This window comes from Pelophylax lessonae (genome assembly GCF_965119305.1).
Source record: "Pelophylax lessonae genome assembly, chromosome: 7".
NCBI classification, from domain to species: Eukaryota; Metazoa; Chordata; class Amphibia; order Anura; family Ranidae; genus Pelophylax; species Pelophylax lessonae.
The window spans coordinates 212,412,334-212,700,691 of record NC_138774.1 but is presented as its reverse complement, the minus strand read 5'-3'; the positions used below and the strand labels follow the sequence as shown (position 1 = coordinate 212,700,691).

At 44.4% G+C, this 288,358-nt stretch overlaps 2 protein-coding genes across 2 annotated transcripts; one reads left to right on the top strand and one right to left on the bottom strand.

The window, feature by feature from the left end:
- Positions 1–13,151: 13,151 nt before the first annotated feature.
- On the top strand, positions 13,152–80,035 carry NOXA1 (NADPH oxidase activator 1). The gene is made up of 16 exons (XM_082262693.1): positions 13,152–13,419; positions 32,633–32,715; positions 37,341–37,449; positions 39,086–39,223; positions 45,769–45,876; positions 46,155–46,214; positions 51,282–51,319; positions 53,706–53,844; positions 54,012–54,071; positions 56,242–56,311; positions 56,391–56,455; positions 65,116–65,217; positions 72,134–72,333; positions 73,441–73,546; positions 74,490–74,613; positions 79,641–80,035. Exons 1-16 carry the CDS (start codon positions 13,246–13,248, stop codon positions 79,718–79,720), a joined length of 1,656 nt encoding a protein of 551 aa, XP_082118819.1. The 5' UTR covers positions 13,152–13,245; the 3' UTR covers positions 79,721–80,035.
- A 13,270-nt stretch (positions 80,036–93,305) lies between these two features.
- On the bottom strand, positions 93,306–233,396 carry LOC309560764 (ectonucleoside triphosphate diphosphohydrolase 8-like). Its single transcript, XM_082264417.1, has 10 exons — positions 233,313–233,396; positions 223,483–223,615; positions 193,545–193,662; positions 139,838–139,988; positions 120,320–120,479; positions 117,943–118,173; positions 113,781–114,038; positions 105,018–105,128; positions 104,544–104,675; positions 93,306–93,804 (listed from the first exon to the last, which is right to left on the bottom strand). Exons 2-10 carry the CDS (start codon positions 223,609–223,611, stop codon positions 93,589–93,591), a joined length of 1,506 nt encoding a protein of 501 aa, XP_082120543.1. The 5' UTR covers positions 223,612–223,615; positions 233,313–233,396; the 3' UTR covers positions 93,306–93,588.
- Between the last annotated feature and the right edge of the window lie 54,962 nt (positions 233,397–288,358).

Sequence of the window (288,358 nt, the reverse complement as noted above, 5' to 3'; positions counted from 1 at the left end):
GGGGTCCGATCTGTCCGCCGCAAGGTCGCAGTCCCACAAAAAAAATAAATAAATAAAAAATAAATAAATCGCAGATCGCCGCCAGTTTGCCGCCATTACTAGTTAAAAAAAAAAAAAAAAAAAAACAACAATAAAAATGACATAAATTTCCCGTAGTTAGTAGCTGCGATAACTTTTGCGCAAACCAATCAAAATACGCTTATTGCGATTTTTTTTACCAAACATAGGTAGCAGAAAACAAATTGGCCTAAAATGTTAAAAATGTTTGATTTTTAAATTTTTTTTAGGGGGGGGGGGGGGGGGAATTTCATATAAAAAAATATTGTTATTTTTTCAAAAATTGTCGCTCTTTTTTTGTTTACAGCGCAAAAAGTAAAAATCGCACAGGTGATAAAATACCACCAAAAGAAAGCTCTATTTGTGGGGGAAAAAAGGACATACATTTAATTTGGGTACAGCATCACACAGCCGCGCAATTGTCCGTTAAAGTAATGGAGTGCCGAATCGCAAAATATGGCCTGGCCAGGAATGCGGTAAAATCTTCCGGTCTTAAAACGGTTAAAAATACGCTCATTGAGAATTTTTTTGTCAAAGACATGTAGCTAAATACATTTTGGCCTAAATATGACAAAAATTTAATATATTGGATATTTTTTAACTGTCAAAGTAGAAAAATATTGTTATTTTTTTCAAAATTGTCACTCTTTTTTTATTAATATCGCAAAAAATGAAAAGCGCAGAGGTGATCAAATACCACCAAAAGGAAGCTCTGTTTGTGGGAAAAAAAGGACGTAAATTTTGTTTGGGTATGGCGTTGCATGACCGCGCAATTGTCAGTTAAAGTCGCACAGTGCCAAGTTGCAAAAAGTGGCCTGGAAGTAAAGCAGGAAAATACTCCGGTGGTAAAGTGGTTAAATGCAATCAAGGACACAACAGCATAGGGCAGGAACCCTACAAAGGCAACTATCGTTTTAAAAGAGGCCAGCAATGGAAGCCTCCAACACTTTTCCCATGATGGCGTCACTTTAATTCTTCCACACGTTCCAGACTGTTAGAAGCGTGTGGTTTACAATGAATAGGTAAGCAGTGTATGTAATGTACTGGAGGATCCCCTGTGTTTGTACACAGCAATGTAGGTCAGAGGCCTGACAGAGTGGAAATACCCGAGCATTTTAGCACTTACTTTCAGTTTGAGCTGTGATCCTCTACAGGAGAAATGAAACCATCACAGAGAAGATAAGGGAATGGATTCTGAGAGATTCTCTACGTTTACAGACATGCTTGCTTTAGCCAGTATATATGCTAATGAGCAACAAAATGCTGTAACTGTAGCAAAAACTTTCCCTTTTCTGAAAGCGTGTGTCCAGCCAAAAGTTTTCACTATGAAATGGCTTCTATAATTCCAAAGACACAGGCCTGGAACAGGCATACAGCATAATGCTAGGTTCACACCTATGCGCTTTTGCAGGCCGCATTTGCGCGGGCAAGGCAGCCTATTCAAATGAATGAGCAGCCGTGCCTGTGCTTCCACAAAAAAAAAAAAAAAAAAGGTGCATGCGGCTTTTTAAAAACAAGACCTGCAGGAAAAATCGAACGGCCTTTTTGACCATGCTATTTCCCTGCGGTTGGCACTCGCACTGCGATTTTACATGCATGGGGATGCCTTTTCCACAGAACAGTGCGTTTCCACTGCGGGTGGCGGAAATCGATGCGATTCCCCCACCCACAGCCACACGCAGAAATGTGAACCTAACCTTTAGGCCCCTTTCACACACACTCCATCCGTCGGACGGAGTCCGTTTATCTCAGCGGGGGAATCGATCCGCCGATCCCCCGCTGAGCAGGAGGATGACAGCTGTGTCTCTGCGCTGTGTGTGGAGACACAGCTGTCAGTTCCCCATAATCTCTATGGGGAAAATCGGATGGGAACGGACCGTCGGTCTGTTCTCATCCGATCCCATCCGATCCGCTGGACGGATGGAAAATAGGGTTTCCATCCGTCCAGATTTGACGGACCGGACCGGATGTCAGCGGACATGTCTCTGCTGACATCCGATCCCCCATAGGGATGCATGGGGGGGACCGTTCAGATCCACCAAAAAAACGGACAGGCGGATCTGAACGGTCCGCTTGTGTGAAAGAGCCCTAAGAGTCAAACATCAAGCAGATCCTTATGCCTCATACACACGCAACGATTATTGGCTGTGAATTTTCGGCCAACGTCCGATCGGCTGATTTTCGGCTTGTTAGTATGATGCTTCCGACAACCGACTCCGACTTTTCGGCCGAAAAAAATCTGGCGTGCAGGCTATGAAATTTTTGTTGGCCGTCAACACAATGGCCGATTTTCGTGCAGTCAGTACAGATTTCGGCAGACAAAAATCTGATGCATGCTCAGAGAAGAAAAAAACACACGGAAAGTAAACCAGCAGTAAATTTTTGTTGGCCGAGAAAATTCGTGTGCAGTCTAGGCACATTCCAACCAACAAAACACCACTCTGGACAAAAGTCGGACGATCGGGCAGCCGATAATCGTTGCGTGTGTACGAGGCATTAGACTTGTGTTTGCTCAGTGATTCAGAAGGTATTAAAGCCAGTGGATCAGCTGCTGCCCATTATATGCTACAGTCTAGAGCAGGAATGGGCACACTACGGCCCGCATACGGCCGGGTGGACCTTTTAATCCGGTCCGCGGAGTGCTAGCTAACAAACAGTGGCGGCCGGTCCTAGGCTTCAGCAAAGGATGGACGCGGGGCGCAGAGCAGTGCGCCCCGAGCCCACCCATTGTGTGACAGACAGCTGTATACAAACCCGTTCTTCCACTCCAGTGTCAAATGGCCCAGCAGTGGACTGCCGCTGACGCCCTCACATCTAGAGCAGGTCTATGGGCTTGATGATGTCAGACTGATAGACCATGGAAGGGGTGGGAGAGTCGCAGGGACTGGTCTTGTGCAAGCAGGATGTTGTTTCACCACTTACCTGCAGTGTTGTAGTGTACCTGCAGGTAACTTAGATGGGTTAGAAAAATCATACCCAGCCGTCACCTTCTATCAGTAGACTCTGATAAATATGGCAGCTGAAGTTATGTGCACATCTCAACTTCTCCTGTAAAATATAAGCTTAGCCCCTCCCAGCTGCCTCCCCAGTCTCACTATTGGTCAGTGAGGCCGCCCCTCCTATTAGAGGGCCAATAGCAAAAATCGGGATACGGTCAGGGGTGGGCTCAAGCACAACATTTACAAGAAGCGCTTTGGATTTGCATGTAACTTCAGCTGCCTATATCCCTGCACACATCTCTGAGCAGTATTCAGTAAATACCCTGTGTCTGTACATTTGCTGTAAGTATGATGTGGGCAGGTCTGGGACTCTATAACCCCCACCCCCATACAGGGCAGGGTGTCACCATGTCCCCAGCTCAGCACACACACAGGGCTTCCCCTGGCTGCAGGTGCCTATGGTGATATCCTGCTCTCCTGGCCTGACACAATCCCAGGAAGTCACTCCAACATACCAGCTGTACATGTCTTCCCCTCCCTCTCTTTCATTTACCTCACCAGCCACCCCTCCGCCATTGATACCTTTGTACACCAAAATCCCCCTCCCCAATATGTAACGAACAACCGAGAGCCACCTACCTCTCCACACTGCGCACACGTATCCCTCGCCCGGAACCTTTCTGTCCCGGCTCTGTGCGCTGCCCGGACACTTTTTCGTGAGGGACTGCCGCCAGAGTGAAGCCGCTGGTCTACGGAGCACGCTGGGTGTTTCCATGGTAACAGGAAGCTGGTCATGACGTTGCTGAGCGCAGTTACAGATTGCTGTGTGTTGCAGGGGAGCCCGTCGTGTTATGTGGCTGGGAGGAACTCTTCTTATGGTGAACAGTCAGGGTTTTGTTTTTACATCCGGGCTCCAGAAATCACAATGATGAGTTCATTAGTTGCTATTGGCAACCACATGCATTTATCTTATGACTTTGTTTGGATACATTGGCCCTATAGGTGTGTGTGTGAGTTCTGGATTTATTAACCGCTTCAATACCGGGCACTTTCACCCCCTTCCTGCCCAGGCTAATTTTCAGCGTTCAGCGCTCTCACACTTTGAATCACAATTGTGCCGTCATGCAACTCTGAACCCAAATTAAATTTTTTAAAATTTTTGTTGACTCAAATAGAGCTTTCTTTTTGTGGTATTTATTCGCCACTGGGTTTTTTATTGTCTGATAAAAAAAAAAAAAACATAGACTAAAAAAAAAAAAGTTTCTGTCAGAAGATTTTGTAAACAGGTAATTTTTCTCCTTCACTGATGTGCGCTGATGAGGAGGCACTAATATGCTGCACTGATAGGTGGCACTGGTGGGTACTGATAGTAGGTTTGCCACCTCATCCCTTTAAACCAGGATACATTAATTACACAGGGCTGATTAAGGCGCTAATTAAACTCACTTAGTTCCTTATCTGCATTATATTAGCCTAAGAATCTGTGTAATAAATATGTGTCCTGGTTTAAAGGGATGAGGTGGCAACCCTAACTGATAGGCGGCACTAATGAGTGGCACTGAAAGGCTAGTAGGCTGAAATGATAGGTGGCACAGATAGGCTGCACTGATGAGGCAGCTTTAAAGGAGGCACTAATATGCTGCATATTAGTGGCACTGAAAGCCAGCACTGATTGGTGTCACTGATGAGCACTGATAGGATGCACTGATGAGGAGGCCCTGATAGGCGGCACTAAAGAGCAGCACTGATTGACACTGAAAGGCAACACTGATTGGTGTCACTGATGGGCACTGATTGGTGTCACTGATGAGGCGGCTCTGATGAGGAGGCACTAATATGCTGCACTGATTGGTACGGAAAGGCTGCACTGATTGGTGTCACTGGTGGGCACTGATGAGGAGGCACTAATATGCTGCACTGGCCACTGTTGGGGCTGCGCTGTAATAAGGGTACTGATGATCAGTGCCCTGATTACCTGTACAGCTGATTGGCTCTTCTCGCCTCACACTCTGTCAGTGTTAGGTGAGGAGAGCCGATAAACGCCACTTCATGCATTTAGATGTGACCCGCTGTGATTGGACACAGCTGATTACGTGTAAAGAGCTGCGTCATCGGCTCTTTACCGAGATCGGGGTTGCACTGTGTCCAAGGGACATGGCGCAATCGCCGCGCTGCGCTCCCCCACGGGCACACGAGAGGGGTGATACTGGGGTGACGTCATATGACGTTGTCCCAGAATGAAAGGAGATCCCGTCCACCATCATTTCCCTATACGGCGTGCGGGAGGTGGTTAAACGTGTGCTGCATTATAATGGAGAATTTAATCTGACATTCTTTAGACTTCCAGGTGCTTTAAATGATAGTGATTGATCACCAGCAGAGGATTCACTGCTTTATATGGACTCTTTCACGTTGGTGGTAATGCTTACTGCCCTCTAAAAAGTGATCTGCAGTGGACTGCATCTCTGAGGGTGGTATAGGAGCAGCTGGCAGACGTTCAGGAAGTGAACTACTGCCACCCGTTGATGTGGTTTTCTTACATTATAATTGCCAAACGGCAATTTTACATTGCAGTACCATGCAGCAACTGTGAGCCAAGCATTTGTCTAGGGGTTGTGGTACAGCCCCATTGATCTCAATAGGCGGTGCTACCTGTCAAACTCTGCAGCTCTGGGCAGCCAGGGGGTGGTAAAAACCTGACTCAGCTGCGTGTTTTTACTGTCCCACTGGCTAGCCATATAAAAGATTCCCCAAGGCTGCATTCACACATGATCATGGGCGGAATCGCCGCGATTTCAAATGGCTGCAAAATTTGTGATGCGTTTGCGATGCCATGACTTCTAATAACACCCCAATCATGGCGCGATTGCCGCATGGTAAATCACGCTGCAATGCGCAATGCTTGTCACCTTCTTTTGGCCGACAGATTTACCTTGCAACAATCGTGGCGCAATCGGGGTACCATTAGAAGTAATGGCATTGCAAATGCGTCCTGCATTTTGCAGCCATTTCAGTCAAGTGTGAATGCAGCCTAAAAGCCTCATTCATGTATTTTATTGCCAGCTTGGGCAAGAACCGGCTGATTCCTGCAGCGGGATTCACAAGTGGTGGTGGTCTGGCGGATAATTGGGTCCACTTGGCTTATACAAAGCAATGACAGGTTGACAGAACCTGTCCTCCAGTGTTCAGATGTAATCACTCATGGATCCAAGATGCTTGCGTCCAGGAGCGATCATCTGTGTGCAGCTTTGACTGAAATGTAATAATACCCCTACTATAAGTGTAGGCCATTTATGTACCTCCCGAAGACTAACTGAAAAACTCCCAGAGATCACATAAACCCTTCCGGCCTTGTTACTAGGATGTGGCTAAGACACTCCCTGGCAATTTAAATACTGTGTTGCAGTAGCTCAATGCAGCCTTTCAGACAGTGCCAATCAGTGCTCCCTATCAGTGCCCATCAGGGCAGCATATTAGCAGAGATAGGAAATCACACGTGTGCAGGTGTTTAACCACTTTACCACCGGAGGATTTTGCTGTCTTCCGTCCAGGCCACTTTTTGCGATTCGGCGCTGTGCGACTTCAACTGACAATTGCGCGGTCGTGCGACGCCGTACCCAAACGAAATTTACGTCCTTTTTTTCCCACAAACAGAGCTTTCTTTTGGTGGTATTTGATCACCTGTGCGATTTTTACTTTTTGCGCTATAAACAAAAAAAAGCGTTTATTTTGAAAAAATAACAATATTTTTAACATTTTTTTATATGAAATTCCCCCCAAAAAAGATGTAAAAACCAATTTTTTTAAAAAATTTTGGCCAATTTGTTTTATGCTACATATGTTTGGTAAAAAAAATCGCAATAAGCGTATTTTGATTGGTTTGCGCAAAAGTTATTGCGTTTACTAACAAAGGGAAAGATTTCTGTCATTTTTGGTGTTTTTTTTTTAACGCGTAATGGCGGCGATCTGCGATTTTTTTTTTGCGGGACTGCGACATTGCGGCGGACAGACCGGACCCCTGACTGACATTTTTGACACTTTTGGGGGTACCAGTGACATTACTGCAGTAATCAGTGCTATAAATATGCACTGTTACTGTAAAAATGACACTGGCAGGGAAGGGGTTAATTTTATTGGAGAGGGAGGGGTTAATGTATGCCTGGTGCTTACTGACGTGTAGGGGGGGAGGTGACTGAGTGAGTCATGGACAGATCGGATGTCCAGCTATGCTGAACAGTCCGATCTGTCACTCCCTGTCACTATGGAGATCCGCCCGCTGTGTTTACACACAGCGGGCGGATCTCCAGACTCGATCCCCGACGATCGGGTAAGAGCAGCGGCGATCGCCGCTGCTCCTCCCCTGGCCCGACTCCCGCTGTGAATGAAAACAGCGGGAGCGAGCCTCCGGCGGCGCGCAAGCGCCGCCCAGAAGGGGGAGTGTCCAATCACGTTAATACTACGTGGCTGGACGATAACGAACCACTCTGCCGCAGTAGTATTACTGTGAGCGGTCGTAGAGTGGTTAACCCCTTCTCAACCGGCCTATTGCAAAATGACAGCCGGTGTTCCGTGAGAATTACCTACCCGTGAGAAAAACCTACCCCTCGTCACTTCCGGTTCACGGCACTGTATGGAATGCAGCCGTTACATTAAAACAACTGGGCTGCAATACGAATCATCTCCGCTCCTGTGCCTGTCACTTCCCTGCTCTCGGCAAGTAAATATAAAAGCGGCGGCGGGTGTATGACAACATAAATCACGGAGACGCCAGCCGCTTTTATATTTACTTGCCGAGAGCAGGGAAGTGACAGGCACAGGAGCGGAGATGATTCGTATTGCAACCCCGCTGTTTTATTTAACCGCCGCGTGGGTAGGTTTTTTCCACGGTACACCGTCCTATTTCAATACTAGTGCGCATGCGCACTAGTCAGCTCCTCTGTCGTCCCTTTAGGTATCCGGCCCTGTGAGCATGCGCACTGCTGCGCTGCTCAGCTGTTCCTGGCCGGAAGTGACGAGGGGTAGGTAATTCTCACGGGGTAGGTAATTCTCACGCTACACCGGCAGGAGCCCTGTTATACTGGAAGAGCATCATATGGGGCCATGGTCCAGTGCGATCTGTCACCCACTGTGTCCACCGGACACAGCAGATGATAGATCAGTGTACCGCCCACTGCCGGTACCATGTGATCCCTGTGACCAATCACAGCAGATCACATGGCAATTGTACACAATGAATGGCTTTGATATATGACATTCACTGTGTACTATTGTGTTGATCACTGTGATTGATCACATGGTACAGACAGGGCCAATCACAGCCTATCTGTACCATATGATTAGCTGTGGCCAATCACAGCTAATCACAACAATACATAGTGAATAAATCTATTTCACTCAGTAAAAATGGTTGCTTATAACAGTAATATTGACTTAATTTACAGTGCACCCGAAAAGTATTCACAACGCTTCACTTTTTCCACATTTTGATATGTTACAGTCTTTTTCCCAAATGGATTAAATTCATTATTTTCCTCAAAATTTTGCAAACAATACCCCATAATGAAAATGTGAAAGAATTTTGTTTCAAATCTTTGCCAATTTAATAAAAATAAAAAACAAAAGAAAAATCCCATGTAGTAGTGGGGGGAGTGCATGCGCGAGTTTGATCAGAGCAGCGTTTACGGTTCCGTGCGCTCTATAATACACATTAACGTTTGTGTACTTCCCCTTTTCTATTGTACATTTGAATGTATACAAGTGTGTCATTGGCTGATTCTATGTGAGTAACTTGTGTCAGGTGACTGTACATTTGGAACTGATTGGCTGATGTAGTGTAGTCATCGCTTCCTGTTGATTGTTCCTTTGTCTCCTAAATAAACAAAGCTACCTGTAGGACAGGACATTGCTTGTGAGCATCTAAGGTGATAAATGCCTGTGTGTCTGCATTCCTGGGATTGCGGAGAGCGCTCAATTACCTTATACAAAAGAGCTCAGAACTGCGCTTTTTAGTATAACAGGATTGATTGCGCTTGGCATATATTAACCACTTCTGGACCGGAAGGATTTGCCCCCTTAATGACCAGGCCATTTTTTGCGATTTGGCATTGCGTTATTTTAAAGGACAATTGCGCGGTCATGTGTTTCTAACTGTGGGGGGATGGGCTTTTGAAATGATCAGAGACCTGTGATCTTATATAGAAGGATCACAGGCACTCTGTGATCATTCCAGGGATTAGAACAGTCGGCTGTGTTTACAATAGCTGACTGTCCTTCTCTGTCAGCGGGGAGCAATCGCAGGTGGCCGGCGGCAATTGGAGCCACCTGTCCTGTGCATCGGAGTCCATGCTGCCGAGTGGGGGCGGGAGCGCGGCGCCTGCGGTGCGTGCTCACCCCCTAGCAGCAGGCGCACGACCAACGTAGGGCTACGTCAGTTCACACAGGAGGGACTGCCTGCCGCAGCCGAAACAGGTTAATATCCCAAAGTGAACTTATTAGCGCAACACAGAAGTGAGAGCCAGCGATGTGGAGGACGGTCTATGAATTATGCTCGCAATCCAAGATTTTACTGTAATTGCAGAATATCTAAAATGAGTCCAAATGCATCATATAGCAAACAATTTGCCAAAGATGTGTACATATAGTGCCTTGCGAAAGTATTCGGCCCCCTTGAACTTTGCAACCTTTTGCCACATTTCAGGCTTCAAACATAAAGTTATAAAACTGTAATTTTTTGTGAAGAATCAACAACAAGTGGGACATAATCATGAAGTGGAACGAAATTTATTGGATATTTCAAACTTTGTTAACAAATAAAAAAACTGAAAAATTGGGCGTGCAAAATTATTCAGCCCCCTTAAGTTAATACTTTGTAGCGCCACCTTTTGCTGCAATTACAGTCGCTTGGGGTATGTCTCTATCAGTTTTGCACATGGAGAGACTGAAATTTTTGCCCATTCCTCCTTGCAAAACAGCTCGAGCTCAGTGAGGTTGGATGGAGAGCGTTTGTGAACAGCAGTTTTCAGTTTTTTCCACAGATTCTCAATTGGATTCAGGTCTGGACTTTGACTTGGCCATTCTAACACCTGGATATGTTTATTTGTGAACCATTCCATTGTAGATTTTGCTTTATGTTTTGGATCATTGTCTTGTTGGAAGACAAATCTCCGTCCCAGTGTCAGGTCTTTTGCAGACTCCATCAGGTTTTCTTACAGAATGGTCCTGTATTTGACTCCATCCATCTTCCCATCAATTTTAACCATCTTCCCTGTCCCTGCTGAAGAAAAGCAGGCCCAAACCATGATGCTGCCACCACCATGTTTGACAGTGGGGATGGTGTGTTCAGGGTGATGAGCTGTGATGCTTTTACGCCAAACACAACGTATGTATACATACCCAGTATTTACATTTTAGTTATACACACAAGCATAACTTACATACACGTGCATAATGATGAAAAGTTATTTCCAATCTAACAGGGATAATGCTACTAATGAAGAGAGATGATACTAACCCATAAGTGCTATAGGGTATACGTACGTATAGCCGCTAGATAAAGTGATTTAAACCAAATTGCTGATATTTCAACAGTCCAACCATAGAAGGGGCGGAAATAGGGCTTGCCAAACCACATCCCCAAACCCTGTCACCGCAGGGGAAGCACAAGGAACAACTCAGGAACTAGACAGCTGGCAAAGATTCAATAAAGAAAGTCTGTGTGTTGGGATATGTAAAGTACACTATATTACCAAAAGTATTAGGCTACGTTCACATGTGGGCGTAGCGGATCCTGGGCAGAATCACAGCGATTCTGCCCGCGATCCGGAATCATTGCAAATCGCAGAACGCCTGTGCGATGCCCGTGATTTGCAATGGCACCCCAAACGCTGTGCGATGTTGCCGCGATTTCCGCCTGCCGAATCGCGGTAACATCGCGCAACAGAATCGCGGGACGCATGACACACAAAAGAAGCTCCTGTACCTTTTTGGGCGTCATGCGTCCCGCGATTCTGTTTACGCAATGTTACCGCGATTTGGCAGACGGAAATGGCTGCAACATCGCACAGCGTTTTGGGTGCCATTGCAAATCACGGCATCGCACAGGCGTCCCACTATTTGCAAAGACTCCGGATCGAGGGCAGAATCGCGGTGATTCTGCCAGTGATCCGCTACGCCCACATGTCAAGGTAGCTTTAGGACACCTGCCTTTTCACGCACATGATATTTAATAGCATCCCAGTCTTACTCCGTCGGGTTCAATATTGGGTTGGCCCACTCTTTGCAGCTTTAACAACTTCAACTCTTCTGGGAAGGCTGTCCACAAGGTTTAGGAGTGTGTCTATGGGAATGTTTGACCATTCTTCCAGAAGTGTATTTGTGAGGCCAGGCACTGATGTTGGACAGGAATGCCTGGCTCGCAGTCTCCGCTCGAATTCATCCCAAAGGTGTTCTATTGGGTTGAGGTCAGGACAGTCAAGTTCCTCCACTCAAAACTCACTCATCCGTGTCTTTATGGACCTTATGTATCAAAATGTGGCGCTATTCTAAAAACTGTTTGCACAGAATGTTGTTAACAAATCCAGGGGAGAAACAACAGTTCATAGGTAATCCATATATGTAGGTATGGAAGACTTCGGACAGATGGAAGTGAAGATCCTCAGTGGTAAAGACCACCACCAAACACCCGCACACACTGATCCTTACCAGATGTAGATGACCTTCATCACAAAGGTCATAAAGCGTATATAGGTGCATAAGTCATAGGAAACTGGGATCCTCCACTCCTCACTCCTTAGTCACATCAATAACCAAGCGATCATCAACTTCTCATGGGGCCCAAAAAGAGGAAAACAGAACACCGCCTCATAGTGTAATCTGCCATATACTTTATTTGCCCCAAAAGGTATTAAAACAACTTACAAGATCACCGCTGGTAGCAAGCGTTGTATAGATTCTCCTCCTATGGTAAGATGCTGCCGCATCCCACCGTCAAGATGGCCGCCGTGTCTCTTCCACGTGTGGCGTGCGTCGCCGTAAACTCCCACCGACGCGTTTCGTCAGAGTTTGGTGGTGGTCTTTTCCACTGAGGATCTTCACTTCCATCTGTCCGAAGTCTTCCATACCTACATATATGGATTACCTATGAACTGTCGTTTCTCCCCTGGATTTGTTAACAACATTCTGTGCAAAAAGTTTTTAGAATAGCGCCACATTTTGATACATATTGCCTTTTGATCTTTTTATTTCAAAGATTTGTGTTGGCTGCTTTTCGCCTTTCTTGTATATGTTTTATGCTATATGTTTTAGCGCAGCAATATCGTGGTATATACTTTATGGACCTTGCTTTGTGCACTGGTCCCAATCATTTGGTGGAGGGGGGATTATGGTGTGGGGTTGTTTTGCAGGGGTTGGGGTTGGACTCCGGTACAACCACTTATAACCAAATGACGTACAGGTACATGATTTGGCTGCAAGTTTTTAAGGGGAGATGGTATAAATGAGGTTCAAACTTCTGGTTTTACCACTCCTCAATCACAAGTCTAACTGATCCCAAAAGTACAAACAGATATCAGATAGTAAAACATAAAATTCTCCATATCAGAAAGTTATGTTTCAAACCATCAAAAAGGCTCTTTTCAAACATTGATTATTGAGTTATTGAATATATAGGGCCCAGTTCACACCTGAGCATATTTCAGCTCGTAAAACGCTCATCTCTGCAGTCTCAAAATGGCCAACAAGCAAAATCCCATTCATTTCAATGGCCCATGTTCACATCTGAGCGTTTTGTTGCCTGAAGCAAAACGCCTGAAGCTCAAAAAAGTACATGAGCTTTTTTTTTGGCAGATTACAAGCATTTTTGTTAGATGTCAATGCCTGCCTCCAAACGCCTGCAAAAAAGCCTGAAAAAACACCTGTAAAAAAGCTTGAAATAACGCCTGTAAAAAAAAAAGCCCCAAAAAACATCTAAAAAAAGCCCAAAAAAACGCCTGAAAATGATACGCTAAGGTGTGAATGGAGCCTATGTCTCTTGTGCAGATAACTTATGCAATATTTGTTCCAACCCAGTGAACACCCAGGTGAGTGTTGCAAGCCAGGAATTTAAAGAGCTGACTACGTGCCCTTTCATTAAATCCTTAGACAGGATTGGAATGAAACTCTGGGAGGGACACAAGACGTTACACTTCCTGATACATGTACAGCTGCTCTTACTGCAGGTGGATCGACACATTCTTCTTCATTTCTCTGCAGGATGCCATACAAAGATCTCATAAAGTATTGGCATGAAGGAGTCCTGGCAGCAGACAATCAAAACCTGGATTCAGCTTTGGAGAACTTCTTAAGTATTGAGGATCCCACATCGAAGATTTGGTTCAACATCGGATGTGTCCAGGTCCTGAAAGGAGATCTAGAGAATGCCTTGGAGGTAAGTCGTCTTTCAATAGGTACTTTCCCTACTGATGCTGGCAGAGGCACAGAGGCAGCCTAGATAGTAAATAAATATTGGCCTAAATTGATGAAGAAATTGGATTTTTTTTTTTTTTTTATTTAACCACTTTACCACCGGAGGATTTTCCTGCTTTACGTCCAGGCCACTTTTTGCAACTTGGCACTGCACGACTTTAACTGACAATTGCGCAGTCATGCAACGCCGTACCCAATCAAAATTTACGTCCTTTTTTTCCCACAAACAGAGCTTTCTTTTGGTGGTATTTGATCATCTCTGCACTTTTCATTTTTTGCGATATTAATAAAAAAAGAGCAAAATTTTGCAAAAAAATTGACATTTTCTACTTTGACAGTTAAAAAATATCCAATATATTCAATTTTTGTCATATATTTAGGCCAAAATGTATTTAGCTACCTGTCTTTGACAAAAAAATCCTCAATGAGCGTATTTTTAACCGCTTTAAGACCGGAAGATTTTTGCCCCATTCCTGACCAGGCTATATTTTGCGATTCGGCAATGCGTTAGTTTACGGACAATTGCGCGGTCGTGCGACGCTGTACCCAAATTCAATTTTCCTTTTTCCCCCCACAAATAGAGCTTTTTTTTGGTGGTATTTGATCACCTGTGCGATTTTTTTTTTTTTTAATTTTTGAATTGAGCGACCATTTTGAAAATAAAAAACAATATTTTTTACATTCTGATATATAACATTCTCAAAACAAAATTTAAAAATCAAAATTTTTTAACATTTTAGGCCAATTTGTTTTCTGCTACATATTTTTAGTAAAAAAAAAAATCACAATAAGCGTATTTTGATTGGTTTGTGCAAAAGTTATCGCATTTACTAACTACGAAAAAGATTTGTCATTTTTATTGTTTATTTTTTTTTTTTACTAGTAATGGCGGCGATCTGCGATTTTTTTTTTTTTTTTTTTTTTTTGCGGGACTGCGACATTGCGGCGGACAGATCGGACGCCTAACTGACATTTTTGACACTTTTGGGGGTACCAGTGACATTACTACAGTAATCAGTGCTATAAATATGCACTGTTACTGTAATAATGACACTGCCAGGGAAGGGGTTAACTTTATTGGTGATCAAAAGGTTAAATGTATGCCTCATGCTTACTGACGTGTGTGGGGGGAGGGGACTGTGTGACACAGACACAGATTACAGGTTCAGCTATGCTGAATCCTCTAATCTGTCCCTGTCTGTCACATAGGAGATCCGCCCGCTTTGTTTACACAAGTGGGTGGATTTCCTCACTCGATCCCCGACGATCGGGGAAAAGCGGCGGTGATCACCGCCTCTCCTCCCCTGGCCCGACTCCCGCTGTGTCTGAATACAGCGGGTGTGAGCCTCCGGCGGCGCGCGCCACTTTGCCGCAATACCCTCCAACGTGAGTGGTCGGCAAGTGGGTAATGTGTTTTAGAGCAGAAGGTAAAAAATATTGTTTTTTTTTTTTTTGTCGGTTGCTCTTTTCTTATAGCGCAAAAAATAAAAACCGCAGTGGTGATCAAATACCACCAAAAGGCTCTATTTGTAGGGAAAAAAGGACATAAATTTGATTCCGGTACAGTGTCACAGGACTAAGCAATTGTCAGTAAGTAAGCAATGCAGTTCCCTATGGCAAAAAATGGCCTGGTCAGGAAGGGGGGTAAACTTTCTGGAGGTGAAGTGGTTAAAAGAGCAAGGAAGCATATGCAAAACCTTGGATTTCCTCTTTAATTTTCAAGTTTGTATAGAGGAAATTATTTATACAGGCTTGCTCATACATATCCTATAAGATTCATATATAAGTAATTTGAGTTGGAAGATTTGTATCTGGCGTTTTAACATTTAAATCACTGTACAATATAAAAATAAAAAATTGGAACAAATTGAAATAGGAAAGAAAAAAATTAGATACAAGGAATAGGAAACACCAACAAAGGGGAGCGAAAAAGAAGAGGCAAATGGATGTAGGGTACTACAATTGTACAGCATACAGTATCTCACAAAAGTAAGTACACCCCTCACATTTTTGTAAATATTTTATTATATCTTTTCATGTGACAACACTGAAGAAATGACACTTTGCTACAATGTAAAGTAGTGAGTGTACAGCTTGTATAAAAATTTAAATTTCTGGCCCCTTCTAAAATAACTCAACACACAGCCATTATTGTCTAAATCTCTGGCAACAAAAGTGAGTACACCCTTAAGTAAACATGTCCAAATTGGGCCCAAAGTGTCAGTATTTTGTGTGGCCACCATTATTTTCCAGCACTGCCTTAACCCTCTTGGGCATGGAGTTCACCAGAGCTTTACAAGTTGCCACTGGAGTTCTCTTCCACTCCTCCATGACGACATCATGGAGCTAGTGGATGTTAGAGACCCTGCGCTCCTCCACCTTCCGTTTGAGGATGCCCCACAGATGCTCAATAGGATTTAGGTCTGGAGACATGCTTGGCCAGTCCATCACCTTTACCCTCAACTTCTTTAGCAAGGCAGTGGTCGTTTTGGAGGTGTGTTTGGGATCGTTATCATGTTGGAATATTTCCCTGCGGCCCAGTCTCCGAAGGAAGGGGATCATGCTCTGCTTCAGTATGTCACAGTACATGTTGGCATTCATGGTTCCCTCAATGAACTGTAGCTCCCCAATGCTGGCAGCACTCATGCAGCCCCAGACCATGACACTCCCACCACCATGCTTGACTGTAGGCAAGACACACTTGTCTTTGTACTCCTCACCTGGTTTCCACCACACACGCCTGACACAATTTGAACTAAATACATTTATCTTGGTCTCACCAGACCACAGGACATGGTTCCAGTAACCCATCTCCTTAGTCTGCTTGTCTTCAGCAAACTGTTTGCGGGCTTTCTTGTGAATAATTTTTAGAAAAGGCTTTCTTCTGGGACGACAGCCATGCAGACCAATTTCATGCACTGTGAGGCTTATGGTCTGAGCACTGACAAGCTGACCCCCCCACCCCTTCAACCTCTGCAGCAATGCTGGCAGCACTCATACGTCTATTTCCCAAAGACAACCTCTGGATATGACGCTGAGCATGTGCACTCAACTTCTTTGATCGACCATGGCAAGGCCTGTTCTGAGTGGAACCTGTCCTCTTAAACTGCTGTATGGTCTTGGCCACTGTGATGCTGCTCAGTTTCAGGGTCTTGGCAATCATCTTATAGCCTAGGCCATCTTTATTTAGAGCAACAATTCTTTTTTTCAGATCCTCAGAGAGTTCTTTGCCATAAGGTGCCATGTTGAACTTCCAGTGACCGGTGTGAGAGAGTGAGAGTGATAACACCAAATTTAACACACCTGCTCCCCATTCACACATAAGACCTTGTAACACCAACAAATCACATGACACCAGGGAGGGAAAATGGCTAATTGGGCCGGATTTGGACATTTTCACTTAGGGGTGTACTCACTTTTGTTGCCAGCGGTTTAGACATAAATGACTGTGTGTTGAGTTATTTTGAGGGGACAGCAAATTTACACTGTTATACAAGCTGTACACTCACTACTTTACATTGTAGCAAAGTGTCATTTTTTCAGTGTTGTCACATGAGAAGATATAATAAAATATTTACAAAAATGTGAGGGGTGTACTCACTTTAGTGAGATACTGTATTTGCCGCTAAAGGGTCTTTTCAGGGGCTTATAGTGACACTAAATGATATCTTTATCCTCCAGTAATAATCCAGACACATCCACTACTTAATAGCCCCGTAATCTATTTTTCATGAAATCATTTCTTATTGTGTTTGTCTGCTACCTTCTAACGTCCTCCGTGAGCTCCCGAACCTCTCCTTTTCCCTGTTAAGTTTTTTGTGCAAGAGCACGTTTGTTGCGATCATGTGCACTGCTCTTGCACCCTATAAACCCCGTAGTCCATTTCAGAAGTAAACAAGAGAGGATGGGTACATTCCTACATACCCTCGAGAATAAACCTAGTCACCCTCCAACAGAAATTTTGATCAAAGTGGCAAAAAAAAAAAAAAAAAAGGAGTCTGAAAGTTACATACAGTATCTCACAAAAGTGAGTACACCCCTCACATTTTTGTAAATATTTTATTATATCTTTTCATGTGACAACACTGAAGAAATGACACTTTGCTACAATGTAAAGTAGTGACTGTACAGCTTGTATAAGTGTGAATTTGCTGTCCCCTTTAAAATAACTCAACACACTGCCATTAATGTCTAAACCACTGGCAACAAAAGTGGGTACACCCCTAAGTCAAAATGTCCTAATTGGGCCCAAAGTGTCAATATTTTGTGTGGCCACCATTATTCTCCAGCACTGCCTTAACCCTCATTGGCATGGAGTTCACCAGAGCTTCACAGGTTGCCACTGGAGTCCTCTTCCTCTCCTCCATAAGGACATCACAAAGCTGGTGGATGTTAGAGCCCTCGCGCTCCTCCACCTTCCGTTTGAAGATGCCCCACAGATGCTCAATAGGGAGACATGCTTGGCCAGTCCATCACCTTTACCCTCAGCTTCTTTAGCAAGGTAGTGGTCGTCTTGGAGGTGTGTTTGGGGTCATTATGTTGGAATACTGTCACGGAACCATGAACCAGACGTACAACAACAGATAAGTGAAAATAAGAAGGCTTTATTGAAAATCAAGCTGTAAAGCAAAAGTCCAAACGGATGGCAAAACCGAAGCAGAGTCTATGCGAAGCCAGAGGTCAGGAGCCAGGAGGGTGGTCAGACGAAGCCGGGATCAGGAACCAGCAGGGTAGTCAGACGAGCCCAGGATCAGGAACCAGCAGGGTAGTCAGACGAAGCCAGGATCAGGAACCAGCAGGGTAATCAGACGAAGCCAGGATCAGGAACCAGAAGCAGCAGCAGTCTTAGAAGCATGTGAACACAGGAGGACCAAGCAAGGAACTGAAGCCACAGACCTCCTATATATATGAGCTAGGCATCCAGCTCCTCCCAGTGGGAAGGAGGAGCCGCAGAGTAGGAGGCTACAAGAAACCCAGAAACCAAGATGGCCGCCAGCACATGTCAAACGAAGGAGAACAGCAAGAAGGTAAGACCATGACAGTACCTCCCCCTCAAGGGCCCCTCCTCCGCGGAGTAAAGAACGGTTTCTGAGGGAAGCGTGCGTGGAAGGCACGGAGCAAGGCAGGAGCATGGACATCTGCGGAGGGAACCCAGGAACGCTCCTCTGGACCATAACCACGCCAATGAACCAAAAACTGCACCCGACCGCGGACCAGGCGTGAGTCCAGGATATTGCTCACCTCATACTCCTCACGATTGCCCACTTGGACCGGACGAGGCCGAGGAACCGAGGAAGTGAAACGATTACACACCAGTGGCTTCAACAGGGAGACATGAAACACGTTGGAGATCCGCATGCCAGGAGGAAGCGCAAGGGCATAGGCTACCGGGTTTACCCTGCGAAGCACTCGGAAGGGACCAACAAAGCGAGGCGCCAGCTTGGGAGTGGGCACTCGAAGGTTGAGGTTGCGGGTGGACAACCATACACGGTCTCCGGCCTGGTAGGAAGAAGCAGGCGCTCGTCTGCGATCAGCCTGGAGTTTCTGGCGCTGCGCAGAGACCTCAAGGGACTTCTGGATCTGTACCCTAGAAGCACGTAGGATGGAAAGGTGATCCTCCACAGCCGGAATATCCTGGGGGGAGAATACCTCCGGTAACACGGCAGGTTGGAACCCATAATTGGCCATGAAGGGAGACGTCCCAGAGGAAGAGTTCACCGCCGTGTTCCTGGCAAACTCAGCCCAAGGCAGGAGGTCAATCCAATTGTCTTGGTGATCGGAGACATAGCAACGAAGGAATTGCTCCAAGGCCTGATTGGATCGTTCTGCGGCCCCATTGGACTGAGGGTGGTAGGCCGAGGAGAAGGAGAGATGAATCCCCAACTGGGAGCAAAAGGCGCGCCAGAACCTGGACACAAACTGACTCCCCCGATCCGACACAATCTCCTTGGGCAAACCGTGCAACCGGAAAACCTCCCTGGCAAAAATCGTGGCCAACTCCTGTGCAGAGGGTAACTTCTTGAGAGGAACACAGTGGCACATTTTGGAAAACCGATCCACAATCATGAGAATGACCGTATGGCCTCGGGATGCAGGGAGGTCCACAATGAAATCCATCCCCAGGTGTGACCATGGGCGCTCCCCGGTGGCTATGGGTTGCAGAAGGCCCAACGGAAGGTGCCGAGGGGACTTACTCTGGGCACAAACGGAGCATGCCGCTACATATGCGGCGATGTCGGAACGTAGGGAAGGCCACCAGAACAGACGTGAAACAGCCCAGGACAGCTGATTCTTTCCAGGATGCCCCGCGGTCTTGGAGTTATGGTAGGTTCGCAACAACCGAGTGCGCAACTCCTCAGGCACAAAACATCTGCCGTTGGGTCTCCCAGAGGGAGCACCAGATTGAGCCGCCAAAATCTGCTCACCCAGGGGAGAGGTCAGGCTGGTGCGAATGGCGGCCAGGATCTGATTCGGAGGTATGACCGAAGTCGGAATCGACTCCTCCCTGGACAGGTCGGAGTACTGCCGTGATAAGGCATCCGCCCTGATGTTCTTGGAACCAGGTAGGTAGGAGACCACGTAATTAAAACGTGACAAGAACAGAGCCCATCTGGCCTGACGTGGTGTCAATCTCTTGGCCTCAGAAAGGTAGGTCAGATTCTTGTGGTCCGTCAGGATGAGGACCGGAACCACCGAACCCTCGAGCAAGTGCCTCCATTCTTTAAGGGCCTGCACGATGGCCAATAACTCCCTGTCACCAATCTGATAGTTGCACTCTGCGGAAGACAGTTTCCGGGAGTAAAACCCACAAGGAAGCAGAGGACCCTCTGGTGTTCTACGCTGAGACAGAAGGGCGCCTACTCCCTTCTCAGACGCGTCCACCTCGAGGACAAAGGGCAACCCAGGGTTGGGATGCGACAGAATCGGAGCCGACACAAAGGCGGACTTTAGAGCCTCAAAAGCTCGGATGGCCTCGAGCGGCCAGACCTGGGAATTACTGCCCTTCCTGGTCAGATCCGTGAGAGGCTTGGCTAGCATGGAAAAGTTCCTGATGAACTTCCGATAATAATTGGCGAAGCCCAAAAAGCGCTGCAGGGAGCGAAGACCACTGGGCTGGGGCCACTGTAAGACAGCCGAAACCTTCTCAGGATCCATGGAGAACCCCTCAGCGGAAATGATGTAACCTAAGAAGGTTACCTGGGATCGGTGAAATTCGCATTTCTCAAGCTTACCGAACAGCTTGTTCTCTCGTAACCGTTGCAACACTCGTCTGACATCCAGAATGTGGGTCTCCATGGATTCAGAATATACCAAGATGTCATCCAAATAGACCACCACACACTGCTGCAACAGGTCACGGAAAACATTGTTGATGAATTCCTGAAAGACTGCGGGCGCATTGCACAACCCAAAGGGCATAACCAAGGATTCATAATGACCGGTCCTGGTGTTAAACGCGGTCTTCCACTCTTTGCCCGCCTTGATCCTTACGAGGTTATATGCCGCCCTCAGGTCGAGTTTGGTAAAGACCGTGGCCCCTTTAAGGCGATCGAACAGCTCGGAAATCAAGGGTATCGGATAAGCGTTCTTGATCGTGATGCGATTGAGACCCCTGTAATCGATGCAAGGCCTCAACTCACCGCCCCTCTTTTTCACAAAGAAAAATCCAGCCCCTGCCGGGGACGAGGATTTGCGAATGTGTCCGCGTGAAAGCGCCTCCTTCACGTACTCCTCCATGGCCTCATTCTCCGCTACCGACAGTGGATAGACCTTGCCACGAGGAGGAACGGCACCAGGTTGTAACTCGATGGCACAATCGTATGGGCGGTGCGGAGGGAGGGCAACCGCGCGCACCTTATCGAATACATCCCGGTACTCCTCATATTCAGGAGGCAACAGAGAGTCCGAGGAAGTACACAGCAACTTGACAGGCCCATGGATGCAACTAGCCCCACACTGTGGTGACCACGAGAGGATCTCGGCTGATCTCCAATCGAAAGTCGGATTATGCTTCTGGAGCCAGGGGTACCCCAAGACCACCGAGTAGTGTGGAGACGAAATAACCTGGAAGCAGACCAACTCTCTGTGAACGGGACCAATGGCTATCCCCACTGGAAGGGTCTCATGAGTCACGTGTGGCGGCAGAAGGGGTCTGCCGTCTATCGCCTCAAGAGCCAGTGGGGAACCTTGGGCCTGCAGAGGAATGGAATTGGTGGCAGCGAACACACTATCAATGAACAAACCACCAGCACCAGAGTCCACCAACGCCTGGGTCGTCACTGAGCCCCCGACCCAGGAGAGGACAACAGTGATCAGTGGTTTGTCAACACGGGAAACCGGGGACGAGGAGACTCCACCCAAGATCTGCCCCCGACAGGATCTCAGGTGCGAGCGTTTCCCGGACGGTTCGGACATGCCAACCGAAAATGCCCACCGAGACCACAGTACATGCATCGGCCCTCGCGTCTCCGGAGTACCCTCTCCCCCTCGGACAGGCGAGCAAAGCCCAGCTGCATGGGTTCATCCCCAGCCAAGTCATCCCCAGGAGGCGTGGGAGGAGAGGGAGGCACGGGTGGGACAGCAAAGGTAGGCGCCAATCTGTTAGGAGGCCTCCGCAGACTCTCCTTAAAGGAAGGTCTCTCCCTGAGTCTGGTGTCAATCAAAATCAGGAAAGAAATAAGAGACTCGAGCTCCACTGGTAGGTCCTTAGCTGCAACCTCATCCTTCAAGGCATCCGAGAGACCATGAGAGAAAGCAGCGACCAGAGCCTCATTATTCCAGCCCACCTCTGCTGCCAGGGTACGAAACTCAATGGCGTATTCAGCTACGGATCGTGAACCCTGTCTGATGGACATAAGGAGCTTCGCAGCAGAGGCAGCACGAGCCGGCACATCAAATACCCTCCGAAGAGAAGCAACAAAACCGGAAAACTCGGCAACCACCGGATTGTTGTTCTCCCATAAAGGGCTGGCCCAGGCCAAGGCCTTGTCCGAGAGCAGCGAAATTAAGAAGCCCACCTTTGATCTCTCAGTAGGAAAGGCATGTGGCAGCAACTCGAAATAAATGCCCACCTGGTTGAGGAAACCTCGGCACTGAGTTGGCTCTCCCCCAAAGCGCTGTGGAAGGGGGGCAGAACCGGACATACCCCGAAACACCGCAGGCGCAACAACAGGTGTCAGGGTAGACTCTGGCGCAACAACCGGAGCGGCAGTAGGAGCGGGCCCAGGAGCGACAACTGACCCATCGGCAACGGGAGCGAAATGAGCCGTGCGTTCAAGCAGGATTTGCAACGCCACGGCGAACTGACCCAACAGGTGATCCTGCTGATCAAGTCTGGCAACCAGCGTGGGTAGCGAGGATGGCCCTGTACCGTCAGAATTCATGGCTTGGTCCTAATGTCACGGAACCATGAACCAGACGTACAACAACAGATAAGTGAAAATAAGAAGGCTTTATTGAAAATCAAGCTGTAAAGCAAAAGTCCAAACGGATGGCAAAACCGAAGCAGAGTCTATGCGAAGCCAGAGGTCAGGAGCCAGGAGGGTGGTCAGACGAAGCCAGGATCAGGAACCAGCAGGGTAGTCAGACGAGCCCAGGATCAGGAACCAGCAGGGTAGTCAGACGAAGCCAGGATCAGGAACCAGAAGCAGCAGCAGTCTTAGAAGCATGTGAACACAGGAGGACCAAGCAAGGAACTGAAGCCACAGACCTCCTATATATATGAGCTAGGCATCCAGCTCCTCCCAGTGGGAAGGAGGAGCCGCAGAGTAGGAGGCTACAAGAAACCCAGAAACCAAGATGGCCGCCAGCACATGTCAAACGAAGGAGAACAGCAAGAAGGTAAGACCATGACAAATACTGACCTGCCGCCCAGTCTCTGAAGGGAGGGGATCATGCTCTGCTTCAGTAAGTCACAGTAAATGTTGGCATTCATGGTTCCTCAATGAACTGTAGCTCCCCAGTGCTGGCAGCACTCATGCAGCCCCAGACTATGACACTCCCACCACCATGCTTGACTGTAGGAAAGACACACTTGTCTTTTTACTGCTCACCTGGTTGCCGCCACACACGCTTGACACCATCTGAACCAAATAAGTTTATCTTGGTCTCATCAGACCACAGGACATGGTTCCAGTAATCCATGTCCTTAGTCTGCTTGTCTTCAGCAAACTGTTTGCGGGCTTTCTTGTGCATCATCTTTGAAAGAGGCTTCCTTCTGGGATGACAGCCATGCAGACTAATTTGATGCAGTGTGCAGCATATGGTCTGAGCACTGACAGGCTGACCCCCCACCCCTTCAACCTTTGCAGCAATGCTGGCAGCACTCATACGTTTATTTCCCAAAGACAACCTCTGGATATGACGCTGAGTATGTGCACTCAACACCTTTGGTCGACCATAATGAGGCCTGTCCTGTCTAACCGCTGTATGGTCTTGACCACTGTGCTGCAGCTCAGTTTCAGGGTCTTGGCGATCTTCTTATAGCCTAGGCCATCTTTATGTAGAACAACAATTCTTTTTTTCAGAACCTCAGAGAGTTCTTTGCCATGAGTTGTCATGTTGAACTTCCAGTGACTAGTATGAGAGAGTAAGAGCGATAACACCAAATTTAACACACCTGCTCCCCATTCACACCTGAGATCTTGTAACATTAACGAGTCACATGACACCGGGAAGGGAAAATGTCTAATTGGGCCCAATTCGGACATTTTCACTTAGGGGTGTATTCACTTTTGTTAGAAATTAATGGCTGTGTGTTGTTATTTTGAGGGGGACAGCACATTTACACTGTTATACAAGCTGTACACTCACTACTTTACATTGTTGCAAAGTGTAATTTCTTCAGTGTTGTCACATGAAAAGATATAATAAAATATTTACAAAAATGTGAGGGGTGTACTCACTTTTTTGAGATACTGTAGTTACATAGTTAGTGAGGTTGAAAAAAGACACCAGTCCATCCAGTTCAACCTATGATGGGTATGTGTGTCTGTGTGTACTAGTGTTTATATCAATAGTACATCGTATACCCCTGTATGTTGTGGTCATTAAGGTGTCCATCTAATAGTTTTTTAAACTATCGATGCTCCCTGCTGATACCACTGCTTGGGGAAGAGAATTCCACATGCTTTCTGCTGTTACGTTAAAGAACCCTTTACGCAGTTTAAGGTAAACTGCTTCATTTCTAATTTTAGTGAATGGCCACGTGTCTTTTTAAATTTCATTTTGCTGAAAAGTTTGTTCCCTATGTTAGGGTTGCCAGTACAGTATTTGAACATGGATATCATATCCCCTCTCAAGCCTCTCCTCTCCAGAGAGAGTAAGTTCAATGCTTGTAGTTGTTCCTCATAGCTGAGATCCTTCAGTCCCTTTATTAACTTGATTGCCCTTCTCTGGACTCTCTCCAGTTCCAGTGCATTCACCCTGAGGACCAGTGCCCAGAACTGGATGGCATACTGAAGATGCGGCTGGACCAGAGTCTTGAATAGTGAGAGAATTATTGTTCTATCTCTGGAGTGAATCCCCTTTTTTTTTTATACATGCCAGTATTCTGTTGGCTTTGCTTGCAGCCGCTTGGCATTGCATGCCATTGCTGAGCTTGTCATCTACTAGGACACCCAGGTCCTTTTCCATCTTAGATTCCCCCAGAGGTTCTCCCACTAGTAAGTAACTTGCATTTGTATTTTTGGCACCCAAATGCGTTACCTTACATTTTCCAACATTAAACCTCATTTGCAATGTAGTTGCCTACCCAGTTATTTTGTTCAGGTCTTCTTGAAAGGTTTTCACATCCTGCATAGAAGTTATTGCCCTGCTTAGCTTAGTATCGTCCACAAATACTGAGATTGAGCTGTTTATCCCATCCTCTAGATCGTTTATGAATAGATTAAACAGGATTGGTCCCAGGACAGATTCTTGGGGAACCCCACTTTCCACACCAGACCATTCCGAGTACTTGCCATTTATCACCACCCTTTGGACTCACCCCTGAAGCCAGTTTCCAATCCAGGTACTCACCCTATGGTCCATACCTACGTACCTTAGTTTGTACAGTAAATGTTTTTTGGGGAACTGTATGAAATGCCTTACTTCCTCATAGAAGGTTGATAGATTGGTCTGGCAAGAACCATTCTTCATGAATCCATGCTGATTACTACTAATGGTACCGTTTTCATTACTAAAATCTTGGATATAGTCCCTTATCATCCCCTCCAATAACTTGCAAACTATTGATGTTAGGCTAACTGACCTGTAGTTCCCAAGGATATATCTCAGCCCTTTTTGAAATATTGGTGCCACGTTGGCTTTTCTCCAATCAGCAGGTACCATTACTGTCAGTAGACTGTTCATAAAAATTAGGCACCATGGTCTGGCTATCACCTGGCTGAGATTCTTAAGGACCCTCAGGTGTAAGCCATCTGGTCCAAATTATTTATTTATGTTAATTTTTTCAAGTCGTTTTCTGGGTCTGTCTTCTGTTAACCATGAGGGTTCTTCCTGTGATGTGTTATTAACATTAACATTACATTCTAGGTTACTGTATCCGACCGTTTCTTTTGTGAAGACTGAGGAGAAGAATTTATTCAGAACCTTTACCTTCTCTCTGTCCTTTGTAGCCAAATTCTCTTCATCATCCTTTATGCGCCCAATATGTTCTGGCCTCACATTCTTACTATTTATATACTTAAAAGATTTCTTGTTTTTTTCTTCTACTCTCTTCTGTTATGTGCCTTTTGTGTGCTATCTTAGCCGTCTTGATTGAGTTCTTACATTTCTTATTGCATTCTTTGTAATGTTGGAATGCTGACAATGACCACTCAGCCTTGTATTTTTTGAAGGCCTTTTCTTCAAAAAAAGGGTTTATTTTAGCTCTTTTAAATGTATTCCCTGTTGGAATGCACTGGCCAATACCTTTGTTTAGTAGGTACTCCCATTTTTCCTCCATGTTCTTTGTTCCTAGGATTCTATTCCATTTTTAATATCGTCTAGCAAAGAGTGCAGTTTATAAGTTGACTCTTTTGAAATTCAGTGTCCTTGTATTACCTTTGTGTTTCCTATTTCTGTAATTTATACTGAAACTAATTGACCTGTGGTCACTAAGCTGCCCCATATTTCTACATCTGCGATCAGGTCTGTATTATTCGTAATCAGTAGGTCTAGTATAGAGGGCTATATAAGTTTGTTTTTTTGTTTATTTTTTATTAGTTTCCTGCTTGCCAACCATATAACATAGATACAGTATATACGGTGGCAAGGCAGTTCTGCTGCGCCAGATCACATACTAGGTAATGATCTGGCATTTCCGGGTAAGGGGCGCGCACGCACACCGCCATCGACCCAGCTGTGCTGTGATTAAATATAGCAGATGTCCATCAGTGGGTGCCAGCCAATGAATTAGCGCAGCCACCCGGCGATCGTCAAGAATTTACACAGCACAGAGCTTTGCTTATGTAAATGAGGCAGAGCCCTGTCCTGTCAGCTGCTAAGTAATAGATTTCCTTTCCCCACAAAGCAAAGCCAGGAATAAAATCTATTACTTCTCTTAGTAAAAACACCTAACACGGTATACCAAAACACTGGCTAGGCACACATTTAACCCTTTTATTGCGCTAGATGTTTAACCCTTTCCCAGCCAGTGTTATTAGTACATTGACAGTGCATATTTTTAGCACTAATCACTGTATTAGTGTCCCTGGTTCCCAAAAAGTGTCAGTTAGTATCTAAATGTCCGCCGCAATATCGCAGTTGTGCTATAAGTCACTGATCACCACCATTACTAGTAAAAAAGAAAGAAAAATTCCAGTATATATCCCATAGTTTGTAGACCTTATAACCTTTGCGTAAACAGCGCTTAATGGGATTTTTTTTACCAAAAACATACATAGCGGTCTAAATTTATCAAGAAATTCGATTTTTTTATTTGATATGTTTCATAGAAGGAAGTAAAAAATTATTGTTTTTTTTTTTTTTTTTTTTCAAAATTGTCTTTTTTTGTTTATAGCACAAAAAATAAAAAACTCAGTGGTGATCAAATACAACCAAAAAAAAGCTATATTTGTGGGGAAAAAAGGACACAGGTTTTTTTTGGGTACAGTGTCGCATGGCCGTGCAATTGCCAGTTAAAATAACGCAGTGCTGTATCGCAAAAAATGGCCTTATCATGAAGGTCAAGTGGTTAAAAATACATACTTGAATATGTATTTTTTTTTTAAACCACAGTTTAGCATCAAGGCTCCATTCACAATTGTATGATTTCAAAGTAGCAGCAACTATGGATTGCAACTTTGGTGCGACTTTGACGCAACGTTGGATGAGTGCAACTTAAAGGTGACTTGTCCCACTACAAAGTCCAACCCACTGTTGCATGTAAAACATTCAGACTTTCATGCAACTTTTGATCGTTAACTTTGAAGTCTATGGCCCTCAAGTTGCATTCAAGTCCCTCAAGTCAGACCAAAGTGGTGCATGACGTCGCTACAACGTTAAGTTGCATATAAACTATATTGCCAAAAGTATTGGGACGCCCGCCTTCACAAGCACATGAACATTAATGGCAGCCCAGTCTTAGTCCATATTGTTCAATATTGAGTGGGCCCACCCTTTGCAGTTATAACAGCTTCCACTCTTCTGGTAAAGCTGTCCACAAGGTTTAGGAATGTGTCTATGGCAGTGATGGTGAACCTTGGCACCCCAGATGTTTTGGAACTACATTTCCCATGATGGTCATGCACTCTGCAGTGTAGTTGAGCATCATGGGAAATATAGTTCCAAAACATCTGGGGTGCCAAGGTTCGCCATCACTGGTCTATGGGAATGTTTGACCATTCTTGTGGATGCACATCTGTGAGGTTAGGCACTGATGTTAGATGTAAAGGCCTGGCTCGCAGTCTCCGCTCTAATTCATCCTAAAGGTGTTCTAACGGGTTGAGGCCAGGACTCTGTGCAGGCCAGTCAAGTTTCTCCACCCCATACTCGTTCATCCATGTCTTTATGGCCCTTGCTTTGTGCACTGGTCCAAACCATTTAGTGAAGGGGAGATTATGGTATGGGGTTGTTTGTCAGGGGTTGGGTTTGGCCCCTTAGTTCCAGTGAAGGGAACTCTTAAGGTATCAGCATTCCAAGACATTTTGGAGAATTTCATGCTCCTAACTTTGTGGGAACAGTTTGGGGATGGCCCCTTCCTGTTCCAACATGACTGCGCACCAGTGCACAAAGCAAGGTCCATAAAGACATGGATGAGAGAGTTTGGGGTGGAGGAACTTGACTAGCCTGCCTATACACGCACATGAACTTTAATGGCATCCCAGTCTTAGCCCATAGTGTTCAATATTGAGTTGGCCCGCCCTTTTCAGCTCTAACAGCTTCAACTCTTCTGGGAAGGCTGTCCACAAGGTCTAGGAGCGTGTCTATGGGAATGTTTGACCATTCTTCCTGAAGCGCATTTGTGACCTCAGGCACTGATGTTGGACGAGAAGGCCTGGCTCGCAGTCTTCACTCCTAATTCATCCTAAAGGTGTTCTATTATGTTGAGGTCAGGACTCTGTGCAGGCCAGTCAAGATCCTCCACCCCAAACTCTCTCACCCATGTTTTTATGGACCTTGATTGTGGACAGCCGTCCCAGAAGAGCTGAAGTTCTTATAGCTGCAAAGGGTGTGGCCTACTTAATATTGAACACTACGGACTAAGACTGGGATGCCATTAAAGTTCAGGTGCGTGTAAAGGCAGGCATTCCAATACTTTTGGCAATTAAGTGTGGATGAATGGTTATCATTGGAAAACATGGGGTATGACTTGTCATGCAACTTTGATGTCCAAAGACACATTAGAAGTCGCAGAAGTGTGAATGGTGTCTAAAGAGGATTTTCAACTTGTATCATGATTTTTGTAAACACTACAAAAGTACCAAACCAACAATTCAACATACTGTACAGAGTTAAAGCGCTTGCTCAACACACTGTATTTTTGGAGGAGGAGTGTTGTCACCCTAGGAAAAAGAGCGGAACCCCCCCACCTCTTCTCTTCTCCATAAAATAAGGGAAGGTGTCCTGTAGTTCTCAGAAGGAGCTGGAAACAACTGTAACTGATAGTGTACAGCACAGGCAGAGAGTACAGAAAGGTATTAGCGCCCAAGATTTATTGTAGAATCATCAGGTATTTGTTGTACTTCCCAAACGGATATAACAAAATGCTTTCAATTGTATATTTTACAGACAAAAAAGGAAGCAAGTGAAAGAGATCCACTGTTTACATATACATTAGGGAAATGAAGCCAGAGGAATGTATATGATGAAGTACACACCACAAACCGGTTTCTATTAAAATCAGCAGCCTTGAACCAGTCCACCATCCTTTGACAAAAACTGCAGTCATTCTAAATGGTGTCCATAAGATTGGCTGACATTTTTTTAAAATGTCTTTAGTTATAATTAGCTTCACCAATGCAGAAATTGATCCCCCAAATACATCTGAATGGTCACTCTAAAGGAGTCAAGAGGGAATTTAAAGTGTTACTAAACCCACAATAGTAAAATCAGTCTGTATATGCAGTAAAGCATGCTTGTTATACTCACTGTGGAACCTAAGGGGTTAATCCTGCACATTGTGAAAAAAATCTGTTTAATCCTGTCTTCTCTGATCCTCCCCTTCTTCCACAGTCTCTAATTCATCTCCTGATAGTACCGAACCTTGGAGACACTCTGAACATGCTTAGTTTGGTGTGTATTGCTAGAGAGCTTTTTTTTTTTTTTTTTTTTTTGGGGAGGGTGCAAGTGATCAGCACAGGACCAATAAGCACTGTCCAGACAGAGGGTCAGAGGTCATGCAGCCTCATGGGACAGTCAAAGGTGAATGAAAACTCCTACAAGCCTTAACCAGTGCTTGGCCGGACACTAATAGAAGTCACAATACTGCTATATACTGCTGATGAGAAAATGTATTTAGCGATTTATATTTACTAAAATAATTGCATTTCCATGTTCTGTGTACTGTGGGAGACCAGATATAAAGAATGCAGGGTCCTGGGTTTAGTAACACTTTACCATTTGTTTCCCACTGTGAGAATAAAGTCGCAGCTGTCTAGCTTCCATGGTATCTATCTCTTGCTTTGTGTGTGTCTACATATACTGATTATTTGCACTCGTACTCGTGCAAATGCTATGATTCTTGAAACCGATACCTTTGTGGTGCAATTTGAACCCATACAAAATGAATGGTCTCAAATAGCACTGCAAAGAATGGCATGAGATTTAAGCAGGAATGTGGTGCGATTCCAGTCCGAAACGCATGCGGTTTTCCGCACCTCTCCTATGTGAACCCAGGCTTGTGACTTCTACCTGAGTTCACACAGGAGTGGTGTATCGGTACTTGGTATCGGCAAGTTCTTGACTGAAAGTAATGGTACTCATACTCGCCGGTAAAAAAACAGTATCGGTGCAACCTTAATATAAAGCTATATACAGTATACAGTCAGGTCCATAAATATTGGGACCTCGACACAATTCTAATCTTTTTGGCTCTATACACCACCACAATGGATTTGAAATGAAACAAACAAGATGTGCTTTACCTGCAGACTTTCAGCTTTAATTTGAGGGTATTTACATCCAAATCAGGTGAACGGTGTAGGAATTACAACAGTTTGTATATGTGCCTCCCACTTTTTAAGGGACCAAAAGTAATGGGACAGATTAACAATCATAAATCAAACTTTCACTTTTTAATACTTGGTTGCAAATCCTTTGCAGTCAATTACAGCCTGAAGTCTGGAACGCATAGACATCACCAGACGCTGGGTTTCATCCCTGGTGATGCTCTGCCAGGCCTCTGCTTGTTCTTGGGGCATTTTCCCTTCAGTTTTGTCTTCAGCAAGTGAAATGCATGCTCAATCGGATTCAGGTCAGGTGATTGACTTGGCCATTGCATAACATTCCACTTCTTTCCCTTAAAAAACTCTTTGGTTGCTTTCGCAGTATGCTTCGGATCATTGTCCATCTGCACTGTGAAGCGCCGTCCAATGAGTTCTGAAGCATTTGGCTGAATATGAGCAGATAATATTGCCCGAAACACTTCAGAATTCATCCTGCTGCTTTTGTCAGCAGTCACATCATCAATTAATACAAGAGAACCAGTTCCATTGGCAGCCATACATGCCCATGCCATGACACTACCACCACCATGCTTCACTGATGAGGTGGTATGCTTTGGATCATGAGCAGTTCCTTTCCTTCTCCATACTCTTCTCTTCCCATCACTCTGCTACAAGTTGATCTTGGTCTCATCTGTCCATAGGATGTTGTTCCAGAACTGTGAAGGCTTTTTTAGATGTTGTTTGGCAAACTCTAATCTGGCCTTCCTGTTTTTGAGGCTCACCAATGGTTTACATCTTGTGGTGAACCCTCTGTATTCACTCTGGTGAAGTCTTCTCTTCATTGTTGACTTTGACACACATACACCTACCTCCTGGAGAGTGTTCTTGATCTGGCCAACTGTTGTAAAGGGTGTTTTCTTCAGCAGGGAAAGAATTCTTTGGTCATCCACCACAGTTGTTTTCCGTGGTGTTGCTGAGCTCACCGGTGCATTCTTTCTTTTTAAGGATGTTCCAAACAGTTGATTTGGCCACACCTAATGTTTTTGCTATCTCTCTGATGGGTTTGTTTTGTTTTTTCAGCCTAACGATGGCTTGCTTCACTGATAGTGACAGCTCTTTCGATCTCATATTGAGAGTTGAGAGCAACAGATTCCAAATGCAAATAGCACACTTGAAATGAACTCTGGACCTTTTATCTGCTCCTTGTAAATGGGATAATGAGGGAATAACGCACACCTGGCCATGGAACAGCTGAGTAGCCAATTGTCCCATTACTTTTGGTCCCTTAAAAAGTGGGAGGCACATATACAAACTGTTGTAATTCTTACACCTTTCACCTGATTTGGATATAAATACACTCAAATTAAAGCTGAAAGGCTACAGTTAAAGCACATCTTGTTTGTTTCATTTCAAATTAGTTGTGGTGGTGTATAGAGCCAAAAAGATTAGAATTGTGTCGATGTCCCAATATTTATGGACCTGACTGTAGATCTATATGTATATATAAATTTAGCGTGTGTTCATTGCGACATCGCTAAAGTCTAAGCATACAATATACATACATTTTACTTTTTTATTTCTCTGCAGGCCTATAATCTGGCTCTCACAAAGGACCCCTGCCTAGCTGTTGGATTTTTCCAAAGAAGTTATGTATATTTCAAGCTTAAAAGGTAAATAAACTGAAAGGAACATAGTATCCATTAAGATGATATGGTTTAGGTCAGGGGTAGGCAGCCTTTCCACTCCAGCAATACTGAAACTATAAATACCATCACCCCTCTTCTCTTGGGAGTCATATCTGTAGCTGTCAGTCTTGCAATGCCTCTTGAGACTTATTCTACAACAGCTGGAATGCTGGGGTTGCCTATCCCTGGTCTAGGTGGTGAGACCAAGGGATTGTCTGCATGGAGTTTGGATATTCTACTTTTGTAAATGTGAGTTTTCTTTGAGTACTGCAGCTTTTTCCCCAAAACATACTGGCTGAAAGCAGACCTAGAAAAAGACTGTGCTGGGGGGTAGTGGGGCATTTGCCCCCTAGACCAGTACTATTAAGGTATGTTGGGTTGGTGGCCCTAACTGGAGATATCTCATCACGCAGACATCGATCTAAGCAGGATCTGTAGTCAGTGATATGTGCTGGACATTAGGTAGCTACCTGCTCCCTGTCCATACCTGAGATCACAGCATCTCAGAGGAAAGTCCTCCAGCACCAACTGTCTCTGCAGCTCTGGGATGTTGTGCGACTAAATGCTAAGCACTGGATAGGAAGCTGATGCTGGAAGGATGTAAATACTTGTTGTATGGTGTTTTCGGTGGAGTTTTGGGAGACCTAGGCATCTTGTGATTCGGCTTCCCCTATGTCTGGACCTGACTGTTTATCTACTCATGTTGAGGTGGATATGATATTTTATCCCTGATGCTGCTTGAGTTAAGAGAGCCTGGGCCTTGCAACCGGGAGTGTGTTTAATACGTTCCAGGCCAGGCAGCACCCTTTGTGGGAACCTAAAGCATTGGATGCATACTTTTTATGGTCTCCCCCTAGCTGGGAAACAGCCAACGATGACTAATCTTTTCTTTCCTTTTTTCCCCCGTATATGACATAGACGAAACACAAGCGGCAGTAAAGCCCTGATGAAGCGGAATGGTTCTACCGCAAAACATGCTGGCTTGCTTTTTCTGCTAAATTATCTTGTTTGGATGTCATTATATATAACAATATTACAGGGATCCTCTTACCGGGACCCTGTTTTGGATTAGATCATATTTATGATGTTGTATGTCTACTGTATTAAAATATAGCTTTGTATTTTTTTTTAATCAATATTGTTGTATTGGTCTTATATACTACTTGGGGGTTACCGTCTAAAGGTCCATTTTTTGAGGGGTTGTATGGGGGGAAGGGGAACATGTAGAATTATGACTGGGGGATCTACCTCTCAGGAGCATTCTTGACAAATAGGAATCCAGGGGCTGACTGTACCCACCAAGCTCCACCTATACTACAAATATCAGTTTAGGAGGAATTCACTTTTTCATTTGTAATTATTTTTTCATATGCATATAAAATATTGCTATATTTTTTCCCATAGTACTGGAGACTGTGCAAAAGTTAAAAATTTACAATATTGTCAAATAACACACAAAACAAAGCCATGACCTAAGATGTTTCAAACTATGCATGGCTACCTGGAAGAGGAAGCATAAATCAATAATACGATGAAACTAAGTGGCTGTAAACACAGCTATGCAATATGCAGATTAGGATTGCCACTATTAATGTGAATATAGATCCTATTATATCCATTATTATTCAGTCTGGTGTGAATATTCCTGGTATAACACATATAAGTACACCATTTGCCATTTCACAAATATATAGGGTCTATATGTTCTTCCACATGGCTTTTAGGATGTACAGTGCATCCGGAAAGTATTCACAGTGCTTCACTTTTTCCACATTTTGTTATATTACAGCCTTATTCCAAAATGGATTAAATTCATTATTTTTCTCAAAATTCTACAAACAATACCCCATATTGACAACATGAAATAAGTTTGTTTGAAATCTTTGCAAATTTATTAAAAATAAAAAAGGAAAAAAATCACATGTACATAAGTATTCACAGTCTTTGCTCAATACTTTGGCACCATTTACAGCCTTAAGTATTTTATGGTATGATGCTACAAGCTTGGCACACCTATTTTTGGGCAGTTTCTCACATTCTTCTTTGCAGGACCTCTCAAGCTACATCTGGTTGGATGAGGAACGTCTGTGCACAGCCATTTTCAGATCTCTCCAGAGATGTTCACTTGGTTTCAAGTCTAGGCTCTGGCTGGGCCACTAATCCATTCACAGAGTTGTCCCGTAGCTCCTTTCTAATCTTGGCTGTGTGCTTAAGGTCATTGTCCTTTTGGAAGATGAACCTTCGCCCCAGTCTGAGGTCCAGAGCACTCTGAAGCAGGTTTTCAACAAGGATGTCTCTGTACATTGCTGCTTTCATTTTTCCTTCGATCCTGACTAGTCTCCCAGTTCCTGCCACTGAAAAACATTCCCACAGCATGATGCTGCCACCACCATTCTTCACTGTAGGCATGGTATTGGCCAGGTGACGAGCGTCGCCTGGTTTCCTCCAGACATTGCGCTGGCCATTCAGGCCAAAGAGTTCAATCTTTGTTTCATCAGACCAGAGAATTTTGTTTCTCATGGTCTGAGAGTCCTTCAGGTGCCTTTTGGCAAGCTTCAGGCGGGTTGTCATGTGCCTTTTACTGAGGAGTGTCTTCTGTCTGGCCACTGTACAGGCCTGATTTGTGGAGTGCTGCAGAGATGGTTGTTCTTCTGGAAGGTTCTTCTCTCTCCACATAGAAACACTGGAGCTTTGTCAGAGTGACCATTGGGGTCTTGGTCACCTCCCTGACTAAGGCCCTTCTCCTCAGACTGCTCAGTTTGGCCAGGCGGCCCGCTCTAGGAAGAGTCCTGGTGGTTCCAAACTTCTTCCATTTACAGATGATGGAGGCCACTGTGCTGATTGGGACCTTCAATGCTGCAGAAAGTTTTCTGTACCCATCCCCAGATCTGTGCCTCTATTTTCTCCTGTCTCGGAGGTCTACAGACAATTCCTTGGACCTCATGGCTTGGTTTGTGCTCTGACATGCATTGTTAACTGTGGGACCTTATAGAGACAGGTGTGTACCTTCCAAATCATGTCCAATCAACTGAATGTACCACAGGTGGACTCCAATCAAGTTGAAGAAACATCTCAAGGATGATCAGTGGAAACAGGATGCACCTGAGCTCAATTTTCAGTGTCATGGCAAAGGCTGTGAATACTTACAGTATGTACAGTACATGTGATTTTTTTTCCTGTTTTATTTTTAATAAATTTGCAAAGATTTCAAACAAATTTTCATTATGAGGTACTGTTTGTAGAATTTTGAGGAAAATAATGAATTGAATCCATTTTGGAATAAGGCTGTAACATAACAAAATGTGGAAAAAATGAAGCACTGTGAATACTTTCAAGATGCACTGTATAAGAAGCTCTACCATGTGACAGCCATAGATCCATCCTGAGGAAGTCCACATTCTAGTGGATAAAATATGTCAGTGGTTTAACCCTGCACCAGGGTACTTACCTGCTGTCCCTGTGGTCATCTTCTGCACTCTGTGTTTTGTATCATGCATTGCCTGCTGATTTTATAGCGTGTTTATGTATATTATATTCAGTAAAATTCTTTGTTATTATATATAAATTATTTGTTGATTTTTGAAGTGTCACCAACAAGGGAACCCTATTTTTCTCTTTAAATAAGATAACTGGAGGACATGATCCTCCCCCTTCATGCAGCTCTTTGCTAACACTTGGTCCATCTAGAATACATTTTTGTCTAAATTAAAGCCTTGTGGTGCTGTGTTCTCCTTTAGCAAAAGTCTTCCTCCTCCACTGTCCCCCACCACCAACCCCCGGCAGTGGGGGTAATACAGTTAAGGGGCTGTCACAGACTCTCATCAAGAGTGCCCGACTATGCTCACCCCTTTCCACACAGCTGCTCCAATCATAGTAGGTGGATTACAGCTTGTGCGGATAAAACAGGATCCAAGAATGGAGGAGAAAGATCTTTCCATCATCCGCCTTTCCTCCATTCATAGATCTTGTTTTATTTAAAGTGTAGTACAACTTCTATACATGAAGCATCTAGGTGAACAAGGTGGGCATAGTCGGGCTCTCTTGTTGAGAGCCCGTGACAGTCTCTTTTCTGTATTAATCCCCGCTGCGCTGGATGATTAAGGCGGTGGGGAGAGAAGAGCATCGGTGTAGGACGATTTTATCTAAAGGAGGACCCAGAAGCCCAAGGGACAGATCCTACTGAAGGTAAATAACATACCCTTATGCTTATTTTTTTTTCAGCTACATTTAGTTTTCTTTTGAAGAAAGACTACCGTATTTATTTGAAAAGGTTTTTTAAGTAATGGAAACATTTTTTTTTTTTACTTCTTGTAATTGTTACCTTTTTATAATAAAAAATAAAAAACTGTGGTTATTAAATACAACTAAAACTCTGTCTGTGAAATAAAATTATATAAACTTCATTTGGGTACACTATTGCATGGCTGAGTAATTATGAGTCAACCTACCACATCACCAAAAAAGTAAAAAATAATTTGGAATGGAAGGGGTTGTAACTTGCCTGTATTGATATTGTCAATAATCTGTGAGTTAGGGGACCATCTCTGTCCAGTTACAGAGTCAAGTCATTTTATTTCTCCAAATATCAAAATATTCTTTCTCCTCGGCAGGTATGAGAAAGCGTTGAGTGACTGCCACCTGGCCCTAGCTCAGCTGAGAAACAACAGTGTTATAGATTACAAGCAGCTTGGACTTCGCTACCTACTCTTTACCTGGGAGGTAGGAATATGTATTTGTAATTGGTTGCAGGTAATCTTAAATTTACAATTTCACATTAGTCTTGCCCCCAGGAATCTTCACAGTCCAGTTTTATTACAGAAAAAGGCAGCTCAAAATATCTCTCGGCACTTCAAAAAAAACAGCACTGGATTGGGCATATGTAGCATTGGCTGACAATGTGTGCTGTAGATGGGTATTGTAGTGACGGGAGAAAGCAAAATGGTTAGTTGGTACATAATTGACAGTCAGGATGGTTGGTTGATAAATGGTTAGTAAAGGGAAACATTGTAAAGGTTAATTGATTTGATTAAAAGATGCATTTTATTGGTTATTTGGAGAGATGGTGCATGCCCAATCATGATGTAGGGCGTCTAAAGGCCCGTACACACGAGTGGAAATTCGGCCGGGAATTTTATTCCGTTGACCAATCTGCCGATTTTCGGCTTGTTAGTATGATGCTTCCGACAACCGACTCCGACTTTTCGGCCGAAAAAATCCTGGTGTGCAGGCTATAAACTTTTGTCGACCGTCAAAACACGTCCGATTTTCGTCTCATTAGTACAGATTTCAATGGGGATTGGGGAAAAATCTTATGAGCAAGACTAGGCATGCTCAGAGATGAAAGCACACAAAGAAAGCAATCCAACACATGACATCACTTCTGAAGTAGAATTCTGTCGTACGGGAAAATTAGTGTGCAGTCTAGAGCACATTCCAACCAACAGACACCACTCTGGACAAAAGTCGGACGACCAGTCGGCGGAAATTCGTTGCGTGTGTACGAGGCTTTAGAGATGTGAATCAGCACAAGAGAACTCCAGGAGGCATGTGTGAAATATGCTGACCATGGATAACGAAGAAAATGTTTGCAAACACAGCGAGTTCCAGTTACAGTAGATCTACATCTGGAGGCTAAAGAGGAGCTGTAAGGAGGTCCTTTAGGCCTGGTCCACACATATGCATTTTTCAGTGAATTTTCAGTTTTGCAATAACACACTACAGTCCAATATGGTTTCATATAAGTCACATTAACATGTGTACCTTTAATGGAAAGGGCCAGGGACTTTTTTGTTGGTTTTTGGTTCCATAGACTTCAATGGATTAAAAACGTATATTGAAAAACACAAAATGCACCTGGACTATGCAAACTGCAACCTGCATAGGTGTGAACCAGGGCTTAAGGAGGTGTTGAGGACTTTAAATTGTATCCTGTTAACAGTGATAGGCCATTGCTGGATCATAGAGGAATTGGTTGAACTAGACGAACTTGTGTCTTTTTTTTCAACCAGACTAACTATGTAAGTTAATGTGAGTCAGAAGATTAGAAGGGTCACCTTCCTAACGCATCTGATTGGGAATAGTGGAAGACTGCAAAGTAAAGTGGTACAGTAGACAAGTCAAGAAAGTTAGAACATGCAGTGGTCATGCAAGTAAAAGGCACAGATGCAAAAAAATGTTACTCTGCTGAAGATGGCTGGGAGTTGTTAAAGGGGGAATGTGTAGCGAGAATGCAGAATTTAATGTTAAATGAACATGAAGAGGTGGGATTACTTGGATATTATCACAACAGACCATTGTGTCTGATAAAGATGCAGTTTCAAGTGTAAGTTTTCTATAAATCTTTTTTTCTGTACAGATCCTTTATAACACAGCAATCGTCCTTTGCCACCTTGGGCAATGGGACTCTGCACAGGAGAAGCTCAATGGGGCTATCCGCTATTTGCCCAGCGAATCCAAAAATGCCCCGCTGGAATCGGCTTTGGACCATGTACAGGTGAGAAATTTATTTTGCCCATTACTATAGTTCACCACAGAAAATCTGAAAGGTTCATGCAGAATTTTGCTGTGGCATCTCCCACAATATCCAATTAAGATTCTTGCTGTTACATTTCCCTAAAAGAGAAACCATACTGGTTTTGCAAAACATAATTTCCTACAAACTGCACTATTGGTATTTACCCACAGTTTTGTTTCCATTAGAACTTTGTATCCTTCTTGGCATCCCAATGGTCATCTTTTTTACTAGCTGTGCAATGCAGTAATGGGCAACACTGCTATCAGAGCTATAGATAAAGTGAGTGCTCCATTACATAGTTACATAGTAGGTGAGGTTGAATAAAGACAATAGTCCATCCAGTTCAACCTGTGTAGGTGTGTGTGGCTGCAATCATCTCACATAGCCCTTAATGTCCTGATCCTTGAGATGTAAGTCTAAGAGTCTTTTGAAAGCCACCATACTTCCCGCAGAAACCACCTCTTGTGGTAGAGAATTCCACAATCTTGTAGCCCTAACAGTAAAGAACCCTCCTCGTTGCCTGAGGTTAAAACGCTTCTCCTCTAATCGCATTGTATGTCCTCGAGTCCTCATGCAATTCTTTCGAATGAACAGTTTTTTTTCTAAGCTGAGATCCCCATTAAGATATTTATAAATTGCTATCATGTCCCCCCTCAGACGTCTCTTCTCCAGGGAGAATAAATCGAGCGATTGCAGCCGCTCTTCATAGTTGAGGTCCTCCAACCCCCTAATCAGTTTAGTTGCCCTTCTCTGGACTCTCTCCAGCTCCAACACATCCCTCCTGAGGACTGGCGACCAGAACTGGACAGAATACTCCAGATGCGGTCGGACCAGAGTTTTATAAAGTGGAAGGATTATAGTCTTATCTCTGGAATACATCCCTTTCTTTATGCATGCTAATATTCTGCTGGCTTTGGCAGCTGCCGCTTGACATTGCATGCTGTTGCCTAATCTATCATCAACCAAGACTCCCAATCATTCTCCATTTTTGATTTCCCCAAGGATTCCCCTCCTAACGTGTATTGTGTTTTTATGTTTTTAGTCCCCAAGTGCAAAACCTTACACTTCTCCACGTTAAACCTCATTTGCCATGTCGTTGCCCACTCCGTTATTTTGTCCAGGTCATTCTGTAGGATATCTGCTTCATGCTGTGTAGTTATTGCCCTGGCCAATTTTGTGTCATCTGCAAAAACTGATAACGAACTACTGATCCCGTCCTCAATGTGGTTTATGAATAAATTGAACAAGGTTGGTCCCAGGACTGAGCCCTGGGGCACCCCCCTTACTACCTCAGACCAGTCTGAGTATGCGCTGTTTATTACCACCCTTTGGACACGCCCTTTTAGCCAGTTCCGTATCCAAGAGCAAACCCTGCTGTCGATACCTGCAGACCTTATTTTATAAATTAAGCGCTTGTGGGGAACTGTATCAAACGCCTTAGCGAAATCCAAGTACACCACATCCACTGGTCTGCCCCTATCTAGCTCACAGCTCACCTCCTCGTAGAATGTTAAGAGATTGGTTTGACAAGAACGCCCTTTTGTAAACCCGTGCTGATTACTGCTGATGATGTTGTTGTCTTTAGCATACTCTACAATATAGTCTCTTACCATCCCCTCCAGAAGTTTACATATTATTGATGTCAAACTGACAGGCCTATAATTTCCCGGGACATGCCTCTGCCCCTTTTTGAATATCGGAATCACGTTAGCCTTCCTCCAATCCCCTGGTACATCTCCTGTCCTAATACTGTCAGCAAAGATCAGGAACAGTGGTCGAGATTTAACCTTACTGAGTTCCTTGAGTACTCTCGGATGTACGCCATCCGGGCCTGGTGATTTGTTTGTGTTCAGTTTATCCAGCCTTTCCCTGATTTCACCCTCTGTTAGCCATAGTGGCAAGTCCTGTGTATAACTATTAACCATACAGTCTTGGTCAGTGTACCCCTCCTTTTCCTGTGTAAAGACTGACGAGAAAAAAGCATTCAGCACGGTTGCTTTTTCAGTGTCCTCTGTAACCATCCTCTCATCATCGTTAATTATGTGTGCAATATGCTCTGTCCTTGTTTTTTTGCTGTTGATATATTTAAAGAATTTCTTTGGGTTTTTTTTTACTATCCTCCGCTATTTGTCTCTCAAAGTTGATTTTGGCCATCTTGATTTCTTGTTTACTTTTCTTATTTGCCTCCTTGTATTGCTCGAAAGCCGATACTGTGCCCTCTGATTTATATTTCTTGAAGGCCAATTTTTTTCCCCTAATAAGTTTTTTGACGCTACGGTTTAGCCAGCCAGGTTTGGCTTTGTCTCTTCTAAATTTATTTCCCATAGGAATGCACTGCAAGATGCATTTGCTTAATATGTTCCTAAAGCATTCCCATTTTTCCTCTGTGGTCAGTGATCCCAAGGTTTGGTCCCAGTTTACCCTTTCCATCAATGAGTACAATTTTGGAAAGTTTGCCATCCTGAAGTTTAGGGTTCTTATGTTCCCTACTTGCCGTGTTATATTGTTATTTATACTAAATGTGACCATCCTGTGATCGCTAGAGCCCAGGTTGTCCTGGACTCCTACCTCCGAGATTATGTCTGGGTCATTAGTGATCAATAGATCCAGGACTGCGTTTTCTCTAGTCGGAGAGTCCACCAACTGTGACATGTAGTTGTCCTGTAAGGTTTCCGTGAATAGAAAATCCCAGTCAATGTCGGGATAATTGAAGTCCCCCAATATGATGACTAATCCCAATCTTGCCACTTTACCCAAAAGTGCTAAAAATTCCAGCTCTACCTCCTCCCATTGGTTAGGTGGCCTATAGCAAACCCCCACAACTACTTTTCCCTTTTCTCCTTCCCTATGGAGTTCTACCCACACAGATTCTAAATCCATGCTCATCCCATCCATAATGTCACTCCTTTCTATCACTTTTATATTGTTCTTGACATAGAGACATACCCCTCCCCCTCTTTTTCCTACCCTGTCCTTCCGGTACACCGAATACCCCTGGATATTGGCCAGCCAGTCATGTGAGGGCTCGAACCAAGTCTCTGTTATTGCCACAAGGTCTATGTCATCCTCATGTACTAACATTTCCAATTCATCCATTTTATTAGCTAGGCTCCTGGCATTAGCATATACCCCTCTTAGTTTCACGGAAGTTAAGCGTGATTGGCGGTTATGTTTATTCCTGTTTGGTCTGAGGTTTTCCCGCACAGACCTGCCAATTGACGTTGTGGACCTACTGTCGCTGCTGACCCTACCACTGCCTTCAGTCCTCTGCTCCCTCCTGACTGATTCTACTTCTGGGCCCTCCCCCCGTCTCCTAGTTTAAAAGCCCCTCCAACTTGGTGGCCATCTTTCTCCCCAAAAGAGCTGTACCGTCCCCATTAAGGTGTAGCCCATCCTTGCTAAAGAGCCGGTAGCCGACTGAGAAGTCAGCCCAGTTCTCCAGGAACCTAAACCCCTCCTTCCTACACCAATTCCTCAGCCACTTGTTTAGTTCCCTAATCTCCTTCTGTCTCTCCTGTGTGGCTCGAGGTACAGGCAGTATTTCAGAGAAAACCACCTTGGAGGTCCTTTTCCTCAATCTATTACCTAAGTCCCTGAAATCGTTCTTTAGGATCCTCCACCTACCTTTTACTTTGTCATTAGTGCCCACATGCACCATGACCGCTGGGTCATCCCCAGCCCCGCACAATAATCTGTCTGTCAGATCTGCGATGTGCCGAACGCGGGCGCCCGGTAAACAACATACTGTTCGGTTACCGAGATCTTTCTTACAGATTGCCCTCTCTGTCCTCTTGATAATTGAGTCCCCAACTACCACAACCTGTCTAACCTTTCCTGAGTTACGGCCCCCCTTCTTCCTGGAGCCGCCCCTCCTCTGGCAGCTGGGGGAGGGTGCGTGCTCCAGCTCTGCCACCCCTGAGTTGATATCCCCGTCCACCTGCAACTCGGTAAATATGTTAGGGTGTGCCAACTCAGGACTGGCCTCCCTGACACTCTTCCCACTAGGCTTCCTAACGGTTACCCAACTGCGTACCTCTGATGCTTGCGTCTCCTCTTCTCCTCCCTCCTCTATGCTGGCCCCGCCAGCGCCTGATGGGTAATGTCCAAGCTCCTTTCCAGGTTGTCGATGCTACGCAGTCTTGCCACTGTGTTCACTAGATCCACGATGTGGGCTTCCAGAGCAACAAGTCGCTCACATCTTGCACAGCAGTATTCGTCCTCGAGTGGTTCATCAAGGAACTCATACATGGCGCAAGAAGTGCGCTAAGTGGCATCCGCAATCCTGTCAGACATTATTACCCACTACTCTATGGGGATAATATTAATGACCTGCTCTTCCTTACCTACACTACCTCTATCTCCCCTGGTACTAAACCTGGGGTACTCACCAGTCGCTAATACCCTCACCAGTCACTAAGATACTCTACAGTCGCAAAGATACTCACCAGTCGCAAAGATACTCACCAGTCGCACGGATACTCACCAGTCGCACGGATACTCACCAGTCGCAAGGATACTCACCAGTCGCACGGATACTCACCAGTTGCAAGGATACTCACCAGTCGCAAGATACTCGCCCGTCACACTCAGGTAGTAATAGGTAGTCACAGATGCTCAGGTACTGCACTACACCCTCAGTCTGTGTTCAATCCCAGTCACCAGTCTTACTTACCTAATGTGTGTCCCTTTAAGCCTGTCACTTGCAGTTCCTGACGGCGATTCCTCCCTCTTCCCTCAGTCAGTCAGCCTTAGTCTCTGTACCCGCCTCCCTCTGTCACTTCCCGATCAGCCTTAGTCTTCTTCCTCTCTGTGGGGGGAGGGGGTTACCACACCGCCTGCTGCAAAAGAGGGGGGGGTTTGCTACTCCGCTCGCCACCCGCAACAGGGAGGGGGTCACCGACCCGCTCGCCGCCCGCTTTCCGCTTTTACTTTGGGGGGGGGGGTCTAGCACTGCCTGCTGCCGCGGAAAGGATCTTTTGCCGCCGCCGCTCTACTGGGGGGGGTTACTCACACGCGGTCGGTCGGTCGGTCACACACCCGCTCCTCTCGCACTGATCCCGCTCCTCTCACACCACTCCTCTCACACTGATCCCGCGCTCTGCTCTGCTCCACAGCACCACCTACAGCCTTCATCTGCCTTCATTACAACTTTATTACACCTTTTTTGATGTAAAGGGCAGAGAAATGGTTCTCAATCAAATGCTTTTTTAGATATCTGAATTTTAGCCATTGCGTTTTAAGGAATTAATAGTTCTGCTTTGTCAGGGAAACAATAAAAAGATTATATAATAACAAATATCAGAACCACAGTGGTATACAAAAATGTAAATATCATAATGGGGTTGATTTACTAAAACTGGAGAGTGCAAAATCTGGTGCAGCTGTGCAAGGTAACCAATCAGCTTTTAACTTCAGCTTGACCAATTAAGCTATGACAAAAAAAACTTGAAGCTGATATATTATGTCAGATTTGAAAATATATTATGATATCGCATGATGTAAAATTGTTTTTTTTTTCACAATTTTTTATATTATTTTATTTTATTTATCACTATAATTTAGATTTTTTTTCTTTACATAATATGTTCAAAGCCCTGAAGAAGGAGTTCGATAATGTCCTGACACATGTTGGGTAACATTTTTTGACTTTGATTAAGAACCATTCTTCTGCCTTTTCCTCCAGAAGAGGTTTGCCCCTTCTGGTGTGTGCGAAGTGAAGCTCCATTGTAAAGCAGGATGGCAGAAAAAATCTGTTCAGCTCCAGATGGTAGTAACCTTATAGTTACTTATCCTGTTGGTGGGAATTCTGAGCAGGATGTTCCTACAGGTAGGGGGCAAGTAAAGAGGTGTTCTCCTATCACTTAAAGCCTCTTGAAAGCTGAATTCCAAGAATTCAGCCCCTTTGTGAAAAATGAAGGCACGCTATGAGTTAAGTCTAGCGAGGTGCATGACACTTCCTTGGCTTAGCTCTAAAATTTATATCTGATAGCTTTAAAGTACTCCCGGAAGACAGCTATTGCTGTATTTCCTTGGAGAACGAAGCTGATCCTTCTGAGCTGTGCATCCTGAACAGGAGAAATGCTGTAGCTAATATGTCCCCCTCCCCTCCTCCCGCCCAAAACACAGAAGCCTTGGTATTATGTGAACATATTCAAAAAATGCAAAGGCTTCTGTGAATGGGCAGCAGAGAGGAGGGATGGGCATAGCTGTTTTGTGTGCTTCTTTCCTCTCTCACAGCCCTGAATGTGTCCCAGTATGTTTCCCAGCAGAACAATAAACCTTTCAGATATACATAAATAATATAGATAAGCCCAGGAGATGTCATGCAGCTCCTCAGACTTTCCTTCCTACAAAGTTGCTGAATTCCTGGAATTTACCTTTAAGATTTTACACATTAGGCCCAGCAGTATTTACTGAATGCAGACCAGATAACCGCTTCATAGAAAAATGTCATTACAGTAACATGGTTTTCTCATAATTACGCCTAGATATGACCTAACCCTGGAATGTGTGTTCTTCCACAGAAACGTGTTTTACTCCAGCCACTGCATGTACCAGAGAGTGAACTCTTCAGGCCAAGGAAGCAGGAAGTTGAGCAGCTAAAATCCAAAGATTTTCTGGGGAAACCAAAGGTAATCTAATCTAGTGACAATGGGATGACTCAGTGTTGAATGTCAACATTCGAACTTATGGAAATAACTGGTTGGTTTGGTTCCAAGTGCACATTCCGTACAATAATAAACTATGCAGTCATGAATTCATTGACTTTAGCAGTTAAAACATTTCTGTTATATGTAGAGTTAGCTATTTACCTGGAAATCATCTTTAACTGTTGGGTATCTACCAAAAACTGAAATATGAGTTCTGGAATGACTGAACCTATAACATATCTGATTTGTTTATTGCTTAGGTCATCTCCTCTGTGGTTCCAAATGATCAATACAGTGGATTCGAGCCTCTACGGCCTCAGGTCAGACTAATCTGAATTAATTTTGATTAATTGTCCTTAAAGTGGAACTTTAGTCAGAAAATTAGGTCCTGCAAGATCACTTCAGGCTGGCCCCTTTTGCAGGTATAGCTATGTAAAACATTAAAAATAAGTGTCTATACTGTTTAACTGCCTCCTGCCTGCCATAATTTTACTATATCACCTCTCGTTCTGGGACGACGTCATATGATGCAGCCCCAGTCACACCACTCTTGCGCGCCCACGTGCGCACTGTGTTCCTGATGATGCTGCTCTTTACCCATGTGATCAGCTGTGTCCAATCACTTAAGTGCCATTGAGCCGCTCTCCTCACCTCACCTCACACTGACAGAGTGTGAGGCGAGGAGAGCTGATCAGCGGCATCTCCTCGCAGGGTAGACCTGTATAGGTAATCAGGAAACTTATCATCAGTGCCCTGATTGTCTGTGCAGCCCCAACATTGCTCACCAGTGATGCCACTCAGGGACCATCAGTGATGCCAATCTGTGCCCATTAGTGATGCCAATTTTTGCCCATCAGTGCCACCTATCAGTACCGTCTATCACTGCTTATCAGTGCCACCTATCAGTCTTCATCAATGCCGCATATCAAAACCACCAATCAGCGCCCATGAGTGTAGCATATAAGTGCCACTTCATCAGTGCCCTTCAGTGCTGTCTCAGCAGTGCCCATAAGTGCTGCCTCATCAATGGCCATCAGTGCTGCCTTATCAATGCCCATCAGTGCTGCTTCATCAGCGCACATCAGTGATGGAGAAAAATTACTTGTTTACAAAATTTTCTGCCAGAACTTAAGAAAAACTTTTTTTTTTTTTTCAAAATTTTTAGCCTTTTTTCTTTTTTAACAAAAAATTAAAAACCTAGCAGTGACTAAATACTACCAAAAAGCTCTATTTGCGTGGAAAAAAATGTCATATGGGTACAGTGTTGCATGACCGCGCAATTGTCATTTAAAGCATGACAGCGCTGAAAGCTGAAAATTGGCCTGGGCAGAACAGGGGGTGAAAGTGCCCAGTATTGAGGTGGTTAAAATTTAGTAATCCAGCTCTGCACATGCTCAGTTGCTATCAATTTTTAGACACTGCCGAATTTGTACAGGCTGATCTGCTGACAGCCTTAAAGCAGAACTTTATCCATAACTACTTGAAAAAATAAAATATTCTTTTGCAAGGAACATACATTCCACATTTATAGTTATGCTACCAAAATGAGTGTGGACTGTAAATTGCCTCCAGCATCGCTCCTGTTTCATCTTGCTGGAGGCCGCCATTTTGCTGAAGCCCAGAGCCCCTGAACAGCACTAAATCATAAAGCGGAACTAAATCCGTCAATTTTAATGGTTTCAAAAAACAGTTACATTCCGGAAATGCCAAGATTGCTGACTGTCACACTTGCTTGTGTCCTCAGCCAAACTGTTAAACCATCATATTGCTGTTGTGATAACTGATCACATGTGCAGCGCCATGGGAGTTGCAGACCAAACAGAAGCAGTTTCCTTGGCTGTAAAGGATAGGAGAGTTTTCTCATCATAGTGTAAAGTGCTTTACAAGATTTTTTTTTTAGAATATAGGGAATTTTTTATGGTAGAATCCTAGTTAAAACTTCTTTTTTGTTTTAAATAGAGTCTGGAAGGGTTTGAACCGCTTTGGTTTTTCCTAGCATATTGTTTTTATCAGATTTTAAAGTGGTTGTAAAGCCATTTTTTTTAATTTTATTTTACCTTAATGCATCCTCTGAATTAGGGTAAAAAAAAAGCGTTTAATGTCAGCTCTTCCCCAGCCCCCCCCCCCCCCCCTTAAATACTTACCTGAGCCTGAAAAAAATATCAATCACTTTAAACTTAGCATGTGCAGATATTTCAGATGATAGCAATGTTACAGAAACAACATGCTATGTGTTAACCTAATGCCCCGTACACACGTGCAGATTGTCGGCCGAAAAGATTCGGCCGACGACCGATCGGCCGATTTTCGGCTTGTTAGTATGATGCTTCTGACAGCCGACAGCGCACTTTCGGCCGAAAAGAATCTGTCGTGCAAGCATGAAAATTTTTGTATGCCGACACCAGAGCGGCTGATTGTTCGCCAGTCAGTACAGAATTCGGCCGACAGACAGCAGATTTGCAAGACTGGGCATGCTCAGAAAAGAAAAAACACAGGGAAAGTTAACCATCACATGACATCACTTCTGCAGTCGGCTGTAGTCGGCGGACAAAATTCTTGTGCAGTCTTTTGCACTTTTCAACAGACACGACAGCCCGGGGACAAAAGACGGCCGATCGTTCGGCCGACGATCTGCACGTGTGTACGAGGCATTAGGGCCTCAAGCACATGGGCAGAAAAAACACCTCTTTTAGAAGGATGTTTCTGGTTTATTTTTTGTTCTTTTATGCCTATATTAGATATTGTGTTCAAGCACTTTGTTGCATTTGGATTCATGTTTTAGAGCAGCTTTTAGGTGCATAACAAAATGTCCCCAATCTGCGTTTAGAGAGACATGTACTGAAAGAATTTATGCTCACATATAAGCATAATTTAGGTGTGGTGGCTAGAACAAATAAATATTATAGCCATTAGAATTAAATTACATGCATACTTACGTGATTGAATGGGTTAAATTAAACATCAGCTTTAGGCCGGGTTCACACTTATGCGAATATTGATGAGGGTTTCCCCGCATCCAATTCACATGACAGGAGATTATCAATGGAGCCGGTTCACACAAGTCTGGGGCGGCCGTGGAGCGCATTGCACAGGAGTCCTGTGCATCTTTGGCTCTATTTCAGGTCCAAATTCAGGCAACAATTTGGCCTTAATTCGTCCCTAAAACAGAGAACAGCAACGCATCGGACCCCTGCTGTGAGCCGCATTGGTATTAGATGTGAACCCAGCCTGAGCCTCGGTTCACATTACTGTGGCTGCGGCGTTCGCATGTAATGTCGGAGCGCACTGCTCCTTCATTACATGCGTTAGGCTGTGCGGTACGAGTTTAGCCATACACTTTGTATGGCTAAATTCGCACCGCACCCGCAGCAAACACGCACATGACCCTTTTTGGCAGCCGCATCAGGATCGGATCGCACAGTGGTTCACACTTGTGCGATCCAATCCTGTGCGAACTGCAAGATCGCACTGCAATATGCGATCAAACTGGGGGTGCCGTTAAGATTACATTGACACCCCCAGCGTATCGCATATGGCAGTGTGAACTGCCGGGGGTGCGTGTACGATGCGGGAACAGGCTGCGGATTCGCAGCCTTCCCGCATCGCAAAAGTGTGAACCGAGGCTCAAACAGATAATATTTTTCCTGTGCATATACTTTTTGTAGATTGGCTATGTCGTACTGTACAACATAGTGAGTATAATAGGAACAGTTATTAGAACTAATAACCAAATGAACCAATAAATACCAGATAGTAGTGTTTTGTTTTTTATCTGCTGTCGATACCTTTTGTGGCATCCTGTTTTTTGGCATGGTCTTTTTTATTTTGGCCATCTAATGGTGCTTAAACTATCTGATGGGTTGTGCTTCCTGTTTCTTCACCATTTTGGGCGCTTATGTGGATTTACTTTTACTGACTTTCAGGCTGTATGTCCTTCCTCTACCTCTTGGTCTCCATTATAAAAAATCTCAAGTTTGCCCTGGTTACTTTTTAGTTTTTCCTTAACCGCTTGCCGACCGCTGCAAGTAGATATACTGCGGCGGTCAGCCCCGGCCAGGCAAAGTGACGTATATATACGTCACTAGCCTGTGACCGGTTTGTGAGCCAATAGCAGGCGAGCGCGTGCCCGCTGCGGCTCGTTCACGGAGGAGTCCGTGCGTGTGACCGGCGGACCCGATGCCCGCCGGTCACACTACGATCGTCGGTAGAGCGGGAGAAAGGCGGGCGGCTTATGTAAACAAGCCGCCTGTCATTTTCCCCTGTGTAAAAATGGAGATCAGACGGTTCTACTATATAGAACCGTTGATCTCTGTTTTTACAATAGGAGACATGTCCCACTACAGTTAGAAACACGCCCCTAGGACACACTGAACCCCTCCCTCTCCAATACAGTTAACCCCTTCCCTGCCAGTGTCATTTTTACAGTAACAGTGCATATGTATAGCACTGATTACTGCAGTAATGTCATTGGTAATCCCAAAAGTGTAAAAAATGTAAGTCAAGGGTCCGATCTGTCCGCCGCAATGTCGCAGTTCCGCAAAAAAAATCGCAGATCGCCGCCATTACTCAACCCTTGGTTGAGTGTTATGTACACCTTTTTATAAACACCAGTTTTGCCAATTTTATCAGTTTCTACTGTATATTATTGTATGTTTACTTTCTATTTTGTGTAATAAAATTTATATATATTTAATACTTTTTCAATCGCACATTTTTGAGTGGCCTTCAAAGTCCCACCCCAAGGGGATCCTCCAAATATGCTTAATTGTTTTTGGGGTAGTTTGACCACTAAGACTTGTGATCAGGTTTTAAATATTCAAGTGGTGAGTGAGTCTTTGGGGGAGATTTATTGAAACTGGTGAACACAGAATCTGGTGTAGATAAAAAATCAGTTTCTAGATTAAATTTTCAGCAGAAGTTAGAAGCTGATTCGTTACTATGCATAGCGGCACCAGTCTAAGTACATTTCCCCCTATGCGTTGGATTATGTTTGGTTTTTCTATTAGCATATGAAGAAGCCTGTGAAGCAGCAATTCTCTGATAGATTTTTATTGTAATCTGTGACCCCATTGAGTGGATTTTCTTCACTTCCTGTGCAGACTCTAGGACAGGAGGTGAGCAGAATCTCTTGGATAGCAATAACTTTTTGTTTTGAATTGCATAGGGAAAGTTTCAATGCTTTGTAAGGTTATTGTTGCTTTGTTTTTGGCCAGATTCCTCTTACTTCCTGTGTGCACACAGTTATGCTGTAATGTTAACTTGTTCCAGAAGGGATACAAACAGGAAAAACTGAAATAATTTGGGTTGGAGTTACACTTTAAATGTATCACCGGTATCTCTGGATTGTTAATTGTAATACAGTCTATAACTTTGCTTTCTCCCCACAGAAGCCTGGATTTTATGAGCCTTGTCAGGAAGCAATGCAGTGAGTTCTTGTTTAGTTCTTCGATTTTGGTGCTAGTTATCAATGTCCAATACAAACCATGTGAATCCCACTAGAAAGGGCTCTGTCAAGGCCCCGGCTATTCCAGGTCCATTGTCAATACCAGTTGAGCGCGGTTGCACTGGCTGGCAAACATTTCAGGGCCTATTTATTAATGTTATCAGCAAAAATGTGTGAATTTTTTTACCTAAATTTTAGTTCATTTTCACATAAAATGTAATTAATAAACATTAATGCATAGACCCTTGTTTGCCTCCAGTTATATAACTACATAATAACAGGGCCTTTTTTCAGCAGGAACATGGGGGAACGCAGTTCCGGCACCTCCAGCACTGAATGTATGCAAGAGGTGCTGGGGTGTGCTGAAGGGTCTACTGATGCTGGCTGCTGGGGGATCTATTATGGCTGGAGGGGATCCATTTTTGCAGGGTGGGGTTGTCCTATTGTTGCTGGGGAAGTCTATTGTTGCTAGCTGTGGGGGAATCTGTTGTTGCTGCTGGGGCTCTTTTGTTACTGGGGGGGAGGGGAGGGTTATTATTGTGCTGGGGGATGTTTTGTTGTGGGTGGTTCATTGTTGTTGGGGGGAGGGGAATCTATTGTTGCTGGAGGGTCTATTGTTGTTGCTGTAATCTATTTTACTGATTTTCTTGTTATCATTACCAATCCTTAACAAATTCCATACAAAGTACTTGGCATCAAAAAATTATACTTGGTTCTGTATTCTCTATAAAGGGCAGTACTGGGAGGTGGGTAGGGGCGTGGAACCAAGGATTGGTCCTCAGAGGTGTGTAGGGGCGGAGAAAAGGGGTGACTCAGAAAGGGGGAGCTCCTATTCTTTGAGAAAAAAAACCCTCATAAAAATAAGGTACATGTAAAAACACACTTTTTTTTCTTTTTACAGAACTCATCAGATGGGCTCAATAAATACATGTATACATTTATAGCCTCCTCTGACATCACTTTGAATTGTCCTATTTTATATTTGCAAAGCAGAACACAAAACAAGGAAAATTATTTTTTTTATAGGTGCAACCTCCAAGGAGACAACATAGCAAATACTCATAAAATGTTTATCGACAACCATTTTTTCATAAATTTCCATTAAAACACTTATAGATGTTTATATACCATGCCTATTCTATAATACATATTATACACAGGTATAGAATACCTCTGATTACTTGCCAAAAATGTTCAAGACATTCCAATACACATAATTAAAATAAATATAAATACAGTATAACAGCGACAATCATTAATATTCCATTTGAGCAAGATCAAGTCTCGACGGGTTTAGCAACTAGCTTCATCAGAAGTCCAGAGGTAGTGTTGAATATTATTTAAACATATTATTTAATAGTACCTCTGGACTCCTGATGAAGCTAGTTGCGAAATGTGTCAAGTCTTGATCTTGCCTGAATGGAATTTAAAAAGTTGATGCTGTTATACTGTATTGATATTTATTTCAATTATGTGTATTGGAATGTCTTGAACATTCTCTGGCAAGTAATCAGAGGTATGTGTATAATACTTATTACACGCTAGGCATGGTATATAACCAGCTAAAAGCGTTTTAATAAAAATTTATTTTTAAAAATGGTTGTCAATAAACTTTTTTTATTAGTATTTGAATGTGTTTTGTTATTTCCTTGGACGTTGTACTTATAAAATACCTTTGCTGATCTTTGTACCATAGGCAAGCGCAGGGGGTGTGCCACGTGTGCCTGGTCACACCCTGATCAATTTGTACAGTGCTGATTCCCCCTACTGCCCGGGCTTCCCCCAGGGTTGCGTCCCCCCTAGCGCAGTGCTGTTGGCTTCTCTCCTCTCCTCACCCCCGGCTACTGCGGGGGATGTTTCAGTATAGAGAGCGGGGGTTGGGGCTGATCAATATGTCATTTACCGGCTCATTCCCTTCTAAATAAACACACTCACTGTGTCCATTCATAACTGAAGCATAGGAAACTGTGTTCCCTATGCTTCAGTTTGTGAATGAACAGGAAGCTGCTCAGTTGCTCAGCACAGAGCACTTCTCATTCATTCACTGTCCAGTGCAGCTGAGACTGCAGAGAAAGGCATGTGTGTTTGAGCTTTGGGGTGCGCACCCTAATGTAATTGGCTGCGCACACCTATGGTTTGTACATTTAAACAAAAAATGTTATATCTAATTGAGAAATACTGTTCTGTAACCGGTGGAGTAAAGGATAATTTTTGTTTGCATATAATTAAAAATTTGAATAAATAACCAAGTTCTGTGATCAAATGACCCAATTTAGCATTTAATGAGTGTGGCTTTTCTATTGTTGTACTTAGGGGCTCAACAAACTTTTAGTACGCTGAATGAATTAACATTCTGTAACCCCAACAGAGGCCGAGAGGCTGGATATCATCGTGTTTTAGTCCATTATTACCCAGAAAATTCCGGGGAGGTGGCTGTGAAGGCCAGCAGCATTGTATACATTCTGAATAAGGATGGGGACTGGGCTACTGCCATCCACGACGGTCAAGTAAGTAGAGAAAAAATATCATGGGATTTGTGCTGATACAAGAGCAGTTTAGACCCAGGATTAGCATTATTTTTTCATGATATATATATATATATATATATATATATATATATATATATATATGTGTGTGTATATATGTATTCATAATTTTTTGTTGTCTCTTACAGAAAATCCTCATTCCCACCAGTTTTCTGGAACCAATAAATGCTCCTAAAGCTGATATGACGGTAATTAATTTACAGTTTTCTTTTCCATGCACAGTTATAAAAAAAAATCAAGAATGCTGCTAACTGGTTATAATAGTTACACAAGCTTATTTAAAGATAAGTCCACCCAAACAAAATTAGATAATGTAGATGGATGCTATTGTGTTGGTTAGGTAAGAGTTACCCTGAGATTAAAGTGATACTAAAGGGTCATTTTTTTTTTTTTAAACCAAACATTTAAAATTTACCTGCTCTGTGCAATGGTTTTGCACAGACCAGCCCCGAACCTCCTCCTCTTGGGTCCCCTATCAGCAGTCCTGTCTCCTTCCTCCTGCTGAGTGCCTCCATAGAAAGCAGTTTTCTATGGGGGCATTTGTGCATGCTCGCTTCCGATCCTGCTCTGTATGTCTATAAGACACACAGAGCATAGCTCAGTCCTGGCCTCCGCTACCTCCTTACTGGCTGTGACTGACAGCAGAGGGAGCCAATCGCTCTCATTGCTGTGTCTGAGCCAGTGAGGAAGCAGAGAGCCTTTAAGGTCGCTGGTTTCGTGCACATTGCTGGATCTAGCTCAGGTAAGTATAAGAAGGGGCTGTGGGGATAGCGGTTGTATTTGACAAGATTTTTAGGATTTTGTTGACCGTTTAAGACTAAAGGCTAAACCTACCCATTCATGACACACAAAGCCCAGCAGAGGAATCCTACTTTATAGTATTGGATAGAGCAAAGAAGGGGTATCCCATTGGGGATATTCACCCTGCTATTTTTACTGGTGACCATTTCAAAATGTTAGAATTGGCCCCATAACAAAAGGTAAAAAAAACATTCCAATGGGGACACCTGTTCTAGGGACAACAGTCTAAGAGGGTAAATCCCCAACTTTGGGGCGACAAGGTTAGAAGGCACCAACAGGTAACCAGACCCTTTGTGGGGGATGGGGGGCAGTCTCTGTATAAACTTTGGGAGATTTCCTCTAAAGCTGGCCATACACTTTTCAAATTTTGCTGAGGAGCCGAATGAAATTAGCTTAGTGGGTGACCCTTTCGGCCGCCTTCAACCAAACAACCCTCATTTGAAAAATCTAAGAAGCTGACCAGAAAATTGTCTGACAAGTGCGCCATTCCAATCAGATCCAAACACAGTTTGTGTATTTTCACAGCCGAAGTAGCACAGTGGGAGATTCGTTATTAGTGCTGGATACCGTGTTGCTTTTTTTTTTTTATTCAGCATGTCATGTACTGCCAACTTAACTTCCTGTTGCATTTTTGGGACAGGAAGTAAAAGGAAGTTTCTCTAATGGCACATACACAGCAAAAAAATAACCTGTAAGGGTTTTGAAACCTTCCCTATTTATCCAAAACTGACATGAAAACATTAAGCAATATATTTTTTAGATAGTATTTAAAGATCAAGACTCTAGTCATAAGAATCAAATGCTTCTTTTTAAAACACTAAAACTAATTATATAATTGCCTCACAACTTAGCACTACTTTCAGCTAATGCACTGAAATAGCCATATCCCTTTTACTTGCAGAACAAAGGTTTGTTCATAAGGATCAATAATAAAGTTTGGTGACCTAGGAACACCTTTTACTTACCTTGTTGTAAATTAAGAAAGGTACTGTATTCCAAAATTCACTTTCTGCAGGCCTCTTGTTGTCCCTTCCATACAAAACGTTTGATCTATCAAAGTATCAGTTCAAAGATGTTATTCACAGCAACCAATTAAATTCTGTGTCAATCTTTTTATTAAAGTTTAGAGTAACAAGAAAGGGAATTTTTAGGTAGCACACAGCAGTATAAAATAAAACTGACAACATAAACAGTACATAATAAAAGAAAAAAAAGATAGATTTGGTGATGGTAGTAGATCGAAGATGGTAAGGGTTTTGCTAAGAACCCATAAACAGTTCACAATTAGGTATGACAAACTACAGCAATGTAGCAATGAATTAAATTCAAATTTGACTTGTATAGTTGGATCTAATTGGTTATACATTAAGCAGAAAGAGCTTAGACTTTAAGGAGTAGACCCAGTCTCTACATATTGGTTATTCTTTGGAATTGGTGGATAAAACGATTTTGGTAAAGTCAATGAAGTTGTTAACTTACGCACATTTGTAGTGTTTGCCATTTTGTAGTAATGATTCACCAGTTGATTTCACATAAGAATTTTTGTTCTTTTAAAAGAAAGTGAATAATGGAATCCCTCTGCCACCCACAAAGATGCCTCCAACTAGGCCCAACGTCAAGCCAACTGGTAAGCTGTGAAACTTGTAATTCATTTTTCTGCTGTGTTATGGCTACCCCCTGACTTAAATGATATCTGTTTTCTCCAGGTAATCCATCACCAGATCTGGATCTACCAAAGAGACCTGCTCATGACCTACCAGAACAAAAAGAGGTACTAAAGTATTGCAAGAAGCCGGTACTGTAACTTAATATTATAATAATAATAATAAATATATATAGCACAGTAGCTGCCTAGCAGCTCTAGAGTTGTAGGTTTGAATCCCAACCACAGCCATACCTGCCTGAAAGTTTGCATGTTCTCCCTGTGCCTGCGTGGGTTTCCCCCGGGTACTCCGGTTTACTCCCACACTTCAAAGACATGCTGGTAGGTTAATTGACTCCTGTCTAAATTGTCCCTAGTATGTATATGTATGAATTTGAGTTAGGGACCTTTGATTGTAAGCTCTTTGAGGGCAGAGACTGATGAGAATGTATACTATATATGTAAAGCTCTATGTAAATTGACGGGGCTATACAAGTACCAAAAATTATTAAATAAAGTGCCAGAAAGTCGAAAAGATACATTTCTTTCTAGAAAAGAGTTATTGAAAACATTTTTTTAAACTCTTTTTATTGGAATTGAAAACATTTGTAAGCTATTTTTAAGTACCTCCGTAAAAACGCGTTTATCCTATTAGGGGGCGAGGATCTAAAAACTTATACTGTTTATACATATTGAAGAAATGCTAAACTTTTTTTCTAAAATATGTTCTAAATCATTAAGTTGCAGAGATTAGCTCAAAATCTTACAAAGTGTATGTACGCTGTACATCGGGAACGTGAGTTGTAATATATTGCTAATTGTCAATTCTACCTCCTTAAGGTGTCAGTCTTAACAAAAGTTATACTTTAGCTATTGGTGTAATCTGGTGGTTTCATTCAGCCCCCGGTTTTTTATATGCTTTGGATACTCCAGCAACCAAATCTCCTTGTCATAGTTAATGAGTTTGTTCCTGGCAACCTGGAAGTTTTGGGGGTTCCCACTACAACTTTTGTCTTTTCCTGACCACCTTTTGGGTGTTTAAGTACTGAAGGGGAAAGGCTTCACAGTGGGAGCTGGCAATGTGGACAAGGTAAATTGTAGTTTACCGATTCATCACCATTGCCACTGCCTAGCTTGAAATAACTGATAACATAATAAAGATTGCAGTTAGCTATTAAATTCTGAAGCAGTGCTAAATGTATCATGTTCTTTTAAAGCACTTAAAATTGTACATATATTTTTAAAAATATTTTTTGCTAAAATTAATAGTTGGTACTGACATCATTCAAAGTACAGTAAACCCCCGTTATATCGCGGTTACGTTTTTGCTGTCCTGGTATATTGCATTTTTTTTTCTGTAAGACCTATTAATATTATTTTACTAATTAAATCATTGTTAATTAAATCTTTTTTTTGTTTTCCATTGCTCTTGCTCTGTTTCTCAGTATCTCTTATGTGTTTAAATGTGTTTCTATTGTTTTAAAAGTGTATAAAGGATTAAAGTGTTTGATATACAAGACATGTTAGCAAAGTACCGACATCCCAGTTGAATAATCAATATGTGGTAGAAAAGGACTACCAAAAAAGATGGATGGGGGCTCGAGGTGTTCGAGCCTTCATCCAGAAAATACATGGAAGGCCATGAATGAGCATAGAAAGGAGAGAGGTGTAGAGAAGGGGAAAAACAAAAGCTGGGTAAAAAAAAGGGGGGGAAGAGAAACAGAAAATGAAGAAAAAGAAAAAGGGAGGGGGAGAGAAGGGGAACAGGAGGAGAAAAGAGAATAAATAAAGAAAAAGAGGAAAGAGAAGAAAAAAGAAGAACAAAGAGGCAAAAATAGAAAAATGAGAAAAAAGAAGAAAAAAGGGGAACAGAACAAAGATCCAAGAAAAAATGATGAGGGCTGGTGGGATTTTAATGGTACCGTAGAAAAAATCATAGAAGAGGTGATAAAATCAAGTATTTTATTTATACATCATTAAAAACCAGGTAGGGGAAGACATTTGTATATGTATAAAAACATATTAACGGGTACAAACAATACAGTAACAAAGGTATAGACAATAGGCGATGGTAGATATATAGCTCATCCGGTGTGCAAGACCTCGGAGAATTAACCCAACATGTTTCGCAGCCTATTTAGGGCTGCTTCTTCAGGGATCTGTAACATGCTATATAAGAAGAGAGTTTTAATAGACCTATGTAGAAACAAAACAAGTAATGAATAAACAAATAAGATACAACTTAATGATTAAACATGCACATGCGGCTCCTGTGTGTACAATGCACAGCCCATCACCACAAATCGTCACCCAGCAGTGCACCAAGGAGGGAGAGAGCCCGGGATCCCCACAATACGTCTTACCCACGGATGTGGAGGAGGATTAAGACAAGGATAGTCAAATGGCGTAAGTGTTGTGAACCAAACGAGGCACCCAGAGGGATACCAGTAGGGTTCGAAAAGTAAAAAGAGAGAGAACACCAAAAGTTTCCAAAGGGATATCCAAGGGAAGTGTTTGCTGAGGCAGGTAAGAGTAAAAATAAAACTTAAAAAGGCAATAATTTACCTTCAATGGTACTGAATTATATATGACTCGATAATGAGACAGAGTGATTTGGAACCCAAAAGCTCCTATCTCTAAAGAGAGAAATATAGAATATATTTAAAGGCATAACTACTCCTGGCAAGAAAGCAACTTAGGAGGACAAGAAGGAAAGAAAGGGAAGGGGAAGGGAGCCAGAGAACATAAAAAGAGAAAAAAAAGGATAGAACAAAAGAAGCAACACAGGGAAAGAAAGAAATGGGAAAAAATGGAAAGGGGGACAAAACACACAGCAAACATAAAAAAAAAAAAAAAAAAAAGGAAGAAAAAAGGGGGTAGGAAAAGAGGGGGGAGGAGGAGAAACAAAGAAGGAAAAGCAAATGAATAAAAAGAAAAGAAACGAGAAAGAGATGGCTACCTCACAGAGAATGCTGATAAAATATGGAGAGGCCGATGGAGGAAAAAGCAGCTAAGCATCTACAGATACAGTGGGTGGTGTCTAATTGTCATGCTCGTTCTGAGGTACGCCAGAGGAACCACCTACAGGTATCCAGATAGGGTTGACCAAGTAGCACAAAGCACCTAGTGGGGAGATACAGAAATAATTTGAAATTGAGACATAGCCTGAGGGTTCGCATGATAGCAAACCTCCGGGCATGGCCATCAATCAAGCAACAGACCTCCGGGCATGACCAACGACACGTACTTACCCACATGTATTCCGATGGAGAGCATGGCCTTCTCACAAAGGTATAAAACGCCAAACCTCCCGCTTATATACTACCTCAACCCGACGCCGGACGCACGTCATAGACATGCGCCACGGCGTGGGTCAGATCCTCAACAATGCGCGCACCGGAAGCGCGCATAGTGCTGCACTGAACTCGGCCGCACCACGCAGCCGCGTGCAGCCATGGAGAGCGGAAGTGGAGGTAATCATACCTCCACATCCCGCGCCTCCATCCGAGGATCACACATCCGTGGGAAGCGAGAGGAGGAGCCAGGGCTCACCAACCTACCATAGGGGCAAAGCAAACCAGGCGATCAGAGGGGTGGATGAGCGTGCATTGCAGATAGAAACAAAAGGAGCCAAAAGAGCATGTGAATGGATGAAACACAAACAAAAAATAAATAACCATATAAACAACAAAGTATACAAAAACATACACCTAGTGCAACAATCGATGCAGTATATATAAAGCACTCCATTTAGCAATAACGTGGCGATCCGTGGCTGGGAAAAGAGGACGAAAGGGGGGGGGAGGGAAATGCAGGAGGGGAAGGGAAACATCACCAGCCAAGGACCGTCACGCTGTATACGTTATAAAGTATCACAAATTACCTTTCCACAAATACATCAACAGTTTATGGAAATTGCCACATGAGTCCAAAATGAGGATTGGTCAGGAACAAATCATAAAGAAAATAAATAAATATAGCTCCCAGGAAGCGGTTATCAAAAAAAGCCTTACAAAGGCACAATTCCGTTTGTGGAATGAGCAGATTTTTAGATTTTTATTTCTCCCAGAGTCTTTGTGACCCCATCTCATGACTGCCAGGTGGAACAAGGGACCAACGTGCATGGGGTAGGGGTCCCGTCAGGTGTGAGTGGGGTAATATGTCTAAATGCAAGATTGCAAGACAGTCTCTATCCCAGGAATGGTTTGTAGGTTAAAACCTCATTAATTCCTGGGGGTTTGATGGCATCCAGCGACTCAATCCAATAAGTTTCTTTTTGTAAGATGCGCTTGTCCCAATTACCCCCGCGGGGGTCTGGGGCAATGACATCCAGGACCGTGAATTTCACAGTTTTGTTATTGTATCCATGATGCAAACCAATGTGCCTGGTGACACTCACGAAAGGAAGTCGCACGTCTGAATACCAGATTAGGTCTGGTACCTAGATATTTGGCCAAGATATTCCTTTCGTGACCGCTTGACAAAAAGTCACTATAGACCAGACAACACCCCTCAATTTCCTAAAAAAGGTACCTATCCCTGTGGATCCTGTGACAAATGTCCCTGGATCCTTTGCGGACCTAAGGTCCGATTACCCAACGGTAGATACTTTAGGCCCCAACACTTTGCCGATTGCAACACGCAAGGTGTTGTTTATTTGATGACCTGTCAATGTGGGGCCTTCTACGTCGGCAAGACGATTCGCAAGTTGAGCCAACGTATTGGGGACCACATCTACCACTCTGACGGCGGAACCATACATGCCTGGTGACACTCGTTTGTATGGTTCCGCCGTCAGAGTGGTAGATGTGGTCCCCAATACGTTGGCTCAACTTGCGAATCGTCTTGCCGACGTAGAAGGCCCCACATTGACAGGTCATCAAATAAACAACACCTTGCGTGTTGCAATCGGCAAAGTGTTGGGGCCTAAAGTATCTACCGTTGGGTAATCGGACCTTAGGTCCGCAAAGGATCCAGGGACATTTGTCACAGGATCCACAGGGATAGGTACCTTTTTTAGGAAATTGAGGGGTGTTGTCTGGTCTATAGTGACTTTTTGTCAAGCGGTCACGAAAGGAATATCTTGGCCAAATATCTAGGTACCAGACCTAATCTGGTATTCAGACGTGCGACTTCCTTTCGTGAGTGTCACCAGGCACATTGGTTTGCATCATGGATACAATAACAAAACTGTGAAATTCACGGTCCTGGATGTCATTGCCCCAGACCCCCGCGGGGGTAATTGGGACAAGCGCATCTTACAAAAAGAAACTTATTGGATTGAGTCGCTGGATGCCATCAAACCCCCAGGAATTAATGAGGTTTTAACCTACAAACCATTCCTGGGATAGAGACTGTCTTGCAATCTTGCATTTAGACATATTACCCCACTCACACCTGACGGGACCCCTACCCCATGCACGTTGGTCCCTTGTTCCACCTGGCAGTCATGAGATGGGGTCACAAAGACTCTGGGAGAAATAAAAATCTAAAAATCTGCTCATTCCACAAACGGAATTGTGCCTTTGTAAGGCTTTTTTTGATAACCGCTTCCTGGGAGCTATATTTATTTATTTTCTTTATGATTTGTTCCTGACCAATCCTCATTTTGGACTCATGTGGCAATTTCCATAAACTGTTGATGTATTTGTGGAAAGGTAATTTGTGATACTTTATAACGTATACAGCGTGACGGTCCTTGGCTGGTGATGTTTCCCTTCCCCTCCTGCATTTCCCTCCCCCCCCCTTTCGTCCTTTTTTCCCAGCCACGGATCGCCACGTTATTGCTAAATGGAGTGCTTTATATATACTGCATCGATTGTTGCACTAGGTGTATGTTTTTGTATACTTTGTTGTTTATATGGTTATTTATTTTTTGTTTGTGTTTCATCCATTCACATGCTCTTTTGGCTCCTTTTGTTTCTATCTGCAATGCACGCTCATCCACCCCTCTGATCGCCTGGTTTGCTTTGCCCCTATGGTAGGTTGGTGAGCCCTGGCTCCTCCTCTCGCTTCCCACGGATGTGTGATCCTCGGATGGAGGCGCGGGATGTGGAGGTATGATTACCTCCACTTCCGCTCTCCATGGCTGCACGCGGCTGCGTGGTGCGGCCGAGTTCAGTGCAGCACTATGCGCGCTTCCGGTGCGCGCATTGTTGAGGATCTGACCCACGCCGTGGCGCATGTCTATGACGTGCGTCCGGCGTCGGGTTGAGGTAGTATATAAGCGGGAGGTTTGGCGTTTTATACCTTTGTGAGAAGGCCATGCTCTCCATCGGAATACATGTGGGTAAGTACGTGTCGTTGGTCATGCCCGGAGGTCTGTTGCTTGATTGATGGCCATGCCCGGAGGTTTGCTATCATGCGAACCCTCAGGCTATGTCTCAATTTCAAATTATTTCTGTATCTCCCCACTAGGTGCTTTGTGCTACTTGGTCAACCCTATCTGGATACCTGTAGGTGGTTCCTCTGGCGTACCTCAGAACGAGCATGACAATTAGACACCACCCACTGTATCTGTAGATGCTTAGCTGCTTTTTCCTCCATCGGCCTCTCCATATTTTATCAGCATTCTCTGTGAGGTAGCCATCTTTCTCGTTTCTTTTCTTTTTATTCATTTGCTTTTCCTTCTTTGTTTCTCCTCCTCCCCCCTCTTTTCCTACCCCCTTTTTTCTTCCTTTTTTTTTTTTTATGTTTGCTGTGTGTTTTGTCCCCCTTTCCATTTTTCCCATTTCTTTCTTTCCCTGTGTTGCTTCTTTTGTTCTATCCTTTTTTTTCTCTTTTTATGTTCTCTGGCTCCTTTCCCCTTCCCTTTCTTTCCTTCTTGTCCTCCTAAGTTGCTTTCTTGCCAGGAGTAGTTATGCCTTTAAATATATTCTATATTTCTCTCTTTAGAGATAGGAGCTTTTGGGTTCCAAATCACTCTGTCTCATTATCGAGTCATATATAATTCAGTACCATTGAAGGTAAATTATTGCCTTTTTAAGTTTTATTTTTACTCTTACCTGCCTCAGCAAACACTTCCCTTGGATATCCCTTTGGAAACTTTTGGTGTTCTCTCTCTTTTTACTTTTCGAACCCTACTGGTATCCCTCTGGGTGCCTCGTTTGGTTCACAACACTTACGCCATTTGACTATCCTTGTCTTATTTCTCCTCCACATCCGTGGGTAAGACGTATTGTGGGGATCCCGGGCTCTCTCCCTCCTTGGTGCACTGCTGGGTGACGATTTGTGGTGATGGGCTGTGCATTGTACACACAGGAGCCGCATGTGCATGTTTAATCATTAAGTTGTATCTTATTTGTTTATTCATTACTTGTTTTGTTTCTACATAGGTCTATTAAAACTCTCTTCTTATATAGCATGTTACAGACCCCTGAAGAAGCAGCCCTAAATAGGCTGCGAAACATGTTGGGTTAATTCTCCGAGGTCTTGCACACCGGATGAGCTATATATCTACCATCGCCTATTGTCTATACCTTTGTTACTGTATTGTTTGTACCCGTTAATATGTTTTTATACATATACAAATGTCTTCCCCTACCTGGTTTTTAATGATGTATAAATAAAATACTTGATTTTATCACCTCTTCTATGATTTTTTCTACGGTACCATTAAAATCCCACCAGCCCTCATCATTTTTTCTTGGATCTTTGTTCTGTTCCCCTTTTTTCTTCTTTTTTCTCATTTTTCTATTTTTGCCTCTTTGTTCTTCTTTTTTCTTCTCTTTCCTCTTTTTCTTTATTTCTTCTCTTTTCTCCTCCTGTTCCCCTTCTCTCCCCCTCCCTTTTTCTTTTTCTTCATTTTCTGTTTCTCTTCCCCCCCTTTTTTTACCCAGCTTTTGTTTTTCCCCTTCTCTACACCTCTCTCCTTTCTATGCTCATTCATGTCCTTCCATGTATTTTCTGGATGAAGGCTCGAACACCTCGAGCCCCCATCCATCTTTTTTGGTAGTCCTTTTCTACCACATATTGTTTTAAAAGTGTGTTTAAAGACCTTAAAATGCTTTTAAAAGTACAGTGAAAGTTATAAAAACATGCCTAGAGTGTATTTAAATAGGGTCTTTCTATTTCGCGGATTTTCACTTTTCGCAGTTGGGTCCGGAGCGTAACCCCCGCGATGGAGGGGGGTTTACTGTAGTAGCCAAATGTACACAACTGTAAATGTGCTTCTTTCTCAATAAGGTGAAAAGAGCGGAACCATCGTTGGATGTTTCCTCTAGAGCAGTGATGGCGAACCTTGACAACCCAGATGTTTTGGAACTACATTTCCCATGATGCTCAACTACACTGCAGAGTGCATGAACATCATGGGAAATGTAGTTCCAAAACATCTGGGGTGCCATGATTCTCCATCACTGCTCTAGAGCAACCATTCTCAAACTTTTTAATCCATACGAACCCTTAAAATAATTTTTAGGCCTCAGGGAGCCCCTGCTAAAACCAGCTTATTAGGGCCATTGGGAAAAAAATCCTTGTATTGGTGGTCAGTGGAAAGAAGGCCACTTTAGCTTACAGACAGCTAAAAAGATTATTGGTAACATGCCACTGGTTCTACCAAATGGTGTTCATCCTCGAACTATGCAGGCACCATCAAATAGAAGGGCAATTACCACAGTTCAAGGAACCCCTAGCAACCTCTGAAGGAACCCTAGTTGAGAAAGGCTGCTCTAGAGAGAACCATGTGGTGGAGCAATTATCAGATGCACCTGTCTTTCCTAGACCAGTGAAATGAAATAAACCCTTTAAGACCTTATCATTCTGTAAATATGACATTCTCTTTTATACAGGAGACAGTGAAAGAGAAAGCTGGTCAACAAATACCTTCTCAGAAGGTAGAGATGGTTGTCAATTTGCAGAGTGTACCACTAACCAAACAGAAGATCACAGTGGTAAGTATACGAGTGTTGAATTTCCACATTTAACAACAATCTTCAATCAAGTTTCTCTTGATCACACCAGCATTTAATCAAATCCTTTTTTCAGAGGCACAATGGAGAGTAAGCTGCTGACCTGTTAGGCTCGGTTCACACTGGGGTGACTTGTCAGGTGACTTGCAATGGAACCGTTCTAATCGGAGCAACTCAAGTCGCTCCAACTTAGAAAAAGGTTTATGCACTACTTGGGTGTGACTTCAGAGTGGCTTGCATTGACTTCTATTAAAGAAGTTGTTTGCAAGCTGCGCTGAAGTTGCGCAGTGCAGGGACTTTGAAGCTGCCCCAGTGTGAACCGAGCCTAAGTAAGGACTTGGGAGTGGGATGTGGCCCAGAAATCCAATAGCTAACAGTTTAAAGTGAAACTAAACTTTGGATTAAAAAAATAAAATAAATCTAAACTTAATGCAAAAAAGTAGCTTCTTATGCCTCCTCCAGATCTCTTTTTTTTCTGCTCTGATATCTGATTTCCTGTTAGAGGGTGGCTACATTTGTTCTCCATGGTTTCACTGTATGTAGTAACATAGCCACCCTTTCTTATTCACACCAAAATGGACTAGGGACTATGGACTAGGGTTGCACCCATAAAAAATTGAAGTGAAGGGGGAAAGAAGAAGCTCAAAAACACACAGAGGATGTTACAAGGAGGCAGAAAAACACATTTGGAAACAGTTCCATGGGAAATAGATAACACAGGCCATTGGTGGTAGATGTGCATGAATTATTTTTGGAGAAATAGGATATTGTTTAGTGTTAGCTTAACCACTTGCCGACCAGCTGCCGTAGTTTTACTGTGGTAGGTCGGGTCTGTTACGCGAAACGACGTACATGTATGTTGCTTCTTGTAGCAGTTAGTGTGGGCACGCGCACACACTGATTGGCTAGCCAATCAGCAAGTCTGGCGGCCGCGATGTCCCATGGAGACAGAACAGTGGTCTGCCGATGTAAACATGTTCCTATTTAGGAACACTTTCAGCTAGTACAGAAAATATATGTTGATGCCATCCCCTAGTCAATTCCTGTGAGGTGAAATGAGAGCACAGACCCCCCAAACCTCACTTTCTCCTAAAGGGTTATCCTTACTGTGTTTGTCGGCCAAATAGGGGTTGAACAAACTCCTTATAAACCATAGGAGTGAGCAAGAGACAGCCCCCTCCCTCCTCTACCCCCCAACCTATTTTTCTTCTTATCTCCTCCCTCTACTATTCTCCTTCCTTTCCCCTTCTCCCACTTTTGACATACAGGGCCCCCTTTCCACCTAACAGCCACAGCACCAGACATAACTCTATGACACCCTCTTCCATGCTCTACCATGACCTAGGATTGCCATCTCATCCCTTTAAAACTGAACACATTAATTACACAGGTTCTGGGGCTAATTTAATGGAGACAAGGCACTAAGTGAGTTTAATTACCACCTTAATCAGCCACAGCACCGGTCTAATTAATATGTGTTCAGTTTTAAATGGAGGTTGCAACCCTACCATTACCTTCTCTAAATCTAGGTATACCATAACCTTTACTTAAAACAGCACCATACTGTACCCTCTAGTTGTATACATAGGCCTAATGACACCGCTACAGCCATACCTGGTAGTGCTACACGTGGAATTGGCTTCTTCGATACCACACCAAGCTTAACTTCTTGGCCTATGAGCCTTGAGGTTTAAGCACTTTCAAATCCACTCATCTGTAGCCTAGGTGACCCGGTGTTTCATCTCTGTAGATTTTTATGCTGTACACTGGATTGCAACATGACGAATTGTTATTTCATTCATGAGGTATTTCCACTTGTTTTCTGATTATATATTTGTAAAGGGTTAATGTTTTCCGGTCTTCTCTGTATGGCCACTGTTCTTGTTATATTGATGCTTGTGATATTTTTCCTCAATAATAACTTTTGTGGGGGAAAAAAAAATGAAATGAGAGCACAATATTTTCTAATTGTAAACTACAAATCTTCCCATCCTCCATGTAATGCAGAGGAACAAAAGCACATACGATTGAAGTCCAGCCTGAGTAGCATTGAATCTCAGGGACAGAAAATGTGTTATTTGCTGGCTTGTTAATTTATTATAGAGGGAAAAAAAAAATGAAAAAATGATAACCAATGTAACCATCCTATCATTGATTGGTTAGTGGCAGCATATCCCGGAAACAGAATGGCTGGCATCCTATACTGTATATACAAACCAATACTGTATACACCAGGTGCCAGGTCAAATCGGCACAATAACAAGTGAATGTACTTTAAACTTTTTTTCCAATAAACTTACTGAATGGTTTTACATTATGAGTTCTCTTCCTGTTGTCATTTCCCCCTGAGTGGTAATACCGGGCTACAGAGTTGAGCTGAGCGAATTTAAGAGGAGCTGAAAATTAAAGGGGACATGCCCCACAAGTTCAATTGACCACACTGGTGATAGGTGGTCATGTCCATTTGATGAGTGCAAATCCATGTGGGGCATTTTAAGCACAAGTGGAATTAAAAAGCACCAGCACAACTTTATTTACCTGGAAAGATTCTTATGGGACTCTGAATTTTGCACTTATATTACAGTGAATTGTTTGTTTTTTGGGTTGTGAAGCACATTCATTGTCTAAGATACCCCTTTGTCACTATGCTAGTTAATTTAGGAAAAAGTGGTGATTAATGTGACATATGTGGTTTGTATTGATGGACAAACATCGGACGGGGCGGTTCGCGAACGCGATCCCCAAACTTTCTCAAATTCTAAAAATCTCCAGGTCATATTTGCAGCCACAAAATACTTACTAGCTGTACACACATAGTCCCACAACATGGACACTTTTTTAGAAATGTGAGGTAGTCAACACTGTCGTGAGCTAGGCAAGTGAGCTTATCCGTCACGATCCCCCCTGCTGCGCTGAATGTCCTTTTGGACAGGACACTGGACGAGGGGCAAGCCAACAGTTCCATTGCAAATTGTGCAAGCTCTGGTCAGAGGTCAAGCCTGCCCACCCAGTAGTCCAGGGGTTCATCACTTCTCAGAGCGTCCACATCGGCCGTTAACCCGATGTAGTCGGACACCTGCCGGTCTATGCGTTCCCTGATGCTGGAGCCTTTGCAGTCAACGCATATGTCGCAGTAAGCCCAACACTCACCTAGGGACGATCCGCTGCACGGATGGAAAATAAGGGTTTCCATCCGTCCAGATTTGAGGGATCGGATGTCAGCGCCAGCGGACATGTCTCCGCTGACATCCGATGCCCCATAGACATGCATGGGGGGACCGTTCAGATCCGCCAAAAAAAAACCGACAGGCGGATCTGAACGGTCCCCCTGTGTGAAAGGGGCTTTAGAAGGCATCTGGACTCCCATCACCGAGCCCAGTGGGAGCAATGCCGTCAGAACCCACAAAGCCACACTCCAGGCTCTCACCGTCCAGCCTCTTCTCCTTCTCCTCACAATTGTCCTCCACTCCACCTTCCATCATGCCGTCCTCACGTTTTTTCTAGAAAAAGGCAGGCTTCCGTGGCCCAAATGTTCGAGCGTAAAAAAAATGATGGCGCTGGATAACGGTTGCCCAACGGTTGACCGCTGGCTTGTCGGAACTGATAGTCCGCCAACTACTGCCATATAAACTGGTGAACTTGGGAGGCCTATCGAAAATTTGTGGCCATCGGAACACCACTATGGAAGGTCCCAGGAAGGAGATATTCATCGCAGAAGAGCATCCCAGAGCTATATGGCCATGTTCAGCGGCAAGTGAATGCATCTCTGGCACACAGTGTCATTGCCAAGATACATCTGACCACAGACACGTAGTCTAGCAAACAGGGCAGGGAAGGTATATAACTTTTACTGCCCACTGGGTGAACCTTCTGACGGCCATGAAGCATGTAACCGGTGGCACCCATGTAGATTTGGTTTTACCACCACGGATTGCATGCAGGCCTGCCTCTTCTTCTCCTCCTCCTACTCCATCCTCCCTCTCCTCCTCAGCTGACTCCTCCTTTTCCGCTGCTACCGTCTCTTCCGCTTCACCGCCCAAGATCCCTAGAACCTATTCGACATGCCAGGTGAGACATTGTCATGCTGTGCTGCGTCTGTTGTGCCTGGAAGCCAAGAGCCACACTGGTCCTGCACTCCTTTCAGCTTTGCGTTCACAGGCAGATCAGTGGCTAACACCGCTCAATTTGACAGTTGGTAAAGTGGTGTTCGACAACGGTGCCAATCTGCTGAGCGCGCTGAAACAGGGCAAAATTACACATGTGCCATGCATGGCACACGTCCTGAACTTGGTTGTGCAGCGATTCGTTGTCAAATACCTTGGGGTCCAGGACATCTTGCGGCAGGCCAGGAAAATCTCGGCCCATTTCAGAAGATCTTACACAGCTATGGCTCGCCTTGCTGAGATTCAGAGACGACACAACCTGCCCATCAGATGTCTTATTTGTGACTGCCCGACGCAATGGAACTCAACCTTGTATATGCTTGATAGGCTGCTCCAGCGGAAACATGCAGTAAATGACTACCTGTACGAACTCTGCGGCAGGACAGGTTCTGGGGAGCTTGGGTTTTTTTTACCGCGCCAGTGGCTGCTCATGCTCGACGCATGCAGACTTCTGCGGCCATTTGATGAGATCCCCAAACTGGTCAGTCGCAGCCAGGGTGCCATCAGTGACATTGTACCTTACGCCTTTTTTCTGGAGCGTGCATTGCATCGTGTCATTGATCAAGCCCTCAAGGAGCAGTAGCAGAAGATGAGGAAGTCGCAATGCTGGATGAATATAGAAAGCATATTATAGTGGGTTTGTATTGTGCAGCATTGTGACTGGTGAGCGGTTCTGCAGCAATACTACAACTACAAAGAGTGACAAACGCAATTAGAAAAAAGTATTATACCTGGTGTGATAGACCGGTGGCCCCCCCAAAACGACAGATTGAAGCGGGGGTGTTATATAACAATATACTTTCATAATAGTGTATTTGGGTACTGCAGAAATTTTGCCTCTGCATTATCAACGTCACCTTCCCCACCACTAACATTAGAGATCTCGGAGTAGGCAGCAATAGCGGGGACCAACCCCCTTTGGCTGATCTGGGTACTGTCGCCAGAGTGCTGAGTGGTGGCTGTTGCTTCCTCCTCTGCAGATAGAGAGGATGAGGAGGGTGCAGAAGAGGAAGGCTGAGTGAGCCACTCAACTAAGTCTTGACGTAATCGAACGCACCTTCTGCAACTTTCCACTTTGGCTCCGGCCTGGTGCTCCTGCCCTACCCCTACCACCCCTGCGGAAGGGCCTGCCTCTTCCTCTGCCTGTCATTTTTTAAATGACCCTGTGACAAAAGTCTCTAGAGAAGCACAGTATATGTGGAAGAAGGTATATAACACCCCGCTTCAATCTGTCGTTTTGGGGGGCCACTGGTTTATCACACCAGTTATGAAAAATATTTTCTAGTAACTTTTGTCACTGTGTGTAGCAGAGTTAACGCAGCGAAAGAGGCAACATTTCTGAAGTACCCAAATACACTATTATGAAAGTATATTGTTATATAACACCGCGCTTCAATCTGTCGTTTTGGGGGGCCACTGGTTTATCACACCAGTTATGAAAAATATTTTCTAGTAACTTTTGTCACTGTATGTAGCAGAGTTAACGCAGCGAAAGAGGCAAAATTTCTGCAGTACCCAAATACACTATAATATGCTTTCTATATTAGAAAGCATATTATAAGTGTATTACACCCCTATATACTGCACACCAAACAATAGTACAGCTATACCAGTCCTTTAAAGGACTTTTGTGGACCTATTACCGAGCGATTTGTGTCACTCAGTGCCGGTTCACACTGATGCGATGCAGGAACACTGCTAATATATCTGCGTGTTCCTGCATCGCATCCCCAGCACAGGCAGTTCACACTGCCATATGTGATACGCTGGGGGTGTCAATTCAAAGTTAATGACACCCCCAGCTCAGATCGCATATCGCAATGCGATCTGACAGTTCGTACAGAATCGGATCGCACTGGTGTGAACCACCATGTGATCCAATTCTGCTGCGGACCAAAAAAAGGGTCCTGTGCTTGTTCACTGCGATTGCGGTGCAAATTCATTGTATGGCTGAATTTGCACCACACAGACATAGTATGTAATTTTAGGAGCAGTGCGCTCCGAATTACATGCAATCTCTGTGATCGCATCAGTGTGAACCGGCACCAGTGCGATATGATTCTGTGCAAACTGTCAGATCGCACTGCGATATGCGATGTGAGCTGGGGGTGTCGTTAACTTTGAATTGAAACCCCCAGCTTATCGCATATGGCAGTGTGAACTGCCTGTGCTGCGGATGCGATGCGGGAACACACAGATATATTCGCAGTGTTCCCGCATCGCATCAGTGTGAACCGGCACTGACAGTCTGTCCCTGCTCCCCACAGCAAACCTCTCCTTACACTGACAAAAGACAGAATATAGACAGTACACCTATACCAGTCCTTAAAAGGACTTTTGTGGACCTATTACTGAGCAATTTGTGTCACTGACAATCTGTGCCTGCCCCACACAGCAAACCTCTCCCTACACTGACAAAAGGCAGAATGTAAAATGGCAGCCAGATCAGGTCTATTTATAAAGGTAGGGGGTATGTCCATGTGCTGAAATGTCTCAATTGGCTGTCCTGTACCACTTGATGGATGTGTCATGGGTCAAAGTTCTTCACAATGTAAAAGAATATGGCGGCCGCGAACATCGCCATATGTTCGCATGATCGGCGGACAGCGAACGAGCAAAGTTCGCCGCAAACCGACCGCCGGGCGAACCGCAAGGCCATCTCTAGTGGTTTGTTGTAAATTGTATATGCGCGCACTTCACATGCACAGCTATGACCAATTCCTTTCTTTCTCCAGGCCAAGCAAGACCAGGTGTGCGCAAGAGAGCCCATAGTTGAAGAAGCCATAGCTGAAGAAGACAGTCTAATAACATTACAAGTACACACTGAGTTCACGGTAAACTTGTCAGTGAGAAAGGACATCACCTACACTGAGCTACAGCATCACCTCAGAGAAAAGCTGAAGCAACACGGAGAGCAGATTAACATCCAGCTGAGGTACAAACATAATGGTTGCCAATTTCCTATAGCTTTCAGGCTCAGCTGTTCTTTGTACGTTGCATTTTACCTGTTTTATGTCTTGTTGGCCTAATTATAACTAGAAAAGATTGGTTGTTCTGTAAAGGTAATCATGGCAGCCATTCAGAATTTGGTTTTCAGGATTCTGGGGACCAACTAGAATGAGCTGCCTTCTGAATGGTTCCTGTGAAATGCTGCACACAATTCAGTGAGCCTATATGTCAGTAGCTCCATCAGATGCCATTTACCCTGGATTCTCTGTTTCCAGAGGTTTTTAACCCTCTAAAAAACAGTTGGCTGTTCTTTATTCAAACCCTCAAAAAACATTTCACCTAACATTTGAGTGAAATATACTCAGCTTGAAACACTGCCCAGCAGGTTCCCATAAAAAACAGTACCTAGCAGGGGTGGACTGACAACTCATGGGGCCCCCGGGCAATCAGAGATCATGGGGCCACCTACAAATTGCAGCTCAGCCACAGAGTGGGCATTTAAATATCTACCACAGCATAGCCTGCATGGAAGTTCCTGGCTTCTTTCTGTAGTGTGTAGCCTCTCATGGGGCCCCCTACTGACCCTAGGCCCTCGGGCAGTGCCCTAATCCCCCAATGGTCAGTCCGACCCTGGTACCAAGGCATTTTCTTCAACTCGGCACTTACACCCTGGTGTCCTGTTGGCTGACGGATTTGCATTTCTGTGAAGACCTTATGGATGTTGAGTAGTGCCTTTTGAATTAGAAGTTGAATATTTTTATTCAAAAAAGACAAAGAAGGCATGGAGATAAAATTTGAACTGATCCTTTCATCCAAAAATGTACACTTAAAGCAATCCTGTGCGCTGTCCATGCAAAGCAACATGTTTACGTTAGTGGTGTCCCCACCAGCTGCAAGTATTTCAAGGACTCCCTGTTGTAAGATTTTGGTGCAGAAAGTAACTAGTTAATGCAATTTGATTGTCTGCTATAGGGCAACAGTGACTGAGAGAAGTCTTCACTAAGAGATTTGGCCAAATGGAATATTGAGACAATGTAGACATGCAACTTCCCCAGTTGTCAGCATTGTGTTGATTTTGTGGTTTGTTAATTAGTTACAAGGATTCTGAGGGAAAGCAAGTCACTCCAGTGAAAGGAGATGCAGACCTCCAGAAAATGTGGGAACAATCTAATCAGAAGAAGCTCATCCTGTGCTGTAAGGTAACTAAACCCAAAAACATGTATTAATCTTTGGTGGTTTTGTCCCTTCCTACCCAATAGTAGGAAATTGTTGGTGAAATGTACCTATATGCAGCCACAATGCTTTCATTAGATGTTAAATCGGAGTTCCGGCCTCAAATACCTTTTTTAACTAAAAATACCCCTATAATACTAATCCATCGCCCTTTACAGAACCGCTATTTTCATACTTACAAGGTGTACAGTATTGGATTATAGTCAAAATCTTACTTTTAAAAATGCTGTCTGAGCGTGGCCATCATGGATGTGGGCATCTGAAGCCACAGTGTAATCTGCTGTGTCCTTCTTCCTGATTCCAGGGAGTGTTCTGGAAGTTCTTCCTGATTCCAGCCTCCTGGGAGTGATGACAAACAGCTCCCAGGATGCAATGCAAAGGCGGAAGGGATGTCAGTGGCCGTGGCCACAGAGGGGGAGAAGGAGGAAGTAGAATAAAAAATGCCCTGAAAATAATGTAAGGGACCCCCAAAAAAAAATTGAGAATGCCCAATTGTTGATTAGCATAGCGAGCACTCCAGGAATCACTAAAGTTGCAAAATAGGCTGGAACTCCACTTTAAGTATCATATGTGTTGGGGTCAATTTCTGCCCTCCACTGGCATATCCACCAACCAACTCTGAACCTAACTGTGTACAGAGAAAATTATCTGGCCGAAACCGAAAAGGTAATTCCCCAAAACAATGCTTGGAAATCTTACCACTCTACTGACTTTTTTCCTAAACATTGCATCACTGTATGGTTATTCAGCAATAAGTTACAATAATACAAAAGAGTTGAAGATACCCTTTGGCTTAAAAGTTGCCTAATGCATTAGCCACTTTTGGCTAATACTGTCAGTTATCCAATATGTTGTATTTGGCAAATAGGTTAGGTGAGCACATTAATATCTTTTAATATATCTCTGCAGGACGCATATAACTGCATTGGTAGACCTATCCTATATCACATGAAAGCTATCTACCAGTATTCTCCAGAAGGACCAGAAGATCTGACCTTTAACCAAGGCCACATCATTGACATTCTCTCCGAAGGTAAAACAATTACATCTTTGCTTGTTAATCAACCCCTGTGATCTTAATAGTGACTTCTCAATGTTGCTACTGTACAAAATCCAGGAGAAGACTGAGAAACTAGCCCTTTTATAGTAGAGACAGATTTTTGTGGGCTAATTAAAAGTGGTTCTAAAGGCAGGTGTTTTTTTTACCTTCATGTATCTATGCATGAAGGTAAAAACCCTATGTGGAGCCCTCTCCTCTCTCAGAGCCTGATGTCGATCAGCGCTGTACACGAAAGCAGAATCACTGCTCTCTCCCCCTCACTGGCTCAGAAGCAGCAGCAGGGCATTGGCTCCGGCTGCCATCAATCATAGTCAGTGAGCAGGGGGTGGAGCCAAGCTTCCCCGTGTGTGAATAGACACACAGAGCACGGCTCAGGAGCAAACCTGCATGAGTGCCCACATAGCAAGTGGCTTGCTTTGGGGGCACTTAGCAGTGTGCGAAGCCAGGAGCTGAGAAGAGGAAGATTGGGGCTTTGTGCAAAACCACAGTGCAGGTAAGTAAACCATGTTTTTTCTTTAAAAATAAAAAACTACCTTTACAATCACTTTAAAGTGTGCCATGATGCAAAATTGATTGATGGGCATATGGAAAGGTGGATGTTCCTTCAGAACATGGCTTGATGAGACACCTTTTGATATCTTTCAACATCAGCTTCCTTTGCCACTCTCACCATTTGCATGGCATCTCAAAGCCAAAAAAGACATTTGTGTTGGAAGACTTTCCTCTGCCTAATGTGGTAGTTACAGGTCTGAATGGGGAGCAGGTAGCTATATTATGCCTAGCAGCCATCACTCAAGGTCAGATTAATGAAGTATCTCCACCCAAAGCCACCAGGCCAACATACCTTCTTTGTACTGGGCCAGGGGAAAATAACTCTAGCCCAGTCTATCTCTGACATATGTGACATTGTCCTTTTGGTCTGTGCAGGACAGTGACTAGAATGCTGCCCTAACCTGCCAGCCTGCATTTGTGTTCTAACATCTGTCACTGATGACATAGGGGTTGATTTACTAAAAGCAAAAAGACTGTTCACATTGTAAGGGAACTTTCCCTTAGCTGGGTGAATGAGGGGAAACTCAAATATTTTTTTTTTTTTTCCTTGCTCAAGTTTGTGATTTAAGATGCATTTTCCCCACATTTGCTATAGGCAAAGTGAAACTTTCCCTGCAAAGTGAACACTATATTTGCCTTTAGTAATTCAACACAACAATCCCTATTATGACCAGTGCTACAGTATCTCACAAAAGTGAGTACACCCCTCACATTTTTGTAAATATTTTATTATATCTTTTCATGTGACAACACTGAAGAAATGATACTTTGCTACATTGTAAAGTAGCGAGTGTACAGCTTGTATAACAGTGTAAATTTGCTGTCCCCTCAATTTGCTGCCGGATTAAAATCAGATTGGGGATCTCCTGCTTACCCAGTGGCCGCTGTCATAGGAAGCCCCGCTTCCTGGACCGGCTCCTATGATAGACAGCACATTGGTGACTACTATCATAGGAGCCGGTCCAGGAGGCAGGACATCGTATGACAGCGGTCGCCGGGTAAGCGGGAGTTTCCCGCTCTGTGTAATCCAGCGGCTCTCCTCTTTCTTCATTGCAGACTGCATTGGATGGGCTTGCACTGATGAGGCTGCATTGGATGGGCATGCACTGGTGAGGCTGCACTGGATGGGCACTGATCATGCTGCATTGGATGGGCAAGCACTTTTGAGGCTGCACTGGATGGGCACTGATCAGGCTGCATTGGATGGGCATGCACTGGTGTGGCTGCACTGGATGGGCACTGATCAGGCTACATTGGATGGACACTGATCAGGCTGCATTGGATGGGCATGCACTGGTGTGGCTGCACTGGATGGGCACTGATCAGGCTACATTGGATGGACACTGATCAGGCTGCATTGGATGGGCACTGATCAGGCTGCATTGGATGGGCACGTACTGGTAAAGCTGCAGTGGATGGCACTGTTTAGGCTGCATTGGATGGGCACGCACAAGGCTGCAAGTGCCGTGCGATCCCCCGGCTGCTGCGGGAAACTTAGGCTGTTTGCAGTCAGTGACAGAGCCGCTGCTTTCTGTATATTTCCAGGTCTGTCACAGGCGGAGTGATATGAAATGCACTCCACCTGTGACAGGAGCCATACAGGAAGCAGCGGCTCTGCTCTCTACTGCAGCTGCTGCTTCCTCCAGCAGTACCCGCATTACCCACCAGCAGTAACCGCCAGCAGTAACCGCTTCAGAAGTACCGGCAGCAGTCTGCAAAACAAGTAGAAAAGGTATGTGCATTAGCATGTGTAAAATTGTTGCAATATATTTTTTAATAACCAGTTGTGTTTTGTCATAATATGTCATGTCCTTGTTTATACATGTATGAATGAGGACATTATATTTTCTGGCTGCCTAAGTCATATGTTCTAGGGGTGCAACTAGCCCCCAGCACATAACAGTAAATATTCCAGCATGTGCAGTGTTTCTGACTCCTACCACCATGACCACTTCAAATCACTGAAGTGGTCATGGTGGTTAGAGTGTTTCAACCCTCTGTATACTGATTCCATTTCATGTGATCATCCTCTAGTTGTGTAGTTGTGTTAAATTAGTGCGGTTGGGCGGCATTTTATTACTTATATACCTTAACTATAGTATATATTTTATATGTGACCCGAGACAATTTCTCTACACTTAATGTGGCCCAGAGAAGCCGAAAGGTTGGACACCCATGGCCTAGGCTAAAAGAAGATTGCCAAGACTCTGAAACTAAAGGCTCGTACACACTTGATGAAAATCAGACGAAATATCCTCTGATTTTTCTCTCTCATGCTTAGCGGTCATAACCGTTTTTAGTTGACAGTGCATAATGTTCACGAAATTTCTCCTCCGATTTTTTTTTTTTGGGACATTTGTTCCTAGACTTCCGGGTCGTCAGCAACTTCAGATCATGCGCGGCCTTTCGTATTTGATTTTTCGCGGACGTACTGCATACATATTAAACGAAAATTGGTCGTCTGGGGACGGACGATAAAAATTTTGGTGTTTGTCCCTCTGTTTTTTTTGTATTGAAAATGTTGGCATCGGCTGCTGAAAGTTGTGTACACACTAGCTGAAAATCGTACGATTTTACCTTGGACGGTAATATTCGGCAGATTTTCTACTAGTGTGTACCCCACTTAAGCTGCACCACAGTGGCTAAGACCATACAGCGGTTTATTGAGCAGGTTCCACTCAGAACAGGCCTCACCATAGTTGACCAAAGAAGTTGAGTGCATTTCCTCAGCGTCATATGCAGAGGTGGTCTTTGGGAAATAGATGTATGAGTCCTGCCAGCATTGCTGCAGAGGTTGAAGGGGTGGGGGGTCAGCCTGTCAGTGCTCAGACCATCCGTTGCGCACTGCATCAAATTAGTCTGCATGACTGTCGCCCAAGAAGGAAGTCTCTTCTAAAGATGATGCACAAGAAAGCCCGCAAACAGTTTACTGCAGACAAGCAGACTACGGACATGGATTAATGGAACCATGTTCTGTGGTCTGATGAGACCAAGATAAGCATATTTGGTTCAGATGGTGTCAAGTGTGTGTGATGTCAACCAGGTGAGGAGTACAAAGACAAATGTGTCTAGCCTACAGTGAAGCATGGTGGTGGGAGTGTCATGGTCTGGGGCTGCATGAGCGCTGCCGACACTGGGGAGCTACAGTTCATTAAGGGAACTATGAATGCCAACATGTACTGTGACATACTGAAGCAGAGCATGATCCCCTCCCTTCAGAGACTGGGCCGCAGGGCAGTATTCCAACATGATAACGACCCAAAACACACCTCCAAGACGACCACTGCCTTGCTAAAGAAGCGGAGGTGATGGTGAAGGTGATGATCTGGCCAAGCATGTCTCCAGACCTATTGAGCATCTGTGGGGCATCCTCAAACGGAAGGTGGAGGAGTGCAAGGTTTCGAACATCCACCAGCTCTGTGATGTTGTCATAAAGGAGTGGAAAAGGACTCCAGTGGCAACCTGGTAAGCTATGGTGAACTCCATGCCCACAAAAAATATTGACACTTATGGCCCAATTTGGACATTTAAACTCACTTTTGTTGCCAGCGGTTTAGACATTAATGGCTGTGTGTTGTTATTTAGAGGGACAGCAAATTTACACTGTTTTACAAGGTGTACACTCCCTACTTTACATTGTAGCAAAGTGTCATTTCTTCAGTGTTGTCTCATAAAATGATATAATATGATATAAAATGATATAATAAAATATTTGCAAAAATGTGAGGGGTGTACTCACTTTTGTGACATACTGTATATCATATATGGCTAACTTGTGCAAAATGCATGCTAAATGTTCTATCTAAGGGAGTGAGTTTAGGACAGGTTCACAATAATCAGTTGTATTGCTCAGCATAGTAATTTGTTGCATATCAGCTTTCATTTTGTACCCTGAAATGACAGCTAAAATACGATTGTTTGAACTTTCCAGCTCCTGCAGTCTGTCTTTAAAACTCACACTTGTGAATCAGGAAGGTACAAACCAACAATCCCAAAATCACATTTTAGAATGAAGAGGTGCATGTTTATTATCATGAATAGAAAAAAAAAAAAAAATAGGAAAAAAAAAAAAAAACACTGCTTTCAAACTCCCATATGTGCCCATAAGCCTAGACATCCTGGATCACATGGTCTTTGACTTCCAGGAGGATTATGGGTGTTTGATTCAGCAGAAGGCCTATTGTTTTTAGACACATAGGTCTTGTCTGGCGGTCTTGCAGTAAAATAGTTGGATCTGAATAGTACAATCATTGTGCAGCCCTATTCTGCAGGAAGCAGAGCCTACATTTGTAATACGCAATATACGCTCAATGTATATACTGTATAGGAAAAGGTTTTAAAAAATTAAAAACACATTTATATTTACATGAATTAAATTTGTCTTACATGTACTGTAAGTCACTGAAACCCTAGTCTCACCCTAATCATGTTCTTTTATCACCTGACAGTGAATGAGGAGTGGCTGGAAGGTCACTGCAATGGAAGTATCGGAATATTCCCCAAGTGTTTTGCTACAAGACTTGAGTAAGGCCTAAAAAAGAAAGTTTGTTGCATCTGAACTTGCTAATTAGCCAATAGGAAGAGTTGGAACAGTGATGAGTTTACAATCACAAAATATTGTACATCATGATGCACTTATATTTTCCTATTGATTCTGAGAGATGTCGAGCTGACCAAGAATTCAGCTAATCCCCCGTAAATCAGGATTTCAAAAAGACATCGGCATTGATACCTGTGATGTGAATTAAAATATATAATACAAATGCAACATGCAAACTGTTACACAACTTTCATGAACAGGCATGAAGTTTGGTGTACAAAGGCCTGACGGATGTTCAGGGCCCTAACCAGCACCCACATGGCTGATATGCAAGAACCTCATACTTTTTTGCTGTGAAAGTGCCAATGTGAGCTTTCCAAGAGATACCATGACATGATTGATCAAGACATTTGGACGCACAATTTAAAATTAATCGGTCGGCACATCTGAAGACATGTCAGTTTCTTAGTTCATGGGACCAACAAAATAGATTCAGTCTATTTCACCCACTTTAATACTGTTTATTGAGTTATGAATTTATTAACTGTTGCTTGCATTTCATTTCTATCTTTTTATTTATTTTTGTTTCCGCTTTTACCATGTTTCTCTTTCGTTCATTGACGGATACAGCTCCTGGTATTCATAACCATTGGGTTTTACTGCCCCCTACAGGAGTAGGACACTAGGCAGAAAATAATTCTTGCTACACCCATGGACAGTCCCAGGGGGTATGCTCTCTCTCTCTGCTATAGCCACTCAGTTTTTTTCTGCCTAGTCAGGAGTAAGGATCTAGTTCTTCGCTGGGATCTTATATCCTGGCAATTTTTTTTCTTTTTCTCCTGGATTTTTCCTGTGAGATCTACAATCAACTGCCGGACTGGGTATCAGACTGGATAATCTAGATCCAGTGGTCACCTCAGTCTGGCCAGTGAGCACACGCAGACCTCAGTTTCGTGCTAGGTCGGAGCCCCTCCTCATCCCCTGGTGCTGACTCTTGGATGATTTTACTTCCTGACCGCCGCATGTGTAGAGCATTATTCTGGTGGCTGCATGCGCTTGTTTCTGCGGGTAGCGAGTCTCTGCTGAAGATCATTTGGTGCCTTGTGCCAGGCGACGGTGGGGGGCTGCCAGTGCGGTGGGGGTTGTCCCTTAGCAGTGTTTTACACCTTTTGTGGGGTCCCCCTGGTGACTCATGGAGTATTTGGAGCACATTTCCCCACCTGATCCCCTCTTTGAGTCTGCAGGTCCTTCCGGGTCCCAACCATCCATCCATGCACTGACGGCAGTCCTGGAGTCCCTTGTGTCCCGGTTGGAGGTGGCTTTTGGACTAGCAAAAGGCGCCCCCTGCCTCATCAGATCCTGAATTTGATTCGGCCACCATGAACTTAGGTTACCCTGCTGGGTCTGCAAGCACGCGCCAGGAATCCTCTGATAGTGAGGAAAAGGTGCTGTTGGATGCACTCACTGTATCTGTGCGTTAGACCCTATAGATTGAGGACTGAAGCTGCGACAGAGGCACAGGTACCCTTTGGCACTCACAAGCCATCCAGAGCCTATTTTGATAGAATTGTCGCAAAAGAGTGGGAATGACCAAAGCGTCCCCATGGGGTTCCTAAGCGCTTTACTAGGCGTTACTCCTATGAGGAGTCCTTTCTTAAGAAGTGGACTGTGCCACCGGTGGTGGACCCTCCGCTTTCCAGATTGAACAAGGCAACCATGATTCCCGTCGTAGAGTCCCCGGCCTTTAAGGATCTGGCCGACCGGAATGCGGAGGCTGTGGCCCGCAATATATACACTCTGGCTGGTTCAGCAATGAGGCCAGTATTCACCATTGTCCTAGTGTGGCAAACTCTGACCGAGTCGGCTAAGATCTTACGCAGTGACCTGGAGGGGAAACAACTCCCCCCTGCTTTTGCCAAACTGGCGGACCATCTGGTCCAGGGGCTGCAGTTTATCTGTGATGCCTCTTTAAATGTGGCTCCCCTGATGGCTCGCATCTCTGTTTTGGCAATGGTTCTTCGGCGTGTCTTTTGGCTCAAGTGTTGGTCTGCGGATAAGACTTCAAAAAGGCCTTGACTGATCATATATTCAAAGGAGACTGCCTGCTTGCAGCTACCCTGGCTGACATCATTAAAGGTCTCACAGGGGGAAAGAGTACTTTTCTTCCACAGGTTCCTAAGTGCAAGGAACCTCATCATAGACGTGGGCCTTTCTTCTCAGCTCAAAATAATTTTTGTTCATTCCTCAGGGTCGACTGACAAGGGCTCAAAGCCTTTCAGGGCCTCTTCAGAAGCATCCAAACTAGCCTGGTCTGGCAAGCCAAGATCAAGCTTCTCCAGACCCATGGATAAGGCTCCTTCAGCATGAAGGTGCACCCTCACCTGTATCGGGGGTGGGGGGAGGTCTTCGCTGGTTTCCGGATCCGTGGACTTCTCTGGTGCTAGACAAGTGGGTCCACAAAGTAATTCAGTCCTGCTACAAGATTGAGTTTCGCTCTTGTCCCCTGGCAAGGTTTTTTCCTTACAACTTGCACATGTCTCCAGACCGCTCATAGGCCTGTTTTGAGTGTCCCGGTTACGACTTTGGAACGTTTTCAGGGTTTTTACTCAAACCTGTTCACAGTCCCCAGGAAGGAAGGCCAAGTGCGTCCAATCCTGGACCTCAAGGCGCTTAACTGCTTTGTGCAGGTACAGAAGTTCAAAATGGAATTCATTCAAACGGTAGTGGCCATCTTGAGTCAGGGAGATTTCCTCCCCTATCGATATCAAGGATGCCTACCTTCACATTCCAATATGTGCCAGTCACCAGCATTTTCTCCACTTTGCTGTGGGAGAGGAGTATTATCAGTTTTTGGCGTTACCCTTTGGACTCGCCTTTGCTCCTCGAAGCTGGACTATCTGGGCCTGACTCTAGACTTGGCCTTAGCCAGAGTGCTCCTTCCTCTGGACAAACACCAGAAATTGCAGGCTGCATTTCTCCTCCTGCTGTCCAACAGATGGTGCTCCCTCTGGACTTGCATGTGGGTGCTGGGCCTAAATGTGTCTTCCTTTGAGGCAGTTTCATTTTTACAGTTCCATACGAAGTCCCTGCAAAGAGGGATTCTGACCAAATGGGACAAGACTCAACAGTCTCTGGGCAATCAAATCCAGCTGAGTCGGGGAACGAGGGAGTCACTGATATGGTGGCTTCATTCTTCGGCACTTCGGCTGGGAAAATCCCTCCTCCCCTTGTATTGGACAGTGGTCACCATGGATGCCAGCCAGTCTGTCTAACTGGGGACGCGTCCTCGGCAAGCATTCTGCTCAGGGGATCTGGACACTGGAAGAGTCCAGACTACCGATCAATGTTTTGGAACTCCGAGTGATCAGGCTGTGTCTGGATCATTGGATGGATCGTCTTCAGGGTTGTCCAGTGTGCATTAATTCGGACAGTGCCACGGACGTGGCTTATGTCAATCACCAAAGGGGCACAAGAAGTGTCCTGGTGGCTCTGGAAGTAGCCCACAATCTAAAGTGGGCAGAACAGTTTGTTCCAGCCCTCTCGGCCGTACACATTCTTAGGGTGGAAAATTGTCAGGCGGATTACCTCAGTCGGCAGGCATTGGACCAAGGGGAGTGGTCTCTTCATCCGGAGGTGTTTCATCAGCTGTGTCTCCAGTGGGGTACCCCCAAGGTGGATCTGTTGGCATCTCGGCTCAACAGAAAGGTTTGGAGGTTTGTGGCTCAGTCAAGGAATCCTCTGGCGGACGCCACAGATGCACTGGTGGCCCCATGGGGGTCAGTATCGGCTGATTTATACCTTCCCTCCTCTCAAACTTCTGCCCAGACTTCTACGCAGGATCGAGGCAGAAGTGATTCTGGTTATCTTTGTTGCTCTGGACTGGCCTCATCGTGCTTGGTATGCCAATCTGGTACGACTGGTCGCCGATGTTCCTTGGAAGCTTCCTCTCAGGAAGGATCTGCTGTCCCAAGGACCGATCTTCTGTCCTGCTTTACAGTCGCTGGCTTTGACAGTTTAGCTGTTGAACGCCAGGTGCTGACAGATAGAGGTTTTTTTGATCAGTGATTCCTACGCTGTTGAAAGCTAGGAAATCTACTTCTAGGAAGATCTACCATCGTACGTGGAAGACGTACATTGCATGGTGTGAGTCGCTTGGGGTTCATCCTCGCTCCTTTTCAGGGGCTCGGATGTTAACCTTCCTTCAACGGGGGATTGAACAGAAGTTGGCCTTGATTACCATCAAGGGCTAGGTGTCGGCTTTGGTGGTCTTCTTCCAATGACCTTTGGCCACACACTCCCCGGTGTGTACCTTTCTTCATGGGGTCCGACATTGGCTCTCTCCGGCGCGGGCTCAGTTGCCGCCTTGGGATTTCTTTTTGGTGCTTACAGCTCTACAGAAGCCTCCCTTTGAAATATTCTGGAGATTCCCCTTCTTACGCAGTACCAGAAGGTGGCCTTTTTGGTGGCTATTACCTCTGCATGCAGGGTGTCGGAACTGGCTGCGTTTTCCTGTCATTCACCTTACCTGGTGATTCACAGGGATAAGGTGGTTCTTCGCCAGTGTCTCTTTCCTTCCAAAGGTTGTCTCTGATTTTCATTGTGTTGCCTTCCCTTTGTTCCAGGCCTAAACATCCGAAGGAAATTGCCTTGCATTCCTTGGATGTGGTTCAGGCAATCAGGGTGTACCTGGCAGCTATGGAGTCTTTCAGGAAGTCAGACTTTCTATTTGCGCTCACAGATGGACCTCAAAAAGTGTTGTCTACTTCCTCTGTGACCATTTTCAGATGGATCCGACAGACGGTGTTTCAGGCCTATTCTATCAGGGATCATTTTCCTCTTTTCCCTGTCAAGGCACACTCTACTAGGACCCTTAGTGCCTCCTGGACCTTCCGTCATCAGGCGCCAGTGACACAGGTTTGCAAGGCGGCCATCTGGTCGTCCATGTACACTTTTACAAAGTGGATGTGTTGGCATCTGTGGATGCCTCCTTTTGCTGCAAGGTTTTACAGGCTGCTGTTTAAGAGGACCTGATCCCCTTTGAGGGTGTATTGTTTTCTTCAGGTGGGCTCCAGTTGTTAGGTTGAGCTCCTGTTGCCTGGTTGGCTAATGTTTAGCCTTGGAAATGTTTTTGTTGTTCCCACCCCTCAGTCAGTGTCAGTCAAAGAACGAAAGAGAAAATGGGATTTTTGACTTACCATAAAATCAATTTCTCTAATGTTCATTGACAGACACAGCACCCACCTCTCTGTGGAGTTATAATTCCCCTGACACTGCTTGTAACAAAAGTGTGTGAGTGGCTATGGCAGAGAGAAGAAGTATACCCCCTGGGACTGCCCATGGGTGTAGCCAGAATTCTTTTCTGCCTAGTGTCCTACTCCTATAGGCGGCAGTATAACCCAATGGTTATGAATACCAGGAGCTGTGTCCGTCAATGAACATCAGAAAAAATGTTTTCGTTCTCTGTACATAAAAAAAAATATATATATATATATATATATATATATATATATATAGTCACCAAAGCACAATACCTGTAAATGCCTAATGCATTATTACATAAATTTTAACTAGAATATATGGTCTCGGAATTCGACTCTTATTGATGAATTTTCCCAGCTTCTGGTTACTTTCAGCAACATTTATATAGGCTGCCCTTTTGTTTCTGTATGCTCTGCAATATTAGTTGTGTTCTGTAATGCCTGGTCTTACTTGCTCATATGGAGCTGTCAAATTCTTTCCATTCTGTTTTAGAATATATTGTTTGATTCCTTAAACGATAAATAAAGAATTTATTTTAAAAATTAATGCCAAATGGAAATCCAGACCTAATCATGAAAAAGGATTCTGAAGGTTTTCGTTAATCCGAGTCTTGATATAACTAGGTCAAAGTCTATCACTTTTAATGCTTAACCTCCTTGGCGGTAATCCCGAGCGTGACTCGGGGTTGATTTTTCATATCAGGAGCGGTAACCCCGAGTCACGCTCGGGGTGGATTGCAGAGAGCGCAGCGGTGTTCTCTTACCTTATCCTGGCGATCCAGCGATGATCTCTCATTGCTGTGACCGCCAGCCGAGAGTCCCGCCGCTCCTCCGTCCGTGTGATCACTTCCTAGTTCCGTTCCCTGCAGCAGCAATGCTGCATGGGAGCGGAACTAGGGAGGGAAATTCAAAAAAAAAAAAAAAAAACGTTGCACAAAACACATTTTATATTATATATATATATATATATATATATATATATATATATATATATATATATATATATATATGTGCACACACACACATATATATATATATATATATATATATATATATATATATAAAATTATATTATTGATTCAATTATAATTCATGCGTTATATATATATATATATATATACACACAAACATATATCTATATATAATATATAATGCATGAATTATAATTTAATCAATAATATAATTTTATTATATATATATTATATATTAAATAATAAAATAATATTATTGATTCGATTATAATTCACGTGTTTGTGTTTCAAATTTATCACATCTGGGATGTCTACTAGAGTCTTGTTTTGGTCAGGTTTAAGTCAGTAATTACTAAGAATTGTAGGCCTATAATACATAACGCCAAATTTCCATGAAAACAATTGTACCGCTTTTGGTATGCAATTCCTGACATAATCATACCGCCAGGGAGGTTAAGACTTTTCACCACTCTTGCTAGTGACTTTCAGTTCACGTACAGTGCCTTGAAAAACTATTCATATCTCTTGAAATTTTCCACATTTTGTCATGTTACAACCAAAAACGTAAATGTATTTTATTGGGATTTTATGTGATAGACCAACACAAAGTGACATATTATTGTGAAGTGGAAGGAAAATTATAAATGGTTTTCAACATTTTATACAAATAAATATATGAACAGTGTGTCGTACATTTGTATTCAGCTTCCTTTACTCGGATACCCCTAACTAAAATCTATTGGAACCAATTGCTTTCCGAAGTCACCTAATTAGTAAATGAAGTCCACCTGTATGTAATTTAATCTCACTATAAATACAGCTGTTCTGTGAAGCCCTTACAGGTTTGTTAGAGTACCTTAGTAAACAAACTGCATCATGAAGGCCAAGAAACACACTAGACAGGTCAGGGATAAAGTTTAAAGAAGGGTTAGGGTATAGAAAAAAATAAAAAATATCCCAAGCTTTGAACATCTCACAGAGCACTGTTCAATCCATCATCTGAAAATGGAAAGAGTATGGCACAACTGCAAACCTACCAAGACATGGCCGTCCACCTAAACTGACAGGCTGGGCAATGAGAGCATTATTAAGAGAAGGAGCCAAGAGGCCCATGGCAACTCTGGAGGAGCTGCAGAGATCCACAGCTCAGGTGGGAGAATCTGTCCAAAGGACAATTATTAGTTGTGCATTCCACAAATCTGGCCTTTATGGAAGAGGGGCAAGAAGAAAGCCATTGTTGAAAGAAAGCCATAATAGGTCCTGTTTGCAGTTTGCGAGAAGCCATGTGGGGGACCCAGCAAACCTATGGAAGAAGGTGCTCTGGTCAGATGAGACCAAAATTTTACTTTTTGTCCTAAAAGCAAAAAGCTATGTGTAGTGGAAAACGAACACTGCACATCACTCTGAACACACAATCCCAGTGAAACATGGCAGTGGCAGCATCATGTTGTGGGGATGCTTTTCTTCAGCAGGGATAGGAAAGCTGGTCAGAGTTGATGGGAAGATGGATGGAGCCAAATACAGGGCAATCGTAGAAGAAAACCTGTCAGAAAAAGACTTGAGACTGGGGTGGATGTTCACCTTCCAGCAGGACAACGACCCTAAACATACAGCCAGAGCTACAATGGAGTGGTTTAGATCAAAGCATATTCATGTGTTAGAATGGCCCAGTCAATGTCCAGACCTAAATCCATTTGAGAATCTTTGGCAAGACTTGAAATTTGCTGTTCACAGGCGCTCTCCATCCAGTCTGACAGAGCTTGAGCTAAGAAGAAAATGCAACAATTTCCCTTTCTAGATGTGCAAAGCTGGTAGAGACATACCCTAAAATACTTGCAGCTGTAATTGCAGTGAAATGTGGTTCTACAAAGTATTGACTTACAAGTATTGAATACAAATGCACGCCACACTTTTCAGATATTTGTAAAAAAGTTTAAAAACCATTATTTTCCTTCCACTTTACAATTATGTGCCACTGTGTTGGTCTATCATATCAAATCCCCCAAAAAAATACCTTTAAATTTTTGGTTGTAACCTGCCAAAATGTGGAACATTTCAAGGGGTATGAATACTTTTTGAAGGCACTATAATTTTTAGAAACATTCACCAACATTTATATCCACATAGAGAATAACATTAATCCAATCACTCCAATGTGAAAGATTTTTCGTAAAGCCTTTATCCCCTACAATACTCTTAGTAACAATAAAACAGGTTGACACACATTGAGTAGTCAGTTTATTTAGCTCTGAACCAACAGAGTACATTCTGCAATATACTTTTAATCAGCCCCGCTGACACTTTCTTAAAACCAGTCAAAGCATTGCAGTGTTTTCCTGATGAATATATTCATGTTTACAGATCAAAATGCATTCACAAAAAATTTGACTGGTACAGAGGCTGCCCAAGTTTTCACAGCTTTGTGCACCATATTTGGATTGTAGCAAGTGGTGAAGAACCATGCCTAAATATAAAAAATAGCAAACAAAAAATTCAAATATTAAATCCCCATTTCACATTTTTAACGGAAAATATATGAATTCAAACCTACTCAAGTATTCACAGTCATCCAGGTCCTAATGCAACCACAGCACAACTGTGAAAGGCTGAGCCTGGCCTTTCACTTCGCTAGAACTGTCCTTCCTGCCTCCGGATTACCCCACTGTCCTTCACTTCTTGTCCTGTGATGCCCGCACAAGAATTAGGTGTGTTATTATCAGCAGGACTGGGAGGCACAGACGCAATAAAATGATTAGATGTTCTTCCCTACTCTGTTCCTATTGGAGACATTTCCCTTGACTTTACAGACAGGAAAAAAATAAAAAGAAGAAAAAAAGTTCTAATTCTTCTCCATTCTATTAAAAACATAAAGTTTTGGCTAAAGTTTGGTCTTCTATGGAAAACAGAATGCTTGCCTTTTGCTAGATCCCTGCCCCATCAACACATATGGCCTTTAAAAAGCCATTGATCAAGAAATAGTTCTCCATAAAAAAAAAGTACTTGCCTTAGCCCTGGCTCTCAATGTTTCCGAAGTGTGAGCGATGTCACAATGCTTCCTGGCATAGTTGTGCTGGAGTGCATTAAGGCAAGATTTTAAGCACCCAACTATGCCAGGAGGGAAGATGAGGTATTTTGTGTTTTGGGGAACAGTTTGTTGAGCAGAGACTTTTTAAAAGCCATTTGTGGAGGTCACAGAGGGCTGGCAAAAAAAAGTCTGGAAAGTCTGATTTAAAGGATAATTCCTCTTTCGTGCAAAAAAAAAATAATAATTAGCAAATAAAAAAAAAATAATAATATAACGTATACAGTTGTGACTACCTTTCCTTTTCAATCTGCAGAGCTGTAATTTTCTGAAAAATGCAATATGGCTACCTGGAGGTGTTCTGTAGACAGATGGTGTACAGAACAACCCCAAGAAATGTCATTTTTTGCTTGTGTGATTGGTTTACTGATTTTCCCAGAAGTCTGCACTAAGAGACCAATCAGATTTTTGGCATCCCCTGCAACAAAAATGTCATTTTTGGGGAGATTAATGGGAAATCACATCTAAAGGGATGCAGACCTTCCCAATTTCCTCATTAGAGCCCTGCAGGTGCAGCAGCTGATTGATTACTACAGTATAAAACCGCTCCTATACAGATTCACTGTCACGTGGACACAGACAAACAAACAGCTATTTCTTTAGAATACCAAAAGGTAGGAATCTGCAAAATTTTTTAAAATCCTTGGAATGTACATATATTATCCAGAGGGGAATGTTTTTTACCCAACAAAAGTTATGGTGTCCATATACTAGCTGATAAATTGTTTGCAAATCTGCCATTTGGACAGTTTCTTTATTTTTCGTCCAGGTAATGGGAACAGATCGAAAATCAGTTGTGACAATTTGGGACCAAAAAAAAAATTGAAGAAAGTTTGGAAAACTTCTACCAAATGGACAATAAATTGAAAGGTTAACGTGTTTCTCACCTCCTGAAAATTGAACTGTTGTTACTGCACATATGTAACTCAGAGGCCAAAAACAAATGAGAAACTGATTAATTTATATCCATTGAACAATTTATCGTTCAAAATTCAGTCAATACATGATGGCAATATTGTTTGCACCCACGACCATGTGCTGTTTTTTTGAAAACACGTTTGAACAATTTTTGAACTGGTGTATTGTTAGCATTACTCTTTAAATTGTGTGTAAATAAGGTGGGTGAGGCATCAGGTGCTCAAATAGATAAGCACTGAGTACCTCCTGCTAGGAGGTTGCCTTAGATCCCCTGTGTATATAATTGGCTAAGTGTTTGAAATAACCAAAAGGGGAGAAAAGCGCTGTCCGGATGTTGGTGTGATCAGGATGCTGATAAATAAGCCGATGGATGTAAGAAACCATTTATTGGAAAATTGCCAGTGATAAAACACAACTGAAGTCAATAAAAGCCAATGGAAGGTATTACTGTACTAGACCCAGACCGGTATGTTCCGATGATGATCGGTAATGACTGCTGGGTCCACTAAGTGAAGTGTTGCCAAACCGCTGTGGATGGAGATGCTAGTCAGAAGAGCTGTGTACAAGCAGGAGCTGAGCCTGGCCCACAGGCACTCACCGCTTGACGTCACCGCGACTCAGAAGCACAGGACGGAAGTCTCAAACCCGAAATGTCATGGTCTTACCTTCTTGCTGTTCTCCTTCGTTTGACATGTGCTGGCGGCCATCTTGGTTTCTGGGTTTCTTGTAGCCTCCCACCCTGCGGCTTCTCCTTCCCACTGGGAGGAGCTGGATGCCTAGCTCATATATATAGGAGGTCTGTGGCTTCAGTTCCTTGCTTGGTCCCCCTGTGTTCACATGCTTCTAAGACTGCTGCTGCTGCTGGTTCCTGATCCTGGCTTCGTCTGACTACCCTGCTGGTTCCTGTTCCTGGCTTCGTCTGACTACCCTGCTGGTTCCTGATCCTGGCTTCGTCTGACTACCCTGCTGGTTCCTGATCCCGGCTTCGTCTGACTACCCTCCTGGTTCCTGACCTCTGGCTTCGCAAGGACTCTGCCTCGGTTTCGCCAACCGTTTGGACTTTTGCTTTACAGCTTGATTTTCAATAAAGCCTTCTTATTTTCACTTATCTGTTGTTGTACGTCTGGTTCATGGTTCCGTGACACGAAAGCATTAACCAGCCTGGAACGCATGAAGAAGAAATTGCTGTGACGACACGTTTCGCACGCATGCGCTTTGTCAAGTCACAGAAAAGACGGCAAAGTGGAAATTTAAAGGTCAGGGTTGGAATGGGAGTGGAACCAATAAGTGTCCTCAGCAGTCATTAACCCCTCACCACTTGCAAGTGTCATTTAAAGCATCATAATGCCGACTAGTAGATGAAATTAAGATAGTGTCATTTAAAGCATCATAATGCCGATTAGTAGATGAAATTAAGATAGCTAAGGCATCCGTGTATTGCAAAAAATGATAATAATGATTATTAACTATAATAATAATAACCAACTGTGAGGAATGGGAATTGCAAAATTGAATATGCAAATATCCTGGTAATAACTGAAAAATGATAATAGTTAATGAGGAAAAAATGGTAGAATGATAAAAAATACAAAAAATAGAAAAATAAAAATAGAAAAAAATGATTAACAATAATGGCTAATGAATAGTTGTTCACAACTAAAACCTGCAAAAATGAAACACATTTATGTGTGTCCACACATACACATGCGCGCATGTGTACACGCATACTGAGAGAATAAAAAAACAAACAACCACCACTCATGTACACCCCAGTATTTACCAATCAAACATAATACTGGTGCATATTGTGCTTAATTATATTAGGGCCTGATATGAAGAAAAAACTAATCTAAACATTTAAAGGTCATCTTTAATCTAAACAATAGTGTGCACTTCCAGCTCCTCATTTAGGCCACAAGTCTAGGACCTGAATTTAAAATCCAATAAGTCTCCCTTTTGCACAAAAGGGAGAACCTTTCGTTGGTGGTTAGAGTGCCTTTGGGAACAGCCTCGATTGCCATAAAATTCGGGTCCTTAACTCCTTGTAGCCTAAATGAGGAGCTGAAAGTGCACACTATTGTTTAGATGAAAGTTTTTTCTTCACATCAGGCCCTCATAATTAAGCACAATACGCACCAGTATTATTAATATGTTTGATTGGTAAATACTGGGGTGTACAATGCATACATGTGCGTGTGTGTATGTGTGGACACACAAATGTGTTTCATTTTTGCAGGTTGTAGTTGTGAACTATTCATTAGCCATTATTGTTTATTAATAATTTTTTCCCTTTTTTTTAATTATTTTTTTTTATATTTATTATTTTTTATTTTTATTTTTCATCATAAAATCTATCTTTTCCTCATTAACTATTATAATTTTCAGTTATTACCAGGATATTTGCATATTCAATTTTGCAATTCCCATTCCTCACAGTTGGTTATTATTATTATTATTATTATTGTTAATAATAGATTGTAAGCTCTACCGAGCAGGGCCCTCTGATTCCTACTGTATTAAAAGAGTATTGTACTTGTACGGTCTACCCTCAAGTTGTAAAGCGCTGCAGAAACTGTCGGCGCTATATAAATCCTATAAAATAATAATAATTACGGTTTTATCATTTTTTGCAAAACACGGATTGTAAATGTATTTTAAATGTTTTAAATGTGCCGTAGATATCTTAATTTCAACTACTAATCCGCATTATGACGCTTTAAATGACACTAGCAGGTGGTGAGGGATTAATGACTGCTGAGGACACTTATTGGTTCCACGCCCATTCCAACTCTTTCCAGGTTGCCGTCTTTTCCGGTACTTGACAAAGCGCACCCACGCGAATTGCGTCATCATGGCAATGTCTCCTTCATGCGTTCCAAGCTAGTTCATGCCTCAGGGTTTTTAGACTTCGGCCTTGTGCTTCTGAGTCGCGATGACGTCATGCGGTGAGCGCAGGCGGGCCCAGCTCGGCTCCCGCTTGTACACGGCTCTTCCAACCAGCATCTCCATCCTCAGCGGTTTGGCAACACTTCACACAGTGGTTTCAGCAGTCATTACCGATCATCATTCGAACATACCGGTCTGGTACAGTAATAGCTTCCATTGGCTTTTGTTGACTTCAATTGAAATTTATCATTTGCAATTTTCCATTAAATGGTTTCTTACATCCATCAGCTTGTTTATCAGCATCCTGATAACACCAACATTCGGACAGCGCTGTTCTTCCCTTTTGGCTGCTTGTTGGACGGTCTTTTGCACCAACCTTGACAGCTATACCGATTTGGTTTGGGACCTTTCACAGTACGGGTGCCGCAGTGCTAGCGCTGGAACTTTTGTTGTAAGTGTTTGAAGTGGTTATTATAGCCATCCAATTGTTAGACCTCTCAGTGATACTTATTTCCCAAAGCTTGTCCAGCAGAAATATTTCATCATAAGCATTAGATCACAGTCCATCCTCGTGAAATTTCTCCAGTGAGTTTTAAAATAAAAAGTCTTAATGGAACAGGTCAAAATACACAAACAAAAATAAGTTACCAGAGGGACAATTAAGGTATCCACTATAAATTAATACATTTCTAGTTTTTTTAGTCATGTTATCCTGTGTGTCATCATGGCTGCACTCTGGTCTCATTTCCATCCCTCTTGACCTGAGCAAGCATTCCGGAAGTAACAATGTAGCGGAGCAGCCACCAGTCCTGCTGCCACGCTCAGCACAATGAAGAAAATGGCAGCCACCCAGAGGTTGTAAATGTGAGCCTTTAGAAAACTGGGGCCTTCTGATGGGATCTTATTTGTCATGTTCAGCATGTAACCCAGAGTCCATCCAACGTCAGCGTTGCCGGCCTATGGACAACATAAAATAAGATGTGTTTGCATAACCTGCGGTGTTTTATGAGAAATACATACAGAATTATGGCATAAAAATGTGTGTTCATACCAGTCGGTTGCACAATTATGTCCTATGCAGACAACCCCAGTGCTGAAAAAATTGGTGATGAGTCCCAAAAGTTTAGGGTGTCTTCAGATGTTAGAAGCAGCCGATATATACTAAATGGTTCCCTAATCTAACTGTTATTGTCTGAATGGGAATACATTTATTCTCTTAGGTTGAAATTATACTTAAGGTGTTACTAAACCCTGGAGGCTGCATTCACTATATCTGGTCTCCCACAGTACACAGAAATGCTATCATTTTTGTAAATATAAACTGCTAAATACCTTTTCTCATCAGATGTATTTGCAGTCTTATGACTTCTATCAGTGCCTGGTTAAAGCTTGTAGGAGGAGTTTTCATACTGCACTGGCTGTCCTATCAGGATGCAGGACCCCTGACCCTCTGTCTGGACAGTGCTGATTGGCTATGTGCTGATCTCATGAACCCTCCCAAGAAAAAAAAAAACTCTAGCAATACACTCACATACACACACACACATATATATATATATATATATATATATATATATATATATATACACACACACACACAGTATCTCACAAAAGTGAGTACACCTCTCACATTTTTGTAAATATTTTATTATAGCGTTTCATGTGACAACACTGAAAAAATGACACTTTGCTACAATGTAGTAGTGAGTGTACAGCTTGTATAACAGTGTAAATTTGCCCTCAATATAACTCAATACACAGCCATTAATGACTAAACCGCTGGCAATAAAAGTGAGTACACCCCTAAGTGAAAATGTCCAATTTGGACCCAAAGTGTCAATATTTTGTGTGGCCACCATTATTTTCCAGCACTGCCTTAACCCTCTTGGGTATGGAGTTCACCAGAGCTGTACAGGTTGTCACTGAAGTCCTCTTTCACTCCTCCATGACAACATCACCGTAGGGAGGGGATCATGCTCTGCTTCAGTATGTCACAGTACATGTTGGCATTTATGGTTCCCTCAATGAACTGTAGCTCCCCAGCACTCATGCAGCCCCAGACCATGACACTCCCACCACCATGCTTGACTGTAGGTAAGACACACTTGTGTTTGTACTCCTCACCATGTTGCCACCACACACGCTTGACACCATCTGAACCAAATAAGTTTATCTTGGACTCATCAGACCACAGTACATGGTTCCAGTAACCAATGTCCTTAGTCTGCTTGTCTTCAGCAAATTGTTTGAAGGCTTTTTTGTGCATCATCTTTATAAGAGGCTTCCTTCTGGTAAGACAACCATGCAGACCAATTTGCTGCAGTGTGCGGCGTATGGTCTGAGCACTGACAGGCTGATCCCCCACCCTTTCAATCTCTGCAGCAATGCTGGCAGCACTCATACATCTACTTTTCAAACACAACCTCTGGATATGAAGCGAAGCATGTGCACTCAAGTTCTTTAGGTTGACCATGGCGAGGCCTGTTCTGAGTGGAACCTGTTCTGTTAAACCGTGGTATGGTCTTGGCCACCGTGCTCCAGCTCAGTTTTAGGGTCTTGCCAATCTTCTTATAGCCTAGGCCATCTTTATGTAGAGCAACATTTTTTTTTTCAGATCCTCAGAGTTCTTTGCCATGAGGTGCCATGTTGAACTTTCATTGACCAGTATGACTGGGTGAGAGCGATAACACCAAATTTATCACACCTGCTCCCCATTCACACCTTGTAACACTAAGGAGTCAGATGACACCGGGGAGGGAAAATGGCTAATTGGGCCCAATTTGGACATTTTCCCTTAGGGGTGTACTCACTTTTTAGCCAGCGGTTTAGACATTAATGGCTGTGTTGAGTTATTTTGAGGGGGACAGAAAATTTACACTGTTATACAAGCTGTACACTCACTACTTTACATTGTAGCAAAGTGTCATTTCTTCAGTGTTGTCACATGAAAAGATATAGTAAAATGTTTACAAAAATGTGAGGGGTGTACTCACTTTTGTGAGATACTGTATATATACACATACATACACACTGTGTGTGTGTGTGTGTGTGTGTTTGTGTGTGTGTGTGTGTGTGTGTATATATATATATATATATATATATATATATATATATATAAAAACACTGCTAAAGGCTGGACACTGACATTTATCAGAATTTAGTAGAGTTTAGGAGCTGTCAACTTTTTTTCTGCCAAAACACTGCTGATCCAGAAGGAGAGTTTTTTTCTGCCACTAAACTCTCCTGCCAAAAAAACTGACAAAAGCCAATGTGTGCATGAACACATGGGATAAAATGCAGGGGAGTTTAGAGGCACATAAAGTCTGACGCCCAAAACAGCAGCTGTAAAATTGCCCAGTGTGCATGAGGCCACAAGCATGCCTCGTAGTGGCCGAACAGCTGATTTGCAGCGTGACTATTTTAGAAGTGATAGGCCAATGAGGAGTGAGGTTGTGTCCGCGTGCGTCCCCCCATCCACCACACGAGAATCTCAATCTGGGAAGGCCTGCTGCGTAGCTGACGGACAGATTATGGGCGTGAGGTGTCTAATGTTTAAGTTTTGCATAAGGCCTCACAAAGCCTAGAGGGCCTCTGGGCCCTTTCCTGTTATATCTGGGAAATTTTGGCATAGTGTTATGCAGGAATTGGACCTAGCTGACTTGGTAGACTGCTTTATAAAAAGGGCTGAACAGGTTTCTAAATGCACAAAACAGAATTTTTGTAAAATCTTACCTGTAAAATTCCTTTCTCTGAGTCCTCCGACAGTCGCCGCCACCTCTAAGTCATCACTATTGGGTATTGACTTCCGCTCCGCAGGAGTAGCTAGGCATAAGACTTAAGGCCCGTACACACGTAGCGATTGTCGGCCGTAAATATTCGGCCACCGACCGATCGGCCAATTGTAGGCTTGTTAGTATGATGCTTCCGACAACCGACTGCAACTTTTAGGCCGAACAGAATCTGGTGTGCAGGCATTACAATTTTTGTTGGCCAACACCAGAACGGCCGATTGTTCGCCAGTCAGTACAGAATTCGGCCGACAAACAGCAGATGAGCAAGACTGGGCATGCTCAGAGAAGAAAAAACACACGGAAAGTTAACCATCACATGACATCACTTCTGCAGTCGGCTGTTGTTGGCCGACAAAATTCGTGTGCAGTCTTTAGCACTTTTCAACCGACAGGACAGCACCGGACAAAAGACGGCCGATCGTTTGGCCAACATTCGGTACGTGTGTACGGGGCTTAAGTCAAAAGAACAAAAGCATTTAGCATAGACACACCCATGTAGGCTGTCCCACTGGTCAATACCCCCTGCAGTGATCGCTCCCAACTCAGTTTGGTAGAATAGCAGTAGGTGTGCAAGAAAAAAACCCCAAAAGAGGGGCAGGGGCGGCGACTGTCGGAGGACTCAGAGAAAAGAATTTTACAGGTAAGATTTTACAAAAATTCAGTTTTCTCTTACGTCCTCCGACAGTTGCCGCTACCTCTAAGTCATCACTATTGGGATGTCCCAAAGCAGTGTAGACATGAGGGGTGGGAGACGCAACCGTAGAAAAGGCAACGCAGTACCCACATCAGAGAAAGGAACCTTACACGCACAGTAAGAGAACCTTCTGGGCAATAGAAAAGGCTCAACAGGAGCAACAACCCAGGAAAACAAATATCCAGGGGATAAACACCTCAACAGCCAGGGACCCACAAAAAATCAAGGGTCCCCTTATGGCACTGCCGCACTGAGAACTTTGCGGCCAAAGGAGGCATCAGCTGATGCCAGAACATCCACATTATAAAATTTAGAAAAGGTGTGCACCGACGACCAAGTCGCAGCCTTGCACACCTGGGCCACCGAGGCTCGGTGCCAGTAAGCCCAGGACGTACTCAAAGATCTGGTAGAGTGCGCCTTAACAGGGAAGGGTGGAACCCGTTCCTTCAAAGCATAGGCCTGTTCAGTGGTCTGTCTGATCCATTTGGCAATGGTCGCTGCCGACGCAGCCATACCCTTCCGAGGTCCCTCAGGAAGGACAAAATGGGAATCCGATTTTCGAAAGAATTCTGTGGACGACAGGTAAACCCTGATCGCCCTGACAACATCCAAAGAATGCAAAGCAACCTCCTTAAGATGCTTCGGCTTCGCACAGAGCGAAGGCAAGACAATGTCCTCATTAAGGTGGAACTCAGAGACCACCTTAGGGAGAAAAGAGGAATGAGGTTGCAAGACCACCTTATCCTTGTGAATCACCAAGTAAGGAGAGCGGCAAGACGACGCCGCCAACTCCGATACCCTGCGAGCCGAACCTTCTTAGACAGCAGAGGTAACAATATCTCCCGGATGTTTTCAAAGGGAGAACTCTGTAATGCGGACAGAACCAAGTTCAAGTCCCATGGAGGTAAAGGCTCCCTCCGGGGAGGGGCCAAATGTTGCACACCTTGAATAAAGGTGCGAATCAAGGAATGAGACGCCACAGGGCGTTGGAAAAGAATAACCAATGCAGATACCTGGCCCTTTATCGTGGTCAGCGCCAAGCGCTGGTCCACACCAGTCTGGAGGAAAGCCAACACTCTCGACACCGAGTACGAGCGAGGGGAGAACCCCCTGGACTCACACCAGGCGAAATAAGCTTTCCAGGTACGGTAATAAATTTTTCCAGAAGAGGATTTCCTAGCCTTGATTAGAGTAGGAATGACCTCTGAGGAGAGACCCCTGTCTCTCAGGACCTGGGTCTCAACAGCCAGGCCGTTAAAGCCAGCGACTGTAAAGCAGGATGGAAGATCGGTCCCTGGGACAGTAGATCTTCCCGCATTGGCAGCCGCCAAGGAGGCGCCACTGCCAGGTGAACAACGTCGGCGTACCAGGACCGGCGCGGCCAGTCCGGTGTTACCAGAATCACCAAGTGCGGTTCCGAGGCCAACCTGTGAAGGAACCTGGACAACAGCTGAATGGGAGGAAAGGCATACATCAAACGATACTGATGCCAAGGGGCCACCAACGCATCCGAGGCATCTGCCAGAGGATCGCGCGTTCTTGCCACGAACCTTTCCACCTTGTGGTTTAGCCGGGACGCGAACAGATCCACGTCCGGGGATCCCCACTTCGCACACAGCATCTGGAAAACCTCCGGGTGCAGGGACCATTCCCCCTGGTCCAGGGTCTGGCGGCTCAGATAGTCGGCCTGCCAATTCTCCACACCCGGAATGTGAACCGCCGAAATCGCCGGGACATGAGTCTCGGCCCAAGACAGAAAGTCGGTCACCTCCCGGGCCGCCCGGGCACTCCTAGTGCCCCCTTGGTGGTTGATGTAAGTGACCGCGGTAGCATTGTCCGTCTGTACCCGAACAGGGCGGCCCCGAAGTCGGTCCGACCACTGGAAGAGACAGAGTTTGATCGCTCTCAATTCCAAAATGTTGATCGGAAGGGAGGATTCCTCCTCCGATCAAATGCTCTGGGCAGACAGGTTGCCCAGAACTCCACCCCAGCCTGACAGGCTGGCATCCATGGTAATCACTGTCCACAGTAACGGACGGAAGGATTTTCCTTCTGACACAGCCGGGGACTGGAGCCACCACAGAAGATCCATTCTGGTCCGGTGACTCAAAGAGACACTCAGATCCAAGGACTGAGGTAGGCTGTCCCACCTGGCTAGGACCCCTGCTTGAAGAGACCTCGTGTGAAACTGAGCGGCTGATACCATCAACCCCAGGGACCGCATGCAGGCCCTAAGTGACAAGGATGGTTTGTCCCTGAGGGACCTGATCTCGTCCTGTGAGGTCCGGAGCTTGTCCTCCGGCAACAACACCTCTGCCTGAGCAGAGTCCAGGATCATTCCCAGATAGGGAAGACAAACCGAAGAAGACAAGGACGACTTCTGTATGTTGATGGTCCATCCGAACTCCAGGAGCGTCTGTACCGTGGTGGACAGATCGCGCAGTAGGTTCTGGCTGACACTGGATCTTAAGAGGAGATCGTCCAGATATCCCAAGACCACAATGCCCTGTGCCCTTAGCAGGCCCAGAACAGGCGCCAGCACTTTGGTAAAGACCCTTGGAGCCGAAGCGAGACCGAAAGGTAACGCCACAAACTGATAGTGGTCCTCCGCGATAGCGAACCGAAGGTACCTCTGGTGACCCTCGAAAATGGGGATGTGTAGGTACGCATCCTTCAGGTCTATAGAGGCCAGGAATTCCCCTGGGCTCAGGGAGGCCACCACCGAGCGGAGAGATTCCATACGGAACTTCCGAACGCGCACGAAGTGGTTCAGCGCTTTCAGGTCCAGAATAGGACGCACCTTGCCCTCCTTTCTGGGCACGGTGAACAGATTGGAATAAAACCCCCGAAACCTGTGATGATGAGGCACCGTGACAATCACCCCCTGAGCAAGGAGGTCCTACACCGCTTGGTGCAGGTCCTGCAGGCGCCCTGGGGTCAAATGAAGATTTGAGGGAAAGAATCTGTCCGCCGGCCGGGAAAGGAATTCGATCTTGTACCCTGATCAAATGATTTCCTGAACCCACCTGTCTGGAATGGGGAGCAGCCAAGGTTGGAGGAAACCGCGCAAACGTCCCCCCACCCCAGAAATAGGTGAGGGCGCCCCTTCAGGCAGAGGCGGATTGACCCGCCGCACCGGCATTGCCGGACTTCTGCTTGCCCGCCCAGGGCTTCTTCTGGCTACCTTGGCCCTTGAAGGGCTTGCCCTTGGTTTGATTCCGAAAGGCACGAAAAGACCCCTGACTGGGTCGAGAGGAGGAACCCCGCTTGCCACGAAAGGACTTGTTTTTCGGGTTCTGGGGCAGCATCGTGCTCTTGCCCCCCGTGACCCCTTTTACCAAGGTATCCAACGCCTCGCCAAAAAGGCGAAAACCTGCATAAGGAAAACAGCAACTGTCTTCCGTGATGTCTGGTCAGCCGACCAGCTCTTCAGCCAGATCAGTCGACGGTTAAGCACCGCGACACTCGACAGGCGTTCGACCAGAGGGGCCTCATTCAAGGCCGCATCACACAAATACATGACTCCTTGGTGAATTTGATCCACCATAGCCAGCGTGGCAGGTGGGGCAGAATCAGACGCGAGGGTGCGTCTAAGCACCTTAGTCCAATCCGCCACCGCCTGAGCCACCAGGACAGACGCGAAAACAGGCTTGAGCAAGGAACCCGCCACCGTGTAGGAATGGCGGGCCAGAGACCCCAACCTCCTGTCCGTGGGATCCCGGAACGCCGGGGTGTCCTCAGTGGGAATCAGGGTAGGCTTGTTTAAGACGGCCACAGTGTGATCCACCTGTGGAGGCACTCACCAGCGCGTGTCCGTAGCCGGCGCAAAGGGATAAAGCAGTTTAAACCGACTAGGCACCGCGAATGGACGTTTTAAATTGCGCCACAGTTCATTCACAGTGTAATGAAATTCAGTGGGGCAGGGAAAAACCTGCGCCAACTTGCGGGTCCTATGTGTACCAAACGATGACACAATGCCCGGAGGAGTGGGCTCATCCTCCAAATGTAATGTCTCTTTCACAGAAGAGATCAACTCATCCATAGTTGCACGTTCTTCAGGCGACCCCGGGGGAGAATCATCAACCCCCACCACCTCCGCCTCCCCCTCAGACCCCAGAGGGTCCAGGGATGAGCGAGACCCTGAAAAGGGCACGCCCGCCACAGCAGCCACATCACCATCTGAATCAGAGGAGAAAGATAATCTAGGCCTTTTCCTAGCAGCACGTTCAGCCATCAGCACCTCCATTTTAGACACTAAAGACGCCACTACGGTGGCCAAATCAGGTATAACAGGGGGTACAGCAGGACTGGGGTCCCCCACTAGGGCTGGAGGGAATTTGCTGTCCTGAGATTCTATTGCCCAAGTTACAGTAGAAAAGTACAAGAAGAGGTACTGGCCCTTTAAGATCGCCGCAGAGTGCGCAGCCCCCAGCGCTATATGCACAGTGAACAAAGACCCCCAAAAGGAGACAAAACTGAGCCAGGAAGGACAAAACAAGGAGCTATGGAAGAGGCAGTCTGCAGAGCCCCCACAGAGTGTTACCACATCGATCGCTGCTTCAGAGGAAAAGGAAGTGAGGTCATCAGAGGCTGAACTATAAGCTGCAAGACCCAGGGAAAATGGCTGCCCATAGAACTGAATGGAAGGCTTCGGTAAGATGGCCGCCGAACATGTGCTCGGAACGATCGTTGTGCCACAGACAAGATGGCGGCGGATGGTGCCAAAACAGCATGTAGTGAAGCCCACAGTGAAGCCAGACATGCTTGCCCACACTTAAAATGGCAGACCACGCGGTCTTCACCCGCTGCGGCCGCCGCACGACACAGTCTGCACCCCCAAACACTGCAGTGACACAGGGGAAGGGGCCCCCGAACCCACACAGCACCACAGCGCATGTAACAGGAGACCCCCGCAGGGATCGCATCAGGGAGCCCCACACAGGCACAGACATGGGGAACACACAACAACACAGGACTGCCACCCCAGACAGAGGCCCCACACAGAAAGTACTTACCTGTACCGGATGGCGTGGGGTGCCTCTATGAACGGAAAGCTGCTGTCCTCACCTGACAGGGAATGCCGTTATCCAAGGACAGGACACTGCAGCACCGCAGATGTGTCCAATGAGGTAGCCACCTCACAGGCTGCATCCCTGCTGCGAGCAGGGATGGGTCGTTCATAATGCCAGGACGAACACATGGCTGAACGCTCGATGGCGGGCTGGGGGTCCATCTGACCCTCTGCCCTGGAAAACCAGGGCGGTCAGTCCGAATCCCAGCTCCGCAAGTATGCGTCTTCATCCGAAGATCCGACTAAAAACTAAAGCTGACAAAATAAACAGCTAGTAAATCAAAGAAAAAACTGACATTTTCAAAGAAAATCAAAGAAAAAAGATTAGAAAGGCTGAGACTGTAGCCCCAGCACAGGGAAGCCTAACTACTCCTGACGCTAGGCAGAAACAAACTGAGTTGGGAGGGATCACTGCAGGGGGGTATTGACCAGTGGGACAGCCCCCATGGGTGTGTCTATGCTAAATGCTTTTGTTCTTTTGACTAAGTCTTATGCCTAGCTACTCCTGCGGAGCGGAAGTCAATACCCAATAGTGATGACTTAGAGGTGGCGGCGACTGTTGGAGGACGTAAGAGAAATATAAATTGCTTCTAACATTTTTAGGGAAAAAGTTGCAGGATGTTGATCTAGGGAGTTGTCCGGTTGCCTTAAGGGATCAGAAAAGAATGTTGCAGAAAATTGGGCAGGACTTTGCAAATTTTTGCCTTCTTTTGAATCAACTGCAGTTTTAGCTTTTTTTTTTAAATTCAACTTTGAGGGTCATGTGCAATCAACCTAAATAAGGCAACTATGTAACAGTGTTGGTCCTCAGACTTTCTAATTTTGCCCCTAGGGGTCAAGAAAGAACTATTTGCCTGATAAAGTAATAGCAAAGTGATTGTATAGGGTTTTTTTTTTTTTTTTTATATATAAATATGCTATTCTTACCTGCTCTGGTTTTGCACAGAACAGCCCTGATTCTCCTCTTCCGGGGTCCCCCGCTGGCGATGCTGGCTTTTCCTGCCTTCCGACTGCTCGCAATGCAAACTCATACAGGCTCAATCCTAAACCACACTAAGAGTCTACTGACATACACAGTGCAGCTTGAATCTGCCCTGCTTATTCATCACTGAATTTGATTGACAGCAGCAGGAACCTATGGCTCCCACTAATCTCAGTCCAGTGAGGTGGGAGAGAGCGGAGAGAGACGTCTCTCTCCGCTCTCTCCCACCTCACTGGACTGAGATGTACTCTCTCTTATATTCTGTAGCTCTGCTAGATTTTGCTTCTAATCAGTAGACTCTCACAGTGTGGCTCAGGACCAAGCCTACATGAGTTTGCTGTGGGGGCAATCGGAGGGCAGGAGGAGCCAGGATCCCCAGCGCACAGTGCTCAGGTAAGTGTTTAAAGGGGGGTTGGGAGGAAGCTGCATGTAAATGATTTTTTACATGCCGACGAATATATACAGTATATGGTCGTCAAGTGGTTAAAGTGGTTGTAAAACCCGGGTACTGTTTATACCTACAGGTAAGCCTATGATAAAGCTTACCTATAGGTACTGTATATATCTCCTAAACTTGCATAGTTTAAGCAATATTTACATTGCTTGCAGCCGTGGACGTCATCGGCGCATGTGCTCTAAAGGAACGACCGCCTTTGCCGTTTCTTCAGAGCCCTGTGCGGTGACCGGCAGCTCCCGCGTGCAATAGCACAGCCGGAGTCCAGACCCAGAAGGAAGATGGGCGAAGATGGATGCAGCAGGGACAAGGTGGGCTTCGTTTGCAGGTAAGTGTCACATAATGTGCTAATATGCGTTGCATACTAGCACATTATGCGTTTACTTTGCAGGTAAACAAAAAAAATGTATTTTTTTCAAGACTTTACTTCCTCTTTGAGGTAAAAAAAAAAAAACAAACACCTTTAGCCTTTACAACGATTTTCAAGGCCAATGATAATAATGTCACCAATGAATAGAAATAGGATTATGCTTACATTTCATTTACATGCATAGCGTATCTATATATAGATTCCCCTAAGCTGACCTTGTTCTGCCATAAAAACTATAGGATGAAACAACCGGTTACTGATAATAGCTTATCACACTATACAGTAGATAGGATTCATAGAATTACATATCTGTAGGTACAGATATGGCACGTACCTGGCTTGCAAAACGTATGTTATTCCACGACTGGCTGTCAAATTTGTACCCGTCCACCAGCAGAGTCAGTATGTACATTGCGGAGGTACAGTACTCCAACAGTCGCTTCTCACCAGGGAAGTTAGCATTGAGCTGGAGAAAACAGGAGCACATGGTTAGGACATAAAGGGATAATTTCCAGAAGCTGTGTCTTTATTGGGCCAATTAGCCTATGTTACAATTAGGTTATTATAAAAGGAGTCCCACCCCAAATCATTTGTATAAATACAACCGCTTCATATAAACCTTTTTTACATTGTCTCAATATTCTAGGCCAGGTTAGGAGTAGAAAACTATAATGTTCTCACTAAAAAGTAAAAAGGTGATCTTACTAGAGGGGGCGTTCTTTGCACTCCAATGGTCATAGGCCTATAGGCTTCAGTGATGGAAATCCAGCCCTGCCTCTGAACCAACGTGCCATTCAATTTACTGTACCTCTTTCCATTCGCGGGTGCAATAATTCCAGACAGAACTGTTGGCGGTACTCAAGGGCTGCCCATAGGTCAGATTCAAGAAATTGAAGGTGTAATAGAAGGCAGCAAAAGCCTAAAGAAAGTAACAGGGTGTGGTTAAGACTTTCCTAGTAATATTAATACAAAAATAGTAGAAATTAATTATAGAAAAATGATAGTGTTTGAATTTCCTATATTGTTAGGTTTCCTTTTATGTTTCAACATCCAGTAAAAAAAAAAAGATCAGCTCAAAACATTGACTGACAAAAACATACTAGTACACTTAAAATGATTTTAAACGATCAGGTTCGGTTCAAAATGAAAGGCAAAGCATTTGTGTATAGATATGAAAAAACATTATAAATACCTTTATTTCCTTTTTTTTAAGTGATCACATTCCCTCTGTTCTCAGCTGCACAAGAGCTGGGGGAGGAGAAGTAATAGCACACTGAGCTTCCCAGTGAAAGGCTGTGTGTGTGTGTGTGTGTGTGTGTGTGTGTGTGTGTGTGGGGGGGGGGGGGGTTCGGGGCGTGTCAGGACAAGTCTGATCATTGGAGGAGAGCTCCAGATTCTGCCACAGAGGATTCTGGGGGAGGGTATAAGTCGCAGGCTGGATTCCCAGCATAGATAGAGAACTGACCACGATGTGTTCTCCTGCTTAGTGTGGTCAGTTTTTAATAGGAAAGCAGGGGGACTGGCAGGAGCACCAGGGATTTCACACAAAGGAAGCAATACAAAGATAACAGGATACTTTCTCATACAAGTACATGGTACAGCAGGCACATATCAGGAATATAAAGTGTTGGTGTAACAAACACTTTAAACGATTTCCAGCAGCACCACCCTTCTATGTAAAATAACTTAGCCAACAGGAAAAACGTGTTCTTTTCGATGGAAATTCATATATCTGTACTCCATGGTAGTGAATTTTCTTTAAACAAAAAATAGTTTGTCATTTTTTGAAGAGTTAGTATATGTTTTTAGGCCCAATACGGGCCTACGTCATCGAGTTTTGGACTTGTGATGATGAACAAATTCAGCTTTCAGATTAATTCTTCATGTTTTTGAGATAAAAAATGAAACACAATTGTGTTTTTAAAATCTCACAGTAGTACAATTGAAATGTGTCATCACGCAAGACAGCCAGATGGCCTGCTTTTTTACCACTTGACAACCGGAAGATTTACCCCCCTTTATGACCAGGCCATTTTTTGCCATACAGTACGGCTTTACTTTAACTGACAATTGCACGGTTGTGCGATGCTGTACCGAAAAAAAATTCCTTTTTTTCTACAAATAGAGCTTTCTTTTGGTGGTATTAGATCACCTCTGCGTTTATTTAACAAAAAACAAAACAAAAATAACATTTTTAAAAAAAAAACTTTTTTTTTTCTTTTTTTTAGCAGAAAGTAAAAAAATAACAAAACATAGAAAAAAATGTACAAAATCTAATTTCTTTATTTCTTTATCCATTTAGGTTAATATATATTCTGCCACATATTTTTGGTAAAAAAAATCCCAATACATTGATTGGTTTGCGCAAATGTTATAACGTGTACAAACTATGGGATTTATTTGTGGAATTTTTATTTATTTATTTTTACTAGTAACAGCGGCGATCAGAGACTTATAGCGGAAGTGCGATATTGTGGCAGACAAATTGGACACTAATTTACACTTTTTGAGGACCAGTGACACTAATACAGTGGTTAGTGCTAAAAATATGCAATGTCACTGTACTAATGACACTGGCTAGGAAGGGGGTAACATCAGGGGCTATTAAAGGGTTAACTGTATACCTAGCCAGTGCTTGTGTACTGTGTGTGAGGTGCTTTAACTAGGGGAAGGCATTGATTTGTGTTCCTACTTTGCAGGAACACAGGATCAATCCCTTCCCTACTCACAGACCGGCGATCTGTCTTATTTACATAGGCAGATTGCCGTCCTGGCTCTCTGCCTAATGATCCACGTGTGCCGGCGGACATGGAGTCTGTATTACCCGCAGATCAGCTCCCGCTGTGTATAATCACAGCGGGACGGAGGTCACAGGCGGTGCCTATGCCTTGCCGCTGTATATGTAAGTTTTACGGTCGGCAATCGGTTAATTTATGTCCTCTAGAAGTCATAGCTTCTACAGTTATCATTACCAATGACAAAGCAGTTATGTAAAAACTTTTAGACACAAGAACAGTACTGGAACAAGCTCCTCCGGAACCCTGAGTGCAGTTCACTAAGTGTTTCCCCAACCCCAGTTCTGAGATGAATTGTGATTGGCTTGGGGTGTAGGAATAACAGGGAAGAAAGGGAGAATGAGTAAAGAATTAGAAAGGGGTTAAATAGAATAAACATTTAATTGTTTTCTTTTATAAAACTGTGCATTTGCTGGAACTGACATATGTGCCTAATAAATGAAGCCTGCAAGTTCTATTTGCAGGCTCTTTTTATAGGAGGGCAGGCAAGTCCCCTGCATATGTGTTGCCCTGGCTCCGCAGTGGTTTGCAAACTTGACATGGCTTTCATAAGCTTTTTGGAGGCCAAAGCCTTCATGAAAATTCCACAGATTTTACTAGATAACTTTCTTGTACAACCATATTGTATTACAATATATTTGTTCCTTGACTCCAAATTCATGTAGTAAGAACCTACCAATCTTTTGGTCATGGCTTGACTTTTTTGGACAGCTAATATCAGCAGGTTAAGTGTTGGCACAGTGAATGGGGGTCTGTCCTTTAGGGCAGTTCCAGTATTTAAAGGAATTGCCAGTAGAATCAGTTTGGGGTCTGACATGTTGAGGCTTCAAGAAGTTGGGCAAATTTACAAGGCACTGACCCCTAAAACAGTTTGCTGTTGTACCCAAGCACAAGAAATGGTAGGATCAATCTTACCGATAGGTTTTTCCAACAGTAGGCACATGGTCAAAACAAGCAGGGTGTTACAGGACCTAGAGGACTGTGGAGCGATGCCAGAATGTGATGTATTCCATACACTGCTGTAATGGAGGTTTCAGAACTAGGAAGTGCCAAAACAAGTGACTAATTTCAACTGTGATCCTTAACCGGAGCTCAGTTTCCTTGGACTTTGTTATATTACTTTTCTGTGAAGTTACATATTATTTCTTAAGGTTGCGCACTGGTCCTGCTACCTTGTAGTTCCTGTATTCCTTCATGCTGAGCACTGGTCATGCTACCTTGTAGTTCCTGTATTCCTTCATGCTGAGCACTGGTCCTACAACCTTGTAGTTGTCCTGCTATACTGTAGCTGAAAAGCTTTGCTCTAGTGACAGATATTTAGGTGCAGGGTGTTACATTTCAACTGCAAGCACCCATGCACCCTCCCCTCCACCTACCCTTAACCTGTCCCTTTACCTAACCTTAAATCTTACTCTAACTTGCAAAAAAATTACTTCTCTCAGTCCACAGCCTGAGTGTAAAATAAAAATGAAGTTCCGGCTGCTATGATCGCCCCATCTCCAGGGCTGTCATCCGCAGACGCACCTAGTCACTGACCCTGCACTGCTCGATTTCCAGGTTGAATGATGCTCAGTCACCCAACTCACTTCCTCTGAGCCCAGGGAATCAAGGTTCAACTTGTAAAGTGTGGCACAATTTTATTACGTAGCACCACTCTCTAGCATTTAGGATCATCTCATCCCCTATTAAATCTATCAGATAAGTAGACCAAAGGCCAACTGAAGGAGCTCACACAGGATCCTGAATGCTCATGTTGCTCATTGTGAAGCAGTAGCTTAGCAGTGTCAGCCTGCAAAGGAAGTCCTGTTAATGACAGTCTCTGTGTGAGAACGTTTGCAACAGATTTAACTTCTTATTGGGAGATAATATGCACGCTCTGGATTTTTACAAAACCAAATTTTACCTACCTTCTTTGGAATTGCACCAATATAATCAGATTACTTCTTACCAAACTTGAAGACTAATCGTCTTATTTTTGTCACTATATGAGAGCTCTTGCAAAACTAGAGACCTGGAGAAGGGCCATATTTCAATATGATATGGTCAGATTGTAGGCTTCCTTATATGGAGCACTGGAGAAGGAGACCCTAATATAACCTTAGACCCACCAGAGTGACAGGACATTACTGTAAGCACGGTTCTTGTGGAATTTAACTACAAAACTCCATTGAAATTTATATGGTCCCAACTAGGATAGCAAAGTGAGCTTGCAAGTTTTTTGCTAGTTTTGTTCCTGAAGTTGTTTAACAAAAATTAAACTGGATCATGAATAACGATAAACTACCATACATCCTCCACAATAACCATTGCAACCATTGATACAATATCTGTTGGTGTACGATTGAGGCTTGGGAGGCACCACCATGGCTGCTCTAGATACTCCTTTTTCCACCCGTATCTTTTTCTTTCTCCTTGATTAGACTGATATGTTGCCTGTAATCTCCTATTAATGTTATTTACATATAGTTAACATGAGTGCTATAATATACTTTTCTAAGAGACCTCACCTTCGTCCCTTGTTTGGAAATTACACTGGTGTTAGCAGCGGCTTACACAAAGATGTTTCGTAATAATTTTATTTTTGTGATGTGACATTACACATTTTTATATTATCTATATTTATCATATACATGCTGCTGATCATCTGTTTTACTGATGTGTCTTCGATACCCTACTGATTGTATGGTGACTGTTGGGCTCGACCCCTAGAGGGGCCATTGAGTATATGCCCAAGTCTCCCTTGCTAGTACAGAGGCTGCCAGTCATAAGCACAGCTCCATACACACCAACATTATAGGCTCAGTCTAGGGGATGTGTTCAGAATTTATCGCTGATTGAAAACAGAAGAGGTGATGAGGATACTCCAAAACGATCAATAAGAGAACAAACTTCTAGCAAAAATCCTTATAGTTGCAGATACACATGAAGGTCTTATTCACACAGACCACAGTAGGTCTTACTCACATATCCCAGGAGCTGACTTCCCCCTATCATCCACAGGTATTACTTGGTGAGAGATAAAATATCACCAGCACACCAAGGATCTCCAGAGCGGGTCCTAAGCTTTAATCAGCGATCACATCGTTACAGCAGATTGCAGCATTTCAGAGCCACACAGGACCCCTTCATCAGGCATGTGACGAGCACCCACTTATATGCACAGCCATTTCTACAGGTAACGTGAGTTGGGAATAGTCCGTTGGAACTTCTTCAAACCAGGACTCCAGGACATTGCCTTATAGAAACAATTCTTTAGAAATCTTCTCAAGGCACTCAGCTCAGCGCCTGCTGATGCCCAGAGCGCAATCCTTGTAAGGTATAGCTGCCTCCAGACCCTTCTGGGTACCTTCTTCCAGGGATTGGATGATGCATAATATTTATACTGATATTTATACTGAACATTTGACTCTCCCTGCCCTATATTCTGGAGGCCTCTTCCAGAAGCAGGTGAGAGAAATCAAACACCCAGCTGTAACACTATGCAATTTTACCGTTTTGCAGAACGTTTTCTTTTTTTTGCCACAAGATGGCAGTGTCCTACAACTTAGTTATCACACAACTCGCATAGAAATGCTGGGGACCCTGGGACTTGTATGTTGTAAGCAGGAATCTTTCATCCAGATTAGCTGAAGCTGAACTTCACCACCCATGAGGACTTGCGAAGGGGGGGAGTGTAACGGAACCACGACTCACATTGTGCTTGTGTACTTCCGTCAGTATACCGCTTCCTCCCAGTCTTGAGCATAGATATCAAATATCCTAGCCGCCCCCATACAAAGCTAGCCGACAATTTAGCTTCAGTGGTGGGATTCAGCCGGTTCGCACCGGTTCTGTGGAACCTGTTACTAACATTTAACAAGTTCGCAGAACCGGTGTGCAAGCTGGAGATCCAGGCGGCAATTCGAAATTTCCCGACTGTGTGCTCAGCTGGCTTCTCCATTCATCGCCGCTCAGCAACGTCTCCTCCCCAGCCAGAGTCCCGCCCCCACCCCCGAGTCGGCTGCCGTGCAAATGATGCATACACACAGGTGCTGTGTATGAGGAAAACACAACAGAAGCCCTAGGAGAGCCGGAGGACACAGCAGACTTGTCTGCAAGGCCAGCCCCCCTCCTCACCCCTGTCATACACAGGTCGCCCTCGGAGTCTGAGCTATGCTGCTGATCAGCCATCCGTGCTGCTGCTGGAGGGAGCCAAGCCAAGGTGACCGAGGATGAGTGAGCTGCAGCTTGGGAATGGTGAGTGAGATGACCCTATATTCCCCACACTCCATCCCATCCCCCACTCTATCTCCCCTGGGAACAGGGACCCCTTCTCCCCTGGGGACAGGGACCCCTTCTCCCCTGGGGAGAGGGACCCCTTCTCCCCTAGGAACAGGGACTCCTTCTCCCCTGGGGACAGGGACCCCTTCTTTTCTGGGGACAGGGACCCCTTCTCCCCTGGGAACAGGGACCCCTTCTCTCTTGGGGGACAGGGACCCCTTCTCTCCTGGGGGTCCCTTCTCCGTGGCTATCTCCCACTAGGAATTATTTCCCTACAAGGATTCCCAGGGGCCCTACTGCTGCCCGACAGGGATGATGAGACCCCTGAGGTGGTGAAACTCACACAAATCAATTTTTTTCATAATTTTAGGCCAATTTGTTTTCTGCTACGTATTTTTGTTTAAAAAAAAAAAAATCGCAATAAGCGTATTTTGATTGGTTTGTGCAAAAGTTATCGCATCTACTAACTACTGGAAAGATTTATGTCATTTTGATTATTTATTACTAGTAATGGTGGCGATCTGCGATTTTTAGTGAGAATGCAACATTGCGGCGGACAGATCGGACCCCTAACTGACATTAGATAAAAAAAAATTACACCATGCTTGAAAGTCGGAACTGGTTACTAAAATTTTTGAATCCCACTACTGCTTAGCTTGTACAAGTTTTGGAACCTTCTCTTTTATTGAACAGTCACACAGAATTTATATAGAAACAATATGTGAGTTTGTTAACAAATAACAATGGGAGAGACAGGCTTAACAGAATACACATCACACCTTAATACACAGACAATAGGAAAGGACCACCAGTGACAGACTGTCACATTTGAAGTAATCCAAACCATATTCTCATTCCATGTCCATTAATTATCTGTCTTTCACTCCCAGTGACGGTGAGTACCATCACAGGGAGTATTTACAAAGGGAAAAGCCCGGGAACATGGGAGAGGCCAGACGCGAGAGAGAAAGAGCCGAGTGGATCTACGTGGGCCCAGGCTGGATCAAGCTAAGCCAGGACGTTACAGAGCCACCAGAGAGAGCTGATCATCCTGAGGAGGCAGGTTAGCGGAATCTGCAGGCTGGCAGACCAGGTCATTGCCATCTACAATGCCCTACAAGAGGAATGACAAAACGGGCCCCCCCCCCTCCAAACAGAAGGTCATTGTTTCACCCGGCTACGCTGTGAGATCACTACACAATGCTGTCATAGCATTCAAGCCTGTTTGCATACATTTTCTAGAGTCTATAACCTTAAAAAAAGTGAATTGCTAGAGTCTAGAACCGTTTATAGTACATAAATATATATATCTATATATTTAGACACAGACGCTATAACCCATCCAGTATTGCAGTCTAATCTCCTTACTGCCTTTATCAACAATGCCTTCAGGATACCAGGTTTCACTTGTTTGTTTCCCTGCTAAGCAGGAATTATACACGCGCTCCACTTTAGATTTGAGCTATCCAAGGAAGAAATTAGCTTTCCAAGTGCTGGTTACCATTTAAAGGGACCCACTTCAGCCCAAATCTGTTTTCCCCTTCTTCCTACCAAAGCAATCACTGTTACCATCTGACCTCCCTGAAGTGACTCTTCACCTTACTAGTGTTTATTAAAGGGGACTACATTTCTATTGTGCATCAGCGTAAGGGCCCCAACTAGCCGGTAGAAGAGTTCTTCATGTGCTTGGGTGTTAAACCCTGACTCTTTCCACTGAAAACCTGCAAGTGAGCTAGCCCAGTTTGCACTTTCTCATCTTATTCTCTCACTTGGAGAAAGTTTCTCGGTTTGGGGGCTCACATTTAAATCTTCAATCCAGCAGGGCGGGTGGGTGTGGCCTAAAGTGGTACTGCAATGTGTTATACAGTATTGCCTTTGCCCGTTGTTGTTTTGGAATTTGAAAGACTCAACCAATTGTTTTCTTTTGCGTGTTTTGCAATTTCTGTGACATTAATACACTTTAAAAATTGTGTACATGTTTATCCTTTGTGTGACAGCTAGGGAGTCACCTGGCCAAGGTATTTTGGTTGTGTCAGCAGGGGCAACACTCTGCTTGGGACTCAGTAGTGAACAGGGTACCAAGAATACTCAGTGGCTCCTGTGGGGGATAGCGCTACACAGCTATGAAACTCTGAACAGACAAAAATATTAGGTCACTGCTCCACTGAATTATTGAAGCCAAAAACTAAATTTAGCCTAGTAGCCTATAGAGGAGGGTACTAGAAATGTATATTTTTCTTTAGATTATACTTGTTCTCAAAAATATCAATAAAACCATATAACTATTATAAATATAACTTCCTATGGCTTGTCTGAACAAACAGCTGCTACAGTGCGTTCTCTTTAGAACCTTTTGCCATTGGTTCATCCTCTATGAAACATTTGTAAAATAAAGATTTTTATAAAAACAGTATTAATGTCATAATAGTAATAATATCAGGTATAATAGTAATATCAGATATAATATATCAGCTTAAAAGCATTTATACAAAAATAAAGAAAAAAAGGTTACTTACATAGAACTTTCCGTGTACAGATGGTTGGTAGATGTCATTAAAAGAGCATGATTTATATGAACATTTAGAGAAGTTGAAAATGTTCTTCATGGCCATCTGACACCCAGAAGGATCTCCTGTACCCTCCACGGTAATGTTGGCTCCTATGTTACTGGGAGATGTTGACACACAGGGGCTATTGTAGACAGAGGACAGGGTGACGATGGCAGTGTATCCTTTTGGATAGCATGGATGTATGACATTCCCACTGCTCGTATTCTAAATAATGAAAAAAAGTCCACAATTTCAGCTTTATTTTATATGTAAAGGACGACACCAACACAACTTCTAAAAACAGCTTTTTAAAGCAAACATTCTACATTCAAGCAAGGCAAAGCAACAGATTTCTCTACCACTTATGGACTGCCCTCCCCAGTTTTACGTCGCTACTTTGACATTAAATACGGGGGTTATGGCAGCAGATAGCTGCCATAACCCCGGTATTTTTTTCACAGGGCGAGCGGTCCTCTTTTACATAAAAGTGGTCCCAGCGGTGGATTCTCCACGCGTCACTTTTTTGGGCGGCGGGAGAGGTGGCCCCCTCCCGCCGCTTCCCGGTCATTTTCTCCGCTTAACGGAGCCGTCGATAGCTCAACTCTATGGCCTTGGAGGACCGGAGCAACATCATACGTCGCTTCCTCCCAACGGCCTTAAAGGAACCATTTTTTTTCATGATGATTTTTTTTTTTTTGCTTTTTAGTGTAGATGTGAGATCTGAGGTCTTTTTGACCCCAGATCTCACATTAAAGAGGACCTGTCCTGCTTATTTCTATTACAAGGGATGTTTACATTGCTTGTAATAGGAATAAAAGGGATCAAAAACATTTTTTTAAGGGGACAGTGTAAAAAATAAAAGGGAAAATAAATAGGAGAAAAAAAAAAAAGTAAAGCGCCCCGTCCCTCCGAGCTCATGCGCAGAAAGAAGCGAACACATACGCAAGTCGTGCCCGCATCTGTAAACGGTGTTCAAATCACACATGTGAGGTATCGCCACAACCGTTGAGCGAGAGCAATACTTCTAGCCCTAGACCCCGTCTAACGCTAGACTGGTAACCTGTAGAATTTTTTAAAGCATCGCCTAAAGCATCGCCTATGGAGATTTTTAAGTACCAATGTTTGTTGCCGTTCCACGAGGGTACACAATTTAGAAGCATGACATGTTGGGTATCTATTTACTCGGCGTAACATTATCTTTTACATTATAGAAAAAAATTGGGCTAACTTTACTGTTTTCTTATTTTTTAATTCAAAAAAGTGTATTTTTTTTCAAAAACATTGCGTTTGTAAGACCGCTGCACAAATACGGTGTGAAAAAGTTCTTGCACTAGAATTATTGCTCTCACTCTAATGTTCGGGGGGATACCTCACATGTGTGGTTTGAAATCCGGGCATGACCTACATATACGTTTGCTTCCTCGTGTAAGCACAAGGGGATGGAGGCGCTTTAATTTTTTTTTTTTTTATTGTTTATTATATATTTTTACACTTTACCTTTAATTTTTTTTTTATCACTTTTATTCCTATTACAAGGAATGTAAACATCTCTTGTAATAGGAATAGGGCATGACAGGTCCACGGCCAGCTCTATGGTAAACTTCCGCCACCAGCTGATTTATTCTCTGGCTTGCCGATTGAATAAGCAAGCTGGTAGAAGCACCGGAGCACGGCGGGGGATGGGATGGACATCCCCCTCCCACCGCCTGTAAAAGCAATCAAAAAGCTGCTATGAGTGCTTTTACTTTGCAGGGAATCATCTACAGCTGCAGGCATCAGATATCTTCACTCAAAGTCCAGGACGTCATATGACGTACTACAGTATGGAAGTGGTTAAATACGGTCAAACAAACCCTGAGCATATGCCACAGTCCTTTTACACCCCCCTGATTGTTTTGATGCACAAAGTATATCTAAATCCAAAAACAACCTTCCATGGGGTTACTGCATTTGTTTTCTTTTTCAAGCTATGTATTGTTCAGCAAGTACAGAAAAATACCAGTTCCTGCCAGAAATGCAGTTACCTTGCAACTTCCTGTGTACAAAAAAATTTCAAACAATGTTACCAGTCTTCTTAGGCACCTTTGGTAGACTATAGAACACCTTCCCCTGTATGCAATATAGATGAGGACTAGGGATGATCAAACTTTTCAAAAGTTCGGTTCGGCCAGAACATCCGAACTACCCGAAAGTTCGGCCCGGATTTCAGAACCCCATTGAAATCAATGGGACCCGAACTTCGGTAATCAAAAAACACAATTTTGAAGCCCTAAAACCCAATAAATGCCCCTAAAAAGTGCCTAGGGTTCTGGGTCATACCCCAGGGACTATTAATCACACAAAAAAAAAGTTCTTAAAAATTGTCATTTTTGATAGAGAGGCAATTATTGGAAAAATTAAAAAAAATAAAAAATAAAAAAATTTCTTTGGATTTAGTATCTGGGGGGGGGGGGGGGTCTAAAAAGTGTACCTGTGAAGTTTCAGCTCTGTAGCATGTCCAGAACCAGAAAAAAAGATAATTTTTCAGTAGAGCAGGGATGGTGGGACCCTCCTTTTACACCTATATGATCTTTTTTTGGGGGTTCTGGACATGCTACAGAGCTGAAACTTCACAGGTACACCTTTTAGACCCCCCCCCCCCAGACACAAAATCACACAAAAAAAAAGTTCTTAAAAATTGTCATTTTTGATAGAGAGACAATTATTGAAAAAAATAAAAAAAATTATTTGGATTTAGTGTCTGGGGGGTCTAAAAATTGTACCTGTGGAGTTTCAGCTCTGTAGCATGTCCAGAACCCCCCAAAATTAGCATTTTCTTATAACTTTTATTAGAACAGGAATACGGCTTCTCTACAGCGTTTTTTCTTGCATTTATCGGGCATTTTTGGAGGCAGGCATGACTTTTTTTGGATTAGTGTCTGGGGGGGGGGGGTCTGTACCCCCTATACACATGTTCAGATGTCATGTCTGACTCCAAACATGTGCTCAAAAAAGCACTAGCAACGCCTGCAGCCAAAAATGCTGGTGGCGGCGAAGCCATATCCCTGCAGTGAAAGTGACACAGCGGTCACCCTGATATGGAAGGGTTCGGTCACCCTGCCATAGCAGTCACTGTCAGTTCACCCTACACTACATTACGGTCACCCTGATATGGAAGGGTTCGGTCACCCTGCCATAGCAGTCAGTTAACCCTACACTACATTACGGTCACCCTGACACTTCATACTTTCCCTACAGAAACTAAATTTTCTAAGCTAACTAAAGTGTAAAGGAGCACTCTAACTACACTAGATATTCCTTTCCTTACACTAATAAATGCTAAATGACACTTTTAAAGTAAAATTAGCAGAACTGCTTCCACTCTCTTCCATGTTCTGTATAACAATGCTAGGAATTTGGCGGGGGCTATCTTATATACTGGGGGGCGTATTCACTAATGATTGGCCTAGGGACCCCCTAGTCACTCCAATCACATTCCTAGCATTCTTCTGCCCCTCAATTGGCTTTTGCTAATGGTTCTGGTCCAATCACAGGCTTTTAAAGGCCATTTCCTGAACCATTGCATTTTGGTTGGTTCTGGTTGCCGAATTCCGAACTTTTTGGGCAAAAAGTTCTAAATTCGGCCGAACCTCGAACACCCAATGTTCGGGCTGAACCGATGGTCGACCTGAACCGTTCGATCATCCCTAATGAGGACAGGGAGAGACGTTTGTAGTGCAAATTAGCAGAGCAGCCTAGGGTGACAACGCTGCTACTCCATAGTTACAGTACAGCAAATGAGCGTTGTTGTCCTAGGACAGGAAGTTAATTACTAGCGGGATCACCAAGTAAAAATTTAAAAAAGCTTGAAAAATTAAGACTAATCCAGCCATCACATTGAAAGTCGGGTCCGCTGCAGTTTATTACATTTTTGTTTTTTCCTTTATATACACTTAACTGCAATTATTGATTTTTCCAATAAAGTCAAGCTAGGCCCATCCCCTCCCACCTTTGAAGTCTGCTTGGTGGGTGGCTTCACTGAATTTGAGGAATCTCAAATCATCATAGCATTAATCAAGTATAAATGATATAATCATCCTATGATTTTAGAATATTGGGCATATTTTACATGGATATATGCATTTCTCACCTCTATGAGGTACACAAGGAGTCTCTTCATTGCCTGATCCTGGCCATAGCAGAGGTAGCTGTGCGTGTAAATAGTGTAATCAAAACCGTAGAGTCTGAAAAACATCTCCGTGCTATTGTCTTCAATGTCACCGGATGGATGAAAAGTCATTTGGGTAGAGGCTCCTCCGAGATCCATGGCTCCAAACAACTCTGCTTTCTGGGGATGTATCCAGCTGTCTATGTATGAACGCTGGGTCCAAAGGAGCACATGGGCAATAAAGTAAAGAGCAACAAAAACAAAAAGTTTAATTAAATGGAGATTTATGAAATACTTTTATAAAATATGTGCTAAAGACACCAAAAATGACTTTCAACTAACTTTTTATTAATAACCCATAATATGTAGATATTAAAAGATTTTCGAACGTTTCCCGTTACATTTTTCTTTTTTAATATTTTATGTATCAATTTTTTTTTGTTTTACTCCTATTGCATTATATGAAAGAATGCTTGTGTACTCCGAAACTCCAAAGACATGCTGGTAGATTAATTGGTCCTATTATTGTATGTATATGTATGAATGGGAGTTACTTTAGATTGTAAGCTCGAGGGCAGGGACTGATGTAATGTATAATAAAAATATGTAAAGCGCTGCGTAAATTTGTCCGATTATTTCCTACTCTATTAGCTTTTAGACGATCCCTGAAAACCCTCCTTTTCAGAGAAACCTATCCTACCCACACCTAACAACTATACTTCCATTTTCTCCATTAGCTCATCCCCCACAGTTATTGCCTTTTGTTTCACTTAACCCTCCCTTCTAGATTGTAAGCTCTAACGAGCAGGGCCGTCCAATTCCTCCTGTTTTGAATTGTATTGTAACTGTATTGTCTTCCCTTATATTGTAAAGTGCTGCGCATACTGTTGGCGCTATATAAATCCTGTATAATATTAACCACTTTACGTCCGCTCACATTGCTGCTACTGCAGCAATGTGGCTCGTTATCGTCCAGCGACGTAGACCTACTTCGCTGGACTCCTCCCCTTGTGGGCGGCGCGTGCGCGCCACCGGAGGCTCGCTCCCGCTGTGTTCAGTCACAGCGGGAGTCGGGCCAGGGGAGGAGCAATGTGGAGATCCGCCCGCTTGTGTAAACAAAGTGGGTGGATCTCCTAAGTGACAGGCAGTGACAGATTGCAGGGTTCAGCATAGCTGAACCCGCGATCTGTCCCTGTGTCACTCAGTCACCTCCCCCCACACATGTCAGTAAGCACCAGGCATGCATTAACCCCCTCCCTCTCCAATAAAATTAACCCCTTCCCTGCCAGTGTCATTTTTACAGTAACAGTGCATATTTATAGCACTGATTACTGTAGTAATGTCACTGGTACCCCCAAAAGTGTCAAAAATGTCAGTCAAGGGTCCGATCTGTCCGCCGCAATGTCGCAGTCCCACGAAAAAAATCGCAGATCGCCGCCATTAAAAAAAAAAAACACCAAAAATGACAAATATTTCCCTTAGTTAGTAAACGCAATAACTTTTGCGCAAACCAATCAAAATACGCTTATTGCAATTTTTTTTACCAAAAATATGTAGCAGAAAATAAATTGGCCAAAAATGATAAAAAATTTTGATTTTTACATTTTTTGGGGGGAATTTCATATAAAAAAATGTGAAAAATATTGTTCTTTTTTCAAAATTTTCGCTCTTTTTTTGTTTATAGCGCAAAAAGTAAAGGTGATCCAATACCACCAAAAGAAAGCTCTGTTTGTGGGAAAAAAAGGACTTAAATGTTGTTTGGGTACGGCGTTGCATGGCCGCGCAATTGTCAGTTAAAGTCGCACAGTGCTGAATCGCAAAAAGTGGCCTGGACGTAAGACAGCAAAATCCTCCGGTGGTAAAGTGGTTAATAATAAATTAATATTTTGTATTACCATTTTCAGCCAGCAGATATCAAGCTCTTTACAAGTATTTTTATAATAAGTTTGTAAGTTTTATAATGCAAAAGGACTTCCTGTTAGAGGGTGGCTACATTCAATCTCCATGGCCCCACTGTATGTAGGAACATGGCCACCCTTTCCTGGTTACTTATGAGATGGACTAGAGAAGATAAACCATGAACTGTGGGATGTGGTGCACATGACCACAACACTAATGTGCACTGCTCATTCTAAACAAATATAAGCGAGGGTGAGAAAAGAAAAAAAGGGAGGAGGTTCAGGGGCTCACTGAGGATGTTAAAAGGTGGCATAAAAAACAAAGTAAGAAAATTAGATACAGGATCGTTAAGTAGTGGCTGTGTATGGATCATTTTTGGAGAAAAAGGATGCTTAATGTCACTTGAGCCCACACAAAAGCCTGAGCAAAGATGGAAGAAGTTGAAGACGTCTCTACTGACCTGTATGAAGGTACCCAGAAGATAATTCACGGTGACCCAGCCAAATGACCCTTCCTCCATGCCATTTAGTATCCTTGCTCCCTGGAAATCCACTGGATACTGCCTGAGTGTTTCTGACACTGCGTCAAGGATGAGATGAGTTTTGGTCTCATTCTGCAGCCTGCAAAAATAGATTTAGGCCACACATGAACAACTTATTTGCAGAGAAGGTTTGGGTTTTAGATCTTTGTAGGGACTCTGCAATTTATACAGACTAACCAGCTCACATTCTCACCCCATAATTACATGTTTGGATACCATTGCGATTAAGTTGGCCAAAGATGGTTCGAAACTCAGGCAGTTCAGCGGGGACTGGCCGAGATTCAAACCATGTATGGGCAGACTGACTGTTTGATCGATCAACTTGGGTACAGGTAGCTCTTATAGCCTCTAGAAGTAAGCACAGTGTTCTCCCAGAGGTGACGATTCCACCCACCAGAAGAAAGCAATGGCTCAGTGGGAGGGATTCCCCTATCAACACTGACTGTGATCATTGATGGGTGAATTGAGTGATTTTGCAGGTTTAGGAAACTCTCACTAGGGGGGGAACCTCTGGGTGAGTCTAGGATGGAAAAGGACTTGGGGGTACTGGTAGACAACAAGCTTGGCAGTGGCATGCAATGCCAAGCCGCCGCAAGCAAAGCCAACAGAATACTGGGATGTATAAAAAAGGGGATTCACTCCAGAAATAAAGAGATTATTCTCCCACTCTACAAGACTCTGGTCCGGCCACATCTGGAGTATGCTGTCCAGTTCTGGGCACCGGTCCTCAGGAAGGATGTGCTGGAATTGGAGAAAGTCCAGAGAAGGGCAACAAAAATAATTAGGGGAATGAAGGACATCAGCTATGAGGAAAGACTACAAGCACTGAACCTTTTCTCTCTGGAGAAAAGACGATTGAGGGGGGATATGATATCAATGTACAAATACTGTACTGGTGACCCGAGCATAAGGAACAAACTATTCAGAGAAAGGAGATACAATAAGACACGTGGCCACTCACTAAAACTAGAGGAAAGGCGGTTTAACCTTAAAGTGCGTAAGGGGTTCTTCACTGTAAGAGCAGTAAGGATGTGGAATTCTCTTCCACAAGCAGTCGTATCAGCAGGGAGCATCGATAGTTTCAAAAAACTAGTAGATGTAAACCTTAAAGACCACAACATACAGGGGTATACAATGTACGGTTAAAAGCAAACACACACACCCATCATGGGTTGAACTGGATGGACTGATGTCTTTTTTCAACCTTACTAACTATGTAACTATGTAACTATGTAAGGAAAGACAATCGTTCCATCTATGGCTGGCTTTAGAGGTCACCTTGGCACCTGTATGCAATACCTGTATATGACAACAGAGCTCAAAAGCTCAGGTTGTCATTTACAAATGTAGGACCCTCCTAGATAGATGCAGGACTTACAATTTAGTTTCCATGTTGTAGTCAGTGTGGCTGTAATTCTTTATAAAAGTAAAGCATAGTTTGCTCACTGTACTTAGTGAAGCTGTGATTATTTAGTTAGGTCTGCTCAGTGTGCTCAGCTGCTGCCAGACTGGTTTAATTGCTCCCTCTGCATCTAGAGAACTTGCGACGATTCTGGATGATTGGAGCTATGCAGATGGCAGCATGCATATTGATAAAGCCATGGCTTATACCAGAGAGGCAGGCAGGCACTGATGGCATGCTGGGAGACTGTATATATTCTGTGAGTACACTAAGCTCAGGTTCCCTTTTCCCAGAGTGGATTGGTCCAGCCTAGAGGGGCACGCTGCCCTTCCCAGGCATTGCTGAAATGTCTGCTGTCATGAGGCCTCAGGTGGGCGACCCTGGGACTAAAGAAAGCTGCTGCAGCTCCTACGGGAGTAGCGCTACAAAAAAGGAACCAAATAAGTCAGCAGTGAGGTCACCATAAGTAGCAGATATCTACAGAAACCACAGGACCGTGAACCACTCACTGAATGAGCCATTGATGGGGACTTTCATTCTGCAGTGTCTTCATGAGAGAGGGAAAAATGCCTTGATCATGAAGCTGGTGATGGAGCAACTCATTTGCAGCTGAGTGTTCTATTTGCACATATTTATAAAGTGTATGTAAACTATAAATTTCTCCTATTTGCTTCCTTTTGATCTGTTAATCCAGACAAAAATCTTGTGAGCCGATATCTTCCAGTACTATTTGCCACTGGCCTTTAGAAGTTAGCATTGTTCCCTTCCATCTCTATGGACTGCAAAACACCTCCATGTTATGATAAGTGAGGGAGATATTATGTAGTTATAACAAAGGTTAGTAGCTCTAACACACTCCCTGTCCTTGGGTGACGCTACTCAGTAAGGTTGTGTCCCTAGGAGACGAAGCAAGCTAAAGTGGATCTAAAACCAGCAGGATAATGCACCATGTCACAAAGTTCAAATGATCTCAAACTGGTTTCTAGAGCATGATAATGAGGTCACTGTACTCTTATGGCTTCCGCAGTCACCAGATCTCAATCCAATAGAGCACCTTTGGGATGTGGTGGAACAGGAAATTTGCATCATGGATGTGCAGCCGACAAATTTGCACCACCTGCGTGAAGCTATCATGTCAATATGGACCAAAGTATCTGAGGAACATTTCCAAAACCTTGTTGAATCTATGCCATGAAGAATTAAGGTATTTCAGAAGGCAAAAGGGGGTCCAACCCGGTACTAGCAAGGTGTACCTAGTTGGGTGGCCGGTGAGTGTTATATATATTCAGTTGGTTTCTGGCCTAGGCCAAAGTCTTGTGTTTTTCTTTCATCTCAAGGAAGGGCTTTTGTCAGCTAAGAACATCATCCTGCCCCTCATGCCTGAGCAGATGGATTTCAGGGAGCAAAATACTATATGTATCACCTAATCTTACTGAAGATGGGCGCAGCTAGAAAGGCTACGGAAGGTTTTTAAAAGTGATTTCTCCCAAAAAAAATAAATACATTTTGGAGACATGAATGTATGGGTTAGTTTTCTTTGAATATTAAAAATAAAATAAAATACATTTTCAGTTTGTGGTGTTCAGATATGGTTTAGTCAAACGTTAAATGATGTATTAGTGACAGAGTTGCTTTATTTTGTATCTTTTATATCTGCCTGAAGTGCTCTTTTTTTTTTTGGATAGAGTGGGAAAAAATTAAAGCCTTGCTAAATTAGTTTTTTACTGTCTGCATATCATATATAAAAAAAAATAAAAAAAAGAAAAGTTTTGTCTTGACATTATTTTCTTCACTAAGCGAATAATGGCAGTGTCATTTGCTATCAGTAAAGTTGTTACTGTTGTCACCAGATGCCTACATAAAGATAAGGTTTATATCTTGGTGTCCATCAGTTGTGAACCAGCCAAGATTTGAACCGTCTATGGCCGACTTTAGAAGACATTTTTATGTGTTCTGTTTATAGGTGTGTATTTCTAAAGATTAATTCTTGGATTATTCCAAAATGTAAAGAATTAGTAAAATTGCATACTTGAGTCGGGCTTGAACCACTTGCTGTCCTAGGCAAATTTGTAAAAGTTTTGCACACATGCACGTTCAACTCATTTTGCTAATAAATTACATAGAACCCCCTGAAAGCAGAGGTTCTGGAGAATAAAATTGTGTCTGCTGCAATTTTTTATGTTAAATATTGTCCGATTCAAGAGAAACTTGCTGACACTTTCGGCCCGTGTGTGCACCAGCCTATCACACAGAAGCCAGCTGAACGGTCAGCTTCTGTCGAATGGGCATGCTGGAAAACCAGCATTTGATCAGCATCCAATAGGCGTTTGCAGACATGGGCTATGAGCGGGGGGGGGGGGGCAATCTGGGAAGATCGCTGTACTAACCTTGGATAGTTAGTACAGCGGCTCCTCTCTAGCTCCTCAGTTATTTTCTGCTCAGCCCACTGGGTTAAACAAAATTTTAAAAAACTGATAGTGTGTACAAAGCATAAAAGTGATACTTTACAGGTTTTCATTGTAGTGCCGGTTCACACTGATGCGGCTGCGCCGATCGCATGTAATGTCGGAGCGCACTGCTCTGTGATCGGCTGTGCGGTGCGGGTTTAGCCATACACTTTGTATGGCTAAATTCGCACAGCACCCGCAGCAAAGACGCACAGGACCCTTTTTTGCAGCCGCATCAGGATCGGATCGCACATCGGTTCACACTTGTGCGATCCGATCCTTTGCGAACTGCAAGATCGCACTGCGATATGCGATCAAACTGGGGGTGTCGTTAAGATTACATTGACACCCCCAGCGTTTTGCATATGGCAGTGTGAACTGCCGGGGGTGCGTTTGCGATGCGGGAACAGGCTGCGAATTCGCAGCCTTCCCGCATCGCATAAGTGTGAACCGAGCCTTAGAGTTATTTCCAAATGATGGTCGTAGAATTAAAGCTGTTACTTCACATGTGTGGTACAATGCCTGTTTATATGTGCATGCAGGACCTACATGCGTGTTTGCATTTGCATTTTTTGGTAGGGGGGTGCTTTTATATATTTTTTTTTTTTCACTAACTTTTTTTGATTAAAATGCATTTTTTAGACTTTTTATTTTTTAACTTTGTTACTATCAAGTGCATACAGTATTTATGTATGGAGGTCAGCAAATGGTTAAAGTTGATCTCCAGGGAGGATAAAGTTTCCTCGCAGAGGGGCTGCCCCCATAGAACAAGGAATAAATGCTCATTTAGGTCTAGGGTGCACAAAAAGCACTTTAACTTACCTGATCCTCCACCCCACCAGCAGCCAATGCTCTCTTCTCCCCTACACTTTAGCAGTGGATTGTCCCTTGAAATGGCATCCTCAAGCTAGTACACAGCTATGGGCTCTGTATTGGTTTTGATGACATCAGAGGACATCCTACCGCACAGCAGAGAAAGGCTGATGGGACCAGTCATACAGAGAAGCATTCAGGAGCTGAGGATCAGGTATGCAAATGGCCTTTCTTCTTCCTCCTATTTTTCTTTTCTCCAACGTTGAATTTTTAACTAGCAGAAGGCACCCACAATAATAATAATAATAAAAAAAAAGAGACTGATCATTTCTTCCATGTGTCAGTCTATTGGTCAAGAAGAGTTATATTTTAACTTGAGATTCAATTTAAACAGCATAAAGAAGCATTCTTCTCAGTTTCAGTGGCCTCATATTACGTGATCCCAGCTAATTCTGGTCTTAACTGAGAATATATAAAAAAAAAAATCAGTTTTTATCTGCTCTTTTTTTTTTTTTTATTAAAAGATAATTTCCACCTTGTAAGCAGATTGTTCAATTATCTGGGGTCAAATATGACTAATATTCCTAACAAACCACCAAGGACATCACCGAGATCTCAACGTAATCGCTCAGTATCTGCAAGGGATCGGGGACAAAAGTGATGATATTGATTAATCCATTACTGATGTGATCCATTGCAATTAAGATAAAGTGTGACTAAGTAGACCAGCCTTTCACAACCTTTTCAACACAGAGGAACCCTTGAAAAAGTTTCCAATCTCAGGGAACCCCTGCTAAAAATGTCTTTATCTACAACTCATTATACATTTGGGTGATGATCAGTGGGAAGAATGCCCCTTACACTTGTAGTCATTGGGAAGAACTACCCCCTTACAGATAGTTCAACAGATTAATGGTGTTGGCAGGGTCTTATCTGAGAGGCAAACATTTCTCATTGCTCAAGGAACCCCTAGCAACCTCTGGAGGAACCCTAGGATTCCACAAAACCCTGGTTGAGAAACCCTGAAGTAGACTAAGGCAGGCCATACACGGTGCACGTTTCTTTCCGGCAGCCATGCGTTGCAGGGAGGAAATTTGGACGATTCCCCCATCGACACAGACACTGCTGACAGGGCAGTCAGCAATTGTGTTCTCCCTGGCTTGGGCAAGGGGGGTAGCCATCTCCGCCAGGAGAAGACAGTGGTTATTGCTAGCGGCTATAACAAGTTGATGGATCAACTTGGTACATTCAGCTTGCCCATTAACGGTTCAAATCTCAGCCAGTCCCTGCTGAAGCGGCCGAGATTCGAAACGTGTATGGCCGGGCCTAAACAACACATACATATGCTGTATGTATGAGGTGTGTCTAAAAAGTTTGATGAATGGTCAGATATCTCAACAGCAACATGGGCACGCACATGATTATCCAGAGAAAGGTCGAGAATCACCACCTAGCGTGGAGTACACGTGACCGCCAGGGCAAACCTGCTGCAGGTAGTTGAATGTAGTCAGTGTGAGAGGTAGGGTCACAGTGCAATGGAGCAATGAGTGAACATCAAGGTCTGCTACAAATTGGGGAAAAAAGCAAAGAAGACGCATGTAATGTTGGTGCAAGTGTATGGGACGGAAGCTGCAAGGAGAAAATGTGTTTACGACTGGATTAAATGCTTTTGCAAACGGAAGGAAACGAGGATGAGCCGTGTTTGGGTCGGCCGCTGACAAGCAAAACCCCAGACATGATCGAGTGAGTGCGACAAATGCTGGCACGAGATCAAGAACGAGATTGAGAACTCTACCATTGATGGCGGAGGAATTGGGCATTAGCAAGGACATGGTGCGCACCATCATCCGCGATGATTTGGCTAAGTATAAAATCTGTTTCCGGTTTGTGCTGCACAAGGTGAGAGAAGACAGATGGAAACCTCTGGAGATTTCATTACTATGTGTCACCAGGATCCATTCTTTCTGCAAACCATCGTCACAGGGGATGAGACCTGGTACTACCAGTTCAATCTGGAATAGTAGCAATGGTAGAAAGGTGTTCACTGTCTTCCCCGTGCCCGAAAAAAAGATTCACCTAAAAAAGTCCAAGGTCAAGACAACGTTAACCACTTCAGCCCCGGAAGAATTTACCCCCTTAATGACCAGGCCATTTTTTGCGATTCGGCACTGCATTACTTTAACGGATAATTGCACGGTCGTGCAACGCTGTACCCAAATAAAATTGATGTCCTTTTTTTCCCACAAATAGAGCTTTCTTTTGGTGGTATTTGATCACCTCTGCGGTTTTTAGATTTTGCGCTATACACAAAAAAAGAGTGACAATTTTGAAAAAAAGGCCATATTTTTTATTATCTGCTATACAACATTCCCAATAAAAAAATGTTTAAAAATTAAAATTTTATGGGTTTAGGCCAATTTGTATTCTGCTACATATTTTTGGTAAAAAAAAAATCCCATTTTAATTAGTTTGCGCAAAAGTTATAGCATATACAAACTACGGGATACATTTTTGGACTCTTTATTTATTTTTATTTTTTTATTAGTAATGGTGTTGATCTGCGATTTTTAGCGGGACTGTGACATTGCGGCGGACAGATCGGACCTCTAACATTTTTTACACTTTTTGGGGACCAGTGACACTAATACAGCAATCAGTGCTAAATAATATGCACTGTTACTGTATAAATGACACCGGCAGGGAAGGGGTTAATACTGGGGGTGATCAAAGGAGTTAAATGTATGCCTATGTGCTTACTCACTGTGTGTGTGTGTGTGTGGAATGGGGGGGGGGGGGGTCTGTGACAGGCACAGAGAGATTGCGGTTTCAGCTTAGCTGAAACTGCTGATCTGTCCCTGCCTGTCAGAGAAGATCCGCCTGCTTTGTTTAAATAAGCAGGCGGGTCTTCTCTCCATTTCCCAGACGACTGTGGGAGGAAGGCGGTGATCGCCACCTCTCCTGCCGTGGCCCGCCTCCCACTGTGTCTAAACACAGCGGGAGCACGGCTCCAGTGGCGCGCAGGCGCCACCGAAACCACATGCACTCCAGTCGGTAGTACTACGTGACTGGACGCAGCCGAGCCGCCCTGCCACAGTAAAAAGCCGGCGGGCGGTCATCAAGTGGTTAAATGCCGTCTTCAACAACGATGGCATCATCCATAAGGAATTTGTTACTGTGGGTGAAACCGGGAACACCGCATTCTACGAGGACGTTTTGAAACAGTTGCTACGATGCATCCGCCGTGTTCGGCCAGAGTTGCACAGGACTGGACAGTGGATGTTGCTGCATGGTAACGGGCCTGCTCACTGTGTGATCTGTGTGTGCTAATTCTGGAATCAGCACAGCGTACCTATTCTCGATCATCCACCGTACTCCTCTGATCTGGCGCCTGCATAGCTCTGTTTCCCCTCCTGAAGAACGTCATGAAAGGCCCACGTTTTGCGGATGTGGCGGCAATCCAAGAATTTGTGACATCGGTTCTGTGACTGATTACTGCGGCAGGTCAGCTCTGTCCCGCAAAACGACGCACCTGTACGTCACTTCCTGAGACAGCTAGTGGGGGCACGCGCGCCACCGGAGGCGTGCACATGCGCAGATTGGCCACAGGGGGAGCTCCCGCGAACGCTCCCCATGGAGACAGAACGGCGATGTAAATACGGCAGACCCCTGTTCTGTCAGTGATGAACACAGGGATCCTGTGTTCCTCCTAAATACGAACACATGTCTCTGTGTCTATCCAGCAAGTCCATCCCCCACACAGTTAGAAAGCACCCCCTAGGGACACATTTAACCCTTTGTTTACCCATGGTGTTAACCCCTTCCCTGCCAGTGTCATAGTACAGTAACAGTGCATTATTTTAGCACTGAGTACTGTAGTAATGTCACTGGTTCCCCCAAAAGTGTCAAGAGTGTCAGTTATGTGTCCGATCTGTCCATTAAAAATCGTTGATCGCTGCTATTACTAGTAAAAAATAAATAAAAATGACAAATCTTTCCCCTAGTTTGTAGACACGATAACTTTTGCAGAAACCAATCAATATACACGTATTTTGTTTTTACCAAAAATATATAGCAGAATACATATTGGCCTAAAATGATAAAAAAAAAAAAAAATGTGATTTTTACATTTCTTTTATTGGGAATGTTTTATAGCAGTAAGTAAAAAATATTGTTTCCTTTCTAGCATGGTCGCTCCTTATTGGCTCATATATAATATATATAATATAAAAATAAAGGTGATCAAATACCAGCAAAAGAAAGCTCTATTTGTGGGGAAAAAATGACATCAATTCTATTTGGGTACAGTGTCGCACGACCGCGCAATTGTCAGTTAAAGTAACAGTGCCGTATCACAAAAAATGGCCTGGTCATTAAGGGGGTAAAACCTTCTGGCCCAGAAGTGGTTAATGTGTTGAGCCAGCAGCACTGGGGTTGTGGTATCAAACTATACCACAAATTTCAATTTTTGGATGTATATAAGCATTGAATATCCTCTTTGTTGTAGTTGTATATTTTTTTACCTTTTGTATACAGCACTGGGGGTGCACTTACCTGCTTTATAGGAAATAGAATATGTGAATTCTGACATTGAATGTCACATATAAAAGAATGCACGGTTTCTTTTTCTTTTTTTTCCCCAGCGCACTGTTTCTAAGCTGTGTCTATAGCTAGGAGTGAGCTGAACTTTGCATCAGACTGGAGAAGAGGAAGGGCACAGGGATCTTAGAACCAAGACTGGTGGATTTTCCTGTCCTGTCACAGTCACCATTACCTCAGAGAGAGGATGGCGGCCATCTTAAACAGTCAGCGACAATCCCAGAGTGAGTTGTCAGGGTCACCCGAGACCATCATTACCTCAGGGAGAGGAGGGCAGCCATCGTTAACAATCAGCAAAGCTGTCAGTTTCACCCGCAGTCACCATTACCTCAGAAAGGGGACGGCAGCCATCTTTAACGATTAGTATTAATTCCAGAGTGAGTTTTCAGTCACACCCAATAGCCACCATTACCTCAGAAAGGGGACGGCAGCCATCTTAAACAATTCATAATAATCCCAGAGTGAGTTGTCAGTCACACCTGTGGCCAGTATTACCTCAGAAAGGGGACGGTAGCCATCTTTAAAAGTCAGCCACACCTCAGAGACATTGTCAGTTTCCACCTGCAGCCACCATTACCTCAGGGAGAGGAGAGCAGGCATGTTAAACAGTCAAAGCTGTCAGTTTTACTTCTGGACACCATTACCTCAGAAAAAGGACAGCGGCCATCTTAAACGGTCAGTGAGAATCCCAGAAAGGGTTGTCGGCCTCACCAGTGGCTGACATTGCAGCGAGGAGTGTTTGGTGGTAATTTCTTGAAGGGAGTTGGATATTATGTTTCTGTAAGGGAGTTGGATATTCTGTTTCTGTATGTGGCTCTCAGTGGTTAGGGTGAGGACTCTCAACATGTCAAGGCAAATTTTGCCAATCATCACTTGCAGTCTCTACATCTCATGTTGGTCCCTCCGCTATTAGGACCAGTGAATAATGATTAATGAGAGAGGGTTGTCAAACCGCATTTACACAAATTACAGAAACAGATATTGCTATATCACATGTCCTAGGTACAGGGGTCTTTAAACTATGGCCCTCCAGTTGTTTAGGAACTACAAATCCCATCATGCCTAGTCATATCTGTGAATGTCAGAGTTTTACAATGCCTCATGGGATGTGTAGTTCCGCAACAGCTGGAGGACCGTAGTTTGAGGATCCCTATCCTAGGACATCAAAAATAAATAATTCTTCCTGCTCTCTCCTCCCGTTTGAGCTTGTTTCAGTCTATCTTCACCTATCAGTTTTTCCATTTTTTTTCTAAAGTATCACCTCACAAACATCTTTAGAAGGATTGATGGACCTCACCAAGATTCACCACTTGTTAGATTTGGGAGAAACATTTCGAGCCAAGCAAAAGTTTGGCCCGAACAATGTCCATTCGCCCATTCAGTAAACACCTGCATTTGTAGGGCTCAGTGGCATCAAATGGGGACAAGGTGCTTTGGAGTGTGGGGTGGGGGGGGGGGGGGATGTTGAGGGCATGTGGCCTGGTAAGGTTCAGGGGGGGGGGGGGTTGGGGGCACAAGTTACTCCTGACCTGCCAGGCTGCATGTTCGGATAAGGGTCTGGTATGGCTTCTTGGGGGGGGGGGGGACTCCCACGTGTTTTTTTTTTTTAAAACATTTTTGTATTGCCGGCAATTTTAATGTAATCTTTTTTATTTTTTAACCACTTAAGCCCCGGAAGATTTTACCCCCTTCCTGACCAGGGCCTATTTTGCAACAATTGCGCAGTCGTGCGACGCTGTACCTAAACGAATTTGACGTCCTTTTTTTCCCACAAACAGAGCTTTCTTTTGGTGGTATTTGATCACCTGTGCGATTTTTTGATCATGCGCTATAAACAAAAAAAGAGCGTCAATTTTGCAAAAAACAACAATATTTTTCACATTTTTTATATGAAATTCCCCCCAAAAAAAAAATGTAAAAATCAAAAATTTTTAACATTTTAGGCCAATTTGTTTTATGCTACATATGTTTGGTAAAAAAAAAAATCGCAAAAAGCGTATTTTGATTGGTTTGCGCAAAAGTTATTGCGTTTACTAACTAAGGGAAAGATTTTTGTCATTTTTGTTGTTTTTTTTTTAACGAGTAATGGCGACGATCTGCGATTTTTTTTGTGGGACTGCGACATTGCGGCGGACAGATCGGACCCTTGACTGACATTTTTGACACTTTTGGGGTTACCAGTGACATTACTACAGTTATCAGTGCTATACATATGCACTGTTACTGTAAAAATGACACTGGCAGGGAAGGGGTTAACTTTTTTTTGAGAGGGAGGGGTTAAGTGTGTCCCTAGGGGCGTGATTCTAACTGTGATTGGATGTGGCTACTGGTGTAAAAACAGAGATCAACGGTCCTACATAGCAGAACCGTGTGATCTCCATTCTTACACAGGGAAGAATGACAGGCGGCTTTGTTTACATTAGTCGCCTGCCTTTCTCCCGGTGTAACGGACAATCGCGAGTGCCCGGCGGACATTGGGTCCGCCAGGCACACGCGCGGGGGGGGGGGGGGTCTGTGACCGAGCGGGAGCGTGCCTCTGGCGGCGTGCGCTCGCTCCCTAGAGCCTCACAGGCTAGCGACGTAGTCCTACGTCGCTTTGCCTGTGAGGGGCTGACCGCCGCAGTAAATAGTCGTGCGGCGATCGGCAAGTGGTTAATAAATGTCAGTTTTGCTGCAGCAGGTTCTATACACGGTAGAGATGCGCCACTTTACAGGCAGACTATGGCCCCTTTCACACGATCGGACCGTGATTTTCAGGCGGACCCAGTCGGGCCACCCATTCTCCTTCATGGGGAAGCGTCCGTTGACACCCGCCTAGCATCAAATCTGACAAGATCTGCTGAAAACAGACAAATGGTGATACGTTTGTCATCCGTCCAGTGGGTCAGATCAGATGAAAATGGACAGGCTGTCTGTTTTCATCTGCTCTCCCCAAAGAGAAGAGGAGAGGAGAGGTCCATCTCTGCATAGTCAAAATGGCACTATAATTAAAGGATTTTTCTATTTTTATTGTTTCACTTTAAGCATCAATAAAATCACTACTCCTTTAAAAACAATCTTTTTCAAAAAATAAGCCTTCAAAATGGGGACTTTTGATTTTTCAATTTCGGGTCCCATAGACTTTAATAGGGGGCGGGGTTTGCGTCCAAACTTTTGCAATGTTCGAGAGCTCTGGCGCAAACCGAACCGGGGGGTGTTCAGCCCAACTCTAGCACTTGTGCACCATCAACGAAGGGCCCCAGCTAAGCTAGAAAAAAAAAATCCCAAAACAAAAAGAAAAGTTACAGATTGGGGACAATCTCCTTGTCTTTTTATTAGCACTTGTCTCACTGTTTTATTAAAGATCATTACAAAGTTACATAGTTAGAGAGGTTGAAAAATGACACCATTCCATCCAGTTCAACCTATGATGAGTGTGTGAGTTTGCTGTCAATAGTACATTGTATACCCCTGTGTGTTGTGGTCATTATGGTGCCCATCTAATAGTTTTTTTAAACTATCGATGTTCCCTGCTGATACCACTGCTTGTGGAAGAGAATTCCACGTCCTTACCGCTCTGACAGTAAAGAACCCTTTACGCAGTTTAAGGTTAAACCGCTTCTCTTCTAAATTTAGTGAATGGCAAGGTGTCTTTAAATTCCCTTCCGCTGAAAGTTTGTCCTATGCTAGGGTTGCCAGTATGGTATTTGTACATGGATATCCTATCTCCTCTCAAGCTTCTCTTCTCCAGAGAGAATAAGTTCAATGCTTGTAGTCTTTCCTCATAGCTGAAGTCCTCCATTCCATTTATTAGCTTTGTTGCCCTTCTCTGGACTCTCTCCAGTTCCAGCACATCCTTCCAGAGGTCCGGTGCCGAGAACTGAACGACATACTCAAGATGCAGCCAGACCAGTGTCTTGTAGAGTGGGAGAATTATTGTTTTATTTCCGGAGTGAATCCCCTTCTTTATACATGCCAGTATTATGTTGGCTTGCCATTTCTGAGCTTGTCGCTTACCAGGACCCTCAGGTCCTTTTCCATCTTCGATTCCCCCAAAGGTTCTTCCCCTGCCATATTTCTGGCACCCAAATGCATTACCTTACATTTTTTAAACCTCATTTGCCATGTAGATGCCCACCCCAATATTTTGTTCAAGTCTTCTTGTAAGGTTTCCACATCCTGTGTAGAAGTTTTGTCCTGCTTAATTTAGTGTCGTCTGCAAATACTGAGATTGTGCTGTTTATCCCATCCTCTAGATCATTTATTAAACAGGATTGGTCCCAGGACAGATCCTTGGGGGACCCCACTTTCCACACCAGACCATTCAGAGTACTTGCCATTTATCACCACCCTCTGGACTCGCCCCTAAGCTAGTTTTCAATCCAGGTACTAACCTATGGTCCATACCTACTAGGTACCTTAGTTTATACAGTAATCATTTTTTGGGGAACTGTTTAAAATGCCTTTGCAAAGTCCAGATAAACTAAGGCCTGTGGATGTGGTGTATCTAGATGGCAGCTCACTTCTTCATAGAAGATTAATAGATTGGTCTGGCAAGAACAATTCTTCATAAATCAATGCCGATTACTACTAATGATACCGTTTTTATTACTAAAATCTTGTATATAATCCCTTATCATCCCTTTCAATAGTTTGCAGACTTTTGATGTTAGGCTAACCGGCCTGTAGTTTCCAAGGATATATCTTGGCCCTTTTTTAAATATTGGTGCCACGTTGGCTTTTCTCCAATCAGCTGGTACCATTCCCATCAGTAGACTGTCCATAAAAATTAGAAACAATGGTCTGGCTATCACCTGGCTCAGTTCCTTAAGGACCCTTGGGTGTAAGCCACCTGGTCCTGGTAACTTATTTATGTTAGGTTTTTCAAGTCTAGCTCTTTCTTCTGTTAACCATGAGGGTGCTTCCTGTGATGTGTTATTAACATTAATACTAACACTACAGTCTAGGTTACTGTATCCCCGTTTCTTTTGTGAAGACTGAGGAAAAAAACATGTTCGGAACCTTTGCCTTCTCTCTGTCCTTTATAGGCAGATTCCCTTCATCATCCTTTTTGGGGCCAATATGTTCTGTTCTTACAGTTTATATACTTAAATAATTTCTTGGGGTTTTTTTTTTACTCTCTTCTGCTATGTGCCTTTCGTGTTCTATCTTAGCCACCTTGATTGCGCTCTTACATTTCTTATTGCATTCTTTGTAGTGTTGGAATGCTGCTACCCCTCAGCCTTGTATTTTTTGAAGACCTTTTCTTTTGTTTTTATATGCATTTTTACGTTGGAGTTTAGCTACCCAGGGTTTATTTTAAGTCTTTTAAACTTATTCCCTGTTGGAATGCACTGGCCAATACCTTTATTTAGTATGTTCTTAAAGCACTCCCATTTTTCCTCAGTGTTCTTTGTTCCTAGGATTCTATGCCATTTAATATTGTCTAGCAAAGCGCGTAGTTCAGAGAAGTTGACTCTTTTAAAATTCAGTGTCCTTGTATTACCTTTGTGTTTCCTAATTCTGTGATTTATACTGAAACTTATTGACCTATGGTCACTGTTTCCTATGTTGCCCTGTATTTCTACATCCACAATCAGGTCTGTATTATTTGTAATCAGTAGGTCTGGTAACACATTGTTTCTCATTGATGGATTCACCATCTGACCCATTAAATTGTCCTGCAACACATTTAGAAAATGGTGAGCCTTAGAGGAATGCGTGCTCCCTTCTGCCCAGTCTATATAAATAGGTCCTGCAAAACATTTAGAAAATGGTGAGCCTTCGAGGAATGCGTGTTTCCTTCTGCCCAGTCTTTATACCTGGATAATTAAAATCCTCCATTATAATGGCATTTCCCATCCTTGCCGCCATTCCAAGCTGTGATAGGAGGTTGGGGGGCCTATAGCATACTACCAATATTACTTTCCCTATAGTATTATCACTTTCAAGCTCTACCCTTAAGGATTCCACTTCTTCCCTAGCTCCATGAGTGACATTGCCCCTCATATTCACTCGCACATCGTTCTTGATATACAGGCATATCCCTCCCTCTTTTTTACCCTCCATATCTCTGGGACAAAGGGAATAACCCTGAATGGTTGCCAGCTGTAATGTTCCGGTACCTTTGGTACCCTAAATTACACTTTCCACAAGTGTATGCGCCCCACCATTTACTTTTGGAAAAGGTGCGCATACACCTTTAAGACTGGAGCTGTCATCACCCAGTGCCGGACTAGATGGCTATTTAAGGCGTCGGTTCTCACTCACATGTGTTCGTTCAAACACCCTTATCTGGATGCTAACCTTGCTTGAAGCTTCCATGCTTGCAAGCTTACTTCGCTGACGGAACCTCGCTGCACTGATCCCTGTATCCCGCTACTGGATCATCCGCCTCTCCTGAACCACCCTTCGGCTGTATCGCTAATAGTGCCAAGTACCCCGCAGGGGATTTCTCTATAAACTTATACTAAGCTTACACTATCTAGCTCTGCATAGTAAAGACTGTTTATCACATCTGCATAAACTAGATTGCTAGCTCTTGAGACTACTGCTACTTTCCTGCACTGGGTTGATCTCTTTTGTATGTCCACCTGCTATCCTATCATCTGCTATCATACAACATTGCTCAACCTTCCTGCATCCATCTGCTACTGTCTCACCTTCAAGTGTCTATCACCTACCACCTCCACTCTACCTATCCCTCAACCTTCATCATTGTGTTACCACATACATAAAGTCACTCTAGGAACCAGCTTGCTAATTGTGTGTATTTACTGGCTGAAATAAGACCTTCCACACATGATGAGTCATTGAGGTTGGGAATGGTATCTCAGCATATCTCTTACATGACTGCTGACGTGGAACTATTTCTGCAGCTGAAAATCCACACCATATAAGAAACGCAGAAGCGTTACACCAGCCAATCATGAGAGCTGTAAAACCAAGTCTCTGAAATTCCCACAAAATCAAAATCCTCCTTACATTAACAGCTCCAGTTCTCCCATCTTGTTTGCTAGGCTTCTAGTATTGGTATACAAAACCTCGTAATTTTGTCTGGTTGTATACTATATCCTTGTAAGATGTTATGAGGCTGCGCTTTGGATTTGTCAACTTACCTACCATGGGTTTTCAATCTCTTTTCACCCTATCACCAATGCCCCAAATATTGCCTGCTGAACCTTGTTCCCCGCTGGCTAGCTTTACATCTGGACCCTCCCCCATCATTGTTTTATATATCAAAGCCCTTCAGGCAACTTTTGTTTAACAGGGCCATCCGAGTCTCAGAGGTAGCTTAGCTCTCTGAAGTTTTAACACTCTTGTAGCTACTCTGTTTGGACTCTGGTGATCCTGTTACAAGTCAGGTGATAAACACGGTGTAAATCAGGGCCCGGTCACCTAGTGAAAAATCTCCAAGTCTGCATCATGACTGCATTGCATAGTAGTACAATTTTTTAAAGGTCATTATTCTAACTACAGCTGTTGTAATAGTGACTTATCCCTTGCTGCAACCTTTATGCCTGGCCTGCATATGCAGATACAATGACTGCAGACAGTCTTTATCAGATAGCTGAACTCACCAAATACCTTTTCAAATCCACAAAGATCTTTATTGAATACAGCAGATTACAGCAAATAACAAGATAGCAGATGATTGAAAGGAGGTATTTACAGGTCAAAACAAGGTAATGATGTGTTCCTGGATGCGAGCAGATTACATGAAGCCTAGAGTGAAGTGCCCATCTTCACTCCCACAAGACAGTGTCAAGGAAATAGAAATACATCTCAAAAAATGGGCAGAACACAGAAAAGAAAGACAGTAAAAGATGGTGCAATGACCAAAATGACCACAAGATGACAGTATAATAACCAACTATACAGAGGCCAAATAAACAATGGCCTAAAGCGTTTGTGTACCATATTTTGTTTTTTTTTACCTACAGGTAAGCCTATAATAAGGCTTACTTGTAGGTAAAATTAATATCTCCTAAACCTACACTGTTTAGTAGATATTCACCCTGCATGCAGCTGCTGACGTCAGCAGCACATGCGGCATTTCGTGTCGGAACTTCAGAGCTTCTTGTCAGAACTGAGGGCTCCCGCGTGCATGCGTGGGAGTAACGTAATCGCTGCTCCAGCCACTCACAGCGACAGAGCCCGCAAACCGGGAGGAAACGCCGGGGGAACAGGTTAGCTCCCTCAGCGGTGACCGGGCGCTGCTGCAGGGGCTTTGTTCTAAGGTAAGTATTTCATAATGTGCTAGTATGCAATGCATACTGGCACATACTATTGTCCTGTATGTTTTTTGTTTTCCATGGGTATACAAATGCTTTAAGGAAATTAACTACATAGGTTTTGAGTTCACAGGAATATTAACATTAATCATGGCTAAGCATTATAATATATTTTCTCACAAGTGAAACAGCACAGTCATGACTCTTGTTGTATAACCTTGTCTTTGTTGACACACTTACCTTCAATACACTCAAGAGCATTTTAAACTTGTGCGGTTTGTTTGTGTAAAGGGTGCGTCAGAGTGGTGGAGGTATTACACCACTTAATTTAGTGAACACAGAAAAATTCCAGAGAGATTAACTAGGGGCTCCTGTGGGGGATGTGCTGCATACTGTATATTGCTGCATTTATCAGTTTCCACCTGCACCCACCATTACTTTAGGGAGAGAACATCTAAGAATGTCATAACAGGATCATTTAAAGTGTTACTAAACCCGGACCCTGCATTCATTATATCTGGCCCCACACAGAACATGGAAATGCAATTATTTTAGTAAATATAAACTGCTAAATACCTTTTCTCATCAGCAGTATATAGCAGTCTTGTGACTTCTATCAGTGCCTGGTTAATACTTCAGGAGGAGTTTTCATACTGCACTGGCTGTCCTATCAGGATGCAGGACCCCTGACCCTCTGTCTGAACAGTGCTGATTGGCCCTGTGCTGATCACATGCACTCTCCCAAAAAGAAAAGAAGGGGAGGATCAGAGAAGCCAGGATGAAGCAGCCTTTTTACACAATGCAGAGGATTTACCCTTTAGGTTCCACAGTGAGTATAACAAGCATGCTTTACTGCATATACAGACTACTTTTCAAGTTGAAGGCTTAGTAACACTTTAACCTAATTAGTTGTTGCAGATATGGATGGATGCTTTTTGCTCCATCAGGGGTTTTTTGACCCCTGTGAAAAAAAACAAAAAAAAACACCTGTGCTCTTGCCCAAAATATAGTGCTAATACACTGACAAAGATATATGGTACCAGTCCACCTGTCTCTCTTCTGTCAGTAAACTTTTAATCCTGGAACACATCTGCTGGAGATACCTTTTTGCTGCCTCTCACACAGAAAACCTGATACAAAAAAACCCCAGTACTAAATTGTTTCTCACAGCCACATAGGTGTGCGCAGCCTATTGCATTGGGGTGTGCACCCCGAAGCTCCAACACACAACGCCTTTCTCTGCAGTCTTAGCTGCACGGGACAGTGAATAAATGGGAAGTGATCTGTGCTGAGCGGCTTCCTGTTTATTTACAAACTGAAGCATAGTAAACATAGTTTACTATGCTTCAGTTATGAATGATCACAGGGAGTGTGTTCACTGTGTTCATTTAGAAAAGGAAGGCATCAGTAAATTACATTTACTAGCCCCTTCCCCCGCTCTCTATCCTAAAACATCCCTGTAGTTGCCGGAGGGAGAGATGAGAAGGGAAGCCAGCAGCACTGCGGGGCTGAGTAGGAGAGCCAACAGGGGGGGCCCAGGCAGTAGTGGCAATTGGCACTGCACATAGTGCTTAGGGTGTGCCCAGGCACACCTGGCTCATCCCCTGCGCCCACCTATGCACAGCCACCAATGATATTCACATTTGTGTATAAAATTGGTGGCACAGGCGGCGCAAGGAAGACACCACAGTTTAGGTAGTACACTCCTACTGCCCTCCCAATAATCCTAAAAATAGAGCTACCAGCCGCAAAATAAAAACACGACAGAGGGGTCGGCCTAAACCTTTTCCCACAACAAAAATGAAGTTACACTTTAGCATTGCTCAAAACACGGACTGTAGCATTGTTATTAGACATCAGCGACACATGCAGTCATTTTCCAGGATGCTGCAGGATTCTGCTTCAATTTTAGTTGCTATTTGTGCAGTGTAACAACTATATATTATATCAGCAATAGCAGACTCACTTCAGTAACCTCATACCCGCTGTTGCTCCCAGTAACACTGTAGTCTCCCTGTGTTGTTGTGAGGGGATTTTAGAAAGCGCCGTATCCATGCAGGACTTCAACGCCTCTCCGGCCTGGGCTGGATTGTCAGCATACGAAGAAAGCCCTGAACCTGTTGAAATAGGACAATACATTGATATTAAAACGGTTTGCGTTATGCAACATATGAAGTAGTGTACCTGTCTTGCACACACATTGTGGAAGTTATTTTATAAGCTCTACCAGTCTTTTAGAGATTGCAGTTTATTAATTAGTTTAGTAGAGGCTTTGAAACTTAACAACAAAATACAAACATCCTGCATATGGTATGTAGAATCAGGGCTGGATTTATTATAATGGAACCCATGGTTGGTATTTTTTCCCAGAGTTATAGGAAATGGATAGTTTTAGCCTGATTTTTTTGTCTGGGTTGTCGAGAACATTTTTTAGAGCACATAAGGATTACTCAACACAAGTGTGGGATGTGCCAATGCTCTAGGGCCCTTTGGGACATAGGGTCGATTTATAATAGATGTTGGTTGTGCCTCAAGTGCTTCCTTCACTCCCTGTCTGGTTGGAATAGAGAAATGTAGGATGCGTTTTCCATTTGTCTTGACACTATTTGGATTGCTATTTGGGGGTGTTCTCTGTCTACAAAGACCATCCATTCGTCCATTCATCCATATATCTGACCAGTCAATCCTTGCAAATGGTGGCATGAAGTTTCAGGAGATTCATTTTATTGGTTGAACTGTAAGGACGTGTCTTTTTTCGACCTATGTAACTAGGCACTCTTTGAATTACTCTATGTAGCACAGTTAGACCTTCTCGGAACATTAGATATTCACATATCATTCTATTACAAATCCTAAATGATGGAGCCAAGCAAATCTTTGCTAATGCCCTAAAGGCCAAATGCAAATCCAGAACCGTTAGCATATAGTACAAAAATATAGCCTAATTTTAGTTCTTCCAACCTGAATACAGCAGTCTTAGGCTTTCTGACCATAGTCAGTGCAGTGTATTGAAACTATGGATCTATAAATTACAGATTGGGACCCAACAAGACAGTATATCCATACAGGTTATGGTGAAAGGGACTAAAGCTGTGGTGCCCAAGGTGCAGCCTGCTGGGCTGGGTCCACCACCTGTCCACCTTGCTGAGTGGGAGCAGGGTGGCAGGCGGTGAAACTCTGATCCAGCCCTCAGCACTGACAGGTGGAGTTATCTAATCTATGCCTGACCGTACAATAAACGTGGTCTCACACTGCACTAGTGACCACCAATGCAGGGAGGGTTGTTATAATAAGGGGGGGGGGGGGGGACATTTTAATACCACTGACTACCAATGCAGGGGATTGGTTGGGTTATGTTTCACTTCCACTGAACCCCAATACTGTGTGGAGGGGGGGTTCAATTCCACTGCCACTGACCACTAACACAGGCCGGGGAGTTCAGTTTCAGCACTGTCACTGACCATCAAATAATGGGGTGGGTTAAATAGCACTACTACTGAGCACCAGTGCAGGAGGGGGGTTAACAGCACTGCTACTAACCCCAATACTGGGTGTTACGGTGGCCACTGACACCAATGTTGGGGATTATTAATATGGTCTCTGACATCAATGTTGAGAGATACAGTATTATTGCGTTCACTGTCAATACTGTTTTTTTTTTTTTAAATGCAGCCACTGACACCAATGATGATGCTAACTTTCTCCTGAGTTTTTACTGTGGCGCAAACAATGCAGCAGGGCCAACATTTCTGGGCTTTGAGGTACATTTAAGTCCATTCATCGCAATGCACAAAAATACATTGACATTGTGTGGTCTTCTGAAAGTGTTAGGGGGCCATAAGTGAGGCCCTTTATTTTCAAGTTGACCATTATTGGACTACTTTGACTACAGGAATCGTAAAGGCCTCCATCTGAAACACTGTGTAGCACAGTAAAGCTTATTCAATGTATTCATTCTATCACAAATCTATAAAAAAAAAAAAAAAAGGTTATTCCTCCTCATGGATATTATTGCGTTTTTATGTAACTGATATGAGTTTGGATACATGTGTTGTTCATCCTGAATGGGCTTTGAGCATCATCAGATATCATTGAAACTGACTAGCTCTGTAAAAAAACAGTACTCTCAGGGCCCTTTCACACGGGCGTTCCGTATGTCCGTATATCACCCCATCCGTTTGCGGATGATATACGGACATAATGCATGTCTATGGGATTGCGGATGTCAGCAGATGACCATCCGCTGACATCCGATTTTTGTCCTTTCAGTTCTGTTCCGTTTTTTGGAACGGAACAGAACCCTATTTTTCTTCCGTTTAAAAAACGGGACGCATGCAAAATCGGATGTCAGCAGTGTCATCCGCTAACATCCGCAATCCTCATAGACATACATTATGTCCGTATATCATCCGCAAACGGATGGGATGATATGTGGACATACAGAGTGGATGACACAAGTATCATCCGCTCCGTGAAAAAAAAAAAAAGTGCCGGAGCGGATCGCAATGCGGTCCGCTCCGTGTGAAAGAGCCCTTAAAGTTTTAATTAAAGTGAAATTATATTCCCACTAGCCATGCATTAACCCAAAACAAACATATTAAAATATAAATGAATCAGTGTCATAAACATAACTATGTAAAATGAACAAAAGTCCAAAAACGTGCACTGCAATAAATCAATTAATTAGTTCCATAAAGTCCACAGTGTAATCAGGGAATTAAGTGATCTTTGGTGTTAAAATCCCATGCTGAGTAATTGGTCACCGCAAAATCCACCACCGTTTTGAATCTACACCCTTCATCTAGGCAACTCACCCCATACTAATTCCCATCAGATTCTTCATGGTTAGGGCCCAATGCGCATAATAATAAATCAATGTAGCAAAATCAAGGAATCCTCCTCAGACTGCTCCTGCGTGTCACCTCTTCCTCTCTCAGATGTTTATGTAGCAGGGGAAAAAGAGTCCACTAATGCAATACAGCGCATATAGTTATCTAGAGGGTGAGGGTTCGAGGTATTCCTTCAGTCCTTACCACCAAGGAATACCTTGGACCCTCTAGATAATTATATGCGCTAATACTGTTTTATCCTATGAGTGCAATTATATTGGGCTTGACTTAAACCACTTTACCACCGGAGGATTTTCCTGCTAAAAGACCAGGGGGTTTTTTGCGATTTTTTACTGCGTGACTTTAACGGACAATTGCGCGGTCGTGCGACGCTGTACCTAAACGAATTTCACGTCCTTTTTTTCCCACAAACAGAGCTTTCTTTTGGTGGTATTTGATCACCTGTGCGATTTTTTGATCACGCGCTATAAACAAAGAAAGAGCGTAATTTTTGCAAAAACAACAATATTTTTCACTTTTTTTTATATGAAATTCCCCCCCAAAAAAATGTAAAAATCAAAATTTTTTAACATTTTCGGCCAATTTGTTTTACACTACCTATGTTTGGTAAAAAAAAATCGCAAAAAGCGTATTTTGATTGGTTTGCGCAAAAGTTATCGCGTTTACTAACAAAGGGAAAGATTTTTGTCATTTTTGGTGTTTTTTTTTTAACGAGTAATGGCGGCGATCTGCGATTTTTTTTGCGGTACTGCGACATTGCGGCGGACAGATCGGACCCTTGACTGACATTTTTGACACTTTTGGGGGTACCAGTGACATTACTGCAGTAATCAGTGCTATATATATGCACTGTTACTGCAAAAATGACACTGGCAGGGAAGGGGTTAACAGTATTGGACAGGGAGGGGTTAAGTGTGTCCTAGGGGCGTGATTCTAACTGTGCAGGGACAGGTCTACTAGTGTAAAAACAAAGATCAACAGTTCTACATAGTAGAACTGTCTGATCTTCACTTTTACACAGGGAGAACTGACAGGCGGCTTGTTTACATAAGCCGCTCTGTCTTTCTCCCGCTGTACCGGCGATCGTAGTGTGACCGGCGGACATCGGGTCCGCTAGTCACACTCCCGCACTCCTCCGTGAACGAGCCGAGGCGGGCGCGCGCCTCAGCGGGCGCGCGCCCGCCCGCTATTGGCTCTAGAAGGAGTGACAGGCGAGCGACGTAGACCTACGTCACTCTGCCTGGCCGGGGCCGACTGCCGCAGTAAATATACTGTGCGCAGTCGGCAACCGGTTAATTAATAACTAAGGTCAAACTGTATTGCACTAGTGGACTTTTTTTTTCCTTACATATACATCTGAGAGAGGAAGAGGTGGCACGCAGGAGCAGTCTGAGGAGGATTCCTTGATTTTGCCACATTGATTTATTACCGTATATACTCGAGTATAAGCCGACCCGAGTATAAGCCGAGGCCCTTACTTTTACCACAAAAAGATGGGAAAAATGATTGACTCGAGTATAAGCCTAGGGTGAGAATGCAGGGCGGCGGGCATGGTGCAGGAGAATGCAGGGGGCGGCGGGCATGGTACAGGAGAATGCAGGGTACTGGCATGGTACAGGAGAATGCAGGGTGACTGGCATGGTACAAGAGAATGCAGGGTGACTGGCATGGTGCAGGAGAATGCAGGGTGGCTGGCATGGTGCAAGAGAATGCAGGGTGGCTGGCATGGTGCAGGAGAATGCAGGGTGGCTGGCATGGTGCAAGAGAATGCAGGGTGGCTGGCAGGGTACAGGAGAATGCAGGGTACTGGCATGGTGCAGGAAAATGCAGGGTACTGGCATGGTGCAGGAAAATGCAGGGTACTGGCATGGTGCAGGAAAATGCAGGGTACTGGCATGGTGCAGGAAAATGCAGGGTACTGGCATAGTACAGGAGAATGCAGGGTACTGGCATGGTACAGGAGAATGCAGGGTACTGGCATGGTACAGGAGAATGCAGGGTACTGGCATGGTACAGGAGAATGCAGGGTGACTGGCATGGTACAGGAGAATGCAGGGTGACTGGCATGGTGCAGGAGAATGCAGGGTGACTGGCATGGTACAAGAGGATCCGGGGTTGTGGGCATACTACAGGAGATGCAGTGCTGTGGGCATGGTACAGGTGGACCATGCCCGCAGCACTGCATCCCTTGTAGTATGCCCGCAGCCCTGCATAATGGCAGGTAGTGCAGCAGTTTCCCTTACCTGTTCCAGAGGCGCCTTCATTTTAAAAATGGCGCCGCCTGGCGCTGACACGTCATTGCGCACGCGCCGCCGCCGCTCGTATACTTTCGGCTAGTCCCGGCCTCTCCCGAGCGGCGGCGGCGCATGCGCAATGTCATGTATGCGCCGGGCTGCGCCATTTTTAAAGCTCAAGCACGTCGGAGAGGCCGGGAACATTTTTTTTTTTCTTGACTCGAGTATAAGCCGAGGGGGACGTTTTCAGCACAAAAAAATGTGCTGAAAAACTCGGCTTATACTCGAGTATATACGGTAAGTGCATTGGGCCCTAACCATGAAGATGGTGGGCATTAGTATGGGGTGAGTTGCCTAGATGAAGGGTGTGGATTCACAACGGTGGTGAATTTTGCAATGATCCATTACTCAGCATGGGATTTAACACCAAAGATCACTTAATTCCCTGATTACACGGTGGACGATTTGCCACTAATTAATTGATTTATTGCAGTGCACATTTTTGGACTTTTGATCATTTATACATAGTTATATGTTTATGACACTGATTCATTTATATTTTAATATGTGTGTTTTGGGTTAATGCACGGCTAGTGGGAATAAAATTTCACTTTAATTGTTGATCTGGTTTAAAGCCGCAGCACTGTATATGTGTGTTCATAATATTTGAACACCATTTATTGGAGTACATTTTTTTTCTCACTGTGGTGTACTCATAATTATTAGTGCGAGAGTTTTCCTTTATATTTATATTAGTACTCTTAAAGTACTTTAAATAATTCTTCACTTCACAATGCCTCCATCATGAAAGGAGGTGTTGAAAAATCTTCAACAGGGACCCAGACAACAAAAAAACCCAACATGTGTTTTAGCCTTCCTCCAAGCTTCCATCAAGTGATTGAATCCCTTTGAGACTTCTCCTGTCTTCCTGTCCAGTCATCACTGGGAAAGGAAGTTTAGAAAAACTCTATTAGAACAACAGAAAGCCGTATAATCTTGCAAGGTTTTTTCAAATCTAACTAATAATGTAAAAAAACAAGCAAAAAAAAACGGTGTCAATACAGTAAAATTTTATACCCGGGGGGCGTGGCTAGGTCATGGCGGTGTGAGGACGTTTTCTTATGGTGCTCCCGCTCCCTGGCCTCCCTGATCGGCTTTAAATGCACATTTACCGGCTGTCATGAGCTCTTACAAACGGAGGAAGACTAAATCTGCCAAACCTGCTCCCCGGGTGACTTCCTCGGCTCCGATCCGTCCGTTTTTTCAGGAATCACCGGCTCCGGCACTCCGGGCGCTCGCACGGAGTCCACGTGGGGACTCCGATCCGGCCGCTGCCTCTTCCTCCCCGGCTCCCTCGCATTCCATGGCCTCCCCGACTCCTCCGCGGATGTCCCAGTCCTCTCTTACCGGGGACTCAGGGGAGGACAGAGACATTTGGACATTGCTGCGATCCCTCCCCACCAAAATGGACATGGAGGCCCTGGTGGCTCAGGTCACGGAACAACACCGGAGGGACTTCCAGGCTCTGTCGGGAGAGGTGACCCAGGTGAAGGAGCGGGTGGCGTCTGGGGAGTCCGCTATTGGTGATCTACAGGCTCGGGTAACCCAACTGGAGCGGACCCAGGCGGCCCACACGGACATTCTTGCAGAGCACCAGCTTGCTATGGAGGACATTGAAAATCGGAGCCGTCGGAATAATCTGCGGCTCCGCGGACTTCCTGAAGCTACGAGTCACGAGGACCTGCTTGAGACGGTCCGGGCCATACTTACCAGGATACTCCCGTCAGAACCCCCGGTGGTGTTGGAGTTTGACCGGATTCATCGGGCCCTAGGCCCCAAGCCGCAGGATGCTGATAGGCCCAGAGACGTGATTTGCCGCCTTCACCGTTATGCGGTCAAGGAGCAGGTACTGAGAGCTGCTTGGACGGCGGGCCCTCTGGACTTCGATGGGGCTACGATCCATATATTCCCAGATGTCTCGCGGGGGACCCTGACACGTAGGGCTATGCTAAAGCCCCTCCTGGAACGTCTCCGTGGTCAAGACGCTACTTATAGATGGGGCTTCCCCCTTCAGCTGGTAGTCCGCAAAAATGGATCGACATTTGTCCTTCGTAGGCACTCTGATCTCCAGGCTCTATTCCGGTTTGCAGATTTGACTCCGATGGCGATCCCGGACTGGTTGGCGAGGCTCCCGGAGCGTGACGCTCGGTCCCCTGGTGGTGGGCCGTCGCGGTCGGGTTCCGCTGGTCGGCGCCGTCAGCGCCGTGCCCCCGGGCTGAGCTCCTCCAACTTTTCAGTGGCCTCCCCGGAGGACTAAGCCCGGACTGCCTTGGAACTGTGAGTAACCTTCTGGCCCCCTCCCTTGCTCCCAATGATCTCCCCTCCAGTTCCCCCGCTTCTGCCCCCGCTTCTGACTGAGCTGCTATGTTTCCCTTGCTTGGCCCTACCCGATGTCCGCAATGGTTCTGACTAAACCCCCTCATGGGCCCTGTGGACTCATCCCGTGTTCTTCTCCCCTGTCCTTGCTGGGCGGGTGCCCTGTTCCGCTACCCGGGCGGCCCCCTTCTCAGGATTGGAACTACGGCCCCCGCATCGCCCCGGGTGCTGCAGTGGGAGCTCCTGTCGCATTTGGCTACGCGGGTGCCCTGCTGGAGTGCGCTGTGTGATGGAAGATGTTGCCCCTGCCGGATGGCGAGATGCTTGCATGCCTCTACCTGTGTCTTATGCTATTGTACCATTTGTAATGTGATTACTGCATGTGGCTCAACATATACAGTATATTGATGGCTCGGGGTGTGCTCGTGGGGTTTCCCCCTAGTTTCCTTCCCGGCGGTGCCATGGCCGGACTGGGCCTGTAACGGGCGGTGGATTAGACGGGGTGCTGCTCTCCTATCCATGCTGGATGGTGCTGCATGTTTAGCTGGGGGTCTATGGTTCCCCTTTAGTTCCGGCATGGCGCCGCCAACTCACCCCCCGTCCCCCCTTCTCCTTCTTGCCCCCCCTTCCCTCCCCCACCATTTTCCCCTTGCCCTCCCCTTCCCCCTCCTCTCCCACCCTCCCTTTTCCCCTCTTCCCCCTCCTCCCTTCCCCCCCCTCGCTTCCCCTTCCCCCCCCTTTCTCCTCCATTTCCCCCTTTTCCCCTCCCCTTCCTCTTCTCCCCCCTCCCCCTCTCCCCCCCTCCCCCTCTCCCCTCCCTCCCCCTCTCCCCTCCCTCCCCTTTTCCTCTCCCCTCCCTCCCCCTCTCCCTCTCCCCTCCCTCCCCCTCTCCCCTCCCTTCCCCTCTCCCTGCTCCTCGTTTTCCCTTTTTCTCCCCCTTTCTTTTACCCCCCCCCAGGGTGTGGTGTTATCTGTGAGGGGTGGTGGGGTGCTCCCCCCTTCTCTCCGATGCCACTGATCCAGAGGGAGACGTCCGGGTGAAAGGCGAGCACGGACTCTGGAGTTTCTGCCTTGCGTACCAAGGGAATGGATGATTTTGCTCTTTGCGGGGGGCGGGGGGAGGGTTTCCTCTCCTGTTCTGGGGCTCAGACTGTTGCACTATGTTACTAATTTTTGTGTTTTTTTTACGCTTGGGCTGTTGGTATTTATAGCTGGTTGTTAATGCATGTTATTATGATATCTGTGGGCCGGTTTGGGGGGCCGGGGAGCGGTCACCTTCCTCTCTCGGTTAGTGGCTCTCCTCGTTCCCCACGTAGGGTGATCCCTGGGTACCCGTCCATTTTCCCCTGCTTGCGGGGGTGGTGGGCTGGGCTCTTGGGTCCTTTGAGATTTACTTCTCTCTTGTGCTTCGGCACCTTAGTATTTTGTAGTTAGGCGCCTGTGTTGCGCCCTTTTTCTTTTCTCTTTATCTCCTTTTTCCCTTCACCTTTTCCTTCCCCTCTACCTCCCTACTGCTCTCCCCCCCCCTTTTTTTTTTTTTTTTTTTTCTCCTCCCTCTCCCCCCTCTCCTTACCTCTCCCTCCTCCCCTCCTCTGGGTCTTTAGTTTTTGACCGGTGGGCTGGACCCGTTGGTTGGGGGAGATATGGCCGCCCCCCGCCCTGACCCGATCCGTTTGGTCTCCTTAAATGCGAAGGGGCTCAATACCCCTGAGAAGCGCTCCATTGTTCTGTCGGAACTCCATCGTCTCCGTGCTCATGTTGGTTTTCTGCAGGAAACGCATTTCAAGTTGGGCAAGATTCCCAAATTGGGAAACAGGCGTTTTCCTACGGTCTACCATGGCTGCTCCTCTGATTCCAAGACGAAAGGGGTTAGCATCTTGATTCATTGTAATGCTCCTTGGCAGCTCTCGGATGTGTGGAATGACGAGTCTGGCAGGGCCCTTTTTGTGAAGGGCCAGTTGGGGTCCATCCCTGTTACCTTGGTGAATCTCTACCTGCCCAATACGAACCAAATTTCCTATATGGACTCAGTACTTTCTAAGCTGGCAGACTTCGCTACGGGACAGATTCTTATGGGTGGGGATTTTAATTTGGCTCTGGAACCACTGGTGGACACCTCTAGGGGTTCCTCCCAGCTGTCCTATGCTGCTCTGCGTCGCTTCAAGCAGTTGATTCATGCTTTTCGCCTGGTAGATCCGTGGCGGGTTCTTCATCCCCGGGATAGGGATTATACCTTCTTCTCCCCCCCGCACGACTCATATTCGCGTATTGACTTTTTTCTGTTGCCACAGTCCTTGCTGTCCAGGGTCTCCGCTGCCTCCATTGGTTCTATTGCCATTTCGGACCACGCTCCCGTTCTCCTCGACTTAGACCTGCGTTCCCCTGAGCTGTCACAGTGGCAGTGGAGGCTTAATGACACCCTTCTCCAGGATCCTGCTATTCTGGGGGAACTCGGTACGGAATTAAGGAACTTTTTCGCATCCAATGCCACGACTGACAGCTCACCCATGATGGTCTGGGAGGCCCATAAGAGCTATATGCGCGGGGTCCTGATCAAGCTCGGGTCGCGGAGAAAGAAGGAAAGGAGTGCCCAGATGTCTGCCCTCCTGGCGAAAATTGGCAACCTAGAGAGGGTTCACAAACGGTCGCAAGCAATTACGGTCCTCCAGGAGCTCATTGTTCTTCGCGATCAGCTCCGTGATCTGGTCCTCTTCCAGGCCAAGGCCACCCTGGCTAAATGTCGCCGAGCTTTTTATGAGCACGGGGACAAGTGTGGGAAATTACTGGCCAGAGCGCTGCGACAGCAGAGATCTAGGGCGTTTATCCCAGAGATCTCTACCTCTGCTGGCCGTACGGTCCAGTCAACGACGGCCATAGCTGAGGCTTTTCGCCTGTACTATTCCTCCTTGTACAATCTGTCCTCTGACCCCTCGCCGACATCACGTGACGCTAGGATCCGGGAGATTCGATCGTATCTCTCGGCCTCCGGCCTCCCCACCCTTTCTCCGGAGGATGTGGAGGAGTTGGACGCACCTCTACGCTCGGGTGAACTCACTGCAGCCCTGGGGGGCATGCAACCCGGGAAAGCGCCTGGTCCGGATGGGTACACCCTTGCGTACTACAAGTGCTTTGCTGAGGTCCTCTCGCCACATTTTTTATCCGCATACAATGCGGCTGGCGAGTTGGCGACCCTGCCAGTGGATTCCTTGCGCGCTCATATCACCGTCTTAGCCAAGGAGGGCAAGGACCCGCTGCTGTGTGCTAGCTACAGGCCGATTTCCCTTCTAAATATCGACCTGAAACTCTTCACCAAAATCCTAGCTTCCAGACTGGCTCCCCTGCTCCCGAGCTTGATCCACGATGATCAAGTGGGTTTTGTTACTGCCCGGGAGGCTAGGGATAATACCGCCAAGGCTATTGACCTCATCCATTATGCTAATAGCCGCCGAATCCCAATGCTGGTCCTGTCGACGGACGCCGAAAAGGCGTTCGATCGGGTGAACTGGGACTTTCTTCTGGCTACCATGGCACATGTGGGCCTGGGGAGGCGCCAGTTGTCCTGGATCAAGGCCATCTATTCCAGGCCCTCGGCTAGGGTGAAGGTCAATGGGTCTCTTTCGGACTCCCTCGACATAGCAAATGGCACTCGTCAGGGGTGCCCACTTTCCCCGTTGATTTTTGTTCTCGCTCTGGAACCTTTTTTGAGGACTGTGAGGGCGAATGTGGATGTGGCCGGACTATCGGTGAGTGCAAGTGAGTCGCCTAAAGTGGCGGCATACGCGGACGATCTTCTCTTCTTCCTGACACGACCTCTCACTTCCCTTCCGAATCTCTTGCGGGAATTTCGGGTTTATGAGTCATTGTCGTTTTACAAAATCAACCAATCGAAGTCTGAGGCACTAGCGGTGGGTCTGCCGACTTCTTTGTCGTCTCTACTGAAAGCGGACTTTCCCTTTAAATGGGGCCTGTCTCACATTAAGTACCTGGGGATATCTCTCCCGAGTTGCCCGGAGAAAGTCTTCGACTGTAATTTCCCACCTCTTTTGACTCGTATAAAGCAGGATCTGGAGGGGTGGCGCCAAGGGACTTTTTCCTGGTTTGGACGTTGCAATATCATTAAGATGAACATCATGCCCCGCCTCTTGTATGTGCTTCAGGCACTGCCCATTAAGGTTCCGTCCTCCTTCCTCAGAAGGGTGAACAGGGTGTTTCGGGAGTTCCTGTGGCGTAGGGGCTCCCCCCGCTTGGCGCTGCGGGTGCTCCGGTTGCCTAAATTGAGTGGGGGAATGGCGATGCCTGACGCAGTCCTCTACTATGAGGCGTGTCATCTTTCTCGCATAGTCGACTGGTACCGCCATGGTCCCATGAAGCAATGGGTCCGACTTGAACGTATGTCCGTACGGACTCCCCTGGAATCCGCTCTCTGGAGCTCGGACCCTGTCCCCAGGGAATTGGATGCCCATCCGACCATAGGATCCACGCTGGCGGTGGGTAGACGCCTGTGCCACAATGGCCAATTGGCGCCCTTTCCTTCGCCTCTCCTCCCAGTGATTGATAACCCGGCCTTCGGGCCCGGGGTAGATCAGCCCGGTTTTAGATCTTTGAAGACCGCTGGGATTTACCAGGCCCGGCACTTTGTGAGGGATGGGGCTTGGATCTCGCGCTCTCACGTGAATACCACGGCGCCCTTTGCCTCCCTGTCCTTTTGGCAACGGATCCAGCTTATTCATTTTCTACAAGCTCTTCCTTCGGCGTCTCTGTTCTCGAGACGCCTCACATATTTTGCAGATTTGTGCTCTGACACCTCCCCTCTTCGCCACACGGTCTCCCTGGTCTACCGGGCACTGGCCTCACCGGACGAATCTTACCGTCCCCCATTTATTGCCAAATGGGAAAGAGACCTGAATGTATCTTTTACGGACCATCAGGTTGAGAGAATTTTATTTTTCACTTACAAGACCTCCCGCTGCTCGCGGTATCAGGAGGTGGGCTACAAGTGCTTAACCCGCTGGCACTATACCCCAGTTAGACTTCATCGAATGTTTCCGGCCTGCCCGGATGTCTGTTGGCGATGTGGGGAGGAGGCTGGCACCTACCTACATGTTTTCTGGTCATGTTCCAGATTACAATCTTTCTGGTCGGAGGTCTTACGAATTACTAGGAAATTTACAGACCATTCCCTCACCTTGGACCCAGCCCTCTTCCTCCTTCATCACCATGAATATCCGAGAGCGTCCTATCGGAAATCAATTCTACCACTTCTGTTCACGGCAGCTAAAAGCTGCATCCCTCCGCTCTGGAAGCAGACGCAGCCTCCTACGGTAGCTATGTGGCTCCGCAAGGTTTCTTGCCTCAATGAAATGGAAGATCTAGTAGCCACTGAGCACGGTTCACGAGACAAGTTCCTGAAACGCTGGTTCTACTGGCATGAATTTAAATATACTTCAGAATACACGGAGTTGATTTCCTGCTGATGGTTGATGGGCGGGGGCCGGCCGGCCGCCCCCCACCCCCCTCTTTGGTTCTTCCCTGACCCCTTCCTCTCTCACCCTGGTCCCCTTCCTCCCCCTCTTTCTTTCTTTATCTACTTTCCATAGCTCCTTCTTCTCTATCTAGGCTATAGACATACCGTCTATAGGTGTTTTCATCCTCTGTACCGTTTCTGGGCATTAGCTATTCTACTACGGGCTCCCTGTAAGGTCGTTCAGTCGTTTTCCTGGAGTAACGCAGTTCGACGCCCCTTTGGGGGAAGTACTGCCAGTGGACCCTCGGGTGTTTGCCGCGGCATTCTGGGGCGCTTGGGGGGGGCCTCCCTTCCCCGGTAGCCGGCCATGAGATGGATGCCGGTGGGGGGGGGGGGGGGTCTACCTGAAGGTGTCCTGAGATTTTCTCTGTTCACTATTCGGTTCTAGAAGTTTAGACCGTGGGCTTCACGGAGGGTTTACATTCTGTTTCTGATGTGCTTTATGGACGACTTAGTGCTACGTTAAAAAATTTTGAAATGCTGCCTGTATTGTTTATAATTTGTTATCTGCTCACCACACCTGAAATTTGATTGTACCTGTTGTTGGTATATGGTATGCTTGGATGTTCTCTTTCTAATAAAGAAAAATTTGAAAAAAAAAAATTTTATACCCCCTATGCATTATATACCTTCCTACCTGCACCTTGTGTTTTTTCACCTTCATAATCTGATGCGCATTGATCAAGGAGTTTCATTGCGTCATTTGTTGCCCTGTGTGCACAGCCTATAGTAGAGTAAATCTTCACATTCTGGCGTCAGAAGTTTCTGTTTGAGTAGAAACCTACTGCACAGGTTAATGCATGACCTCTGTCTGTAGTAGGAGAACTGAGACTTCCTGTGAAGAAGCTACATCTTTCACATTCCATGGGCCTCTTAACCACTTGTTGACCATATAACTTACATATACAGTGGCATTGCTGCACAGGATCACGTATCTACTATGCAATCCTGCACTTTTAAAACTGGGGACACATGCGTGCCACCGGCGGCCCACTTCCGCTGTTTATACACAGCGGAAGCGGATCGGTTGGTACCCCGGACTTGATGCCCACTAGCACCCGCTGATCCTTCAGTACTGAGGGAGACTGGCGGTCTACCTATGTAAAAAAGGCAAATTGCCGTTCTGTAAGTAGGGAAGGCATGAAAGTAGAAACAAGGATCCATGTCTCCCCGTAGTGAAAGCACCTCCTATAGTTCACAGAAACACAGGCTAGGCACACAGTTAACCCTTTGATCGACCCTGATGTTAACCCTTTCCCAGCCAGTGTGATTAGTACAGTGACAGTGCTTTTTTTTTTAGCACTGATCACTGTATTAGTGTCACTGGTCCCCAAAAAGTGTCAAAAGTGTCAGATAGTGTCCAACTGTCTTCCACAATATCCCGCTAGAAGCCGCTGATTAACGCCATTACTAGTAAAAAAAATAATAAAATCCCATAGTTTGTAGATACTACAACTTTTATGCTTATTGGGATTGATTTTAGTTTACGAAACATATGTAGCAGAATATGCAAAAAAGGTGTTATAGAATATTAAAACTGGAAAAATATATCTAAAACACTAGCAGCGCTAGAAATAGGACAAATGTAACTTCCACAAGAGTCCTTCAAAGCAATGATGCACAGTCCAATCTGAGATACCCTATGTCACATAAAGTCCATCACTAAGGGTAAGGGAGTGAGGGATCTTGGCTCGTCCACCAGACTTCCACCACCGACCTGTGCTCCCCCCTATTCTTAAAACTCACCAGATTGCAGGTGAAAAAGATCCTTCAAAATATCGACCAATCAAAGGATATAAGACTCCAGATTCGGACTGCTACCTCTCTCCTTCCAACGTTACTCCATTCACAATAACATGTAAACGAACAGAGTAGGGGCAACAATAGTGTAATTCTGCATAAAATTTATTCAAGAAAAAAAAGACACACATTGAGCCCCTCTCCCACAGGTCGGTGGTGGAAGTCTGGTGGACGAGCCAAGATCCCTCACTCCCTTACCCTTAGTGATGGACTTTATGTGACATAGGGTATCTCAGATTGGACTGTGCATCATTGCTTTGAAGGACTCTTGTGGAAGTTACATTTGTCCTATTTCTAGCGCTGCTAGTGTTTTAGATATATTTTTCCAGTTTTAATATTCTATAACACCTTTTTTGCATATTTGTTATTTTATAGCAGCTGCTTAGACTTTGTGTCAGTATTTTTTGAGCGCAAGTTGCCTTCTTTAAATAAGTTTTGAGCGCAGGGTGAGTGGGTATATGCCGTAGGTTCTCCTTATCAAACATATTCCTCACTCCTGGTGTTTATATGTAGCAGAATACATATTGACTTAAATAGATGAAGAAATTTGATTTTTTACTGGATGTGTTTTATAGCAAAAAGTAAAAAATATTGTTTTTTATTCAAATTTGTCGTTTTTTTTTGGTTTATAGCGCAAAAAAAAAAAAAAAAAACGCAGAGGTGATCAAATACCACCAAAAGAAAGCTGTATTTGTGGGAAAAAAAGGACATACATTTAATTTGCGTACAGCGTTGCACGACTGGTAAATTGTCAGTTAAAGTAACACAGTGCACCATAATAATTAATACAGGCAGGTGGCACCCTTTTGTTATCTGTATTGTTCTGTACACCTGACATTTGTTTATTTACTGTGTTTTGTTTTTTTTTGTTTTTACACCTATGCATCTGTTCTGTTCTCTCTCTGAACTGAAACTTAATAAAATATTTGCAAAAAAAAAAAAAAAGTAACCCAGTGCCGTATTGCAAAAAACGGTCTGGTCATGAAGGAGGTTAAATCTTCTGGAGGGCAAGTGGATATGCAAAGCTATTGATTCTTAGTATTTGCACAGTGACAGATGGATCAATACATATTTTAATATTCAAAATGTAATATAAAATAATATAATATATAATTTAATATAATATGATAAAAGGGTAAATGTATCTGAAACTTATATATATATATATTTTTTTTTTTTAACAGAGATGTTCTGGAGGGCAAGCGGTTAAGTCTAGTGCTCTGCAGGTGAGAGCTAAATAGTAATTAGATCTGACACAGATAGACCAATCAAAAGAGCTCAGTACACAGTGTTTTATATCATTTGCACTCTGACATTTGTGCAGCAACTGAGGAAATGGCGAGTTATACATTGGATGCCGTGTGACCTGGAATAAGTTGCTTGTCCCTACAGCAAATCAGGACAGGCTAGCTGAAGCAATATATGGACATAGGCGGATTTATGAGCCTCTGTAACCACAGCATGTGAGCTCATCATTACAAGGTAAGGCAATCAGATTCCACAGAGACTAACTAGAGAATACCTAGTTAAAGCAATCCAAACATTTGAAAGTGTACAACGTCCCAAGCTGAAATCTGGGAAACGGAAAAAAAAATAGCATTGCACTGCTGATTTTAGCCTAGGGAAGCAGGAAAAGGGACCTTTACTGCAGTGCTGTAGTTTCCCTTTAATTGGCTTTAGTTTCCAGCTGAAGGCATGCCTCAGGCTTTCCTCTGATAACTGTCCCAGATCAACACTGTTAATCAATGATGTTTAAAGGTCTGGGAAAGGCAAATATTGACAGGGCCGGCTACACTGGGATGGCTGCCAGGCCTACTGTAAACTGCCAGTGCATGAGTTGGGTGCCCTGGGCATACAGGAGAGGGTATCACTTCCTACACACAGGAGATATCCCAGAAGAGTATATATCAGCTGAGAGATTCCAACTTCTTTGTTTACATTCCTGCTAATTCTGGACATGGTTCTGGCTGCTGCTAATATGCTCTATGACACAGTCCAGTGCAAAGTGTAGGAATCAGCTGGATGAACTGTAGAGGTATTGCAAAGAACCCTGATAAGATACCATTAGGCTTTGTAAACTACATACCACTTATGTACGATCACTGCCGTGAGCTGAACTATAAGGCTTCATTTACATGGGCACTGAAGACTGTGCAGCATGAATGAGGATTTTGTTTACATATTTGGAGGAGCTTAGAGCTGCGTGCAGGCAGCCTGTGTTGTTTAATGGTGACGCAGAAGACGTACAGACACAGCCAGGTTTTACAGGCGTACAGGGGTGGGTGTTAGGGTTGCCACCTCATCCCTTTAAAACCAAACCCATATTAATTACCCAGGTTCTGTGGCTGATAAGAGTGGTAACTAAACTCACTTGGTGTCTTAACTGCATTCAATTATTAGCCTCAGAAAAAAAAAAGCAAAAATTCATATGTGCTCTGGGTTAAAGGGATAAGGTTGCAACCCTAGTGGGTGTGTGGCCCTGACCGTGCACCTGTCCCTGCGTACCTGTCAAACTGAGCAAAGTCCATACAACCACTGCATCTCCATTCAATAACTCATTCATGCTGTACAGGTCTCAATACCTATATTCAGGCCTTTTTTTTTCAGCGGGAACGTGGGGGAACGCAGTTCCGGCACCTCCAGGACTAAATGTATGTAATGGCAAGAGGTACTGAGGTGTGCTGGGGGGTCTACTGATGCTGGCTGCTGGGGGATATATTGTAACAGGAGGGAATCTATCTTTGCATGGGGGTCTATTGTTGCGGAGGGGGTCTTATGTTGCTAGGGGGTCAGTTGTTGCTGGGAGGGATCTACTGTTAAGGGAGAGATCTCATGATGCTGGCTGCTGGAGGGCCTATTTATGCTGACTGCTGGAGGGTCTGTTGATGTTGGCTGCTGGGGGATCTGTTGTTGCCGAGGTGGTATTTTGTTGCAGGGGGTCCATTGTTGCTGGGGGGGTCTATTGTTTTGAGTAGGATCTGCTGTTGGTGGGGAGAGGCATGCCTATTCATTCAGGGGGGGGGGGCTATTGTTGCTGGTGGGGTCTGATGTTGCTGGGGGTCCATTATTGCTGGCGGTAGGGGAACTATTTTATTACCTTTCCAGTTATCAATAACAAATTCCATAAAAATTGCACCACAAAATTCTACTTGGTTCTGTGGTCTCTAAAAGGGGTGGTACTGGGAGGTGGAAACAAGGGATGGTGATCCAAGGTGGGTAGTGGGCAGAGACAAGGGATGAGTCAGAAGGGGGAGTTCCTGGACCGGTCCTCTGAGAAAAAAAGCCCTGCCTATATTAATGAAGCCTGAGGCCCCATTTACACCTGAGCATCAAAGCTCAAAAACATTCAACATCAAAAATTCCATGCACTTCAATGATGGCTATGCGCTTATGAGCACTCAAGGGCCTATACCTTGACACCTGTCGTTCCAAAAGCTACTTTTATGACAGAAATTTGCATTTTTGGCTCCAAAAACTTGAATGGTAATGCCAGAATCTAGCATTTTTTTCCAGGAGTTTAGCCTGTAATGCTTTCCATTAGCCAGAACGATCACACCTGAAGATTAAAGCAGAACTCCACCCAAAAAGAGTGCTTTAAGGACTTGCCCCGCTCCTCTTGCAGAATTGGCACTTTTGAGTGCAGTCTTCTGGGACACTGACAGGTCCCAGAAGACTGCATCCACCAATCCATTTTGCGCCACGCGACTCGTGCGTGCTGTCACAGCCGGGTGCCCATAGTGAAGATTCTGGCGCCGCTAAGGGAGGACGGAGGATAAAGACGGCTGGGGTGAGCTCATCTCTGGATCGTGGAAAAGGTAAGTGGCTGTTTTTTAAAAGTCAGCCAGCTACACTTTTTTATAGCTGCTGACTTATTTTTTTTATAGATGCCTGGAGCTCCACTTTAAATCCACATGTAAAGCACTTAAGGCAGAGCTCCACCCAAAAGAGAAAGCTCAGTTTGCTTCCTTCCCCCCCCCTCTGCTGCCACATTTGGCACCTTTCAGGGGGAAGCGGGTACTTTTTTTGGCTTCCGATGGGGACACTTGTGCGGGCTCGCTCCTGAGCCCCGCTGTCTGCACCCATAGACACAGACAGCGGGGCAAGGCCCCCCCATCACAGTTTGACAGCAGCAGGGGCCAATGGCTCCCACTGCTATCAACCTGCCCTGTGAGGAGGGACAGAGCTGGAAGAGCCACGGCTCTCATGCAGAGGGCTGGATGACGATGGGGCTTAGGTAAGTATAAGGTTGGGGGGGGGGGGGGAGATACCTGGCACAGAAGGTTTTTTTTACCTTAATGCATAAAATGGCTTTATAATTATTACAGCTAACTGAAGGCTGTCCATGGAGAGGTCAGTTTTGGAATAAATATTTGATCATTTACTTACAGCTGAATTCCAAGGAACTGAGAAAATGACCCTTCTCTCACCGCAAGGTTTCACGCTTTCACTGCCAGTGCCACTTTTTACATTTTTTGCACACATGTGTAAAAAAGTCACTTAGGCCAAAAGATTACATAAAACCCCTCAAAAACATTATATATTTTCTAAAAGCAGAGAATAAAATAGTGCTAGTTCCAATTTTCTATATAACCCGATATTAGCGCAACAAAATTTCAGTAGTAAATTAACTTTAGGGTACAAAAAGAAATCATATTACCCAATATTTAAGTAAAATTTAAAAGATAAGGCTGCCCCGAGTAAATAGATACCCAACATGTCAAGCTTTAAAATCTTGTGCTCATGAAATGGTGAAAAACTTCAGTACATTATATTTTCCATAGGTGATGCATTAAAATCCCCTACAGGTCAAAAGTTTAGAGTTAAAGATTAACTCCAGTTTTGTTGAGAAAAACGTAACCTTCCCCGGGGTGATCTAGGTACATTGCAAGGCTTTTAACAAACGTAGTAGCAAATTCCTACCTTTTGTTATTCTAGAGAAATAGCTGTTTGTCTGTGTCCATGTGATAAATGAATCTGTATGGGAGTGGTTTATAATTGCTGCACCTGCAACCTGCACCTGAAAATTACTGTCTGCATCCCTTTAGACATGGTTTCCTATGGGAATATCTAAACGAAAATGACATTTTTGTTGCAGGGGAGGCTCAAAATCTATTTTGTATCCTAATGCATACTTCTGGGAAAATCAGTTAGCCAATCACACAAGCGGGAAATCGCATACTTGGGGGCGTTCCGTACACCATCTGTTTACAGAATGCCTCCAGGCTGCCATATTGCATTTTACATAAAATTACAGAGCAGCAGATTTAAAAAGGAAAGAAACATTTTAATAACATTCAATTACAATATGACTTGTGTCGCAATTGTATACGCTAGATTATTTATTTTTTGTTTTGGCCAATTTTTCCCCCCGAAAGTGGTGTTACCCTTTAACTGTGAATAATGGGCACTGCATGAGTGGCAGTATGTAATGTGTAGCGCAATATGTAACGTGTAGTGCAGGCAACATTTTTGTGCGTAGGCACCCCCAATGGGTGCATTTAAGTTTCTATGTACACGTGTGTGTGTGTGGGGGGAGGGGGGGGCGGACAAAAAGTCTCCTGATGCATTTTTTTTTTAATATAATCAGATTTTATTGATTTCAGTAGAATACAAAAGGAACAATATAAGCCTTCTCAAAGGGCATATAACAAAATGCATGCTATTAAGAGTACAAGATCCACTCAATAGTATACATAGATAGACTAAGTCAGAGTCCCTGCAACTGTCATCTCTTCTGCAGTTTGCAGAAACACATACGTAAACCAACAACACAAAGCAACGTATCCAGCATTCAGCCTCCATAATGGCATTCCATTCCCTTTTCCAATCAGATATGGTTGGGCAGGTAGACTGTTTCCAAAATCCGAGTATCAAGGTCTTTGCGGCATTTAACAAATGAGGAATTACACTCCTTTTATTGGTCTTCAAAGAGGGTGGTACCCCATGGAAAATGAGATGAAAAGGAGAATTTGTGATTGCTCTAAGGGATAGTTTTTTAATCCATGGGAACAATTGCTTCCCAAAATAATTCTAATCTTAGGGCATGACCACCAGATGTGAAGGAATGTGCCTCTGATTACATCCTGATGCATTTTTTGGTGACAGGTTCTCTTTAACTGTTTGCTGACCAGCCGCCATAGTTTTACTGCGGCTGGTTGGCTCTGTCCCGCAAAACGACATACCTGTACGTCACTTCGTGGGACCGCTAGCACCTATTGGCCACAGGGGAAGCCAATCAGCAGGTCTGGCGGCCGTGATTGCCGCTGAGCACCCACGAATGCTCCTTGTGCAGACAGAACGGCGCTCTGCCATTGTAAACACCCCAGACGGCTGTTCTTTCAGTTATGAACACTGGCATCCCGTGTTCCTCTTATTTAGGAACACAGGTCTGTGTTCATATAGCAAGCCCACCCCCTCTCCACAGTTAGAAAGCACCCCCTAGGGACACATTTAACCCTTTGATCGCCCCTGGTGTTAACCCCTTCCCTGCCAGTGTCATTAGTATAGTAACAGTGCAAAATTTTAGCACTGATTACTGTATTAATCCTTAACAGTAAATTGCTGTGCTTGATTAAAAAACAAATATACAACTTCAAGTAGCAGCCAGCACAATAAGTTGTTAAATCACAACCAATGAACAAAATATGGTAAAGAAGTATGCAGCGCTATAATAAATGACTATAATAATAAATAGTCCATATAGAAAACCTAAAATCAATAATAATAATGTGAATCTCATGCAAAAAGCAGATTCCCCTAGATCTTTGATAAAGAGAGGAAATCACCAGTGATCAGTCGCTTAAAAGCACAATCCAAAGTGATGGAAAGAAAGCTTATAGCCGGTATATGTCACTGCAGAAGGAGCCTTCACCAACACCAATATGTGCAGCAGCTTACCAGAAACAATTGATCCCCATAACAGAGACCAACTGTAGCATCTACTAACACTGGAAAAATCCATAGTATGTAAGATGACAATCACTCCCAACGGACACAATCTCTCCAGACCGAAAGATCGCAGAAGATGTGAAGCAGTACTGCGCTTTGCTGTCGCTCCTTAATGTTTAATTGCTGCTGCTGCACACAAGGCTCTGCGATGACTTCGCTATTTCTGACTGAAGCTCTCTCACTGTGGCATTAAAGGGAGCTAGGTGGTAATGTAGTAATGCCACTGGTCCCTCCCCAAAAGAGTCAAAAATGTCAGTTAGGGGGGCGTGTCTGGACGTCTGCCGGGCGGCCGGTCGTGCTGAGTGAGAGCTCCTGCCTTGCCGCCGTGGAATCCCTCGCCATTCACCTCAATTCCCTGGATTCCAGGCGTCACCCTACACCATCAGGTGCAGCACTCCACACTGCAGCGGCACACCCCAGTATTAGGGGTGCCGGAGCACGAACCGCCTCCATCTGGAGTCTGCAGCCTACCACCGCCACCTGCGCATCCGCCGCGGCCTGCTGCCGCGGGACTCGGAGCTGCCATCCGGATATACGGTAGACGGCCTGCGTCTGGCATAACACCCCGTGGCATCCTGACTCAACACCCTTCCTCTGCCAAGGGGCGGCACCTACCTCCTGGGGACACGGGATAGGCGATTCGGGGCCTCCCTCCCTATCCCGGCCGCCATCTTGTCCCGGGCCTCGCACCCACCACAGGCCCCTGCAGGCCCTATCGTGCTTGAACACGTACACCCCTGGACTTTGCACACCCCGTTGCCCCGCTCAGCCCAGCCAGGGAGGTTTATTGCTCCACACTGTGACCTGTGGCAGGATTGCTCTTCACGGTACAACTGAGGCCTACAAAGGGACCCAGCCACATTTTCTTGTTGTCTCCCTCCCCTGCATCTCCGGCCATAAGACTGTGTGCTACTTCCCCACCTGCCTCCCCTCCACATCTGACGGTCATCCCCCTTGCGGCATGCTGGCACAGACGTGAGGAGGACCTTTGTCTTATTGTGCCTAGGGGCTCCATCACCACTCCACTCTCTGTGCAGGACATTATTTCTGGGCTCCACCAACTTTGCATACATAGTCTAGGATTACAAGCTCTTGTTTACATTGACTTTGCAGCCCTGTGTGTGCCCTACTGCACTGACAGCTTGCTCACTCTACACTACCCGTACCTCTTCATTGCTGCCCGTTTTGCATAGGCTTGGTGCCGGGAGGTGGCACAACGATGGCGGAGTGAGGACGCTTCTCATGGAACTCTGCTCAGGTTAGAACCGGGATCGCATACCTGCGATACTGACTTGACACTTTCTCTTCACATGCCAGGTGACCGGAGCACCCTACAACCACAGGGGGAGGACAATAGCCGTGGTATTGCCCATTACTTTGTTCGCCAACAGCCCTTCCTTCCCGCAACTCAGCAGACCAAGATGGCGCCCCCCCTGCACGGCAGGCCAGCCGGCCAAGAAGTTGTCCGTCACACAGCTCGGGTATTGAACAGTCTGCTGGCTGCGGGGCGGACTCTCTGATTATGTCCCCTGCTTTCCCTGAACTGGCCTCTCCCCCGGGTCCCTCCACCACTGCCTCTGCGCAGCCTGATCACATCCTTCGGGGGCTGCTGGCTGACTTGCCCACCAGGCGGGACATGCAGGAACTAGCGGCATCCATAGTTAATGCCCTGTCTAAAGACCTACAGGGCGTTCGTGCCCAGGTGGAATCTGTTGAGGAGAGGGTGGCTGAACTAGAGAAAACGTCCAGTTCCACGGAGGCCAGCCTATCAGCCCTGGAATCCGATCAACAGGCCATGCGGCAACACTTTATTGAAGTTCAATTGCGGTTTTATGACTCTGAAAACTGTAGCAGGCACAATAACCTGTGGCTAAGGGGGATCCCTGAGGCTACAGCGGGCCCTGACCTCCGCTCCACAGTAGTGGCCATCCTCAATCAACTTTTGGGCAGACCGCCAGCAGAGGCCCTGGAGCTGGATCGTGTACATAGGGTCCAGGGCGCCCGCGCTCCCGCTGAGGCTCGGGGAGATTCGGGTCAAGCTCCCCCGCTCCGTGATGTTCTCTGTAGAGTGCATTTTTTCACCATGAAGGAGGAGATCCTGCGCCAGGCTTGGTCCAAGTGTCCATTGGATTTTGACGGGACCCAAATTTATTTTATTTATTTTAATTTTTCTGTGGCCCTTATTGGAGGCTGTGCGCTCTGCCAAAGCCACATACCGGTGGAGTCACCCCTTTCACTTCAGTCAAGAAACAGAGCACGACTTCTATCTACGCTCACCGGATCAACTGCCGGCCCTGTTTGCTTTTCTAAACAAGCCTGCTGTGTCTGTTCCTGACTGGCATGATTTTCTTCTTCCTCCCGAGGCCTTTACAGCGCCATCCGAAGGTTCAAGAAGACCCAGGAGGCTGGACCAACCATCCTTGTTTTCCTGCCAGCAGTTCCGGGGGTCTGTGCTGGCCTCGTTATTTTGTATCTGTTGATGATCTGCTGTTCTGTTGCGTGTTGTGGTGGTTGCTGCGACCTCCCTGGGTGGCGCTGACTCCCATTGGGCTGCTGGCGGGTCCCAGCGCCTGCCATGGCGTGTCCGCACTGGCCGCTTGTTGCTGGGGTTATCCTCCTGTGTTTAGTGGAGCCCCCTCTCCTTCACGCCCTCCACCCCTCTCACCCAGCTGCTGGACCCCCATGCCGTTGCTACATGCGCCGGCCCCTGTGCCTCCATGGGCCGCAGTCAGGCTGGTCTCACTTTCACTTCCACACCCTGGGCCTTGGGGCGTGCGGCCGTGGCGATTGGGGTGCTGGGCCGGGGATTGGTATGCCCCTTCTGGGGGGCCTGCGGGGGCGGGCTTGGTCTAATGGAATGATCTTCCCTGTTTATGCAGGTTTGATTTTTTATGCTCTGTTCCCCCACCGTGTTCACCCTGGCGGGGGTTTTTTGCGGTCCTATGGTTCCTGACCTGATGCATCTCCGGTTTTGCTCTGTTTTTAGTCTTTTGGTGTTTTTCTTGCTCTCCTATTGACACCCCCCTTGATAGGGCGATCTCCCTACCTGGTCATTCTGCTTGGACGTCCGGCTAGGGACCCTTTACGCTGGTTTGCTTTTAGTATATTCTTCTTTTTCTCCTTCACTCTCTCCTGCCACCCCCTTTTCCTCCCTCTGCCCCCCTGTTCTCCTCTTTCTCCTTTCTCCCATTCCACGGAACTTTGCTCGTGGGCTGTCGGGCTTCTCCGGGCCGGCCCCCCTCATTGCCCCTCCCCCGTTGCCTGGGGTGTCCCTACTGTCCCCGTGTTTTGCCTCTCCTTTGGGGACCCTGAAGGTTACCTCCCTCAATGCGAGAGGCCTGAATGTCCCTGAAAAGCGCTCCCGTCTCCTGGCGGACTTGCGCTGCTCCAGGACACAAGGTGCCTTCCTCCAAGAAACCCATTTTCGTGCCGACCATGTCCCTAGGCTTTCTAATGAGACTTTTCTGTGGTGTACCACAGTTCCTCTCCCATTTCTAAAGCGAAGGGTGTCAGTATCCTTATAGTCAAGTCTGTCCCCAGGGCCCTAGGTGCGGTGCGCTCGGATGACCAGGGCCGCTTTCTTTTTTTTAGGTGACGGATCCTGGATGTCCAGGTCACGTTGGCTAATGTCTATTTTCCCAATTCTGGCCATGTGCCGCTTCTACGGGACATCCTCCCGATTCTTCTGGATTTTACCGAGGGGTTGCTTATCTTCGGGGGTGACCTCAACTTTGCGATGGAACCCCACCTAGATGTGTCGAGAGGCGCCTCCCATCTGTCCTATGCCTGCTTCAAGTCTGAGCTAGCTCTCCTCCACTTGACTGACCCATGGCGGCTACTGCATCCGGAAGACCGTGACTACACCTATTATTCTCAGGTCCACCAGACCTACTCCCGCCTGAACTATCTTTTGCTTCCGCATAGGGACCGATACATATGACTATCCACTTGGACCCTTCTCACCCTGGCCCCCCTTCTTGGCGCCTCAATAAATCTCTTCTGCAAATCGTCAGATACTTGTGCCGCCCTACGGCCGGCGCTCTGATTTTTTTGCCACCAATACTGGATCCGTGGGTAACCCCTTGGTGGTATAGGAGGCAAGACAGTGGCTAAGGGGTTACTCATACGGGTGGGGGCCCATCTGAAACGAGAGTGTGCCAAGCTTACGGATGACCTGTTTTCTCGCATGCGGGTGCTGGAGTGTTCCCATAAGGCTTCCCTGGCTCACTCTACGTACCGGGAACTGGTGAAGGTGCGGGAGGAACTCCACTCCCACTTATTCCATAAAACGAAACACAAATTGGCCTAGGCTCGCAGATCTCTATTCAAGTTCTCGAACAAACTCGGTGCGATGTTGGTTCGAGCGCTCAGGGGCCCTCGCCCCAGGACCTTCATCGTCTCCCTCATTTCGGCGGGTGGTGTGAAGCTGACCTCCTTCTGGGACATGGCTGCGGAATTCTGTAGCTTCTTCCAGCGAGTTTATGGTATTGGGGTGGGTGTGGACGCGGTGGCTACCTCCCCAACCGCTATGGCTATTCACTCCTATGTCACGGAGTCGGGCATGCTGTTTCTGCCTCTGGGGATATCGGAGGAACTGGAGGCCCCCATCCTGGTAGAGGACTTGGACTTTGCGCTGGCCCAATCTAAACCTGGAAAGGCACTGGGGCCGGATGGCTTCACTCCGCCTTATTAGAAGACCTTTCACGACATTCTCTTCCCCCACTTGCTGGCTGCTCTTAATGCAATCAAAGACGGTCACTCCTTCCTGACTGACTCGCTTCGGGCTCATATCTCCCTGATCCCTAAGGAGGGGAAAGGACCTGTCCCGATGCTGTAACTATCGCCCTATAGCACTTCTCAATGCGGACCTGAAATTGTTCGTGAAAATCTTGGCCAACAGGCTTATACATCATATCCCGTCTTTGATCCACACTGACCAAGTGGGATTTTTCCCTCTCAGGGAGCCGTGGGATAACACCATCCGGGTCCTCAATTTGATTCATGCTGCCAGGTCTACCAAAACCCCCCTTCTCCTGCTATCCATGGATGCGGAGAAGGCTTTTGATAGGGTCAACTGGCGTGGTTGGGGACCGTAGACCCTCCATTGGACTTTTGGGGGGGGGGTCTCCAGCTTCGGCATTTCCTCCGGGGGGCCCTCCACCTCCCAGGTATCTCTCGACCACTGACCTACCTGGAGTGGATCTGCCACAGATGGGAACCGACGCGGCACACCCTGTCGCTTATGTGGCGCTGAACAGTCCCCCCGCTGACTTTTACCCCCCATTTCTTGCCCACTGGGAATCTGACCTCTACCACTTTCACGAAAACCCAAAGAGACAAGATTCTTCTCTTTGCACATAAATCCTCTATTGCCACTAAGATCCAGGAACCGGGATACAAGGTCCTCACGCGATGGTATAGGGTGCCATCTTTCTTGCATCGTTGTTTCCCACAGGTTTCGGATAAATGCTGGCGCTGTAATGACGCCACGGGGACGATGTTCCATTTTTTTGGGGAATGTCCACTGGTGAAACCGTTTTGACAAGCGGTGGCCGGTGTTATTAAACAACCTACTAACGTGGACATGGCGGATGATCCTGCAGCATGTTTACTGCACCTCACCAGACGGCCCGTTAAAAAATACAAGTCCTCTCTTACTATTCAGCTTTTAAATGCTGCCAAAGCCTGCATCCCCCTCTACTGGAGATCACCTGCACCCACGAGGTCTTTATGATTTTCTATGGTGAAGGAGCTTCGGGACATGGAAGACTTGTCGGCTACTCTGCATAATCAGAACCAGGCTTTTCGGGACAAATGGAGACCGTGGGACTACTTCACATGTACAGACACCTACCTGTGAGAGCTCTCTGTCTCGGTCTCTGGCTAGGGCTCGGGGGGTATGGGCCGGGGGACCGGGTCTCGCCAGTCCCTTCAGCTTCCTCCCCGCTTCCTTCCTCCCTTCTTCCTTCCCTCTTGTGCTTTTCTCCTCTGCACCCTGTGGTTCCTGCCACCTTCCCCCTACTCTCCCATCTGTATGTATCCCCACTTTCTCTCTGGGGTCTTCTGTAGCTTATATCTCAACTGCTTGTTCATCCCCCGACTGACACTCACAAGTTTTGTATAACTGAGGTTGTTTACTTATCCCCCAATCCGTCAACCCTTGTTTAATTTGATATGTCAGTTACTATGCACGTCCGGGAGGGGTTTGACCCCACCTTTCCGGTCCAGTTGACCATGTTCATCCTACAACTAATGTAACCTTTTTCAAAACAATGTTTATGATGCTGTTGTCTGATTGCACTGTTTCATTTTTTCCTGATGTGACTTACCGCAAGGGTCCTTTCAGACGGCCGCTCCGCTGCTTAAGTCCGCTGCGGGACTTTTTTTTTTTCACGGAGCGGATGACATTTGTTTCATCCGCTCCGTGTGCCCGCATATCATCCCATCCGTTTGCGGATGATATGCGGACATAATGTAAGTATATGGCATTGCGGATGTCAGCGGATGACACCGCTGACATCCGATTTTCCTTCCTTTCCGTTTTTTACACGGATGAAAAAATAGGGTTCTGTTCCATTCGAAAAAACGGATGGGATGATTTGCGGACACACGGAGCGGCCGTGTGAAAGGACCCAAACTCTGTTTGTAATGCAACCTCTTCTTAAATAAAGAAATAAAAAAAAAATGTCAGGTGTCTGATCTGTCCACCGCAATGTTGCAGTCCTGCTAAAAATCGCTGATCGCCGCCATTACTAGTAAAATAAATAAATAAAATAAAAATGACAAATCTTTCCCCTAGTTTGTAGATGCAATAACTTTTGCGCAAACCAATCAATATACACTTATTGGGATTTTTTTTAAACTAAAATATGTAGCAGCATACAAATTGGCCTAAAATGATGAAAACATTTGTTAATTTTTTTTTTTTTTTTATTGGGAATGTTATATAGCAGAAAGTAAAAAATATTTATTTTTTTCAGAATTGTCACTCTTTCGGTTTATGGCGCAAAATAAATAAATAAATAAAAAAAATAAAAAAATTGCAGAGGTTATTAAATACAATGAAAAGCTCCATTTGTGGGGGAAAAAAATACATCAATTTTATTTGGGTACATCGTCGCACGAACTCGTAATTGTCAGTTAAAGTAACGCAGTGCCGTATCACAAAAAATGCCCTGGTCACTAAGGGGGTAAATCCTTCCAGTCCAGAAGTGGTTAATGAGACCCTTGATGTCTCACCTGTCCATAAATGAATCTAATGCAGTACAGATCCCACTCTATTAGTTTCTTCCTCAGCCATACAAGCTGGTGACAGTGACACCAGGACCCGGAAGTGACATATTATGCTGTATGTACGGCAGACGGCAGTGGCACTAAAAGTGTTAAATGCTCCTTTATGCCTAGGGTACCAGGAAAAAAGGACTTATGTTTTCCGTACTCTCCCAGCAGTTGAAGTATACCTCTTCACTCCGACACACCAGGTTGCTGATGGGCCCCTGGCACTCAGAGTTACAGTGCAGGACTGTTTGTCCAGTGTTGTTGCATCGAAGGAGGAGCCTGAGGAAGCGAGGGAGAAGATTAAAAAAAAGCTCATGAGCTTTTCTAATTGGGTAGCTCTTGCTTTTCCATGTTTTGGAAGACAGCCATATTAATAATATTATTCAGGATTTATATAGGGCCAACAGTTTATGCAGCACTTTGCAACATATTGTCACAATGCGGTAATGTGTGCTGTGGAGTTATTCGTTGTGCACTGCATAAGGTCAGTTACACTACCCTGTGTTGCCATGAGTTGAATTACTGAAAAAGGGTCAATATCAAAATGAGCTGGCTGTCTTTTGGAGGAAGAGTACCACTGTTTTCAACTTGAATAAAATCTTTGAAACAAAGGGATCTTAACAGAACCTCACATCTATCCAACATCAGAACACCATCCACCTTGCCCTGAAATCATCCATATGTACACATACTCAGGAATCCAATTATAAATTAATAACGTGTTGGTACCTCACCCCGTCTGTTCTCTGTAAATACTTTCCAGGGGCTTCCGACCGTTGCTGGAGATGACATGAGGAGCAGGAGACTTTGGTTCACATTTTCTGGTCTTGTCCAAAACCTTAACAATACTGTTCAGAGGTGGAGAAAATCTCTCAACAATTTAACAATTACCCAATACCGGAGGATCCTGCCTTCGTTTTGCTCCACTGCTCACAAATTCCGCTTAAGACATAAGAAATCAGTTCTTCGTCACATGATCAATTCCGCCAAAGCTTGTATTACTCTGTGCTGGAAAGACCCTAATCCTCCTTCCATCGCTATGTGACTTAATAGAGTCAGGAGTTTTAATGATTTGGAGGAGCTGATGCTTAGTGCCCAAAATAGGAGAGCGCAATATACTAAAACATGGACATATTGGAACATGTTTGTGTATTTGGATGAAAGAAAGACCCTCTTGGAGAGCTACTCTGGAGAATGAAGTCCTCCCGTCCTTCTTGCCAATGCACATGTGCACGCCATCACCCTGGGCCCTCCCCCCCCCTTTTGTTTTATTTTTTTATTTTTATTTCTTCCTTCACCCTTTTCCTTCTGTTTTCTAAAACCTTCTTTTTTGGGATCTCCACGCATCCTTTAGTTTCGTTGTTCTCATTCTTTTCCCCTCTATTTTTGGAAGTAATAAATTTGTGTATTCTTGATGTCACAATATTGTGCATTTTATGTATCTTGTTGTAAACTATAATACTGCTTTGAATCGTCTGCTTTTTGTGTGAGATATTGTTCCTATTCTGTGGAGCATTGATTTAAAAAAAAAGAATTTGAAAAAAAAAAATAAATCTTTGAAACTAATTTTACATAATATAAATATAAATGTAGCCGGGTCACGTGGCTGGCATTGTTCAAACTGTTATTTGTTATTAAAGTTCTTCAAAGAGAGTGACTTTGGAGTTATGGGAGATGTAGTCCGGGCGGAGCCAGGATCATAGACTGCTGTAAGAGAGACTCTTTTCCCAGGGAGCAATGGGACACGCGGAGCTTGCTGGGAGTGTCTTTATAAAGGGGGCCGGGATCATTTTCTCGCTCTCTTGCCTCGAGGACAGCGCACTGGAAGGAAGGGAAAGAGCTTCTGCCGATCGTAGGAGGATAGCGCTCAGGTGTGCACTTGTAATAGAAAAATACAAATATGACCTCAGAAAATGGTCTTTGTAATGGGCCTCAAAAGTTAAATGAACTCATACAATAAAAAATATTAAATGAAGATACTTTCAAACCGGACTCTGGAGCCTCTGGATATCCTAGGGAGCCGTGGGAATCCCTGGTGGTAATTATGGGACTCGCAATGACATCAGGTGACTCAGATAGAAAAAGATTCTCCCTGATGGAAGGCTGGAACTTCCGATGGTAGTGGCTCGCACGGTTCTGTGTGCAGCCGCTACACTGAACCGTTGCCAATGCGTAGTTGAAAGCCGAGTCCTGAGTGCGGACAGGAAGTGACGCCTGGATGACGTCACCGGAAGTAGCCGGAAATGATGCCGAATGTTCCAGAGTGCTGAACTAAACCTAAATTCTTGGTTGGGAATTCAGGATCTACTACCTTGGCAACATTTGCATTACCTTTGATTCTGTTTGTATACTCTTGTTAATTTCTAAAGTCAAAAGCAGTAAACTGATTCTTCACTGCCATACTTGTGGTCTCAATTATTCCGAATGACAGAAAAAAGTGTCAGTTGGGTTGGAACAGGCCCAGGGTTGAAGAAGTGAAGAGGATACCCATGCAATAAGCCACCCCCTTGGGGGCAGGGCTACATAAAATTAAATGGGCATATATAATTTTGAGCAGCTGGTATTATACCTCAATATGGCTTCATACACTAAGGGGATACTTGTGTGTACATTTGTGCGAAGGGCTGTCTTTGCCCACATGGGATGGAGAGGTAAAATTTTTATAGGACTTCCACCAATCACAGACAGCATAGAGATTCTTTGGGACTTTTTCCCAAGAGAAGTACAGCCAATCAGGGTGCAATAACGCTGGATGTTGTACAGGTGCAGCTGAAGGTGTACAAGCCTTTTTGAAAGAAGTGGACAAATGCAGCCAAAATGTTAGTAGTCCTCAACCTGCTTAGGTTCTTCAGTTCCGAGGTATCCCATGCCCCTATCCCCATCCAAGTTTATCCTAATAAACCAACAAGCCCCTAGACTGCTTTATGAGCCAGAGAGAGACTGACAAAAAAGCTGTGCGCCTGGCTGTGTGCACTAAGGGGAGGCAATAGGCCCAAACTGCCATCGACTCTCTAGGGGGTGCACTACAGTTAGTTGAGCTGGAGCATGTCCAAATATGATATCCCCACATTTTGTTTTTATGATGGCTAATCTGCTGGAATGAAAGATACGTTTTTGTCTTGAACTACGCGTGATCTGATTGGCTGACCCATGGCACAGATTATATTTTTGGAGAGCTTATTCTCCTGATGCCTGCTTGAATCGGTTCTGACAGCATTGGAGTCCACCAATTTCGGTAAGCGCATTCAACCAACTGTGTGGGTGACGGATATGTAATTTCTTGAATGGACCTTCAGGGTTTTTCCTATCAATATTCAAGTTAAAACACCCGTGGACTTTTACGTTTAATGATAAACTCACTTGAGTGACTTTTGCTGTTCACTGTATGTATATGTATATATATATATATATATATATACTGTGACAGGAAGTCAGGTAAATCTGTGTATGTAGTCACAGACAGGAGATACATTTCCACCTGGTTTAGAAAATTCACCAATTACTATAGGGTGTCGGCTGCAGAGCTAGCCAGGAGGACGTTGAACAGACTTCAGCTGTTCAGAATGAGGAAATGAAGGCCTCTATAATTTGTCCAGAGGAAGTCTAAGGATTGCTGCCTCCTGACGCTGTGTGGGCATGGGGAGAGGAGGACAGTCAGATGTGTGCCCCCTGAAAGCTGTGTGAGCATGGGGAAGACCTCCTGAAGCGATATGGCTGAGGAGGGTAACAAGTGTGAAGACTACTCGAAGGGAGGTCTTGGATCGTTTCTATGTGAAAAGAAACCAATGGACATTTCCTGTGTGAAGGGGAAATTAATTAAGACTGAAGACTACTCAAGGTGAGGTCTTGAACTATTTCTATGTGGAAGAAATAAATGAACTGTTTGCTATGTGAATAGACAAGCAAAGGGACATGTTCAATGTGAAGAGGACAAGGGACATGTTCAATGGACATTTGTTATGTGAAGAAAAAACATGGACTATTGAGTGTCTGCTGTAGGATCAGTAAAGTTTGCTCCAACAGTAGGTTGGAGACAGACTCCGTAGATAGGTTCCTGTATGTGAGAAGGTAGCCGCCCACAGTGGCAAGGATTTATTTTATTTATGTTTATTTTGAATTATGCTGTTTTTGGAGCTTGCACTTGTGTGAAGAAAATTGCAAGAATAAAACCTTACACTGTTGTTTTCAACCACTTCTCGGCTATCTCCCTGTGTAACGAACCCCCCCAAGGGGTCATCCACGCCTACCACCGAGCTAATCTCTCACAATACATACATACACACACATATACACACACATACATAAATACACACACACTGCTGGATGTGCTGGAACCGGATAGAGTCCAGAGAAGGGCAACAAAAATAATTAGGGGAATGGAGGACATTAGAGAAAGAGGAAAGGCGGTTTAACCTTAAAATACATAGGGGGTTCTTCACTGTAAGAGCAGTAAGGATGTGGAATTCTCTTCCACAAGCAGTCGTATCAGCAGGGAGCATCGATAGTTTCAAAAAACTATTAGATGGGCACCTTAAAGACCACAACATACAGGGGTATACAATGTACGGTTAACAGCAAACACACACGCACATCATAGGTTGAACTGGATGGACGGATGTCTTTTTTCGACCTCACTAACTAAGTAACTATGTAACTGACGTTAAAAAGTTTGGGGTCACTTAGAAATTTTCTTATTTTTGAAAGAAAAGCACTGTTTTTTTTCAATGAAGATAACATTAAATTAATCAGAAATACAGTCTAGACATTGTTAATGTGGTAAATGACTATTCTAGCTGGAAACGGCTGATTTTTAATGGAATATCTACATACGTAGAGGTCCATTTCCAGCAACCATCACTCCTGTGTTCTAATGGTACATTGTGTTAGCTAATCGTGTTAAAAGGCTAATTGATGATTACAAAACCCTTGTGCAATTATGTTCGCATAGCTGAAAACTGTTGTGCTGATTAGAGAAGCTATAAAACTGGCCTTCCTTTGAGCTAGTTGAGTATCTGGAACATCAGCATTTGTGTGTTTGAATATACTCTCAAAATGGCCAGAAAAAGATAACTTTCTTCTGAAACTTGACAGTCTATTCTTGTTCTGAGAAATGAAGGCTATTCCATGTGAGAAATTGCCAAGACACTGAAGATTCCCTACAACGGTGTGTACTACTCCCTTCAGAGAACAGCACAAACGGGCTCTAATCAGAATATAAAGAGAATTGGGAGGCAGAACTAAGCAAGAGGACAAGTACATTAGAGTCTCTAGTTTGAGAAATAGACGCCTCACCGGTCCTCAACTGGCAGCTTGAATAAATGGTAACCGCAAAATGCCAGCCTCAATGTCCACAGTAAAGAGGCAACCCTGGGATGCTGGCCTTCTGGGCAAAGTGGAAAAGAAAAAGCCATATCTGAGACTGGCCCATAAAAAGGAAAAGATTAAGATGGGCAAAAGAACACAGACATTGGACAGAGGAAAATTGGAAAAAAGTGTTATGGACAGATGAATCTAAGTTTGAGGTGTTTGGATCACACAGAAGAACCTTTGTGAGACACAGAACAACTGAACAGATGCTGGAGGAGTGCATGACACCATCTGTCAAGCATGAAAGTAATTTGATGGTCTGGGGCTGCTTGGGTGCTGGTAAAGTGGGAGATTTGTACAAGGTAAAAGGGATTTTGAATAGCAAAGGCTTCACTCCATTTTGAAATTCCATGCCATACCCTGTGGACAGGGCTTGATTGGAGCCAATTTCCTCCTACAACAGGACAATGACCCAAAGCACACTTCCAAACTTTGCAAGAACCATTTAGGGAAGAAGCAGTCAGCTGGTATTCTGTCTGTAATGGAGTGGCCAGCGCAGTCACCAGATCTCAACCCTATTGAGCTGTTGTGGGAGCAGCTTGACAGTATGGTACGTAATAAGTGCCCATCAAGCCAATCCAACTTGTGGGAGGTGCTTCAGGAAGCGTGGGGTGAAATTTCTTCAGATTACCTCAACAAATTGACAGCTAGAATGCCAAAGGTCTGCAAGGCTGTAATTGCTGCAAATGGAGAATTCTTTGATGAAAGCAAAGTTTGAAGGACAGAATTATTTTTCAAATAAAAATCATTATTTCTAACCTCCTAAATGTCTTGACTATATTTACTATTCGTTTTGCAACTCATTTGATGAATAAATTTTTTTTATTTTTTTGGAAAACATGAAATTGTCTGGGTGACCCCAAACTTTTGAACGGTAGTGTATTTTTATATATTATATACACACTGTTTATTTGTACTACATATGAGTTTGGCATTTTAATATGTGGATATGAGTATTGCTTTACATTATATTAGCACAAGTCACTTTATATCACAAATCTTAGCGCAGCACGTTCTTCTTTTATATTATACAATGTTGTCGCATTGCAATGCCTGCAGCTATTCATTGTAGTTGTTATAGCGCAGTATAATATTGTAATCTGCTGTTCGATATGGGAACGCTGTGCAAGAGCACAATGTCCCTTATTTTCTGTGGTCAGTGTAACCACATCCCCCACCCATCCCTCCTTATTTAAATTACATTGGCTTCCCCAGCCAGCCAATCCTCCTCCATGAAGCTGCAATGATGTGATGCCCTGCTCTGTACACACCCACCCATAGGTCCATGAACCGCTCTAAAATGAAAAGTGATCAAGACATGCCCGGAGCTTGAAGGAAATGAGCATAGGGCATACATGACAGGGTGGAAGGAAAACCAGGCACTAGGGGTTAAATTAGTTGTTGGAATATGAGAGGTCAGGACTCTTACCTTATTGGCAGAGCAGACGAGGTGATAAGGGGGGGGGGGGAGGAGAGAAAGTAGTTGGAGGGGAGGAGTGAAGGGGCTTCACTTGCAGACTGGAGATCATAGGAGAAATGTCTCTCCCACCCGCCTAGGTGATGCTGTTTTCTGTCATTCTGCTAAGGAGGTCGGACGTTGGCGGTTGGGGTCCTTGAAGAGGGTGCAAAACATGGTGTCGAATGATAAAATGGTGGGACCCATCTCAGGTATGGAGCCCTATGGTCAGTCTGGTTCAGTCTAGATCATGGGTGTCCAACCTTTTGGCTTCTCTGGGCCACATTGAGTGTAGAGAAATTTTCTCGGGCCGCATATAAAATATATACTATAGTTAAGGTATACAAGTAATAAAACGCCGTAACACCCTTCCCCCGCTGCCGACCCCCCCAGCACTAATTTAACACAACTAGAGGATGATCCCTTCCGAGGCAGCCTCTGCCTATAGTTAGTTGGAAGCTGCTGTGGCCATGCCCCTGACCCGACTTCCTTCCTCCCCAGCAAAAAAAAAAATTGTCTGGGGGCAGTGGGCCGCATTGCCTGTGGTTCTGGGCCGCATGCGGCCCCCGGGCCGCAGGTTGGACATGCCTGGTCTAGATCAACTAGGTAGTGTAAGGTGGTAGGGGTCTGTGGTCAGTTGGAATAGTCCTTGAGGCGCTGTTTTGGCAGCTGGGGACAGAACCTAACTTAATGGTACCACAGACTCCATGGTTGTGGGAGATGGTATTGTCAAGGATCTGCAACCATTCTTTGATCTGTATTGGTTTGACTTATGTTTTTCTGTTATTTATGGTTTTGTTTAATAAAAGGCCGAACCGGCCATTTAATCCCAATGCTGAGTTAGTATTGTCATTTAAAAGGTAAAGAGGGTGGTGTTGGGTACTGATCCAGGTAATATGGTTAAACAGGTGGGATCTGAACTACCCTAGTCATGTAACCTGCACTTTGCAAGCTGGAAAATAATTGGCAAGTTTTTTTTTTTTTTTTTTAATATAAAGATGGATTTATAAAAAGCATATATTTAGGTTATAACATTTTTTTATGAGATAACTGAACAACTATTTTAAAGCCCCGTTCACATCTAGCGATTTAGGATAGAGGGTGGAATCGCTGCAATTCTGCCCATGATTCCAGATTGCACTGCAATTCTGGCAAAACGCAGCATGCATGTTTGGGTGGCATTCACCTAAACGCGGTGCAGTTTTGCAGTAATAAATCATGCTGCAATAATGGCAAAACCACATTGCACAAAGCTTGTCACCATAAAAAGGAGCAGGAGCTTCTTCTGAGTGAGCTTCACGTGGCGTGACAATCGTGGAAAACCGCACTGCATTTAGGGGCCATTGAAAACTAATGGTGCCTGAACACGCATGCTGAGTTTTGTCAGCATTGCGGTGTGATTTGAAATTCTGATGATTCCAAATAGCTAGATGTGAACGGGGTCTAACTATGCAGCTATAACTACAGCACATGCCAGTATAACCAAATCATGATTTTGAGTTTAAAAAGTACCTCTGTCTTGCAATATGAAAAAACTTCTTCTCTAGAACCTCAATCCTAGCCTAGACTCCCTCATGATTTTATACTTTTCAAGCTGCAGGATCTCCCCATCACAGGCAAACCCAACCAAGAACTTCTCGGATTTTCTCCCTTTTGGTCACGTTATCAGTTAGCATTGTTTTCAGTTCTGTGAACTAAAGAGCATCTTCCCCCCCCCCCCCGATATGGAAATAAGAGGGCAATGTGTTTTCTGTCCTGTGACAATGCTGTGACTCTCCATGGGATGGTGACTGAGCATTGTCACCCGAGGACAGAAGCGTGTTACAGGCAGGATCACTGGATGAAAATAAAAGGAAAAGCCTGAAAAAGAAAAAACGAATGCAGCTGACACATGTAAGGACTGGTAAGCTGCAATATTACATTTCTTGTTCCTCAGTTTAGATAGGGTTTATGAAAACAAAGAAAATAAAGGGAGCTACATAATCTCATTTACTACTTATCTGTACAGAGAACACCCAGCAAATAAATGCTTCTATTGATCTGCAGGCTGTAAGAACACACAGATGTATAAGCTCCATATGACATCTGTTCCGTACATGAAACACAAACTGACTTTAATAAAACCTAATAGCAAATTTTCACTGCACCTGAGTACCATAAACCAAAAAGCATATTCAATAAATTTTCTGTATTCAAAGCGAATTCCCCCATCTACCCATGTCATTATTTTGTTGAGAAATCACTTTGAAAACAAACCCCTAGCATTTCTGGCTGTGGCCATCTTGAGTAAGGGCAGATGATTCATGTAGCATTTACTTCCTGGAATCCATCTGCCCTTAGCTCACACGTGCAGGCAAGAGGCCGTGCCTCGCTGAGAAAATTCTTCCTCCTCTCCTGAAGACCCCTGGGATGTATGGCATCATTTGCCTAGGCAAGAAACCGGGAAGTAACTGAAGAAATGTAAAAATGACTAATTACCAGTTAGTAGCAGCATGAGGATTAAAAATAATCGATGTTGACTGGGGGAGTGAATTTCTACTTTAAGAACTCAAGTCAACTGTCCTAACCCTCCAGTGTTGCCACTGATTGAAATTGACTAATCATATTACTGTATTACCTTGTACCATGATTATGGTCTTGCATATTTACAACTGTATTATTCATGGGTACTCTCACATTTTGGGGGCTACATATTGAGCATTACTGGTTCCACCAATAAATTTACGATGCAATTTACATTGGTTCCTTTTCTCTTACTTTATTTTTACCCTTACTTTAGTAGCTGGTCACACCTCAAAGTCCCAAGCTTTTAATTGTTTTTGTTTTTGCTTATATGCAATTAGGGATGGAGACTCTGTTGGCCATGAGTCTCATATAAAGTCCCAAACTCCTTTCCCCACACCTAAAAGTTCCTGGCACAGCCAACTGGCATTTTCAAAAGATACAAAATTCCAGTTTAATTGCAAGTTTCAGTATTTTGGCTGCAAACAAGCACCATATGCAATTTAGGCATCCCTGTCATCCCTTAGGATTTCAGGCTCCCTGCCAGCTTGCTGCCTCAGTTCTTCGAGAGCACCTCCGGCCACTGGGGAGACACAAGTATTAATCATACTAACCTCCATCCTCTGACTGTCTTATGTTAAGACTTTTTCGGGTGGGTATCGGTGCTGTCCTGAAACACTACTGGAAAAGACGTTACCAGTAAGTAACTCTATTTTTCCCTAATCGTCTTTCAGGACAGGCACCTTTGAGAGGATAAGCAAGTACTTACTCATGGTGGGACTACCGCTTGAAGGACCTTTTTGACAAAAAGCCTGATCTTTAGCGGACAGTAGGTCCAGTCTGTAGTGTTTGGTAAATGTTCCATAACTGGACCAAGTTGCAGCCCGACAGATCTGTTCTGGGGTAGCACCAGCTCTTTTCGCTTGAGAAGTCGCCATAGCTCTAGTGGAATGTGCCCTAATACCTATAGGGGCCTCCCTCCCACAGGAAATGTAGGCCTGGCTAATGGCTAACCAAATCCATCTTGCTAAGGAACGTCTGGATGCCTTAGTACCTATTAGTGCCAGAAAATAGAACAAAAAGAGAATCGGATTTCTTAAATTCCTTTGTACAAGCTATGTATTGAAGGACAAATCTTCTAACGTCTAACTTATGAAAATGTATTTCCTGTTCCCTCACAGGATTTGAACAGAAAGTTGGCAAAACTATTTCTTGGTCTCTATGAAATTTTGAGACCACCTTAGGTAAGAAAGCCTTGAAAATAATATGATCCTAAAAAATCTGCAAGAAGGGAGCTCTAATAAAAAGAGCTTCGAGTTCACTAACCCTCCTTGCGGTAGTGATTGCTACCAAAAAAACAGTCTTGAGGGTTAAAAATTTTACCTCACAAGACGTAATAGGTATAAATGACTCTCCTAGGAGAGCTTGTAGGATCACTGATAGGTCCCATATAGGGAACGGAAGATTGCTCACCGGTCTCTGCCTATTTACAGCTTTAAAGAAACAAATTACCCAGGGATTATTGGCCAAGGACATTTCTAGGAAGACACTTATCGCGAAACCTGGCTTTTTAGGGTGCTGATGGCTAGGCCTTTATCTGCACCAGCCTGAAGAAATTCCAGTACGGTTACTGGGCTACTTATATTCAAGGAGCTTTTCTCGCACCAGTGTTTGAAACATTTCCACGTTTTAAGATAAATGGACCGCGTTTCTTTCTTTCTGCTTTTAAGCAAAGTCACCACCAGCTGATCTGAACACCCTTTGTTTTTCTTTCTTTTTTTTTTATAAATTCAATGTTTATTAGGAGAGAAAAAAGGCATACAATACAGGCAAGATCAACAGTACAGGTCCATATATAAGATTATAGACAAAAGAATAGAGAAAAAAAAAACAAAACAACTCAGGGAGTACTACCAATCACATTACACATTACCACATATTGAAAAGGCATTGTAGAAAACATCAGGAAAAAATACTACAGGAGGTTAGACCCCCGGACAGGCCCCATCCCCTACCGGCATCCATCACATGGCTGGGGTACGGAGGTGGAGAGAGACAATCCGGGTGGACCAGTCCCCCCGCAGACGACCAGAGGAGGTATGGGTATGTGCGCCCAAGAGTAGAGTGAGTAGTTGCCCCCTTCTTCTCCTGTCTTCTTTTTATATGCAGAAAAAAGGGAAAGGCCCACAGAGGGAGAGGGAAGGGGGGGGGGGGGACAAGAGAGGGGGGAAGAAAGAAAGAAAGGAAGAAGAAGGGGATGAAGGGGGGGGGGGGAGATGGCCACCCGGTCCGTGGAAAGCAAGCTAGGCCACCAAAGTTTTGTATTCTGCGGAAAAACTGAACTCATGCCAATAGTACCATCTTTTGAGGAACTTCTCCCTAGTGCCCCGGTCGGTAGCCACAAGATCCTCCATTTCGTTGATGCTTGCCACTTTCCGCAGCCACATAGCCACTGTGGGAGGTTGTGACTGTTTCCAGAGAAGAGGAATACAGCTCTTGGCCACTGTGAAAAGAAGCGGTAGGATCGATTTTCTATAGGACGCTCGTGGAAAACTATTGTGGTGAAGAAGGAAAAGAGCAGGGCTCAAGGTGAGAGCATGGTCTAAACTTTTGTGCAATGCAGAGAACCTCAGCCCAAAAGGGCTGCAGACGGCTGCAAAAGGGCTGCAGGTGGCTGAACCCTTTGTTTTTCAACAGCTCTTCCTCAGAAACCAGGCTGCTAGATTCCAGCGTTCCACCTGTGGGCAGAGTACTGGGCCCTGATAAAGAAGGTCCTTCCATGCTGGTAGAATCCAAGGGGGTTCTACTGCTAATTCTTTCAGGGCCGAGAACCATGGTCTCCTGGGCCAGTGTGGTGCTATGAGGATTAGGATGGTATCCTCTTCCCGAAATTTCTTCAGGACTGCCGGTATTAACACCGGCGGGGGAAAGGCATAACACTTGGGGAATGCCCAAGTTTGATCGAGGGCATCTACTCCGAGCGCTCCGTCCCATCTGTTCAGGGAGAAGAAGAGTCGTGATTTCGCATTCTGCCGAGAAGCAAACAGATCTATCTCCGGCATTCCCCATTTCTGAGTGATGCAGCTGAATACTTCTTGAGAGTCCACTCGCCTTCCCTTAAAGTTTTCCTGCTCAGGAAGTTTGCCAACTGGTTCAGTTATCCTTTCAAGTGAACCGCTGAGAGGGAGAGAACCTGGGCTTCGGCCCACTGAAGGATTCCCTCCATCACAGCCCACAGGGATCTGCTCCTTGTTCCCCCTTGTCCTTGTTCTCCTAGTGACTCCCTACTAGTTGAGGGTACCACTGGTGGGGGTGGGGCAGGATCTTGTTGAATCAGCTGGGGGGAACTCTGAGGGAGTTGAAAACTTGAAAATAAATCTTTAAAGGATTGAAAGGTGCTAGAGAACTCCTTGACCGAAGCAGCAAGATCTGTATTCTTTTCTTCCTCGTGCTCCCTGACTAAGCTGTCTAAACAATCCTTGCAGAGAGCTTTTGGCCAGGAATTCCCCATTGTAGACTAGCCTTCCATGATGGGCATTTATTCCTAGAGCTATGAGGTGACCTGGATTTTTCCAAGGTCTTACTCTGAAATACAAAAGGACAGAGACTAAACATCACAGTCCCCTTGCTAAAGCAAACCCCTTTAGGTAGTGTTACTAGGGATGACCACCGCCAAGATCACCAGTGTACCCCACTAAAAAAAAAAAACCTTTCCACCCCCTGAAGCCACACAAGGGGAAAGCAAAAGCACCATGGAGCTAGGAGGGAGAGGTAAAAGAACACCACCCCAGGGTTCCTTACCTTTGCTGGCTTCCCCAGGACCGACATCTTCCTGGGGTGGCTTGCCGTAGTATCAGGAAGCTGTCCCCCAGCTTGCGATGCACCAGTCAGTTCGTCCGGCCCGCTCTCCTTTACGCGACCCGGAAGCCACGACCTCTGACGGTGGAAGTGCCTGCCTCCACCTGACATGACGTCACCCATCGTCTGGCCCAGCCGCTCCAAGGCGACCGCAAAGCGGGAGGCGGGCTTCACTTCCACCCAACGCTCTCCCCAAACGTGGAGGACAGGACCCCCAGCCCATGAACTCCACTGAGCTGGACTGGGGTGACGCCGCACGGCTTGCAGGTGAGTGGGTCCTCCATCTTGCGGCCCATGTTCCTGCACTGCAGCTGCCTTTGAGAGAGCCTGGCTCCCTTCTGGAAAGATAGCCCCAGCCCCCTGGCTGTTCAGCTTTTAGGCTCCTGGACGGTGTCTCCCCACCAGAGGAAACACCAGAATTGAGGCAGCAAGCTGGCAGGGAGCTTAAAATCCAAAGGATTGGCGCGGTGTTTCCTGAGAAGGGAGGAGCAGGTTCTCTCAAAGGTGCCTGTCATGAAAGACAATTAAAGGGAAAAACATATTGGTGTAGCACCCTACAGGTAGGTGCTAGGTAAATGTATAGTGGGCCTTGTATGCCCAACAGCAGGGCTGTGATTTATTTAGTTAGGGTGTCAGGGCTTCCAGATGTGCCTGCTGAGGGGAGAAGTATCCTCACTGGCTCCTGTGAGAGGCTTCTCATAGGGCAGTGTGGGAATCTTGTAACTTCCCCAGTGAGCTTGTAACTACCCCAGAAGGCAGATTATGCTGCAAAGGATTCTGGGAGTGGGTATAAGTTTGGGGGAAGTACGTGACCGGGTGTCTTTGGCGGGAGCAGAGTCCCAGGAGGGAGAGTGCGGCTGTCTCTTCTCCTGTCTGAGGAGGTGGATGTCTTGGGGTGTTGCCTGAGAATCCAGAGAGCGTTGAGCTGAGCTGAGGGGATCCGGTGTGCCGAGAGCCTGCGGAGCCTGAGAGGGGTCCAGTCCCAGGAAAGCCTACACAGGTTGTGAGTACTGCGGATTGCCCCTGGGCGTCTGCCAGAGTCAGAGAAACCACTCCAGAAGAGGTTCTGGGATCCAGTGCCAGCTAGCTGAAAGGGGGTACCTAGGTTGAGGACCCTGAAGTTACAGAGGGGGTACATAGTCAGTGAACCCCCAAAGAGTTCAAGGTTAAAGGGGGCACTTGCATATGGGCCCTGAATTGGACAGAGTGTGACAGTTGAGAGTTGCAGCTTTACAGAAAGCTACAGTGTACTACCTCAAGCCAGTGCAAGGAGGGAGGGGAGTATTCAGTAACTTTGCAGTACAGCAGTGTCAGTAATTCTACAATTCACAGTCTTGGGTCTTCTGGACTTATTGTCAAGGATCCAGCACTTCTATCAAGCTACAGTGTGTTCTCAGTGTTAAGAAGCGTTGGATGGTGTCGGCCAGAGGCGTAACTAGAACTTTCAGGGCCCCGGTGCAAGAAACCATGAAGGGCCCCCTGGACCCCTGGCGCCCTTTAATCTAGTTGCGGGGCCCTTTATTACGGTCCCGCAGCGGGACCCTTTCACAAGTTCTGCAGTGGGCCCCCTTCCTGCCATCTTGGGGCCTCCCCACGGTGGTGGAATGCCAGGGCCCTGTCGCAAGTGTGACCTTTGCGATCCTGGAAATTCACCCACTGGTGTCAGTAGTTTTTTTTTTTGGTATTTTAATTGTATTATTTTTATCATTTTATTTAATTTTTTTTACAATGTCACTGACTATGACTCTGTCCATTCAGAAAAGGAAGGAGCTGTTAAATTACATATTTACCGACCCCTTCCTGGTTCTCTATTGTGACACATCCCCTGCAGGAGAGGGAAGGGAGCATTCTGAAGGGGGGGGGGGCAGCACAGAAGGGGGGGGACCAGGGAAGCACACAGGGGCCCAGAGACAGCAGAACACAAGTATACTGGATAGGAGAAGTGGCGGGGGGCAGCGTACAGAGGAACCAATCTCCTCCATTTTCCTCCTGCAGCTACAGAAGGAAAAAGGAGGACAGTGATTTCTCTACATGCTGCCCCTGCCGCCCCTCCTATTCAGGTGTACAGGGGAGCCACATGGGCCCCCTTGAGCATTGGGCCCGGTTCGATTGCAACCCCTGCAACCCCTGTAGTTACGCCCCTGGTGTCGGCTGGCGTCAAGGAAACGCCAACGGCATTTTTCTAGGATTAAGTCTCAAGTGCAATTAGTTAAACCTAAAAGAGGTATATCACTCATTCCCTTCTTACATCCCCTTTTCTACAAAACCAAGATGCCGGAGTCGTCCATGTCTCAGCTCTCACACCCAGGGTCGCAGCTCACATGGGCTGAAGAGGTAACCGGTAAAAATGGCAGACCCACATCAGGCCACAGGCCTGGAAAACCTGCTACATTTCTTTTTTTTTTTTTAACATAAATTTATATTGAAGTTTTACCGATATACAAATTAACAACATTGTCATGAACAGTATAGATATACATGTACAAAAATAAATACATCCATGAATCGTGTATGCAGAAACATAAGCATTAGTGGCAGACGTTCTAATACAGCATAAACTATTGAACCTGAGGAATAACCGAAAACACACAAGAAAACTAATCTGAAAGTACTTAAAATTTGACCAGCCGCCAGAGTCTGGAATGAATAGTCATAAAAGAGCAATACCTGCCCCCCCTTTTGGAGCACACAGTGGATAGGCATTCCTGGCGTAGTATCCTCGAGGTGGCGGGTTGCCACATCCCACCCTCTCTGTCCAGACACTATATATAGGACACAGAATGGACCCCTCACTACATACACTAACAAGGTGAACTATAACACCACACGGTCAGTGCATCTACGCTTCGGATGTAGCAACTAAAAAGGGGGTGTAACCAAAAGAAATGGGGAAGGGGGAGTGGGAAAGAGAAGGGGGGGATCAGGGGGCCCCACCAGATGATTTAAGGTATAATAAGAGCGAGGTCAACCGCAATAGTCCTTAAGATTTCCTTTTAAAACTTTACTCGGCTAGTAAATTAAACGTCAGGGGAAGTTAATAACCATCTTTGCCATTTGCTATGGAGTAAGGAGGCCTTGCGTTCCCTGTATGCTAAGACTTTTTCCATTTCGAATTGGAAGTTAACCTTGTGTTTGACTTCCCCCAAAGTGGGGGGACGGGGGGACGAGGACATTCCCGGAAGCAGGAAACAGTCACTGGCAGTCGGAATCCGGAGTGAAAAGCAAGATTCCTCTGAACTCCTCCTCCAGTAATGTTGTCCATGCAGTTATTGTGGCTAAGATTGTTGGGTACTGTGGTACTTTAACTTTACAGTCAATGCGCTAAGCTATAGCCAGAGCAGGGAGGTCATGCGTATCGGTGACAAAGCATTTCAATTTGGTTCCATAAATTGTCCTCCTGTGCGGAGAACCAATACTTAGCTTGACTCAGTATGGTAGCCAAGTAATATGCCCGCGCATTTGGAAGGCCGACGCCGCCGAATTTGTTTGAGTCATACAGTTTAGTCAAGGAGATTCTGGGTTTTTTACTGTTCCATATAAATTGTCTTAGTGTGGAGGCCAGTTTTTCAAAAAAACAATTAGGTATTGGTATCGTCAAGAGTCCTAAAATGGTATAAGAGTTTGGGGAGGACTTGAATTTTGTACGCCGCTATTCGGCCTTGCCAGGACATTTGAACCTTATGTGGGAAAATTTCCCACATTTGATCAAGCAATGGTAGATTGTTGCACTTATAGAGATTATAGCAATTGGTAAAGTCAATTGGATACCCAGGTACAAGGGAAACCGCTCTTAAGTATATCCAATTCACTCGCGGAGATGTTGATCGGCAATGTGGAACACTTACTCGTGTTAATCTTATACAGTGAAATACTACTAAAAGTCACTAGAAGTCGCTGCCAGTGAATCGGAGGGGTTCGTAAGAGTCAGTAGGATGTCATCCGCAAACAATCCCAGTTTATGTGTCCTTGGCCCAATGTGGATTCCCGTTACAATGGGATTTGTTCTGATGGCTTAAAAACATATTTCTTTTATTTTCAATATTGTAAGTAAGTAGCTCAAGGACAGGATTCAGGAGGGTAAGAAATAAGAATGACTCTTACAGTGAAACTGACAGCAGTGTACAGAAATAAGAAATTGACTCTTACAGTGAAACTGACAGCAGTGTACAGCAGCACAGATGTCGACATCTCACCCACACATCCCCTCCTGAGTCACAGTGACAGTCTCTCTCCATGCCAGGTGGTCCCTTCAGTCCATTTCAGTCCAGACAGCACTGACAGCCCTGCTCTCGGCTTGCCTTGCTCCTGTCCTGCAGACTCACACACGAGGCTTCAGCTGCTTGGCTCCCTTGCACCATGACATCACGTGACATGCTCAAGCACTGTATCCAGCAGACCCACCCCCCACGGCACCTCCCAAACACACTGTAGCAGGCACTCAGATAATCTCGCCAGCTCCGGACCTTTTCCTGTCACCAGGGCCGCTGATAGGGGGGGGACTTTTCCTGTCAACGGTCCTCTTGTAGGGGGCCCGAGTACAGAGGGGGGCCCACACAGGGAGGGGGATTAGTGATGGACCTCAATGGCAGAACTCTTCCTCCAGCAGTTGGTCTCTCTTCCTCGCCTGCTGCCAGCTTTTATCTGCTGAGAAAGACTGTCGTCTCTCACTAATACCCCTCCCTGTGTGCCCCCCCTCCCAGCACTGACCCTAATGTTAGCTCTGCTCCTAAATTTGTTATTTCTGTAACTTTATGTCTCTCCGTCTGTCTCTCTGATATGAGCTCCAACTGCCCAGCCTGTATATTTTATTAATCTCATCTTCATTTTTATTTATTAACTCAGTTTTGTCTTTTAGATTTAGCAGGAATTATGTGAGTTATGTTGTATTTGTGTCTGCTAATAATGATTTTATTGTATTTTTAGTGAAATATAGCTTTAATATTTTCTTAGGGGGGGGGGGGGCTGTCAGGTACTCTATACAGGGCCCTGTGGCAGCCCTGCCTGTTACTGGTATTTACTGGCAGGAGAAAAGGGCCCATTTTTTACTGGCTGCCAGTAAAAATACAGGCAACACTGTAAACCGCCTAATTTCAACCATATACCCTCTTTGCTGGACACAGCCTATGCCAGCTTTGGTTGTTCTGCCATCATTTATGTGGAGAAGTTTTTTTTTTTTTTTTTGGAGAAGTGGTCTGCTTGCAATTCTGCTTGAAGACAACTTGTCCATTAACCGCTTCTGGACCGGAAGATTTTCCCCCTTAATGACCAGGCCCTATTTTGCGATTCAGCACTGCGTTACTTTAACGGACAATTACGTGGGCGTGCGACGCTGTACCCAAATTAAATTTATTTCCTTTTTTTCCCACAAATAGAGCTTTCTTTTGGTGGTATTTGATCACCTCTGCGGTTTTTATTTTTAGCGTTTTAAACAAAAAAATAGCGACAATTTTGAAAAAAAAAAAAAAAAAAAACAATATTTTTTACTTTCTGCTATACAACATTCCCCCCCAAAAAAATGTAAAAATCAAAATTCAACATTTTAGGCCAATTTGTTCTCTGCTACATTTTTTTGGTAAAAAAAAATTGCAATAAGCGTATTTTGATTGGTCTGCACAAAAGTTATTGCGTCTATTAACTATGGGAAAGATTTATGTCATTTTTTATTTTTTTACTAGTAATGGCGGTGATCTGCAATTTTGTGGGGGACTGTGACACAGATCGGACCCCTAACTGACATTTTTGACACTATTGGGGGTATCAGTGACATTACTACAGTAATCAGTGCTAAAAATATTCACTGTTACTGTATTAATGACACTGACAGGGAAGGGGTTAACAGTATAGGTGATCAAGGGGTTAAATGTGTACCTAGGGGAGTGATTCTAACTGTGGGGGGGTGTGGCGTCTGAGATGACCATAGAGACCTGTGATCCTATATAGCAGGATCGCATGAGCTCTGCAATCATCCCAGGGAGAAGGACGGTCGGCTGTGTTTACAACAGCCGACCGTCCTCTCTCAGCGGGGAGCGATCGCGGGTATCAGGCGCCAATCAGAGCCTCCTGACGCACGCGCCGACTTCCCTGCTGAGGATCCGCACGCTCACCCCCTAGCTCCTCTCAGGCGAGCAACGTAGGTCTACGTCGTTTTGCCTGCCCGAGCCATCCTGCCGCAGTAAAAATGCGGCGGGTGGTCAGGAAGTGGTTAAGGCCTGTGACCAACTCCAGTTATAACTAAGCTTTCCCTTTTGGGCTGGGCTTATCCTTGTAAACGTGTTATAAAGAGAGGCAACCATAGGTTATATTCCAAGGAATAACTTGTTCTCTGCTTATCTTAGATTGGCACATTCCATCTGATAGATGACTAAAACAGGCTGACCCCTATAAAATATCGCAATTCAGTGAGTTTTGTGATAAAGGTTTATTGTTATGGGAAGTGGAAACCTCTGCATGTTTAAGGCAATCCAGCAGAAGGGTTAAAGAAGAAGCTTATTTATTGAGCCGTTATCCATCACGGTATTTAAAAAGGTGTGTTTTATTACAGACAATTAAAAGACTTCCTTTTTCCTGTAGGTAACCCTTACTGTCTGTTCGTAAAAGTGAATCATGCCAATGACATTGTTGAGATGACTACATATATGTGCTTGTTGTTGGGCAATTTTTACTGCGGCACACAAGCTCATGGAGGCTTCCATTGCTGGAATTTCATTCTGGATGTTCTATGTGCGCGGTCGTCATGCTGTCTCTCTGGTTTCCATATGATGACTAACTAGAGCCAGATATCTGCAAAAAGGGATGTCTAACTTTCTCTGACCTTCCTCATCTGCATACCTGTTGTGGGACAGTGAAAATACTGAAGCCAGGGGCTCAAAATGATTGCCAAGCTAGCTAGGCTTTCTTTTGGCGATATCTTGTAAAAAATGTTTATGCAATCCATACACAAAAACACTCCTTTTCCTACTTTGATGAGTGTTAATAAAAACCTGTGTTTAACCGGTTGCCGACTGCGCACAGTATATTTACTGCGGCAGTCGGCCCCGGCCAGGCAGAGTGACGTAGGTCTACGTCGCTCGCCTGTCACTCCTTCTAGAGCCAATAGCGGGCGGGCGCGCGCCCGCTGAGGCGCGCGCCCGCCTCGGCTTGTTCACGGAGGAGTGCGGGAGTGTGACTAGCGGACCCGATGTCCGCCGGTCACACTACAATCGCCGGTACAGCGGGAGAAAGACAGAGCGGCTTATGTAAACAAGCCGCCTGTCATTCTCCCCTGTGTAAAAGTGAAGATCAGACAGTTCTACTATGTAGAACTGTTGATCTTTGTTTTTACACTAGTAGACCTGTCCCTGCACAGTTAGAATCACACCCCTAGGACACACTTAACCCCTCCCTGTCCAATACTGTTAACCCCTTCCCTGCCAGTGTCATTTTTGCAGTAACAGTGCATATATATAGCACTGATTACTGCAGTAATGTCACTGGTACCCCCAAAAGTGTCAAAAATGTCAGTCAAGGGTCCGATCTGTCCGCCGCAATGTCGCAGTACCGCAAAAAAAATCGCAGATCGCCGCCATTACTCGTTAAAAAAAAAACACCAAAAATGACAAAAATCTTTCCCTTTGTTAGTAAACGCGATAACTTTTGCGCAAACCAATCAAAATACGCTTTTTGCGATTTTTTTTACCAAACATAGGTAGCGTAAAACAAATTGGCTGAAAATGTTAAAAAATTTTGATTTTTACATTGTTTTTTGGGGGAATTTCATATAAAAAAAGTGAAAAATATTGTTGTTTTTGCAAAAATTACGCTCTTTTTTTGTTTATAGCGCGTGATCAAAAAATCGCACAGGTGATCAAATACCACCAAAAGAAAGCTCTGTTTGTGGGAAAAAAAGGACGTGAAATTCGTTTAGGTACAGCGTCGCACGACCGCGCAATTGTCCGTTAAAATCACGCAGTAAAAAATCGCAAAAAAACCCCTGGTCTTTTAGCAGGAAAATCCTCCGGTGGTAAAGTGGTTAACTGTAGATTAAAAAAAAGGAATTTAATTTGATCTGGCATTTTTAAAAAGTACACTAACATTTTGATTTTGTTACAAATCATTGCAAGATTTACAATGTTGCACTTTTTTTAGGACAACATTTAAAATGAAAAAAAATAGCAAACAAAATAAAAAGTTTCCATAATAATATGTAGGAAAGTGGAAAAAAAAAAAATCAGCAGGCAGCAGGATAATAATAGCTAAGGGCCGGTTCACATTAGTGCGATCAGATATCGCATGTAATTTGGAGCGCACTGCTCCTAAATTACATGCGATCTCTGTGCGGTGCAAATTTCAGCCATACAGTCTGTATGGCTGAATACGCACCGCAATCGCACTAAACATGCACATGACCCTTTTTTTATCCGCAGCAGAATCGGATCGCATGGTGGTTCACACTAGTGCGATCCGATTCTGTGCCAACTTGCAGATCGCACTGCGATATGCGATCCGATCTGGGGGTGTTGTTAACTTCTAATTGACACCCCCTGCTTATCGCATATGGCAGTGTGAACTGCCAGGGGTGCGGATGCGATGCAGGAACATGCTGCATATTCGCAGCATTCCCGTGTCGCAGAAGTGTGAACTGGGACTTAGACTTATATCTGTGGTGGGCGGTCGTTATGTGGTTAATTATTTATTTATTTTTTACACTATTCATTTAAAAAAAAATGTTTTGATCACTTTTTTTGCTGTAACAAGGAATTTAAACATCCCTTGTGACAGTAATAGGCAGTGACAGCCCAAATCCCTCCTTTGCACTTAAAAGCATTCAAAACGCCAAGTTTGGCTGTTTCGAATACTGTTTTTTTTTAAAATCTGGTGCCTTTAAGGCTCCAGTACCAGGAAGTGATGTCATGACATCGCTTCTGGCTTTGTTCGGGTTTCCGGCCAGCTGGTGGACTTACGAGCTGGTCGCTTGGGTCTCCCAGTGGGACGGGAGACCCGGGTGAGCCGCGGGGGGGGGGGTGGATGATGTCCCCTCCCTCTCCTTGTGATGACAGCTGAACAAGCAGCTATTTAGCCACATTGGTTTTCATTACAAGAAAGCTGACCGTAGGCTCTAAACAACAGTACCGGGGTGGTGTCTCTAGCTGCAGGCATCACCCTGATACAACCCCCTGAAGCCGAGGCCTCATATTTCCGTTCCGTTGGTGCTAAGGGGTTAACAGACATCAAATGCAGACCGAATGAGTTGGCCAACCCTAACATCAAGGGCGATCAAGGGGTAAATATGTGCCTTACTATGTGTAAGGTTTGTAAAGTGTGCTGCTTTTTGCTCATGATCTCTCAGCTTCTCATCCCAAACTGACAGTTCGCTCTCTGCATTGCATGTCAACAGAGAGCTCTGGTCTGAAATGTACAGAGCCAATCAGTAGGTCCTGGCCGTAAATTATTGGCCGGGACTTGCTGACAGGCCAGGGGATATGCATGCGTGCACTCTAAAACTGGAAGTAGGCAATAGGCAGCAATGTACTAGTACTTCGCTTTGCCTACAGCAGCCACCCACAGTACAATGTGGTTACTTTGTATCTATCTTAAGTCTTTACAATGTTTAAGAACACTGTCAGAGGGTCAGTTTTTTGACAGCAGCTGGTATTGGGGCTCAGGCACACCAGCCCTTCATCACCTAGATAAGTGTGTTCATGTACAAATCAATGACAGACTGTCAGCAGCTGTTCACATGTATTCACACATGAAGCTATCAGCTCCAATTATAACCAAACAGCTGTCAGCCTGCCATTGCTTTGTACAGACTTCCTGCCCTCAGCTGATGGCAAACATTTGGACATAAGCGCTACAGGAATATGGTGACCTGGGCAGTGTATGGTTCTAATTGGCTGTGTGTGGAAGCTCTAATAGCTGCTTTACTTACACAGCAACATACACAATTGGGAACTGCCAGCAAATACAGTACAGGAATAGAATATGACATTTTTGTTTTTGAGTTTAGTTGGGATTTGGGTAATATGACATGAAAAAACTGATGAGTCGAGTAAGAATAGCTTTACCAATATGAAACGGTCCTTGTGGAGGAGCAGATAGTGCCACCCATTATACGCACCCAAAAAAACCTTAATTGTAGTACACAGGATGTGTGTAGTAGCCCTGTCCTTCTGCCACGCTGCCTCCCCTTCTTGTATTTGACGACCCACAAGACTAACCATCTATTACAAACAGTAATAGATAAAATCAAAGTTTTTATTAAAAACGACAAAGCAAACGTTTTAAAAGCTCAAGATTAAAAAGTATACATCATACAAATTACGTTGATACAATGCCTCCCTTAAATTGATGCCCATAGGTGTATAGACCCTATTGTTGATAGATGTTGAGTCCAACGACTTCTACGCATGCTTGGGGTATCTTTCATAACATATAGGTGAACTACCTCAACGTGTTTCGTGGGAAACCCCTGCATACTTAAAAGTGTTTGGTTTTACCTATTACTGTTTGTACTTTGGCACCTTAAGTCCATCTATTTTTTTGTATTATTACCTAAATTACCAGGATGTACTTCAGCAACCCCACTACTTGTCAATTACCCACAGATGTCAAGTGTTCTGAATCTTAAGACTTTTGATTGCTTTCTCCCTACTGTATTGGTAAATTGTCTCATTTGGTCCCAAGACCCACTCCATAGAAGCCATGGTTTCCATGCATTGCACTGATGGCCTGAATAATATTAGCCTGAAACAGCTGTATGCAGTTTGGAATGGATGGCTGTATGATATTAAGCTATATTTGCACTATACATCAGCAGTTCTGGATGTGCATCTGGCCAATAGGGCGTAAAGTAAAGACTTGCATGGCTCTCCCCACTATCCTGAAATGAGGAATATGCTCTTATTATCAAGATATGTGATGGGATGAGACATACAAGTACCTTCTCTTTTCAAAAGTATTTACCGTGAGGCTAACTACATTTTCTAGCTTGCTCTTGCAGCAGAAAAAGCTGGATGGTTGTTGGAAAGATCACAAGGATTGTTCTAAATAATGAGAATACCGTCAGGAAAGGAGTAAAGCATTAAAATGCAAAGTGCCGTACCTTCTAGCAGCCATTTAGAATTCATTGCATATTGGTCTGACCTCAGCGGAAAAATATTTCCATTAGTTGCAAGGTGAAAACATACTTTGCGTATAGGAGAAGCTATAATTATCCTTTACTTTTTCTTCACCACTGTTCCAGATAAGCTGAATAATACCCTATACTTCTAAGTATGAGAGAACACATGAGAAGCCTTTTGTATCCCTGCCCAACTTCATTTTCATGTCCAATTGGCTAAGACTCATAGCAAGTAACCAGAAATCTGGTGCTACCTAGCAATCATGGTGGTGAAAAGTGAAGGGAAGGTAAAAAGAGGATCCCTAAAGTCCCTCCTGAAAAAGAAAACATGTTACTTCTGGCAAAGTCCAGTTCCACTTCAAGTAAAATGTAAATGACGTACCTGGAACTTCACACATGTCGATCTGAGAGACAATCCCTGTGTCATTCTCCTTGTGTGCCGGCCACTGATAGACGTAGAGTGAAGTGTGGGATGAGCCAGCATCAAACACTACACCAAACTGCAAGAAAGAAGAACACTGCTTAGAGCTGCACACAGGTTTTTTACCTAATGCAGAGAATGCATTAACATAAGAAACTTCCACCTTTAGAACCACTTTAAAAAGGCCACTGTAATGCAAAATACTAAACTGTAATGCTTAATGCTGACCTCTAGACCAACCTTCAGTATTGCAGATGTACATGCTCCTCTCCTGTACTGAAACTGCTTGCTCTGATTTTACTGCACACTGTGAGCATCTATGTGGTCCCTGAGAGATATTTGATCCAGGGCTCCCATGTTTTGTTTCAGGTAATTTATCATATAAGATGGCTGAGAGTTTCTCTTTAACCATTATCAAGGAGAGTTTGGTCTTAACCATATCAAATGAGTTGGTGGGAGACTTCCAAGATCTGGCTATAGCTATACGTGCAACTATTAACACAAAGGAGATCAACCTCCTTACATGTCTCCGAGCCTCTAGAATTGGTTGGCCCAACAAAGCTTGTTGTTGGGTCTTTTTAAGATTTGTTCTGGTCAGCGAGTATATAAAATTGTGCACACAGGTCCAAAATCATCAAACATTTGGGCAGTCCCACCAAACATGAAGGAATGAGCCTTCCTGACTACAACCTCTAAAGCACAGAGATGAAGCACCAGGATTGCAAGAGGCCAACTCGTTGGGACCATATATAATCTGAGTACATTTTTGTAGTTAGCCTCCAAGATAGGTGTATTGATATACGATCTGGAAGCATGTCCCCTCTATCTTATACCAGTTGTCAAGTTCTAATTCCACATTCAGATCACTTTTCTACTTGGTCATTTACAGCTTGGTGGATTTTGACATTCGTATAGTGTAGATTGCTGAAAATAAACCTGATCATTTGTCACATGAACTACACAAGGCTTCTAAGGCGGTCCAGCTAGAGATATCTCCCTGATGTTGTAGAGAATGAAAAAAATGAGTCAGCAGTGTATAATACTGTAGCTCTGAATCTGGAAGTTGATGGTTTTCGCACAGAAACTGGAGCGAGAGAACACTTCCACCATTACATATATCAGCGATCCATTGAAATCTCTTGTTTGTCTACCATTTGAACGTTGTAGGAGTGAGACCCGGGGTGCGGCCTAAGATGGTAGGATGCATGAGGTACAGGCTCAATGAAAAGAGGGTGAGACACACAAAACAGTTGGCCTAGCCTTGGCCAGCAACCGCATCAGGTGGGCCTGGAGGCCCGCGGCCATAGACTGTGGACATCCAAGGCAGTAAAGCTTTTTGGGTATGAAAGTGCACTAATTGAGCTAGTTATTCTGCTTGAAAGTATTTTAGGAGGTCAGGGACCCCCAAGTCCCCTTTACTGTTAAGGTGATCTAAAGGCAAGAGCATGCCTCTTCTCTCCCCTTGGTGCATCCCAATCGGAATGAATGGCCTGGATTATATCTTTTATCCTCTGCGTTTGGTCCAATACCTGTCTGTGGGGTACAAACTCCACCTGGTTCAGGTGAATGTAGTTTAAGAGGAAGGAGTTGAATCTATTGTCTAGTATTTTAGTCATAATTTTCAAATCAACATTGATTATAAAGATATGGGCCTATAGTTGGCACAGTCGCCCTGGTCTTTGCCCGGTTTTGGAATTCCATGTATGAATGAAGGCCATGTTGTCATGAGGGGTAAACTATTGCCCTTTCCTAACTCATTGAAAAACAAACACAAGCCAGGGAGTCCTGTGAAGTAGCAGCGGGTGGAAGACAGAGCCTGCTGCTGCTTCACACAGAGTGGCTCCACAAGTGAGCAGGCGGAGCTGCATATAAGTTATGATTGCCTTTGTAGCCCCAGAAGAGGTTTTCATTGTTTGCACGCTTTTATCTGATGTAAGTAGCCTTCGTTTTATTAAAATTTATGGAAGGTTTTACACTATATCAGTTTTTTTTCTATGGGCACTAACCCATGGAGGAGAGAGGAGTGTAATAAAGGGAGCAGTAAACTGAAGTCTTCGTGTGATCTGTGATCTTCTCATTAACCCCTTAAGGATGAAGGAAGAGAGCAGTGTGCTGGAGGAAAATATATTCAAGCCCTTTTGCCTTCCTTTTAATTGAAGCAGAATTTCACCCAAAAGGGGAAGTTCTGCTTTCCCTCCTTACGAATATTTGAAGTGGTCTTTTTTCTGGGGGGGACCTGATTTTGACAGGTACCCGCTCCCACTTCTGGTCAGATTGATGCGACGAGCTGAGTGGAAGTTGGGGCCCCCCTCCTTTCCCCCCACAACCTCTTGGGACACATCACAGGTCCCAGGAGACTGCAGGACCAGCATAGTTCACGCAGTGGGCAGCTGGCTGTGAAGCCACAGTTGGCTGCCTACAGTTAAGATGTCTGTGCCTGCACCCGAAGTCCAGCAAAGAGCCATGCCGGGTGAGGTCATCGCTGGATCCTAGGATAAGTAAAGTGAGCTTTTCTATCGTATTTGTAGTAGCTGACTTTCAAATTTTTGTTTACAGGGTAAATAACCTCTTTAAGTAAGGCAATTATTTATGGTTAGCGCATAGTATTTACTCTTTAGGGTTGAAGGTGTCTCCAGTGGATTATCTACTTTTTTTAGTGGTGGAATGCATTTATGAGGGACTCACATCTATATTTTAACATGTGCACATGAATAAAATGGATTCGGTTGAAGTTAACCATCCTTAGGACGTTGTTATATATATTTGGAAACTGGTGAAAATACACTTTTAACCATTTGCGGACCACGCATCCTCAATGAATTGTGGAAGGGTGGCCAGCATAGGTAAAACTACGTACATCGCTGATTATACACAGCAGGAGCCTGTCAGCAAATCCAGGCCAATGATTCATGGCCAGGACTTGCTGATCAGCTGAGTACAATCAGAGACCAGAGCCCTGTGTTGACAATCAACACAGGGCTCTGTACAGAGGGAACAATCGCTGTGTTTCTTATCTCTGCAAAGCATAGATAAGAAACAAAGATCTGTAGTAAAAAGCAGCCAACATTACACATTGTTAGGCACACATTTAACCCCTTGATCATCCTATATGGTAACCCTTTCCCAGCCAGTGTCATTAGTACAGTGACAGTGTATAGTATTGGCACTGATCACTGTATTAGGGTCACTGGTGATATCGGTGGTAGTTAGTTCCTATCCCCCAGCGTCAGTTTTAGATTGCCTGCCACACTATCGCAGACCAATAATAGGTCAACGCCATAAGTAGTATATAAATAAAAACTCCAGTATATATATATATATATATATATATATACATACATACATACCATAGTTTGCACTTTCATGCAAATCTTTTTTTCTAATCAAAGACATGTAGCAGAATACATATTGGCAAAAATGTATGCAGAACATATACATACACACACATATATATATATACACACAGTATCTCAAAGTAAGTACATCCCTCACATTTTTGTAAATAATTTATTATATCTTTCCATGTGACAACACTGAAGAAATAACACTTTGCTATAATGTAAAGTAGTGAGTGTACAGCTTATATAACAGTGTACATTTGCTGTCCCCTCAAAATAACTCAATACACAATTTTCTTTTTTTTTTTATATGTTTTGGTTAAAGTTTTGGTCTTTTTTCGTTTATATCACAAAACATTAAAAAATACAGTGGTAATCAAATACCACCAGAAGAAAACTCTATTTGTGTGAAAAAAAATGGCATCAAACTTAATTCGGGTACAGCATTGTATGACTGCGCAATTACCAGTTAAAACTGCGCAGTGTCCAAAAGCAAATAATGGCATGGTCATAAGGGGGGGTAAAATCTTTCACAGCTAGTAGTTAAACACCAGGACGACTGTTATGTGGACACCATTTTTATTTTCATTTTTGTTTTGACTTTGCAATATTTTATATGTATTTGGTATATATTTGATTTATAGTATCCTTGACTGTCTTTTCATGTTCATTATCCAGATCACTGGGCTTCTGTTGGGTGTTTCTTCACTGAACATAATTATCATACATATTCGATCTTACACAATGGGCTGAAGAAGGCAATTGTGTGGAATGTACTTTTGTCTAAGAAAGATCACAAATGACGTTCACACAAAAACGAAAGTTATCAGAAAATTTTGCAGAATGAACATTTTACTGAATGTTTTGATATTTCTATTTTTACATCTTAAGACAATTCAATGTTAGATGACAATATGTACAATGAGGGAAAAAAGTATTTGATCCCCTGCTGATTTTGTACATTTGCCCACTGACAAAGAAATGATCAGTCTATAATTTTAATGGTAGATTTATTTTAACAGTGAGAGACAGAATAGACAGAACAACAAAAAAATCCAGAAAAACGCATTTCAAAAAAGTTATAAATTGATTTGCAGTATTTGACCACTTCGCAAAACATGACTTAGTACTTGGTGGAGAAACCACTTGTTGGCAATCAGAGGTCAGACGTTTCTTGGAGTTTGCACTAATCTCAGGAGGTAATTTGTCCCACTACTCTTTGCAGATCCTCTCCAAGTCATTAAGGTTTCGAGGCTGACGTTTGGTACCTCAAACCTTCGGCTGCCTCCACTTATTTTCTATGGGATTAGGGTCTGGAGACTGGCTTAGGCCATTCCAGGACTTTAATGTGCTTCTTCTTGAGCCACTCCTTTGTTGCCTTGGCCGTGTGTTTTAGATCATTGTCATGCTGGAATACCAATCCTATTTTCAATGCCCTGGCTGAGGAAAGGAGGTTCTCACCCAAGATTGGACAGAACATGGCCCCATCCATCATCCCTTTGACGCAGTGAAGTTGTCCCGTCCCCTTAGCAGAAGAACATCCCCAAAGCATTACATTTCAACCTCCATGTCTGGCAGTGGGGATGGTGTTCTTGGGGTCATAGTCAACATTCCTCCTCCTCCATTCATAGCGAGTTGAGTTGATGCCGAAGATCTTGATTTTGGTCTCATCTGCCTACAACACTTTCGCCCAGTTCTCCTCTGAATAATTCAGATGTTCATTAGAAAATTTCAGATAGGCCTGTACATGAGCTTTCTTGAGCAGTGGGCCCTTGCGGGCGCTGCAGGGTTTCAGTCCTTCATGGCATAGTATGTTACCAATAGTTTTCTTGGTGACTATGGTCCCAGCTGTCTTGAGGCCATTGACAAGATTCTCCTGTTTAGTTCTGGGCTGAATCCTCACCATTCTCATGATCACTGAAACTCCACGAGGGGAGATCTTGCATGGAGCCCCAAGCTGAGGGCGATTAACAGTTATTTTTTGTTTCTTTCGATTGCGAATAATCGCACCAGCTGTTGTCACCCTCTCATCAAGCTGCTTGGCGATGGTTTTGTAGCCCATTACAGCCTTGTGTAGGTCTACAATCCTGTCCCTGACATCCTTGGACAGCTCTTTGGTCTTGGCCATGGTGGAGAAATTGGAATCTGATTGATTGATTGCTTCTGTGGACAGGTGTCTTATAAACAAGTGAGAGGAAGAACAGGCGCCACTGTATTAAGCCGAAAAGTTTTATTGCATACAATCACATAATCACTTACACAGAGGTAAAAGCCAGTCCATGTAGCAACACCTCCCGCCGCACGATCCGGCCGTCCACCGGCCCGGAAGTGACGTCGTGGGAAGCTGGTCCAGCTTCCCACGACGTCACTTTCGGGCCGGTGGACGGCCGGATCGTGCGGCGGGAGGTGTTGCTACATGGACTGGCTTTTACCTCTGTGTAAGTGATTATGTGATTGTATGCAATAAAACTTTTCGGCTTAATACAGTGGCGCCTGTTCTTCCTCTCACTTCTGCCAGCGGAATTCCCGGAGTTTTCCCGCCAGTGCTGCCTTGTACCCGGCCATCCTGAACAGTTCACATCAAGAACCAGGAGACATCCCCTGCGCCCTCTTTTGCGGTGGACTCCCCCTCCTCTTGTTTGGTCAGAAGCGCCCAACACCCACTTTCTCTGGTGTCTTATAAACAGGTAACTCCCTTTAAGAATGCTCCTAATCTCAGATCGTTACCTGTATAGAAGACACCTGGGAGCCAGAAATCTTGCTAATTGATAGGAGATCAAATACTTATTTCACTCATTATGCAAATCAATGTATAACTTTTTTGAAATGCGTTTTTCTGGATGTTTTTGTTATTATTCTGTCTCTCACTGTTAAAATAAACCTACCATTAAAATTATAGACTGATAATTTCTTTGTCAGTGGGCAAACGTACAAAATCAGCAGGGGATCAAATACTTTTTTCCATTTACTGTACTGTATGTGGGTGTAGGCCCAGGGGTTGGGGAAAGACCCAAGGGGTAGGGACCCAAAGGGAAGACTCACACATACAATGGTTATGAAGGTGAACTGTATTGTTAACCATTCCAGTCACAACAACTGAGTCTCTTCAACAGTAATAACCGATCAGCAATACTCTCAATAGAAGACAAAACTCAAAGCTCAAGGCCGGCGGCATTTGTCACGAAGGAGGTAGGCAGGCAGATGCAGCAAGCACACAACCAAAAAAGTAGATGGCACTAATCCCTATACTGTCCATAGGCTAGGTTACTCTCCCTGTCAAGCAGGTTCCTTTCCCTAACTCCAGCACATGCAAAATGCATGCCAATCTCAATGGTCCAGGGCTTTCTATAAGCTCTGCCCTTACCAAAGATGGCTGCAGGGTTGCCTGGATGGCAGTGGCCAGTCAGACCACAGCCCACCCTTTGACCATGTGTGGCCCTAAGAGGAATGCACATTCTCCTTGCCCTCCCTTCTGCCTGCAAGGCAAGCACAGTGCCACCCATGTAGGAAGGTCAACTGCACCTGCCTACACAGTTAAATACATCTTTTAAATCTGTGAGCATCACATCAATGTAATCTGGCACTGCTACTGTGTATTTTGTGGAAAAATGTGTTTTTAGAGCAAAGATAGGTAACATAACTTAGTTAACCAACACACTTATTATGGTTGCAAAAAAAAAAAAAAAATATATATATATATATATATATATATATATATATATATAAGCCACCATATTACAGCGAGTGGAGATTGGTGACCCATAGTTTCACTTTATGCCATTTCAAGATCTCTCCTTGGATGTTCTTTGCATTTATCTTATGGACTTTATAATGTTTTAACATTTATAGTTATCAGTTTTGTGTTTGAATGATTATACACATTTATGGATTATTAAGGGGATTCACTATTGTTCCTATAATCGTATTTGCAGTCATAGGTTACTCCTTGAACTTTAGAGGTGGCAGGAGAGCACCACCATCCTTGCGCTACTGGTATTTAATGTAATTATTGCATTGAATTCCCCCTCTATTATATATTTTTTGTTAAGTAGTAGCACTTATTGGGTTTGTTTTTGCTCCTAAACGCATAGGGTTACTCATTATCCCTTTTTTAAGGTGTTGTGGGTATCTGTTTTACAATGTTATCTACAGGTTTATGGAGGAGGGCCTCCATAGGGTCCTTGTCAAATTGAGACATTTATAGGTGGTTTATACTACTGGAACAGGAGATGTCACTAGCAGGAAACCTTTTTGAGGAAAAACTTTATTAATAGAAGTGTGATTTGCAGTGAAGTGTACACTTTCATCTTGACTCCTTTTCTGGTATTTAGAATGTTGTACTGGTTGAAGTGAATCTTGCAGAGGTTGCATGTTAATTCCACCCAAAATTTAGGCTGGTCAGTTTGTTAGGATTTAAAGATTCTTTTAACCACTTACCTACAGTGCACTTTCACCCCCTTCCTGCCCAGACCGATTTTCAGCTTTCAGCGCTCTCACACTTTGACTAAGAATTACTCAGTCATGCAACACTGTACCCATTCAAAAATTGTGTCCTTTTTTTCACACAAATAGAGCTTTCTTTTGATGGTATTTAATCACTACTGGGTTTTTTATTTTTTGTGCTATAAATAAAAAAAGACTGAAAATATTGTGAAAAAACGCATTTTTCTTTGTTTCTGTCATAAAATTTTGCAAATTAGTAATTTTTCTTCACAAATTTTGGCCAAAATTTATACTGCTACTTATCTTTGGTAAAAATAACCCAAGTAAGTGTATATTATTTGGTCTTTGTGAAAGTTATAGAGTCCACAAGCTATGGTGCGAATCATTGAAAATTGATCACACTTGATCACACCTGATGTACTGAAGGCCTATCTCATTTCTTGAGACACTAAAAAGTCAGGAAAGTACAAATACCCCCCAAATGACCCCTTTTTGGAAAGTAGACATTCCAAGGTATTTAATAAGGGGCATGGTGAGTTTTTTGAAGTTGTCATTTTTTCCCACAATGCTTTGCAAAATGAAGATTTTTTTTTTTTTTTTTATTTTTTTTTACAAATTGCCGTATTAACAGGTTATTTCTCTCACACAGCACATGTATACTTGCAACTACACCCCAAAACACATTCTACTACTCCTTCTGAGTATGGCGATACCACATGTGTGAGACTTTTTCACAGCCTGGCCACATACAGAGGCCTAACATCCAACCAGCACCGTCCGGCATTCTAGGAGCACAAATTTCACATATAATTTCCTGACAACCTATCGTACTTTTGAAGGCCCTGGAGCACCAGGACAATGGAAACCCCTATAAAACGACCCCATTTTGGAAAGCAAACACCCCAACGTATAATTTTTGAGGCATAATGAGTCTTTTGAATATGTCATTTTTTTCCACAAGTTTTTGGAAAATGTGGAAAGAAAATGAAAACACATTTTTTTTTACACAAAGCTGTCCATTTATGCAATATTTCTAACACATAGCATGTACATAGCAAAAATTGCACCCCAAAATACATTCTGCTATTCCTCCTGAGTATGGCGATACCACATGTGTAACACTTTTTCACAGCCTGGCCACATACATAGGCCTAACATCCAAGTAGCGCTTTACACAAAGTTGTCCATTTATCCACTTTAAGACTGGGCCTATTTTTGACACTTGGTGTTTACAAGCTAAAATCATTTTTTTGCTAGAAAACTACTTGGAACCCCCAAACATTATATATTTTTTTTTAGCAGAGACCCTAGAGAATAAAATGGAGATCGTTGCAATATTTTTTATCACACCATATTTGCGCAGCAGTCTTCCAAATGCGATTTTTTGGAAAAAAAATCACTTTTTTGATCTAAAAAATAAGAAACCAGTAAATTTAGCAAATTTTTTTTCCATAATGTGAACGATAATGTTACGCCGAGTAATTAGATACCCAACATGTCATGCTTCAAAATTGCGCATGCTCACAGAATGGCGCCAAACATTGGTACTTAAAAATCCCCATAGGCAACATTTTAAAAATTTCTGCAGGTTACTAGCTTAGAGTTACAGAAGAGGTCTAGGGCTTAAATTATTGCTCTCGCTCTAACGATCGCGGCGATACCTCACATGTATGGTTTGAACACCGTTTACATATGTGGGCGGGACTTGCGTATGCGTTTGCTTCTGCGCGCGAGCTAACGGGGACAGGGCGCTTTAATTTTTTTTTTTTTTTTTTTTTCCTATTTATTTTATTTATTATTTTTTTATTTTTACACAGTTTAAAAAAAAAAAATGTTTTGATAATTTTTATTCCTATTACAAGGAATGTAAACATCCCTTGTAATAGAAATAGGCATGACAGGTCCTCTTTATTGTGAGATCTGGGGTCAAAAAGACCTCACACCTCACAACTACACTAAAAAAGAAAAAAAAAAAAAAAAATTGTTGAAAGAGGAAAAAAAAAAAAGCAAAAAAAAAAAGCGGCCCTTTAAACCGGTTGCTAGGCAACGTCTTTTGACGTAGCTCCGGTCCTCCAAGACCATAGAGTTGAGTGAGGGCCATCTTGCCCTCACTCGACTTCCTGTCTCTGAGGATCCGGGACCGGATAGTTTTCCCCGCTGCCGGCGGGTCCGGTAAGCTGGGAAAACGTCTGGGACGCGGCAGGAGGGGGGGGGGCACCTCTTCCCCTGCACCGTAAGGGTAATTCCGCGGCGAATCCGCCACTGGGACCACCCTTATCTGAAAGCCGACCGCCCGCCGTTTCAAAAAATACCGGGGTTATGGGGGCTATCTTCTGCCATAACCCCAGTATTTAGCTTTTAATGGCCGACGCATATAGTCGTTAGGCGGTCAGTAAGTGATTGCATGTATATGGCAAACAGGTGACGATGACTGATGGGGTGACAGGTGACGATGACTGATGGGGTGACAGGTGACGATGACGGATGGGGTGACAGGTGATGATGACTGATGGGGTGACAGGTGATGATGATTGATGAGGTGACAGGTGACGATGATTGATGAGGTGACAGATGACAATCACTGACCGGGTGACATGTGACGATGATTGATGGGGTGACAAGTGACGATCACTGATGGGGTGTCAAGTGACGATGATTGATAGGGTGACAGATGACGGTGACTGATGGGGTGACAGGTGACGATGACTGATGGGGTGACAGGTTACGATGACTGATGGGGTGACAGATGACGATGACTGATGGGGTGACAGGTGACGGTGATTGATGGGGTGACAGGTGACGGGGCGATGGTCACTGATGGGTGACAGGTGACGGGCGATGGTGCACGGCGGTACTGATGGCAGTCTCTGGTGACCGGTGAACTTTAGGCTACATTCACATGTGAGCGTAGCGATCACGGGCAGAATCACTGCGATTCTGCCCGTGATCCAGAAATCATTGCAAATGGCGGGACGCCTGTGCGTTGCCCGCTGTGCGATGTTGCTGCGATTTCCGCCTGCCGAATCGCGGTAACATCACGCAAACAACGCATGACGCCCCAAAGAAACTCTTGTACTTTTTTGGGCGTCATGCGATGTTTGCGCGATGTTACTGCGATTCGGCAGGCGGAAATGGCGGCAACATCGCACAGCGTTTGGGGTGCTATTGCAAATCACGGGCAACGCACAGGCGTCCCGCAATTTGCAATGATTTCCGGATCGCGGGCAGAATCGCGGTGATTTTGCCCGCGATCGCTGCGCTCACATGTGAACGTTATGGGTGTCAATTTCTGGGCACTGATGAGGTGACTGTTGGGTGACAGGTGACATTGGGGGGGGCTGAGGACTGTGTGGGGGGACCTTTATTACTGTGATTTTAGTGTGATTTTACTTTGTGACATGTGTACAGAGCAGTAACTCACTATTTCTAGCTCTTCTCCCCTCATACTGGAAACTGTATGAGGAGAGAAGAGCTAGTAACAGTGAGTTACTGCTCTGTGTTTACATTTTGTGATCGGCTGTGAATGGATTCACAGCCGATCACATAGTAAACAGTCACTGTCAGTGACTGTTTACTACCGCCGGTGACAGCTGTGTTCCTACGGAACACAGTGCCACCGACATGACCGCGCTGCGCGCTCCCGATCGCGCATGCGCGGTCATCTCCCGGCCGCCTCCATTGTGATCGGCTGTGTCATTGGAACACAGCCGATCACGTGGGAAACAGCCATGCCTATTGGCTGTTTCCCCCCTGCCGGTGACCGGCTGTGTCCCGGGGACACACCGACACCGGCAGTGCACGGCGGCGCGCCCGCGATCGCGCGCCTGCCGTGCTTGAATGGGCGGACGTCATATGACGTCCGCCCAGGATAATAGCCGCACCGTCCCGCCGTCATATGACGGCGGGCGGGCGGTAAGTGGTTAATGAGACAATTTTAGGGTGGCTTGCTTTTAGTAATTTCTGCTTTGGACATGGTTGATAGGGATACCTTTTAGGCTGTAATTGTCTAGACCAGGGGTGGGGAACCTACAGTTTGGGGGCCGTATGCGGCCCCCGAAGTCATCTGGTCCGGCCCCCCATGCAGCTGAGTCTGTGTCTCTCAGCTGATCTGTCAGAATGGAGCTGATGCTTCCTGTATAGTGTCTGCTCCATTATGACAGTCTGAGTGAGTCACAGGTGGAGTGATATCAAATGCACTCCGCCTGTGACCAATACAGGAAACCTCACCTCTTCCAGCCAGAGCCAGCAGTACTCATAGCAGTACCAGCCAGAACCAGCAGTACCCACAGCAGAACCAGCAGTACCCACAGCAGTACCAGCCAGAGTCAGCAGTACCTACAGCACAGTACCAGCCAGCAGTACCAGCCTGAGCCAGCAGTACCCACAGCAGTACCCGCCCGAGCCAGTAGTACCAGCCAGCAGTACCCACAGCACACTACCAGCCATCAGTACCAGCCTGAGCCAGCAGTACCTACAGCACAGTACCAGCCTGAGTCAGCAGTACCAGCCTGAGCCAGCAGTACCCACAGCAGTATCAGCCTGAGCCAGCAGTACCCACAGCAGTACCAGCCAGCAGTACTCACAGCACAGTAAAAGCCAGTAGTACCAGCCTGAGCCAGCAGTACCCACAGTAGTACCAGTGCGACGAGCCAGAACCGCAGGGGCGACACGTGAGGTGCACGGTGGGCCGATGAGAGACAGCAATAATACAGTTCATCGGTTTACTCACGGTTAGCAGAAAGCCTCCCTGGGCTGGTCGCACAGTGAAGAGGAAGACAGCACGAAATCCTCCGGGGCACGCTCTGTGATAGGGAAACGCCAGCCAAGATGGTGGTTGAGGTGCCCATGATGACAGGGGTGTTTAGAGTGCTTGTGGTGGCTGGGTCCCTTGATGGTATTTGTCGTGACGCCAGTACCGTTAATGGTGGTACAACCAGTTGTAGTAGCAATAGTGAAGAATGAGGTAGACAGTGGTAGGATACAACTCACAACTTTTACTGTGACTGGTTTTGATTGCAGTACAAACATCCAGATAGAATACAGTCTCTGGGTAAATAGAGGAATTCTGCTTATCCACTGTTAATAGGTTTTGGTAGGTCTTGTCTCAGGCTGTGGTTCAGTATAATGCTTACTTGTTCCTGGTCCCTTTAGAATCCAGTGAAATTTGGTGAGGTTGCCAGTGGCTAAGGAAATCCTTCACCTTTATTCTCAAAGGTCTTGCTGCCGTTTGGTGGCTTTTACCCTTTGATTTAAGCAGTTCCAATTTGTCCCTTCTTAGGACTGACCTTCACTAACCTCTACATTCTGCATTCTTCTCTGTACACTCACTTCCTGAACTGAACACTGACCACAGATAAACCTGAGCTGGGATAGATATCCCAAAGTGGTGCTATCCCCATCTTGTGGTGGGAAGTATGAAGCACACTTGACCAGCCTATGAACAGGGATTAAACAGGTGTAGCAATGCACATGCAAAATATAGCAATGACAAAGTAGTAATACATTTGCAGTTCCCACATGTCCGAGTGGGATGCTGCATACCCCCATGGTAAAACGTGTGTCGACCTCGACACATTTTTGACTCGATGTTGTGTCTTCCTGTAAGATATAAGAGAAAGGGAAAAGCATGCATGCATAGGAAATAACAACATAACCCCATTCTTGTACTTCTTGTATCTGCAAGTAAAATGGGTTAGGCAAACATATCTCAGGCAACAACGAAATGTGTCAAAAAGGTGACAAAAAGGGGTGTAGTTTTTCCTCTGAAGACTGGTGATGTATGGCAAAACCAGAATAGTCCATGATGAGATGGAAAAAGGAAAAACAAAACAAAAATAACATCTCAGGAGGCTCACAGGGTATGAGTCCGTTCCCTGGGCACAGGAAAATGTCAACAGAAGAATATCACGGAGGCTCAGGTACGTGAAAGTCTATCTCCGGGTGCAGGCTTGAACGTTGCAAAACAGTAGGTAAGTAGTCCTTTAAAAAAGTCCTTTAAAGGAAATGAACATGATATCACAAGTAAGTCTTCTTCTCACTCTGGAACTTCAGACGATGTAAGGATGCACTCAACGATGAGATGGCAGGGCTGGTAGTTGTCTTCTCGGCTGCTGGTGTAGGAAATCCTTAAAACGGACAGGTGGTTGTCCTCTTGTAGTCCTGTCGGATCTTCGTAGTGGCTGAGTTTCTACAGGTCTTGTTTCAAGGGAATTTGGTGTCTCTTGAGGTGTAGTAGACACTTCTTGAGATAGCTCCTCTGGTTGAAGTGTGGTTGTATTGGTCTTGGCAGGCACTAAGATATTGAGCCATGGTGTAAGGAACCATTGTAAAGGATCAGAGTCTAATAATGCTTTTCCAAAAGACTGTAGTGGACCCTCTGAATCAGATGATTTTGTAGGCTCTGGTTCTATGGATTGAGTTTCCTCTTGGACAGCTTCTTCTTGAAGAGTTTCTTCTTGAGTACTTTCCTTGAGACATAACTTAAGGCGATTGCGATGTACTACACGTGATTTGTTTTCTTTAGTGATCTCATAAGTATGAGTTTCTGGATTGAGAATAGCTGTAATGGTGTAAGGTTCTCTCTCCCATTTGCTATCTAACTTGCTGGTGCGATGGTCATTTTTTAACCATACATGGTCACCAATTTTGAGAGGTTCTGCTTTGGCAGATTGGTTATAATCTTTTTGTTGCTTTTCATGAGCATGTTCCATGCGATGTTGAACAATTTCTTGTGCATCAATTAAACGTCTTTGGTGTTCACTCACCCAATCAGTCTTTGGTAGAGGGTTGATTGCATCAGGCACTTGTACGCCCAAAGTATGGTCAGCAGGTAGTTTACCTTGTCGGCCAAACATGAGATAGTAAGGTGTATACCCAGTAGAACAGTGAATGGTGTTATTGTAGGTGTACATCAATTGAGGCAATAGAGTAGGCCAATCACTTCTTGTAGCAGGCGGTACTGCTCTTAACATCTCAATTAAAGTTTGGTTCATTTTCTCACAAAGTCCATTCCCTTGGGGATGGTAGGCTGTGGTCCTGATTTTCTGACAATTGTGAAGTGTACACAGTTCTTTGAAGAGTTGCGACTCAAAGGCAGATCCCTGATCTGTAAGGATTTTTTCTGGGCATCCATATGGCAATAGGAAATGTTTCCAGAAGGCATCTGCAGTGGTCTTAGCGGTCAAGTCCTTGACAGGTACGGCTACAACAAATTTGGTATAATGATCAATGATGGTCATGGCGTATGTGTAACCTGAGCGACTTGGTTCCAGCTTCACATGGTCAATTGCAACTATTTCTAGCGGTGTTTGGCTTACAATGGGATGTAAGGGTGCTTTTTGGTCATGTTTTTCATTTCTTCCAACAGCACAGGTGGAACATTCTCGACACCACTTTTCAATGTCTCCTCTCATCCCAATCCAATAGAATCTTCTACGGATGGTAGCTTCTGTCTTCTGCACGCCAAAGTGTCCTGATTGGTCATGATACATTTCAAGAATGATTCTTGCATCTCGGCGTGGTATTAAGATTTGGTATAGACGATCCCAGGTAATTGGGTCTAAAGTTCTTCTTAATAGTAGGCCCTTCTGTAGGAAGAGATGTTTTCTGTGTCTCCAAAGTTTTGACAATTCTGGATCAGCATTTCTTCTGCGAATTCTTTCAGGTGTTCTTCCGCTGGTGAAGAAATCTTGCAGTTCTCCCAACACTCTGCTTTCATTTTGCAGCTTGATCCACCTTTCTTTGTCCTCTTGGGATCTTGGATCCACTTGTTGTTGAAGGTTAAGAACTTTTCTTCCTTTGATGGTGATAATGTCTTGTTGGGCAAAATTTTTGTAAAAAGCTGGCATTTCTACCTCTTCCCAAACCTCTTCCTGTGTAGTAGGGTCTTCTTGGGTAGGCAGACGGGATAATGCATCCGCATTTTCATTTGCTTTTCCTGTTCTGTATTTTATGGTGAAATCGTAGTTAGCTAGGCGTGAGGCCCATCTTTGTTCCAATGCTCCCAACTTGGCAGTATTAAGATGTGCTAGCGGGTTGTTATCTGTGAAGGCCACAAATGGTGTTGCGGCAAGGTAATCTTTAAATTTTTCTGTAACAGCCCACACGAGTGCTAGGAATTCCAATTTGAAGGAACTATAGTTTTGGTCGTTTCTTTCAGTACCTCTAAGAGATCTACTAGCGTAGGAAATAACTCTTTCTTTACCTTCTTGTACTTGTGACAGGACAGCTCCCAGACCTTTCTTACTAGCATCTGTGTAAAGATGAAATGGCTGCTGGTAATCTGGATAGCCTAGGATTGGTGGTTCTGTTAACTTCTTCTTCAGGAGCTGGAAGGCAATTTCTCTTTCTGTGTTCCATTCAACTGGTATTGGAGACTTTTGGTACCTCTTAGGATGTCCTCTCAGAAGTTCTAATATTGGCCCCGCAATTTGGGCAAAATGAGGAATAAAGAGCCTGTAGTATCCTGCGAAACTGAGAAAACTCCTCACTTCTTTCACTGTAGTAGGAGTAGGCCAATTTCGGACTGCCGCTATCTTCTCTGGATCCGGTTTAACACCTTCAGAGCTTACAATATGCCCTAAGTATTTCACTTCTGACTTCAGTAGATAGCACTTAGATGGTTTGACTTTGAGTCCATGTTTAATGAGGATTTGAAAAACTTCGGCCAAATGTTTCAAGTGATCTTCATAAGATTTGGAGTAGATGATGACATCGTCTAAGTACAACAGGACGGTTTCAAAATTTTTGTGTCCTAAACAACGTTCCATTAATCTTTGAAAAGTTCCGGGCGCATTGCAAAGTCCAAAAGGCATGCAGTTGAACTCAAATAGGCCCATAGGGGTGGTAAATGCAGTCTTCTCACGATCTTCAGGTGCCATTGGTACTTGCCAGTATCCACTTGTTAAATCAAGGGTAGAGAAGTAGGCTGAAGATCCTAAAGCTGTCAAAGATTCCTCTATGCGTGGTAAAGGGTAAGCATCCTTGTGGGTGATTTGGTTAATTTTTCTGTAATCCACACAGAATCTGATGTTACCATCCTTTTTACGGACAAGGACTAGAGGTGCAGCCCATGGACTATGGCTGTCTCTAATGACATTGGAGTCCTTCATCTCTTGGATCATTTGCTTTACGGATTGGTACATAGTTGGTGGTATAGGCCGATATCGTTCCTTGATCGGTGGGTGTGAACCTGTAGGGATGGAGTGCTTGATGATATCCACTTCTCCATAGTCTGTAGAATGCTTACTGAAGGCATGGTGAAGCTCCTTCACAATTTTTAGTACTCCTTCAATTTGGTTTGCTGGTGTGGAAGCATCTCCCACATGAAGTTCTTTCCACCAGGATGTGTTCACATGTTGGTCCTGTGGGTTCTGTCTCTTGGTAATTTGCTCTGTGGTAGCTGTAGCCACACTGATGACATCTTGAAAAGTGACTTGGATTAGCTGTGCAATAGGACGGTGTTTTGTTAGTGTTACACTGCTATCACTCAAGTTTAGGAGTCGTATAGGCACTTTACCTTCAGAGACGGTTACTAGGCTCCTTGCAGCTCTAACTAGAGGATAGTCTTCCAAAACAACAGGCTCTACCAGGGCTTGGTAGTCTTGACCTTGAATTCCGACTACAGCTCGGCACCACAAGAGAGTTTCGGTGTTGGGTTTGAGGATCACAGGTTGCTTATCCCGGATGCGGGCACAGCAAATTTCTCCTTTTTCGTTGGTGAATCTCTGTTGCGCATTTAGTACACGGATGGTTTGTTGGATCACCTTCTTAGAATCAGGAGAGGCAGTAGGCACTAACTGGTGCAAGGCTTCTAGCATCTCAACATAACAGTTCCTGAGGACATTCATTCCTAGGACTATTGGAGGGTTAGGATTATTGTCTCTGACTCGTACCACAATAAGGCCTTGTCGAGGTAGTGTAGTTCCTCCTACTTGGATGGTAGGTTCCCAATAACCATGGACTGGTATGGGTTTGCCGTTACTGGCTATGAGACTCAGCCAGGATTCTGGAGGCTGGGTAAGCTGATTTTGATCCCAGTATTTTTCAAAGGCTGCTTGTTGGATGGTGGTGACTTGGGATCCGGTGTCAACTAGGGCAACAAAAGGAACTCCATTTATTTGAAGTGCCACTTCAGGACGGGATCCTACGTATCTTGGCATCGAGTGGGGATCTTCTGGACCTATTGGTTCACCTCCCGAGGGGTGGTCTTTGGCCTCGGGGGTTTCCCTGTTTAACCGCCAGCAGGTTGCTTCTGTATGGCCTGGCTTGTGACAGTATGTGCAGATAGGCCGCTTAGGGGTACTAGTGCGGTCAGGGGGGCGTCCGCCAGAATTTCTGGAATCAGTCTCTCTATAATTAGAGGGGAAGAGTCTTCTGGACACAGGTTTCTCATCCTCTAGCATTAATGGTTTCTCCCATTGTTCCAACTTTTGGTGGACTTTCTCCAGACTTTTAGTCAGGAAATGGACTTGCTCAGTCAAAGCAGCAACTGTGTCAGGAACTGGAGCTTGGGTTGCCTGACTGACTATAGGTAAAGACTTTGCAGGGGTAACCAGCTGTGATACAGGCACTTCAACAGATCTAACAGGTTCTGTTGGTGGGTTTTTTCCCAGTATGCTGATAGCTAATTCTTTGAAATCTAAGAAGGTAGCTCTTGGATGTTGGGCGGCTAACATTCTTAGTTGGCTCTTTAGATTGTCTGTATTGACGCCTTCAATAAATTGTTCTTTCAGGGTTTTGTCCTGATTCTCTGCCTCACGGGGGTCTACTTGGACAACAGCTCTAAGGGCTTCCTGCAAAGATAATGCAAAGTCTCTGAGTGACTCACCAGATTGCTGTTTCTTGCTGAAGAACCTCATCTTGACCTCTGACATGGTTCTGGGTTCAAAGGTGGTGTAGAGACGTTCAAAAATCTGCTCCATGGTCTTTCTTTCTGAGCTCGGCCAAGATTTCACTTCTCTGAGCGCAGCTCCTTCCAATTGCGCAAGAAGAATCTCCATCTGTTGCTCTGAGGATACAGGGTACAATCTGAACACAGCAAGAATTTTTTCTTTAAAGTCCATTAAAGTATGAATTTCTCCAGAATATCGTGGGAACCATGGGGCCCCAAAATAATAAGGCATGGTTAAAGGCATTAAACTTGGTGCTGCAGCGGTTGGTATTGTACTGGGACCGACTGTGGCTGATGCAGGGGGTCCGCTGAGGTCAGGCTGCACGTCATCTTCCTGCACAGACATGGTAACAGCAGGTGAATTATAGTTAGGCAAGTCAAATGCGTTTTTAGACACTTTTTGTGCGGCGTTGCTATGGGTGACCGCTGCCTTGCGGGTGTATGGCCCTTTAAGAATTTAATGTTGGCTGAATACAATGCTGCAGTAACATTGATTTTGGGTCTCTGGCAGAGTTCCTGCTATTAGTGCTGCTTATAGTTAGTAGAGGCAAATGACAGGTTGCAATTACTGCTCGGACGGCAAGCAATGCGATTATTTTCTCTTCTGCTCGCATGCAAAGTCTCGCGACTTCTGGGGCGTGCGCTTGTCACACTCTCCTCCCAGGATTGACACAGCAAAGGTAAGGCGGGCTGGCCGGACAATTTTGCATAAATGGGTGGCACCAAACTTTCCCGCTCTTCAGGGGGTGTCACAAACTAATTCACAGTGATGGCACAGACATTTTTGAACAAGAAGGCCTCCGGCAGCCATTTTAAGTGAATAGAAACAGTCAATTCAAATACAGCAAGCAGTTTTGTTGACACACAAATGTCTGATTTCCTCTCTTTGGATGCTGCGATTTTGATGCTGATAACTGGGATAACACTTCCATGCGACTTTGAAACAGTTTAAACAGTTCTGTGGCCCCACACAGCATGCAATAAGTAAACAGTCTCTCAATAAAGCAAAGGGGCTTATTCTGATGCAACAGTCTTTTAGATAAGGCGCAGGGGTTAATATCCTGTTCGTGACGCCAAATTTTTATGCGACGAGCCAGAACCGCAGGGGCGACACGTGAGGTGCACGGTGGGCCGATGAGAGACAGCAATAATACAGTTCATCGGTTTACTCACGGTTAGCAGAAAGCCTCCCTGGGCTGGTCGCACAGTGAAGAGGAAGACAGCACGAAATCCTCCGGGGCACGCTCTGTGATAGGGAAACGCCAGCCAAGATGGTGGTTGAGGTGCCCATGATGACAGGGGTGTTTAGAGTGCTTGTGGTGGCTGGGTCCCTTGATGGTATTTGTCGTGACGCCAGTACCGTTAATGGTGGTACAACCAGTTGTAGTAGCAATAGTGAAGAATGAGGTAGACAGTGGTAGGATACAACTCACAACTTTTACTGTGACTGGTTTTGATTGCAGTACAAACATCCAGATAGAATACAGTCTCTGGGTAAATAGAGGAATTCTGCTTATCCACTGTTAATAGGTTTTGGTAGGTCTTGTCTCAGGCTGTGGTTCAGTATAATGCTTACTTGTTCCTGGTCCCTTTAGAATCCAGTGAAATTTGGTGAGGTTGCCAGTGGCTAAGGAAATCCTTCACCTTTATTCTCAAAGGTCTTGCTGCCGTTTGGTGGCTTTTACCCTTTGATTTAAGCAGTTCCAATTTGTCCCTTCTTAGGACTGACCTTCACTAACCTCTACATTCTGCATTCTTCTCTGTACACTCACTTCCTGAACTGAACACTGACCACAGATAAACCTGAGCTGGGATAGATATCCCAAAGTGGTGCTATCCCCATCTTGTGGTGGGAAGTATGAAGCACACTTGACCAGCCTATGAACAGGGATTAAACAGGTGTAGCAATGCACATGCAAAATATAGCAATGACAAAGTAGTAATACATTTGCAGTTCCCACATGTCCGAGTGGGATGCTGCACCAGCCAGCTGTACCCACCATCAGTACCAGCCAGCTATACCCACCAGCAGTACACGCCTGCAGTTCTTTTCAAAACTTACCACAAAAAAGTCGACTGCACTCTAGACTGACCCAAAGTCAGTAGCAATATCATCAATACCATCTAACATCACACACCTCACCAAATAGAAGCAGTTGCAGCCATCACATTAAGGGGTGAGTTAATTAAATGTTTGACCAAATATAACAGGCTATTTTTTAAGGTGATAATTTTGTACGGCCCCCAAATGATTTTATAAATGCCCAAATGGCCCTTGGCAGAAAAAAGGTTCCCCACCCCTGGTCTAGACCCTAGCATGATAAATGCTAAGAATGATTTATAATGTTGGGAAAAATGTATCATTTTAAAACTGTCATTTTATCTGTAAATTCAAACTCAGTACCTAGAATGCTACAATGTTACCCATGTCCATAAAATATACACTGAATGTTTTGGATGTCCCAGCACCAGGAAGCATGTTACAAACAGGAGGTGCTGGAACATTTAAAAAGGTGGACTTGAACACCAAAAACTCCCAGACGCTCAGAGCCAGGAATTATGGCAGGGAGATCTCACTGTTCGTATCCAAAACATAAAGCTGGTCATAGATGGATCTAAATTTGACCGGTTCAGCACGGACCAGCCAAATGTTGATCTGTGTTTGGCTATCCTTGTTCGACAGAAGATGATCGTTAGATCTACTTCTGTCAAACAGAAATGTTCAAAAACCCTTGTTAGTTAGAGGTTGCAGACACTTAGGGCTGCTGTTTGAAATCACAGGGTCCCATACAGCTTACCTAACAGGGTTTCCATCCCTCCCAAAAATATCAACTTATATTTTCGCTAAAATGCCATGGCTGCGATGATATGCTTTGCAGTCATGGCAGAAATGACACCCTCCTTGAACAGGACACATTCAAGTGAATACAATACATGGAAAGCAGAACATGAGGAGGAAATATGCTTTGGTGAAATATCAGTGGTCTAAACAGAACCCTTATGTCTCACTTTTGAGACGGAGAAAGGAACGGAGTCCAGATTCCTCAATCCCTTTTCCTGAATTTTCCCTTTTTGAATGAATGGGACGTGCTCTGTGCTGAGCAGCTTTCTGTTCATTCACAAAGTGAAGTATAGTAAACAGTTACTGGACGGTGGGTAGACGGGGGTGATATAAGAACCGATCCCCCAAAGCCAACAGGGGAGTCCACAAGAGTCACAAAGCACAGCTGGTCATCATGCTTTGAAGGTTCTTGCCCCCCTTTGAACTGATGGGGCTTGGCCCAGTACAGGAGGGCTAGCTATACTGCCTTATTAGCGACATTTCTGACTGTGGAGAAGACCCACTGTCAGAATGCAATCTCCCAGCAGGGAGAATTCCTTTATCCACAAGGTCTATATAGTAATAGTATAAAACAGTACTATCAATGTGCATGCTTACTGAGTATTGCAACATTAATTTAGATTATATTTGATATGACTTTCACCTATTTTACTTGCTATATTTTTAGGATTGTATTTCATATATATATAGACTTATGAGATACTTTCATAGCCATCGGTATGAAAGTAACACACAGCAATAATCGTAATATAAACACCTAAAAAATATATTTATAGGTATACAAAATCCCTAATAGCTGTTAGTCACTGGTTCCGACATGTCATAAAACCAATAAAATGATGCCAGGCTTTGAATGCCATAAAATTCCAGGCAAAGCTCTGTCATAAACTTCATGTTTCCCTAGATATACTGCACATGTGATGTGTGCATAATCAGCTTACGGCAAGTTCATTTTTGGCAAACAGTTTTTAACATCATCATTAAGCTGTAGTCTAGTCTTTTTATGTGATTTTCCATTTGCAAGAGATCAGCCTAATGCAATTATTCTCATCATCCATGAATGTTTAGAAGGCTTTGGTTCTATCTCCAGTTTGTATTTATGCATGTTGGCCCTTGGCAGTAGAGATGTGCACAACAGAATTTGTTTCATAAATTCGGTATTTCTGAATCGATTTGAATTTTGGTAGACGGCTATATTTTGTTTTCTCCATTCTATTCTATTCTTTTTCATCATTCTATTATTTTCTATTCTATAAAGCAGCAGTAGGAATCATCAACTTATTTCACTTTTATACCTTACTGTATTTATTGCAATAGGTTTCCATTTCGAGTTCAAATTCATTTTCCAGTTCAAATTGGGGTAATTTTGTTTTCTTAGAATTTATTTTGCATTTGTTGAAAATTTGTTACTCTTGTGTTTCAGAAAATCGGATACATTCGAATCTTTGAATAACGAACATTTCATCCAAATATCGATTCATAACGAAACTAATTGCACATATCTACTTGGCAGTAATATTATATATGCAGGCTATTCTTCCTGTTTTTATAGTATAACTGTTCTACTCTCTGGAAGGAGATCTGCCAGAAATATCTGTCTGAAAACAGTGAAATCTGAACAACCTCTAATAACATGAAACACCCACAATGCTCCTGGTAGCAAGAGATATTTTCCCTAGCTTTACTAAATAGAAGACTATGCTTTTTGGTTTTATTCATGGCAAGAAAGGAGTATTTTTAATTTGAAATAATTTAGTACTATTTGCCTTGTTAAAGCAGGACTAAACCTTTCTATCCTTTACAGTAAATAAAGTTGCCATCTTAGCCTCCGTTTGATCTGCTGTTGCCATGGTGCTGCACATGCAATCAGTTATAATACCAGGCATTTGATGAGTTATTATTCGATGGGTTTCTTTCCGCTTTAAATCATGTTATGTGATTTAGTAAGTTATGTGATAGTAATGAAAATATGGCACAGAATATATAAGCATGAAAGTGCATAACCTAGTTTGTAGATTATCCCTATAATGGTTGCTACAATTACTCCTGTGTCCCTGATCAACAGGTGGTGGTGGTAAAATGTCAGCAAATAACATTTTACGACACCCTTTGACCTGATAAACTGTATTGTTCCCAAATAAATAATGTCTAAGTACATATAGTATGTACATACCTTTCTGATCATTAATCTAATAGCTTTATGAGTTTGTTCTAAAAATAGAACAGAATTCTTAAAGCGGTAGTAAACTCTAATGACCAAAAAAAAAAAAAAACCCTGCAAGACAAAGGCATAATGAGCTAGTATGCATCGCATACTAGCTCATTATGAATTACTTACCTTAGAACGAAGCCCTGACACGGACCCCCAGACACCGCTGTGGGAGCGGACATGATCCCACAGCGTCTCTCGGGGTTCCGCAGCTCCGGCGCTGTGAGTGGCCGGAGCCGCGATGACGTCACTCCCGCGTATGCGCGCAGGGGTAATTTTCCGGCAATTCCCGGCAAGGAACTCTGACCTTCAGAGCGCATGCGCCGCACTCGTCAGCGGCTGCATGCAGTGGTAATAGCTCCTAAACCGTGCAAGTTTAGGAGATATTAATTGTACCTACAGGTAAGCCTTATTATAGGCTTACCTGTAGTTAAAAGTCAAAAATGGTATACTACCGCTTTAAGAAAAAAAACATATAGGAACCATCTTAAAAAAATATATTTTACTCATGTTCTAGCATATGCCGATATGTCTACATGTGTATTTGAGCAAAACATGGTTTAGTGCAGCAGAGGTGGTTATTAAACACTCACTGTGCCTTGCTCTCACCTACCTCTAAAATTAGAGGTAGCCAGTGCCCAAAGTTGTAGCTGGAAAATCAGATCTCTAGCTGTTACCTTGCAGGCACTGTCTCTGAAACCACAGATGGAGTGAGATAGGGAAGAAGCCATTGCTCTTGCTCATTGACTTGTGTGTGCAAATTTCAGCTTTAGCTATTGAAATCTGTGATCACGGTAGCGAAGGAGAACCTGGTAAGTGGCTGAGAGCTCCACTGATTGGACTTTTTTTTTCTATTTTTTCACTCCTGACCATAATGCACAAATAAAAGAAAATACACCAATCAGTCATAAACTTTATGACCACCCACCTATAAAATTGTGTAGATCCCCTTTGCCGTCAAAATAGTCCTGACACGTTGAGCCATGGAAGCCGCTAGACTTCTGAAGGCATGCTGTGGTATGCTTCAAGCCATCAGTAACAGATTATTTATGCACTGTAAGCTGTGGGACCTCCATGGATTGGACTAGTTTTTCCCCATTACATCCCACAGATGCTTGATTGTATTAAGATTTGGAGGCCAAGTAAACACCTCAAACTCATTGTTGTGTTCCTCAAATAATTTTTGAACCATTTTTGCAGTGTGGCAGGGTGCATTATCCTGTGGAAAAGAGGTCACTTCCATCAGAGAATACCCCATATACCGCGTTCATCTCTTCCCCAGGTGTGACGCACGTTCCCAGCCATCCAAATGATAGAAAAAGTATCAGACCTGGTCACCTTCCTCTATTGAAGTAAACCATGCTCACATTTACCATGTGTACCTAATGTGATTAATAGTATTATCAAAATAACTCAATGTGATGAGCAAAATTAATGAACATTCCACCAGTGTGATGTACATAAAACACCAATTCAGCACAAATGTGCTTTTAAAAATGCTGTGATGAACAGTCCATTGATGAAAAACAAGTTGAGCAGGACTTCCGCGATACCTCATTTCTGTCAGTTGAAACGCAGGTGGAACGCACTGGGATCCAGGTGTCTGGTGAAGAGCTTGTACCCCACTGCTGGTTTTTATTCCCTGTAATAGGGGTGGATAGGTTCTGATGAGTGTGTTGTGCATCTGTATGTTGGTGGAAAGGAAACACTTCACTTTGGTGGATAAGCATCACATTCCTATTTGGATTTATTTGGGCTGGTTTTTCATCACTGGACTGTGGATAGCAAATTTAAAAGCACATTTATGTTAAATTGGTGTTTTTTTGCACTATTCACATCACACTGGTGGAATGTTTTTTTTTTTTTATGAATCTTTTTATTACATTTTATAACCAACAAAACACACAAAGAAAATTCAAAAAGAACAATCACATTATCAACATAATCACTATCTAATGAAAAATATAAGAAGAAAAAAGAAGAAAAAAAAGGGGGGGGATTTTTCTCACCGTTTCTCAACAACTTAACATAGGCTGGTCCATCAACTGATAATCACCGCTATAAAAACTATTCTCGTCTATGCCCTGAGATATTGACATATCACTGTTATAAGTATAATGCCTAAACTGGTGGAATGTTAATTAAGGCTGGGTTCACATATGTTAGAGATTTAGAGTTTAAATATTTTAAATGATAAAAGTCTCTGAAATACATATGAATGTTATAATGTAATATGTTCATTTTGAAGGTTACTTCAATATGTCTTTGTCAAGGACAGAGAAGCAATTTTGCTATGTATGTATTTCTATTCTGAGTTTCTGTTAGTATGTTGGGTGGAGTTATGCGTCTTACTATAGACTCAAACCATATATGCAAGCGTGGGTGTTTCTTTTATATTAAGAATTACTACCTTCTTGGGACACACGTTTTGCAGACATACTCTTTACATTTAGTATAAAAGAAAACGATCTACAGATCAAGCGGAGATCAAGCAGAGATGCGAAAAGAACATCCTACACTCTGAAGACATGTAACGCCTCTCTCCTTTTACGTGTAAGGCCCGGTTCACACTGGGGCGATCCGACTGGGGGGGGGAGACCTTCGAGGTCGCGGTGCGAGCAGCGCGCCGCAACCTCGGAGCGGCCGGCGCGGACTTCATAACATTGAAGTCTATGGCGGTCGCCTCCAGGTCGCCCCAAAGAAGCTCCGGACCCTTTTTCTAAGTTGGAGCGACTTGTGTCGCTCCTATTAGAACGGGTCCGCAGCTTCCCTTTGGAAGGCGACCTACGGCGACCTGTGAGGCGACCAGGTCGCCTCACAGGTCGCCTTAGTGTGAACGGGGACTTAAACCTTTGTTTTGTTCTGTTTCATATGTTTTGCTTTACTTTAAGAAAAACAACTTGATGAATCAGGCCCACATTTTTGCCTGAATTTGGACCTGAAATGAATCCAAAGATGCACAGGCCCCCTGTGCAATGCGCTCCGTGGCTGCCCTAGAGATGTGTGAACCAGCTCCATTGAGAGCCAGGCACAATCTCCTGTCATGCGAATTGGATGCAGAGAAACCCGCATCCAATTTGCATAAGTGTGAACCCAGCCTAAGTTTGCTTATCACATTGGGTTATTTTGATGTTAATACTAATATTCACATTAGGTAGGTACACATGGTAATTGTGAGTGCGGTTTACTTCAATCTACCATCCATTAGGCTGTTATGTGTCTTAAAACGAGCGGGTCCTACAATAATGCACAATATACAGGAATTTGTATTTATCATCCACTAATCAATTTTAGTATTTATTATAACTATATATTTTCTTTTTTTTTTTAGGCTTTACATTTTTCACCTATTTGGTCTGAAGGTCATCGTTTGTGCAGGTGTAGGATCCTGTATAGGTCCTATATTTTATCACCTTCTTTCATTGCTCTGTGGTCCAGTTCTAATGCTCATGTGTCCCTTGTAGGGGCTTTTTGACTGTGGACATGGGTCAGCATGGGCATTGTGACCTGTCTGTGGCTATGCTGCTCCATACACAACAGCGATACCCATTTTTTTTTTCTTTCACCACATCAACTTCAGGGACATGTTCACTTGCTGCCTAATATATCCCACCCACTTTCAGATAGCATTGTAAAAGATATTCAATGTCATTCACTTTTCTTGTCAGTGGTCCTAAAGTTATTGGTGATTGGTGTGTATGCAAAACCACAAAAAACATTCTGCAAGCGAGGGCCTTCCAGGAATTCAAACCAAAAGCCAACAATTTTAGGGCTTCCTGCTTAACAGGATTACTTTTACAGGAGTTTTTTTTCAGAATCACACAGATATAAAAGTAAATATTCATCCTCTTGGTTTTTTGGTCTGAATTTCCCTTGACCTTGTCCAAGTGCTTATATGTAATGCCAGCCAATCTGGACAAGAGCTCCTCGTGTATTTGCACATGGTTTGTCTCTTGAGGGAGCACTGACTGATCTGAGACTACTCTCTTGTGAGTGAGCAGCACCCACCTGTCTCCAGTCCGTCATTTCTGAAAAGGCCTATTTCTCCAGTTGTGTAAAACTGTGATTTGCAGCGCTGCTTAAATTGGTTTATAAATATATCAAAAATTCATATAAAATAATAGAATAATGAAATACTTCATATAAATTAAATAAATAATACAATACATAAAACTCATAAAGTGCTGTAGTATTGGTGAAAATAAATATATGGCTCAGTGTCCATTATATCATCGTGTTGCCGTGATGAATCTTTTCACTTGAAATCATACAGGTGCTAAAGTGCTTGATTTGTGCTTTGTTCGGGGTCTCCCCCTTTGATTATCTACTCACCGCTAGATGGTAGTTTTCAGGCATGTAAGGATAGTTTTGCCCTGCTTCTCCACTTGATGTGTAATTAATTCTGTGAGTATTGATTCCTCCCCGATGTCCTCATGAAAAGAAAGTCATTCATGGTGAAGATCGTTTAAAAAGGGGGGTGTTTATTGGAAAAACAATGGGAATATACTCACAAACATAGTACAATATCATGCAAAAAAATGAATGAATGAAGAGAGCGGCTCGGCGGCTGACTGCTCCCGCAGCATCCACTACACCGGCCGGAGGTCACGTGATACGCTCGACCAATCACTAGACGCGTTTCGATGTGTAACACATCGTCCTCTGTAGCTGACTTGCAGAGCGTGCCACTGTGTTAAATATGTTAGGATGGCCACTCGGTTTACAAACCAGACACAAACCAAATACAAAGTAGGAGTGGCCATCCTAACATATTTAACACAGTGGCACGCTCTGCAAGTCAGCTACAGAGGACGATGTGTTACACATCGAAACGCGTCTAGTGATTGGTCGAGCGTATCACGTGACCTCCGGCCGGTGTAGTGGATGCTGCGGGAGCAGTCAGCCGCCGAGCCGCTCTCTTCATTCATTCATTTTTTTGCATGATATTGTACTATGTTTGTGAGTATATTCCCATTGTTTTTCCAATAAACACCCCCCTTTTTAAACGATCTTCACCATGAATGACTTTCTTTTCATGAGGACATCGGGGAGGAATCAATACTCACAGAATTAATTACACATCAAGTGGAGAAGCAGGGCAAAACTATCCTTACATGCCTGAAAACTACCATCTAGCGGTGAGTAGATAATCAAAGGGGGAGACCCCGAACAAAGCACAAATCAAGCACTTTAGCACCTGTATGATTTCAAGTGAAAAGATTCATCACGGCAACACGATGATATAATGGACACTGAGCCATATATTTATTTTCACCAATACTACAGCACTTTATGAGTTTTATGTATTGTATTATTTATTTAATTTATATGAAGTATTTCATTATTCTATTATTTTATATGAATTTTTGATATATTTATAAACCAATTTAAGCAGCGCTGCAAATCACAGTTTTACACATTTTAAAAGAGCACCCAGCACTTTTACACTGCAGCTAGCAGCTTTTTTACACATTCCACTAGTATATTGTTGCACTTAAGCACTTTTCCATAAGCGCAGGGTCCTCTCAGTCTCACTATTTCTCCAGTTGCCAACTGTATCTTAAGGGCTCATGCACACTGCAGCTCAAAAAAAACCTGCTTTTACAGGCATTTGAGCTTTTTTTTCAGCTTAAGAAGCTTAAACCTTTTGGACTCTTTTGCACATTTTATTGAGCTTCTTTAAGCTCCTTATGAGCATAAGCGTTTTCTTCCATAAACCCTTCACTCGACTAATTTTTATTTGTGTGTGATTGAGCTTCTTTGAGCTTTTTCATGCTCTTTCATGCTTTTTTGCTAATTTTTGTGCATTTTTGGACACTTAGGCGTCTATTCTGCTCGAAAGCCCCTCTCAAAAACACGAGTTTGGTGGGGGGTTTTTTTTTCTGCCTGTAAGAGCATATATCTGTAAACTCCTGAAAAAGCCATAGTGTGCATAGACCATGCATGTAAACTCCTGAAAAAGCCGTAGTATGCATGGACACAATGGCTAACATGGGAGGGAAGTTTCCAGGCAGAAAAAAGGAGATCTCAAAAGCTGCAGTGTGCAAGAGCACTTACACAGTGGTAGACTTTGTCGCAGCTGCTTACTCTACTGGATCTACTTTTATCACCTTTTCTGATGAATTCTACAAATTCTGCCCTCCCTGTAAATCTGCAACTCCTGTCTTGCCTCTTACCTTGTTAGGTGACGGCTGATATGTGTTTCGGATGTCCACTAGGCAGAGTATAAGTGCGATTACACCAGACACAGTAGAGATAACAATTAGACATGCTACTGCCAGACCCTTACGATTTCTACACTGCATTGACCTAGGAGAGAAAAGACAAGCATAAGAGGCACACACACAGGAGGAAAAATATTGAGGTTACAAGCTGAGCAAATGGAAAATGATGCCTTTGTTCAACTCCTGCTACTTGCTGCTAACTCCAAGTGCCAACAGTATAAAGTGATATTAAACCATCATTTCTTTGAGCGCTTTAAATACTTGCTTATGTTCCAGTTTAAAGTGAAACTTAAAGTATAACTAAAGTCACATTTTTTTTTTCAGTTTTGGATAGAGTGGAGAGGGACTAAAATGCTTGTCAGTTTTTATTGCTGTCTGTGCCTTCGTTAAGGAGATTCACCCTCTCTATTTTACTGTTTATGATTAAAAGTGAAAGTAAATCCCAAATTTTGGGTTGTCCCCAGAAGTAATAGTGAGGAAATCTTCCAATGGGGACACTAGGGGTCCCCAAGGAATTCCCGTATTTTGCAGGGACTGCCTCTCACTTTCTGTTTGGTTATGGGACAGGAAGTGAAGGAAAATCTCGGCAATAGGACACAGATGGAGAAAAGAATCTGACAGGGGTTATAACCCTCCCATGCTCTATCCAAAATGGAAAAAAAAAAAAACACTGTTCAGCCCCCCCTTATACTTACCTGAGGCCAATCTCGATCCAGCACTGTGCCCAAGGACCATTGGCTCCTGCTGCTTTCAATTACAGCCTGCGAGAATGGAGCTGGGGTGCGGGACCGAGCTGTGTGCGTCAACAGACATACAGAGCCTGGCTTGGGATCGAGCCCACACAAGTGCCTCCATAGCAAGCCGCTCGAAAAGGCGAGGAGCTGGGAGCGCCGGTGGGGGACCCTAGGAGAGGAGGATTAGGGCTCCTCTGTGCAAAACTAGGTAAGTATGACGTGTTACTTAAGAAAAAAATAATCCTTTATGATCACTTTCACGTAGAATCTGAGTGAACATGTTCCATTTCTGGGTAGAAGGGGGAAGTGTTAGAATGGTTCTGGTGTACACATTATACAGTATGCTGGGCATACATACTTCCTTAATGAGCAACAAAGCCTTTACTGCAGATGTGCCCTTTTACTTTCAGTGTTTACGTGGGCTATTACGAAATCAACTTGTAATTGTACAATAGAAAAATAATAAAACAAGTCCTGCCTTTATTGACATAGTGAATTACGCACCGCTGTACACAACATTTTTCACAGAAACATCTTTGTTAACTTATACGCAGGGCCGGCCTTAGGTGTTCAGGCGCCCTGTGCGAGCTAATCCTGTGGCGCCCCCCCCCCCCCCGCCCATCTTCACCCCTCGCCCCCCTGGTCACCTAAACATTCACAAAGAGGAAAAAAATATTTGTAACAAATAATTACATACATACATACATACATTACATACATACATTACATGCATACATTACATAACATACATTACATACATACATTACATGCCCATCTTCACCCCTCGCCCCCCTGGTCACCTAAACATACACAAAGAGGAAAAAAATATTTGTAACAAATAATTACATACATACATACATACATGCATACATTACATTACATACATTACATTACATGCATACATTACATAACATACATTACATTACATGCATACATTACATAACATACATTACATGCATACATTACATTACAAATAATTACATGCATACATTACATACATTACATGCATACATTACATAACATTTATTACATACATACATTACATTACATGCATACATTACATGAAATGCATACATTACATACATATACATTACATACATGCATTACATACATGTATGTAACTGTACCATTACCGATGCAATTATGTAGTAAAAATATTATTTTTAAGTATTGTATTATTTTCTTGTATTTTAATTCTTTTTTTTTTTTTCCTTTTGTTAAGACAAGTGACAGTCCCTTATATCCTCCCCTTCAATAAAATAGAAGGTATTTAGCCTAATTTGTCTGAAAAAATAGATATAGCACGACACAGGCAGGCAGCAGCAGTGACACTGTGACTTACCTGTTCTGTGGACGGTGGCTACTGGCTTTGCATTTAAAAATGGCGCCTCCCGAGTCCCGGCGCTTAGACGCCACTGCGCATGCGCCTGCGCCGTCTGCCCGAGAATACCCGAGCGTGTTCCGAGCGTGTTCGGGGACCCGAGCAGCGGCGCCTGCGCAGTGTGCCTTTCGGGAGCTGGCAGCAGCCATTTTTTTTTTTCAGGTGCCGATCCCGATCCGATGCTCTTAGCTCTTCACCCAGTCCCAGGGCAGGGGGACCTGGCAGTGCCTGCTGCTACTACTAGTTCGGACTCCACTCCACTGATCATGTGAGTAAGCTGTCTGCAACTCACAGTCTGCGAGCTGTGATGGCCGCACGGCGCCCCTGTTGCCCATGGCGCCCCGTGCGGCCGCACAGCTTGCACACCCCAAAGGCCGGCCCTGCTTATACGTTAACATGGAATAGTAAAAACAAGCTTAGCCACTTTTCTACCAGAAACATTTTTCCCCATTTTTGCACATGTGAAAAAAAAATGCACATTTTAGGCCTGAAAACCCCCAAACATTCTATGTTTTTTGAAAGTAGAAACCCTGGAGAATTAAATAGTGGTAGTTGCAATTTTTTTTTTTTTTTGTCACATTTTAATTAGCGCTTGTTAAAAAAAAAAAAAAAAAACACATTAGGGTTATTTTAGGACAAAATTTTGTTTTGGGCGTAAACTAGAGATGAGGTTGCGACGAGTAAAAAGATTCAACATGTCAAGCCTTAAATTTCCACACACCTATGAATCGGTGACAAACTGGTACCCAAAGTTGTCAATATGTATCACTTTAAAAGCCTTTACGGGTTATAATTTTAAAGTTAACCATAAATTATGGTCCTAAATTTAATTTTCTCACTTGGAGGTTTGCAATGATATGTAACATGTATTGTGCAATTGTTTTCACATGCTGGTACCAGCAGAAAAAACTATACCCTGGCACGTTCGGAGGGGTTGAGACACATTCAAGTGAACGAGGCCACGTCGCAACCTCCCCACCTACAAGTATGTATGCGGTTACAGTACAGTGATGTGACAAAATGTAGCCTCCTCCCTCCTCACTGCTTGTCACACACGTCTGAAAAGCAAACCATGGCTATAATTCATACGCTAGACCACTAAACCTGAACAAGAAACTTTTTTTATGAGTCAATGCAGATTCCTAACCTTGATAATCTAATATTTTCAATTATGACTCCATGGGAGGCTATACCCCCCCACATACACAATACTAGCAAAAGTATTGGGACGCCTGTCTTAACACGCACATGAACTTTAATGGCATCCCAGTCTTAGTCTGTAGGGTTCAATATTGAGTTGGCCCACCCTTTGCAGCTATAACAGCTTCAACTCTTCTGTGAAGGCTGTCCACAAGGTTTAGGAGTGTGTCTATGGGAATGTTTGACCATTCTTCCTGAAGCACATTTGTGAGCTCAGGTACTGATGTGGACTAGAAGGCCTGGCTTGCAGTCTCTGCTCTAATTGATGCCAAAGGTGTTCTATCAGGTTGAGTGGAGGGGGTGTTATGGTTGTTTTTCAGGGGTTGGGCTTGGCCCCTTAGTTGAAGGGAACTCTTAGGGCGTCAGCATACTTAGATATTTTGGACAAATTTCATGCTCCCAACTTGTGGGAACAGGCTGGGGATGGCCCTTCCTGTTCCAACAAGACTGTGTCCCAGTGCACAAAGCAAGGACCATAAAGACATGGATGAGCGCGTTTGGGGTGGAGGACCTTGACTGGCCTGCATAGAGTCCTGACCTCAACCCGATAGAACACCTTTGGGATGAATTAGAACAGGAGTGTCCAAACATTTTTCAAAGAGGGCCAGATTTGATGAAGTGATGAAGTGAACATGCGTGAGGGCAGACCATTTTGCCTGATATTCTTTGGACCATTAAAACTAAATGCAAATTAACTATTTTATGCATACTTCACATTTCGTCTCATGGTTGACAAATGTAAACAGGTGATAAATCTCTCTGCCTTTCATATCTGAAGGCCAGATGAAAAAAAAAAAAAATCCAGGAAGCTGAAATATATGTCAGTAACATTATAAAGTATATTGCATATTATTGGTAATAAAGGTTGTCTGTCAACTCTTAACCACTTAAGCCCCAGCCCTATTTCGGACACTTTTTGTTTACAAGTTAAAACCAGTATTTTTTCCTAGAAAACTACTTAGAACCCCCAAACATTATATATATTTTTTTAGCAAAGACTCTGGAGAATAAAATGTCGGTCATTGCAAAATTTTTTGTCATGCGGTATTTGCGCAGCGGTCTTTAAAACGCCATTTTTTGGGAAAAAATTTGAAAAATCACATTTCACTGCATTTAAAAAATACTAGGTTAGCCCATTTTTTTTGTATATTGTGAAAGATGATGTCACGCCGAGTAAATAGATACCCAACATGTTACGGTTTAAAATTGCGCCCCCCCGTGGGATGGCGACAAACTACGGTCAATAGAGATCTCAATCTGCGACGTTTTAAATTTATTTAACGGTTACCAGTTTAGAGATAGAGTGTAGCTCTTTTTTTTAAATTAAATCTGATCACTTTTATTGCTGATCAAAAAAAATCTGATCACTTTTATTGCTGTCACAAGCAATGTAAACATCCCTTGTGACACCAATATGTAGTGACAGGTACACTTTATGGAGGGATCGAGGGTCTAAAAGACCCTAGACCCCTCCACTACACTTCCCTGTATGCAAAACGCCGAAAACGGCGTTTTTGCATACAGCCGTTTTTCAAATCTGCCGCCTTTTGCAGCACAGTAACCCGGAAGTGACGTCATGGACGCCGCCTCCGGGTTACGTCATCGGAGACCCGATCGATGCCGTTTCCGGCATTCATCGGGACTCCATCCAGCCGGCGGACGTGCCGACTGGGTGCTCGGGGCTCCCGGTGGGACGTCCCTTCCCGCCCCCCGGGTAACGATCGAGCGGCTCCCGAGCCGCATCAGTCGTTACCGACGGGAAGCCGACCGTCGGCTTCAAACCACGGTACCGGGATGATGTCTCTAGCTAGAGGCATCATCCCGGTATAAGCCCGCAAAGTTTACCGACGTAGCCCTACGTCGATATGCGGTAAGTGGTTAAGTTAAAAAAATATGAACAGGAACATAACGCTAAGTATACATGTTGTGTCCAAATATATTTATAACTGATTTAGACTAACTGACATTAACTGAGATTTTACAATGTATTCATCTCAATTGGGAGCATGCTCCCTAATCAGTTACACAAGGGTTAACCACATATAAGCTCTATATGAACCCACCGATGATGATGATAAATAAATGTGGCGCTAGTATGACAGGACCAGCGCCCTCTCCATTATAATTGGCATAACACCTGGGGGTGAAGCAGCAGCTGTGTGGGAACAAAACACCAGGAGGGATGTTCAAAAGTATCAGTCACACAAGGGTTAACCACATATACTGTAAGCGCTATATGAACCCACTGATGATGATTAATGACAGCAATAATAATAGTCATGAATGATGCCAATGTAGTAAATAGAACATTGAAAAGTTGTCAGGACAATCATATGAGAAGCAGGCACTCCTCACGCTCCCCTGCACTGGGTCACCGCGCATGCCGCTCACCACCAGCGGCTCTATAGCGGTTCAAGCCTCGTTTTGGTCATCCTTTCTCCAGAGTCTGACGTCACTCTCGGGTCCCCTTTCCGGTCGGCATTCATTGTGGGTGATCGGCGCGACCACAGACAGCGATCCTTTTTGCCTCCTACATTGTGTGACACCCTTTTCCACCCTTCCCTGTCCACGATTGAGGCATTCAGTTATTTCCTCACAGATAAGCAAGCCACAACTGTCCGCACTGCTGCATTGTTCCTGGCTGGTTTTATGCCTTCACACACACTGGATGGTCAGCAAGCTGAGTTTTTAACCCTTTATTTTGGCTTCACCATTGCAGATCCAGCGGGGGTCATTGTACAAGGTGTACTGCTGTTTTATACATACATGGAACGGATTTTCAATAAAAATTTTCAATGTTCTATTTACTACAGTGGCATCATTCATGACTATTATTGCTGCCATTGGCATCATTCATGACTATTATTGCTGCCATCCTTAATCATCATCGGTGGGTTCATATAGCACTTATATGCGGTTAACCCTTGTGTGACTGATTAAGGAGCAAGCATGCTCCGAATTGAGATGAATACATTGTAAAATCTCAGTTAGTGCCAGTTCACACTATTGCGATCACAGACATCGCATATGATTCGGAGCGCACTGCTCCTAAAATCACACGCGAGGTCTGTGCGGTGCGAGTTCAGCCATACAGTTTTGTATGGCTGAATTCGCACCGCAATCGCAGTGAACTCGCACAGGACCCTTTTTTTGGTCCGCAGAAGAATTGGATCGCATGGTGGTTCACACCAGTGCGATCCGATTCCTGTGCGAACTGTCAGATCGCACTGCGATATGCGATCTGATCTGGGGGTGTCGTTAACTTTAAATTGATACCCCCAGTGTGAACTGCCTGTGCTGCGGATGCGATTCGGGAACACACAGTATATTCGCAGTGTTCCCGCATCGCAATAGTGTGAACCCGCACCAAATGTCAGTTGGACACAACATGTATACTTGGTGTTATGTTCCTGTTCATATTTTTTGAACTTAAAAGTTGACAGACAACCTTTATTACCAATAGTATGTAATGTACTTTACAATCTTCCTGACATATATTTCAGCTTCCTGGATTTTTTTTTTTTTTTCATCTGGCCTTCAGATATGAAAGGCAGAGTGATTTAACACCTGTTTAGATTTGTCATCCATGTGATGAAATGAAAAGTATGCCCTTTGCTATAAACTTTGCATAAAATAGTTAATTTGCATTTAATTTGAACGGTCCAAAGAATGTCAGGCAAAATGGTCTGCCCTCACGCATGTTCACTTCATCAAATCTGGCCCTCTTTAAAAACGTTTGGACACTCCTGCCTTAAAAGGTGGAGGGGAGTCCTAAGTCCCTTTTTCTGTCTGTTTAATCCCCTGATATCTCACCAAAGCCCCCCAACAGGGCTAATTAAAAAGAAAAATTAATAATAATAATTAAAAAAAAACAACCTTAAATATTAAAAATAAAATTGTAAGAACATTTTTTTACTGTCCACTGCTCCAACCCCCAAAAAGCATTGTGAAAAAAAAAAATTAAAAAAACATTACTGACACCATCCATTGCTCTATTGACATGGCCCTACTGACACTGTCCACTGACAAACTGTAAAAAATACAAAATAAAATAATAAAAGCATAAAAATACTGACACCGTCCACAACCCTTCTGACGTTGTTCAACTGTCTACTTCCGCACCCCACAAAGCACCTTGAAAAAAATAAAAAACTCTGACACTGCATTGTTCTACCGACACCATCTACTGCCCTACTGACACCGTCCACTGACAAACTGTAAAAAATACAAAATAAAATAATAAAAGCATAAAAATACTGACACCGTCCACAACCCTTCTGACACTGTTCAACTGTCTACTTCCCCATCCCCCCAAAAAGCACCTTGAAAAAAAATAAAAAACTCTGACACTGTGCATTGTTCTACTGCCCTACTGACACCATCCACTGGCCCCCAAAAAGCATCACATTTTTTAGTATTTAAAATAAAACAATGTAAAAAAATAACAAAAATAAAAATAATAATGAACTACTGACACCGCCCACTGCCACCATCCAGCACATTTTTCCCACTGCTGCACACTCCACACTTCTCCTGCACATATTACCTGCTGTCATACACTCTGCACTCCTCTCCTGCACATACCACCCACCACTATACACTCCGAACTTCTCTCCTGCACATACTACCCACCACTGTACACCCCATTCTCTTCTCCTGCACATACTACCCATCGCCATACACTACATACTCCTCTCCTGCACAAACTACCCACCGCCATACACTCCACACTCCTCTTCTTCACATATTACCCACTGCCATACACTGCACACTCCTCTCCTGCACAAACTACCCACCGCCATACACTCCATACTCCTCTTCTTCACATATTACCCACTGCCATACACTCCACACTCCTCTCCTGCACAAACTACCCACCGCCATACACTCCATACTCCTCTTCTTCACATATTACCCACTGCCATACACTCCACACTCCTCTCCTGCACATATTGCCCACCGCCATGCACTCCACACTCCTCTTCTTCACATATTACCCACTTCCATACTCTCCACACTCCTCTCCTGCACATATTGCCCACTGCCATACACTCCACACCCCTCCCCTGCACATATTGCCCACCGCTGTACACTTTGCACTGTACATTCCCTATTCACCATTAACACATTCTGCACTATGCAAGTCATCTCAGACTACCCCCACTCCCTTTAAGCCATGCCCAATATTTAAGCGCCATATTTCTTTCTTTATCAATGCCTAGGGCCCACTTTTGATCATTCTATGCAGTAAGGTAAAACATATTCTGCATGCGGCTTCCCCCTGCAGCACCCCTAAATACATACCAGAGCCCGAGGGGCAGGGCCAAACCCTGTTCTGTGTGTCTTATGGACACACCGAGCAAAGCTCGAGAGCGAGCATGCATGAGTGCCCCCTTAGCAAGTGGCTTGCTATGGGGGCACTCACCAGGGATGTGGAGCCCATAACGCCAGTGGGGGGGTACCCTACAACAGGAGGATAAGGGCTGCTCTGTGCAAAACCATTGCACAGAGCAGGTAAGTAACATGTAACATGTTTGTTTAAAAAAAAAAAATACACACACACTCACTTTACAATTAGCACCTACCTAAACCTAATATCTTTATACTACTTACATTTTAACTTGCATAGAACATGAAGAATTATTAGAAAATAGGAGTTGAGGCAAGGTTCATACCATGTACAGTGGGACTGCTGTTCCAGCACAGTCCCACCACATGTACAAGTAAAACATCTCGTCTCCTATATGTCTAGTTCAAACCACTAGGACCAGACAGGGTGATGCGTCAGCACCACTGCGCTAATTTCGGTCCCACTGAAAACCAGCATTGCAATGAATGAGCCCTAACTGTTCATCTAAAATGTTTTTATATAATTTACAACCAAATAAATTTTTATTGCTTTGGAGGACAGTCTGACCATTATCAAAGCAATAAAACAGATTGACCAATCAATACTGATCTTTACTACTCTGACATCACTAACTAATAAAAAAAAAAAATGATTTGTTTGCTGTACACTTCTGCAGTTTGCCAATAAAAATAAATAAAAAAATGACCCTATTTATTGTTCAATTCACTATACCCGATCGTCCAGGTATAGGTGGAAGTTGTTGAAATAAAATGCTATAAAAAGGTATTTAAGCCATGGAAACCCTTAGGAAATAGAGGTCCTTAGACGTCCCAACTCTACTACTGTCTTCCTCCAACAGCTGTTTTTTATAGTAATGCAACATTTCTAAAAAAAAGCTAATGGGGAGAGCTATACCCATAAGGGACCACAACCGCTGGGTGGACTGGCACATTCCGATGCACAGCTATCCCTATTGCGGTCCCTATAAAATGTAAAACATTAGTGGGCGATTTAGCCTGTATACAGCCACCTTACGTTGAGAAATCACATTTTGGTGGACTGATCCTTTAATTCAGCCTGTTTGTGAAACATCCCAGCACCTGACAAATGATCTTACCCGTCCTGGTTAGTGTCAGCCACAGCCCAGAGAGGTTTCCTCTGCCAGTCTCTCTTCCTTGCAGGTCAAGGTGCATTGTGTGCGATGTCACTGTGTGCACAATGAAGAGTTCACAGCCCCTCCTCCTCTACAGGTGTCCAATCACATGAAGGTGGAAGTATGCCAAACCTGGTCATTGGCACTCAACTATCTAAACACTGAACTAAACTCCAGCCCTCTACACAAATCAGACATCTTTATTCTCAGCCTCAGATTCCACTGTGCTCACAGCTATCCTGTAAAGGTAGTCTGAAATAAAATGAAATAAACCTCATTGAGATGCCATATGGCAAATTGCAGTTTAGGAAACACCTATCCTATCCATGGATCCATCTACATGCTTTGGTCTCACTTTCTATGTTTTTTACAAAAGTGGTAGTTCGATATGGCAGCCACAAGTCTATGTGGCATGGACACGGAACAGTTGCCACTTATCCACTGTATTTTCTGCCACTGTATTGCTAAAGACACTATTTCAAGGTTAAAGCAATCCCCATGATTAAGCTCTGAGGGGCGGAGCGGAACGTGTTTGGGCATGGCCTGGTTGACGTTCATGCTGAGGTTGCAACTAACACATTGATCGGAGGGATTGTCCAGATGTGCAGCTAAAGGGAGACCTCTCTCGCATACCCAAGGTTAACCACTTTAGCCCCAGAAGGATTTCCCCCCTTAATTACCAGGCCATTTTTTGCGATTCTGCACTGTGTTACTTTAACGGACAATTGCGCGGTCGTACAACGCTGTACCCAAATAAAATTGCTGTCCTTTTTCCCCCACACAAATAGAGCTTTCTTTTGCTGGTATTTGATCACCTGTGTGATTTTTTTTTTTTATTTATTGCGCTATACAAAAAAAAAAACGCAATAAGCCTAGTTAGATTGGTTTGCGCAAAAGTTATCGCGTCTACAAACAAGGCTAAAGATTAAATTTTTTTATTTATATATTTATTTATTTTTTTACTAGTAATGGCAGCGATCTGCGATTTTTAGCGGAACTGCGACATTGTGGCGGACAGATCGAACCCCTAACTGACATTTGACACTTTTGGGGGGACCAGTGACATTACTACAGTAATCAGTGCTAAAAATATGCACTGTTACTGTACTAATGACACTGGCAGGGAAGGGGTTAACCTAGGGGTGATCAAAGGGTTAAATGTGAGCCTAGGGGGAGTGTTTTCTAACTGTGGGAGGATGGGCTTGTGAAATGATCATAGAGACCTGTGATCCTTTTAATCCTGATAATTTCAGAGAGAACAACGGTCAGCTGTGTTTACAACAGCTGACTGTCCTCTCTCAGCAGGTAGCGATCGCGGATGCCCAGCGGCAATCGGGCCACCGGTCCCGTGGATCGGCATCCCTGCTGCCTAGTGGGGACGGGAGCGCGCCACCATGCGCTCGCCCCCAGCACCACTCCCGCAATTGATGTACATCTACGTCGTTTCGCGCAGCCGAGCCAGCCTGCTGGAGAGTAAATATGCGGCGGGTGGTCGACATGTGGTGTAAGTGTTTGTTACCCCAACATTTCATATTTCCGATATTTGTCTGTTACCATGTACTTGTGTTTTAAATGTTTGTTTTTGCATTGCTTTCTTTGTGCGAAAGTCCTGGTGATCTCAAATTGACCAGTCTAGGCATAGGAGCACATCCATCCCAGCATGCCAGATTTCTGGCTGTGCTAGCAGCACATACAAGGGCATAGGAGCGGCGCCATCTAAGTGCAGCAGTTTTTAAGCTTTTGGTTAATAACTGCTGCACTTAGATGGCGCTGCTCTTTTCTTGTATCTTCACCAGAGTTCCTTATATCTCTTTAGGAGCCAGCAGGCACTAAGCAAAGCACCCCTTGATTTTTAAAGCATATTTGTGTCGCAATTGTATACTCTAATATTTTTTCTTTATTTGCTATTTTTTCCCACATGCATGCGAATTTACCATTTAAGGACTGTCATTTGTACTTTACAGATGTTGTTATCTCTTTGATCATTTAAAATTCTGACACAACCCACACCAGCCTCCCCTGGGTGCGCCAAATACCCTCCTGATGTTTGTGCTAGGAGCACAGCTTGCCTGTCCTCCAATGGTCAGACTTGTGCTGGCACACATCCCTGCACAGTCATCCACTGGGGATATCAATGTATTGCTTTCTCTGCCTCTGTTGACACACCCACCTGCAGTCTTCACTCCGATCACTAAGACAGCCCCCCCCCCCCCAATACAGTTGAGAACAGAGGGTAAAAAATAGTGTATTTATTATATATATATGCCGTGCATACATATACACACACACTTGAACACACAATTGTGCTCTTAAGTTTACATACCCTGGCAGAATTTTTGATTTCTTGGCCATATGAATGACAACACAAAAACTTTCCTTTCACTCATGGTTAGCGTTTGGCTGAAGCCATTTTATCAATCAACTGTGTTTACTCTTTAAATCATAATGACAACAGAAACTACCCAAACGACCCTGATCAAAAGTTTACATACCCCAGTTCTTAATACCGTGTATTGCCCCCTTTAACATCAATGACAGCTTGAAGTCTTTTGTGGTATTTGTGGATGAGGCTCTTTATCTTCTCAGATGGTAAATCTGCCCATTCTTCCTGGCAAAAAGCCTCCAGTTCCTGTAAATTCTTGGGTTGTCTTGCATGAACTGCATGTTTGAGATCTCCCCAGAGTGGCTCAAAAATATTGAGGTCAGGAGATTGAGATGGTCACTCCAGAACCTTCACTTTATTCTGCTGTAGCCAATGACAAGTCGACTTGGCCTTGTGTTTAGGATCATTGTCATGTTGGAATGTCCAAGTACACCCCATGCACAGCTTCCGGGCTGATGAATGAAATATTTCCACCAGTATTTTTTGATAACATACTGCATTCATCTTGCCATCAATTCTGACCAAATTTCCTGTGCCTTTGTAGCTCACACATCCCCAAAACATCAGCAATCCACCTCCGTGTTTCACAGTAGGAATGGTGTACCTTTCATTAAAGGCCTTGTTGACTCCTATCCAAATGTAGCGTTTATGGTTGTGGCCAAAAAGCTTAATTTTGGTCTCATCACTCCAAATGATTTTGTACCAAAGGTTTGAGGCTTGTCTCTGTGCTGTTTGGCGTATTGTAAGGGGGATACTTTGTGGCATTTGCGTAGTAATAGCTTTCTTCTGGCGACTCGACCATGCAGCCCATCTTTCTTCAAGTGCCTCCTTATTGTGCATCTTGAAAAAGCCACACCACATGTTTTCAGAGAGTCCTATATTTTACCTGAAGTTATTTGTGGGTTTTTCTTTGCATCCCAAAAATTTTTCCTGACAGCTGTGGCTGAAATTTTAGTTGGTCTACCTGACCGTGGTTTGGTTTCAACAGAACCCCTCATTTTCCACTTCTTGATTAGAGTTTGAACACTGCTGATTTGCATTCTCAATTCCCTGAATATCTTTTTATATCCCTTTCCTGTTTTTTACAGTTCAATTACCTTTTCCCACAGATCCTTTGACAATTCTTTTGCTTTCCCCTTGACTCAGAATCCAGAAATGTCAGTGCAGCACTGGATGAAAGATGCAATGGTCTGTCAGGAGTCCAGAAACCCATTGACCTTTTATACACACACACTAATTACAAGCAAACAGATCACCGGTGAGGATGGTTAACTTTAATAGCCATTCAAACCCCTTTCTGAGCTTTTTGGCCAACTTGTGTGCATGTTATCAGGCCAAAATCACCAGGGTATGTAAACTTTTGATCAGGGTCATTTGGGTAGTTTCTTTTGTCATTATGATTTAAAAAGAGCAAAACACAGTTCATTGATAAAATGGCTTCTGCCAAACACTAACCATGAGTGAAAGAAAAGATTTTGTGTTATCATTCATATTCTCGGAAAAATGGCCAAGAAATCATAAATTCTGCCAGGGTATGTAAACTTATGAGCACGTGTGTGTGTGTGTGTGTGTATATATATATATATATATATATATATATATATATATATATATATATATATATATATATATATATATATATATAACTGTAGCACTGCCCCTTAGAGTACTGCTGAAAATTGCGTTTTCTGCATTCCCCTGGGTTACCCGTAGCAACAGTCTGTAGAAACGTATCACTTTAGATGTTTGGCTCAGACAATGAACAGTCCAGGGGATTTGGTTTTTGTGTTTTATTTAGAACTGGAGTGGTCTTCTTCCTGGGCAGACCCCTGGCAAGCTTCCCGTTACTCACGGACACTGTTTTTCCCAAGGTTGCTCTGCCTTCAACTCCGCTTGTCAGCATCCACTGGACCTCCTGGCTCAGCACCACACTTCTGGCTCATTAGGCCGACCGCCTGTGAACACCTTCCATACAGACAGAAGGAGAGACATCCGTCACCCTCCTCCTGGGACCTGGCTTCCTGCCGCAAGACACCCTGTCACATGTGCCCTTGGCTTTTATAACATATCCCAGGATGCACCACTATTTGTGCCAACCCACTGGGATAGTTACAAAAGCCTGTGTGTCACTGGCTAGGTTTCCTCCACTGTCCAACAGGCTCCCTTATTGGATACAGTGGGGACACTCCCTCAGCCGAGATGGATCACACATGGACACATGTAAAAGGCATAACTACCGATCAGGCTCCCCTGATAAGCAGATGGAGCAGACTATGGTTTACTTGCTGCTCTCCTGTTAAGCAGGCAGAGCCAACTATCATAAGCTAATCGGAACATGGCTTGCTTTTCAGAGGTGTGGCAATTTAGCCACACATGTAAACTTAGCCATACTCCAATGGTTGCCTCGACAGAATGACCGAAGCCAAGTCCCTGCAACCAGCCTCGTCTTTCTGACTGTATTTCTTCCAATCACAGAACAGGATCTTTCTGCTATACTATGGCAGGACATTGTCAACCTCTCCTTCTAACAAATGCCAATTGCCAGCTAACATGCTGATACTTTAGATTAACTACTTTGGGTCATCTAACTGACATATAAATGGAGCCAAACAGCCAGGCAAGTAGCATTTTTAGAAATATGATCAGCAATGCCATCCTCCATATGTTTCCTGTAAAAGTGCATTCTAATTTGGGCTAGACTGTACTCTACATAGGATACACTATCTGCTGTTGTGTAAATGGCGTGGTTGGCAGAAATCTATCTTGGACAGTAAGATTTTCTCCATGAATGGGTTAAGATTTACTGACTACAGCAGAATACAGATGAAACAATAGCAGACTTGTGACAGTATTATTATTGTACAAACAAAGTACCTTAGTTCCCAATATACCTGTCTGCAGCAGCAATTTCATGTTCCCTTCTTGTCTAACCGTATTAAAAAGTTAATCTATCATGTTGGCGTGTACTGAAAACACTGGGGCATATTATTCCTTAGAGTGGATAGAAACCGTACCCTGGTGACAAGAAGTTTGCTAAAGCACTGTGTTTCATAAACAATTGCCATGTTTTTTTTCCTATAAAGTACTGTTTTCACCTTTTTGGTTTCATCCCGTTGCCCGCTCAGCATAATGCTGCTGATCCGCTTCCAGTTTTTTCAGCCACCTCTTATTTATATGTGCCCGCTCTAGTGTAAGCACTACTATTGACCCATTCCAACAGATGGTAATTGTGTTAATACAAGGACATACGTATGTGGCCATGTATAGGGGAACAAACCACAGGCTGTTGGGACAATATATAGGCAGTTGTTTGAATACATTGACAATAAATTTAGGCAGCATGCTGGTAACGGTGATCAGATCTGACATTAGAAATCATGGGGCCCCGTGCAGCCTACCCGACAGCTCCCCATGCAGCCTACCTGACAGCCCCCCATTACGAAAATTGTAAATTTTTACCAATTTTTATCTGATTTTATCCAACCCCCCTCTGTTATGGGTGGGGTTGTTGAATGAAATATCAGGGGTCTAACCAGACTCCTGACATCTCTCCTTTGAGGCAGAGAAGGGAGTTGAGGACACCGATTCTTCGGTTCCTTTCTCTGTAGCCTCAGTTGCACTGAAAATTAATGAACAGAAGACAGAGGCTCCTGTTCATTCATAAATTGAAGCATAGTAAACCCAGTTTACTATGCTCAGTTATGGACACAGCTGGCGGGAGAGAAGCTGGTGGCGCTGCTGGGTGATGAGAGGGGGGCCCCAGGCACACAGGGGGGAATCAGATGTGTGCAGCCCAGGGAGGGGGAATCTGTGCGGTGGGGCAGGGGGACAATTATAGAACAATGCTCTGTGTATGTCTCTCTCCCTCCAGCAACTGAAAGCCAGAGAGAGGGAGAAGGGGAAAAATTGGCTTTCAGCTGCTGGAGGGAGAGACACAGACACAGTGCATGGTTCTGTAATTGTCTCATCGTCCCACCGATTCCCCTGCTGCCAGGGCCACCCTGTGTGCCCAGGCCCCCTACATGGGGACCAGTGGTACCCTCGTATCCACGGCCCTGATGATGACATTGTGTGGGCAAGACTAAATCTAGCCATGCAATTGTTTAAGAACATTTGTTTGATTGTCGAAATGGTTAGCGGGGTCAAATCATTGACAGTGACAAGAAAATGTGAAGGATCAGGATGGAAAATTTTTCTTGAACAAATTTCTAACAGTGTGTAGCACCCTTCTAGTAGGTGCTAGAGAGAAAGTATAGTTTGAGCTCTATCTGCTTACCAGAGGAGCTGCAGGTAAATCTTTATTGTTCTCTGCCTACCAGAGAGCTGGATCTGTTAGTGAGGTCTGCTCATTAAGCTCAGAGTGCAACTCATTCTGTCTAGAGTGTTGCACACTGGTCCAATAGGGAGGCATATTGGACAGTGAGAGGAAACCTGATGAACGGGTGCATGGGCTTTTGATACAGTCCTGATGACTGGCAGAGGGAAAGTTGCCTCGGTGCATGTTGGTGTAGCACCCTTCTAGGTAGGTGCGTGTGAGAGAATATAGTTTGACTCGGTCTGCCTATCAGAGGAGCAGCTGGGAAATCTATATTGCTTTCTGCCTACCAGAGAGCAGGATCTGTAAGTTAGGTCTGCTCAGTGTGTGATTAATTGGGTCTAGATAGTGTTTTCACACTGGTCCAATAGAGAGGCATGTTTGACAGTGGGAGGAAACCTGACTAATGAGTACAGAGGTCTTCATACAGTCCCAGTGATTGGTAGAGACTGGCTGTCTCAGTGCATTATGGGATGCTGTATAAAAGCCAGAAGCACATGTGCTGCGTGGTCTTTGACTGGTGAGCAGAGTTCCGGAGGGAGGGTGGCGGCTGCCTCCTCCTCTGTAGCAGTGGCATGTGGTCACAGGCAGTCGGCCTGGGGACCAGAGGAAAGGAACTGAACCCAGAGGTCCAGGAGAACTGACTGGAGGAGTAGAGACACTGGAGACCCTCAAAAAACAGTATAGTGAGTACAGCGGATCATGTCTAGGGGCCTGACCTGAGGGGGGGCCAACCCGGGGTAGGATAGTCAGAGCACGGGTGTCAGTCTGTGGAGTGAAAGGGGATACTAGGCAGGTATCCTGAAGATAATCTACCCAAGTTGTCTGTACAGAGACTTAACTAAAGTCATCTAGTGGCAAGGTGAATCTGCAGCCGGGCTGCATCTTCAGACAGTAATCCTCATTCATTGTGAATAGTTTGATCTGGAGTATCCTATTCTTCCCTTCTCCCATCCCTATTTAAAAGAAAACACCAAAAACAACTACATACCCCTGGACTGATATTGACTGAGTGTAACGCTCCTGCGTTTTATGTATGGTGTGGATTTTCAGCTGCAGAAATATTCCACTTCAGTAGTCATGTAGAGAAACGCTGAGATACCATTCCTAACTCCCAATGACTCATCATGTGTGGAGGATCTCAATTCAGCAAGTAAATACACACACTCAATAAGATGTTTCCTAGAGTGGCTTATGTATATAGTAACACAGTGATGATAGGCTGAAGAGACAGGTTGGGTAGAGATGGTAGATGACAGACACTTGAAAGGAAATGTTCTTGAAAGTAAGATAGTAGCAGATGAGATGCAGATAGGTTTAGCAATCATGTATGGTAGCAGATGACAGAGTAGCAGGTGGACATACAAGAGAGATCAACCCAGTGCAAGAACAGGTGGTAGTAGGCTCAAGAGCTAGCAATCTTAGATAATGCAGATGTAGTAATAGTCCTTAGTATGCAGAGCTAGATAGTGTAAGCTTTAGTATGAAAGTTATAGAGGTTTCCCCTACGGGGTACTTATCACTAATAGCAATGTAGCAGAGGAGAGGTTCGGCAAGAGCGGATGATCCGGTAGCGGGATACAGGGATCAGCGCAGCGTGTTTCCGACAGCGAGGTAAGCTTGCAAGCATGAGAGCTTCAAGACAGGTTAGCATCAAGGCACAAAGCAGTTTGAACGAACACATGTGAGTGAGAGCCGGCGATCTAAATAGCCATCAGTCCGGCGCTCAGTGATGACAGCATCAGTCTTAAAGGTGTATGCGCACCTTACCAAAAGAGAATGGTGGGGCGCATACACTTATGAAAGAGTAATTAGGGTATCCAAAGGTACCAGAACATTACACTGAGCCAAGAAGTTAAGTGTTAATCTGTGAATGCCAGCGTTGCTAACGGTAACCCAGAGGGAACCAGCAGTCCTCAAGGGGGCAGTGCTACATTGGGATACTGTATAAAAGCCAGGAGCACATGTTTTGTTGAGGTGCGGAGTCCCAGAGAAGGGGGTGGCTGAATCCTCCTCTGTAGAGGTGCAGTGCAGTCTCAGGGGGTCGTCCTGACAGCCGGAAGAGTAGCACAGAGGAGCTGAACCCAGAGGTCCAGGGAAGCTGACTGAGAGGGGAGACACTGGAGGATCTGTCTCTGCAGTACAGTGAGTACAGAAACTCTTTTCAAGGGGCCTGACCTGAGGGGGGCCACCCCTACTTCTAGGATAGCCAGTGGAAGGGTGGCAGTGTGGATTACCAGCCTGGCTCTTCCTGGTCACTTAAAGTAGTTCTGAAGATAGAAGTCCTCATTTATGTGAATAGTTCAGTTGGTGTATCCCACTATTCCTTTCTCCTATCCCAATTATAAAACAAACAAAAAACCAACACTAGACTGTTTATTTTTGGGAAGAGCCAACAGGAGCAAGGAGGGATTCAAGAACTCTACTTATAACTGTGTTGGTAACCAGGGGAGCCCGCGGAATTAAAGGGTAACACCACTGTCGGAGGGAAAAAAAAAATAGCAAAAACACAATATAGCATATACAATTCATATTGTAATTGAATGTTATTAAAAATTACCTTTCCTTTTCAATCTGCAACTGTTGTAATTTTCTGAAAATGCAATGCAATATGCAATAAGCTGTTCTGTACACAGAATGTGTACTGACCACACCCCAGAAACATTTCCTGCTTGTGTGATTGGCTCACTGATTTTCCCAGAAGTCTGTACTAAGATACAAGCCCCTGCAACAAAAATTTCATTTTTGGTGAGATACTCCCAAAATAAATGTCTAAAGGGATGCAGACCCAGCAGATTTCCTCAGAGCCCTGCAGCGGCCACAGCTAACAGATAATTATAAAACCACTCCCATTAGACCTACTGAGCACAGGAGAACAGAGGAACAAACAATGATTTCTTCAGAATAACAAAAGGTAGGAATCTGCAACAAAGTTTGTTAAAATCCATGTAATGTACAGAGATCACCCAGAGGGCAATTTTTTTTTTCTCAACAAAAGTGGATTATGCTTTAATATCCAGCAGTCCCTTCGGGGGCAGTGCTACAGGTGAATATGGGTTTTATTCAGAAAGTCCATTTACTCCAAAATTGAATGCTAAAAACAAAATACATTTTTGATGTACTTTTTGTACAAACTACATTCATCAAGTCATCCAATGTCCTGAGTAATTATTTACAATTTCTATGTTAGAAAATTCACTGGTGTATGGCTAGCTTTAGGCTGTTCATACACCTTTTTGTTTAAAGAATGCTCGTTCAATTTTCTAAACACTAGTGGGGTCAAATTGACGTTTGTTTTTGACTATAGCAGCAAGAAAGTTTGAAGGAGGAGGATGGAAAACCTCTCAAGCTAAACTAATTTTTAACAGTATAGGTTTTCCATTTGGAAAATTATATTAATTCCAAAATTTAATGTTAAAAGCAAACTAAATTTTGAAGTACTTAACGATATTTAATAAGTCATTGAATCTACTAAGAATTTTCATACGAATATTCATATGTACGGCCAGCTTAACAGTCATGACAGTACATGGGCAACATGCTGGCATTAATGGCAATATATGGGAAACAAATATTGTCAGTTGTGGGACAAAATGTGGGCAGTGCTCTGCCAATCATGGCACTGCATAGGCACAACATTGGCATCCAGGATATTACATGGGGCATTATGGCAATAATTGGGCAACACAATAGCTATGGTGATAATTCAGGGGCAGCAAAAATAAGTAATGCACTGATTATGGTAGCAATACATGGGCAACCCAATGCCAATTGGTAAAATATGTGAACAATATGTTGGAGATACAACAGCTTTAAGCTTATTACAGATAAACTGCAGTTCAAAAATAGGACAGTAGATGTCGCTAATGCTAATTGATATGCTATGCATTTTCTATGATGTGTATTTCCTGTACACTGCACTGAACTTGTTGGTTATCTCTTCCTGTCTGTGTTATTATTACAAATGAGAAGGTGACATCTTTGATTTCTGTGTTATGTTCCAATAAAGAAGCCAGTTCCTGTTTACTCCACAATGTCTGATCTAAATGGACTCCGCTGCACCCAGTGATCGCACTCTGCAACAGGTTATGGGCCCAGGATCCGGATAAAGATCGACATAAGGAAGGTTTCCAGTGACATCTCCATAGACAAGTAAGACTGTTTATATATGAAGGAGGGAAAAATGTCTGGAAACTCAGAACTTAAACTCTCAGTGGCCAAGCTGAACAATGACAATTATCAGCTATGGAAGTTTAAAGTGGAAATGCTATTATCTAGAGATGACTTGTGGGAGGTTACCACCACAGAGAGGCCACAGGACAATAATCAGGACTGGGACAAGAAAAACAGACAGGCACGGGCCACCATAAGCTTACTAGTGGAGGATGATCAGCTCATACATATACGCCATGAGGACACAGCGAAAGGCATGTGAGACATTCTAAATAGACTGCATGAAAGATCCAGTTTAAACAGCAAGCTGTTTCTACTGCGGAAACTTTACAAAATGAGACTTAGCAGAGAACAGGACATGCAGGCGCATATAAATGCAATGCTGGAAGTGATTGCGCAACTCAGATCAATCGGGGAGAATATAAAAGACAGCCACGCTGCAGCTATGTTGTTATGCAGTTTGCCCGATACATATACTGCACTGATCAATGCACTGGAGACACGACCTTAGACAGATCTGACACTAGCATTTGTAAAAACCAGGCTCATAGATGAGTATCAGAGAAGAAAGGAATTAGTGCATGACTCCACAGAAACCGACACCAGAACCGCTCTTAAAGCTACAGACGCAAGGTTACACAGGAAAGAGACCAGAGTGTGTTTCAGATGTCACAAACAGGGACACATAAAGAAAGACTGTACTATATGGAAAGCAGAGCAAATAAGACAGCGTCCCTCTTATGCTAAACAAAAGGTCAAAGCCATAATCAATGATTCATGGGAAGGAAACTGGAATGCCACATTTAAAGTGACAGGCAACAATAACTGTCAAGGCTGGTGCATCGATTCGGGGGCAATCAGTCACATGACAAGTGATAGAAGTTTTTTCACAGAACTTGATCTGAACACCAAAGAAACTATTTATCTTGCAGATGGAAGCAAAATACATGCAGAAGGATATGGGCATGGAACCCTTGTATGCCCTGATGATGCAGGACACAATCTAGCCATACCAGTGAAAGATGTACTTTATGTTCCTAATCTAGAAGGAGGACTCTTATCTGTGAAGCGTCTAACAGCCAGAGGACTCACTGTAACATTCCAAGGTGACAAGTGTTCAATCCTAAACGGCAACCAGACAATAGCAAGTGCCAAGCTGGATGATCATCTATATCAGTGGTCCTCAACCCTGGTCCTCAGGGCCCACTAACAGGCCACGTTTGCAAGATAACTGAAATACATCCCAGGTGATATAATTTGCTGCTCAGTGATTGCAGTACTCTAGTCTGCATCTCCCCAAGGTAATACTTAAAATCTGGCCTGTTAGTGGGCCCTGAGGACCGGAGTTGAGGACCACTGATCTATATCACCTCGACACAGTGAAGGAAAAGGTGAGACTATGTACACACAAGCACAATGACTGTATACATATATGGCACAGACGTCTAGGTCACAGACACCCAGAATGCATACAGGAACTACAGAGGAGGAATCTGACAAGGGATCTAACAATATCCCCTTGTCCAGTCACTGTTAAGTGTGAATGTTGCATTAAATCCAAAGCTACAAGAGCAACACTTCCCAAAGTCAGTCAGAAGAGCGCTTCAAGACCACTTGACTTAGTTCACAGTGACGTGTGTGGTCCCCTAAACCCACCTACACCTGGAGGCAAAAGGTACATAGTGACTTTCATAGATGACTATTCAAGATACACAGTCACCTACCTAATGCAACACAAGAGTGAAGTTTTTGACAAATTAAAAGACTATATAATAAAGACCAGTAACAAGTTTCAGAGGAAGCCTCTCATACTTCGGAGTGACAATGGAGGTGAATTCACAGGATATAAGATACAAGAGTACTTAAAACAGAATGGAATAGAACATCAAAAGACAGTCCCATATACACCAGAACAAAATGGAGTAGCTGAAAGAAAGAACAGAACTCTGACTGAAATGATCAGATGTATGCTGACAGACTCTGGACTACCACAAAAATACTGGGATGAAGCATCTATGACAGCTACATATTTGCAGAACAGACTTCTTTCCAGAACAATAGAGAAAACTCCATATGAACTTTGGCACAATGAGAAGCCAAATGTAAAACACCTAAGAGTTTTTGGATGCAAAGCATTCATCTACATACCTGAAGAAAAATGCACCAAACTCCAAAACAGAGCATTTGAAGGTATCTTCGTTGGATACAGTGACAATGTCAAAGGTTACAGAATCCTTGATCCCAAAACAGACAAGGTTACCATTAGCAACAGCATAACTTTTGTTGAAGATTTTAGAGACAATGTAATGACTACAGTAGAAGAAAGAATAGAAGAGAAAACTGACATTGACCAGCCTATCTCCATAACTTCTGAACAAACAGTTGAAGTGAGTGCAGACTCTACCAGTACTGAAGAGCAGACACAAGAAGGCTCAGACACAAAACCAAGACGCTCAACAAGAGAAAACAAAGGTAAACCACCTGTACGTCTCTCATACAAAGCAAGTACTGACAGTATCAACGAACCTGCAACCTGGCAAGAAATATCTCAGCTTTCAGAACAAGAAGCACGTAAATGGATAAATGCCGCTGATGAAGAAATAAAATCCATGCATGACACTAAAACATGGACACTTACAGAACTACCACCCGGAAGGAAAGCCATAGGCTGTAAATGGACTTTTAACCACTTAAGCCCCAGCCCTATTTCGGACACTTTTTGTTTACAAGTTTAAATCAGTATTTTTTCCTAGAAAACTACTTAGAACCCCCAAACATTATATATATTTTTTTAGCAAAGACTCTGGAGAATAAAATGTCGGTCATTGTAATATTTTTTATCACGCGGTATTTGCGCAGCGGTCTTTAAAGCGCCATTTTTTTGGAAAATTTTTGAAAAATCACATTTCACTAATTTTAAAAAATACTAAACAGTAAAGTTAGCACATTTTTTTTGTATATTGTGAAAGAACATGTCACGCCGAGTAAATAGATACCCAACATGTTACGGTTTAAAATTGCGCCCCCCCGTGGGATCGCGACAAACTACGGTCAATAGAGATCTCAATCTGCGACGCTTTAAATTTATTTAACGGTTACCAGTTTTGAGTTAGAGTGTAGCTCTTTTTTTAAAATTATTGCCCACGCTCTGGCGATCGCGGCGATACCTCACATGTGTGGTTTGAACAGCGATTTCATTTGCGGCTCGACTTCCGTATACGTTTTTTTTTGTGCGCGAGCTAACGGTGATGGGGGCGGCTAAATTTTTTTTTTTTTCCCATTTATTTTATTTATTTTTTTAACTTTATTAAAGTTTTAAAAAAAAAAAAAAAATCTGATCACTTTTATTGCTGTCACAAGCAATGTAAACATCCCTTGTGACACCAATATGTAGTGACAGGTACACTTTATGGAGGGATCGAGGGTCTAAAAGACCCTAGACCCCTCCACTACACTTCCCTGTATGCAAAACGCAGAAAACGGCATTTTTGCATACAGACGTTTTTCAAATTTGCCGCCTTTTGCAGCACAGTAACCCGGAAGTGACGTCATGGACGCCGCCTCCGGGTTACGTCATCGGAGACCCGATTGATGCCGTTTCCGGCATTCATCGGGACTCCATCCAGCCGGCGGACGTGCCGGCTGGGTGCTCGGGGCTCCCGATGGAACGGGAGCCCCGGGCAAAGCCACGGAAGGCGGCGGGAGGGGGGGGACGTCCCCTCCCGCCCCCCGGGTACCGATCGAGCGGCTCCCGAGCCGCATCGGTCGTTACCGACGGAAAGCCAACCGTCGGCTCTAAACCACGGTACCGGAATGGTGCCTCTAGCTAGAGGCATCATCCCGGTACACTACCGCAAAGTTTACCGACGTAGACCTACGTTAGTATGCGGTAAGTGGTTAAAGTGAAATATAATGCATATGCCACAATTGAACGATACAAAGCAAGGCTAGTAGCCAAGGGCTATTCTCAAAAATACGGAGAGCACTATGATGAGACATTTGCACTCGTAGTCAAGCACACTACAATACGGACTTTACTGACAGTAGCCGTCACAAGGAAAATGCAAGTGAAACATTTTGATGTGAAAACCGCGTTTCTACATGGCGAGCTAACAGAAGAAATTTACATGGAACAGCCACCAGGGTTCAAAGATGAACAAAGGCCAGACCTTGTTTGCAAACTTCGCAGGAGTATATATGGACTAAAGCAAGCAGCCAGAGCGTGGAATATAAAAATAAATGAAGTGCTTACACATCAAAACTTTCTGAGGAGTAAAGCGGACCCCTGCTTATACACAAATAATTTGGCAGGCAGATGGGTCTATATGCTTATTTATGTGGATGATATCCTGATTTGCTTTGAGCAAGAAGGGGATGAAGCAGAAATCCTAGAAAAACTAAATCAGAACTTCAACACCAAAGATCTTGGCAACATAAAGACTTACCTTGGCATCCAGATGGAGAGAGAGGAAGATGGCAGCTTTCATCTGAACCAAAGACACAAAATACAAGAAATAATTGAAACATTTGGAATGGAAGACGCCAAACCAGTAAAGTCTCCAATGGAAACCAACTACCTAAAGGAGATGAATTGCCAAGATAACCAATTACCTACTAATACTCAATACAGGAAGGCAATAGGGAAATTGCTGTATCTTACCACTGCTACAAGGCCGGACATTGCAGCAACTGTTGGAATCCTATGCAGAAAGGTTTCGATGCCAAGTCAAAAGGACTGGAATGCTGTAAAGCGAATCATTCGCTATCTTAAAGGGACTTTGCATTACAAGTTAAAGTTGGACTGCTGTATTTGTCCCCATTGTCTTCTCCAAACTATCCCGGATTTACCAGGACCATCCTGGGATTTACCTGAAATCCCAGTGTCCCGCAAATCTGGGCTGAATCCCTCACCAGAACCCAGTGTCGGAATACCACTTGTCAGTGTGCACTGTGCTGCAGTTGAGACTCACTCAGTCCCCCCACCTCCCCCGCCACTCAACCACCAGCCAGTTCGCCGCCCACTCTACAGAATGGAAGAGGAGAGAAGGCTAGATCTTCTCCACCTCCTCCCCATGTCCCCTGTGTCTATGTACCCTGGTGTTTAGCCAATCCTGTGGCTATAAAGAGGTTGTGTGGACAGGAATTTAGAAGCAGTGCACACAATGTCACTGCTTGAGCCTCTGGAGACCAGCCAGCCTCGGGTGAGTAAACTCTCACTTCTCTCTCTTCCTTCCATCTAGTCCTCCCTTCCATGTGTCGTAGTGATCCTTCCTGCCTTCCATGTGCCATAGTAATCTCTCCTTCCTGCCTTCCATGTACCATAGTGATCCCCCCTTCCTTTCTTCCATATACCATAGTAATCCTTCCTTCCATATAACAGGGATCCTTCCCTCTCTCCAATCTCTCTCCCTAAGGGTTGGTTCACACTGGAGAATCCAACTTGTGGCACAACAATTAAACCATATTTTATAGGTACAAGGAAGCCAAGGTTATGTTTAAAGTGTAACTCCACTTTTGTTGAGGAAAAAAAAAAAAATCTTTCCCCTCCGGGTGATTTTAACAGACTTTGTTGCAGATTACTACCTTTGGTTAGTCTGAATAAATCATTGTTTGTTCCTCTGTGCTGAGTGGGTCTAATGGGAGTGGTTCCATAATTATCCATCAGCTGTGGCAGCTGCAGAGCACTAATGAGGAAATCTGCTGGGCCTGCATCCCTTTAGACGTGTTCCTATTGGGAGTATCTCACCAAAAATTAGATTTTTGTTGCAGGGGATGCCTGAAATCTGACTTGTATCTGAAGCCTCGTACACACAATCAGAATATCGAACGATCTGTCATCCGTTTGTTGCATGCTAGTCTCATGTCGAAAGTGAAGTTACTTTCATACGAAAATTCCTGTACGACAGAATTCTACTTCAGAAGTGATGTCATGTGTTGAATTGTTTTGTATGTGTTCTTTCGTTTCTGAGCATGCCTAGTCTTGCTCTTACGATTTTTTTCGGACAAAAACTGTACTAATTAAATGAAAAAATCGGACGTTGTGTTGACGTACGATAAAAATATAATAGCCTGAACATCCAGTTTTTGTCGTCCGAAAATTCGGAATCGGCTGTCGAAAGCACTATACTAACAATCCGAAAATCGGCAGATTGTTCGTCGGACAAATTTTTCCTTCCGATTTTCGTATCGTGTGTAGGGGCCTTTAGGCAGACTTCTGGGAAAATTGGTGAGCCAATCACAGAAGCAGGAAATGATGTTTCTGAGGTGTGATCAGTGCACATTCTGTATACAGAACAGCCCCAGGTAGCCATATTGCATTTTCAGAAAATTACAACAGCTGCAAATTGAAAAGGAAAGTTATTTTTAATCACATTCAATCACAATATGATTTGTGTCGCAACTGTATACGCTATATTGTTTTTTCTTTGTTTGCTATTTTTTCCCCCACGAAAGTGGAGTTACCCTTTAAGGTAGGCTCATACAAAGCAATCAAAGCATATTTTATAGGTACAAAGAAAGCTGGGTTTGGTTTAACCACATACCTTAAGCCCGTTCCACCATTAAGACTTTAGCCACATTCACATTTTTGCAGTGGCACTCTACGTGTGCCACAGTGTGCTTCCTCCCTCAATTGTCCCTCCATTCTGAACTTCAAAAGGTATGCTAGTATGCAGGTCACCTGCTGAAAAATGGAACCCTCCACAGGCAGCTCAACTCTCCAGTTAGACAGCAGTTTGATCCAGCATAGTTTTAGTTCTTAAAAATGCAGTACATGGTATGTTCACCAGTCAATAGAGGTGATCCACACCACTTTTGCTGCTCTAAAAATCTTGCTTTATTATGAGAACCAGTGTACAAGTCACAAGTACAGTGAATTGACACCTTTCAGCCTACATGACTAATCATAACAGTGTATGTTCACTGGTCATTGGAAGTGTAAAGAGACAATATTCTCAGTCTTGGGCTTACTATGAAGGCTAGCAGCTCACATAGAGAACAAGGAAGGGCTCTATCTAAATAACTAAACTAAAATAACTAGCTCCAACAGACAGGGAAGGTAGGGTATACCATTAAGACCTCATATGCACATTTAAATGTTTTTCTCCTGGAGGTTTCTCCCAAGTAGTGTTTTTTCAAGTGCGTTTAGGTGCATTTGGGAGCGTCAAGCGCTTGGGCGTTTATTCATTTTATTGTCCAGAATATTAATTTATTCTTGCTGTTGAAATAAAAAAAAACTGCTTGAATGCTAAAAGCTCCTAGTGTTAACGTCCGTCGGGCGTTTAAGCTTAACCACTTGCTGACCGCCTCCTGTATATTTACTACGGCACGCAGCAGCTTACAGGCAAAGTGATATAGTGACGTAGCCTGAAGGGGGTAAGCGCGCGCCTCTGGAGGCGCGCTCCCGCCCCTGCTCGTTCCCTGCCTAGCCAGCGCGTGTGACCGGCAGCTACGATGGCCGCCGGTCACTCGCAAACTACCGCAGGAGAGGGAGAAAGACAGACGGCTGATGTAAACACAGCAGTCTGTCATTCTCCCTGAAGTAGGCACAGAGGCTATGCTATATAGGAACCATTGTCTCTGTGGTAACTTCACTAGCCATGCCCCCTAACAGTTAGAATCACACCCCTAGGGACACACTTAAACCCTTGATCACCAATAAAGTTAACCCCTTCCCTGCCAGTGTCATTTTTACAGTAGCAGTGCATATTTATAGCACTGATTACTGTAGTAATGTCACTGGTACCCCCAAAAGTGTCAAAAATGTCAGTCAGGGGTCCAATCTGTCCGCCGCAAAGTCACAGTCCCACAAAAAAAAAAAATCGCAGATCGCGATTTTTTTAGTTAAAAAAAAAATAAAAATGACAAATCTTTCCCGTAGTTAGTAAACGCAATAACTTTTGCGCAAACCAATCAAGAAATGCTTATTGAGATTTTTTTTTTCACCTAAAATTTTAAATTTTGATTTTTACATTTTTTTTTGAGAATTTCATATACAAATTGTGAAAAATATTTTTATTTTTTTCAAAATTGTCGCTCTTTTTTTGTTTATAGCGCAAAAAAAAAAAAAAAAAAAAAAATCGCACAGGTGATCAAATACCACCAAAAACCACCAAAATAAAGCTCTGTTTGTGGGGAAAAAAAGGACGTCAATTTCGTTTGGGTACAGCGTCGCACGGCCGCGCATTTGTCCGTTACAGTCACGCATTCCCGATTCGCAAAATAGGGCCTGGTCTTTGAGCAGCCAAATCTTCTGGGGGTGAAGTGGTTAAAAGCTCCTATGAGTGATGTTTTTTTTTCTGGCTCTAAACTCCTTTAAACGTCTATAGTGTGCATGGATGCCTAGGCTAACAGAGGGGAGTTTACTTGCAAAGAAAAATAAATAAAAAGCTCAATCCCGCTGTAGAAGCAGTTTTTTTTTTAGCTGGAGTGTGCATGAGGCCTAACAAATATTGAAAAAAGGTGTATTAACACTGAATTGACACTAGATGTCAGCAACAAGACAGATATGTACAGAAATCCAATGCAACAGTGAGCACCTTAGTGGCAATAAAAGTTTCCTGACAGACTCCATGGCAGCATACGTTCGGGTAGGCCCCGCCTCCTATCCTACCTCATAGGACCCCACTCCCATAAATCTTTGCTCCCTTTCAGCATCAGTGTTCTTTTTTCGTCCTCCTCATACATACGGTTTTATGTTCCTACTGTTTCAGTCCTATACCTGGAAGCAGAATGGGTCGTGGAGCCTCCGCTAAGCCCTGGCTATTAGCAGGGTATGGAGGGGGCAATAGAAGAGACGCTCAGCAGGAGCTCTGTGGTCTGGTCGAGAGAGCCCAGCTAGGTGGCCTAATTTTGCCCGAAGATACAGTCCGGTGGTGCGCCTCTGGGACCCTTCTCTGCTCGGGCAGGGTGGTAAGCCCTGTTATGGGACCTTTCCTTTGTTTATTCTCACTGTTTCTTTGTTACTTGTATGCTATTCTCATGTGTCAAGGCGTCGACAGGCCGTTTTTACTCACTGTTTGGTGTTTTGGCGGGTTTTTCCATTCTTCAGTCCGCCGTATTGTTTCTTGCTTGCATCTTGTCCGGTGGCTCCCGGTCCCGCCGTGGCCGCGATCGCGGCCGCCGCTTCTGGGTTGCGCGGCGCTTCTGCGCATGCGCGATAGCCGCCGGGCACTGGATTTGGTGCGCATGCGCGGGAGTGACGCGTGACGTCACTTGCGCATGCGCGGCAGCGATCGGCGGCCGCGAGGCGGCATATTTAAAGCCCTTAGTATGTCAGAGCTGGTGGGAAGGTCGGCACATACATACAGCCTCCCCCAGACTCTGACTGTCGTTCTTAAAGGTAATAAACGATTTTAAAAGGCTTATTGGCGGTTTTGCTTGGGGTAAGGCTTAGCTCTATATGTATTCTTTTTTTTGCTTAGCTGTGAAGAGTTTCTTCGCCCCTTCTGTTGTATCGATCATGGACGCGTCTCCGCCCCCTAGTGGCCAGCCCGCTCATACCAGGTATGTGCTGGGCATTTAGGGGGGGGGGGGTCTGTGTGTTTCTCTTATATATCGCTACATGTGTCTGTCTCCAGCTCTTCCAGGTCTGATCACCAGCCTAGCGCACGCAGCGAAGACAGACATTCAAAATCGCATCACCGGCACTCCTCATCTAGGTCCAGGCGCAGCTCCCCCCATAATAGGGGATGTGATGGCAAATCTTCTGGTTCAACACATCATAGCCGTTCAGAGCACCTGCACGGGAAGAAATGCTGGGGATGTGGTACCATAGTAACAGATGGCTCCTCTCTGTGTAAACCCTGTTATACCCAAGCCACGGGTGAAAGGGAAAATTCGGACCATCATATTGAGGAGGTGGTGCGCAGAGTCCTCAAAGACTCTCTAGCTGAGTTACAGAAGCCAAGTACTTCTGCAGGGCCATCCCGCTCTCCGGAAAGAGATCTTCTGGTTCAGGATCCTTTTGAGTCCTCCCAACCCAGCCATCCTTCTATCCTTCCGTCAGAGTCCGAATCTGATTCAGATGACTCCGGTTCAGGATTTGAGTTCAGCCTTGTCTCCCCTCTAGTGAAGGCGGTGAGAGAAGCCCTTGAATGGGAAGAACCAGCTGTCTCCTCCCCGAAACAACTAAAATATTTCAAGCAGCTATGCAAAGAGCGCTTGGACTTTCCATTTCTAGGGGAGCTGGGAGATATAATTTCAGAAGAGTGGAGCAAAGTGGAAAGGGAAAATTCCCTGACCACAAAAATGGCGAAGTTGTATCCATTTAAACAAGAAAAGGTGAAGTACCTGGAATCTTCCCCAAGTGTGGATGCAGCTGTGATGCGTTTGGTCAAGCATGTCACCCTTCCAATGGAGGATACAGCCTCATTTAGGGATCCGTTGGATAGGAGGATCGACGCCGACCTTAAACGAGCATACCTTTCAGCTGGCATGGCCTGTAAGTCAGCTTTGGCTTTGGCTACAATTTCAAAAGCCATGGAAGTCTGGATTAATGCCCTCGAGGGCACTCTTGGAGGAGTTTCGGAAGAAGTGCTCCAGAGCTCCCCAATCCAGGAGCTGAAGATGGCTGTGGGCTTCCTGGGGGAGGCGTCTCTAGACACCATTCGCCTTTTGGCTCGAGTTATGCTGGCTTCTGTTACGGCTAAACGCGCCCTTTGGCTTAGGCCTTGGGTTGCTGATGCTGCTTCCAAACAGGCATGGTGCCGGATTCCCTTTGAGGGTTCTTCCCTCTTTGGGAACAAATTGGATGCAGCCATAACTCGGGCCACGGGTGGAAAATCTGGGTTCCTCCCTCAGGATAAACGCCCAGGCGCTCAGAAGCGCTCTTTCCCAAGAAGACAAACCACCAATCGTTCCAGGGAAGCACGCAGCTACAGACCAGGCAAGTCCTACGGAAGAGGTTGGAAGTCAAGGCAATCCACCTTCCAGAAAGGCTCAAAAGGCTCTTTCGTCTGGTGACCGGGAGACCACCAAATCCTTTTCAGGTTGGGCCCGTCCAGGCCTTCCCGGAAGGCGCCAGGTTGCTCCAATTTCGGGATGTCTGGGCGGCCTCGATCCAGGATCCCTGGGTGTTAAATATCGTGTCCCAGGGGCATTCGTGGGCGTTCGACAACGTTCCCAAACCCAGGTTTGTCGCAACCTCACTTCCTCCTTCGGCAGAAAAAAAGAAGGTTCTTCTCGCTTACGTGGACACCTTACTGGCTCAGCGAGCTGTTGTGCCAGTTCCCGATGCAGAACAAGGTTTGGGAGTCTATTCACCTCTGTTCCTCGTCCAGAAAAAGAACGGCACCTGGCGCCCGGTAATAGACCTTACATATCTCAACAGGTCTATCCATCAAGAAAGGTTCAAAATGGAGTCCCTAGTCACAATACAGCATTCGATTCTCCCAGGAGATTGGTTGGCATCGATCGACCTAAAAGATGCGTACTTCCACGTTCCTGTGGCAAGAGAGTACCATCAGTTCCTCCGGTTTGCTGTAGGTCATGCTCACATGCAATTTACGTGTCTTCCCTTCGGGCTCTCAACTTCGCCTCGCACGTTCTCCAAGACCTTGCTGGCGGTTGTGGCTCTCATCAGGACCAGAGGTGTCAGATTGCATCATTATCTGGACGATCTCCTCCTTCTGTCTCAGGACAGACTTCAGTTACTCTCGCATCTGGAGCAGGTGATCTCTACGCTTCAGGAATTCGGCTGGATTCTGAATCTAGAAAAGAGCCATCTGGTGCCTACGCAGTCGCTGGTGTTTCTCGGGGTACTGTTCAACACGGTGAAGTGCACCATTTCCCTGCCAGAAGAGAAAATTCCAGTAGTCCAGAGCAGGGTGGCTCTCGCTCTCGCTGCCTCTCGTCTCACTGCTCGTCAGTGTATAAAGGTAGTAGGGACGCTCGTAGCCACCTCACCCATGGTGAAGTGGGCTATGTGGAAACTGAGACCCTTCCAGAAGGGGTTTCTCCAACAATGGACGACGGAGAACTTGTCACAAGTTATTCACCTGACCCCTTTCATGAAGGGGTGCCTTCCCTGGTGGTTACGCCGTACAAATCTGACCAACTGCCACTCAATCGCTCCAATTTCCTGGATTACGATAACCTCCGATGCCAGCAGTACCGGTTGAGGAACCCACTGTCTGTCAGAAGTGGCACAGGGCAGATGGAACTTTCCCGGTCACGGAGTGGTGTCCAACATTCTAGAACTACGAGCTGCCCTCAAAGCCCTTCAGGCTTTTCACCATCTAACGCAAGGGGCCTCAGTGCTGCTAAGGATGGACAACACCACGGCAGTGGCTTATATCAAGAGGCAGGGAGGAACGCGCAGCATGTCTCTCCTCCAAGAAACAGAGCCGATTATGACATGGGCTCAGCATCATCTGGCCAATCTTTCAGCGGTCTTTGTTCCGGGAGTGTTGAATGTGGAAGCAGCCTTCCTATCCCGTTTCCAACTAGACAACAACGAGTGGTCCCTCCATCAGGAGGTGTTCAACTGGGTCCTGTCCCTGGGGTTTTCGCCAGAAGTGGATCTGTTTGCGAGTCCACGCAACAAGAAGCTTCGGAAGTACTACACGAGGTTCAGAGATCCTCGAGCCTTCGGAGTGGATGCCCTCATGGACAGATGGAACTTCCAGTCTGCTTATGCTTTTCCACCAGTACCAATAGTACTCCAATTCCTGCGGAGACTGAAGATGGAGGAAGTAGAGATCGTAGCAATAATTCCCTTATGGCCCAACAGGCCCTGGTTTCCCCTGCTGTCCCTTCTCAGCTTCAGGGATCCAATCCCTCTACCTCTCAGGTCGGACCTTCTATCTCAGGGTCCTACTCTGCACCCATGCCCTGCACGTCTGCACCTCAGGGCTTGGTTCTTGAGAGGGGGAGGTTGGAGGCTCTCAGATGTCCAGAAGAGGTGATCCCGACTCTCATGAGTTCAAGAAGAGCTAGCACCAACAGGGTATATGAAAGGATATGGGCTAGGTTCATGAGTCATCAAGCCCAGAGGTCAGGTCCAGTAGGTACACCTACTATTCAGCAGATTCTAAGTTTCTTGCAATCTGGTCTGGATCTGTCCCTCTCGGTTAGTTCTCTCCGGGTGCAAGTCTCCGCCATTTCAGCCTTCACCGGAATTCAGTGGGCAAGTCATCATCTGATTCAGCAATTTTTTAAGGGCGCAGTCAGGCTCAGGCCTCAGAGAAGACCGAGATTTCCAAAATGGGATCTTCCATTAGTTTTGGACTTTTTCTCTTCAAAGGAAGTTGCCTCCATGTCAATCAAGGAACTTACGTTGAAGACAGCATTTTTGGTGGCCATTACCTCCGCTAAGAGGGTCTCTGAGATACACAATTTAGGTCACAAAGAGCCTTTTCTGACCTTCTTTCAAGACAGAGTGGTCCTAATCCCTATGCTGGGGTCAAATCCAAAAGTGACCTCTGTCTTCCACGAAAATGCTGAGATAGTTCTTCCCACCTTCAGAACTGATGAGGAATCTTCAGTCCATCCTCTAGACGTGGGCAACACTCTAAGTCAATGTTTGGAGGCCACATCCTCCTTCCGCCAATCGGATTTCCTTTTTGTTCTTCTCCATGGCAAAAAGAAAGGAATGCGTGCCTCTTCTAGAGCAGTGGCTGCGTGGATCGTTCAGGCTATCCAATGGGCGTATAGAGCAAAGGGCTTGGCTCCTCCAGAGGCGATTACAGCTCACTCTACAAGAAGCGTCGCTACGTCTTGGGCAGCTTCCAAACACGTCGCGCCTGACGTGATCTGCAAAGCAGCATCCTGGTCATCTGTCAATACCTTCCTTTCCCATTATTGTATTGAACCTGCTGCTTTATCTTCCGTTAATTTTGGCGTTCAAGTCTTGTCAGTTGACAGTGCCAATTAAAGTTTTCTTTGTTCAGCATCTTCCCACCCGGGAGTGTATAGCGAGTTATTTCCCGAACGTATGCTGCCATGGAGTCTGTCAGGAAAACGGAAAATTGATATCAAATACTTACCGTAATTTTCCTTTCCTGATGGACTCCATGGCGGCAGGAGTCCCCTCCCAATTCCTGAGTAGGCTAGTTACAGAACACTGATGCTGAAAGGGAGCAAAGATTTATGGGAGTGGGGTCCTATGAGGTAGGAGAGGAGGCGGGGCCTATCCGAACGTATGCTGCCATGGAGTCCATCAGGAAAGGTAAATTATTAATATTAAGTATTTGATATCAATTTTCCGTTCTCTGAAAATTCTTGTTATTGCTTACAGAAATATCTGTCTTGGCTTGGCTAGTCTTAAGCTTGCCATACACTAGCGGAAAAATCGTTCAAACTCATTTTCCAAAAACGGAAAATCGGCTGTGAGAGCAGACGATCGTGCCATTGTGTAATGACCGAATTTTGGATAAATCGTTCAATGGACATAAATTAATCTGTTTTTCGTTCCGTTTGTCACATAAGTGTAATGCAAACAGTTCGGGTTAGAAACACATTAACCTTTCAATTTATCGTTCGTTCGGCAGAATTTTCCAAACTGTTCCTTTGATTTTTCGGCTCTGAAAAGTTAAAACTGATTTTCTATTTGCGTCCATTAACTGGACGAAAAATTAACGAACGGACCAAATGACAGATTTTCGAATGATTTTTCGGCTAGTGTATGGCTAGCATTACTCTTCATCCATGAGAACAGAAAGGCATTTAAGTTTAACTGTAGGCAATTTTTTTTTGTATGGCTGTGTCCCCCCAAATAGGGAGACTCACTTTCCCGAAGGAGTCCATTTATAAAAGGTTTGTTGGATGAATATGACAAGCATTTGCCCATCTTTCAATAATTCCGACCATATTTTTCTTTGTACATTGAATTCCTATGTTTTTCAGCTCCATCTCTAGTGCCTATAATGCTGCATTTTTCTGACTGCGTTATTTCAGGAAAAACTCTGCATTATGGTCATTGTATTAAGCAAAATATGGTCAAAATTCATTAAAGATGGGCAAATGCTTGTCATGCTCGTTCAACAATTGTTTCATAAATAGACCCCTTTATGTCCTTATCCCTAATGTTGCCAAAGTTACAGGATAGGATGTGAATGGGTAAATCCCACTAATGAGATACAGATGGCAAAAAAAAGAAAATTGAAAAATACATTTTTGCATTAGATACAAGTGCATCTCATAAAATCATGAAAAAGTTTATTTATTTCAGTAATTCAATTCAAAAAGTGAAACTCATTTTAGTGACATATTTCAAGCATTTTCTCTTTTACTTTTGTTGATTATGGCTTACAGCTAGTGAAAACCCAAAATTCAGTATCTCAGAAAATTATATAAGACTAATAAAAAAAAAAAGGATTTTTAATACATAAATGTTGGCTTACTAAAAAGTATGTCCAGGTACAGTATAGTATGCAGTCAATACTTGGTTGGGGGCTCCTTTTGCATGAATTACATCAGCGCGGCATGGCATGGAGGAGATCAGCCTGTGGCACTGCTGAGGTGTTATGGAAGCCCAGGTAGATTTAATATTGGCCTTCAGCTTGTCTGCATTGTTGGGTCTGGGGTCTCTCATCTTCCTCTTGACAATACCCCACAGATTCTCTATGGGGTTTAGGTCAGGCGAGTTTGCTGGCCAATCAAGCACAGTGATAGCATGATCATTAAACCAGGTATTGGTACTTTTGGCAGTGTGGGCAGGTGCTGGAAAATTAAATCGGCATCTCCGTAAAGCTGGTCAGCAGAGGGAAGCATAAAGTGCTCTAGAATTTACTAGTAGAGGGCTGCGCTGACTTTGAACTTGATAAAGCATAATGGACCAACACCAGCAGATGATATGGCTCCCCAAATCATCACTGGCTGGGGTGATTTGGGGAGCCATGTCATCTGCTGGTGTTGGTCCACTGTGTTTTATCAAGTCCAAAGTCTGCAAAGCCCTCTACTAGGAAAAGTCAGTTCTGCCGGCAAGGTAATATAATGTGCTGGTATGCATCGCATACTAGCACATTATGAAAGACTTCCCTTGCAATAAAGCTCTTCAGCGTTGCGCTGCCATCACTGTTTGGGCCTCTATCGTCACCCATTTTATTGACTGAGCCAGGATGTCATAACTCCCGCATGTGCACGAGAGTCACAGCACAGAGCATGAGTATGCCGTACAGCTCATGCGCCAGTGATGTCACCAGCTGACAAACAAGTGAATATCTCCTAAACAGTGCACGTTTAGGAGATATTACTTTTACCTGCAGGTGTTACCAGTAGGTAAAAGTCACAAAGCGGGGTATTCCACCGGTTTACCGGTAAATGGCATGGCAATTGTGAGGCGTTTTTCCAGCATTTGGTGAACAGGCACAACACTGCTAAGGTGTGAATGGAGCCTTTGGACTGGGGTTTTTTTTTTCTTAATACTTTGACTACAAGGATGTAGATCAGCTTGAAGATTCCGATTTTGTAATAACCACAAAGGCTAAAGTAAATATTGACAGACATTGTTGTTCTGTGGAATTCTGGGGTTTTTAATACACTATTGCCATCTTCTGGCATATTACAGTTACTGCCAATTTATGAAAGGGACTGAGGTCTAATTAAAAAAAAAAAAAACACACACACAAATAGAAAACTTCCATATATATGCTATCTTATACTAGTAGTTGTTCCAGAGGAAGGCCAAAAACCAATGATCCAATGGAGATAAAAAAAAAATGTCTTCTTGATCTCCCCCCAAGAGGCAGATATTCCCTGGATCAACTACCTCTGGTGGCATTATTTCTAAAATATAGTAACTAGTTCTATTTTCTATGTTTAGGAATGCATCTAGCTCTTTTTTAAAATCAACTGAGCTGGCCAGAACTAGTTCTTCATGGAGTCTATTTTACTTTACTCTTAGGGCTCTTTCACACGGGCGGTCCGATCAGATCCGCCTGTCAGTTTTTTAGGCGGATCTGATCGGATCCTCCATGCAGCTCTATGAGGCAGCGGGTGTCAGCGGAGACACCTCCGCTGACACCCGCTGCCATCCGCATCCGATCCTGTGCTGAAATCTGGACGGATGGAAACCCTATTTTTCCATCCGTTCAGTAATCGGAGCGGAGCGGATCTGATGAGAGCGGACAAGCGGTCCGCTCTCATCCGATCCCCCATAGAGGGCAGCGGGTGCTGAGACACCTCCCTCTCCGCTCTGCAAGCGGAGACGGAGCTGTCATCCGCCGGCTCAGCGGGGATCGCGGATCGATCCCCGCTGAGCAACACGGATCCGCCTACGGAGGCGGACCGTGTGAAAGAGCCCTTAATGTGAAGAAGCCTTTCCGTATGTGGAGGCTGGATCGTTTTTTCCTCCAAACATAGCCCCCTTGTCCTTTGTGGTGAATGTAAAGCGGAGCTCCACCCAAAAGGGGAAGCTCCGCTTGTTTCCTTCCTCCACCCCTCTGCTGCCACATTTAGCACCTTTTTGGGGGGTTGACTTTCCTTTAAAGTGAACACCACCACCAAGTTCACTATATGGACCCCTTATGTATTTGTACATGTTGATCATATCCCCCCTAAATTCAGTTCCTTTGATATCTCATCATAGCTGAGCTCTTCCGTGCCTCTTATCAGTTTGGTTGCCCTTCTCTGCACTTTCTCCAGTTACCCGATATCCCTTTTAAGAACTGGTGCCCAAAACTGAACTGCATATTCCAGATGAGGTCTTACTAATAATTTGTACAGGGGCAAAATTATATCTCTCTCTTTCAAGTCCATACCTCTCTTAAAGCGGAAGTAAACTCTGCAGTCCCTATGGTGCTTTTCATCTTTTTCGTCTTCAGGGATAAGGGGCGCCATCTTCAGTACGGTTTTCTGAGTCCACTTAGAATATAATTTCTGCCCTTTCATGTTTCCCTTTGCCATAATCTCGCGCATGTGTGATCCGACGTTACTACAGCAACCAAACGCCGCCACTCTTAGCCGACCATTTTTTTTTTTCAATACTTTATTTAAAGATAACCAGGGCTTTTTTTCAGCTGGAACTTGGTGGAACTCAGTTCCACCACCTCTGGCTAAGGCCCTCTGCTCACCACTATCACTTGTAAACACAGAAGTCCAGGTTCTGTGTTTATCAGTGACAGTTTGTCTCCCAACGGCTCCTACAGATCTGATTTTACCATTCCAACTGACAATCAGTCCTACTGGGTCTGGGGACCGATCATTATAGTCTCTAGTAAAGGGGATTTAATTTAGCAGCCCTATGTACTCCTCGGAGTAGAAAAATTTGTGCCAGTAAAACCATTTTGAAAAATTTCTTGTAAATGCCTCTCTCGGTGGCCACCAAATCATTCATTGCATTGATTTCTGCTACTTTTTTCAAACAGACGGCTACAGACGGTGGCGTGTCAGGCTTCCAAAAAAGTGGGATGCAGCTGTTCACCGCTGTTATCAGAAGAGGTAAGATGGATTGTCTATAGATCTTATTAGAAAATCTGTGGTGATGCAGAAGGAACAAAACGCAGGATCTCTTGGAAGTTTTTGGGTTAGGCGGCACGACAAAAAGATGTGAAGGAGAGAACCGGAATCCTCTCCACACCTCCACCAAATAGCAGTGGCAGCTGGTGCTCAAAAGTTTGGCGCGAACAGAAAAATGTAATAGGCATTGCTTTGCGGCAAAAAACGCTGTAAAAAATTGCGGGACTTTGAGGTCACAAAAGTGTGAAAGGGGCCTTCAGTAATCAATGTATAGTGTGCCCATTTCAATGCAGAGTGACCAGCATGCCCCCTTTCAATACAGAGTGACCAGCATGCCGTGCCCCCCTTCAATGCAGAGAGACCAGCATGCCCCATTTCAATGCAGAGAGATCATAGTGCCCCCTTTCAATGCAGAATGACCAGCGTGCCCCCTTTCAATGCAGAATGACCAGCATGCCCCCTTCAATGCAGAATGACCAGCGTTCCGCGCCCCCTTCAATGCAGAGAGACCAGCGTGCCCCCTTTCAATGCAGAGAGACAAGCGTGCCCCCTTTCAATGCAGAGAGACCAGCGTGCCCCCTTTCAATGCAGAGAGACCAGCGTGCCCCCTTTCAATGCAGAGAGACCAGAGTGCCCCCTTTCAATGCATAGAGACCAGTGTGCCCCCTTTCAATGCAGAGAGACCAGCGTGCCCCCTTTCAATGCAGAATGACCAGAGTGCCGTGCCCCCCTTCAATGCAGAGAGAACAGCGTGCCCCCTTTCAATGCAGAATGACAAGCGTGCCCCCTTTCAATGCAGAATGACCAGCGTGCCGTGCCCCCCTTCATTGCAGAGAGACCAGCGTGCCCCCTTTCAATGCAGAATGACCAGCGTGCCCCCTTTCAATGCAGAGTGACCAGCATGCCCCCTTTCAATGCAGAGTGACCAGCATGCCCCCTTTCAATGCAGAGTGACCAGCATGCTGTGCCCCCCTTCAATGCAGAGAGAACAGCGTGCCCCCTTTCAATGCAGAATGACCAGCGTGCCCCCTTTCAATGCAGAATGACCAGCGTGCCGTGCCCCCCTTCAATGCAGAGAGACCAGTGTGCCCCCTTTCAATGCAGAATGACCAGCGTGCCCCCTTTCAATGCAGAGTGACCAGCGTGCCCCCTTTCAATGCAGAGTGACCAGCATGCCCCCTTTCAATGCAGAGTGACCAGCATGCTGTGCCCCCCTTCAATGCAGAATGACCAGCGTGCCCCCTTTCAATGCAGAATGACCAGCATGCCCCTTTTCAATGCAGAATGACCAGCGTGCCCACTTTCAATGCAGAATGACCAGCGTGCCCCCTTTCAATGCAGAATGACCAGCGTACCCCCTTTCAATGCAGAATGACCAGCGTGCCCCCTTTCAATGCAGAGAGACCATTGTGCCCCCCTTTCAATGCAGAGAGACCAGCGTGCCGTGCCCCCCCCCCCCCCCCGAGACCAGTGCACTTACCTGCAGTGGCGGCTTCTCCTCAGTCCCCCGGCGTCTCCTCGAGTCCTCCCACCTCTGATTGGCCAGGAGGAGGATCCATGTGACAATAGCGAATTTTCATTCGCTATTGTCACACAATGGGTGGGCTCGGGGGGCACTGCTCTGCGCCCCCAGGTCCACCCTTTTCTGAAGCCTATTAGAGCCTCTGGCTCTAATCAGGTGACTCAGAAAAAAAACCTAATTGAGCTCCATGCGTCCGGCGCCCCGCATGTAGATTAGGGGGCCGGACGCATGGATAGGGGGGGTGGCGCCCCTGCGCCCCCAACGCACCAGCCGCCACTGCCAAATAGCCGACCTCTGTTCTATTTACTTAGCTGTTCTGGGTATGTTTGCCTGTCAGTCCTGCTGCAACTGATCGCCACTCTAGAATGCAGTACGATTGCCAAGGTTTACTCCCAATGTGACGTCACGCTCTAACATGGGGAGTACCAGGAAGTTGGGAAAGTGAAGTCTTACAAGATTTAATAGCTGTGCCACTGGGAGAGGAAATCCCATTCACAGCATCCTGTCAGGGGACGGACTGCACACAGAGTGTGCTGTTAATCAAGGGAAGGGAAGCGCATGCGCTGGTGACGTCATGCTTTGCCCAGGATGTTCCTGTGAAAGCCGAGATAGCTGACACTTGAACTCGAAGAGAACTGACTGATAAAGGCAGATCCAGGCCAGATTGTAGAAAACTCAAAATGTGTTGAACCTTTGGAGTGCCTTGCACATCCATATTTCCGGAGATATGAGACATGAACTTCTTCCATATCCTTTCGTAGACTCTATTTGTTCCAGCTCTTCTCGCATTCAACAGTGTGGAGATAGCTCCACTTGGACACCCTTGTGCCTCCAGCCTTTCCCTTTCAAAAACCAGGCCATCAGGTGCAGATGGGCCGGGCAAGGGTGTAGCACCGTTCCCTGAGACAGGAGATCCTGCCTGGAAGGTAGTGGGACTGGCTCGCGAAAGCTCAGCTGTAGCAGCATTGGAAAACAGGGCCTGTTCGGCCAATATGGGGCTATCACAAGAGCCTCCACTTCTTCCGACCTGAGTCTCGTCAGGAATCGAAGGAGGACTGGAACTGGTGGGAAGGCGTAAGCCTTGTGAAACCTCCACTCGTGCAATACTTCTCCAACTTGAAGTTGCACGGGGAAGCGAACAGATCCACTTCCGGAAAGGAACCCTAGGGATTTTAGCCACTGAAACACATCGGCATGAAGACTCCACTCGTTGTCCATGGAGACTCGTGATAGAAAATCCGCCTGGATGTTCTGTGTCCCTGGCAGAAAAACCGCAGTGAGGTTGGATAAGTATTTCTGAGCCCAGACCATTATTGGCTCGACTTCTCTCAATAAAGAGTGACTGCGAGTTCCCCCTTGACGCTTTATATACGACACTGCCGTCGTATTGTCCAGCCTCAGGAGGACAGATGTTCCTACTGTAAGGTGATGAAATGCTTGGAGAGCTCGAAACGCTGCTCGAAGCTACAGGATGTTCAAAACTTCCCTGTGTAACCGAGGATTCCATTTGCCCTGGGCTATCTCTGATAGGCAGTGAGCGCCCCAACCTGTGTTGCTTGCGTCCATGGTTATCGTGACCCAAGAGATGGGAAGGATAGAATGGCAATTGAGTAGATTCCTCTTCTGCAACCACCACAGGAGACTGTGCCGCATTACTGGGGAAATCCAAATCAGATGATCCATGTCGCCTGGGCACCATTGGCGAAGAAATCCTGTTTGAAAAGGACGCATCCTCCATTGAGCCCATTTCAACATAGGTGTCGTGGCCACCATAGTACCTATTATTTTGAGGCACTGTGAGACCCGGAGATGAGATGTTGACATGGCCAGCTGTACTCTGTCTCTGATAATCAGGATTTTCTCTAGAGGCAAGGTGATGGTGAGACCCGGAGATGAGATGTTGACATGGCCAGCTGTACTCTGTCTCAGATAATCAGGATTTTCTCTAGAGGCAAGGAGATGGTGCCCTTGACTGTATTGAATTGAGCCCTGAGAAAGATAAGTGCCTGTGTGGGCTCCAGATGGCTCTTTTCCAAGTTTAGCAACCAGCCGAACTCGAGAAGAGTCGCCGTGACTAGATCTCTGTGAACCAGGAGTTGCTCTCGATCTTGCGACAGAAGTAGTAAGTTGTCTAAATAATGGTGAAGACGCACTCCCTTGATTCTGATCAGGGCTACCACAGCCAATAAGAGTTTTGAAAATACATGTAAAAAGACATGTAAACTGAAGATGGTGTTGATCCACAGCAAACCGCAGGTATTTCTGTAACTCTGTTGCTATAGGCACATGGAAATATGCATCCTTCAAGTCTATTGACACAAGCCAATCTCCTGGCTGAACCGCCTGGCGGATTGTCAATAGTGTCTCCATTTTGAATTTTCTCTTTTTTATAAAGGAGTTTAGATGTGTGAGGTCTATGACCGGTCTCCAGGAGCCGTTCTTCTTCATTACTAAGAAGAGTGGAGAATAGAGGCCTTGAAACCTCTCTTTGGCTGGTACTGGAACTACTGCGCCTTGAAGCAGCAGCGCATCTACGTATGCCGAAAGGATTTGCCTTTCTTCTTCCGACCGTGGAAGAGCTGTGGGAAGGAACTTGAGGATAGGTGGACTGCAGAACGACCAAGTGTGTCCTGTAGAGATTGTCCTGATGACCCAAAAATCTTTTATCGAGGCTGCCCAGACGTGTCGAAACCGGAGAAGGCGAGCACTGACCTGAACCGTCTGGACAGGCCCAACATCAAAAGGACTTAGCCGCTTCCCGGCTACTAGAAGAGGCTCCTTTGGAAGCCTTTTGGTTTGAAGATTGATTTTTCCTCCATGTTTTCCGGAATTCACGATCAGGTCTGTAACTTCGAGCATCCTTCGCTCTATCCGAAGATTGTCTGGACTGTGTCCTTCTCTGACCCAGCAGACGACGATCCTGCGGGAGGAACCCCGACTTACGGCCCGTGGCCCGTGAAATAGCGCTCTCCAGCTTGTTCCTGAACAAGGAAGACCCTTCGAATGGAATACGGCACCAAGCCTGCTTGGAGGAAGGATCAGCCAGCCAGGGGCGCAGCCATAGAGTCCGTTTAGCTGTCACTGAAGAGAGCATTGACTCGGGCCACCAGACGAATAATATCTGGGGAAGCCTCCCCCAGAAAAGAAGCCGCCACTCTGAGCTCATTCACTGCTGAAGCTCTGGCTACTTCTTCTGATACAGGCCTTAGATCCGAATCCACCTCTATTGTCCAGGCCTCCATGGCCTTGGACAAAGCCACAATGGCTAGGGCTGGCTTACAAGCCATTCCAGCAGACACATAAATCTTCTTAAGGTCAGTGTCGATTCTTCTTTCCAGCCCATCTTTAAAAGACACTGTGTCTTTGAGTGGAAGAGTGACGTGCCTCGCTAATCTCATGAGGGCGGCGTCCACTAGGGGCGCTGACTCCAGGTGCTTCACATCCTCACTCTTTGAATGGGTACATCATGGAAACTTTGGATACCAGAGAATTTTTCCTCTCTGCCCATCCCCACTCATCCGAGATAATTTCACCAAGTTCACCTAAAAAGGGAAAGTTATGGCGCTCTTTCTTTAGGTGCTTGAAGTACCTTCTTTGTTTAGATGGTGACTCTACTGGCAAATCCCACTTTAGGGCTCCCTTTACTGCCTTAACCAGGGTAGGGACCAAGGCAAAATCAAAGCCTGTGCCAGGAGTATCCGATTCGTCCTCACTATCCGAGGAGTTGAAGCCGGAAATGCTCTGCTGAGAAGGGCTGGGAGTACTGAGGCTATCCCTAACAGGGATGTCTGCCATACCAGCCGAGGGGCTACAGGTGCTGTCAACCTCCAGGTTTTGTAGGGATTCTTGGACCACCCGTCTAACCAGGGATTCCACCTGCTGGTTATCATTCCCCCTTTCTCTAGAGGCATGGGCAAAACATGCATCGCATATTGATTTGCCATCAGAAACACGTGCTGCACAACCCCAGCAAGATCTTCTATCAGGGTGTCTTTGTGCTGATGCAACCGTGGAGCCTTCCCTGTGATGTTTGGTAGAAGACTTGTGGCGACTAGTGCCAGGAGAAGTGTGATGACGTTGTGACCTAGTAAGGTCCTTATCTTCGCGTGCTTTAGTTTGGTTATCAGACCTAGAAGGGCTAAGAGAAAAGGGAAAAATTACCCCTACTGCCCTAAATCCGAACCGTACAGGGATAGGTAAAAATAATACCACTCTTACCTGTAGAGTAAGGGTTGGCTGGGGGGCGGTGAAGTATCCATACTGCTCTTAACAGGAAGACTAATAAACACAGGAATAAGGAAGTGCTGCATACACAGACTGCACACAGACATCCAGCAGGATTAAGCTTACCACTAGCAGAGAACGATCAAACACAGGGAAGCCGCCGCATATGCCCGCAGTACAATCCCAATGTGATCCACTGTGACAGCAGTTTTAAATCTGCCGCCAGATGATGACGTCACCGCCCCCCCCCCCCCCCCCCGTGACAGACAGCATCCGTGCGCATGTGTGAGCACGAACAGCCACTCCACTGCGCCAGCACCGCCCCCAGACACCCAGCGGTGACCCGGAAGCTGCGCTGGGACACAGGAAGAGCCGGGGCCGCAAGATGAAACGCACCTGCGTTCCAAAACACCGCAAGACAAAATACATATACAAAAAATGGCTGCCATACGTTACCAAGCACGCTCCAAACCACGGTCTGACCTGGGACACGAAAACCTCCAGTGCATCGATTCGGGGTGTATTAATGGGCCTCCCGCTAGTAGCTAGGACGATTGGCCGTATTCAGCTTGCCTGCCAGTGGCCAGGCTTTATGCTTCTCCAATGCATGGGATTGCACACCCGTGTCCTACCCCGCTAGTAGCTAGGGCGTACTGGACTCTTCAGGAATTCAGCCTGGAATCGATCGTGTAAATCACCAGGAAATAGACCGAAAATCTTCATGAGGTAAGACTTGCTATCCATCCAACTGGAGGAGGACAAAAAAGGAACATGGTCAAAAAAGGCATATGCCCGCAGTACAATCCCAATGTGATCCACTGTGACAGCAGTTTTAAATCTGCCGCCAGATGATGACGTCACCGCCCCCCCCCGTGACAGACAGCATCCGTGCGCATGTGTGAGCACGAACAGCCACTCCACTGCGCCAGCACCGCCCCCAGACACCCAGCGGTGACCCGGAAGCTGCGCTGGGACACAGGAAGAGCCGGGGCCGCAAGATGAAACGCACCTGCGTTCCAAAACACCGCAAGACAAAATACATATACAAAAAATGGCTGCCATACGTTACCAAGCACGCTCCAAACCACGGTCTGACCTAGGACACGAAAACCTCCAGTGCATCGATTCGGGGTGTATTAATGGGCCTCCCGCTAGTAGCTAGGACGATTGGCCGTATTCAGCTTGCCTGCCAGTGGCCAGGCTTTATGCTTCTCCAATGCATGGGATTGCACACCCGTGTCCTACCCCGCTAGTAGCTAGGGCGTACTGGACTCTTCAGGAATTCAGCCTGGAATCGATCGTGTAAATCACCAGGAAATAGACCGAAAATCTTCATGAGGTAAGACTTGCTATCCATCCAACTGGAGGAGGACAAAAAAGGAACATGGTCTCTGGGGCAGAGTGAAATTTATAGGAGTAGGGTCCTATGAGGTAGGAGGAGGCGGGACTAACCCACACGTAGGCTGCCATGGAGTCTGTCAGGAAATCTATTTTTTCTTTCTTCTATAAAATATAGCCAATAAAAAAAAATTATAATTTCTTCAAATTTTTTTTGCCAAAATGTATGTGCTTGACTGTTAGCAGCATATGGAGCTCCACATCAGTATTTTTTGATACTGCCTATGGGGCTCTATTACATGGCAAGTGAACAGTTAAAGGAAATGATACGTAGCAACGGGAAAACGTTTCAGCCAGGAAAATTACTTTTATGTCTTCCTCATAACTATCTGCTGACAATCCGCTGTGTTAAATGTTAACAAGATCTGTAAAAAAAAAAATATATATACAGAGGAGAAGTTACACAACACATTGCAGAAGATGAGATCACACAGTTTGTGACCTCTGCTCCACAGCTGTTAGTTGGCTTATGTCATTCAATCACATGGCGCAGGTTGGCCCCAGTAAATGAACTGTTGGTGGGCACTTAGAATTTGCTTTGCCAAAAGTAAATTTTGTATCCGATGTTCCAAACTAGGAGTTTTTTGGGGAATTTAACTTTAAGAAGTCACCTGGAAATGTCCAAAGAAGTTCGGCGTTTAACTGGTGCTACCATCAGGAGAGATTAGAGGCGCATTATAAATATTACAAGTCCACTTGAGAAAGTCACCAATTTCGATGAAACGCAACTCAGATTTTTGGAATTTATTTTTTAGCCACATCTCCAGTTTTGTTATTTATATTTACTTGCCAATATTTTTTTCTCTGATTTTTTTCCAAATTGAATTTTCTACTGCAAATGAATAGCCTGGGTACTTTAGAAGGGTGAAGTATTATCAACTGACTTTGATCACACAGTTTTAATTTGGTGCTTTAATATATACTATAAAATATACTACTGGATTACCATCTTCATATATTTGGTTGATATTTGACACATGCATACTGTGCACCACAAGGCTTCTCTTTGACCTTCATATTTTTGCCCTATTAATCCAACAGGGCATGTGTGTGCCGCCAATAAGCTGCAACAAGCATTTTTGGGTTCATGTAGCTCAATACATATGTGCAGCATAAGGAGTGAGACTGGACTTTACCTTTTCCCAGAATAGTGCAGAGACTACCGATCACACAGTAACAGTCCGTTCACCCTGGCTCATTAGTCCACCCAGGGCACATGTATCAATCACAAGGGCCGCAGCCTTGGTCCAGCCCTCATGTGGCCCTCCCACCTCTACTGCAGCTGCGGAACCCCCATCATCTCCATCCCCACCTTGTCTCAGCAGTCGGCAGAAGAGAGGACCAAACTTCTCTACAACATCCTACGATGATTCTCTGAGCAGCCACAGCAAGGCTCGTCTCTGTGCCCCCCCCTATCTCAGCAGTCAGCAGCAGAGGGGAGGACAGAACTCCTTCCACAGATTCTGCACCTCTTTAGCTGTAGCACCCCTTGTCTCCGCCTCCTCGGGTCTCAGCATTCGGCAGACAGACTTTACAGCTGACTCCAGCCCTTCTCTGGTCCTCCTCCTGACCCTGCACTTTCTGATTCCCATCTCCACACCCAGCCTCTTCCTGCAGCACCACAAGGGGGGGGGGGGTTAATGTGATGTAAGGGAGGGTGGGGGACTCTTCACTTTTGATGGTGGGAAGCTCTTGATGTTAAAGGGGAGGGGGGTGCTCTGGACATCCGCTTATAATTTAATATGATAATACAATTGTATGCGGGTTGAAAAGGAGGGTCGCACACCACTTTCATCGTCCACAGGAGACTTTATTAGAGACTGCTCAGATAGAACCCCATGGCAGAACCAGGTTCTCTCTGAGCAGTCTCCAGTAAAGTTTCTTGTGGATGATACCAAACTCCAAAAATGCTGACTTAACAGAATTGAATCAATTCATCAATTTAGGCCATTATGTATTCTGCTAAATATGTTTGGTAACATTTTTTTCCAATAAGCGTACTGAATATTGATTGGTTTGCGCAAAAGTTAGTGTCTACAAACTATGGGATATTTTTATATATTTATTAATTTATTACTAGTAATGGCAGCGATCAACAATTTATAGCGGGACTGCAATATCGCGGCGGACAATTTGGACACTAAGGGGTTGATTTACTAAAGCTAGAGAGGGCAAAATTCTGCAGAGAAACCAATCAGCTTCTAACCTCAGCTTGTTTAATTAAGCTTTAGCAATAACCCCCGGTTCACATCGGCCGATTTGACATGTCAAATTACTTGCCAAATCGGAGCCTTTTGCTGGCAACGGTACAGTTTGATTCAGTGCGACACCGACTTTGCGGCGCTGCACTGATTCCCAAAAGTCGTTTTCACTACTTTTAGTGACTTCGGGGGGTGATTTTAATAGATATCTGTGCATGAACCTACACAAATGTCTCTCAAATCGCCCCTGAAGTCGGACTGAAATGCTAGTTTGAAATCATGCGAGTTCAGCTGAACTTGCACGATTTCAAACACGCAATTAGTGTGAACCTAGGCTAAAACCTTAAGGGCTCTTTCACACTTGTAGTCCGGCAAACGGACTACGTTTTTCTCAGCGGGGGATCGATCCGCTGATCCCCTGCTGAGCAGCAGGAGGACAGCTGTGTCTCTGCGCTGTGTGCGGAGACACAGCTGTCGCTGTCAGTTCCCCATGCATCTCTATGGGGGAAATCGGATGGGAACGGACAGTCGGTCCGTTCCCATCCGATCCGCTGGATGGAGGGAAAATAGGGTTTCCATCCATCCAGATTTGACGGATCGGATCGGGTCGGATGTCAGCGTACATGTCTCCGCTGACATCCGATGCCCCATAGGAATGCATGGGGGGACCATTCAGATCCGCCAAAAAAACGAACAGGTGGATCTGAACGCTCCGCCTGTGTGAAAGGGGCCTAAAGCTGATTGATTTCTCTGCAGAATTGTGAATAGTTTTGCCCTCTCTAGTTTTAGTAAATAAACCCCCAACTGACACTTGACACTTTTTGGGGGACCAGTGACATTATTACAGTGATCAGTGCTAAAAAGAATATGCAATGTCACTGTATGAATGACACTGGATGAGAAGGGGTTAACATCAGGAGTGATCAAAGGGTTAACTGTGTTCCTAGCCAGTGCTTGTGTACTGTGGGGGAGGTGCTTTTACTAAGGGAAGGCATAGATCCTTGTCCCTTTTTTGCAGCAACACAGGATTAATGCCTTCCCGATAGATAGATAGATAGATAGATAGATAGATAGATAGATAGATAGATAGATAGATAGATAGATAGATAGATAGATAGATAGATAGATAGATAGATAGATAGATAGATAGATAGATAGATAGATAGATAGATAGATAGATAGCCGTTCTGCCTGTGTACTAAACAATCAGCTCACAGTAAAACTGCTATAGGCCTTTCAGCAAGTGGTTAAACAAGAAAAGAAGGGAAAAGCCAGAACAGAGACCCTGTAGGAGAAATCTCAGAGAAAGTGGAGCAGCACAGTGTCACTGCATAATTTTTTAATTAGCCAAGGCAGCTGCAGACCTCCCAACTCCCAACAAGCACTCTTCAGTGGATTCTCCAGACCCCGAATCCTTAGCTTTCAGGAGTAAGTAAAAATAAGCCCCCAGCTCTGCTATAGCATGGACCTCGATGACCATCAGCAGACTCCAGCATGGTTTGTTTACAATTGTGAAAGGGATGGGTGGGGGGAAGTACCGCGCTTCAGGGAAAATATATGGTGTGTATTAAATAAATAAGTGAATTTGATAATAGTTTGTTAAATAAATCTTGTGTAGTGTCTTCTCTATGAGTACAAGAATATATAAATATATACCGTATTTATCGGCATATAACACGCACTTTTTCCTCCTAAAAATGGAGGAAAAAGTAGCAGTGTGTGTTATACGCCGATATAACAAAAAAAAAAAAGTCCAGAAAGCACTAGCAGCGCCGAGAGGTAGAAGGGGGCGGGCGGTACCCAGGAGAAGGGAGGACGCGCTGTCATGGGAAGTCCCGCCTCCTATGCCGTCGTCAATCATAGGCGCCGGGAATTCCGATAACAGCGCGTCCTTCCTTCTCCTCTGCGCCGGCCGCCCCCTTCTACCTTTCGGCGCTGACTGCTTTCTGGACAAGTGACTTTTTATAGCGGCACTGGCGCTGGCGAGGCTGCAATAATGGACGCTGGCGAGGCTGCATGTATGGGCACTGGCGAGGCTGCATGTATGGGCACTGGCGAGGCTGCATGTATGGGCACTGGCACTAGCGAGGCTGCAATTATGGGCGCTAGCGAGGCTGCAATTATGGCTGCTGGCGAGGCTGCAATTATGGGCACTGGCGCTGGCGAGGCTGCATGTATGGGCACTGCGCTGGCGAGGCTGCATGTATGTGCACTGCACTGGCTGCATGTATGGGCACTGCGCTGGCTGCATGTATGGGCACTGTGCTGGCGAGGCTGCAATTATGGGCACTGGTGCTGGCGAGGCTGCATGTATGTGCACTGCACTGGCTGCATGTATGGGCACTGCGCTGGCTGCATGTATTGGCACTGTGCTGGCGAGGCTGCAATTATGGGCACTGGTGCTGGTGAGGCTGCATGTATGGGCACTGCGCTGGCTGCATGTATGGGCACTGCACTGGCGAGGCTGCATGTATAGACACTGCGCTGATGAGGCTGCATTCATGGGCACTGGTAAGACTACATTTAATTTTAAAAAAATGTTCTGAGTTCAAAGCTGTTTATCTTAAATTTCAGCTTTTTTCCTGAAATTTCTGCCCTAAAATTTAGGTGCGTGTTATATGCCGGCGCGTGCTATACGCCGATAAATACGGTAACTACAATGTACCAATGAATCTTAAAAATACTCAATTATCAGACATAAATCTATAAATATAAAGTGCAAAAATAAATATTCATTCAATTACATCAAGGTGCTTATGGTGTTTTCTGTGTTAATAACAAATGTCTAAAAGACGTATTAATTAATAAATGTGCCAATAAAGTGTTCAGTGCAAAAATATAAACGGTTAAGTATTTCTGTGTATTGCACAACATGAAATAAAGTGCTCCAATCTATTAAAGGTGCTCAAGTGTCCCAAAACAAACAGGAGAATCATAAAGCAGTGATCTTCCTCTTCCAGGTGTCTCAATCTTATTTCTTCCACCTTTACTCCGTGTGATCTATGGGGTGCTTCTTAGTGCTCATCCCCTATAGGTGTGCTAAATGCTCACCTCAAACTCTCAGATAGTGCGCCTCTTGCTCTATATGAACATTGAACTCCTCTCCTCTCCTTCTTAACGTTGTATAAGGTGGGGGGATGATGGTATGCCTCGCCTTATCTGGATCGGGATGGGTGCCCTCAGGTACTCCCTCGAATCTCGAAATAAGGGGCCAATATAGTGTAGTATTTCCAATCACATATATTTATTAAATAAAATATAACAACTCACATAAAAAGCTGTTGTTCTTAGCCGTTCTTAACCGCATACATTCAGCTGCGGGACTTACTTCCGCGTTCCGTACGTCACTTCCTGTGCTATGCCCTACGCGTGACTTCTTCAGGGGCTGTGCAAATCACTTGCGATGTCTGTGAGATGCAAATTCAGCCATACAGATTGTAAGGCTGAATTCGCCTCGCATTCGGACCAAACTCGTGCAGGACCCTTTTTTGGTCCGCACCAGAATCGGATGCACCCATGCAATCCGATTCCTGTCCGAGTTGACAGTTCGCACTGCGATATGCGAACTGATCTGGGGGGTGTCATTAACTTTGTATTGACACATCCAGCAGTTCGCATATGGCAGTGTTAACTGCCTGCAAGTTGGTGTGATGCAGGAACCCGCAGTGCAGGGAGATGCAAACCTTGGCCCTCCAGCTGTTGCAAAACTATAAGTCCCATCATGCCTCTGAGTGTCATGCTTGTGGCTGTCAGAATCTTACTATGCCTCATGGGACTTGTAATTCTGCAACATCTGGAGGGCCACAGTTTGCGCATCCCTGCCGTAGTGGATTTGCAGGGTTCCCACATCGCACCAATGTGAACCGAGTCTGGGGGGGGGGGGTATTTGTATTGTCCTGGCCTGTTAGGGTTGGTTCACACTGTAGTGTTGTCAGACATCACGTGATTCAACCCGCACTGCTGTGCAAATCATATGCGATGTCTGTGCGATGCAAATTCAGCCATACAGATTGTATGGCTGAATTTGCATCGCTTTTGAACCAAAATCACACAGGACCCTTTTTTTGGTCTGCATCAGAATCAAATAGCATGGGTGTTCACACCTATGCGATCCGATTCATGTCCAAACTGACAGTTCGCACTGCGATATGCAAACGAATCTGGGGGTGTCGTTAACGTTTTATTGACACCCCCAGCGATTCGCATATGGCAGTGTGAACTGCCTGTGAGTTGATCGCGATGTGGGAACCCGCAGTGGAATCGCAGGGTTCCCGCATCGCAAATATGTGAACCGGCACTTAGGCCTCTTTCACACGGGTGCACCACCCGACTGAGTCCATTCTGGTCAGCGGGGACCGATCCGCCGATCCCCACTTAGCAGGCGGATGCCAGCTCCGTCTCCGCTCTGTGTGCGGAGAAAGTGATGTCAGATCCCCACTGTCCTCTATGGGGAGATCGGATGAGAACGGACCGCCTGTCCGTTCTCATTCGATCCCATCCGATCCTCTAGACGGAATGGAAAATAGGGTTTCCATCTGTCTGGATTTCACAGACAGGTTCGGATCGAAAAGCAGTGGTGTCGGCGGACATGTCTTCGCTGACATCCGCTGCCCCATAGGGATGCATGGAGCATCCGATCAGGTCTGCCTGAGAAACTGACAGGCTTCAGATCACCCGTGTGAAAGGGGCCTTATGCCTTGCACACACAATCAGATTATTAAATGATCTTTCGTCTCTTTTTTGTTGCATGCTAGTTTCATATGAAAATTCTCGTACGACAGAATTCAACTTCAGAAGTGATGTCATGTGTTGAATTGTTTTGTATGTATTCTTTCGTTTCTGAGCATGCCTAGTCTTGCTCTTACTATTTTTTTCGGACGAAAACTGTACTAATTAAACAAAAATCGGATGTTGTGTTGACGTACAATAAAAATTTTAAAGCCTGCACATACTGTTTTTGTCGTCCGAAAATTCGTAATCTAGTGGGGTCTAAAAAGTGTACCTGTGAAGTTTCAGCTCTGTAGCATGTCCAGAACCAGAAAAAAAAGTTTGTTTGTATTAGAATTAATATAGAACAGGGATATGGCTCTGCTATTTTCACACCTTGCCAGTTTAGTAGCAGGCATTTTTTGGGGGTTTTTGGAGGCAGGCATAACATCAGAACCTTTGTGTAGGGGTATATATACACACACATATATAGGTGTGAAAGTAGCTGAACACTATGCTTGAGCTAATGAAATAACACCCATATGGCTTCTCTGCTATCACACCTATATGTGTGTATGTGTATAAATACATATAAGTGTGTGCGTATATATACCCCTATACAGAATTTCAGATGTTTTGCCTGCCTCCAAAGACCCCAAAAAAATTCCCCCAAAAAAACGCCTGCAACAACACACCTGGGCGTTTTTTTTGGCGCAGGCGTTTTTTTGGGCATTTTTTTGGGGTCTTTGGAGGCAGGCAAAACATCTGAAATTCTGTATAGGGGTATATATACACACACACTTATATGTATATATACACATACACATATATAGGTGTTATAGCAGAGAAGCCATATGGGTGTTAATTATTTCATTAGCGCAAGCATAGTATTCTGCTACTTTCACAACTATATATGTGTAAGTGTATATATACATATAAGTGTGTGTGTATATATATATACCCCTACACAGAAGTTCAGATGTCATGCCTGACTCCAAAAATGTCCTCAAAAAAGCCCTATAAACGCCTGCAGCAAAAAGCAGGGTGACAGGGGAGAAGCCATATCCCGGTTCTATATGTGTCCTAAGAGAAACTATCTTTTCTCTATAGCGGTCACCCTGAAATAGAAGAGTTTGGTCACCCTGCCATAGCAGTCAGAGTCAGTTAACCCTACACTACACTACGGTCCCCTTACACTTAACACTTTCCCTACAGAAAATAGATTATTAAATCTATAGTGGAAAATAGTACCCTAACTACACTAGATATCCCTTTCCTCACACTAATAATTGCCAAATGACACTTTGAGAGCAGAAGTAACAGAACTGCTTCCACTCTCTTCCACATCCCTGTATTAAAATGGTAGAGATTTAGCGGGGCTATCTTATATACTGGGGGGCGTATTCACTAATGATTGTCCTCTGGACCCCCTAGTCACTCCAATCACATTCCTAGCATTCCCCTGCCCCCTCAATTGGCTTTTACTGATGGTTCTGGTCCAATCACAGGCTTTTAAAGCCCAGTTCCTGTCCCATTGAATTTTGGTCGGTTCTGGTTGCCGAATTCTGAACTTTTTCAGCAAAAAGTTCGGAATTCGGCCGAATTTCGAACAGTCAATGTTCGGGTCGAACCGATGGTCGACCCGAACCGTTCGATCATCCCTATCTATTAGTCCTGTTTACTGTTATCACTGAAAGTGGGACAAAGAAAAGTACTGAATTTTGGGGTTGTCACCAGAACAGGAACAAAGGGAAATCTTTCGAAGAGGACGCTAGTTCTGGTGACTACCAGCGATTTCCCTTACTTTGTAGGAATTGCCTCACCTATTTTGGTTATGGTACAGGAAGTGGAGAATCTCCCCAATAGGACACAGGTGGCAAACAAACTGACAGGGGTTCTAACTTCTAACCTTACTCTATGCAATATGAAAAAAAAAAAAAAGAAAGAGTTTTGCCATTAGTTCCACTTAGGTCTCCAGGAATGGTATTGTCCTTTTCATCCCTTCAACTGGTCTTGATGAAAGGTACAGCAATCCAAGAAAACAAAGACAAAGGCACTTTCGGCATATCACTCTTCTTTAGTCATAAATTCCAAAGACCAAAAACAATGAAAATACATCCAACCAGCGAATGTTTCTCCTTGCAAAGCACACGCTTTCTCAAGGCACTTGGATCTGTCCACTTTAGGAAACGTTTTACCCTTCCGTCTCGTCAACTGCTATTGTGAAGGGTAGCACTAGGCACAGAGTAGCCACCCCCATCTTTTTTTTTCCTATACTGGCATGGGCCTCCCGATCAGACACCAACTACCTAAAAAAATTCATCCTCTTGTGAAGTGCGAGACAGACGCACTCTTAACTAGGGATGATCGCACTTTTCAAAAGTTCGGTTCGGCCAGAACATCCGAACTTCCCGAAAGTTCGGCCCGGATTTCAGAACCCCATTGAAATCAATGGGACCCGAACTTCGGTAATCAAAAAACCCCATTTTGAAGCCCTAAAACCAAATAAATGCCCCTAAAAAGTGCCTAGGGTTCTGGGTCATACCCCAGGGACTATTAATCACACAAAAAAAAGTTCTTAAAAATTGTCATTTTTGATAGAGAGCCAATTATTGAAAAAAAAAAAAAAAAATAAAAATTTCTTTGGATTTAGTATCTGGGGGGGTCTAAAAAGTGTACCTGTGAAGTTTCAGCTCTGTAGAATGTCCAGAACCATAAAAAAAATAGTTTGTATTAGGTCACTTATAGAACAGGATAGTGGCTTCTCTCTTTTCACACCTTGCCGGTTTAGTAGCAAGCGTTTTTTTTGGGCATTTTTTGGGGTCTTTTGAGGCAGGCAAAACATCTGAACTTGTGTATACGGGTATATATACACACACACTTATATGTATATATACACCTAGACATATATAGGTGTGATAGTAGCAGAAATATATGCTTGCGCTAATGAAATCATTTACACTAATATGGCTCCGCTCCTATAACCGCACCTATATATGTGTAAGTGTGAAATACATATAAGTATGTGTGTATATATACCACTATACGCAAGTTCAGATGTTTTGCCTGCCTCCAAAGAACCCAAAAAAATGCCCAAAAAAACGCTAGCGCCAAAAAAAAACGCCCAAGTGTGTTGTTGCAGGCATTTTTTTGGGGGTTTTTGGAGGCAGGCAAAACATCTGAACTTGTGTATAGTGGTATATATACACACATACTTATATGTATTTTACACTTACACATATATAGGTGTTATAGGAGTGGAGCCATATTAGTGTAAATTATTTCATTAGCGTAAGCATATATTTCTGCTACTATCACACCTATATATGTCTAGGTGTATATATACATATAAGTATGTGTGTATATATACCCGTATACACAAGTTCAGATGTTTTGCCTGCCTCCAAAAACCCCCAAAAAATGCCTGCAACAACACACCTGGGCGTTTTTTTTTTTTACGCTAGCATTTTTTTGGGTTCTTTGGAGGCAGGAAAAACATCTGAACTTCTGTATAGGGGTATATATATATATATACACACACACTTATATGTATTTTACACATACACATATATAGGTGTGATAGGAGCGTAACTATATTGGTGTTAATTATTTCATTTGCGCAAGTAGTGTTTTCTGCTCCTTTCACACCTATATATGTGCAGGTGTATATATACATACATGGGTGTGTATATATACCCCCTATACACATGTTCAGATGTCATGCCTGACTCCAAACATGTGCTCAAAAAATCCATATAGACGCCTGCAGCCAAAAAGCAAGCTGACAGGGGAGAAGCCATATTACTGCACCGAATGTGACTTAAGAGAAACTAGCTTTTCTCTATAGCGGTCACCCTGATATGGAAGGGTTTGGTCACCCTGCCATAGCAGTCAGTGTCAGTTCACCCTACACTACATTACGGTCACCCTGGCACTTAACACTTTCCCTACAGAAACTAAATTTTTGCATCTAACTAAAGTGTAAAAGAGCACCCTAACTACACTAGATATCCCTTTCCTCACACTAATAAATGCTAAATGACACTTTTAAAGTAAAATTAACAGAACTGCTTCCACTCTCTTCCATGTCCCTGTATTACAATGCTAGGAATTTGGCGGGGGCTATCTTATATACTGGGGGGCGTATTCACTAATGATTGGCCTAGGGACCCCCTAGTCACTCCAATCACATTCCTAGCATTCTCCTGCCCCCTCAATTGGCTTTTGCTAATGGTTCTGGTCCAATCATGGGCTTTTAAAGCCCATTTCCTGTCCCATTGCATTTTGGTCGGTTCTGGTTGCCGAATTCCGAACTTTTTCAGCAAAAAGTTCTAAATTCGGCCGAACCTCGAACAGTCAATGTTCGGGTCGAACTGATGGTCGACCCGAACCATTCGATCATCCCTACTCTTAACTAGAGGGGTGTATCCTTCTGGTTTACTGCAGGAGAATGAAGGTTGTAGATGGGCCTTCCACCAGGCCCTAGGATCCTGTCTGGATAGCCTTGAGAATGATATAGCTCTGCCAATACAGCCTTAAAAAACACCCTAATTTTGCCTTCACCATTGACTGCGTTTTCCAAAATTGACTTTATGCATTGACAATGCATTTTCCAAAATGTAGAAGTCTCAGTGTGATGTCCCAACAAAGTTAATTTTGCTCATCCCCAGCAATAATGTTTGTGAATTGACATTTAGTATTTTTGTTGCAACACATTTTTAAGGATGAAGTTAAGGATAAGTTCACCTTTTAAAAAAAAAAAAAATGAATGCACATCTTTTTTGAAAGAAAAAAAAATGTTTATTTTTTTTTTTTTTCCTTATTAGGAGCCTGTAAAGCATCGCACCCCCGATCAGCAGATCACAGGCTCCTGCAGACTGTCAGTGTAGCTGTCTGCTCATCCCAAGTACGGGCAAGCATTACAGAATGACAGGAAGAGCACTCATCAACGCCCTGGTAGTTCGTTGAGAACTACAAGCCATCAGCTACAATGGCTGATGGTAGTTGTAGTTCCCCCAGTCACAGAACTGTTAAGGAATGATGCGCTCTTGTTAGTAACATGTTACATCCTAAATATGGGTGTAACATGTTACTAAAGGGGAACTTACCCTTTAACCGCTATGATTGATAAAACTCAAATCCAAAGCATGAAAGAAGTGGGCCAGAAATAGTAAGTCTGGGGAGGAAAGGGCTAGCAAACGCTGGATGTCCTCCAGCCAGGGAATGAGGCGGCTGTATCTGATTTTCTGTAGCTTCTAATGAACATTGTGAGAAGCTCACAGTGTGCAGTGAAATAAGCATAATCAATTTTAGTACAGGTCCCTCTGTGCAAGACTGAAACATTAAATACTGCCTGGTTTAGTGAAATCTCAGTCACCACAGGCAGAATCTGCTGCATGGACCTCCATGTGCATCTCAGGAGTGTATATCTGTGCAGAGCCAATGCACGGATCAGAGATCAGTATGCATCCTGATGCACTGCGGTATGTGTGCGGAGGTCTGCACAACCCCGCACCTGTCATTGATTTCAACTCGCTGCCTGTACATCCCTGCATGAAACAGCTGTGCATACCCAGGAGTTAAAGCGGAGTTCCGGCCTATTTTGCAACTTTAGTGATTCCTGGAGTGCTCGCTATGCTGATCAACAATTGGGAATTTTACATTTTTTTCGGAAGTCCCTTACCTTATTTTCAGGGCATTTTTGATTGTACTTCCTTCTTCTCCCTTCTCTGTGGCCACGGCCACCGACATCACTTCCGCCTTTGCATTGCATCCTGTGAGCTGTTTGTCATTACTCCCAGAACACAGCAAATTACACTGCGGCTTCAGATGCCCACATCCAAGATGGCCGCGCCCAGACAGCATTTTTAAAAGTAAGATTTTGACTAAAATCCAATAATATACACCTTGTAAGTATGAGAATAGCGGTTCTGTAAAGGGCGATGGATTAGTATTATAGGGGCTCCGCTTTAAAGACAGCTTTGCAGGGGCAAATGGATCAGAACACCCATGTTAATGAGGCCTAAGGCTCCTAGAAGGGGGAAGTCATCTTCTTTTTGGTGGTTCTTTAGGAAACCACGTGGTAGCGTCCAAAGAAGTTAGGCATTTTCCTGGCGCTTCCATCGGGAAACTCATGTTAAATAGTACCAGTCTGCTTGAGAAAGTTGCCACATGGGGGACGAAACATACCATGGATTACTGGCTTTTTTTTTTTAGCCACAACCCCAATTTTAATATGTGTAGATTTTTTTTTATGCCAATGTTTGGATTAATATGATCTGCCTGATTGGGTTTCCTGCTGCAAATGCATAGCCTGGAAATGGCCTATCCTTTGGAAAGGTGAAGTATTAACTGACTTTGATCACATGGCTTTAATTTTGCACCAATTTTGGATTGCCATCTTCATATATTTGAATGATAGAAACTACACCTATATTGTGCACAGGGCCGGTGCTAGGTTATTTTGCACCCTAGGCAAGGCAAGACCAGATACTTCCTTTTAATCCTATACTCCCCTTCCTGTATACACTGCCCCCTTTAATCCTACACCCCCTTGCTGCACACACTGCCCCCCTTTAACCCTACACCTCCCTTCATATACACACTGCCCCCCTTTAATACTACACACCCCTTCTTGTAAACACTGCCCTTCTTTAATGCTACACCCCCTTCCTGCACATACTGCCCCTCTTTAACCCTACACCCCCTTCATATACACACTGCCCCCTTTAACCCTACACCCCCTTCATATACAGACTGCCCCCCTTTAACCCTCTTCACACCCCTTCATATACAAACTACCTTCCTTTAACGCTACACACCCCTTCTTTTACACACTGCCCCTCCCCCTTCCTGCACACACGGTCCTTCTTTAATGCTACACCCCTTCCTGCACACACTGCCCCCCTTTAACCCACACCCCACTTCATATACACACTGCCCCCCTTTAACCCTACACCCCCCTTCATATACACACTGCCCCCTTCAACCCTACACACCCCTTCATATACACACTACCTTCCTTAATGCTACACACCCATTCTTGTACACACTGCCCTTCTTTAATGCTACACCCCCTTTCTGCACACACTGCCCCCCCTTCAACCCTACGCACCCCTTCATATACACACTGTCCTGCTTTAACCCTACACCCCCCCTTCATATACACACTGTCCTGCTTTAACCCTACACCCCCCTTCATATACACACTGCCCCCCTTCAACCCTACACACCCCTTCATATACACACTACCTTCCTTTAATGCTACACCCCCTTCCTGCACACACTACCCCTTTTTAACCCTACACCCTCCTTCCTATACACACTGCCCCCCTTTAACCGTACACACCCCTTCATATACAAAGTGCCGCCCTCTCTAGAGGTGACATCCACTGGGTATGAGGAGGTAACAGGAGAGCATTGTGGCACTGGCCATGGCTGCGCCCTAGGTGGCAGTGCGCCCTAGGCGGCCGCCTAGTTTGCCTAGTGGAACCAGCGGCCCTGATTGTGCACCACAAGGCTTCTCCTAGCTTTTTGACCTGCATATTGCTGCCCTGATAATCCAGCTAGTCATGTGTGTTCAGCCAATATTTCTGCAACTGCCTGATTGCCATTTATCATCATACAGTATGTGGAGATATCAGTACTGATTTATTTGGGCTCATGTGGCTCAATATCCACTATAGTGTCAAAAGTATTGGGACACCTGCCTTCACATGCACATGAACTTTAATGGCATCCCAGTCTTAAAGTGCGTACACACTATAAGAAAATCAGGCGAACATTTTCATCTTCATCCAAAGAACTTTCGTACGATTTTCATATAGTGTGTACACAACTTTCTACAGACGATTCTGTAGAAAGCAACCGTGCTGAATGCTTTTTTCTCGTCAGTATTTACACAGGAAACGGAGGGGTACACTGACCATGACGGTATGGTTAGTAGTAATACACAGGACTTGCCACTATGGCTAACAGAGGGTGAAATCAGGGAAAGGCTGGACAAACTTAACACAAACAAATCACTCAAGGAACTCAGTAAGGTTATATCCAGACCACTGTTCCTGATCTTTGCGGACAGTATTAGGACAGGAGATGTACCAGGGGAGTGGAGGAAAGCAAACGTGATTCCGATATTCAAAAAGGGTCAGAGGCATATACCGGGAAATTATAGGCCGGTCAGTCTGACATCAGTAGTATGTAAACTTCTGGAGGGGATGATAAGGGACTATATCGTAGAATATGCTAAAGACAACAGCATCATCAGTAGTAACCAGCACGGGTTTACAAATGGGCGTTCTTGTCAAACCAATCTCTTAACATTCTACGAGGAAGGTAGCTGTGAGCTAGATAGGGGCAGACCAGTGGATGTGGTGTACCTAGATTTCGCTAAGGCGTTTGATACAGTTCCCCACAAGCGCTTAATTTATAAAATAAGGTCTGCAGGTATCGACAGCAGGGTTTGCTCTTGGATACGGAACTGGCTAAAAGGGCGTATCCAAAGGGTGGTAATAAACAGCGCATACTCAGACTGGTCTGAGGTAGTAAGCGGGGTCCCCCAAGGCTCAGTCCTAGGACCAACCTTGTTCAATTTATTCATAAATAGCATTGAGGACGGGATCAGTAGTTCGATATCAGTTTTTGCTGATGACACAAAATTAGGCAGGGCAATAACAGCACAGCATGAAGCAGATATCCTACAGAATGACCTGGACAAAATAACGGAGTGGGCAACGACTTGGCAAATGAGGTTTAACGTAGAGAAGTGTAAGGTTTTGCACTTGGGGACTAGAAACATTAAAGCACAATACACGTAAGGAGGGGAACCCTTGGGGGAATCAAAAATGGAGAAGGATCTAGGAGTCTTGGTTGATGATAGACTAGGCAACAGCTTGCAATGTCAAGCGGCGGCTACCAAGGCTAGCAGAATATTAGCATGCATAAAGAAAGGGATGTTTTCCAGAGATAAGACTATAATCCTTCCACTTTATAAAACTCTGGTCCGACCGCATCTGGAGTATTCTGTCCAGTTCTGGTCGCCAGTCCTCAGAAGGGATGTGTTGGAGCTGGAGAGATTATGAAGAGCGTTATGAAGAGTGATTATGAAGAGCGTCTCCAATCGCTTGATTTATTCTCCCTGGAGAAGAGACGCCTGAGGGGGGACATGATAGCAATTTTTAAATATCTCAATGGGGATCTCAGCTTAGAAAAAAAGCTGTTCAGTCGAAGGGATTGCATGAGGACTCGGGGGCACACAATGCGATTAGAGGAGAAGCGTTTTAACCTCAGGCAACGTGGGGGGTTCTTTACTGTTATGCCCCATACACACGTGCAGATTATCTGCAGACTTTTGTCTGCAGACTTACCTTTTCTATGTAGTGCAAGGGCCTGCCGGATTGCATACAAATTGAAAGTGTTTAGGTTTGACCTCATATTATATGGTTTTGGTAAGTCTGCAGACAAAAGTCTGCAGATAATCTGCACGTGTGTATGGGGCTTTAGGGCTACAAGATTGTGGAATTCTCTACCACAAGAAGTGGTTTCTGCGGGTAGTATGGTGGCTTTCAAAAGACTATTAGACGTACATCTCAAAGAACAGAACATTCAGGGGTATGTGAGATGATTACAGCCACACACACCTACATAGGTTGAACTGGATGGACTATTGTCTTTATTCAACCTCACCTACTATGTAACTATGTAACTATGTAACTATGATTCTGAATTTTTGTACTAAAATTCTCGAAGGGACAAACTCCAAATTTTTTCTCATATGGGAAAAAATGAACATTTTTTGTTTGTGTATCGTTTTCGCACATTTTTTGTACAAGTAAAATCAGAAAAGAAAGACTGCGCATGATCAGAAACAATAAACAACAAAACAAAAGCCTTAGTCGTACGAGAATTTTTGTACGAATTTTCGTACATCGGCTCCCATTTGCTGTGAAACAAGGAAAATCGGACGATCGTTCACCCGATTTTCTTATAGTGTGTACCCCACTTTAGTCTGTAGGGTTCAATATTGAGTTAGCCCACCCTTTGCAGCTATAACAGCTTCAATTCTTCTGGGTAGGCTGTCAACGAGGTTTAGGAGTGTGTCTTCGGTATGTTTGGGGTAGAGAAACTTGACTGGCCTGCACAGAGTTCTGACCTCAACCTGATAGAACACCTTTAGGATGAATTACAGAGGAGGCTATGAGCCAGGCCTTCTCTCCAACATCAGAGCCAAACCTCACAAATGCACTTCTGGAAGAATGGTCAAACATTCCCATAGACACACTCCTAAACCTTGTGGACAGCCTTCCCAGAAGAGTTAAAGCTGAAGCAAAGGGTGGGCCAACTCAATATTGAACCCTACAGACTAAGACTGGGATGCCATTAAAGTTCATGTGCGTGTAACTGCAGCTGTCCCAATACTTTTGGTAATATACTGTATATGTGCAGCATAAGGAGTGAGACCAGACTTTGATGTTCAATTTTGCATGTCCACGTGTAGCTGTTATTAGCTTGAAATGTGGTTGTATATTAACTACACATATAGTCATTTGCACAACATACCAGCGGTCCATCCTGATTGGCCTTGTTTTGTGAGATCTAGGGGCCACGTGTGTTGGCAAAAGGAGACTCATCTTTTACAGGTCTGGTTTGCCTCTGCAATTCGACTTTCCACCCTGTATCTAGCACCCATCTAAGGCCCCATACACACGTGCAGATTATCTGCAGACTTTTGTCTGCAGACTTACCTTTTCTATGTAGTGCAAGGGCCTGCAGGATTGCATACAAATTGAAAGTGTTTAGGTTTGACCTCATATTATATGGTTTTGGTAAGTCTGCAGACAAAAGTCTGCAGATAATCTGCACGTGTGTATGGGGCATAACATTCTGCTCTAGTGGAGTGTCAGCATTTATTAGGAGGCCAGGTCCTTATCAGTGTCTGAACAATTCCAGCTGGATCATATCATCTCATTTACTGCTTCCGTACATTCCTATATTTGCATATTTTATTATTACTATTTATAGGGATTATATAGCAGCAACAGTTTACGCAGCGCTTTACAACATGAAGGCAGACAGTACAGTTACATTGCAATTCAATACAGGAGGAATCAGAAGGCCCTGCTCGTTAGAGCTTACTACATTTTATTTTTTTTGGAGAGGAACTCATAAATAGCTTGTTTTTTTTTTTTTTTTCTCTGCTTCATAATTTGTGTTTGACATTATTGGATATGTTGAATGTTTCTATAGTTTAAATGTTTATATTTTATTTTTATTTGCCTCATTTTTTATTGTGTGTGAATGATGTATGTTCTGTTCGGGGGCCTGCGCCCCCCCCCCCATCCCCCAATTTTTCTCCCCCTTAAAGAGTAACTTCACTTTTGTTGAGAAAAAACATTCTCCTCTGGGCGATTGTACGATAATCTGATCGTTAACACAGTTCATCCGATATTATCTGATCGTACAAGCACGAGAATTTTTGTCGTACGATACCAGATCTTAAGATTTTCGTTTAATCAGTGCAGTTGTCGTTCAAAAATACAATATAAATACACTACAATACATCACTTCCGATTTTTTATTCTGCTACAAAGGCAGTGGGCTGGAGACGTGCTGCAGCCACAATGCATTTCTTTGAATCCACAGCATGAAATTAAGCAAGCCCCCTGTCTCATTTGGCAGGCACCTCCACCTGGC

Excerpts from the sequence above, each read along its gene's own strand:
- NOXA1 (XM_082262693.1), top strand. The coding sequence starts at position 13,246 with ATGCCATACAAAGATCTCATAAAGTATTGGCATGAAGGAGTCCTGGCA. Across the intron at positions 73,547-74,489 it reads AGCTCATCCTGTGCTGTAAG|GACGCATATAACTGCATTGG; the intron begins GTAACTAAACCC and ends ATATCTCTGCAG. Across the intron at positions 74,614-79,640 it reads CATTGACATTCTCTCCGAAG|TGAATGAGGAGTGGCTGGAA; the intron begins GTAAAACAATTA and ends ATCACCTGACAG.
- LOC309560764 (XM_082264417.1), bottom strand. The coding sequence starts at position 223,611 with ATGCAGTGTAGAAATCGTAAGGGTCTGGCAGTAGCATGTCTAATTGTT. Across the intron at positions 118,174-120,319 it reads TTCTGGGTACCTTCATACAG|CGTTCATACATAGACAGCTG; the intron begins GTCAGTAGAGAC and ends CTTTGGACCCAG. Across the intron at positions 93,805-104,543 it reads ACATACGTTTTGCAAGCCAG|GCCGGCAACGCTGACGTTGG; the intron begins GTACGTGCCATA and ends TGTTGTCCATAG.